This window comes from Cupressus sempervirens, chromosome 6 (assembly GCF_028749045.1).
Source record: "Cupressus sempervirens isolate cs-2001-9-10 chromosome 6, ASM2874904v1, whole genome shotgun sequence".
Taxonomy (NCBI): Eukaryota; Viridiplantae; Streptophyta; class Pinopsida; order Cupressales; family Cupressaceae; genus Cupressus; species Cupressus sempervirens.
In genome coordinates, this window is record NC_143123.1 from 518174378 (window position 1) to 518462735 (window position 288358).

Sequence of the window (288358 nt, forward strand, 5' to 3'; positions counted from 1 at the left end):
TTCATTAGATTGGGAGAAAATTTCATAGCTAATTGGAATGCAATGAAGACTTGTTTCTTGCAAAATATAAGGAATATTAAAGAGGTTCTGATATGAAAGGAGATGACATCTTAAAGATATCACAAAGAGATGATGATACATTGGAAGATTATGTCTCTAGGTTCATGTTCAATTTATAAAGGAACACTCAACATTAGTTAAACAAAGAGTCATAGAAGCCTATTTTTTTCTTAAAGGTGTTAACGATAAAAGTATTGAAGCATTGGACCTCATGATGGGAGGTGATATCACTCAAAAAAGTTGGGCAGATATAAAGACTATTAAAAATAGGGATTACTAACAGGGGGTGAATCAGTAATCTACAAGCTTTAGTCACCAACTAGATATTATTTCTTACTTTAAACCATACATAACAAAGTAATAAAGTAATGTTGAATAGTAACAGTAACCATGCACAAAGATAACTCATAACACCATATTTTGTTAACTAGGGAAACCTTGGCCAAGGTAAAACCCTGGTGGGGATGATACCCACTAGATAATATACTGATATATAAGTTCCTTGTTAGAGGATGGACCTTGTTAGGAGTCAATGAGAAAGTTCAGTACAAGGAGTCCCTCTTAGGAGACTTTGAATCCTTTTTAGGAGATTCCAACCCTATTACGAGTTGTAGTACGGTAGATGCAAGATGAGCCCACTACCCAAACATGCACTTCCAATTACAAAAAGAGCTCATTGCCCAAACAAGTAATCAGACTTCTAGAATATAGGTACTATAACTTCTTCATCAATTGATCTCTGATATTCAACTCAATCTCAGATCAAAAAATAGCTTTCACAAAACTTTTCATATATTGCTCTTATGAAAGTTCGCATACAATTGCTCAACATAACAATTAGCACATATGGTCACCACTTCTCATCGCAAGATGTCCTTTGCATAAATACCATGCCTTTACACAAATTGTTGGTAGGTCGGCCAATACCACAATATACTTTTCCAACTTCCTAATTTGACAAGTAATTATTTTGTAAACAAAATAATTCTTTCCTTCAATTCCGCTATCTTGTTTCATTAAAACATGAATATCTTTGTTCCATACAGTCTATACTGACTTTTGAGGTTATACACATCATCACCAACATGTATACTATCTTCATCTAACTTCTCTATTCATAATATGACATCAACAACAAGTTGTAAACAAAACAATATATTGTTATATACCAAATTCCATAATTAGACAATTTTCTGATTATCAAATGCCAAGTATCTTTATTTTTTAGGTTTCCTGTAAGTATGTACGTCGTGTATTGCCATAAATTACAATAATTACATACCTCCATTAGCCAATGTATCTAAGGTAGATTTTTCTAATCTCTTATTAGATTTAAAGTAGGACATTATAAATAATATTACTCCATAATTAGATACCATGAAAGTAAAAAGGAAGCATGATGAGGCCGAAGCAATGCTCACTAAATTTTGTCCAGAGTACAGAGAAAAGAAGAGGACCTACAAGTGTGAAATGGTGACCAATTAGGAAGGTCATCCATTGCCAACAGAATTCAAAGCATAGATGAGAATGGGGATGTTCTCTATGTTTCTCAATTGAGGCCTTGAGCCAAAAGAAAAGGTATTCCTCAAGACCTTTTGCATAATTATGGTTATAATAATAGTCAGTGCCAAAACCAATATTTCCTTAGTTTTGGACCTCAAGGTCCTAATTGGAATTTAATAGTTGGTCTAGTCAGTCCCAACCTCAGTGGAATAAATCCCAATCTAATCAATGGAATAAATCTATTCAATAGAAAATACCATATTAAAATTGGTAGCAAACTAATCAATGGAAACCTCCATAAGGTAACTAGAAACAATCACCTTAGTGGGGAACCAATCATCTTAACCAACAAGCCATACTACCACCACCTCAACAGTAGGCCATATGGCCTCTCCTCCTATAGATAATACAAGATAACCAACGAAAAACACATATTCCTACTCAACCTAATTTTAATCCTAATAGCAAGAAAATTAATCAGTAATTAGACATATCCTATCACTCTTGATGACATTCACTTATGGTCAAGAACTTCTCTTCATGCACCAAAAGGTCATGTCATTCATGAAGTAACTAAAGATGATCCTCTTGCTAAAAATGAGGACATGTCTACTCCATCATCTACTCCTACAGAAACTACTCCTTTAACAAAGACTCTTCCCTTTCCTCAAAGGCTTGTTGATTCTATTATTATTGTTGAAAATCCAACTGTAGTAGACTTGCTCAATTAGTTGAGGAAAATGATTGTTACAATTCTATTAATAGATGTTATAAAATAGGTTCTCGTATATACAAAGGTAATAAAATAAGGTTGCATTAAATATCCTCATAGGAAGAAAAATGATCCAAAAATAGTGCATGTTATGGGACAATTGTCAGATTTAATGTTGGATAAATTGCCAGTCCCCAAGTACTTAGATCGTAAAAGTCTAGTGGTTATTATCTTTATTAATAGAATTCAAGTTCAAAATGCATTAGTTGACTTAGGAGAATTCATTAATGTTATGAAAAGGGATCTTTTGTCTCACCTTAGTATCATTGGCCTTAACAAAGCCCCCACAATCCTTCAGCTTGTTGATAGTTCCATTGTAAAACTAGATGGAATGGTTGAAGATGTAACGGTTACATTAGATTATTGGGAATATCCATTAGATTTTATCATTTTATCCCTTAAGGCTACCTTATATGGCTATCCTACTATCCTAGGAAGACCTTGGCTTGCCACTACTAATGCCTTTATAGCCCATCGGTCTAGAAAGATGACAATTTCCAATGGAATAAACATAAAGAATTTGACTTAGTATCCCCTTTGTCAACTACTCTTTTAGGATGGCCTAACTTAGGAATCAATGAAATAGAACCTAACTCAGTTAGTCAACTCATGGTAATTGACAAGAATCCATTTATGGTATTATAGGAAGATGATGATATCATTATAGCTATTTTGGCCAATGAGTATGGTGTTGACTCTTCCCCATGTCAAGAAACACATTGCTCCTTGCAAATAATCCTTCCACCTCCAAATGCACCTCACTATTTTGAGACATCCCAATATCTTCACATGCTACTACCTCATGAGATTCACTCACCTACATTTTCTAAAGTGGCCATGTTAGGTAAAATATCAAAACTTCAAGTTAGTGAAGGAAAAGAATTGAATATCAACAAAATCCTTTCTCCGGTCCATCAAAAAAGTCTTCTCAAGTTGCTATAGGAAAACCAACAATAATTTGCATGGGATTACATTGACATGAATGGGCTTGATCCTAATATTTGTACTCACATAATTTATGTTTTTCCCGAGTACAATTTTTTTAGGAAACCTCAAAGAAGTATTAACCCAGTCTTAAGAGATGCAATGAAAACTAAACAATAAAAGTTGTTAAATGTGTGGTTTATCTATCTAATTTATGATTTTCAATGGGTCTCTCCTTTGGTCATAGTGCCTAAACAAGGAGGTAAGTGGAGGGTTTGTGTACACTATAGGGAGATGAACTTAGAAAATAAGAAGGATCATTTTCCCCTTCATTTCATTGATCAATTCCTTGATACCTGGAAAGAAGTACTTCTTCTTCGTAGATGGTTTTAGTAGTTATAACTAGATAAAACTAGCACCTAAGGATCAAGATAAAACTACCTTCACCTACCCTTGGGGAACCTTTATTTATTCAATTCTACCTTTTGGCCTATGCAATGTACAGACTACCTTTCAAAGAGTTGTAATTAGCATATTTTTTGATATATATGTTGATTGCATGGAAATCTATATGGATGACTTTATTGTATATGTTTCCAATTTTGAGGAAGCACAAGCTAGCTTGGAAAAGGTTCTCAAATGATAATACATTTTTTAATAGTGAAAAGTGTTATATGATGATGGAAGAAGGATTCATTTTGGGGCATTATATTACCTCTTTGGGAATTCAAATTGATCCGACTAAGATTGAAGTAATTTGCATGTTGTCAATTCCTAAAAAGAAGAAAGATATTAGAAGATTCCTTGGACATGTTGGTTATCACAGGAGATTCATAAAATACTTCAATCAACTTGTAGCTCCATTACATAATCTCTTTAAAAAGGATGTTGACTTTCCATGGACTTCAGAGTGTGACAAGTCATTCCAGTAGTTAAAAGAAGTGTTGGTTGCAACACTTGAGACCTAATTGGAGCCTTCTATTCTACATACATATAGATTCATATGATTACATTATAGGAGTTGTCTTGGGTCAAAAAGAAGGAGCTATTGAACCTGCAATGTATTATATTAGTAAGAACTTGCAAGAGGTGAAATTTAACTATATTGTCACTAAAAAGGAGTTTCTTGCAGTGATCTATACACTCAAAAAATTCAAACACTACATACTTGGTTATGAAATATTTGTGCATATATATATCACTCTTCTATCAAGTATTTGATAAATAAACCCAATATTTCTGGCTGCATGGCTTGTTGGTTGTTGCTCATGTGAGAGTTTGATTTAACTATAATAGACAAGTCAAGGAAAGAAAATATGGTAGCTAATTTTCTTTCTTGTTTAATGTTCTAGAAGATCCTATAACAATTGATGATAGCTTTCCAGATGAACATTTATTTTCTATATTATCACAAAACCGACGGTATGTTGATATTGCAAACTACCTTACTATAGGAAGGACTCCTACTCATTTCTCTCCTAAAAAGAATATATTTCTAGCACAGAAAAGTTTTAACTTTTCTTGGATTTTTGGTTGTATGTTTTATACTTGACCTAATTAGGTGATGCAAAGGTGCATTAGGGAAGATGAGACATATGACATCTTGAAAGCATGTCATAATGAGCCATGTAGAGGACACTTTATAGTCATTCAAAAATTTGACGACAGGTCACTATTGGCTCACTCTACACAAAGATGCAGTAAGTTATACAAAAAAATGTGATAGATGACTGAGAATGGGAAGGCCTACTAAGTTTGATGAAATGCCCATGTAGTCACAGATAATTCTTGCACCTTTTGATAAATGGGGAATAGATTTTGTGGGACTCATAGAATCTTCATCAAATGGTAAATCATACATTTTAGTTTGTACTAATTATGTTACTAAATTAGTTGAAGCTAAACCTATGAAACATGCTAGGGGTAATAATGTTGTGGAGTTTTTGTATGAAGCAATATTTACCAGATTTGGTTTCCCAAGGGAGATAGTAATTGATTAGGGTTCCTAGTTCACTACCAATTTGATAACATCCCTCATGAATGAATATACCTTAGGGATTGAACATCTTCACCCTATCATCCTCAAGCCAATATTCAAGAAGAGATAACAAATAGGGAAATTGAAGCTATTCTGAACAAAATAGTAGCTATCCATAAAAAAAGAATTGGGCATTCCATCTACCTTAAGTAGTTTGGGCTTATAGAAAAACATGCAAACCTACAACTAGTTTCATTCCCTTTGAGTTGGTCTATGTTGAATAAGTTGTCAAGCCCATTGAATTTCAACACTAAACACTAAAGACAACATTGGAACTCAATATTAATCTCATTGAAGGTTACAGAGAAAGAATTCTATAGTTGAATGGCTTGGATGAGTATAGGAAGTCTTCCCTACATAACACTAAAATTATCCAGTAGCAAAGGAAGAGGTGTATGATAAGTTTATGAAAGATATACAGTTTTTAGTTGGTGATTGGGCGCTATTGTAGGATTCACAGAATCAACACACTCTAGGTAAGTTTAAAACAAGGTTTTGGGATCCATATGAGATATAATACATTTAATACCAAATTACAATGGTAGGTCTATCACAATTTTGGCATCGCAACCTATCGTCATCACAATTTTGATGCCTTATTGTCAAAATTGTGACAACGACAGGTTGTGATGCCAAAATTGCGACAGACTTACCGTGATAATTCGATACTAAATGTAGTAGTGAATAATATCAATTTTTGAAAATGATGCACTAAAAATTTCTATAGTTGATCCTATTCATTTCAAACTATTGGTGAATGGTCATAGGCTTAAACTCTATCATAAGTCACAAAGTAAAGAGGAGTTCCTGCAATAGTTTGAGTTTGAAGAATCTCATGCAACCACAACAGCTAGGTTTTCTACTCAACTTACCCCATCTCTTTAACTCTTTTCAAAGAAACATAATAAATCACCTCACTTTGTCCATAATAAATTAATGTTCCCTTCTCTCTTTTCCACAATTTCACCTCATCCTCACTTTAACATGACAGTATGCAACTACGCATTTCTCCTTAATTATATTGCCAATTTAGTATCATCCATTTTACATATAATTATTTTCGTTAATCTAATACTTTGGTATTATAATATATATAGTACTTTTTCCTAGACCCATGTTCTACTTTAAGTTGGGGGCTGGGGGGGATTGTCTTAAGTCTTTAATTTTGTACATACAATTTCACTTTTGCATGTTAAGTTAATTTTGGCATTATATTTAAAAGGCATTAAAAATCATGACATGTCATAATTTTAAAACTTAAAAACTCAACTTCTTGATGTGATACTTACTCATACAAGAGAGAGGTACAAAAGAATGCATTTTTGAAATGACAAGGACATGAGTAAGTTAAAATGACGACATGAAATGTTAAAAAATGGTTGCACTTGAGTACACCATTTAATTTTATTTGTCTTGCTATCTCTTTCAAGAAAAATTTCAAATATTTTTGCATTCCAAATTTTTAAATAGTTGTTTCTCTACCAAGATTGTGTTGTTTCTTGTCGAGGGTATTAGCTTGATTGGTGACAATTTAAGGATATAATCATGGGTGAAGATTTGATACATCATGAAAAAATAATTCATGAAATTATATTGTAGGATAATCTATGTCATCCATTATTTAATAATCATGGGTGGTTGTGGTGTTTCCTAAAGCTCACATCATGGGATGATGAAGTGGCATTCTAATTTATGAATTCTCTGAACAATGGTGTCATCATAGTAAAGGGGCTTAGAGTGTAATGCAATGTGGATATAATTGTTGAAGTCTCTAGTTTTTCATTGGAAGGGGAAATTTTTGAAGAAGATTTGGACACACAGTCAGCTAGGCTCAATTTACCCTGCACACGGATAGGTAGTTGGAAGTTGATAGGAAACAAGGCACAATAATAAGATCTGTGCAAGAAACCTCAATCAATTTTCCCTCTACATCGTGAAGTATATCACCTATGAAGGTAGGCATCAATGATTTCATATCATTCATTTTAAGTTTCTCAGTTTCCTTTGGCATGAGAATAGGCCAATGAATCTTCCATATTTTCTATGCACTTTCTTGACAAAGAGATTCACTTATGTTTAGGAAGGTAAGCCCAATTTTGTAATTGATCATTATTTGATTATATTATTAATTGAAAGGGATTTGAGACAAAATTCTACTATTATAAGGGAGGATTTCTTATTAATGAATGAAAGTTTCCCTAAATTTGGAGGACCTAGAGGGTTAGGAGTAGGAAAGAGGGTTGCTACAGTGTTAGTAAGTGTAAAAATAGTAGAATGGGCTAGCCCCTCTTAAAAACCTAGCTCACCTAGGCAAAAAAAGAAAGTAGATAAATCACCATAAATTTCTACCATAGGGAAGGGCAAGGAAAAATGTGTTTATGCAGAAAATTCCATCACTCCTCAACACCAAACTGATGTTACAACCAAGTCTTCTATTAAAAGGGTACAAAAAGAACCGATCCAAGAACTAGTAGGAGAAAATGTTGAATAACCAAAGGAGTTGAGGGACGTTGAATATGTTAATATCACCTCCTCACCTTCTGCGAAGAGGCAAAATTCTCAAAAAGAACTCATAAAACTTCTATTGAAGGAGAGTTTCCAAAGAAGAGAAAGGAAGTGTCAAAAAAATAATTTGAAAAACTTTTAAGGAGAAGTGAGTGGATTGATAGAAACCCTACTATAATTGATACCCCTACTGTTAAACCTATTCATACTGATTTGTTGAGGTTGGAAAAGAAACTCCTCAAGCTAATCGGGAAGAAATGTTATAAAAATATTTTTAAAATGTTCCACAAGATTATCAACATAACTTAGTCAAGTTCAAGGGGATGAAAATATTGTTCATATCAAAGATGATAGCAGTGATAATGAATTTGGCCCTCATAATTTTGTGTTTAGGAGGAAAGGGAAATATTCCTATATTGTGCATGATAAAAAGGGTACAGAAAGAACCAATCCAAGAACTAGTAGGAGAAAATGTTGAATAACCAAAGGAGTCGAGGGATGTTGAATATGTTAATATCACCTCCTCACCTTCTGCTAAGAAGCAGAATTCTCAAAAATCAACTCATACATCTTCTATTGAAGTAGAGTTTTCAAAGAGAAAGAAAGTATCCAAAATTTTATTTAAAAAACTTGTAAGGAGAAGTGAGTGGATTGATAGAAACCCTTGTATAATTGATACCCCTACTATTAAACCTATTCATACTAATGTTGTTAAGGTTGGAAAAGAAAATCCTGAAGCTAATAGGGAAGAAATGTTAGAAAAATATTCTAAAAATGTTTCACAAGATTATCAACATTATTTAGTCAAGTTCAAGGGGATGAAAATATTGTTCGTATCAAAGATGATAGTGGTGATAATGAATTTGGCCCTCATAATTTTGTGTTTAGGAGGAAAGGAAAATATTCATGTATTGTGCATGATAATGATGATGATACAACTTTTGTTTTGAGTAATGAACAAGAAAGGGTCACAAATGACAATATTGAAGACCTTGATGAGGATTATCATGCAGTTAATTTGAATTTTGGATAATGAAGGGTTAGATACTTTAGTTCAAGAAGCCCATAGATGGAAGTAAAAAATCCTCCACAACAACCAGCAATTGAGTTATCAAAATAATGACCCAAGAATAATGACCTTATAATAATGGCCTTGGAATAATGACCCAAAAAATGTTGATGGTCCTGGGTGGATTTATGTTGATAATCAAGGACCAATGCCTTTGCAAGATCTTTCCACACCATTAGCAGTGGGATTGAGATTATACCAAAAAAATTTGGTGGAAAAGGCCATGTGGTTGGAAGAGAAAAAGAAGTTGCAACATATTATTAATAACCAATAGAGGGAGTTGTTAGATAAAGAGGAGGAGATTACAATTCTTAAGGATAAGGTCACACAAATTACTACATTGATACCTGAACTACTTCAATGTAGGCCTCCAACATAGGCATATACCTTATTCTTTAAAGAATAAATGTTAAATTATAAAATAACCAGAGTTGTTCAAGGTCTATTTCCTTCTTTAAATATACCTCATAAATTTTATTATGCATTCCAATAATCTCCTAGAGTAATTAAGAATTTTTTATGTGAACTATACATGCATAATATGGCAGTCCTAGATGATAGGGATTGAAATCCCTTGATGGGTGTAGGAGAAATTCATGTTAGAGCATTCATGTCTTGGGTCCAAAATGAAATTACCAGAGAAAATTAATCCAAGCCATATAGAGAAGATAAAATGGTAGCACCATTGTATCTTAGGCCTGAACTAAAGAATCTAAGAAATTATTACTATTATTAGATGAAAGTAGTAGAAATAAAAGCAAGGAAGACACATATTAGAGCTCTTTAGGCATGTTGTCAAAATTGAATTATTATGGGTAAGAGAGTTGCAAGAAGATGAGAGAGCTATTATTTAGAGTTCTACAAAACCTAAGTGTGTGGACCTCAGATTCACTTATATGATACCAATGCTAAAACATACACTTGAATCTGACAAAGTAGATAAAATCCTTATTCTTCTAACACTTATACAAAGATCCTAGACATGAAATAGCTAATGACATGACCTAAGAAATTGATAAACTAAGTGAGGGCATCACATTTCAGATCTTAAATGGAAAGGGAAATGGGTGATTGATTAAATTTGATTTCAAAAAATACTCAAATATGCAGTAATAAGAACAAGTTGATCCTATAGCTGAAAAGTGCCTTATCTATTGAAAAATTCCATGAATCACAAACATACATCTATGATACCATTGACATATTCCATACATCAACATATCAGATCTATCTAATCACTATTTGAATTAGACATCGGTGTTCATAAAGACCTCATTCTCATGAAGTATCCTTCTCAAATAACCAGTAGCCATGTCAAATATATCAAGCATTTACTTGGCCCTTTGTTCCAACAGCAAAATATATCAGGCCTACAACCTTAAGGGGATGAAAATGGGTCTCAATTCTTTGTCCCTAAACCACATAACATTATAGATTATAGAGATAGGAGATGAGAATTAGAATGAAACTAAGAAGATTCTTGCTCTTTGTATTCATTTCTTTGAAACTGTACATTCATATGCATACAAACAACTCATGAAACTACTAAATAGATCATAGCTATCTATATTAGGTTAACCACTATTGTTCATACAAGAGAAATATGCTGAAGAGAATGGTATCAGAGTAATGAAAACACTTCAAGTAGAACCATGGTTTCATAAATCTGAGAAAACTCAAGATTGGAACCCCCATGGTATCACATCAATTAGAATTTTTTTCAGAACTGGAACCCTTACAATGAATCAAAAATAGAAAGATATAGGAAAAGAATAAAATCCCAAATCTTATCTAGAAGTGACATGTGTCCACTTGAATCTTCATTCCTTATTGTTGTAAAGCATCTCTCATCTTTATACCCCTAAAATATGATATGATTCTCATCATTGTTATATTAAAAACTTGAAATATCTCTTCATCAATGATGAAAACCCTTGTTTTGCCAAAATATCAAATATGCATCTGAAATGCTGATAAAATCTTCATTTACCTAACTTGGAGATGAAGAAATCCTCCTCTAACTGCATTCATACTATCTCTAGCATTCACCCAATTCATCATTTCACTAGAAATCAAATCTGAAATGTCCTAACTGGATGAAACTAGAAAATGGATACTTGAGACAAAATCTTGAATATCTTGAACTAGTGGCTTCTTGTGCAAAAACAAACCCCAAAAATGAAAAACTTGCTTTCTCCTGGTTCTGACAATATATAATAGTCCTATTTACATATCAGAGATGCCCAAAATCCCATTTTGAAGTTCAGGTCCCTGGCATGGCTTTCTAGTTTGCACTTGCTTTTTAAATTGTATGCAAAATTTGAACATATTCTAAAGTTCAAACTTTAATATAAAACTCTTTTTGATTTTAAAAATAGCCTGCACGTGAATTTGAAGGAAACATTTAAAAATTATTTTTCACCCCTTTTGAATTTTTCCTCCATCTATGCAATTTTAAGTCAAGTTGGTTTAACCATCTATGCCATGTGGTAGCACACCATTGGTCGGTATTTACCACATCACCTTCCACTCGATGCCACATGGAACCCTTTGATTTGTCCTTGAAACACTACCATGTGTCGATATCTCATTAGCTCTCCAATTGCCCGATCACTGCCACATCATCCTCTGTCTGGCACCCGCCACATCACTCCCATGTGGCACTTCATCATTTGTCAGATCACTACACATGCCATGTCACTTTTGGCCTGGGGCTTGCTACCACATGCTAGCTAGGCACTTTCCTGCATGCACAGTCAGCAATTTCCACGTTGCATGCAAGAATGTGCCTTTGCAACATGTGGCATTATGTGTCATGTCAACAACTTGGGAAGCATGCTTAGTCAAAGCGGCTTTTCCACATGTCATTTTGTAGTTCATCTACCTGGTGACACATATCATGTTTTCATTTGTCCTACTATCTGATTATGTCATCACTTTCGTATGGGACACATCATTCAAAATTTAACTTTTGGCCTGGGGCTCGCTGCCACATGCCAGCTAGGCACTTTCCTACATGCACAGTCAGCAATTTCCACGTCACATGCAGGAATGCGCCTTTGCAACATGTGGCATTATGTGCCATGTCAACAACTTGGGAAGCATGCTTAGTCAGAGGGGCTTTGCCACATGTCATTTTGTAGTTCATCTACCTGGCGACACATATCATGTTTTCATTTGTCCTACTGTCTGATTATGTAATCACTTTCATATGGGACACATCATTCAAAATTTAACTTTTGGACTGGGGCTCGTTGCCACATGCCAGCTAGGCATTTTCCTACATGCACAGTCAGCAATTTTCACTTCACATGCAAGAATGCACCTTTGCAACATGTGGCATTATATGCCATGTCAGCAACTTGGGAAGCATGCTTAGTCAGAGGGGCTTTGCCACATGTCATTTTGTAGTTCATCTACCTAGCGACACATATCATGTTTTCATTTGTCCTGCTATCTGATTATGTCATCACTTTCATATGGGACACATCTACAGGAATGTGCCTTTGCAACATGTGGCATTATGTGCCATGTCAGCAACTTGGGAAGCATGCTTAGTCAGAGGGGCTTTGCCACATGTCATTTTGTAGTTCATCTACCTAGCAACACATATCATGTTTTCATTTGTCCTTATGTCTGATTATGTCATCACTTTTGTATGGGACACGTCATTCAAAATTTAACTTTATGCAGGAATGTGCCTTTGCAACATGTGGCATTATGTGCCATGTCTAGGAATGTGCCTTTGCAACATGTGGCATTATGTGCCATGTCAGCAACTTGGGAAGTATGCTTAGTCAGAGGGGCTTTGCCACATGTCATTTTGTAGTTCATCTACCTAGCGACACATATCATGTTTTCATTTGTCTTGCTATCTGATTATGTCATCACTTTCATATGGGACACGTCTACAGGAATGTGCCTTTGCAACATGTGGCATTATGTGCCATTTCAGCAACTTGGGAAGCATGCTTAGTCAGAGGGGCTTTGCCACATGTCATTTTGTAGTTCATTTACCTAGCAACACATATCATGTTTTCATTTGTCCTTATGTCTGATTATGTCATCACTTTTGTATGGGACACGTCATTCAAAATTTAACTTTATGCAGGAATGTGCCTTTGCAACATGTGACATTATGTGCCATGTCTAGGAATGCGCCTTTGCAACATGTGGCATTATGTGCCATGTCTAGGAATGCGCCTTTGCAACATGTGGCATTATGTGCCATGTCAGCAACTTGGGAAGTATGCTTAGTCAGAGGGGCTTTGCCACATGTCATTTTGTAGTTCATCTACCTAGCAACACATATCATGTTTTCATTTGTCCTACAATCTGATTATGTCATCACTTTCGTATGGGACACGTCTGTAGGAATGCGCCTTTGCAACATGTGGCATTATGTGCCATGTCAGCAACTTGGGAAGCATGCTTAGTCAGAGGAGCTTTGCCACATCTCATTTTGTAGTTCATCTACCTAGCGACACACATCATGTTTCATTTGTCTTGCTGTCTAGTTATGTCATCACTTTCGTATGGGACATGTCATTCAAAATTTAACACATCATGTTTCATTTGTCCTATTGTCTGGTTATGTCATCACTCTCGTATGGGACACGTCATTCAAAGTTTAACTTTTAGTTCCTCCAGCTGATCATGTAGGACCTCGTGTGCAATTTTAAGGCTTTCAAAAGCACCCATCTTAAAGACACTTACTGGATAAGTGCTTTGATATAAAAACAATGAGAAAGCCCCTAACACGGGCAATGTGGGAGTAAAACTAAAACCATTTGTTCTCCTCTCTGCATTGTAGGTTCTCCCATGCCGACTCCTCTACTTCAAGTCTTATTTCACCACATGGTCTCATTAGACAGTAATCTAGGTAATCATTCTTTCTCTCTTTAATGTGTTTTTCTCCTTCATATGTCGTGAGTTATTTGGAATTGGCATTCTATTTGTTCAGTTTTGGATGGCCTATCCTCCACGTCCTCTGTCCTCTTGTTTCTCTAAAAACACATACCATTCATTTTACAGCAATGACTCAACCCATAAAATCATGGGTTTTGTGCATAAAAATGAAGGAACATTCAAACTCTAGTTGATGGCTACGAGTGGGGTCGAATTGGATTATCAGGCAAATGCCTTTGTATAAGGTTTTTTTTTTAAGAAAATGATGCCTATGTCTGAAAAGACCAAGACATCCATCAGAATGATGAAGACTACCTCCATCGTGAGCTAGAGATGATGTATGGTCTCAATCCCAAGCTTCCTTTTTCTAGTGATGCTCTGCATTGTGCCTTCACCGCAGGTGGATGGGGGAGGAATGGAGGCAAGGTTTTTTGTTCTTTGTCATAGTCATTCGTTCTTCTTTTCCCAATGCCACTGCCTCCATATTAACCTCATTGTTTCTCTCGCACCACAGTGTCATTACATCATCCTTTGACTAGCTCTACTCTGGCTACATTGACTGCTCCTCCCCTATCGCATATTTTCCAATCCGAACAGCTCTTATATATTGTGAAAACTGTGACTTTTTGTGAGACACAACGAAGATTAATATTGCAGAATATCAAACATGAAAAAGATAATCAAACTATCCACTTCCAAAACAAATGGCATCCTCTAAGTTGTCACTTTAATTTTGTTGCATGTGGTTCTTCTCCCATTCACGTGCCTGGTGTTATTATGCTTTACGACATTGCCTCTTTCCCCCTGGAGGAAGTTTTCTACCTTCCACATTGAGAGGAAGAAAACATGAATATGAATGAGCTGACAGGAAGAGTATGTATATTTTTCTTGTTTGAAATGCCATCCCCTGCACTCTGCCCTTTTGAAAGTCTGTAGTGTAGGTCTCACTGAATTTAAATCTCCATTTATGTGTGACCATGCACTAGGATATTAGGCTCTCTTTTTTCAAAAACAAAATGATGCACTATGTAATCACTCGTTTCCACTCGTGTACTCTTATGCCAATAGTGTTCCATTCAAGCTTCAACCAAATGTAATTCTGATGACACTGCTAAATAACTTATTTCATTTCACTTTCTGCCTGAAGCCTTGTGTAGTTATTCTTTCAAAATATAAACACTTGAAAGCTTTTAGCACGCTCATCATGTGACTAAAGACATACACTTCTTTTTACATTGCATAAAAATGTCTTTAAAGATTATAGTCATTATATTTCCTCCAGACATTTTTACTCCGCTAATATGACTTTGCAATTTGATGAGAATAGTTGGGCCCCAAAGCGGGTCTAGCTAAAAAAAAGTTGAACTGAAATACCTAGTCTCTGGAAACCATTGGTTGAGGTTCTTGAATCGACTGGATTTGATCTATATCAAGAACGGGTGTTAATTGATCATTTAAAAATACTTTACCCCCCATTCTGTCAACTGCCAACTCTGTGCCATAGGGTCCTTTGACTGGCCTTAAAAATTGACCAAAACACCTGACTGAGTTCTAAAATCAAGCATATTGATTCTCTGTTCCACATTCTTGAAACTTGCCAAATCTTGTGTCATGACGATACCTGGGTCAAAAGATATTGATCGTCAAAGTTGCCTTCTTTGAACTGCTTACAAGCAAATATGTCACAAAATAATAAAATGCATTCAATTTTGGCTTCAAATATAGGTCAAACTGACACTTGGGGGCACAAAAACTGGAGCATTGGTTCACCATCACGAGGAGAGTATAAATATGAGATTTGGTCTCATGAAAAAGAATGAGGCACATTTAACAAGCGGTCAAAGTGGGCTACTTAGATTTGCAGAACTGGAACACTGGTAGAAAAGTGATTTTTGCAAACGGAATGGACCTGGGAAAGTGTGTAGACGGATTCGTCAAGATTTACAAACTGGCACACTTAAAGAATTTTTAGAGTAGAACGCAATCGTATAATTCATTTGATTTCACCTATCATGGATTCAGAGTTATAACATCCTAAACAGGGATACCGATCAATCTGCACTTTATGACATCAGTATAACTTTACAAATTGCATTTGGAATCGCATTCAAAAATTGATCAAATAGATTCATCATAAGCTCAAAATTGAAACATAACAAGTCTTTGACCTCTAGAATACAATGCAAAAAGAATTTTTTCATTTTGGTCAACTAAGTCAAAGTTATAACTGGCCAAATAGGGCTTCTTAGAATTTTGAACAGTTTACATCAGCATGACAACAATAAACAACTAACTTTGAAGGATTCAAAACCTAGTCAAAACATCTCAAAATGACTCGAAATCTAAAACATAGGTTCTCTAATATGGATATTAAACACTCCCAAAGTAGTGATTCATGAAATAGTACCAAGTGCAAGATATTCAAATGTAAACTAGGCCTCATGTTGTTGTTTGACACATGCAAAAAATGTATATTTGGACATTACTCAAAATGGAACTTCATAGAATGACTCAGAATGACAATACATCTTTATGGGACGAGTGGATATTCTAAATTCAAGGTGTTAAAAACATTAAACACCTCTTACATCTCAAAAAGGCAACTGGGTACACATGCATTAAATGCACTTTAAAAAGCTCAAAAGCTTGGAATATTACTCAAATCAGGAAGGCGATTTTTGAGTCCCAACATGCTCTACTATGGTTAAGACATCGTATGGTTTCATCAATTTATGCTAAAGTTAGAACTTATATGTGATAATGGAATCATGTGTGTGTGTGTGTGTGTGTGTGTGTGTGTGTGTGTGTGTGTGTGTGTGTGTGTGTGTGTATTGATAGATTGAATATTGTCTTCCTTTAAAACTTTAATGGGGTGGGTTCTTGTAGCCATATTTCATGAGAAAAGATTAGTCTATCTATGCATTTAATGCTTTCTATGAGTTATTGAGATGGATATATGTTTTGATATATGGCATGTGTATTAATCTCTTCCAGGAGAAAGTCAAGGAGGACTAGAAGTAGCATGATCAAAGAAAGTAATGATGAGTTCATGCAACCAAAACCAACAATTTAGCTGGAATAGGTCAATATAATTGTTAACTACTCATGTGTAAATCTAGAAGTTATGGTTCGCTACATTTTATAAAGACTTGTTCAATTAAGAAGAATGTGATCTATGTTGATTAACGATGTTGAATCCTCACTCGTTGGAGAATCCTGTATTTTAAAAAGGTTAGTTTTCCTTAGTTCTTATAAATAAGGTATTAGTTTGAGCCTCTCAGTTAGTTCAGGAGGAATTTTAATTCATAGCAACATTCAATATATAGTATGTTACTCTCAGTTTGTATTGTTAATGGCTTTATATCAATAAAGATGACATTGTTTTTCCTCAACACTTTATCTTGAGTTTGTAATCATTTTCTCATCCAAGGTGGCCCACTTGGTGAGTGAATCTAGTTAGTAGTAGCCTTTTCATTGCCATTAGAATAGATAGAACATTGTTTCTCCTGCAACAATTGGTAATAGAACTATTATTTTTTTCTGTGCAGTAAAGGAAACTAGTGTAGACTCCTATTTGTAATTCAATTTATGTACTTTAGATTAGTTTCTTAAATTTTGCACTTAGATTCAGTATTTCCAATTTTGTCAATTTTGGTACTTTCATTCTCATATGTTAAGAAGAACAATTAGAAAAGTTTAGAGAATATACTTTGCAGATATGGTTTCAAGTCTATGTCCCTGGATGATAAACGAAATGAGTTCAATGAGTTATTTAAATGCTACTTAGGATGTCCAATGCTTGAGTATAACACTCTAGTTTCCAGACCAATCATTTGACCAAGCAATTGGCTCCCATGATTCTTATGCCTCGTTATTTTAATTTTCACACATACATTCAAGTTATAAATTCAAGGATTAAATTTACTTTCATTAGCTACTTTCACGACTTGTGTGAAGCATTTGAATACTTTGATAAATAAGATTCATATTTTCATAAAATAAGTTTGAAGGTGTATCAATTTATATCATGGTGTTTCTCTTTTCTTCATAAAATATAAAATCTATGTATGTCTAAGATCAAAGTAAATATTTTCAAATTATGGGAATGACCACTCTTAGCAAGCACAACTCTACCTAATTTGAGCATTTAGGTTAAAAAAATAGGTAATAATACTAATATAAATGTTCCATGTGAAAGGGTAAGACTCTATTCTAGGAGCATGTTAAATATAATCAATACATGTAATCCCTGTTAGGAGATTTTGAATCCTTTCTAGAATATTTCAATCCTATAAAGAGTTGTTTCAACTATGTTAGAAGATAATAGGAAGTCAATTGAACCCATAGTCCAAATTGCTTCATAACTGTCTTCACAAAAAATTCTTAATATAACATATCCAAGAGAAAATTGACTTATACAACATCTTATTTGATAATATAGTTCATTTGAAGTTATCAATATATTTTCAACATCATCCTCTTCTATGATCGCATCAAATTTTTAGCAATACATCTATTACAATCACAATCACAATGACACAACCAGGGAAAACATGTTTCCTTTATACCAAGTCCTAACAACTAATTGAGTTAGCCTTGAGGATTCTCCAATGCACAATGAATAATATTGGACCTCATTAAGATAATACATTACATGTTACATTACAATTACATCTTCCCAAAAGAATATAATCAAAAGATGACTTTTAGGGAATAAACCACATGTTTTCCTTCTGAAATCTTCACATAATCATCACTAGAATTTGTTACCTTGAACATATAAATATGAACATGTCTTCAATAAAAATCCAAGCCTACTAAACAAGCTTCCATCTCTCTCAACAAAGATAATTCAATAACACATATATGCCATATGTAGGGCTTATGGTTATGAAACTCATGTAAAAATAAATAAAATAAAGAGATGCCTAAATAATGCTAACTACTAACGAATTGTTCATTTAAATAGTTTATGAAGTTAATGTAAATCATATATGAAACAAAAAGATAGAGATCATGAAAAAAAAGACTTTTTGTGTCATAATTATTATATATACAAGCTAATGAAATATATGAAGTAAGCTCTCTAATAATTTAAAATATAATGCAAAAATGATCTAAATATACAATCATAATGGAATGTAAGGACATCAGGTTGACCAAAGTAACAAATAAAAATTGAAATGGTGAATGATCAAGAAAGGGATGAATGTTCACTACGATTATCCAACAAGCTAGGAAGTGTCACATTCTCAATTCCATCTATCTTTCATTACATTAATAAGGGGAAAGTACCCAATAAGCTTAAGGGAACTAAAGAAATGAATAAGTGAGTATTTTTTGTCCCTTTTCTAAATTATATTGATTGATGTAATTTGGGATAAAGAAAAGAGGTAAATAGGAGGACATATGGTGCAATATAGATACTATATGTATACATACAACAATTAGTTTGATTTGCAAATTCTGGGACCAAATCTAAGTAATAGTCAAAGCCACATACCTACCAAAAATGTTTCAATACAATCTATTTATCACGATCAACCTATAGTGTAGGGCCCAATTAGACTTGCCCTTTCTCTAGGAAAATTCAATGCGGATGTTAGGATCTAAAGAAAGAAATTATGCCTTGAACCTTTAACTGGACTGAAAGTTATGTGGCTTGTTACCTGCACACATTAAATAAGGAAATATTTAGAAAAAGGGGGTTGCACCTTAGTCAAACCTTATATAGAAATTAATATTCAAATTGAATTGAGATTTCATAAAGTAAAAATCTTTTTGCTAGTAGCAAAGGCTTGACAATATGTTATACCCTTACAAGTGTTGAATTTCTCCTTAAGATGTATTTAAATTGTCTTGATGTAGTCTTGATCTTGGATCTCGAACATGAAGAATATAAATGTTTTCACACATTCTAGGATCTAGATATATCTTCATATCTTCCATGCTTGAAACTTGAGTGGTGCTTGATTTATCATTGAATGTTATATAGGATCATTTTCCCTTTTAGTGATTGTGGGTCCCAAAGTCAGGGAGGTAGCCTTGTATTCATATCTCTCCTATCCATTTTAGGGCCCAAAAGTTGATGGACAATAAGGATTTGAAATCCCATTCAAACCAACTTCCAATTCAAATTTGGGCCCATGTTAGCATATAAGTAGGGGTGACTTGGGTCATTGCACGTGTCCTAGGTCACCCTTTGTAAGACAAAAAAAAATAGTTGAATCTTAATTAGGGGTTAATTTTGATAAAAAGGATTCCAAAATTGTGCACAAAATCAAGGTCTGATCAAGCATAATAGGCATGGAAGCCTTAGATAGAAAATTAGGGTCTTGCTAAGAATCAAAATGGTAAATTCCTACAATTTATGATGCTACAATGTTCATGACTTCTTAAGATGAAAATATGAAGTGATTATTATTGTAAAAGATTGTTTATAATCTTATGTACTATAATGAGGAAAAATGATCAAAACAAGTTTAAGGGGTATAAATAACCATTTTGTCACAATTAACTTGCAAATCAAGACAAAAATGGTGGCCATAGTTTGAAAGTTTTGATGTTTACTTTTCACCTAATTTTATTTATAGGTAACATAAATTCAACATTATATATATAGTAATTGAAAATTCAAACTTCATATTTAATTATTAATAAAATATAAATAAATTTAACCAACTAATATTTTAAATATTCTTAAAGATATTTTAATATGATATTTATTAATTGATATCATTGTGAGACACTACACTCTATTACATAATTCATTTTCTTTGTAGAATGTTAAAATTGGTCATACACCACACAAACTAGAACAATGGAGCTAAATCATCATCTAAATGATTATAAGCTTGTAAGTCAAGATGAGAATAGGTTCATTTGTCTTATCAATTAATTTTATCATTAAATTACAAAGTTTTAAGTGTGTGTGTGTGTGTGTGTGTGTGTGTGTGTGTGTGTGTGTGTGTGTGTGAAATAGCTATTGCAATGCATTTAAACAATTAAATTGTAATAATTATCATTAGAAATTGTATCGTAAATTATTAAACAATCACATAAATTTCATATTTTTATAGCTTTTTATTTTTCAGAAAATATCTTATTATGTCAAGAGACATAAATAAGGTGTGAAATGTAATGACACGTATACATATACATGTATATACCTGCACATATATACATAGATATACATGTGTATGTGTATGTGTATGTATGTACAAATAGATATATGTTTCTTTTAATAGAAAATAAAACAAATACATACATACATATGCAAATGCAAAAACAAGTAAACGAATTTCTAGAGAGGATATATTTTAAATCAAGAGTCAAGAAATATATATAGACATATTTTACATAATTTTTAAAAAATAAAATCAATATACATATATATTTAATATATGTTGAGTTTATGCTTGTCACCTAGTCTAGATTTAGAGCACTCTAGTATGAGGTTGTTTTTGGACATCGTGATTCTTTTATTGTTTTCTTGAAGGTTGAAAAAACCTCTTTAGCTAAAAGCTTATATGACCAAATTTGTGTAGGGCACTATTTCATTCTTATTCATTATAGTATCAGAGTAGTACACTCAACAAGACTTGATCTTCGATAAACTATCTTTTTATTTTGAATACATCAGCTATTTTTAGAATAACTCATAGATGGTAGACTTTTTATTTCTCCTCTATTTTACTATGAATTCTTCTTTTCCAATTTTGACCTCTTATTTGTAAAAGTAAATAAATTAATTTAAATCATTTTTAAGAATCTACCATAGAAAACTAGAAATGGTCATACACCAAAGAAGCTAGACAACGATGACAAAACAATAATTGACAGCATATAAATCATTTCATCACCATAGACATCCAAGTCAAGACAAGACTATAGACGGCCATTTGCACATTTTGATGCTTGCCTTGTCACCTAATTTTGTTTTTAGGCATCTCCATCCGGCATTTCATTCATTTTAAATTAAAACATTTATTAATTAAAACTTAACAGGTCACAGACAAGCATGTCCAGGTCTATGGTTATGCTCAAATTATTGTAAGGAAACTAAACAATTGGAGATAAACTAAACAGAGCAATGATAGAACATGTTATAATTAAAGGTGGATTTTCTCAGACACTGTGAATTCAATGGCTTCAGCAACCAATTCCAAACACTATGTTTCATCAAGGCATTATGTTGTTATGTCTCTTGTGTTGACATGCTCTTGTTTTATAGTGATGTGGATTTGTCTGACCTCAGATCAGAGCACTAGTAATGGAGGCTCTTTAGAGATCAAGCATAAGTCAATTCCAAGGGAAACCCTTCCACCTATGAGCAAGCAGACTATGTTGAATGCAAAGGCAAATGATAATCTCAATTATGGGAAGCAAAATGAACATGGTATGTGTTATTGTAAATTTTTCTTTTAGATTTCTGAATTAGTTGGATATCAAATGATCTTGATTTATGAACGTTTGAATGAGTTTTATGAAATTGGTATTCGTAGTATGTTTCACTGTAGATGAAAGAAGAATGGATCTTTGAGATTTGTTCTTTATTTGAATGCCCAATAATCTTCTCTTCTCTGCATCTGATTTGATGAACATTTGAATGAGTTTGATTAAGTGGGTATTCATGGTATATGGTTTGTTTAATTTATTATTTGAGTGAGTTCGATGAAATGGGTATTCATGGCATGTTGTATTTGTTCATTATTTGAATATGCCAAATTATCTTCTTGCATCTGATTTGAGAAGCTTCTGAATGAGTTTGATGAAGTGGGTATTCATGGTATGTTTTATTGTAACTTGGATTTTCTGACTTGGATAATTTATTTACTCTGATTAGATGATTAGAGATTCTTTGAAAAATCTGCTCCTTCTTTAAACTTACAAATAGATCTTCTTTCTTCTAGAATTTTATCTCAGAATTTCTGCACTAATAAATAAAACATGGCATTTTAATGTAGGGGAGGAGAATAAGGGAGAAAACGAGCATATAGTTCATAACAAAACAAGCCATCCTAAAACATGGGAGGAGAATATGGGAGAAGATAATGAGAATGAGGGAGAAATTAAGGAGAATGAGGAAAAGATTGAGGATGTATTCCACAACAGATCAATCTTCCTTGAGGATTATAAAGAGATGAAGAAGAAATTCAAGATCTATGCATACCCAAATGAAGCAAAAGATCCTTTTGCAAATATATTTCTACCAGAGAATACTGAGCCTGGTGGAAACTATGCCAGTGAAAGCTACTTTAAGAAGGTTCTCATGCAAAGCCATTATCTCACAAATGATCCCAAGGAAGCTGATCTTTTCTATTTACCATTCTCCATTGCAACAATGAGGCATGACAAAAGAATTGATGTTGGGGGAATTCAAGATTTCATCAAGAAATATATTGATAAAATCAGCCAAAACTATCCATATTGGAACAGAACAAATGGTGCTGATCATTTCTATGTGGCTTGTCATTCAGTGGGGAGGACAGCAATGGAGAAAGCAGTGCAAGTGAAGCTCAATGCAATTCAAGTAGTGTGTTCTTCAAGCTACTTTGTTTCAAGTTATGTTGCACACAAGGATACTTCTATTCCTCAAATCTGGCCCAGACAAGGGAATGAAATGGAACTTTCTTCTATCAATAGGTATTCTCTAATATTTTCATTCTTAATTTTCTTTGGTTTTTTCAAGCTGTTTTTAACTACATGGTGAGCAACACGTATTATAATTCTGCAAAGCTTATTTTACAAATCCCCATGTTCCATCAATTGGTATAGGCCAATTTATCATGTTTTTCTTATTCCTAGTTGCACACTATAAACTAATTCAATGGAGAATCAAGACACGTGGGTGAAATTTGATTCAAATGGGAGGATAGAAATTGAAAAAAGAGATTTCAATAATCATATGTTGGAATTAGAGCAGAGACGTAGGAAACACTTGGAGTAAAATTAAAACAAGTTTATGTTGATTATAAATAACTTATACACGTTGATTTCAGCGGATATGTTTATATAATAGTAGGAACTAGAATTAGTATATTGGATGTTTATATAATTGTATGAACTAGAATTAGTATATTGGTATTGGTATTAAACAATAATGGTTTATGAGGGCTGCTTGGAAGTGGAAGCACTTTTTCTATAAAGAAGAAGCTGGTTCTTGAAAATTATTTACATGTAAACTGTATTAAGATGCATTTCATCGACTATATCCCTTAGGATAGGACAAGGTCTGCTTGGCCAAGTTGGATTCATGTGAAAGTAGGATCGATAATATATAGTTCTTGTTGGCTTTTTAGGACAATTTCTACTGTATTAGAGCAAGTGGCAACTTTAAATATAGTTGATTTTTTCTTGCTGAGGATTTTTTATTTATATTTTATTTGATTTTAAAAGTATGATATGATATTCTTTTTTATATTTATGAGGAGCGATTGAGACGTTCTTAATAAGAAATAACATTATTTTCAGAATCTAATTGATAATGGTTTAATAAAGATACTTCTTTGTTCATTGGAATAACAATGACGCAACAATAAAAAAGAGTGGAAAATGAAAAATACAACTATATAATAGAGAACCAGCCTAACATTTAAGGGTTTCTTTTAAATCAAATTATTTGAAATGTATTTGATTAACTTCAACCATCATTTTTTCTGTTAAAATTATTCATTCAAATCTCCTTTTGAAAGAACTAGAAACATATAGAGGATCACTAGCAGTCCCAACTTCCAAAACAGGTCTCTATCATAGTTCTATGATTTTTAGAAGCTCTCCCTACTTCCTTCTTTTTATGCACCTTCAAAGATGGTGTTGTATATTTTCTTAGTTGAATATTATTCTTAAAAGATCAAATATCCTATAACTATCAAACTAAGTATCAAACTAATAAAATTTAAACAAGATAAGAATGGGGATATTGAATAGATTGAAATAATAGATTTAAATGTAACTAAGATCCTTTTAAAAGTGAAAAAATATTAACTTAAATACATACATGCATGCCTTACATACATAGAGACATCTATGATAAACTTTTGAATGGATAGTTGTCATAAAAAAATGTTCCAAAAGTAGGATCAATCATCAAATTGAGACCATGAATGGGCTAAACCATGCCCTTGGAAGTCAAAATATTTTATTATATAATCTCAAAATCACTATCTTAGCCTCAAAATTTGTGTTATGACAATTTAAATTTTAGTTGATTACTTAAAATTCAATGTATGCCAGTCAACTAGTTAAGTTGAAAGCTCCTTAAAGAGTCTATTTGGGATCGAATATTTTCAAGTGTGAGACTCTAACATCATAAGGGACAAGGCTAGGATCATACCTCAAATAAATTTGATTGAATGGATATCATTCAATCATTATGTCTTATATGAAGAGGATGAATTCAAAGTATGTATATGTGTATTAAAAATTTAGATTGCAAAATGGATAATTTGATTTAAATTATATCATAAGATCAAAAACCACATAACCAAATATAAATCTAATAGAATTAATTATACAAAAAAATTTAAAAATAGATTTAAAAATATATATAATTTAATTTTAAAAACTCAATAATAAATTCTCCATTTCGTTTATCCTTAATTGAGAAGCTATAGAACCCATTAATTTGTCATGAGCAAAAACTCTTTTCTTTTTTAATGATAAATGAGTCATACCATCACCACCTAATAGAGCAGATATTGTCAATTTAATTCTTCTTTACTAATGTGTTAATAATTCGATATATGAAGGTGAAAATTAGGCATTATAATTTAGCTTTATATGTGTTTCCTCTATTAAAAAATATCTATGATGAGCTCATCAATTATGGGAAGTACAATTAGAGTGATTATACATTAAGTTGTATACATGCATCCTAGAAAATAAAAAATGTCAATGATCTCAAATTTATTGACACTAATGTTCATATTAATCATGGGATGCGGCTATCTTCTCTACAAACTGTATAGTTGACCAATTTTTAAAAAATTGAAAACATCATGGGTTTTTTTGAAAATTTCAGCATTTGATCTTCATGATCTACATAGTATGTAGTTGAAAACAAAAAAAAAAAAAAATGAAAAACAAATCACTATGTTTTCGTGAATCTAGAAAAAAAAATTGACTTTGTTTTGTCTTTAGTACATTTCGTTTGGAGATTAGCCTGTCCCTTAATCATGTATTATGGATCCAATACATTTAAAGTCTTGATTAGCTTTTGTTCACCTTCACTCCTTTTATTAAAGAGGTGTAATAAAGTGTAGTCTACTACTTCAAACAAATAAGGGGCACAATCTTAGTCAAGTTGTTATTAAAAGTATTATTTGGTGGTTTTTGTCAACATCTAATGAGATTTTTTTAATAGTTAATCAGTCAAAGTATAGATTATTTATTATATTAATTTATTATTATTGATTGATTTTAATTATTATTATGTATTAAGCTCAAGTATATTTGAATCCAAGACCTCCCACATGAGAGCCTTACAACTTTGCCATTGTATCATAGGCTCTTGCCTAACATCTGATGAGATTATTACTAAATATAGTTTATCTTATAAAAAAAATGACATCATGTAATTCTTAGTTTATACATCATAATGTATTATCCAATGATATTTCAATCTATGATTTAATATATGTTGATTGTTGAAACTTGAAACATTTTTAGGATAGACAAGGTCTCATAAATCCATGAAGAGTTTGATTGCAGTTATGTTAGAAATGATTAAATCTCTTATTCCTTTTGTAAGAAGTATTCAAGCAATACATCAAAAAAAATTATGTGCATAGTTTTTTATAACACTTGTTATATCCTTTCTCTTGATGATGTAGTCTTTTTATAGCACTTGTTATATCCTTTCTTTTGATCATGATATAGTTAATTTATGATTTCCTTTTTCTCTAGTCATCTAGATCTTATTGTGTAGGGGGGAATGAAATCAACCACCATAACCAAAAAAATTAAGGGGGAAAGCTAAGATTCACCTCCTAATGTAGCTTGATTAGTACAAGAGGAAGAGTCAATTTGTAACCTAATACAAAATGGTGAATTGACTGTCTCATTTCTCCCTAACTCCACTGTAAGAGGGTTTTAGGAAAGTAGAGATATGCAATGCAAAACTTTAAAAATAATGATTAAAAATGAGTATTGAAATGGAGAAGGGAAGATGATATACCTTACAAAATAAAAATCTAGAAATGGGTTGTCAAAAAATCTCTCAAACTATTGATTCCCATGATCTGGACTAGAAACTATGAGATCTACAAAATCTAGAAGATATTTATCTATTTAGTAAAGTCAATTTTTTTTAGTAGTGAAGACTTTTATCACCAGCCTGGATGAAATGTGACCCTTCTTAGTAATCTCCAAACAAGAAATAATTTTTTAACTTTCAAAGTACAATGAAAAGGGCATCTAAATCTGTAACTTGTTGTTCCTTTTGAGATCAACGACCTGAAAGAAAAATGGTTTTTTTTTTGGTTGATGGGGGGGTTTTCCTTGGTCAAAACCCAATTTGAGGAATTAACCTTGAATTGAGATGGAAAATAGAGAATGCTAGCATGTAGTAAAAGTAGATCTATCATGAAGCAATGTAAATCTAAGAATATGCTCTTGAATTTGGTATAAAATCAAGTATGTGGATGTAATAGCCTTGAATCAACTTCAAAACACTAGGAAGGAAAATCAAAGTAAATCAAAACCTTTATGAATGAATGTTCTTGAAATTCACCTTAGGAAAGAACGTAGATCTTGAAGAGGTGAATATAGAAGATATAACAAAGGACCCCAAATATATCAAGGGAGATCTTGAATGTTTAAAATTCTATATCTTACATTAAAGTTATTTAATTGCTTGAAATCTTTAATCCTGGGTCTTGAATTAATAACTTCTTTGAATGCCTTGAATACTTAAATAATGCTTGAGTGCTTGAGAACATGGGAGTCTGGGCATGCAAATAATGATTGTGGATGCATGATGTGAAATGAGACAAATGGATGGGATTATAAAGGGCTCATAATAAACTTTCTTCCATAGGTTGATTGTACCTTGCATTAATACCTCAGATCAATCTAAACTTGGAACCTGAGAAGTGAACCTAAAATTGTTCCCAAGCAAGGATACATTGTGTCCTTGATTACGAAAGCATGGATGTATTGTGTCCCTAATGAGAAGGGACACACTACATCCCTAATAACTAGGCCAAAAATCCTTTGGATTCCCTTCGGGTCCTGAATTAGGTCCCAATCTTTAGAAATCAAGTGTAGTTCTTGAGAAAATTTTGTTATAGTGCAAAAATAATAGATCCCAAATGATTGAATGAAGGCAAGGGAGGACCTAAGTGGATAGATCCTATCTCTAGTTTTACACCATGAAATAGGAACATCAAGGAGGATCTATTATGTCCCACCCTAATTCCACCTAGGAGAAATAAAGAGAGAAGATTAGAAAGGGGAGAAATACAAATAAATGATTACCTCACATGAAATGGGAGCTAAGTCATCATTAAATTTAATTTCTTCCAATTCAAGATGGTAGATCTAGCCCCCACTTTAGCGAGAGTATGGATCAACCCATACTCACAATAAGGTAGAGAATAGAAGAAAAGTGAAGAGACAAATCTAAGAAATCACAATGAGATAGAACATCACTAAGTCAAAAGGTCATGATCCCCTAAGACAAAGGGTTCTTACTCCACATCCATGCACAAGGGTGAGAAAGAAAAGAAAAAGAAATAAAGCATATTGAAAAGACACAAAAAGGTGTTAGTACTAAAACAAACCCAAATCAACTAGTGAGAGAGACCTAAGATGAATAAATGTTTCATCTACTAATATCATATTTGGAAGGTTGCCACAAGAGCATAAGTAATGAAATAATAAAGGCAAGAACAATATCATTAATATCATAGCTTCATGGTCTATTTATACTTGCATGAAAGAAAAAGAGAGGTGATTATCTCACCTAGTAGGTGGCCACCCTACTGTGAATCATAGAAAGAGTTGCTTGAAAAAGATGGCTTTAAATAGTCTAATAGGGTGGTAACTAGCTCGTCAAGCCATTGAAGTTCCACCCATGCATCATTGTCCTTTGTATCACTGTGGTGTAGAATAATAAAAATGTGTTACCCATGTATTGGATTTAGCATGTTGTTCTTAAATGTGTTCCCTATAAATGATATTTACCTGCATTACCCATATATAAGATTTACCATATGTGTCTAGAATGTGTTACCCATATGTGATATTTAGAAAATTTGTATGGGTTACCCATATATGAGATTTAGCATATATTTGGATGTGTTACCCATATATGAGATTTAGAAAATTTGTATGCATTACCCATATATGAGATTTAGCATGTGTGTATGTGTGTGTGCAAAAGAGATGAAGAAACAATGCATAGATTTGAGGATAACTCAAAAAGTATGTACCAAGACCCCAAGGCTAAAGTAGTCTAAGCCAAACACAAAATCTATATTTTCTACTCCATGATTATTGGTATAAACGATGTACAAGGAGGGTGTATGTATGTCCCCACCTTTATCATGTCTATATAATAGATATGAGAAGGAAGAGAAAAAGGATACCTACTTCACACAATTACATACCCTTAAAGAAAAATTCCATACTATATTTAGAGTGAAGGAACTTAACCCTTACCATCTAAGAATATAGACAATCGTGAAAATGATATATCACTTATGGAAAGAGGGTCCTCAAAAGGGAAAAATCTTAATGACAAGACATTTACCTAAGAGGAGCACTTGATCAAGATAACATCTCTAAGAGAAAGAAGATGGGAAGAAGAAAAAGGATGCACCTAATCATCCCCTTATGTATAGGTGGAATAGGGATCCTTGGATGAAGGATGGAAAACTTTAACCCAAAGAAAGAAAAAGTATATAATCTACATATCTTTACTTGATAAATAATAGGTGATGGCATAGGACATATACCTCTTGTAAAAGGGAATACATAATCAAGATCAATTTCTTCATAATAAAGAGAAATGTCACAAAATAAAAAAAGTTTCACTTAAGCTCAAGGAAAGTATATCCTTAGAAAAAAAGAGAAAAATAATGTATAATGGATCTTAACCCCCAAGTGTGAGGAATTAAAGGAAGTCTATTATGGATTATATAACAGAATCTAGTAGGATACGAGGATGAGTTTCAAGCAGAGACCTCTAGCCATGTACTAAACACAAACACCTTATATCCAACAAGACGTATTATAGAATGATGTAACATCATAGAGAAAATGAAAGCAAGAAAAATCATAGTGTAATTAATTCCAAACAACATGAGATGTGGAGAAATATATCAATATGAAGGAAACAATAGTTGATTGCGAAATATGAAACATTAAAATCAAGGTATGAAAAAACATTTTCTAGGTAGAGACACATGATCTTGCATGTAACAAAGAAATACATGTACCCATAGATAAGAATGCATTGTAAAATGATACAAATATATAGAAAAATGAAATGAGTAGATGAAAAGATGTGATTATATCATCTAAAGAGAATCCTACAAACATAAGAAATATAATGAAGAAAGGAATCAACACCCATACAACTCAAAGAGATGTAACATATAGAGATAACAGATCCAAAGAAGGAATAAAAAAAGTTGTGTTGAACTAAGGAAATACTATCAAGAAACATGCTAGAAAGAACACCAAATTACAAGAAGATGCAAGGAAAACATGCCAAAGCTTGAGGTGATTTCCATGGAAAAGAAACACAATTCCCAAGAGATAAAGTAGACTCTAAAGAAATAGATAAGAAAGATGGAAAAGAAGGGATAGAAAACTAATCTCCAATGCAATAATTCCCAAAGAAATATATACATATAGGAAGAATAGTAAATCCCTAGAAGCAAAGAAAAGAAGAAAATATGCCCCCTAATTGAGGAACAAGAAAGAGAAACTTATTGGGTGATTCCAAATTTTCATTATTCAACGTAACGGGGAACCCTCCCAATAGGTGAGAAGGAAAGGATATGTAAAATTTTGATGAAGTTGTAACAACTCCTATGTATAAGGGATAATTCCTAAGAGGCTTTCTCCTTTACATATAAACAAAAAATGATACAATTAGAAATTATATGAGAATTTGCATAGTGAAAGGGACATGGAAAATTAGAAATAACATCCTCGAGAGGAACAAAAAAAAATGGGCTCAACAACAAATAATTGAATCATATACACCTTTATATCTAGATAATCAAGATCAGGAGTAGGTACGAGAAGATGAAGAGGAAATTGCATAGGATAGTCCACTACTTTTGTAAGAATGAGAAAAGTGCATACCATGTTTATTCACCTTAGGACTAATATGAATAGGATATTTAATATCATGTTCATTAATACAAAGTCCTAGGCCATTGTAACCTTGTTTAGAAACCATGTGGTATATTATAGTATATGTATCTTGCAAAGCTTAAATAGGAGGAGATTTATTATAGTAAGCATGATAAAAAGTAGTATAAGGTGGAACAATAGAAGGGGAAAAAGTGACCTTTCTCTTCCCATTAAGATCATTACGAATAGGAGGAAGAGAAGGTTCATCAAAGAATTGTTTAACATCACCATCATGAATTATGGTTTGAGTTTGATCGTATATTTGAGAAATGTTAGGGGATGAAGAAAGTGAATTAGGAGGAAGGTTAGGCAAAGGATTAGGAGAATTAAGAGGATGAAGAGGAGGATAATCAACTAATTTTCTCACATAATTCACAAAAGAAATAAGTCAACCTCATAAATACCTAACCATAAATTTGAAAGAAGGAAAATATGTATTAGTGAATCTCATAATAGCATTATAAGAAAGGAAAGTAAGAAGATCCATAAACACTATAAAATGCAAGAAACTACCATATACTTCATAAGTGGCATAAAGAGATGCAAGGGAAAGAATATTGAGGAAGATAGCCATACATCAAAAGATCTTCATAATTCAAAATATAAGCTAACCAAGAGCACACAAGAATATAACTCTAATATCAAAGTGGAAATGTTTCATGTTAGGTTCACCAATTATGTGTAGGGGAGAAATGAAATAAAACACCATAATCACAAAATGAAGGGGGAACCAAGATTCACCTCCTATGTAGGTTCAATTAACATAAGAGGAAGTGTCAATTTGTAACCTAATGAAGGGTGAATTGATTGGGCTTACTTCTCCCTCACCTCCACCTTATGTGGGTTTTAGGAAAGTAGATATGAAATCTAAAACTAAAATATAAAGAAATGAAAATGTGTATTGGAATGCAGAAGGAAAGATTTATATACCTTTCAAAATGCAAACCTGAAAATGGGTTGTTGAACAATATTTGAATCTACTAATTCCTATCATCTTGCCTAAGAACTATGAGATCTATAGAACCTAGAATTCATTTAGATGTCTGGTAGAGTCAACTTTTGTCAATAGGGACAACTTCTATTAGAAGTGATGAAATGCGACCCCACTCAATAGTCTCCAAACACAAAATATTTTTTGAACTTTCAAAGTACAATGAGAAGGATATCTAAATTTACAACATGTTCTTCCTTTCAAGTTCTGAAGCCTACAAGAAACTGGTTTTTAATTTTTGATGCGGTGGTTTCTTTAATCAAACCCCAATTTAGTAATTTACCTTGAATTGAGATAGAAAATGGAGAATGCTAGCAAGTAGTAGAAGGAGATCTATCATGAATTAATATAAAATTATTAATATGCTCTTCAATTTGGAATATATCAAATATGTAGATGCAATAGCCTTGAATCAACTTCAAAAACTATAGGAAATTAAATCAAAGAAAATCAAAACCTTCACAAATGAATGTGCTTGAAATTCACCTTAGGAAAGAATATAGATCTTAAAGAGATGAATGTAGAAGATACAAAAAAGGACCTCAAATGTATGAAGGGGGATCTTAAATATTTAAAATTCTAGATTTTGTAAAATCTCCTTAAATTTTTTGAATGCTTGAATCCTTGATCTTAAATGGAGAACTTTCTTGAATAGATTCAATGCTTAAATAATGCTTGAGTTCTTGAGAACATGGGACCTTGGGCATGTGAATAATGAATGTAGATGCATGATGAAAAATGAGGCAAGTATGGGCTTATAAAGGGCTCAAAATAAACTATCTCTCATAAGATGAACAAGTCTTGCATTAACACTTCAAATCAATCTAGACTTGGGACCCAACAAGTAGACCCAAAATAGGTCCCAAATAGGGACACATTGCATCCCTAATTGGGAAAGAAGGACAACTATATCCTTAATGGGTAGGGATCCACTGTTTCTCTACTAACTAGGCCTCAAAATCCTCAAGATTCCCTTAGGGTCCCAAAATAGGTCTTAGTCTTCAAAAATCATGTGCAGATCTCAACAAAAGTTCATTACGATGCATAGAATAAATTTTGTGTGATTGAAGGAAGGCAAGGGTGGACCCAAGTGGTTAGATTCTACTTGGATTTTTATGTCATGAAATAGGAACATCAAGGAGGATCTATTAGGTCCTACCCTGATTCTACCTAGAAGAAATAAAGAGGGGAGAAATGAAAATAAATGATGACCTCACATTAAATGGGTGCTAAATCATCATTAAATTGGAGTGCATCCAAAGTAAGACGGTACACCTACATTTTAGATTCTAATAGTTAACATATCCCACTTAATCATGCTTCTATATTCCATATATAGTTTTATGTACTAAATTGATTTATTTATCTAGATAGTACATTCCATATTCATTTACTCTTGTTATTACTTGATTTGGTATATCACATAGATCATATAAATTTATAATTTTATATTTTAATGTATATCTAACAATCATCTGCACTATTTTTTTCTTTCATTTACACACAGCTCAATTACTCCATTAAATGTTTAAATACATTGATTCAAATCATTGGTAACTATTTCAATAAAGTTATTAAACGTTACTTCATCTCTTCTATACTTTAATATAATCATAATATCAAATAGCATCTAAATTCTATTAAATTTCATATTGGTATTTATTTCTTGAAATTTTGATATATGAACAATAAATTAGTACGTAATATTATTTATGATGCATCTCTTTATAAATGCACATTTAGGAATGTAGAAATTTAGAAGTGATGAATAATATGTGTTCCAACCATTATCGAATACTAAAATATAAAAATATTAGTTAGATTTAGTTTTGATTAAGTAAAAACAGGTTTTAAAGGACCCAAAACCTTTTACATAATAACAAGAGTCATAAAATATTTGGTTATTAAGCTACTTACTTTCTATTTTCATTCCATAAAATGTAGATATATCATTGTTGACAAGATTGACATCCTTTTGGATGGGTCATAGAGTATGAAATTACAAACACTGATAAAAAAATTTAGTACAATGAAATTTAGAAGAAATGATAATTTTAAACTTTCATTTTTATTTTATTTGCAATCAAATTTAACTTATTTACATTATTGCGTACAACACAATGAATTTAGTAACTCTATTTTCTGTTAAAGTTTACTATTTGTTTATTTTCTTTTCAATCTATTTGAACCCTATTTGTTACATTAGATAAATTATTTTGACTTTATATAAAATATACAAATTTTTAAAAAAAGTCATATTTAAATTATAACTTCAAAGAAGATTTTGAAGTATAAATTTATTGTGTTATTATGTTTAATTATGTGTGAAGTAAATAATTTAAAATATTTTTTTCTAAAAGATCAAGGTTTAATCTTTAGATTCATTTAGTATATTTTAGTCACATTTCTAATATTAATCTTTATCATTACATTGAAGTAAATAATTTTCTATAGTTCCCAAAACCTAAGCTTATAATACATAAGGCTACATAAAATAAAATAAAAGTGATTAGAATGTTAATATATATAACCATTGATACCATCTTGTTCTTTTATCTTAACTCCCATGTTTATTTACTCTTCAAAACACTATATCATGATGCAAATGAGAATGTATGTTTCTATCTTAATGAAGAATCCAAATGAGAAACTTCAAAGTAAATGTATAGTCATAGATATAATATTAATGTGTATTTTATTTTGTAGAAGTACATTGGCTTTCTTTGCGGGAGAGATCAATTCTCCTATTCGTGCTAAAATTTTAAAAGAGTGGAAAGATGATTCTGAGATTTCTGTTCATTTTGGGAGGCTCCCTACTCCATATTCGGAAGCTATGCTAAAAAGTAAGTTTTGTCTTCATGCAAAAGGATATGAAGTGAACACAGCAAGGATCGGAGATGCTCTATATTATGGGTGTGTACCAATTATATTTGCTGATCATTATGATCTTCCCTTCAATGATATCCTCAATTGGAAATCATTCTCTCTAGTTATTTCAACTATTGACATTCCATTATTGAAGGATGTGCTTCATGGCATGAAGTTAAGAAAATATGACAAGTTACAAAATAATGCTCTTAAAGTTAGGAATCATTTCCAATGGCATATGCCTCCTTTAGACTATGATGCATTTCATATGGTGATGTATGAGTTATGGTTGAGGCACCATGTCTTAAGATTCCCTTTGTAATATCTTATCAAAAATAAATGAGTAAAAGATTAGTTACTTAAAGTGTGATTAAAAACTGATATTGTATATAAAGATATTAAATGTAAACTCAATATAAAAATAAATAAAAGAAATTATATTAAATATTTATATGTATATGTATATTTACACATGTTAGGAAATATTATTGTGCATCTTGAACAAAAAAATAATATTATGAATTATTTATGTGTGTGTGTGTGTGTGTTGTATCTTAAGAGTTGTGCTAAGTAATGTTAAATTTATATGGTTCTATTTTTTTAGTTAGTATATGTTGTACATTAAGAAACTATTTAATATTATGAATACAATATCAAAAAGTCAATATTGGGTTCAAGGGTTTTGTGATGTGAGATCTACTTCTCTTCCTTTTTATCACACTTTATTTTTCTAGAATATTTTTTAGACATTCATGTAGAAGATATAATATCATGTTATATCATTATATAGATTATGTTGATAATAACATTGCATCTAGACTGGTGGTTTACTAATTATTTGATGATTATTTAGTGAATTAATCATTATAGACTTGTCTACAATTTCTAGATAAATATTATTATTTATTATTAGTGTCTACTATATATTGATTTTAGAATGATCTTAATTATATAATGAGTCTTAGAGAAGTTTAAATAAGTATCCCACATTTTTTATCGATAAAAGGCATAAGCCACTTCTTTTTTTTTTTTAATATTTATATTTGTATTCCTCGTTCAAAGTGTGGGAACCAAGGGAAAAAGAATGAGGAAATAAAATCCCTTGTATAGCCTCAAGACTAGAGTCTTGTATATAAAGGAAAGAGTGAAGGAAGATCTCTTATTACATAGTTAAGAGGGCATACCCTTACTTTACATCTTGCCAACCATGTGGCTCAAGTGGCATTCCACCTATTACAATTGGCTCACTGGAAGGGCTTGGGTAGACATTTCTACCCTTGCAATAGGAAGATCATTGAAGACCACTCATTAAGATGTGAAAACAAGATGGGAACAACACTCCATAATTGACAACACCCTGAAGTCCATGATCTTGCATAAACAAAGAGAACAAAGAAATCAAACAGAAGAAACTATGGGAAGATGAGATTAGAATTGGCTTAGCCCATTCAGAAAAAGATGTCAGTATAAACATAAACTATAGTCCATAGTATGAGAAAATATCAAACATGATCACCAACATAATTCATATTATTCCATTATGATAGTAATCAGAAAAATTGAGGAACCTAAGAAAGATTCAGATGGTGATATCAAAAGCATGGTATTTCCTCTATCTACCTGAGTGGGCTGCCCAAAACCTTTCAAACATTGAGGTCCCAAAAATATAGGCTAGGGGTTTTCGAGTGAAAAATTTGGGCTCAACTCATGAGGCCATGAAACCAGTAAATTCATAATTCATTTTTCTATAGAGAAAAATTGATGCTCTATGAATTTGGAAAGAGGATTTGAGTGTTCATAAAATCTCAAAACATAAATAGCCAAGATTTAAACAAGTCTACCAATTGTTAGAATGATTAGAATAATTGAGAAGGGGGGCAATGAATCAATTATCCTTAGGTCTAGATGAACAATTCAACTTTTAACAACTTCAAATAACTTATTCAAACTCTTAAAACCACTTGGCCAATATAGCAACTTGTTTGTAAATCAACTTATTCATTCATCACTTACCTCTCTATTTAGTATATGTTGTCTAATAGAAATAAAACAAAAAAAAATAGCGTGCATCATAAAAATAAAATTCACACATATATGACACTAAGATTTAACGTGGAAACCCAATTTGGGAAAAACTACTAAGCAACATGCTACCACTTTTCACACTTTTGAAGTGAGCTCAGTTAAGAGCCAACCTTGTTAAAGGTTATAAGATACATAGTTAGGTGTGAACCTATTAAAGTATTTAATTACCCTATATTAGGAGTGGCCTAGTTAGAAATCTTTAGACCATTCCATTAGAATGCCACCTTGATCAAAGGATTTATAAATGACTATTAGGTCAACCTTATGGATTTGACTACCACAATGATTAGAAAGTACAACTAGGTTTGATATGTTAAGATACAACTCACTTTATAAATTCATATCTTAATTCAACTCATTTTTGGTTCATTGGCTTGACTTCATTATGTTCTCCATCTCTGATCTGCTTAGCAACCATTCAAGAAATCACACTTCACCAATCTTCTCACATTTCCTCTACTACTATGTTCTTCACTGTCCTTCAAAAAAACCCCAATAAAAAATGAACCAACCAACTTAAAATATCTCTTGTGTTGGTATCTCTAATCATTCTTGTCTATCAGTATCGACCACATAGTCATTTACAAGGGAGAGTTAGACAGTCATCACTTCAAATGAGATACTCTATATAGGTTGAATCATGTACATAAGCAAGTATGTACTAAGCTCTATATGAGTCGGGTAAGTGTATGGTCACTAAGTATTTCAATATGAGTCAATCTGATTAGTGACTAAGCAAGTATCAAGTATACAATTGTCAAGTTACATAGTGTGTGTCGAGCATCAAAAGAGTAATACAGGTCGAGCAACAGCAATGTCGAGCACTAGGAAACAGTAAAGATTGAGCGATGTAGAGTTTACATTAAAATTAGGAATGGAATAGAGTTTGAGGAAAAATTATTATCAAGTCAACTTGTAAGGAACATTTTAATTATTTAGAGGTTCTTATAGAACATTTACATGACATGGATCACAGATCACTATATAGTGTGATCAATGATTTAGAAGGAGAGGCTATTATGGAAGAATCTAGAAAACTATTTATGAAACTCTTTAAATGGAGAAGATCATAACCTAGATTAGGTGTGAGAGATGCATGTGCAAGAAAGAGAAAGTGAAATAATAGAGAAGTATATGCATGCAAACATGGAGTAAAGTGAAGGATCAAGATCAAACTAGAAGTCAGTGAAGGGTTTTGTTATCATTAATAGAGGAAGTGACCTATTTATAGCAATAAAGTGAAAGGGAAAGATAATTCATATCAGATAAGAGGAGAGGATCAGTTAGCAAGGAGAAGACTCAAAATTAGCTTACAAAGAAAATTGAGAGTCAAGTATTGAGTTAGTTTTAACTGACTTGAATCAGGGTAAATCTCTTAATAGATCTTTGTAAATCTCCTAACAAAGTCTTTACCTTTTTGTATGTGTTAAATCTTCTAACAAGGTGAGACCTAGTAGTCTCTTAAGCCTTTAACACGAAAGACCCCTTATAGGGTAGATCATATCTTATGGTCAAACACTATAACCTTAACCGGTTAACTTTATTACTATAGTAGTGAATATTTGTGGGTATAATCTGCACCCCAATTTTACCTTCACCTTGGAGGGTTTCTGGTTAACACATATTGTGTTATGTGTTTTATTATCATGCATGTGATTGAACAAATTTATATGTTACAACAAATTTACATTACAAGTTTTACATGCACAAGTTTATTGATTGGTTGATTGAATTGGTGAAAAGTTTGAGTTTTTAAGATTTTGATTCACCCCCTCCCCCACCCCCTCCTCTTAGTATCTTGTTTATCATATTTATTACTCCATCAATCAACAATTGGTATCATATCATTGGTTCTCTAAGAGAAGCTTAATTTCTTGGAGATTAGATCTTGGAGATGGAGCCATTCAAACTAGACAAGGTTAAATTGACAATTAGGTTATTGACATCCAACTCATACTACAGAACTTGAGAAGGCAAGACAAAATCTGAAGGATTTCCTAAAAAGGAGAAAGGAAATTGCCATTTAGATAAAAACAATTTTTATTTGAAGAAGTTGAGACTAAAGGACTATTTGAACCAATCAATCCAAATGATAAATCATCTGTAGACTAATTAACAAGAAAAAACTCCTAAATGAAGAAATAAGAGGACTAAAAAGAGAACATGAAATCCAATCAGTAAGACTATGTGAAGTGATTGAACAAAAGATGAAAGTTGAAGAAGATAAGACTATGGTTGAAGAAGACAAAAGGGTAATGGCTACCATACTTGACGAAAGGATATCAGATGTGTAGAAGCTCACAAACACACAATTGGACATGATGAATCAACCAATGCTTGCAAATCAAGAATTAAATCATAAGAATGTGGAAATTGCAAATATCAAATTATAAAAGGATGTACTAAAGAATGAACTAAAAACTAAGAAAGAATCTATGGAGAAATTCAACAAACCTAAATAGACAATGAAGTACTTTGAAGAACAAGAATGGAGAATCATCCAAAAATGGAGAATTAAGGAATGCAAAGTCAAAGGACAAACCAACATGCTATCACTATGGGAAACATGGTCATACTAAAAATAGCTACTGAAGCAAATATGGTATGCAAAATTCTAAACCTAAGTTTACTAGTTACTATTTTTACTATAAAAAGCAAGGAAGCAAGGACTTTAAATACATGAGTCTAGATCAAGACTAAGGAATGCAACTGCCACACCTAAAATTGAAGGATATTGCTATAACTATTAGAACTATAGACATAGAGCATATGAATGCAGATCACATAAAAAATTTACTGGACATATCAGAGGAAGAATTATGCACCTAACAATGCATGTTCCAAATGTCACAAGTTTGCACATCAAAGCAAGAATTGTAAGACTCAAGTACATTTAGCAAATCAAACAAAAGATAAAGGCAAAGGAAAAGTAGGAATTGAGCAAATTAGGAATGAAATGAACCAAAAATGTAAAAGGAAAATAGAAGATGGGAATAGTGGACCATATGGAGTTGAGGTCACCTAATCCAATGGAGAAGGTGATCATGTTATCACAAACCAAGAAACAGAGGTATGTATAGCACTATATAATTAATCGATATATCATACATCAATTCCTTACATGAAAATGTGCCAAAAGTTCATATTTACATATGTGAAGATGCATAAGAACAAATTTGGGAAAGGTTGTCAAGTGTTAGTAAAAATTGTCTGTGTTGACTGAGTGTTGCAACATAGACCAAACACTTCAAAAGAGAAATGGTAGAGATCAAATAGAATCATAGAGACTGATTAATATGGAAGAGACTAAGTTGTAATATAAAGACCTAGTTGAAAGGCATCAACATCAATCAAGATAGCTAGCTTCCACTCACCTAAGTACACAACATTAATGGAGACCTTAAATTGATCAAAAGAAAGTATATAATAAATTTTGAAGATATTATCACATACCTTACATTCATATTTGTGAAGAGCACAAAGTGATTGGCAATTTTAGCAACTAGCAAAGATTTCAAGAGCGGTTTGATTGAGAATCTTGAACGAGTGAAGATCTTAACTGTGCTGAGTATCCTGAGAAGAAATAACTTCAAACCCTAACTATGAACATGGCAGCTTCATCAACAGCTAGAATGAGTTAAGAGGTTAGTAGAATCCAACTGGTGCAGAGTGATGCTTATCCTCCACCAAAGTTTCATGCTATTCCAAAGATTGCTATGAAAGGAGATTCAAACAGTGTGCTATCCTCGATACCACCTAATTTCATTATGATCCATGATATCATAATTTTTTGTATGTGTAAAATTTGAGAAGTAAGAGACTATGGAATTAGATAAGCTTATGAGAATCTATGCAATGAAGGAATATTGTAGGAAGAATTTCAAAATGTTGAGAGGAAAGGGTTAAATCATGCCTTATGATTCTTGAAGAATTTCAAGATCGAATGGATTAAAGTTATTTTGAGTAGAATTCATGATATGAAGTATTGGTTACACAATGAACTAGTGGAGATCATGAAGAAAATTATTCATAGTATTACAGGCTATCCAACCCTAGACATGAAGAAAATGATGTGAAGCCTAAGTCTTGAAGAAATAGAGGAAAATAGAGGAGTCGAGTGGAACAGACATGATTTTATCATTAAAAATATCTCTAATCTACTAATTGAATTTGTAATGAGGTTTATAGCTCAAAAATTCTATCAATCAAGCAGATTGAACAGTGTGTCTTATATGGTTGTTGATCGAGCATGGAAGATAGTAATGAAAGATCATGAGTATGATCTTGCTGAGCTATAGAGACTACAAATTGCAAATAAGTTTACACCTATAAGAAAAGTTAAGAACTCAATGTGTAAGTTTGGTTCCCTCATTATGTGTATTTTCTTTTATATATAGAAGTATTTTCCTAGTATTGGTGGTGTTGTATGCAAGCAAGATATACCAATGACAAGATAGATAATTGAGTACATTACTTAATTAGGAGAAAATTTTGAGAATTTAATGAATGCTTATTTTGATGAATTCAAGCAAAGGATGGAAAGGAGAATAAGGATACCTAAAGAGTTGATCACAAAATGTTACAATGACATGTTTTCTTGTAGATATGGACAACACTTTTGTATAGGCAATGAAACTAAGGAATGCTTGGTTACAATTTTTTAAATATGAGATAGATAGTGATGTAGTGAGTGCAAACATTGATGCATTATTGAAAGAAGAGATAGATGTTGAGGCAAAAACTTTTGATAAATATGAAGAAGCCAGAGAAAGAGTTACTATGAATATCAAGCTAGCTTCCAAGAAGGAGAAAGGGGAGAAAATGATTGAAGATCTTGAAGCTAAACTGGGCACCCTAGGAAAGGGAAAAGAATTATTACAATTGACACAAGATCTTGGTGAAGATGAAGAAAAAGGCAATGGAGATGAGGAAGAGGAAGAAGAAGAAGGTGACAAGGGAGAATCCATATTTGTTGTCATGTCACCAAGAAAGAAGGCTCAAGGAACAAAGAATAATTTGGCAGTGACACCCATCCCTCCTCCACCACCAAACAAGCCAAGGACTAGGATAGTTGCTAATGTCAAGCAGTCTATAAAACAAAAGATAGTAGAGACTATTGAACCCAGTGCCCCCAAAACCAGAAGAAGGAGATTGGTCAAAGGACCACCCAAAGGGCTATATAAATCCACTGAAGAGGTATGTGAAAATATACAAGGATCTTTAGGATTGTCTAACTTTAGATTTCAAAATTATGATACATTAGACAATGTTGATCAAACTAAGATTCAGGAGGCTATGGTGGATATGATTTCTAATCATAAGTTAACTCCTAGAAAATTTGAGAAGAGGATACTCAAGGATTTATTTGATAGACTAGAAAGGAGATAGCAGCAAGTAGAAGTAAAGGAGAAAAAGATAGCAATTGACACATTGGTTAGAGTTATGCTTGATCTGTTATAGGTGCAATAGGACACATTTTTGGAATAGTATAGGAGCATATTTTTTCCTAAGTATATAATATTTTTGTTACTATAGAATAAAGAGGAATCTATACAATAGCAAGACAAATTTCTTTGGAAAGGCATTTTTATGTTACAACAAAGATAGGAGAGATAGACACTGTACACATTGAAGATGATTACAATGGTGGAGAAGGTTCAAGTGTGTCAAGTCCACAAGGTAGCATGTCCCCTATACATGTCGACACCCCTAACATTGTAGAGACCAAGAAATCAAGGCTTGTGGATATAGAGGTAGATGGTGAAGAGAAAGAGACAAATGTAAATAATAAGATTGTTTCAACATGTCACGTTGAAGAAGGAAATGAATCGAATGAAGCTAAACTGAGTGCAACTATTTTTGTGTCAAGCACATATGCACGAGCAAGACTAAGTGGTGATACCCCTTCACCAAATCTCAAGGCAATATCGAGAAGCAACACTCCTTCACCTAGAAGAAAGAGAAAAGCAATAAAAGATGCTTAACCATATATTGAGATTAGTCTAGATGAAACAATTGAGGTGCCACAATTGGACCTAGCAAATCTCACCTAGGAGAAAACAATTTTTATGCAAGAACTTTTGGAAAAGAAGAAGAGACAAGAAGAATTATGAAGAGAGCTTAAGCAAAAGCAAGTACTATATGATTTAAAGCATATTTGGTTGATGCTTTTGACATTCAGAATTTTGAAGATGATGCACAATCATAAACTAGCTTGTAAATATAGTTAATTAATTGAATGTCATAAATATGGAATCAAATGAGAAACTAATGGATTGGTTTGGTGGAAGAATTGAAACTAAGGTTGTGGACAAAGTTTTCATAACCATTGCCAAGCAAAAAGTGCAACTACAAGAGAGAGTATAGGTTATGATTTAGCTAATACATAAGGTACAACATTTGTATACAATTTTGTCAAATGTGCCAAGATTCACTAACAACATTCAAGCACAAATAAATCAAATTTAGGCTGAGATACAGAGATAATAGCATTATTTTTGAGTTTGTAGGATCAAGCATTGATCACTACAATAATCTACTGAATGCTCAAGGCACATTGGCCAAGCTTCAGGTAGCTGACAACAATATGAGATCCAAATTGATCTCTATTCAGGCAATGATGATACCTCATTCAAAGGTCATGACAAAGAGAATTGAAAAAAACCCAGGATCTTATCATAAAAGATCATAATCTTTCAATAGCTGATAGTTTATTTGATTTAGCTACAAGATTATAGTTGTAGATTACTATTTTGGAGGTAGCAAGAACCACATGGGATCATGTTTTGTCCATGATTACCAAAGTTCATAAGGAATTCATTGAAAAATATAAATTTCTTCCACCCAATATTCTACCCTAGCAGCAGTGACATCAGTGTTCAAAAACAAGGGGGAATGATATGTGATGTCAAAGGGAGAAAAATAGATTTGAATAAAAGTCAAAGGGGAAGATTGTTTGTATCTCTAACTATTATTGTTTATTAGTGTCAACCACGTACTAATTTACAAGGAAGATCCAGATGATCACCACTACGACCAAGCTACTCTATAGAGGTCAAGTCATGTATATAAGCAAGTATGTACTGAGCTCTATAGGAGCTAACTAAGTGTATGGTTGAACTTGAGTATTTCAATATGAGTTGAGCTCATCAGCGACCGAGAAAGTATCAAGTATAAAAGTGTCAAGTTACATAGTGTTTGTCAAGCTCAATCCATACCAAGCATAGAAGAGTAATATAGGTCGAGCAATAGTAATGTCAAGCATAAGGAAACAGTAAAGACCGAGAAATGTAGAGTTTACATAAAAGTCAAGAATGGAATAGAGTTTGAGGAAAAATTATTACCAGGATGACTTGGAAGGAACATTTGAATTTTTTAGAGGTTGTTACAATATATTTACGACATGGATCACATATTCCTATGTTGTGTGCTCAACAATTCAAATGGAGAGGCTATTATGGGAGAATCTAGAAAACTCTTTATGAAACTCTTTAAATAGAGAATATCTTAACCTAGCTCAGGTGTGAGAGATGTATGTGTGAGCAAGAGAAAGGTCAAGAATAGAGAAGTGTATGCATTCAAACAAGGAGTAAAGTGAAGGATCAAGATTAGACTAGAGGTCAGTGAAGGTTTCTATTATCATCTACCAATTTTAAAGATCCTAAGATATTTGCAATCTACTCTTTTGTACTTACATACTCTACTATGATCTCTTTCTCTGTAAATATCTCTCTCAAAACATGATACTTAACGATATATGCTTAGTCTTAGAATGCAACACATGATTAGACATATTTACTATACTTGTGCTATCACAATGTATGATAACAGGTTTTCAAAAATCTATTTCAATGTCTTTTAGCATTTTCTTCATCCACATGATCAAATTGCATTTTTTTATTGTTGTTACATACTCTGCTTTTGTTGTACTTTGTGAAATACAATCTTATTTCTTGCTTAGCCAAGAAACCAATCTTCCTCCAAATAAAAATGCTCCACAACTACTTCTCTCTCTGTCATCCATATTATCTACCTAATCTACACCAATATAAGCACACATAGTAAAATCACTTGATCTATCATACCATAGTCTAAAATCAGGTGTACCCTTTAAATATCTAAATATTATTTTTACTGTTGCATGATGTGATTCCTTAGGATCAGCTTGAAATCTTGCTACTATCCCAATTACATTTTCTATATATATCTAGTCTGGTGTGAGTCAGATATTGCAAACCTCTAATCATAGATCTATACTTCTTTTTCTCAACTTTAGGTGTCTCATCTTTGCTAGACAATTTGTGACCAATTATCATAGGTGTACCAATACGCTTACAATTTTCCAAAACAAATATTTTCAATAAGCCTTTCAAATACTTGGCTTGTGATAAGAACATACCATCACTATTCTATACAATTTATAAACCCAAGAAAAATTTTATCTCACCAATCATACTCTTCTCAAACTTATTCTTCATTTTATCAAGAAATTTATCACTTGCTTCATCATTACTTTCAAATATTATGTCATCAACAAATATTACAATGATCAACAATTAATTCTCAATTTCTTTCAAATATAAGTTACTATCTATCACACCTTTAACAAATCCCAACTTTCCCAAATATTTGTCCAATCTTGTGTACCATGTTCTAGGTACATATCAGTCCTTGTTACGAGACTTTGAATCCCTGTTAGGAGATTCCAACTATGTTAGGAGTTGTTCCAACCCTGTTAAGAGTTATAGAAGGTAGAAGGACCCACTGTTTAAATAGCTTCAAGTGTAAGATCATTGAACTCAATATCCAATTAATCTTTGTATTATTCCTTGTAGAATAATATAAAATGAATAATCTCAAACTCCCATGTCCTCTTGACTGGACATATCCTCTTTTGATCTCAATACTAGATCACCAACTTCACATCCAAATAATCTCTTGGATGGCTTACTCACATTTACCAAATTTCACTTATCACACTTGAATTACATCTTTCACAACTAAGAAAATAACCTTCCTTTCTACTATATCCTCAAATTAATTCCTTGAGTCAACCTTGAGGCTTTCCCAATTAATTATAATAGGACCTCATTAAGATATTACAAAACATTACATTTTTTCATAATTACAAATCACTGTCGGCTCATAGTCTTTACAACTTCTCACACATGTACCCTCTAACCTTGTGCACTTACTAACATCATCAAGATTTCTACTATCACTGTCTAACTACTATGATCCTAATTCTATCCCAGTTAAGAGATACAAATCAATCATTTTAAACCATTTATTAGGTACTATGTCAGCTTATTGTCTTCTATAAATCAAGCATATCTTTCACATGTCTTTAACTCTTTGTACATACACTTATCCACATTATCATAATATAGTGTAGAATACATCCTTAGCTGTGCTTGACTTGATAATTGATACACAGCTCATACAACCTCATTCTCTATCTTCTACTTTATCAGTCTTCATGGAAAAAATACTATGTTAATAAAAAATGCAATCATGAAAGCGACATTTCAATCATATACATACTCTTTCCAATGCCTAGCATACTCCCCCAAAGGAATACCATTAGCATTCATGCTAATGGGATCTTCATTAATATCCTTATTTTCAAATTGATTCTCATTCATGCAACCTCAATATGGTTCCTCTTTTCTTATTTATACTTCTCCCTCTATGATACCAATTGTAGATTCAATATTGTATTATCACTTGTAATGACTCCATCTTTAATATCTCTTCTTGTAGCATAACATCTCCCTCTTTAGATATAGGATGGTAAATTCATAACATACCCTCCATCTTTAACAATAATTCCAAAGACTTCATCCACTTCATACACATCATCCTCTCTTTGTCATTGTTCTAATTGATCTTGCAATATCACTCCCTCTATCATCTTTGACTTGTAGCTTCATCTACTTATGCTTATGTCCTTCATTTTTCACAGTTTTAGGCAACTCCAAAAGTGTGACCTCCTACATCAATGTGTAAAATATTTTGATCATAAAAATTGATGCACTGTTTCATCTCTTCTTATTTTGATTTAGATAGGGGAATGAACCCTAACTTACCTCTTAGATACAAGAATCCTTAAGTAGTGCCTTAGTGAATATATTAGCTATATGTTCTTTTGTGTTTACATATTCAAATATCACTTCTTTATCTTATACTGGCTCTCTCAAGTAATTATACTTGGTTGCAATGTGTTTTGTCTATGTGTGCAAATGATTCTTGGATATGTTTATTGCACTTGTGTTATCACAATATATCACAATAGGTTTAGTAATCTCTTCCTTCGTACTTTTCAAAAATTATTTTGATCTACACAATGTTTGAACAATTCACTATTGTAGCAAAATTCTAAGCCTCTATTGTGGATTAAGAAATACAAATTTTCTTCTTGCTTGTCCATGAAATCAATCTCCTACCTAGAAAGAAAGAACCTCCACAAGTAATCTTTCTATCATCAGAGTTTGTAGCCCAATGAGCATTAGTGTAAACTTTCAACTCAAACTTTTCATGCTTCTTGTACCATAATCCATAATCTTATATTACTTTCATATATCTTGTAAGACCCCTCCTCTTATGCATTAAATAAAACCATAGTTGTTTAAGTCCAAAGGATGATTTTGGTAACAATGGTCTTACATATACCTTCATGGGAATTTTCATTGAGGAATTAGAACACCATAATGCAATAACATAATGTTAGGTGTTAAGGTAAATTAATGTGCATAGAATTGGTAGTGCTACATGTGGTAAAATATTATAGTGATATACTATGGTGAGTATGGATTATCTATATGGAATGATAACTAAAAGAAAATGTAAGTTCAGGTTCCTTTCATAGATGCTCAAGAGAGTAGATGGTTTAATTATGATAGAAATTGAACTGGAATTTAACCAAAATAAATAGGTGAGCTAGATATGTTGATTGAAGTTGTTCTCATCTACCCCAGATGCTATGAACAATTACTGAATCAATGATGACATAACTAGTATGAATTTTTATTAGTTGACTTAAGTAAATTTAGGGTTATGCCCCATCTCAGGATAATAATGATATGTTTTAGTAATATTATCATAAATAATTAATTTGAAAAGGGAGTATGACAAGAAGAATGTGCACTAGATCGAAGGATTCTAAAATGACAAGGAATTCAATGTTATGTGATATTCTAGTGTAAATTATTTATGTTGTATTTGTTTATTGGAGGGTAGTGATATTTTTCTCATTTGGATGATGTAAAAATGATCTCATGTGTTGTTGTTTAGGAAATTTCATAGAAATTTATATTTTGGATCCTCTAGACTATGTGATTATTCCATGTGATGTTATTTAAGACATGCTATCCAAATACCTTATGTTTTATAGGCCATGGTGATATTAATTTGATGCATTAATTGTGAAACTTTGGTTATTAGACATGATTTCCAAGTGATGTTAATTACTTATGTTTTAGCATACTTGTGTATTTGGGGTTATAATTCATATATCATTATTGTTAATGTGAAGTAATTTAATTATCTATTTTTCATTTTGAATCCTACATTGGTGTATGTAAATTGATTTTACATTTGGAGTAGATAAGAATGATCATGGTGTATTATGTTTACGAATGTGGATATAAGTGTGTCAATGAAAGAGAATATGTAGATTTGATATTTTAATGTTTTGAATGTTTTATACAAAAATGATTAGGAAAGGGAAAGTTAATTGGAAATGATGAAATATGCAAGCCTAATGTTGAATGTGAAAGTGATTTATTGCACTTATTTATATATTGCTTATATGATTTTCTTAGACTATTAATACTCATGTGTAGTGTGCAGGAGTTTAACCATAGGGTTTAACGGGGAACTAAGGCTCAAGCCCATATGAACATGATATAGCCAAGGTTGAATCATGGAAAGGATTCAAACCTTGTTGTAATTTGTTTTATTTCATAATGTGAATGGCATGTGCGGAATAGTTAAATTCATGCATTATTGGATACAAGTCACTTTAAATGTAATGTGTTGTTTTTGTGTCACTTGACACTTGTGTTGTCCACATGGAGATGACTTGGCATTTAGGGTTTTGGGTGGAGTAACCTAACCTAAACTTAACCCCAACATAGTACCCAAGTTGATCTCACATTGGGAGATGTTAGGATAAGTCCCTATCCATTTGAAGATTGAATTCCAACTTTCCATTAACTTTTGGGGATCAAAAAGTGGTCCTAGGGGGTCACCATGGTGAAAAATAAGTGCCCACATGATATTAGTATGAGTTGGGGGTCTAAATTTAACCTTTAGTAGGCCTAGATGACTTTGGAAAGCCCCCAAACAAGTCACTTTCAAAGAAATTCAAAATTATGAGTGTCACATGACTCCTTCCACAACATTTTAGTTGTTCAAGGCTACAATTTTAGAAAGAGACAATGGTATAAGTAAAGGAAGCTTATGTTATGACTATTTTTAGATAGTGAGGGTTTTAGGGATCTGTTTAGAGGACTTGGGATCAAATTAGTGGGCATCTACCAACTCTCTAACTTTAGAGACTCTTAGGGTTGGAAGTTTGGTGGGGGCTCTTCTACAACTTGTCAATTCTATTTTTCCAAAGGAATTCAAGGTCGGTGTTTCTTGTCATGTAGTTAATTCCTTCCATTTTGAATTTGAGTCTTGGTATTGCATTCATGAGAATACCATTGTAAGAAAAATTTGTGGTATCATCTTGTAGCATGTTGTGTTGTATTCTGATGAGCATGAGGTTTGGATTTTCATTGTTTTCTACTTTTGATTTTCCATGATTTTGTGCATCAATGTTGTTATGGGTGTGAGGGCTTCACTCACCCTTTGGGAAGGGAAGAGAAGTCCAAGGTGAAGGGGTTAGTTGGGCTTGAAAATGTATTGAGAACCTTGGAGTATGGGCTCCATTGTATGTCATAATCATTCATATCTTATTGGGGGTGATAAGAGAAGCATGTTGTATAAAGGAAGTTTATGGAGTATGGGCTCCAAGAGAGCTACAACTGATGGTAGTATATTTTGGAGGATGATTGTTAAAGCCCTAAAAGGGCATGGAATTGTTGATTTTGTGAAAGCCTTGAAAGTTCATGAAATTCATTTATTGCAAATATTGTTTGATATGGCAAGTCTCCATTTGAAAAGCACACCTTCACCCTATGTTCAGGGTTCCATTAGTGAATCGTTGTGAAATATCCTTGGGATGGAATTGTTCAAGTGTTGTAATGCAATGTGTATGCATTGTAAGAATGGAATGAAACCCGGTTTGAGCCTTGTTCCCCAAGCTTGGGTGTGGTCTCTTTGTAGGCCTATGGTTCAGAGGAGAGTACCCATGGTCTTTGTTGTTTTGTTGTGATGTATTTATGGATTTTGTAGAGAAGGGAGCAATGGAAAAATCTTGGAAAGATCATCTTGTAGATGTTGTTTGAAGAAGAAACCTTGTCATTTTGTGCATTGTACTTGTATTAGAGAATCTCTCTCCATCTTACTCATGTTGTTGTAATGAATGATTTCTTAGTAGTAAGGAAGTAATACCTTGTGTATTGCATTGCAAAGTTGAAGTCTCCATCTATGTTGTTGTGTATTACCTTTGTAAAGATGAAACCTCATCCTTATGTGCATTATTGTAAAGTGTGATTTTATGAAGTAGATGAACTTGGGAGATGCTCCTATATATTTGTATTGTAGTTTCATTAACTTGCATTTGAATGTATTGCAATGGAAGGAATGATGTATCATAATATTCTTAGATGGGATGTAAAAGAAACTCATTTCAAAAGATATCACATTGTTTTTATACTCATGCAATGATATGTATTGTTGTATCATGCTTAATTGAAACATGAATTAATACATTTTAAAGAATTTGGTCATTAAAATAAATGTTATTTAATTTGTCCTATTAGTCCAGTAAGAAATGCCCATTATTGATGAAAAGAGTAATCAGTTAGTTTCATGTTTGATCATGTTTTCAATTCATTTAATGTGTTTGGAAATTTCTCAAAGTGTTTTCTAAATAGATCCATTAGACTGGATAATTACATTGGAGTATGGTAGTAGCACCAAATCATTACCAAACCAATATGAATATCACCATAGTTGAGTAGAGAAGAGAAAACAAATAGATCATTTAGCATAAACTAATATTGGATTATAAGCCTGTACATGCCTATTCTACTCTTTGGAATTTGTATGGAAGTGGGAAAATACCTCACTATCCACTACAAACCATTAAAATAATCAATAAAATATTCTTAATATTCTTCCAAATAATAAATTTATAAAGCCATGAAGATAAACTCTAATATTACCCTACTTAAATGAACAAGCAAGGGATGAGACTGAATTTTAAAAGGAATCTCGTGACTAGGGCTTAGGCGGTCACTTTCAACAAGAAAAAGGACCAAAAAAATAGAAATTAATTAAATAAGCTAACATATATAGTTTCCCCAAACCCCATGAGGTATTTGACCTATCCAAGCATGGTGTGCACCAAAAAAAGGGGGAATGAAGTGTATTATATGTTGACCTCGATAAGTGAAATGGTCGCCTAATCCAAAAAAGTGCTTGGTAGGTGGGAAGTGGACCCCACCCTCCCCAAAGCAAGCACATTTCAAACCAAGCACCGTTTCACACTCAAGTGCCTATCCAAAGGATGTATGACCTACATGTCACCCACCCCCATATTGGAATTAGGAAGACCTTAGGGGCACATAGAGGGTAGGGGGAAAATATTAGCTAGATAGGTTTAAGGGAAGTGGGTAGTTGTTTTGAGTTGGACATAAAAATTTCTAAGTTAGTGTTAGGTAAATAATAAACTAATATGTGTGAGCATGGGGGTTTAGAATTAGGAATAAATTAATAAAACAAAAGAGAAGAGAGATATAAAGATTGGGTTTTTAGGTAGTTCTGAAAAAGGACATACAATATAGGTTGGTTAGGGTATATTGAAAAGTGTTAGTGTCCATATTAAATAGTAAGTATATTATTAAGTGGTTAGTGTTAGTAATATTTGTTAAGGGTTGTCATGGGTGTGATTAGTATTATACTTTACTTAATGATTATAGCTAGTTAATAATTGAATCAATATTAAAATTTGTAGACAATGGCAATAATTTAGTTAGAAATTGTAGTAGCATGGTTAGGAGATAGTAGTGGTTGGTAGATTTAAAGTGAGTAGATCAGTTAGCATAATTTTAATTTAGATTAAAATTGTATATGAGTTAAGGTATATGTATCCTTCAATATATATATATATATATATATATATATATATATCTAGCATGTGCATAGTATTATATGCCTAATGTATATTGGATGATTACATATAGTCACAATGTGTAAAAGAATATATATATATATATATATATATATATAGTTGTTAGTTTGTAATAGATAAATGACTCAATACATGTAGTGATTCAATATGGACTATTGACATAGGCAAGTAGATTGTAGAACTCACATGATAAGAATATTGTATCATCTTGATTAGCCATGGTTGTAGTATTGGATATCAAGATATTGTCCTAAATTAAGACTACTTATAGATCAAGTAATTAAATTTGAATACATGAAACAGGTTAGTAGAGAATATAACAATCTAGATAGAAGTTAAGGTGTTAAACTTCGTTAGTGTCCAATAATATGAACTAGTAGTAAATAGATAGTAGGTTATTATAAATTGTGAGATTTGAATACAGTGCAAAAGTATAGTGTTAATTAGTTAGTACATAAATGGGGGTCAATAACCATGATAATTTAATAATTTGTCTAGCTGTGGATTCAATACATGATTAAGGTTAGGATGATGTTCTCTAGATATATAAACATAATTATATGTTGATGGAATGGATAGTTAATTATTAAATAAAATCTTTTCATAACTACTTGTGATCAAAATCTTGACATAAGATTTATGGAATCTTGTTGCTACCCACTACATGGATGCATATCAACTATGCAATTTTATATATGTGTAAAAAGGTCCCCCTTATATATAGATTTAGAATCCAAATAGTATTTCATAACAAAAGTATTCAATAACTCATAAATGAATTATCATATCATAAATTTGGATGTTAATAGATGCAAGCCTAGGCAACATGTACCCTTGATAATTATGACCTTGACCATGGACAGGATATGATTAGCCTTGTAGTAACAAAATCACCTAGAGATTACTGTGATTTGGAAAAATTGTCACTAAGTGTATCATATACCAAACACTCTAATTTTCAGGTGTCGACCACCTAGGATTACCTTTTTTATAATAAAAAAATTGTACTTGTGTTTTCGCTCTATAATTTTTGGGCATGACATATCTCAATATCCTTTTCATAGCCATCATGTGATTTTCTCTAGGATTAGCAAAAAATCTTGCAACAATACCAACTACTAATGAAATGTATAGTCTGCTATGTACAACATATTACAATTTTCCAACCACTGACCTATTCAATATCTAATTTACTTCAGCAAAATCGCCATTCTTTAAATTTTTATGATCAGTGACAATAGGTGTTCCAATTGGTCTTGAATCTTCCATTCCAAAAGTTCTCAATATCTCCTTGGCATACTTTGGTTGAGTAATGTATATACCTATCTTCATCTAATAAACTTGCAAACCAACAAAGAATTTGATCTCTCCAAACCTTGACATCTCAAACTCTTTTTTCATCTCATTAGCAAATGATTTGCGCAACAAATCATTTGCTCCAAATATTATATCATCAATAGATATTTCAGCTAGAAATATCTTGTTCTCATATTCACTTTTTAAGTACAAACTATTATTGTCATTTGTTCTTGCAAAACTAATTCTCACCAAATAAGTATGTAACCTGTCATACCATGCTCTAGGGGCTTGTTTAAAACTATATAATTATTTGAACAACCTACATAGCATGGTCTTCTTTCTAGGGTCAACAATCCTTCAAGTTGTTCAGCGTAGACTTCTTCTTCCAAGATTTTATCCAGGAATGCATCTTTGACATACTTTTGGTATACCTTGAAACCTTTGTAAGAAAAATATGCAATAAAAGTTCTTACTCCTTCCAACCTTGCAACTAGGGAAAATGTCTCTCCATAGTCAATTCCTTCCTCATGTGCATATCCCTTACAAACTAGCCTTGCTTTATTCCTTGTGACTTCACCTTTCTTATTCAACTTTTTTCTGAATACCCACTTTGTTCCAATCACATTCTTGTCCTTTTGTCTTGGTATCAATGTCCATGTCTTATTCTTTTCTCTATTTGATCAATTTCTTGATTAATTACTTTAATCCAATATTCATTATCAAGTACATCTTTAATCGATTTAGACTCACATTCATACAGTAAACATGTGTCACTCTTCAACTTACTTCTTATCATTACTTCTAAATCTTTGTCACCAATGATTTGGTTAGGTGTATGGTTCCTTCTTACATACTTTTCTTGTTGATATCTCTAAATATTTTTGTCTATTAGTCTCAAACACTTAGTCATTTATTAAGAAAAGTTAGATGGTCATCATTGTGATTGAGCTACTCTATATAGGTTAAGTCATATATATATATATATATATATATATATAAACTTGTAAATACCAATCTCTATAGGAGCTGATCAAGTATATGGTCACCAAGTATTTTCAATGTAAGCTATGTATAATGTTTACTGAGTAGTTTAAGCATGTTGAAGATGAGTTATAAAAAAAGTACCAAGCATTATAAAGACTGAGTTATAGCAGCATATATAGTGAGTGTCGAGTGTCAGAAATAGTAAGTGTCAAGCAATGCAGGATTTACATTCATGTCAAGAATGATGCAAACTTTGAGGTAAAACATTTTCAAGCCAACATGGACGTGATATTTAATACTGGTAGAGTTTTTTAAAAAGATTTTTATGTATTTTATGGCATGGATCATAGATCCCTATGTTCTATAATGAAGGAATTAGATGGAGAGGTGAAACAAGAAAGCATCTAGAAAAATATTTATGGAATCTTTAAATAGTATAGAACTTGACCTATTTCAATATATTTTGATGATTTAGTGAAGAGTGTGATATGAAAGAGTGAACCAACTATTCATGCAATCCAAGTGTGAATGTGTGAATATTGCAAAAGAGGAAAAGTATTCTATTATTCCATAATAGAGGAAGTGACCTTGTCAGAGAAGTGAAGGGGCAACAAAGATTTATCAGATCAGAGAGAAGATTAGTTTGGAAAGAGGAGACCTAAAATTAGCTTATAGAGAAAACTAAGGGTTAGGTACTAAATCAGTTCAAGTTAATTGAATCAGGGTAAATCTCTTAACAGAGTGTTCTTAATAGATCTTTGTAAATATCCTAACAGAGTCCTTACTTTGTTGTAAGTCTAAAATCCTCTAATAAAGTGAGATCTAATAGTCTCAAAAGATTTTAAAAACCCCTCATAGAGTAGATCATTGATATGATCAAACATTGTAACCCTAACAAGTTAACTTTATTATTACAGTAGTGAATATTTGTGGGTGTCATCTGCACCCCAATTTTACCTTCATTCTGAATTATTTTTGGGTAACCAAAATCTTTGTGTCATGTGATTACTTTTCATGCATGTGATTGATAGATTAGATCTATATGTTATTATGCATAAGTAATTGGATATGAGATAGTAAATGTGGTGAATGCATTATATAATTGTTAAAAGGGTTAAAGTGTTACAGATCCTGATTCACCCCCCCAAACCAGTATCTTGGTATCCAATTAAGACTTCCAATAATTGGTATCAAAGCTAAGTTCTCTTAGAAAATTTTAACAACTTGGAGTCAATATCTTGGAGATGGAAGCTTTCAAATTGGATAAAACTATTGACAAGCAAGTGATTGACATCAATCTCCTACTATAGAAACTTGAGACAGCTAGACAAGATCTAAAGAAATTCCTAAAAAGGAGAAAGGAATTGTCTATTCAAGACAAACAATTTTCTTATGAAGAAGTTGAAATTGAAGGATTGTTTGAGCCAATAAATTCAAATGACATAGCAACTATAGATCTACTAGATAAGAACAAACTCTTGAATGAAGAAGTTAGAGGACTAAAAAGGGAACATGAGATTCAATCAATCAGGTTATATGAAGTGACCGAGTAGAAGAAGAAAGATGAGGAAGATAAGGTTTTCACCGAGGAAGACAAAAGGACAATGGAAACTAGAATTAAAGAAAGGATATCTGATGTACAAAAGCTCATAAACACTCAACTTGAAATGATGAATTGAGTGATGCTTGCAAATCAAGAGTTAAACAAGAAGGATGTGGAAATAGAAAATTTGGTATCACAAAAGAATCTATTGAATAATGAATTGAAAACTGAAAAATAATATGTTGAAAGATTCAACAAGCCAAACGAAGTAATGAAATACTTTGAAGAACTTATGAGGTAATTTGGCAACACTACTAGATCAGGACATTCATCAATTGAGAAAGGAGAATCATCCAAGATTTGGAAACTATGAAATGAAAACTCAAAGGGAAAAGCAACATGTTATCACTGTGGAAGACTTTGTATGTACTACAAACATCTGCAGAAATAATTGCCAAGCAAAAAGTGCAACTGCAGTAACATGTGTAAACTAAACTAAACTAATTCAGAGAGTACAACATTTGTACACTATTTTATGTGATGTCCCAAGATTCACAAGTGATCTTCAGGCCAACATCCAATGGATTTAGGCTAACATAAAGATAGAAAGAAATACCATTTTGCAGCCAGCTGAATCTAGCACCCAGAACTATACTAAATTACTGAATGCTCAAGGAAAATTGGTCAAGCTACATGTAGTTGACAACAACATGAGATCACAGTTGATCTTTTTTCAAAAAAAGTTGATAACTCATTTGGAGGTCATACAAATAGAAGTCAAAATAGCCCAAGATCTTATCAATGAAGATCATAATCTTTAAGTGATTAACAGTTTAATTGATTTGGCAACTAGGCTACAATTGCAAAATCATACTATGGAATCAGAAAAGGCCATTTTGGGATCATGCACTTGCTATGATCACCCAAATTTATAAACCCTTTATTAAAAAATATTGTTTGATTCCACCCATTCAACCTCAGTAGTAGCCCAAAGTGACAAAAACAAGGGGGAATGTAATGATGATTACATATCTTGAATGGATAAAAGATGAAAATAACAAAGGGAAATGTAACAGAGCTCAAAAGAAAATCAAAGTTTAGAAGATTCAGAATGTAGAAGATAATCATGGTATGACACTAAATAAATCAAACTACTTAGAGTCATATATATTATTCATTTGTTTATTTGGCATAATTCAATTATTGTTTGAAGTTCTATTTTTGAACTAAAACATAGGCATAGGGGGAGTACTCATATTAGAATTGTAGCGATGTAATCATGACAAATTGTTTTTTCCACTAATGTCAAAGGGGGAGATTGTTTATCTCTCTAAATATTGTTGTCTATTAGTGTCAAACACTTAGTCATTTACTAGGAAGAGTTAGACAGTCATTGCTATGACCAAGCTACTCTATTTAGGCTAAGTCATATATATAAACTTGTATATAGCGAGCTCTATAGGAGTTGAGCAAGTATATGGTCACCAAATATTTTCAATGTAAGCCAACTTTAATGTTAACTAAGAAGTTTAAGCATGTTGAAGATGGGTTATACATAAAGTATCGAGCATAATAGAGACCTAGTGACAACATCATATATAGTGAGTGTTGAGTGTCAGAAACAGTAAGTGTTGAGCAATGCAAAATTTACATTCAAGTCAGGAATGATGTAAAATTTGAGGTAAAATATTTTCAAGTTGACATGGACATAATATTTAATGCTGGTAGAGCTTATTACAAATATTTTTATGCATTTTATGGCATGTATTATAGATCTTTATATTCTGTGATGAACGGATCAGATGGAGGGGCAAAACAAGGAAGCATCTACAAAACTCTTAATGAAATATTTAAATAGGGTAGAACTTGACCTATTTAAATATAGTTCAATGGTATGGTAAATATTATGATAAAAAGGAGTAAACAAACTAACCATGCAATCCAATTGTGAATGTGTGAACATTGCAGAAGAGGCAAAGTGTTATGTTATTCCAGAATAGAGGAAGTGACCTAGTTAGAGAAGTGAGGGGCAAAAAATATTTATTAGATTGGAGAGAGGATCAGTTTGGAAAGAGGAGACTCAAAATTAGCTTACAGAGAAAACTAAGGGTTAGATACTAAATCAATTCCGATGAATTGAATCAAGGTAAATTTCTTAACAGAGTGGTCTTAACAGATCTTTGTAAATCTCCTCACAAACTCCTTACTTTGTTGTAAGTGTGAAATCCTCTAACAAGGTGAAAGCTAATAGTCTCAAAATATTTTAATAGGGTAGACCCCTCATAGGGTAGATCATTGATATGATCAAACATTGTAACTCTAATAGGTTAACTTTATTAATATAGTAGTGAAGATTTGTGGATGTCATCCCCATCCCAGTTTTACCTTCATTCTAAAGTTTTTTTGGGAAACCAAGATCTTTGTGTCATGTGATTACTTTTAATGCATGTGATTGATAGATTGGATCTATATGTTAATACTGTTTGATTATATAAGTTATGCATACATAAGCAATTAGATATGGGATGTTAAATGTGGTGATTTCATTATAGAATTGTTAAAAGGGTTAAAGTGTTATAGATCCTAATTCACCTACCCCTCCAGTATCTTGGTTTCCATTTAAGAATTCCAACATTTATAAGATAGGTTTAGGTCTTCTCTCTTCTTGTTTTAATTCACTTGGTTCTTCTTACTTATCTTCTTCAAGTATCGTTGGCTTCAACTCAACATTATTTGTTTGGTGTTAAATTTCCTCTCTCTAACATTGGCTCCTTCTCTCTATGACTCAACTCCTATAGCCTGATGCTTTTCAACATGTTGATGCTCAATAGAGCTTTTTTGTTGAACCTTGGTGGTGTTTTCCTATTGATGCTCAATAACCTTCTTCTTGGGTCCTGGTAATCTACTTGGCTCTCCTTCATAGATGTAGACAAAATTTCTATAATCTTTAGGTTCTTTCTTGCATTCCTCTTCATTCTTCTCTGCAAATTCATCAACTCTAACATTTGTACTTTCCACAATTTTGTTAGTACTAGAATTCAAACACTTGTATGCCTTTCTTTTAGTGGAATATCCTAGGAATATACATTCATTACTCTTTGCATCAAGCTTTATTTTCCTTACATATCTCAATGTGTAACCATTTCTTCTAAAAACTTTGAAATAATTAACATTAGGTGCATAGCCATCCCAAAGCTCAAAAAGAGTTTTGTTTGTACCTTTCTTAACCTGAACTCGGTTCAGTGTATAAATAGCAGTACTTATTGCTTCTCTTCAATAATTTTTGTGAAACATTCTTTTCCATCATTAGTGTTCTTGCATAGTCCATGATTGAAATATTCCTTCTTTTAGCTATCCCATTATGTGGTGGACTCCTTGGTGCACTCATTTGTCTCTTGATTCCTTTGTTATTACAGAATATATTGAACTCATCTGATATGAAATATGAGTTCACATCCTCTATCTGATCTCAAGCACTTCAAACTCTTTCCTATTTTAAATTCAACTCTAGCCAAATACCACTTAAATATTTGAAAAACATCAAATTTGTCTCTAAGAAACATCACAGTCATCATTCTAGAAAAATCACCAACAAATAGAATAAAGTAGTTGTCACCATAATAGCTTTGCACTCCAATAGGAGCACCTAAATTAGTATGAATTAACTCTAAAATATCATCAAAATAATAGGTATTTCTCTTGAAACTAGAATTTATCATTTTTCCCATTTGACATTGCTTGCACATCACTTTATCAGGTTTTTTCAATCTTGGTAATCCTCTTACTTTTTTCATCTTATTAATGTTTACCAATTTATCAAAGTTCACATGACATAGTCTGTTATGCCATAACCAAACATCTTGAAATTGTACAAATGGACAATTATCTTCAAATAGGTCTAGATAGAAAAAGTTACCTCTTGTTTGATCTCCACTTCCAATTAGTTCACTCATGGAATCATAAATCTTTGCCTTTCTATTTAGGAATTCAACTTGGTATCATGAATTGTTCAACTAAGCCACACTCATAAATTTATATTTCAAACCATCAACCCAATATGCATTGTCACATTTGATATTTTTATTTAATATAATTGATCCTTTACTTTTTACATAACCCAGTGCATTATTTTTAAACTTAACACTACTGCCATTATAATGTTCTAGCTTTTCAAACTTACTTTTATCACCAGTCATATGATGTGAGCAAAGATTATCAATTATCCATATTTCATTCTTATTCACATGCGAAATCAAAGAATTTTTCTCATCTTCATTAGATTCATCTTTTATTGTAACATAAACCACTTCTTCATCATTTTCATTAGAATCACTATTAGAACCATCTTCTTCAATAAGTAACAAGATTTATTTCCTTTACATTTGTAGTCTTTTGTACCTTGGTTGTCTCTCCTTCCTTAGTATTTGTTGTCTTTCCTTTTTTTCCTTCTCATCTTTGTCAAGAAATCTTACAGCAATATGACCAACTTTGTTACATGTAAAATAGATTATAGGAATTTTACCTTTGTATTTGCATTTTCCTCTTGGTAGCCTTCATGCCAATAATGCTTCTAACTTATCAAAGTCATCATCTGATTCACTGTCACTATTTACATACTTACTAACTTTTCTTTATTTTAGATCTGTCAATGATTAGTTGAGACTTGAAAGCACATTCAACACTAGAAGGTGTATAGTTCTCAAAAATTGACAATTAAAATGTAGTGAGTCTACCAATTAGATTGTCTAAGGCTAGATCACTACCAAGTGTACATCTCAGTTTTGAAATTATAGATACTCTAATTGCATAGATACAAAGTAAAGTCCTCAATGCCTTTCATATCACATTGTCATCAGATATGTTTTCTCTAGCTCCTCTGATTGTATTCACAACCTCCTTGATTCGACCACAATATTGTGAAAGAATCTCTCCTTATTTCATTCTCATGTCACCAAACTTGTCTCTCAAATTTTCTATTTTAGCCCTTAACATATTTTGTCTCCTCCATACATTTGTGGAAACTTATCCCACATTTTCTTTACAATAGTGCACCCTGTTACATCATCAAATTCAACATAACTAAGGGAAGATTCTAGATCTATCATCATTTGATTATGTTCCTAATTCTCTTTTATTTTATCAATTGTCATGGGTCTTATAACTTTAATGTATTCATTTTTCAAGTAGTATAGTGTAGAATCTCAAAATCTAGATAGATACAATTTCATCAATCATTGCCATGCTAAGAATTTCTCTTTGTTCAACTTGGGTACCTCTCTCTTGTACATCTTGATCTTTAGCTTAAGTCCTTTCAAATTTTCCTTACAAGCACCAATGCTCTGATACCAATTGTTAGAATGATTAGAATAACAGAGAGGGGCCAAGGGGTGGGGGGGTGAATCAATTATCCTTAGGTCTATATGTACTAATCAAACTTTTAACAACTTATTCAAACTCTTAAAATCACTCGACCAATATAGCACCTCATCCGTGAATCAACTTATTCATTCATCACTTAGCTCTCTATTCAGTATATGTTGACTAATAGATATAAAACAAGAGTAAATAGCATGCATCATGGAAATAACATTCACACATATATGACACTAGGATTTAATGTGGAACCCCAATTTGGGGAAAACCACCAAGTAACATGCTACCACTTTTCACTTGGTTAATACTTTTTTCTTACCTAAGTTCCTTAATCATCTACTTTATTGACCTCATAAAATTTTCACTCGATCAAGCTTAGTGTTTTACTCAACTTTTTGTCTTCTCTTCTATACATCAACACAAATGTCTTCTTCACTTCATACAATGATTAAAAAACACATTATCTTTTCAAAGACTAACTTATCAAGTGCCCATTTTGATTCCAGCATACTTACTCCTCTTTACTCAAAAAATTCACTAGTTCATCTAGTTATCTTTCTTTCCAAATCTTCTTCATCAATCAATTGATATAACACTCTACACTATTAGCAAATATCTTGCCAGTAAGGTTTGACATCAATGGAAACATAAAAATTGTTCCAATTGTAGTTTCCAACATTAATTATTTAAAAAGGAGAATGAAAATGTGTTGAAATATTTTTCAAACTAACAAGACTTTACAAGAATTTGTTGGCACTAGTTTAACTAGCATTTGTCCACTATTCAAAGAAAATCTCACAACCACTGAACAGAGTAAATCTAGGAAACCTTTTTTTAAACTCAAGGATATTTTATTCATCACTTAAACCATTATACTTAAAGAAAAAATAGTAAAAAAGAAATGGGGCATCCATATAATTGAGTGGGTACAATTCTACTAAACTGGGTAGATTAAATGATGACCCATATTGAAGTCCAGATATTTTTACATCTAAAGGCTACAATCACAAGGGGGTGATTGGGAAGAAAATGGGGAGTAAGGAATGACTCTAATACTTGGTGAAACCTTAACATGTAAATTCCAATTCCTCATAATGTTATTTCCTAAAAAAACTTTTAGCTGCCTTCAAAGTTAGGATCCACTAAGAGATGAGTTAAAATACTTCAGCTAATATGGGTGGGTCTCTTTGAAATTAAGTCAAAACCTCCCCCTCAAAAAGAGTTATCCATGCAATCTCTACCTTAGGTCAAAAACATGAATTTTTAAAAAATAAAATACAAAAATGTATAATCGAGTCAAGCCACCATTCATAAGATAAGCAGATTTTATATGTATTATGGGATTCAGAGTTAGACGATCAAAAGGTTAACTAGAGTATGACAATTGTAACATGAAGATATCATCATCAAAACCCACAAAAGATCCAAAGAACTTAGAGTATTAGAAATAAGGAAACTTAGGAAATATAAACTTTATCCTCCTTAGAAGAGGAATCTACATCATGGTCACTATCATCCACCCATTCTATATTAAGAAACCATTCCAAGCCACACCACTAGTTCATCCTAATCAAGGGGATTGATAGATTTGTCTAATTCTCAATAAGAACCACTAGTTCATCCTAATCAAGGGGATTCATGCATTGAAAAAAACTACATTATTGATTATGATAATGGGTTGCACTTTTACAACCCTATCATTGATTCCAAACTCACTTCTTTTAGGGATGCAAAAATTATCATCAATATTGTCCAAAATGGTCTTGATTTATACTACTAGAGGAGCTTTGAAAAGTATTCAACATAGCTCAAAGATGGACCTATTATCTCTCCCTACATGTAAGATTATTGCAACAAACATGGAAATAATTTATGGATTAGACTTTGGCCTATCATTGAGAAAAGATAATTATAGATCAAAAATATTCCTAACAATGTGAATGATTAAATTGTGGGAGGCATTCAACATCAACCTCAACCTTCTTCCAGAGATGTGACCCCTAAATTGTAGGACCCTATTGGCATATTCATTCAAATATCGGTATCCATTTTTCAAAGAGATGTTATATTAGACACTATAAAGGGCTTAATAAATAGAAAAAATACCCACAATATGTGTGCCCTCACTGAAGAGCCTTGAGTGAGAGCTACAAAAGATGAGGATGAGTCACAAAAATTATGATATATGTGTCAATTATATAGTTTCAAACTATGATGTGATAAAATTGTAGTTCCATAAATGTAAATGTGCCAAAAATGATGCCCTTTGTAGGATGTTTGTATTAACAAGTTGAATTAATAATTAAAAGGACACAAGTTTAAAAGGAAAATAAAGTGGTCTGGTGTATATGAAAATATAAGTTAATGGTGATTAAGAGAAGGGGATGAAAAACAAATAACTTAGGGAGGATGAAATATATGGGTTTCATTAGGACCCTTAGTTGCTAATGCATCTGCATGGGTATTACCTTCCCTGTATATGTGGTTAATTTTATATAGGGGGAAATAATTTATGATGGCCATGACTCTATCTAATCTTGAATTTTAGATCCAATTTGGGGAATATTTATTTCTAAGGGCATTTAATATAATTTGAGAGTCACCCTTAATGATTAAATTGTTAATGTTAAGATGTTTACATAACAAAAAACCTTCTACCAAGGCTTTTGTTTTTGCCACATTCTTAGAAGTTATGCCAATTGGTTTTGAAAGTTGCCCACATACTTTCTCATTCTAGTCATGGATGATATGTGCAATCCTTTATTTTTCTATCTTGTCCCTTGATGTGCTATCAAAGTTCAGTTTGTGCCAAGATAGTGGGTGTATGGACCAAACATGATCTTCTTCTTTTTTGGTCTTTGATCCCATGTCCAACACAATGGGGGATGATCGAACTAAACCATTCCTTATTCATATGGGAGTCCCACTTTGAGAAAAAACTTTCATGGTGGGTTGTTATGGATTTTTTTGTTGATGTTCTCCATAATATGTTCTTCAATCTTATTGCATAAGGATGAGGAGCCTATTTCCAAATCAAAGAAAATTATTGGTTACATTGATTCCATAATTCTCATATTAAAATTGTTGAGGCTAAAGTCAAGAGTGAATTATAAGTACTTTTGGATGCCTTGGAAGGACAATGTTGAAGGTGACTAAGTAGATTGTGGTGGAAGCAAGAGGAAAAATAGGATGTCTTTCAAAGCCATGACCAACACTGGTGGGCATAGGGGCATTGGAGTAAAAGATGATCCACATATTCTTCTTGGTTCTTATAGAGGTTGCATCATGAGATGCTAGCGAAACCAATCTTTCTAAGCTATTATTTCATGAGGATTCTCTTATGGGTTGTTGCCCATAAGAACATTTCTTCCTTGGTTAGGTAGCATCTCTTCCAACATAGGTCCAAAGGGAGATCTATGGGTAAAATCACAAACCTATGTCACCTTTTATTAAGAAATGGGATATCAAAATGTGACAATTCAACATTAATGACAAAAAAAATGGTATTTTTGTTTAAAATATGAAGATGATGTAAACTAATAAAATGTGTAGAATTGGATGAATTTTATGCCTATAATTTTTTAAATTTTTTTGAGTAAAAATTTATTCATTTTATTTTATTTTGAAGTCTCTTTTTTAACTGTAAAAAATATAGGGTGTAGTTCCTATCAAACAAGTATATGCAAATCATCTTTTTTTATTCTGATTTGAAAATATCTTATAGATGACATGTATAGCTAGTGAACAAAAAAAGAAATAATTATTTTTGATGTAGATTTTCTTTGATATAAGTACTTAAGTTCGACCTTATCAAAATCCAACAATTTTTTCCTCCCGTCAAAAATTCCCTATCAAATCTATACCTTCTTGAAAAAAATTACATATTCATGAAGAGGATTCTCTCCTCTAGAGATAAATTTAATTTTTTAATTTTTTTCATATGATTTACTATTTTTTTCCTTTTTTGAGGGAGCATCTTTTGAAATGTTCAAATATCAACTTATAATATTTTGAGATTATAACATATTATAACTAATCAAAACACTCAAAAAATTATATAATGATGATATTGAATCTAAGATCTATAAAAGGGTATTTTTAGTTTTTGAAAAAAATGAGTTTTGATAGAAAAATGAGATTTGACCAAAATAGGTTTTGGTATCATAAATGGTGACATAGATCTATGCTTTTACCCCTATAGGATCCCATTGCATTTGGGGTACTAGAGTGTTGTAACCCTCTTTAAGACTTAGCACCAATCCATATTAATGAATCATCTTTGAGCTTGGGAGAAATTTGTCAATCTTTCAAAATGATCACTAAGCAAGATTTTTATGCCAGATATAGGGGATCATCTTCTAAAGATTTCCACTCCCAACCTATATGGGATTCAATATTTGGAAAGGATATGTAGTTTTTGAGAGTGTCAAAGATGTAATTATTGAGGATGTCACCCCATAGAGACTTAAGAGTATTAGAGATATGGGAGTGGGGGGGGGGGGTTGGGTGGGTGTAGTAATTGTTGAAAGAGTGGGGTACCCACCCTAGGAATTTTCCAAAAATAAAGTGGATTATACATTGCCTACATCCCAAGAAAAATAAATGGTCTATTTTCTAGCATAAAGTTCCAAACTCAAGAACCTATGGGAGGAGAATTTGTTCTAAAAATACTCAAGGGCTTGTTTGGAGATAGATATTTGTGGAAAATAATTTTGGCCCATTTCCTATTATGTTCTTTATGGAATCTCTATACTAGTTTGGCTACAAAGCTTTACTTTTCCACATGAGTTTTGTTATCCCTAGCCCCCTCATTCTCAATATATTTTACAAATGATATCCCATTTACTCAGGGATAGCTTCTTTTCCTGGTATATGCCTTGCGAGAAGAAGGATTTTATTATTATTTCAAGATCATCCTTGGATTTGGATGATAGGGGTAGGAAAGAAATTTGATATGATGGAAGTGCAATGAAAACTAATTTGACCATTGTTAATCAACCAGCACTAGAGAGCCATCTAGATTTCTAGATGTCCATTTTTCTATACATATTCTATATGATGTGGTCTAATGCATTTTTCATTATGATCCCTTTGTTCACAGGCACACCCAAATACTTGCAAGGAAAGGTCCCTTTTTGAACCTCAAAAATATTGCAAATCATGTCATCAAGATTTAGATCAGGACTCTATGTCCCAAAGCTACCATATTTAAGTCAAGGTTGGATTTGAGGGAATTTTCTTCATTGATGGAGCATTGGCCTAGAAAGATGGTATCATCTACAAACTATTGGTGGGTTATGTTAGGAATTCCCTCTATCTCCTTAATCCCTTGAATGAGACCCCGATCTTGGGAAGCCTTGGTTAACCTTCCAAAGTCTTCAACCATAATAAAAAATAGGAAGGGGTAGATCCCCCTTCCTAAGGCCTCTTGAGATGTCAAAAAAAGCCTTCTAGAGATCCATTAAATAAATAGAGACGTTGGGAGAGGGGATACAACTAAAGATGAGCTAGATCCATTGTTTGAAGAATCTAAAAGCCATCTTCATGTATTTGAAAAGGAACCTCCAACCCACATTTTCATATGCCTTTTGAATATCTAACTTGAGTAGCATACATAGGGTTTTGTTCTTTTGGATAGAGTGGATGATTTCTTGTGTGATGATTATACAATCCATAATTAATCTACTTGGAATGAAGCCTATTTGTTCATCATTAGTGACAAGGGGGGGAACATTTTAAAGCTAGTTGGCTAGGGCTTTGGCAAGTATCTTGTAAATTGTCTTGCATAAGAAAGTCGGTCTGAAGTCCCCAAGGTAGATTACCTATATTTTCTTTGGTATGAGGGTAAGGAAAGTGTGGTTGATTTATTTGAGGAGATTACCTGAATTCATTATATCTTCAAGGGCCTCCCATAGCTCATCTCTTAGAAAATGCCAACACTTTTGAAAAAAACTTGTGTGGAAAACATCAGGTCTGAGGGCCTTGTCTGGTTGCATTTAGAAGAGAGTAGTCTTGTTTTTTCTTTGGTAAAAAATTTATTTAACATTGTATTATGATCTCTTGTGATTATTATAGGAATAAGGTTCAAAAGGGAAGATTTATTTTTCAAGTTTGAGTATTCCCAATTGTTTAGGATATTTTTGAAGTAAGGTACTAACTCACTAGCCATGGTTGTAAGGTCTTTAAGAGTGCAGCCCTGGGAGTTTTTTAATATTTGTGATCCTATTAATGCAATGTCTAGTTTTAGATTTGTTGTGAAATAATTAGTGTTTTTGTCTCCCTTAGATAGCCATGTTTCTCTATATTTGTATTTCCAATATATTTATCTTTTTCAAGCAAGTCATCTTGCTTATTGAGGAGGGATTTTTCCTAGAAGTACCTATCACCATCCATTCTATTAATAAGGACCCACTCATTCAAGTCTTTGATTTCCTTCTCTATATTACGTATTTATTCAAATATGTTTTTGAAGTATAACTTGTTCTGAGATTTGATTCTCATCTTTAGGTATTTTAACCTGGAGACAAAAAAAACTTTTTTTTATCCCTAAAAGGACTCTTAATTCTACCAAGATTCAATATGAGATAGGAAATCCTTATCTTTGAACCACATCAAGGGCATTTTATTTGGTATGGGGACTACTCCAATGTTAAGGAAAATTGGGAAGTGGTTTGAACCTGAGATAGGTTTGATTCCAGCTATTAGACTATGATTGAAGGAGGGAAGGTCAACAAAACATAGGAACCTATCTAGCCTTTGTGCTATGAGGTTGGAACCTAATCCTATTAGTTCATCTAAATATACCATTAGAGGTGTTAATATGTATAAGGATGTTGTAATATATCCAACTCATTAAGTCTCTTGAGGTTTGGTCGAGAGTTTGAATACCTCCTACCTTTTCCTCAAGATGAGTGATAGCATTGAAATTGTCCACTATTATTATATTGCTAGCATAATTGGTGAAGAGATATTTTTATAGTTCATACCAAACATGAAATTTCCCCATGGATGAAATGTGACCATAAACATTGATGAGGATAAAACCTAGATTTGAGTTCATACATCTAGCCTAACCACTCATCCAATGTGGTTGATTTACCTCTAGGGTAAATTGGATAAATTTTGGGTTCCAAATTCATGCAAGACAACTTGAAGAGGGAATGACAAGGTGACCCCAAATTTTCCATATTCCTAACTTCCTATCTAGCTAGTTAGACCAATTGCTCAGAGTCTAACTTAATTTTTTGTAGTAGGATAAGATCATACTCAAAGGACTTGACACAATGCTTTAAAAGTCATTATTTAAGAGGGGAACTATAGATCATAATCTTGCAAGAGATGATACTCATGGAGGAGTTGGAAGGCCCTTCTGCTTCCCATTATGGAAAAAAGAGATTATTTTGGTTTGATTACAGGCTTCACCATCTTAATTTCTTAAATCAGACTTGGATTTCTATCTTTTTTCCGGTGATCCTTCCACAATTGGGGGATTTACTTCCTTGTATATTTCTTGTAATTCTGAGAATTCTTAGAGAAGGTTGGGAAAACATATCAAGGCAATTAGGGCATAGGTATGATTTTGAAGAGTGATCTAAGTTTTGGCGGCATGCTTCCATTTTTTTCTTTAAAGGAGAGTTTCTAAGGAGAGCATGATCATGTTGGAAATATAAGAGGAGTAACTGAGAGAGGAGGGTGAATCAATTACTAAAAAAATAAATCTTACATCCTTTAGATGTTAGTAAAATAATTTTGTCAAAACTTGATTCTATAGATGCTTGGCAAACAAAGAAATGTTGTAACTCAATAAACACTATAATTGCTTGGTAAATACTTTGCATGAAAATCTTAAGATGTTATTTGTGATTACCATTACTTTAACTTAGTTGCAAACCCAAAAAAAAATAGCATGAACATATTAAACACTAAGATTTAACATGGAAACCCAATTTGGGAAAAACCACCAATTGCAACTATTTACTATTTTCACTCTTTTGAAGTGAGCCTTGATTGGAACCAACCTTGTTAAAGGTTACAAAACACACTATTATGTGTGACCTTGTTAGAGGATTTAATCACCCTATTAGGAGTGGCCTTGTTAGAGGTCTTTAGACAATTCAATGGAACTGCCACCTTGTTAGAGAATTTACAAATAGTTGTTAAGCCAACTTTTTTAAGAGATTTAGATCACTGCTATAATGGCTAGAGAGTAACAATGACATGAGCTAATTTGGATGCAACTAAATTTGTTGATTACAGGTCTCAATTCTAGCTTGTATACTTGATCCTTCCTAATCAAATATATATTTTCAACTCCACAAGGATATTCTACGTATCCTTCTAATTTGCTTCCTCTTTTCATCATCAAATGTTCAATACATTTGTATATCCATCTTATTACTTATAATCCTCAACTTGACTTTTTATTTATATCTTTCATATTGTCAAGTTGGCTCAAATACAACTTGCAATAACTAATATTTATCTTCTTAGTCAGCTAGAACCAATAATAAAATCAACTAAATCTAATATGCCAAGAGAAGAAAATCCTTTGTTAGCCAACCCTTCTCAGTAGACACTAACTCAGAAATGATTTTCCTATGTTAACCAAATGAACTCAGTTAACACTGCATACTTGCACAGATCCTTTAGTAACTGAGTGAGCTCGATTAGCACTAGTTCCATCCAACATTTTCTCCATTAACCAAGTGAGCTCGGTTAACACTCATCTTCCACAGACTTTCCGTAGACACCCAAGTGAACTTGGTGACATTGCCTTCTAAACTAGTCAAACTCTAGAATGTTTGGTAGACATAGAAAACTATCTTCACTTCCCAAGTGAGCTCCACATACACTAACTGATAATGATATGGTGTTTTGTGTAACATCAAAGACAATACACAATTAATCAATTGTATTCAACAATCTCCCTCTTTGAAATTGATGGCAACACAACATGTCATATTATAATGAAATTTTTTGAGAAAAAATAAAGTAAGGAACATATCCTTAGTTTCATTTTAATTCTCATTTATGAGAACTCCCTCTATCAGTGTGACCTCATTTCTCCCTCTTTTAGAAAACTTTTTTCTACATCAAACTTTTACCAAGTTCATTGTCCCTTTTTGATAATTCTTCTCTTCCAATCTCCCTCTATGACATCTCTTTACTATGATAGCACACTTCTCCAACTTTTCAATAAAAATTTTATGAGATATGATAGTATACTTCTCCCTCTTTGACAATAGATGCCAAAGACAATACTTGGTGAAAATCAATGTACCTTAAGTATTGATTCATTTGCAACATGCCCTTGTCAATGTTGTACCAACTAATTGATCTTCGACATGCTCTAGTTGATTCATCACTAAACTTCATTTAGTGAGCTTTGAATAGGGGAATGACTCCTATCTTAGCTCTTAGATACATAAATGCATCCTTAGGTAATGGCTTGGTGAATATGTCAGCAATTTTTTCTTTTGTGTTCACATATTCCAATCTGACTTCTTCATCTTGCACCAATTTTCTTATGAAGTGATATTTAAGAGCAATGTGCCTTGTTTTGGTATGCACCACTGGATTCTTTGATATATTCATTGCACTGGTGTTATCACAGTATATGACTATTGGATCCTTGATCTCTACCTCCATACCTGTCATCAGTTGTTTGAACCAAACAATATTAGAACAATTAACTGTTGCTACCACATATTCTACCTTTATTGTGGACTGAGAGATATAATTTTGTTTCTCACTTGTCCAAGACAATAGTCTTTTACCAAGAAAGAATGCTCCTCCACTATTTTTTTCTATCATCAACATCAGTGAATACATTTAAGTCCAAATTGCCCCATATTTTGTACCATAAGCCATAGTCTTCAATACCTTTTAGATATCTCATGATTCTTTTGACTACCATCAAATGGTTTTCTTTGGGATTTGCTGAAAATATTGTCACCATATTGACTGCTAATGCAATATTAGGCCTTTTATGCACTACATACTACTATTTTCCAATCATTGATCTGTAAGTGGTCTGATCTACCTCTTTGGAATCATCATTTTTGGAAATTTTATGTCTAGTAGACATAGGGGTTTCAACTAGTCTTCAATCTTCCATTCCAAATTTCTTTAGTATTTCCTTGATATATTTAGATTGAGTAATATAGATACCACATTTCTTCTTCTTAATTTGTAATCCAACAAAGAATTTTATTTTTCCAAACATGGACATCTCAAATTATTTAGTCATTTCTTCTAAAAATGTTTTGTAAAAGTCATCATTTCCTATAAATAAGGTATCATCAACAAATATTTTTGTCAACACAATCCTTTTATATAGTCCTTTGATATACATACTATTGTTATCATTTGTTCTTTGAAAGACAATCTGTATCAAGTAATTATGAAGTCTTTCATACCAAGCTTTGGGAGCTTGCTTGAGTCCATATAATGTCTTGTGTAATTTGTTGATCATGTCCCTATTGCTAGGATCTACAAAACCTTTTGGTTGTTCAATGTAGACTTCCTCATCAAGAATTCCATTCAAAAATGTAGATTTTTCATCCATTTGATATACTTTAAATCCTCTATGAGTCGCATATCTTAGTAGAGTTCTAACACCTTCTAATCTTGCAATAGGAGAAAAATTATCACCATAATCAATACCTTCTTCTTGAGAATAGCCTTTACACACCAACATTCCTTTGTTTTTAGATACTTTTCCATCTTCATTCAGCTTGTTTTTAAACACCCACTTTGTGCCAATTATATTTTTATCCTTGGGTCTAGGAACAAGAGTCCAAATTTTGTCCTTCTCTATTTGTTTTATTTCTTCATTCATTGCTTCAATCTAGCTTTCATTTTCCAAATCATCTTTAACACTTCTAGGTTCAAATTCAACAAGTAAACATGTACCTTTCAATTTGCTTCTTGTCATTGTTCCATCATATTTGTCTCCAGTGATCTGATAAGGTGCATGATGTCTTCTGACATATCTTGCTAATATAGGCTCTTTGGATTTGGAATGAGTTTCATTTGTTTCATCATAAAATTTAGTATCAAGCTCGGGTCCCACTGTCTATGACTTGAGTTTCTCAAACTTGGTTTTCTCTAGCTCGGTAACTTTTGACTTGGGTCTTTCAGACTATGACTCAGGTTGCACTGTCTACAAGTCAATAGCCGTTGGATATTTTGGGGACTTGGGAGGTAAAGCTTCCTTTCTTTTAGATAGATTTGGTAGGGTATCAGGTTCATAGTAAACAAATCTTCTATAATCCTCAGGCTCTTTGTTGTTTTCTTCTTCACTTTTTTCTAAAAAATTCATCAATTCTCACGTGCGCACTTTCTATGATTTTATGAGTAGAAAAATTCAAACATTTGTATGTTTTACTTCTATAGGAGTATCTTAGAAATATGTCTTCATCACCTTTGACATCACATTTCCCTTTTTTAGATTCTTTCAAGATATAACATTTTCTACAAAATACTTTCAAGCAACTTACATTGGGTTTGTAGCCATACCATAGTTTATAAGGAGTTTGATTTGAGTCTTTCTTCAGTTGTACTCTATTTAAGGTATGAATTGCAATGCTGATAGCTTCCTTCTAGTATTTGGTTGCAACATTATTTTCTATCATCAATGTTTTTGCACAATCCATGATTTCTTCTTTCAGTTATGTCATTCTGTTGAGGTGTACTAGGGGTTGATACTTGTATTTTAATTCTTTTTTTAATGTAAAATTCATTGAATTCATTGGAGATAAATTCACCACCTTTGTCTAATCTCAAACATTTCAATTTCTTTTTAGTTTCTTTCTCTACTCTTGCCAAGTACCACTTGAATTTTTGAAAAGTTTCAGATTTTTTGTTTAGATACATTATAGTCATCATTCTAGAATAATCATCAACAAAAAGAATGAAAAAAATTTCTCCACTATAACTTTCTATTCCAATAGGTCCACATAAGTCTGTGTGCACAATCTCTAAGACTTCTTTTGAATGATAGTTCTTGCTTTTGAAACTAGTCTTTCCCATCTTACCAATTTGGCAATTTTTACATAGACCCATATCAAGTTTATTCAAAGTAGGAATACCTCTTAATCTTTTATGTTTTCTTATCTTAATCAAATTATCAAAGTTTACATGACATAATCTTTGTGCCATAACCAAATTTCTTCTACTTGAGCAATAAAATATGAACTTTCATTGAGATCAAGATAAAATAGATTACCTTTTGTTTGCTTGCCAAATCCAACCAGATTTCCTTTTCCATCCATTAGTTTGATCTTTCCATCCATGAATTCTACCTTGAATTGATTTTTTTTCAACTATTCTACACTCAATAGATTATGCTTTAATCCTTCAACCCAATAAGCATTATCACATACAAGTTCATTGGTCAAAGAAATACATCCTTTTCCTTTTATGCAAGAAAGTTCATTGTTTCCAAATCTTACACTACCACCATCATAATATTCCATGTGCTCAAATTTTGTTTTATCTCCAGTCATATGATGTGAACAACCACTATCAATAATCCATGTATCATTTTTCTAACATGATAGATAAGTTTCATTTTATCTTCTTCATTATCAGACTCGTCTTCTACAACAATATATACCATTTCATCTTCACTATTATTAGAATCTTTAGCCATAAAACAAGATTTCTTACCTTTGTCCTTTTAGTTCTTTTAGTTCTTGAAATCCTTCTTGCCTTTGTGCTTATTGCTTTTTTTTTCATCCTTGTTTTCTTTGTTTGGACACCTTGCAGCAATGTGACCAACTTCTTCACAAGAAAAATAGATCAGAGGAACCTTACCTTTGTACTTTCCTCTACCTTTGGAATACTTTCTTGCAAGTAGGGCTTCAACAACTTCAAGATCACTATTTGAACTTTCTTCTGTTTCTTCTTCTTCACTTCTTGATTAACTGGCCTTTGATTTCTTACTCTTTTACTTAAGTGAGATTTCATCTTCAAATGCAGATACAATACCTTCGAAACTAGGAACATAGTTATCATAGTTATCTAACTCAAAAGTTGTTAATCTTTCAACTAGAGCATCCAAAGTTATATTGCTATTTGGATCACATCTCATCTCTTGAATGGTAGACACTCTAATTGAATAAATAAGAATGAGAGTTCTAAGTACCTTTCTTACAACTATTTTCTCATCAATGTCTCCTACAGATGCTTTGATTTCACTCACACTTGCTTTGATTCTTTCCACATATTTTGCAATGTTTTCATCTTCTCTCATTTTCATTTGATCAAATTGACCTTTGAGACTTTCTTCTTTATCTCTTCTTACATTTTCATCTCCTTCATAGATGTCTTTTAGTTTGATCCACATTTCATGTATTGTTTTGTAGTCTTTTACTTCATCAAATTTAGCATAACTGAGAGCAGATGCAATATCAATCATGATGATGTTATGATTCTTCTTTTCATCAATATCTTCTACTAATAATGTTCCAGTGGGAGTTTTGTATTTAGTATCAAGATATTTACAACCTGAATCACTAATAGTAGCCAAATGTAACCTCATAAGTCCTTTCCATGCTACAAAATTTTCTTTGTTCAACTTCAAAATCTCTCTTCTGTAAGACATCTTAATCTTTAGCTTAGGTCCTTGAAACCTTCTATGCAAGCACCAAAAGCTATGATATTAATTGTTGGAAATATAAGAGGAGTAACTGAGAGGGGAGGGGTGAATCAATTACTATAAAAATAAATCTCATATCCCTTAGATGTCAATAAAATAATTATGTCAAAAAATGACTCTGCAGATGCTCGACAAACAAAGAAATGTTGTAACTTGGTAAACACTATAATTTCTCAGAAAATACTTAGCATGCAAATCTTAAGATGTTATCTATGATTACCATTACTTTAACCTACTTGCAAACATAGAAAATAAATAGCATGAACACATTAAACACAAAGATTTAATGTGGAAACCCAATTTCGGAAAGACCACCAATTGTAACTAGGTACTATTTTCACTCTTTTGAAGTGAGCCCTGTTAGGAGCCAACCCTGTTAAAGGTTACAAAACACACTATTAGGTGTGGCCTATTAGAGGATTTAATCACCCTATTAGGAGTGGCCTTGTTAGAGGTCTTTAAACAATTCAATAGAACTGCCACCTTGTTAGAAGATTTACAAATAACTGTTAAGCCAACTCTGTTAAGAGATTTAGATCGTTGCCGCAATAGTTAGAGAGTAACAATGACATGACCTGATTTGGATGTAACTAAATTTGCTGATTATAGATCTCAATTCTTGCTTGTGTACTTGATCCTTCCTAATCAAATATATATTTTCAGCTCCACAAAGATATTTTTCTTATCCTTCTTATTTTCTTCCTCTTTTCATCATCAAATCCTCAATACATTCACATATACATCTTCTTACTTCTAATCTTCAACTTGACCTTTTATTTATATCTTTCATATTGTCAAGTTGTCTCAAATACAAATTGCAATAACTAATATTCATCTTCTCAGTTGGCTAGAACCAACAATCAAATCAATTGAACTCAATATGCCAAGACAAGAAAATCCTTTGTTAGCTAACCTTGCTTGGTAGATACTAACTTAGAAATGATTTTCCTGTGTTAACCAAGTCAACTCAATCAACACTACATAGTTGGATAGATCCTTTGGTAACTAAGTAAGCTCGGTTAGCACTAGTTCCATCCAACATTTTCTTCATTAACCGAGTAAGCTCGGTTAACACTCATCTTCTACAGACTTTCCTTAGATGCCCAAGTGAACTTGGTAGACACTGCCTTCTAAACTAAACAAACTTTGGAGTGCTTGGTAGACAAAAAAGTTTATCTTCGCTACCTGAGTGAGCTCAACATACACTAACCGATAATGATATGACATTTTGTGTAACATCAAAGACAATACATAATTAATCAATTGTATTCAACATATCTGTCTTAGACATTTGATTCAAGCCAATCATGTCATATATTGATTCCAATTATATAGGAATATTTTTTATGATGGATTGACATTTTGGTTATTTAAAGGGATTTGATTAAACAGTTGTGGGAATTGGTCAAGTGGATCCTTCCATCTCTAAAATTATTTTTGGACCTCCTCATGAGTATAAGATACCTCTCCCATTAGGTCATTAAGTTGGAACATTCCTAATTTTTAGGGATTAAATTATGGTTGTCACTTCATTTTTACTAGCAATTTCTACATTATTTAGCATAGGGTTGTGGTGAGAAGGAAGATTCTCCAGAGTGGGGGGGGTGCAAATTAGATCCATTTATAATAAAGACAATCCATAAGGGAGTGGGTGATCTTTGGCATTAGTAGAAATGGTGATGTCATGATAGTCTAAGTCAATGAGGGAGGAGGCAATGATGTATTTGTTCAAGGTTAATATTGGAAATAATGATTGATCTGAGAGTGAGTGGGAATGAGAACCTTGGCTAGGGATGCAAGGGGTTGATCATTATATGCAAATCCTCCATCTTGGAGAAAACTAATTGAGGCAATTTTTGTTGGGGGAATGGAGATAGGGGATTCTAATTTTAGGATCCGTAAGATGGTTTGGAATGTTGAGAACTCCTCCAAGAGAGATATTTTGCTAACATCAATTTTTCCATGATATTGTGTTGGAGAAAAGAAAAAGGATGTATTGTCATAGTAGATAGTCATTTTGGAAGGCTTTAGATAGGGGTTAATTAGAAGGAAAATCTTTCATTCTTCCTTGAAGACCTCGGGTTTTTATATCCTAAAAAGGACCCAAGAAAATTTCCTAATCTCTAGATAATCTCTTTATTAAGGGGAGAGAGAGTGATAGAATTTCCTAATTAAATGAGGTAGTTATTCTTTGCATTTTACAAAATTAGGGGTTGAAATTGGGGGGAAAATCCATTAATAGGAGGGGTAAGCCCTTAAAAAAAATTATTCCTCTACAAGATAATTCTTGACAGTATTTGAATAATACTCAACACAAAAATAATCACATTGAATAAAAAAAAATACTTGCCTATTCTGAAAATGATGAATTCTACTAATCTACCATGTTTGAAGATTTGTTCTCATTCTAGTATGCCAACAATTTGAAGGAGCTTGATGTTGCACTTAAATATGGAACAGGACTAGGTCTATCCTCCATAAGACTTAAGGGAGAAGTATTAGGGTTTTGGGATGCCTCCTTATCATTTGAAGTTAGATTAATTTATGGGTTCTAATGACCCACCCAGAGGGATTTTTTTGGCTCTAGATGTGAAATACGAAGTAGAGGATGACAATGGGATTGCCCAAATACTTTCCACTCTGTGAGGAAGGAATTCATTAAGGAGAATGAATGGAACATTGAGGGATTTCCTATTCCTTATGGACTTAGCATTTCATTCCTTCCTTGTCATTATTGGAGGGCTTTTTCTCCTATGGTACCAAGCAGGATGGAGAATGACACTTCTTGCATTACTAAGTAGGGTTTTTTTCTAGTTTTTACTAAAAACCCAAAACCAAGGGCTTTCAATTAAGGAGTGCCAAGAATTGTAGATAGGAGGGAACATGGAGATCCTCATTCTCATATAAAGGGGAGAACATATAGGGTGGAGGGCAAATGGAAAGACATCAACATTGAATGGTAAAGATCATTCTCAGTTTTTAAAATATTTTCTAATTTAGTTTCTCACATTTATGTGCAATGACGTCTAAATAATTTTGTTGGATCATGGTATATTGTTTAATTACAATATATCTATATCATGTATATTAATGTTTTTATCATATTAGTAGGGAAAATAACATGGTCCCTTACAAATTAGGCATAGGGAGAAAAAATTAAGAAAAATTAACAAAAGGTGGTGAAGAAAAACTTTAACAATGTCAATAGATCTACACTTGCATTATTAAAACTACAAGTCTTGCCAAAATCTGACCATGTGCATACCTTTCTAAAATTGTATAAAAAAATATGAGTGTTCAAACTACTACAAAAACTATAAATAATCATAGTAAACTTATCATTTCATATTACTTAACTAAAAAACTAGGTTCACAAAAAAGGAGCTACCAAGGTACATAGACCTTAACAAGAACACAAATTGTAGTCTTGCATCTCTTGTCAAGTGTCTTGTTGATCTTTATGTACACTATGTCCTTTTTCTCCTCTATAGTCACTTGTCCTTTAAAGTTTATTCTTGATTTTAGACCTCCTAATAACAATACCCATCACTAGTTAGTTCATAATTCCCTTAGTGATATTAATAAAGGGTTGAATAGCATGCTTTTCTTATAAAATTCTCTTTTTTATATGATTCTCTAACATGTTCACTTTCCCTGAAGTTCCTAGAAAGTATCAATATTGTTCTCATTTCCATCCTTAAACTCATGGATTGCCTATAACTCCTCTCCCCCCCCCCCCCCCTAAGATATCTCCATTTCATCCTTATTAGAGCCTCCATTCGCAATGTTTTCTTCCATTTTCTCAAAAAGTCCTTGACACCCTTTTATGAGTGTTCCTCCTAGTCATTTTACTCTTCATCCAAGTAGACTTGATCATCATTTTCTTCCAATATGGTTGGATCTTGTTTGTCTTGAGAAGATTTAATTCTTCTTATTCTGTGATGATATTTTTTTCTTCATAATGTGGGGCTAAAGTTACTTTTGTCAATATTTCTAATCCCCCCACCCCTCCCCACCCCACTAAAAAGGATCCCACCAAATATTTTCCCAAATTATTGTTTTTTTCTTGTTTAGTTTCCTCCATTTCTTCCAATATGGCAATAGTAAAACCTTTTATTATGAGGGTTCTCATTTGGTTTTTTCCTAAATAACTTAGGAAGTTTAACTAGAGTATTATATTTTTCGAGGGTTATAATGAGGAAGTCATCAATAGGTTGGGAGAGAATTTATTTTCTTTTCTTCATCTCCTTACTAGGGAATTTGTTTTTTAAAAGGTTTCTTGAGAGGAACTACCCATTTCTATCCTTCTCAAACATCATTCAAGTTTTTCAAGAGAGGAGGTGGAAGATGATTTTCAATCTTAATGGGAACTAGATTTACATGAAGGTCCATAGAAAATTCATGTTTACAAAGAGCCATAATTAACCCCTAGTGAAATGGTCAGAATGAACATGTCTGTATACTTAATTGCAAGAAGAGAACAAGAAAAGTGAAACATTAACCTTCAATACCTTACATTATTTAATGGTTAGAACTGGTAGCCATGAAAAATATATTCTCTCAAGGGTGAAATAATTCATAATATGCAAGTTAAAAGGGGCACGAGGAATTAGGATATTAAACCTATCATACCCATTTTGAAATCTCTCTTGTTGCTCACCATCTTCAAGGAATTTATCAATCAAACTCTGGTATTTCCCTAAGATCATTCTAGTATTTTCAAGGCCCATTTCATATACTATCGATTGTAGGGAGGAAAAAATTCTACAATTCCCACTTTTACAGTACCCTTTTCCCAAGAGATAATTTGGAGATGAGGGCAGCATTGTAACCCTCCATTACCAAAAAAACATAGGGCCATGCAAGATTGTACAACAAGTCCAATAAGCCTTCTTTTTTTGTAGGGAATGACATTTAATAGATTCATTTATTTTATTAGGGGAACTCATTTCTTTCAATCATAGACCAAAGACTATTTCCTTCTACCTAAAAATTGCAGCTAGAAACTAATATCATACAAAAGAGAATTTGAGCTTGTTTAAATATGGGTGTTACTTCACCATAAATATAAATATATTACATAGAAGAATTAAATCCTTCATATAAAATAAATATTGGTTTAATAAATATCTATTGAAAATATATATTTTTTCCCTTATCAAATCCTCTCGCATGTGATGTCATCATCAAAACTTGAGTTCAAGTTTAACTGAAAAAAAAGTGTTTTAAAATTATTTCCTTTAGTATCTAGAGGAAAAGTGTCTTATCAACTATATGGTACATTTTATCATCATATCATGATTCCATTTCCTTATAGAGGTAAAAAATGACACATAATCAACCCCTTATTTAATATTCCACTCCACATCCACCTCACACCATCTTTTCCCATAATCAAGATCATAATCCACAAAACATTTTTCAAATATAGAAAATAGTTTAACCTTAATTTTATTTGAGGATTTTGTTGAATATTTGGCCAAAAAAAATTGTCTCTCTAATAGCTCCAATCTTGAATTTGAAGACCTTCATTTGCGATAAAATTAGTCATCACATTCCCTCCATGATATGTTATATTTTCATTTGAAGGAAGCTCTTGAGAAACCTAATATTGTCTTACATCGAAGATATGATCTCTTTGGGCCTTTAATCTCTATTTTTAGGATATGTATGATGAGCTTAGAATTTCCCTTGATTCCAATCATAGTATAACCTAAATCTTAAGATTTTTTTACTCCCTTCCAATATGTTGTTGCATCTAAAATATTATCGGATTATATTCCTGAATTCATTATAATACATCTAATTAAATAATACCTTTAATGATCATGTAAGATAGTTCCTATACTTTCCAACCCTGGATTACCTTTAGAGAAACTATCAAAAATATTTGTTTATATAGTCCTATTTAGGAAGAAATACAAATAGAGCTCATTTTATTATTATTCTTTGTCCATATGACCTTATTCATATCAGTGTTGGTAAGAATTGATTTATTTTGTATTATCTTTGATGTTACACAAAATGTCATATCATTTCTAGTCAGTGTATGCTGAGATCAATCAGGCATTGAAGACAACTTCCTGTGTCTGCCAAGCATTCTAGAGTTTGCCTAGTTCAGAAGATAGTGTCTACCAAGTTCGCTCGAGTGACAAAGGATAGTTTACAAAAGTTGAGTTTTAACCGAGCTCACTCAGTTAATGAAGGAAATTTTGGATGGAACTAGTGTTAACCGAGCTCACTTGGTTATCAAAGGAACTTTGTGAATGTGTAGTGTCAACCAAGTTCGCTTGTTTAACATGGGTAAATAGTCTTGAGTTAGTATCTACTGAGCGGGGTCAGCTAACGAAGGATTTTCTTGTTTTTTCATATTGAGTTCAATTGTTTTATTTGTTGGTTCTAGAAGACTAAGGAGATGAATATTAATTATTCTAAGTTATATTCAAGCTAACTTGGCAATGTGTAAGATAAAAATATAAGGTCAAGTTGAGGATTGAAAGAGTGTGGAACATATTGAAGATTTGATGATGCTTAGAGGAAGTGAATTAGAAGGATAAGTAGAATATCCTTATTGAGATGTAAAGATACATTCGATTAGGAAGCATCAAGTATACAAGCCAAAATTGAGATTTGCAATCAACAATTCAGTTACATTAGAAAGCAGGTCATCTCATTGTTACTCTCTAACCATTGTAGTGGTGATCTAAATCTCTTAATAGAGTTTTTGATTAAGGAAAACATGTTTTAACAGGGCCCTAAAACCCACACAATATATAGTTCTAACAATAAGAGAATGCTTAAAGCATCAAAAGAAACTAAAAGCAAACATTTGAAATAATTCCCCACATGAAATGATAAAACTAGTAAAAAGCCAAGGAAACAAGAAAAAAAACAAGAACTAGCCAAGAAAAGCTAGGGCACTTAGGAGATCTCTCTTAGAATTTTTGCTACATTGATTTTGAGCTTTGATAGTCTACCTGTTGCCTCCTTCATGTCTTAGAGATCCTAGTCATGATCTAGGGTATCCTTCTTCCCCAAGCTGGATCTAGTGCACTTCCTCAAGCTGTCATCAGAGGTCTTGTCCTTTGCGTTGTGGGGGTCTAGGTCCTCCTCCTTGCTAGTTCTTTGCTCTATTTTATTGATGAGAATCTTAATATTCTCATTGGCCTCTTTAAGAATATTGTAGCTTTGCTCCATAATAATATGCATAGAGCTCTCCATTGTTTGGACCCTATTCTTGACCTCCTCCACTTTATTGTCAATGCTTTTTTCTTCCTCTGATATCCTGTTCTTCAAGCTATAGTTTTCTCTTTCTAAACTACTCATCCTATACTTAAGATCTTGGATTTCAAGAAAAATCCATTTGGTAGTGCAAAAATTGTCTACCATGTTGTTCTTGGCATTGTTGAGGATGTCCATATATGGGTTCTCCTTTGTAGTGTTGCTAAAAATGATCAAGACTGGGTCAATCAATTCTTCTTCTATTCTAATTTTTCCTTCATCATCCTTTTTGACCTATGTTCTAATTAATTCTCTATTAATCCCCATTTTAGTAGAAGATGTGTCAAAATTTTGCCACACCATATTTCTATCCTTTCCTGTGATCGAGCATCTATATCTACTAGTTTCTAGTTCCTCAAATCCCTGCTCATGTTCTTCCCTTTCACTCTGATTAAGATCTCCTTCCACCCCCTCCTTCTCAGTCCCCTATTTATCCTTCTTGGCCTCAGAATTTTTTTTTTTGGCCCTTGGAAGTGCGTACAAAGTCTTCTTTTCTTTTCAGCATTTTGATGGTAATAGTTCTCTTGCCCTTTTTCCTCTCCAAACCCTCCCCTTCTCTTAGCTCCTCCTCTCCTTTAGCGCTATCTTCCCCCATATCCATGCCTTCAGCCCTTTTTTTATAGTCCCTATCAAAGGAGGAGTCAAGGCCCTACTTGGGGTCAGGGATATTTTTCCCCCTACTTTCCATTCTGATGGTTTTTTCCTTGAGCCACTCTGTGGAGAATCGTCCTCCTCTAAATTAGTATGCATATCCAGGTCATCTTCTATGTCCAAAGGCCAATAGTTCTCTTCTAACTCTTCAAAATCCCCTCTGCCCTTCTTACCCTCCTTCCTAATCTTAATTTATTTTTCCATTATCCTAGCTTTAAATAACTCATTAATTAAAAGTAACAACCCCTCATGGAGTGTTGGATTCCTAGTATGCTTCTTTTAATATTCATTAATGTTTTCATTTACTGAGTAGTATAGGTAGAAGGGGATAGAAATTTTAGCCTCATTCCTAAAGTGGTTAAGTAACACGAACTAGTAAGTTCATATTCGATCAAATCTGGTGTCCAGGGTGATATATTTGATAATAACCCGCAAAAAAATTTGCCACAGTGGCTTGATGGAGCTCAAGAGATAATGGATTCCTCTCTTCACCAATGCTTTTTTTCCTCTTGATTCTTTGTAAATTCCACCACCGCTTGCCCCAAAACTTTCCTATCTTCGTAGAATTTCTTTCCCAAGATGGGAATGCTGGTGACCACAAAAATGGCATCCTTCATCACCGTGAACTCCACCCCATCAATTTTAACAATTCCCTCATTCTAGCTCTTAACCATTGTCTTGGTGATAGAGGGTTTCTAGCCATGGAGCTTATCAATGAAATTTTTTATTTCCTCTTTTTTCAAAATGTTCCATACCTTAGACCATCTACACCATTTTTGGGCTTCATCCTCTAGTTCCCTCCTATGCCTTTCCCCAACCATGTTGTCTTCTTCAATGCAAGCAAGATAAGCAGTATCAAAGCTCTTTAAGTCCAGAGAAAAAATGGCTCTCCTTATTTTCTTAGACCTATTTTCTGCCTTATGAGTAAACTGCCTAAATTCAATCATAGAATTAAGTAGATAGATATGGTTGATGTGAGAAGTACAAGTGCTATTGTACTTCCACATCACATTTCTACACATTTCCCAAAAAGTTCTATCATAACAAATTTACACATCAAATTTCTGACCACTCCTCATAACTTGTTAACAATCATAATGAACTTTTAATTATACCCAATCTTCCTAGGATCCTTTCCTTTTCAATCAAATCATTAATTTCTAACAAGAAATTATGACCATCCATCCACTTAGCCACTTTATTGTACTTTACTACCCAGTTTGCCAAGCTGTCCACCACTTGGTTACCTTCCTGGTACTCATGTGCCACATAGATTTTCTTGAAGGTCTTGAGAAGATGAATGCATTCCCCTATTATATTCTTTTTCGTCCATGGAGCCTTGTTCTTCTCATTTAGGAAGTCAGTAATATTTTTCAAGTCACCTTACAACCACAAATTTTTCACACCCATATCTTTTGCTAGATTAATGGTATGGTGAGCCGCAATAGCCTTCACATAGTGGTTAGTTTGCATTCCAAGGGGAGCAGCAACCATAGCAATACCTTTACCAAAATAATTTCTAATAATGTCTCCCACTCCAGCCTTTCCCGAGTTTCCTTTGGTTCCCCAATCAAAATTAGCCATATGCCAACCCTCAAGTGGAAGCGACCATCTGTACTCATCCCTCTTGCTAATGTCCCTACCCTTAGTACTGAGAGAGGTGATAGGACTTTTGATATTGGTGTAGTTTTCCAACAAGGCATTAAGACACTTGTGGTAAACAATATCAGCCTTGGTTTCCTTATCCCTGAATATTCTATTATTATGCTCTTTCCAAACCCCCAGCACATATGGGGTAAGGTCTAGTTACACATAACCATGATGTCACTCTCAACCCTCCCTTGGTTCCATTGTTCAAAGAAATCTAGCATGTTGGGAGGGAAATACTAGGCTATGTTGAAAAAAGATAGGAAAAGAGACCAAATAGAGTTGGCTTAATAGCTATTTGTTAATCCTCTAACAAGGTGGCATTTCTATTGAATTGTCTAAAGATCTATAACAAGGCCACTCCTAACAGGGTGATTAAATCCTCTAACAGGGTCACACCTAATAGTTTTTTTTGTAACCTTTAACAAGGTTGGCTTCTAACAGGGCTCACTTCAGAAGAGTGAAAATCAATAACTAGTTGCAACTAGCAATTTTTCCCAAATTGGGTTTCCACATTAAATCTTAGTGTCAATTGTGATCATGATATTTATTTTTTGTGTATGCAACTAAGTTAAAGTAAGATTAATCATAGATAATATCTTAAGATTTTCATGATAAGAATTTTTTGAGTCATTTCAGTGTTTATCGAGTTACAACATTTGTTAATGTAAACCAAGTGCCTCTTTTTTGGTCGAGTTATAGCAGAGTTTAGTTTACACAAAGTTTTGATTTGTATTGACATCTAAGGGATCTAAGATTTATTTTGTGGTAACTGATTCACCCCTCCCCTCTCAGTTACTCATCTTATATTTCCAACAATTAGGACTTAATCTTTCACTTTGATTTCTTCCATGTCAAGCAAATATTTGATGTAAAAAAAAAGAGGTTGCATCAATAATTTTTATAAGTTGGTATTTTATTATTATGAAAACCTAATTTATTATTGTAATGCCCTGCTCAGTAACACAAAAGAAATAAATCTAATATGTTACAAAGTTTACGAATTTTTTTTAATGTTTAAACAACACAAGATAACAATGTGGAAGCAATATACACATACGCATCAAGTACACATAAGCAATTATAAATGCAGTTTCCATTCCTCAAGAGTTTCTTCACTTTGAGTCATGTTTAAGAAATTTTTACTAATTAATTTAAGTCTCAAGTACAAAGTCTCCTGATCATAAAGAAATTATAGATACATTATCACATAAGAAAATGCATAAGTATAACTAATAATATGAAAGTACATCTAATGAATAATATCCATTACACATGTCACAAGGTATGCAAAATAGATACAAGTACATCAATATACAATAAAATATCCCATAGGATCTCAAAACACATGATACATGGATATATCAAATGAATAAAAGTCTCCAAGATAAGAATAAGAATGATACTGGTACAACTATATCAATGAACATTCAACATCTGTCAATATGAGGGGGACCCAAATGGTAAGAAGACACTACTTCCTAACTATATGGTCACTTAATCAAGCTCCCACTCCCACCGTGCAACAAAGATAATGTATGATACACACACAAATAATAAAATCATAAAAAAAATACCAAGGAATCTTGATAATCAAATCTACCTCAAGGGTAATACAAACTATTGATAAAGAAAAAAAACCAAACTCGAAAAGACACTCATCCAAACCAACATGACATACCAAAATCAACAATAGATACCAAGTACAAATCAAATATCAAAACCAAAAAGATACAACCACCTCCAAATCAATGTCAAATGCCACAAGCATAATAACCAACAGATAAAAACTATCATCAATAAAATTAAACCACCAATCACCAACTCTAATAATAGAAACACCGCCAATGAATAATTTTCATTCATTAATAAAAGTTAATTGTCAACAATGGTTGGCATTCAATCAATAAATAATAACTTGCAATAAATACACCATCAAAAGTAATATCCAACAAGTACACCACCAGAGGCAAATATAAAGAAAATATGAAGGAGACTCAAGCTACATACTATAGAGTGTCATCACATGAGTCAACTCTAAGGTTACCCTAGTAGTCTCTCTGGACCCCGGCCCCTAGTGACTCTATGCAAAACTAAAATACCCTCTCGTGAAAACAAGGAAACTAGTCATACCTCTCAATGTATCATCGCATTCTCATCCTTACCATATACAATCACTCAAAGAATGGATGAGGAAAGATCTCTAACTTATATTTTTTATTTATCTCAAGGCATGGGGGATGAAAGTGTTTCAATTACTATGTTATCACTTGTTACACAACTTATAATGAGTTACCTTGGCAAGCACTTTGGGCCCTAACCCCCATTGCAAGCCACTTCTATAGACATGCACCTAGACTACCTTCTCAAAACTTATAAATCACAATTGTGTCCCATACCACAAAAGTAATATTGATTGAATTTGGTTCTTTAACAAGCAACCCAAAAATAACATTAGTTCTCAAAACCCAAGTTCTCATAAATGTTCATCAAAAGATATCTCATAAAAATAAATCTCAATTTGAATCATAAAATACATCATGACATCCAATCAAATAATCATAAAAGAAATCTCAAAAATATCTCTAGTGCACATCCTAACTTGGTCAACTGAACAACCCACAAAGAAAATCATTACGAAAATAAACATCACAACACTATAAATAGAATATAAGAAACCACATAGTTTTTAGTCATATGATTTAATTCCATCATTTTCTCTTGTTTAGTTTGGATCATAAGGATGTGTTTAAAAATAAAGTAAGAATATATCTATTAATATAAATTGTTATGCTAATAAACTTATTTAAATAAATACGTATTTAAATATAAAGACTCTTTGTGCATATAAAAATGTCATGTAATATGATCATGTTATTAATTTAAATAATCTTGAATCATGAATGATTTAATTAATAACACAAATGTATATTATTAGATTAAATATTAATATCAATTCCATTTCTAAAATATTAATTTGACTTCTTTTTAAGTCCAATATTAATATTTATTTTTTCTTTAATTTGTGATACACTAGAGATAACTCAAACTTAAAATTTTAAAATTTTAATTAAGTTATCTACAATTTCTCTCATAATATTAAATATTTATAACTAGATGATTATATAGTTAACTACATTATAACTTCTCTTAAAGCATAACTAAATCACAATTATATATTTATTAATTTGTAACTCCACTTGCATTAATAAATATATAATAAGTTATATCCCACTGAGAGTTTTAAAAGTAATTGATATTAAAAACTCACTTATAAGAAAATAAATAGTATTTATTTATTTAATTTTAAAAATAAATAAATATTTTTTTAAATTTGTAAAATTAATAATTAATCATTAAAAAAATATTTTTAATAAATAAATATGAAAATTATATTATATTTTTTATAAAATAAAAAATAAACATACAATTAGTAGTTTCGCATACCTTGGATCTCTCAAATCATGCAACTATACTGTACTTAGTTTTCAATTTTTAGTATACTTGTTTTCACATGCATGCATAAGTTTAGTTACAACATGTTTTCCTTTCAATAAATCTTTTGCTATTCCAATAAATTTTGCAACCAAATTATTTTAAATATAAGAAGAATTTTTATCTTTATTTAGAAAATTCATGATAATCACATGATGGTGATGACAAATTTAAAGTTGAAACCTTAGCTATTCAATTTTTTGTTTTCTTTCAATTTTCTATAATCAAATTTTCCTTATATTAGAAAGAATTTTAAAATAATACAATCATAATAATTTTCTAAATTTTTCTACAATTTTCCTAGTCAAGTTTTCTTGATTAATAAGTTTTACTTTTTCAAAATCTGCAACATAATTCTTTATCCAAAAATCAAAACAATAAATTAATAAGCATTATGTAAGCACCCAGGAAGACACGAAGTAGACAGATCTTTCAATAAAATTTTACGAGTTTTTCAACCCTAACTGAAAACCATAGCTAAAATCTGAGACAATTTGTGAATGCATGCAAATCCAAACCCTCCGAAACTTTCAACAATTCTTTTGATCCAATTCTGAAATTTTCTCCCCAAAACCTGTTTTTGTAGAAATGAGCTCAAATCTCCTAATAAAGAGTTTAACTATACCTAGGGTTTCCAATTTTCGAACATGTAAAGGCCTCTCTATAAAATAAACTTTTATTATTTAATCATTTCATGCACACATTAAAGAACTTCTTAATTAAATTTTTATTTTTTTTTCCTCGACTATATTAATCAGTGCAAGCACTATTTAAAGCATAGTTTATTATTTAATTTAATAACAATAATTAAAGCTCATTATTTAAATGCAACTCTAATTTAATTATTATTAATTAAGTATTTATAATAAAGCAATATTAAATCTTTAATCTTTTTAATATTTTAATTCTCTTTTTATCCAACTTCTTAAATTAGACTTTTAAATTGATTTTGTTAAATGAAGCACATATTTAATTGATTTCTAATTAATTAAATATCATCATATTCTAATATCTCTTTAACCAATTTTCTAAATTCAATTCTAAATTAGGTCTTTTAAATTAAAGCATATATTTAATTAGCTTTTAATCAATTAAATATTTTAATTTTTTAAATTTTTTTTTAATCAAATCATATTTAATAATTCTCAATATTATATGATTAACTCAAATATTATAATTAAACCATTTACCAAATAAATCACATAGTCAAATCGATAAAAAAAGTATCATTACCAAAACCAACCAAAACTCAAAAGTAAACAACACAGACAAAGATAAAATTGTGGGTTTAAAAAGAGTGGAAAGTTAGCTACATGTCCTTCTTCTCAGGACAAGTAATTAGGTTATGGTTGGAATTGAACTTGAACATTATCTCCCCATTCTTACCATTAAGTTATTGTGATAGGGCATACTCATCCTAGCAATTCAAGGAAGTTGATGCCTCATAATTGCAAATCTATATAAAATATGAGCATGTACTTGTGCATATATATCTAAGCTAAATAGACAATGGCGGTGAGTGGCACATCATGTAGATCTCAACTATTAGGTGACTATGACTCCCTCCCTCAACCATATCATGCATATCATACATAAATGTAAAATAGACACACACACATGTGCAAGTATGTGGTAAGTATAATAGTAAATCTTAAATATAAATAACATCATATTCTAACATGAATATCTCATCATCATGATGACATACTAAACATCTTTCTAAGACACACCATATGACATCATTATAAAAGTAATTTTATTAACCAAGTAAGAGAAATTAAAGCATCATCACTACCAGTAGGAAATTGTTACAACCTGACGTAATCAATCACTCAACTATCAAAGTACTATATTTCAAATATAAAATAAGTTCTAACACATTTATAGAAGAGTCATATAGAACTTTAACAATTAAGTCTACAATGGTAGCAAACAAGGGATATTACAATTATTATTATTGGTTATCTAAAAATAATGTTGTTATGTCTTTCCAAAGACAATAGGTCTTCATTGGTGGCACTTCTTTTAATATCTCCTTTCTGAAAGTGTGATTTTAAGGACAATCTCGAAGAATCAATGAATTAGGTCATTATTAAAGAAAAATACAAAAGAACTAGGGTTAAAAGCCTTATCAAAAAAAAGATTCTTGAGTGAAGGAACAATATGAAAAAAAATGATCAATTCATCTCCTAATCTTGATAGAATGGACCACATCTATAAATGAAATGGAACCCCTTTTTGTTCAAATTATCAATAGTATGGATTTTATTATGAGAAAAAATTAATTAAAACTAATTCATTTTTGGTATAAATTTTGAAATCTAAACCTTTCTCTAGTGCTCTTTGGTTTCTAAGAAGAGAAAATTCAAGCATTGAATAAATATATTTTACTAAAAGGTCCACTAAGATCATGCCTCTACACCTACTCATCATGTTTATTTTGTTCTAAAAGAGAGATATTTCCTAGTTTATTAATATATTCAATAATTATACTTTCTTGATCTATTAGCCAACCATTTTTAAAATATTTATTTATGATCAATTATTTTTTAAGATTTTTTCATTTAGGTCCTCCATCTAATTCCCAACTTATGTAGTCCTGAACTTTAATACCCATATTTCTACTTATGAAATCTATAAAATCATTCACTAAAATAACTAGGGTAAAATGAAGGTTCCCCCTCCAAATTTCCTTTCAAAACAAGGTGTCCATTACATTACCAACTAACTTTCTAACTCATTTTCAAAATGCATCCCTACTTTTTAAAATGTTATTCCAAATTATAGATGTTAACCCCAATTTATAATGTTAGTAATGTATGTAAAAGAGTCATATCAATTGTCAAGTTGTCATTAATTTCAAGCCTTAGTTGGTTAGACATTATGCTAATTCAATAGAGTGTCATATCATTTGATTAATGAAGAGGATTTGAAGAAAGTGTGATGAGTCAGAATGTTGATAATTGTACAATATTCAATGCACACTTAAATGTGTTAAACTTTGACAATATAATGTTAATTTGATTGTTTTAAAATCATGCAATGTTTGGAATGAAGTATTTGTTCAAAACATATTGATACAAGTATGATAAATGTGTTTCAATCATTATTTTGTCACTAAAGTCAAACCTGCTACTTGCTATTAAGATGGTTTCTTAGATGATTTGAGTACTATCATTTGTTTGATTGATGAACAGGATTTGATCAAATGAGGTAACAATAGCACCTAGAGGAAAGGTTCAATAATGATATAAAAAGGAATACAAGGATCAATTAAGACGGTGATATTATAGTGCATTGATAATCTACTTAAAGTTGCAAAGGATGGTTATATTGATTAAGTTTAGAAGAACAAGTTAAACAAAGTTTGTCTGCCAAGCTTAACAATTTGCACAGTAGGTGCCAAGCAAAGTTAGTGTAAGCCAAGCAGAAAATCAATTGGAGACAAGCAAAGTAAATTTTAGTGTATGTTGAGTGATACAATGTAAGACGAGTAAAGTTTAGTTGATGTCGAGCGCAAGTAAACTTTAGTTTGTGCTGAGTGATTTGATAGTGGATGTTGAGCAATGTAGTATGTGTCAAGCATCAAAAGCCACTTAATGTTGAGTGTAAGCATTATGAGAAAGATTGAGAATTTGATGAATCTAAGCTAACAAGTTTAATTTCTTGGATTGTGTGAACCATGTGGAAGATAAGCTTGGTGATTTGGTGGGACAAAATTCAAGATAAACCATTTTGAGGTGAATTATAAAAGGATTGAAGAAGAAGTTTCTAGAAGGCAATATAATGAAATGATGGGTAGATTCATTAAATCCTACCTAATCTAACCTAACCCTAAAATGGACGATAGAGGATGAATGACAAAAGATCTTAATTTTCTATTTATAGAGATGGCTGGTCAGAAGCAAGGTTGTCGTGTGCGAAAACCTAAGGAGTCTAGGGTATTGCTTCATTCAGTGACCTGAGAGAAGAGACTATATTGGCAAGAAAAGCAAGAAGGCTTAAGGGTATGGATGCTTGAAGGATGAACAAGCTATCAGAGCTAAAGTGTGTGAAAGCCAAGCAGAATGGAGGATTGAAACATAGATTTATAATCTGCAAGTGTATTGTAAGTTGTTATCAAATCAAGCCTGACTATTACTTTCTAATCATTATACTAGTCTACGGTAAATCTTGTGGATTAAGGTTGACCTAACAGTCATTTTTAAATCCTTTAACTAGATGACATTCCAAATGAATGATCTAAAGTCCTCTAACAAGGCTCACTCCTAATAGGGTGATTGAAATCCTTTAATTGGGTCACATTTAACAGTGTGCATTGTAACCTTGAATAGGGTTGGCCTTTCACAGGGCATCACTTCAGAAGAGTGAGAATGAGTAGCATTTTACTAGTGGTTTTTCTCAAATTGGGTTTCTATATTAAATCATTGTATCAAATGTGTTATTGAATCTATTATTTTTCATGTTTACATTTCTACAAAGTTGATTTGATAGTAACCTACAAGTTTAAGTGAATGTATGATCTAATGGATGCATGCAAGATGAAAATGTTTTATGAATATGGATTCACTAAGCTGTGAAAAGTTTTATTTGTACCTCTAGACCTTGGATAACTAATTCCCTTCCCCGCTCTTAGTTATTCTAAAGAATTCCAACATTATTGAAGATCATTTATGTTCAAGTTACATTGACTTGATTAGATGATGAATAAAGAAATACAGTATTAATCGATCCACTACAATTGTCACCGAGCATCTAGAAAAGAAGTGAAGAAGTTTAGTGCTAACTAAGTACTTTATGTGCTAAGTAAGTGATGTTCTTCCCAAGAAAATTTATAGTATTCATTGAGCATGAATAGGAAGAATGAGTTAAGAAAATATTTAATTAGAGGCCAATATTTGATGGAAATTAAGAATGTTCAAGAAGTTTCAAGGATAAGGAAAAAGTTAGTTATGAGATCTACGACTCAAAAAATTCAAAGAAGATGTGATAAAGGAGAATTAATAATTTGAAATGGAGCACAAAGTTTAGGAAGGAAGTCTATTTTTTGAGCATCTAAATTCATTGAATCTGAGATTTATGATCATGGTTAAGTAGCAAAATTTGGAAGATTTTGGAATGACAAAATTTTTCTATTTAAGGGGATGCACAAGACATTTCTTTTTGTTGATCATTGTTGAATTTATTAAGATGAAGGAAGACACAAGGTGAATTAAGCAAGATAGTATTGTGAAGATCAAGTAGAGAAAGTGCTAAGTGGAAGTGCGAGTGTGTGAATTAGCTACAAAGGGATTAGAAGAAAGAGATAGAGTGAAGTAGAGATCTAAACAAGAAAAGTAGTACTAAAATCTAACTAATCATTTCAATATTACTTTCTTACCATTCTTGAAGATAAAATCTCTTAATAGAGTGGACCTAACAAGTATTTGAAATCCTATATGGTACCATTCAATAGTAATGTCTATAAGACCTTTAGAGTTGGCCACTCTTTACAAATGTAAAGGAGTGATAAGGTCTAGATGATTTTTTTGTGAATACCCTCTAACAAGGTCACACTAAAAATGTGCATATCCTAATAGAAGTCACTTTAGAGGAGTGAAATTATTTGGGTTTTTAGTTCCCATGTGGTTTTTCCATTTGTAGGGTTTCCACATTAAATACTTGTGTCAAATGTGTGAATTCTTATTATGTTGCGAGTTTATTTCATGTCAATTATTTAATGCTACAATTTAGTAAGAGCTAGATTATTACTCTGATACTCAGTATGGTAAGGAATATTAAGATAATAGTTTGATGCAAAAAGTTTATAAATTTGATTTAAGATTTTCGATGTGGTTACTAATTTTTTGATATGAAAGTATAATAAGTTTAAGTTGGTGTTAAAGTGTTTTAAGACCTATAGGATAACAAATTATAACTGATTCACCCCCCCCTTTCAATTATCTAACAATTGGTATCAGGGTTGGGTGCTTGGAGAAAGAGGTTTGAAAGGACTTGAGTAAGAGATCAAAAAATATATAAGAGAGAAGCACCAAAGTTGAACAAGCAGAATTCCTCTTCGTGGAAAAATAGGATGAGGCCATATATTACCTAGAAAACCAATACATCGCTACAAACCCTCTTATGACAGTAGAAGAGATGAACAAGAAGAGAGAACACAACATTTTAATGATTGAGATTGTATCTGCCCTGAATGATGTTGAGTTTGATGATGTCAAAAATTGTACTATTATTAAAGAAATATGGGATAAGATGGAACTTATGCATGTGGAGATAAAAAAAATTTATTGAGAGGTAAAGCATAAATTATGAGAGGAAAATATGATGACATGAGGATGAAAGAAAGTGATAATATAGTCTAGTATGTGAACTAAATCAAAGAATTGTGAGTGTTATCAAATTTGCAGGAGTAGTAATTAGTAATAAAGTAGTTGTAAGTAAAGTTCTCAAAAATCTCTTGCCTATTTATGTTATAAGGGTATCAATAATTTAGGTTTTCAAAGTAGTGATCTTACTCTTGATGGTTTAGTTGGTCATTTAACTATATTTGAATTAAGTAACTTTGATATAGTGTGCCTACAATTGGGAATGCTTTCAAGACTTCACTAACCATTAGTAGTTCAAAGAAAGAAAAGAGCAATAAGGATAAAATTGAATCATATTGAGAGGATGGCATGGATGAGATTGAAGCATATATTGCAAGGAGGTTACTAAGAGGTAAAGGTAAATTCAAAGTTAAATTACCTTTGATATGTTTTAAATGCAATGAGGTAGGTCATATTATTTCTAGATATCCTAATGATAACAAGAGTGACAAAAATGACAAGAAGGAGCACAAATATAGAAATAAAAAGGACTACAAGGACACATGGAATAAATCATGCTATATTGCTGAGGAGGAGCACACTAAGGTGGATATTGAAGATGCGAAAGGAGGAGTTGAAGTTGTATATTTTGTAGTTAAAGAAGACCCTAATGAGGAGAGGTGTGAGGAAGGAAAGGCTCTTATTTCTCATGTTAGTAAGAATGACACATAGATTATTGATAGTGGATGTTCACATCACATGACTAGAACTATTAGTAAGTTTGATAAACTTGAGGAATATGATAGTGGATCTGTTAAATTAGGGAATGATGATCCATGTCCATTTAAAGGTAGAGGTTTATTGATGCTAAATGATAAAATTCAATGTGATGATGCATATTGGGTTCATGGAATAAAATATAATTTTTTGAGTATCGTTAAGTTGAATAATACAACTCACAAGTTGGAATTCCAGAATAGAAAAGTAAACATCCATGATGATGATGATGGAAATTTTATTCACAATGGTGAGAAAAAGGGAGCTAATCTATTGTACATAGATCCTACAATCGGTAAATATTTGTTTGCAAAAGCTGAATATGTGTGGTTGTCACATAAGATGATATGTCATGTTAATTTTCAGAATATGGTGAAGGTCAAAAGTTAAAAGTCTTACCAAATCTGCATAAACTTAAGAAGGCTATGTGCAAACAATGTCAACTCGATAAGATGACCAAGTCTAGTTTTTCAAGGAAAACACATACTTCTAATGATATCTTGGAATTAGTTCATATCAATTCATGTGGACTAATGAAAGTTGAAAGTTACTAAGGAGACATTTATTTCATACTTTTTGTTGATGATTATTCTAGAATGATGAGTGTCATGTTTATGAATTTAAAGTCATATGATTTTAATATGTTTAAATGGTATAAATCTAGAGTTGAAAAAGAAACTATTAAAAAGTTAAAATGTTTGAGATCTAATAGAGGTGGTGAATTTATGTCTATTGAATCACTAACTTTTGTATTGAGCATGAAATTAAGAGACAACTATCTACATCGAGGACACCACAGTAGAATGAGATTATTGAGAGAATGAATAGGTCAATTGTTGACTATGTTCAAACATTGCTAATTGAAAAGGAAGTTGTATGAATGTTATAGAGAGAAGTCATAAGCATTGCAATATATACTCTCAATCAAGTTTAACTGAAGAAAGGAACAAATAAGACACCTTATGAACTCTGGAATGGTCATACACTAATGTGAGTTATTTCAAGATATTTCAGAGTAGATGTTACATCCACAAAGATAAGAGGAATGGGGAAAAGATGATGAAGTTATTTTTCTTGGTTATTCCACTAAGAGAAAGGCCTACAAATGTTTGAACTCAACTACTAACAAAATTATTGAAAGTACAAATGCGAGAATTGATGAGTTTACAAATTAAAAAAATGAGGAGAGAAAAAAATAACTTGATGATTACAAGTGTGTCTATGTACCTAGTGTAGTAATTGAGAAACAACAAACATCTACCTAGCAATAGCTTTCATTACCTGAGCTTTAGACAAAACAACCCAAGCAAGATGCTTAGCCCCAATCAAGTGAAGATAATGTTGGAGATCAAAAAACTAAACCTATCCTAGAAAAGTATGTGAGAAGGAGCCATTCACATGAACAAATCATTAGAGATAAAAGTGTCAAATTCATGACAAGAATTAAGTTAAAAGATAGTATTTGTTTGATTGCTAAATTTGAGCAAAGATTTGTGAAAGATGCACTAGATAATGAGAATTGGATAAATTCAATGAATGAAGAGATAGATCGAATTGAGACAAGAAATATATGGACACTAGTACCGAGACATGCTAACAAGAATTTAATTGGAAATAAATAAATTTTCAGAAATAAATTGAATGAGAATGGTGAATTAGTAAGGAACAAGCCCAGACTAGTATGTAAAGGTTATGCCCAAGAAGTAATTGATTATGGTGAGACCAATGCACCTATAGCTAGATTGGAAGGAGTCATAACTATGTTAGCATATGAAACTTACAAGAAATTCAAGGTATATCAAATGTTAAGTCCACATTTCTCAATGGAATACTGGAAGAAGCAGTATAAGAAGAACAACTAGAAGGATTTATGGATCCAAATAAGCACCTGATTTACAAATTGAAAAAAGCACTTTATGGACTGAAACAAACACCGAGAACATGGTATGAAATTATGCATTCATACTTGATTAAGATTGGATTCATGAGAACAAGTGAGAATAGTAATATGTACTTGAAGATTGAAGCTAAAAACATGGTACTGATTGATTAAATGTTAGTAGATGATATCATGTTTGGTGGGAATGATTTGTTGTGCAAATCATTTGTTGATCAAATAAGTAAGGATTTTGAGATGTCTATGTTTAGTGAGATGAGTTTTTTCATTGGTTTATAAGTTCATCAAACAAAGAAGGGTATATATGTGACTCAATCTAAGTATGTTAAAGAGATCTTGAAGACAATTGGTATGGATGCATCAAGATCATTCAGTACACCTATAGTGACTAGATGAAAATTATTCAAAGATGATACTATTTTTGGAGTGAATGAGAGACAATAAAAATCAATGATTGGGAAGTTTCATCATGTTGTGCATAGTAGACTTGATATTGTACATATAGTTGGTATTATTACGAGGTTTTCCTCTAATCCTAAGAAAACACACATGACTATTGTAAAAAGGCTATTTAGATACCTGAAAGGAACAAAATTATATGAATTTTAGTACAAATAAGAAAATGATTTTGTACTGAGAGTTTATATTGATGATGATTGGATTGGAAATGTTGATGACATGAAAAGTACAAGTGGTGGATCTTTCTTTTTAGGAGAAAGAATGATTACATGGTTGAGCAAGAAACAAAATTGCATATCACAATCTACAACTAAAGCTGAATATGTTGCTACAGTAATCAAATGTTCAAATATTGTTTGGATTAAGAAATTGTTGCAAGGAATGCAAGAAGAAGTTGTCAAGCTTGTCACTATCTATTGTGATAACACAAGTGCAATAAACATATCCAAGAATCATGTGATGCATGAAAACACTAATAATATAAAGGATGTATGTTGCCTCAATTCATGGATAATTAGATATATCTTTCTAGAGTTGATGAAAGAGTTCACTCTTTAGGGATTGTTTCTTGAAGTTGTAAAAAGTAAATGTAATAAAATTGATGTAAACAATACATGCAAAATACAAGGTATTACTAACAAGTTTTATAAGTTTCATATTGGAACTTATACCTTTGGAATTGTTGTAAATTTTTATATCTAGTGTGTACATAATGTCTTAATTCTTTTATATTATTAGGTGTAGGAAACCACAAGCGAGCAATAACCAAGACCAATCTTCACCAACTAGCAAGAAATTTGATGATCTTAAAGAATCCCATTTCTGTCACTCTTGGCCAGTTATGAGAATCCATTTAGAGGGATCTTATAATGAGTCAAATTTTATCTTTTTTTTATTAGTATATTTGTAATTTTAGAGATATTACATGCCTTTGATTTGATTACTCTTTGGTCTCCTTTGTGTATAGAGGGAAATGATTAGATTGTGTTACCCTGCTCGATCCTTTCTTTTCTTTTTTCTTTTTTTGAAATGCTTAGGAAACACTTAGAATATGCTACCAAATAATTTAAAACTCCTCAATCTCTTTACTTTTATGGACCCTCATTGTTTGTGTTCCTCTTTTTTGAATTTGTGGAAACTTGCACACCAAGAAGCAACATAGAGAAACTCTAGAAACCATTGTCACTCATACCACTTGGATGAATCTTAATCAGTGATCACCTAGATCAACAAAAACCTATGTATTAATCTTTATTATGTAGAGTGATGAGAATGATCAACTTCCAATGTGAGCTTGGTAACCAAAGACCAATGCTTCATTCCATGAGACCTGTATAAAGTTTCTTACAAGATAAAACCCTTGCATGCTTTGACTAAGAAATACCTCTTCCAGAAGTCAAAACCAGTTGGGATGGACCACGTAGTGAAACAACCCCAACAAAACACATTGACTCCTTGAATAAAAGACTAAAAATTAAAAGAAGCAAAAAGGTACAAAAGTCTAAATAAAATAGACTCAAAACAAAGAAAATGAACACCTACCTAATTAGACACAAAAAAAGGAAAAAAAAAACTTATATACAAAAACTGTGAACAATAAGAACATGGGTTGGTTCTCAGTAGATTTCTCATTATGTGCAATAGTAATAACCCACCCCATATGTTTCTAAAATAAATTGACTTGTCTTTGTACTTGGAAAAATAAAAATTGGGCAATCTTAGTTCAAATTATGGGCATAAATCATGCAAAATCAGAAGTTGATGTAACTCTCCTTGGTCATGATTAATCTACAAACAAGGTTTTTTTACCTTTAGCATCATATTAAAACTAAAAATCATTAAATTGAGAGGGATAATGAAAAGATATCATTTGATTTCATGAATTCCCCACACACTCATACAATGTGATTTCCCCTTGTGGTTGTCTTACCTTACGGTACACAGCTTCACGCACAAATGGAAACATATGTTTTAGTGATGTAGTATAGTTTTCAAAACAAGACTCAAAAGATAGAGCATTGTATTATGATCCTCATTATTATTATCAGTGGCCTTAAACCACAAATTTAAACATTTAGACTCCTTAAGACTAGAAAACTCAATCATAAGCATTCCTTTCAAATTACAGGGTTCATTAATATCATCAATCAAAGAACTTTCTCCCTCAAGTATCAAAGAAACATATTTTTGAATTATACTTATCTTTCATGGTGATCTCCCAAGATAATAAGAATTCTGGACAACTTATTTTAGAATGTAGCTCAAATGGATGAACTTTGCATGAATTGGTTACTGCATGGTCTGACATATGCATAAAATACCCAAAAAATGATGCTTCCTTGGTCAATCTTAAGACCAAATTGAGCACCCTATCCATCTCATTTGATGACATATCTTGTTCTAAGGGATGTATCTTATCATTATCCAATGGGGTTGTTGAAAGCATTGGTGTCTTCTTCTTGACTACTTCCTAATTCAAAAGTTTTAGCAACCTCAAGAATTCCTGTATTTCTATTATTTTCTACAACTTTGAAAATCTCTTCAACTACATAGGTTTTTGGAACTTCAATATTTTTGCATCCTCAAAATTTTTAGTCATATTCACACTCATTGCAACATCAAAATTTGCAACAATTTTACTATTTCTAGCAATTTTAGTAGGTTGATCATTCTATTCTAACACATTGGATATTGCATCTTGGAAACTATCACATTCCAACTCAGAAAGATTCTCTTGATGGAGACAATAATATTTAGGAAGCAAAGGGATGTTTGGATTTTGGCCTTCTCCAAGATACCTCAAATTTCTTGTTATGTTATCCATAAATTCTTTGAAAACATCATCTCTAATATAAAATTTCTCTCAAAATGTTAGGGAAGCATTAGTTGGAGCCTCAGAAAGTGGTGCAGGGAGGGATGAAGTAGCTAGGGCCAAGGCATACCCAACCATCCAAACCATCTTGTAGAGTAAACACAACAAAAGCAAACAACAAAGAACAACATGAGAGAGAGAGAGAGAGAGAGAGAGAGAGAGAGAGAGAGAGAGAGAGAGAGAGAGAGAGAGAGAGAGAGAGAGAGAGAGAGAGAGAGAACACTTTTATTGATTTTTCAAGTAATCAAAATACATGTCCAGCTGTAAGGCCTTTTGGGTTATGGCCAGATACAAAGTACATTCAAGGTCCATGATCTAGCTTCAACTTCACACTTCCAGACACTTATGCCTCCCACTTTTCAAACCCTCTAAGTTCTAGTTTTAACCTAAACCTAAGCACTCTATTTATACTTGCCAAAATGGCTTACAAAATATTCTTGAACATTACATCAAAGAAAGGTCAACCCCAAATGGTCAGCACTCATCCCTAAATAATATCCTATCATTAAATTTACGATTTGAATTAAATACAAAAGTTTGCTCCTACTAAGAACTAAAAGACAGACAACTCGACCAAAGAAGGAATTGAGCATCAACAAATAACATGTTCACTCAACACATGAAGGAACACTTGGCCAACACTGGACAACTCAACAACAACTAGAACTCGACAACAACTAGAACTCGACAACAACTGGCACTCAACAATAACTGGCACTCAATAATAACTGACAGATTGCACAAAAAGTGCAGGATTACAAGGCAACCCAAGATGCTCTTGCATCAAACAACTAGGGTTGAAAGAAATGATTCTATAAATTATTCAAGGATCACAACCTGAGCTAAATCTAACTTAGATTAAGAAATCCATGTAGCATCTTCAACTGGTCTATTCTTCCACTTCACCAAATACTCATAGTAATATTTTCCTCTTGTTCTCTTACTAACTATTTGATCTAATACCTGTCTAACCTCTTTAATATGCTTCTTAGGATAATCATCTGATACAAAAAATTCATCATCAGACTCGTGATACACAAATAAGCAACATTGACTATAGGAGATATATCCATGTCATCGAGTAACTCAACTTCATAAGAATTTCCACTATCAAACTTCCTCAAGATCTTACAAGGTCCAAACTTCTTCATCTTCAGCTTATTATATGTTCCAACAAGAAATCTACCTTTCTTCAAATGAACCATCACCTCATCACCAACTTCAAAAATATGATTCCTTCTAGACTTATCAACATTCTCCTTGTACTTCTAATTACTTTGTTCTAATTTTAGTTTTAATTCCTTATGCAAAGATTCTATAAAATCAGCAATTTCTTCCCCTATAAAACTTCTATTTTTTGCACCAACAACATCCCTCAAATCTGACATTCTTCTAGGCTGCATTCCTATAAAAATCTCAAATGGCGTTTTCCCTATACTCCTATTCACAAAATTATTATATGCAAACCTAGCTTGTGCCAATATCATCTCTCAATTATGTAGTTCATCTCCAACTAAGCATCTCAACAAATTAGCCAAGCTTCTATTCACAACCTTTTTTTGTCCATCTGTCAATGGATGGAATGTAGAACTAAATCTCAATTTAGTACCCATCTTCTTCCACAAAGTATTCCAAAAGTAACCAACAAACTTATTGTCTCTGTCAAAAATAATACGTCTTGGTAATCCATGTAATCTAACAATCGCTTTGAAGAAAATTTTAGCAACATGCTCGGCATCTAATATCTTCTTACAAGGTATGAAATGAACCATCTTAGAAAATCTATCCACAACAACAAATATAGAACCATACCTCTTCATTGTCTTAGGCAATCCAAGAACAAAGTCCATACTGATGTCACTCCAAGGTTTCTCGGGAACAAAAATAGGTGTTTACATTCCAATATTTTTACTTACTCCTTTTGCAACTCGAAAAACTCCACAACTCTTTACAAAGTTCTAAACATCCTTATACATATGTGGCCAATAACACTTATCCTTAAACAAACTTAGTGTCTTATCAATTCCAAAATGTCTAGCCAATCCACCACTATGCTTTTCCTTAATTAGATTCAACCTCATAGAATTGTTAGGAATACACAACTGAATACCCTGAAACAACATACCTTCTTGAATAAAATATTCATCAAATTTACTCATGTGATTTGATAAATTTGGTTCTTTGTACTCCATCCACACCTTAGAAAAATTAGGGTCAATATCATACAACTCTTTCATTTCATCAAACCAAGAACTTCAACCTTCATCTCAATCAATAAAGAATGTCTTCTACTCAATGCATCAAAACTCAGTTAGTGACACCACTCTTATGCTTAATCACAAATGTGAAACTCTACAAGTACTCAACCCACTTCATATGTCTTTGATTCAACTTATGTTGACTTTCCAAGTACTATAAGGCTCTATGATCAATATACAACACAAACTCCTTAGGAATCGAATAATGTCTCCACTTCTTCAATGCTTGAATAATAGCATAAAAATCTTGATCATACATAGAATACTTACTTTTAGCATCATTCAACTTCTCACTAAAGAAAGAAATAGGTTTGCTTGCTTGACTCAACACAACTCCTATTGCACTGCCACTTGCATCACATTCAACTTGAAATACCTTATTAAAATTAGGCAAAGCCAATACAGGTAACTTAGCAACCCTTTATTCCAAAGTCTCAACACTCTTATCAGCTCCATGTGTCCACTTGAATTCTTTTTTATCTTCTCTCATTGTCTCAATCATAACATTACAATCAGAACATAAATTCCTTATAAACTTCATGTAAAAACTTGCCAAACCATGAAATGATCTTACCTCATCCACATTCTCAGGTGTAGGCCACTCCAAAATAGCTTTAACCTTCTCAGGACCCATCTTCAAACCATCAGCTAAAATCACAAATCCTAAATACACAATCTCCTCTTACATAAAAGAACACTTCTTCAAATTAATCATCAACTTTTCCTCTTTCAATCTCTATAATACTTGTCTAACATGCTCAAGATGTTCTTCCTTAGTCTTACTAACTATCAGAATGTCATCCAAATAAACAATCACAAGTTTACCCAAGAATCTTTTGATAGCTTCATTCAGCAACCTCATTAAAGTACTAGGTACATTAGTCAAACCAAAAGGCATTACCAACCATTCATACAAACTATCTTTTGTCTTGAAAGCAATCTTCCATTTATCACCTTCTCTGATTCTGATATGATGATAGCCACTCTTCAAATCAATCTCGATAAAATACTTTGCTCCACTCAAACAATCCATTATGGCATCCATCCTTGGCATAGGAAACCTATATTTCACTATGATCTTGTTGATATCTTTAGAATCAAGACACATTCTCCATTCTCCATTCTTATTAGGTGCTAATACAATAGGTACAACACATCGACTCAAACTTTCTCTGATCAAACCTTTCTGCAACAACTCTTGCACTTGTCTATTAAGTTCTTCATTTTTGGTAGGTGTTAATCTATATGGTGATTTATTCGACAAACTAGATCTAGAAATCAAATCCATACAATGACTTATACTTCTCATTGGAGGTATATCATCAAGTATATCTTCTACAACAATATCTTTATACTTATTCAACAAGTTTTCAATTTTTGTTGGTACTCGGTCTCTAGTAGTTTCTATTATCACTTGGTCTCTACCAAAACTCGGTCCTCTAGAAATTATGGCAAAATAGATTTGTTTCTTCTTCATTTCCTTTTCAAATTTCTTTCCATTAACCATGCAAATTTTCATAGTGGTACAATTAACCTCATTTGGATTTTCAATCAAACGCAACAATATTTTCTTTTTTCCATTCACCCAGAGAGTATATTGATTTAATCTTCCATCATGTATAACATATCTATCATATTTCCAAGGTCTACCCAAAAACATATGACAACAATCCATAGGCATAATATCACACATAACTTCATCAAAATAATGTCTTATCTTGAACTTCATAATACATTGTTCACTTGCCAATATCTTATGCTCATCCTTGATCTATGAAACATGATAAGGTTCAGGATGCTCCAACCTCTACAACTACAACTTTGTAACCAATTCTACTAATGCCAAATTTGTAGAACTTTCACTATCAATGATCACTTTGCAACATTTTTCAGCTATCTTACATCTGGTCTTCAAAAGACTTCTCCTTAGGATAGGTTCCCCATCACTTCCCGTATTACATAGGGTTCTTCTTGCCATCAGATTTTTGCTAACCTCAGGTCCACTTGGTGAACCCTTAGTGTCTCCTTGAACCAAAACATTTCTATTACTTTGCCGACTTTCAAAAGATCTATGTCCTTCTTTACCACATCTAAAACAATTGCCATGAAAACCACCTCTAGAATAAGAATTACCTCTTCCTTGATAAGAATCACCATATTTCCACTCAAACTTTCTCTTGTTGCCACTCTTCCATTCAGATTTTCCCTTATATTGTACATAATTGTTAGATCTATCACCTTCTCCATAAGATATACCTCTACCTCTCTAGAATCTACCACTTCTACCTCTTTGTCTTTGTTCATGTTTCTTTGTCAAGATCTCCTCAACTTTCAAGGCATATTGATATGCTTCCTCCACACTTTCCAATTTCACAAAACTTATCTTATCTTGAATTCCAAATCTCAATCCATTTATGTACCTTGCAATTTTCTTAACATCATCATCCACATGTTCAGATCTGATGTCCAATCTATAGAATTCCTCAATATACTTTTTCATGATCATGTCTCTTTATCTCAAAATTTGCATCTTTCTCAACAAGCTAACTTGGCAATCATCAGGAAGGAATTTGTTCTTTATCTTGTTCACCATCTTCGGCCAAGTCTTGATCTTCTCCTTTCCTCTCCTTTGTTTATCAATTTGCAAATGCTCCCATCATAGTGAGGCATGTCCATTCAACCTTGTAACTGCAATCTTCACCATCCTATTATCAGGAGGGTTTTCATACTTAAAAAACTTCTCCATCTCAAAGATCCAATCCAACACAACATTGTAACAACTTTTATAGCAAGTTTTGAATTTTCCCTAGACAACACCCTTAATAACCTTTCCTCATCTTGACCTTCTTTAGGTTATGGATTACAGTTTAGTGTTGTTGCTTCATCATCACTCACATCATCAAGATGTGCTCCTCTCCTCTAGGCTATCTCTACCACATTTAATATGGCTACAATTTTTCTTAATGTATCCAATATGACATTATCAACATTTCCTCTACCTCAAACCATCTTTACAATAAGGTTCCTACAAGATCATAACCCTCTACAAGTTATAGGTCAATTCTGCATATCTAAAATCCTACAACCAAATCCACTTAGGGTCTACACGATCCAATCTCCACAAGGACGAACCTCAAGCTTTGATACCACTTGGTGCAGGGAGGGATGAAGTGACTAAGGCCAAGGCACACCCAATTATCTAAACCACCTTGCACAGTAAACACAATAGAAGCAAAGAATAGAGAACAACACTAAGGAGAGAGAGAGAGAACAACACACTTTTATTAATTTTTCAAGTAATCAACATACATGCCCAGCTATAAGGCCTTCTAGGTTATGACCATATATAAAGTTCCATATTCAAATTTGCACTTCCAGACACCTATGCCTCCCACTTTTCAAACCCTCTAATTTTAACCTAAACCTAAGCACTCTATTTATACTTGCCAAACAACTTATAAATGATTCTAGAACATTACATCAAAGAAAGGTCGACACTCAAATGGTCAACACTCATCCCTAAACAAGATCCTATCATTAAATTCACAATTTGAATTAAATATGAAAGTAAGCTCCTACTAACAACTAAAAGATAGACAACTTAGCCAAAAAGGAACCATGCATCAGCAAATAAGATGTTCACTTGGCACATGAAGGAACATTCAACCAACATTAGACAACTCGACAACAACTGGAACTCGATAGCAACTTAAATTTGGCAACAACTGGCACTCGGCAACTACTGGCATTCAACAATAACTGATAGAATGCATAAAAAGTATAGGATTACAAGTCAACCTAAGAAGCTCCTACATCATTAAGCATTAGACTATTATTGACTTGTGGATTGGGAGGAGTAGGATGTAACCCAAGAGGGACATGATCCATTAGAGACTCTTCTATGCTTCTCAAATTGTAAGTGTTTTGGTTATTTATGCAATGTGCATGTACCTCAGAATATTTAGGCTCTTCATCTTCATCGAGTGGGAACACAAACTCCTCTTCATCATCTTCATAATTTTGTTCTCATCTAGATTTATCATTTGATTTAGACAACATAGAACTAAACTACAAAGGTTGTTACACCCTAACTTGGGGAGGTTGATTTGAAACCTCATTGTTGTCATATCCATTTTTACTTGGTCTCACACCTATAATACTATTATTTTAATTGTAATTTTTAAAATAGGAGCCATAATTTAAGCTCTAATTTTGAGAATAACAATTTTGGGCAGAAATTTGTCTTGGATGATTGCCTTGATTTCTAGAGAGCTTCAACTTTATTTTTATGAGTTTATTGGATAAATGAAACATTGTCTTCTTCATGACCTCAAACTCACTAGCCATATTATTCTCAAGTTTAGAAAGTGGAGAATTTTTTTGTGCAAAGAATGCAGTCTTGTGGGGCTCATACCCTAAATATGTGATTGTTTGTGGTTGAGTGGCAATAACTTGTTGTAGTAAAGGTACTAGATTCAACAAGGGCATTTGATTGGGAATAGTGGCTACTCCTATAGGAAATGATGGTATGACTGCTACATTATCCAAAGTGAGGGAAGCCACAAAGTTCCCTCCACCATGGGGATCCATCTTCTTCATGAACGTGACAATCTCTTTGAAAACCTTCTCTAATGTGCCAATGTTCATGGGAGGAAGCCTTCTTAGAAAAATGGTCGCAAGATGATCCATAGAGTTAAGGTGTATTTGTATCCTAGCCTCAAGTGGTAATGTATAAGGGGACTACATTTATTGGTACATCAAATAGAAATGATGATTGAACCTGGAAATAGTTTCTTGGGGGTCCCTTTTGATAGATAGAAACTAGTTGTGTAGGATAGTTGGATCAATGTAGACCTTGAATTGTGCTAGGAACTTGCTATCAAAAGAGTTCCAATATGCGATTGATGCTCACAATAGATTGATCTACCACTTAAATGTGAACTCTCCCAAAGTGCATGGAAATAGATGACAAGCCACATCTTGATGTGCAATGTCCTTGTAGTTACAAATTTTCAAGGTACAAATGTGTTATTCTAATGTTTGTGACTCTCTATACAAAAAGAATGGAAAATATTTCTCAAGATTCTTTGGTAGATCATGAAATAGACCAGTTAGGTTCAATGGTAAACTTTGGGCACTAGCAAAAAAAGTAATTGTGCATGATGTGGTGGTGGCTATATTTGGACAGTTGACACATTGGCGGAAGGATAAGGTGTTTACATAGAAGTGTTATGTGAGTGTCAAAATAGAGATGGAGGTAATGGAATTGGAAGGGGTGGAATGAATTTGGAGTTCTCCCCTTAGTTGGTGATGATACTTGTTCAAATTTGCATGGGGAGAAGGAAAAAATAGTTTTTTTTCCATCTTTCACAAAATTTCAAATTGCAAATTGGGTTTAGGCCCTCCTTCTAGCGATACTTTTGTTGAGTAAAGTAATTGCATGATGACAATGGCAGAAATTTGTGAGAATCTCTCTCTTGAAATGTCAATAAAATATCAACTCCAAGGTTTTGAGAGGATATTTTTGAGTTGACTGGGTAGCTCAATTCAAGATAAATGTTTATGTTCATGAGGACGCCTTTGTCAATTTTCTATAGTCAAATCTATAATTCTGTGAAACTTGGAAAATAATTAATGGAAAATAGCATTTTTGTATGTCCATATTTTTTAATGAATGCAATTTTCACATGCAACTAATATGAATTTCTAATCTAACTAGGGGGTTGCAAATCAAATTGTAAAGATATGACATAATGAGAGGATAATTTTTTTTTCTAAAAAATGAAATCTAAATAGACATAAGCCACAATGGAAACACCTTTGTGAATTAAATCTTCAAAGCGGATGGTAAGAAAATAACAAAATTAGAAGCAATGCAACCATAATGCAATCACCAATGGAACTTTGTAAGATAGTATATTTTTCACAACTCATCAAATCATATAGCTATGAAATTGCACACACATGAGAAAAATTTCTATGAACATATGTGTAGAAATCCCCTTCTCCTATTCATCACTGCAGGGGTATTATGCACTTAATCATGAAAAAAATCCAAAAACTAAAATCGCACAAGCATTCCAAAATAATGAGACTATTAGCTTCTTCATTATTCAGGAACTATTAATTCACAAAGAGAATGCACATTCTAGAAAGAGTCACTCCGCATAGAATGAGAGCATCAATATCATACTTTATTACATAAAATGCTAGCCTTGAATACCTATTACATCTTGTATTTATAGTGAACACTCTCCTTTATGAGATTTTTGGAGCTAGGGTTTTTCCCATGCAAAGTTTATGCTAAAACTCTTAAAATAAAGCTAAATATATATAAACTAACCCCTAATATGATACTAAGTAGGCTTGTACTTATTTTCATCAATTAAATGGTGCATGGGCCTTTACATTACTCAAAACTATAAAGAGAGAAAGAAGAAATAAGGGAGACATCTCTGAATGGTAGCTAGAGCTTGGGAGCCTTCCAAAACTAGCAACTTGACCTTCTCTATGCATATGTATCATTTAACGACTGTTGAGACAAAAAAATGAGCTTTTGGTGCATGAAAATGCCAAATTTAGAAACTAGTAGTTAATTATTGGTATGACTATAAGCTGTCTGAAATCATCACACTTGTGGAGTTGTAGAGTTGTGCACTTCCAAAGATATGGAGTAAAAAATGAGTCTTATTTAAAACTTCAAAATTATGGAGTTGCAAACCTGCACACCTGTGCACTTGCACACCTTGTAGACCTTGGGGGACCTTACACTTGTGCATCTTCAAGACTTCAAAATTGTAGACATGCTCGCCATAGGGACCTTACACATCCACACATTCAAGACTTCAAAACTATGCACCTACATGCCTTGCGGACCTATGCAAGGTGCATAGATTACCAAAAAATTAAAGTTCCAAGATTTGAAATTTGATTTCTAGGTTTTTCTCAAATAGGGTCTTGGAGCACTCAAGTGTATTTATTTCTCATTTTTCTAATGATTTATGCCCATTTACACACCTTATCACCTTGGGGACATGGAGGACTTTGCATGGCCTCACAAGTGAGCAAATTCCCAAATTTAAAAATGGTATTTGGGTTTTGCTCAAATGGGTTTGGGAGCACTCACATGTATTTTTTCTCATTTTTGTGATGATTTAGTCCATTTGCACACTTGTGCACCTTGGGGACATGGAGGACAATTTTTGCAAGGTCCCTTGGTGAGCAAATTGTCATAAAATCAAAATTCCAACATTTGAAAATGATTTCTGGGTTTTTCTCAAATGGGTCTAGGAGCACTCCTATGTATTTATTTCAATTTTTTCTAATGATTTAAGCCCATTTGTGTACCTACGAACCTTGAGGACATGAGGGACCTTGCAAGGTCTCAATGAAAAAATCACCAAATAATCAAAGCTCCTAGATTTGGAAACACTTCTAACATTTTGCTCATATGAGGTCTATGAACACTCCTAAATAATTATTTAAGATTTTTCTAACGATTTATGCCTCCTTATAGTCCAAAATTGGTATGGACTTGAGCTCCCTATGCTTCTTCGATTTGAAATCCTAAGGTGCATGTGTTAAATCTACACATGCAATGCCATTATCAGTATCACTTCAATGAAAACAATAACTGAATTAACCTAGTTATGATCTTAGCTATGAATCTATGCTAATTCTAATGGATCCTAAAGGTCACCATCATGCTCTCTGAATGAAAAATGAAAGACTCAGAAAAAGAAATACTTTAGACAAAAACTCGGAAGTCAACACAAAATGAAATTAGCAATACTTACCAAAAAAACCTACCCAACATGACCTAGAGCCTCTTGATCATCAAGGTCTCTTAGAAGTGATCATAATTGGATAGATCAAGGAGATAAAAGAAGCCACGAAAAAATAAAAGGGGAGGGGGGGTGTTCCCATTTGTGAGATAAAAAATGGGTCGTGCATTGTGGAACCACAATAACACTCGAGGGCTATCTGTATGATTTATAACATGAATCAAAAAGCCCAAACAATTCCTCTTTAGTAAAAACTATGATAAAAAATCACATAAAATGAACATTTTTCAATGAAAATGTGGCTTCAAATCTCCATAAAATGCAATGTTTTCTTGATGAATACCAATATTAGATGCATGGAAATGACCAAAGAGGTAAAAAAAACCTTGATCTTGATGATTTTGAGCTATGTTTTGGGCAGATTTGGGTTTTTTTTAAAGAAAAATGTGTTCTTAGGGAGTAAGAACATGGAGTTTTGCCCTCCAATCTTCAAAATTGGGTTCTATAATGGCATTTGCATGTATCCAAAGGAAAATAACATTCTCTAGGAGAGATTACATGTTTTAAAATGCATGTGTTTGATCTTTTCATGCCAAACACATCCTTGATGAGTGTTTGCATGTTTTAAAATGTGCATTTGGTCAAAAACACTCTTGGAGTGCTATTACACATTTTTAAAAACATGGATATGACTTACCCATGTAAAACACACTCTTAGAGTTCCATTGCACATTTATAATATATTTGATGAATGACCTCAAGGTGCAAAACACGCTCTTGGAGGAGCATTGCACATTTTAAAAATTTGAATGTGCATTGCTCACTCTAGAAGGCTCATTGCATATTTTAAGTGAAAGGCATTTACATGCCTTTAGTTCAAAAATACATTCTCTAGGAGAATTTGTGTATTTTACATGCAAATGGGTTAAAAGACATATTTGCACAACTTAAATGATTAATTAAGCATATGTTTAATTAATTTTTGAAGAAATATCACTTAATTAGGTCATAAATAATATTTACACTATATATTTTAACATATAATGTGCAAATGTCATTCAAAAAGTAATATTTACTAAGATGTTTTGAATTAAAATTAAAAAATTAAATCAAACTATATAGTTAATATAGTCATTTAAGTGAAAAATTAAAAAACAACTCAACTTAAAAATACAATATAAAGTGCACTATAGTTACTTTAAGTGAAAAATTCAAATGAATAAAGTAACTTAAAAACATAACATAAAGTGATTTATGTTATCTTTTTCAAAAAATGGAATGTCTACATTAAAATATACCATGATATTTTAAATTATGCAGTTGCACTTGGAGAGTCCACCTTTTGGGCACTAAAGTGATCATATCTTTTGATTGCTAACTCTGATTAAGCCTTAAAATAGATCAAATCAAAGAGAAAATTGAAAGCAATGATTTGAGCAAAAACAAAATACCAAAAACTAACAAACACACTCAAAACACGAAAAAGGATGTTGAAGGCTTCAAAAATCAAGTATAGGCCTAACAAATAGAAAAACTAAAAAGACTTGATGAAGCCTTCAACAAAAGAGTTCTGTAGTGCCTGCCCCTAGGTCGCATTTTTGTTATCATTGCCGAACTCTTTTTAGGGCTAGTTTTATGTTGATGATTAGCAGCATTGTTTTGAGATTATCAGATATCGTTTTAGATTCAGTTAATATACGATGTCATTATTTAGACTCTACATTTCATGTATGCATGATGATTATTACATTATTTTCAGTTATTGATTAGTTAGATGGTTTATTATCACATGTATTTTCTTATGGATACTTACCCCATACTTGCATGTGTATGGTGTGTGTATGTTTGTTCTTGGATGGCGTTTCTGATGTGGTTAAGGAAGGGAGTCGTAGTCATCTACTAGTCAGGATCTACACGATGCACCACTTCATACCATTGCCTATTTAGCTTAGCATGTGTGTGTGTGTGTGTGTGTGTGTGTGTGTGTGTGTGTGTGTGTGTGTATGTATATGTATATGTATATATATATATATATATGTATATGTAAATGTAAATGTATATGTATATGTATATGTATATGTATATGTATATGTACATGCATGGTTTTTATGCAGGTTGTAGGTACCAGGTATTGACTTCCCCGAATTGCCAAGATGAACGTACCCTATCACATTATCTCAATGGTAAGAGAGGGGAGATAAATTCTCAAGTCCAAATCCCAACCCTTTAAGCCATTTGTCCTAATTGGAAATTAGGACAAGTATCTGAATTGAGTACCCTCTGAATGCGTCAGATGATGTAATTCATGATATTAACCCTTTTGGTTTGATTTTGTATGTGTTTTGCTATAGTGAGTTTTTCGTATTTTATTTTATAATTCCATGAGCTTAGGGTAGGTTATCTACTTGTAGTGTCAGGAAGTGACTTGCAATGGGGGCTAGGGCTCTAAGTGGCTGCCAGGGTAACTCATTGTAAGTTGTTTTAATAAGTGAACACATTTACACTAAATGGGGATTAAATGAACCTAATAAGATAATTGTATGTTCTCACTCATGCCTCGAGTGCTAGTACAGACTAGGATGGGAGTAGAGAGAATGCTTGGTCGCGACTTTGCATTCTGTAGTATGCCTCGTCTATATGAGAGGATACTAGTGGCCGCATAGGGATCACTAGGGGGTCGGGGTCTATTGAGAGACTGCTAGGGTAACTCTAGCGTGATTCGTGCGATGACACTTTCTCGCTTGCATAGTAGGTTTCCTACATGTCTTTATGTGCCTCTAGGATTAGATGCCATTTTGTGATTGGAACCTTTGAGTTAGTATACTTTTAGGATTCTTGGACTTAGAGAGTATTTATGCTATGTGATTTTGATAACCTATTTGGGACTTGAGATTATCTCCTCAGCGCGGTGGGAGTGGACCATTTAGGTTCCACATGGTTGGGTGGTAGTTCTTTTTCACTCTTACCATTTGAGATCCGTCTAAGACACCGTGGCTGGAGCATCCTTTGTTGGCATTTATCTTCATTTTGTTCTCGATTTATGATGATGGACATGTATCCTTATATTGATGATTTGCATCTGTTAGATGATGTTATCTTATGCTTTATCTTGCATGTTAAATTTCTTTCTGGATATGATGTAGTATGATTTAGGAGTGACATTTCTACTATGTTAATATCGATGATCCCTTCGGTGATTTGGAATGTTACGCACAGAGGGATGGCTAGGATCCATGATGGTCTAATGATGCTATTAATGGTTGGGAGGAACCGTGTACTTAGTTAGTGATGTTTGTGATTTATGGTTATCTATTATGATGGATGTTTATATCTTTTTTGATGATGTATCATGTACGACATGTGGTTTCATTTTCATCATGGATTTAGAATAGGATGATGTACTTCATTTTCACATGTGTATATTCTTTTAAGCCTTTCGTACCCTGTGTCATGTACAGTGGATGATTGAGCATTCCAAATTTAATTGCCAAGAAGCATTCAGAACAAATGTGTAATTTAAGAACATTGGACTTTTCATTATTATTTCATGTGGATGTTGTATTAGATGGATTCATTAATAGTTAATTTAGATGTGACTCAACGTTAAGAGATCCTTAAGAAATGTAACTTGTTATGAATGTTTTTAGTTGTATGTATGTTATTACTTCTGCTACTATGTGTTTGATATGAATGGTTTATCTTTCATGATTTGAAAAAAAAAATGCTACCAAACCTAGTGAAACTTTAAGTTAATTCTTTGGATCCTTTGGCGGGGCATTACATTTGGTATCAGAGCCCAAGTTTCAACATTTGGAGCTCTGGGTATATTGGAATGCCACTAGTTGTTAACTAGTTAAACAAAGTGAAAACTTTGAACTATCATGTGTATCTCTTTCAAACTGAAAACTTGAAACTAGGTGAACTGAAACAGAACCTAAACTGTTACTTGCATATTTTTTCATACTTCAACACTTAGGTTTCAAAATTGAAATTATACTGAAAACCTAAACATGGGCAAAACTAAAAATTGAAACTCATTCTAGTTGCAAAACATGTATCTTTCATCTATGTTTTAAGGTAGTATGCCTTTGATTATCTTTGTGAGCATTATGTTGCTCTTGTTTAGAATGTATTAGGGGATCTATTTTAGTATTTGTTAAAAGAATGAATGTTGGATCGATATGATTTTCGGTTTATCATTAACCCAAAATCATATTGCTCTAAGTGTGTTGTAGTGTCACCAGTGGAATCATATTCCCCTACAGGGGGAAAGGGTTCAATGGAACCCGCATAGTGAGTATCTTAGTTTTTCATTCTTGCAGGTTTCCAGGAGTAAGCTTAATTCTAGGGGGGGTGGATGTAGTGCCTGCCCCTAGGTCGCATTTTTGTTATCATTGTTGAACTCTTTTTAGGGCTAGTTTTATGTTGATGGTTAGCAACATTGTTTTGAGATTATCAGATATCGTTTCAGATTCAGTTAATATACAATGTGATTACTTAGACTCTACATTTCATGTATGCATGATGATTATTACATTATTTTCAGTTATTGATTAGTTAGATGGTTTATTATCACATGTGTTTTCTTATGGATACTTACCCCATACTTGCATGTGTATGGTGTGTGTGTTTGTTCTTGGATGACGTTTTTGATGTGGTTAAGGAAGGGAGTCATAGTCACTTGCTAGTCAGGATCTACACAATGCACCACTTCCTGCCATTGCCTGTTTAACTTAGCATATATATATAGTATGTACCTGCATGGTTTTTATGCAGGTTGCAGGTACCGGGTATCGATTTCTCTAAATTGTCAAGATGAGCATACCTTATCACATTATCTCAATGGTAAGAGAGGGGAGATAAATTAACAAGTCCAAATCCAAACCCTTTAAGCCTTTTGTCCTAATTGGAAATTAGGACAAGTATCTGAGTTGAGTACCCTTTGAATGTGTCAAATGGCGTAATTCGTGATATTAACCTTTTTGATTTGATTTTGTATGTGTTTTGCTACAGTGGGTTTTTCGTATTTTATTTTATGATTCCATGAGCTTAGGGTAGCTTATCTACTTGCAGTGTCGGGAAGTGGCTTGCAATGGGGGCCCGAGCCCTAAGTGGCTGCTAGGGTAACTCATTGTAAGTTCTTTTAATAAGTGAAAACATTTACACTAAATGGGGATTAAATGAACCTAATAAGATAATTGTATGTTCTTGTCCATGCCTCGAGTGCTAGTACAGACTAGGATGAGAGTAGAGAGAATGCTTGGTTGTGACCTTGCATTCCTTAGTATTTCTCGTCTGTATGAGAGGATACTAGTGGCCGCATAAGGATCACTAGGGGGCCGGGGTCTATTGAGAGACTGCCAAGGTAACTCTAGCGTGATCCATGTGATGACACTTTCCTGCTTGCATAGTAGGTTTCCTACATGTCTTTGTGTGCCTCTAGGATTAGATGTCATTTTGTGATTGGAACCTTTGAGTTAGTATACTTTTAGGATTCCTGGACTTAGGGAGTATTTATGTTATGTGATTTTGATAACCTGTTTGGGACTTGAGATTATCTCCTCAGTGCAGTGGGAGTGGACCATTTAGGTTCCACGTGGTTGGGTGGTAGTGCTTTTTCACTCTTACCATTTGAGATCCGTCTGAGACACCGTGGTTGGAGCATTATTTGTTGGCATTTATCTTCATTTCGTTCTTGGTTTATGATGATGGACACGTATCCTTATATTGATGATTTGCATCTATTAGATGATGTTATCTTATGCTTTATCTTGCATGTTAGATTTCTTTCTGCATATGATGTAGTATGATTTAGGAGTGACATTTCTACTATGTTAATACCGATGATCTCTTATGTGATTTGGAATGTTATGCACGGAGGGATGGCTAGGATCCACGATGGTCGACTAATGATGCTATTAACGGTTGGAAGGAACCATGCACTTAGTTAGTGATGTTTGTGATTTATGGTTATCTGTTATGATGGATGTTTATATCTTTTGTGATGATGTATCATGTATGACATGTGGTTTCATTTTTATCATGGATTTAGAATAGGATGATGTACTTCATTTTCACATGTGTATATTCTTTTAAGCCTTTCGTACCCTGTGTCATGTACAGTGGATGATTGAGCATTCCAAATTTAATTGCCAAGAGGCATTCAGAACAAATGTGTAATTTAAGAACATTGGACTTTTCATTATTATTTCATGTGGATTTTGTATTAGATGGATTCATTAATAGTTAATTTAGATGTGACTCAACGTTAAAGGATCCTTAAGAAATGTAACTTGTTATGAATGTTTTTCGCTGTATGTATGTTATTACTTCCGCTACTATGTGTTTGATATGAATAGTTTATCTTTCATGATTTAAAAAAAAATGCTGCCAAACTTCTACCAAACTTAGTGAAACTTTAGGTTAATTCTTTGGATCCTTTGGTGGGGCATTACAAGTTCATTACGCAAATTGGACTTGATTGATTGATCAATACTAACCAATTAAATAATGAATTAAACTTACAAAAAAATGAAATTAATTTGAAAAAGTTTCATATTGTTACCTACATTTTGTGGTGACAAAATGTAGGACAACGTAAGTGAAATGGTGAAAGTGTTGAAAACTAGTTTTTATAATTTATGTTAAGTTCTACTTTTTGGTTACCAGAAGCTTGGATGACTTTTTAAAATTTGTAATCAAGATTGGTAGTCCTCGCTTTATGTGGCAAAGGTTTATATTTACTTTCAAAATAAAGACTTTTATGCAAATAATACTTTGCACTAGATTCATTTTTTTTTTATAGAAGTAAAAGTAGGGTTGCTCTTGTTTGTTGTGAATGTGCTAAATGTTGTTAATGTGCTATTCATGCGCTAGTTCTATTGTTTCATAACCACACTGACCCTCTTTTATTATAAAAACAATAAGAATGACAACATTGCTTCTAACGTTTACTATTTTAATAATATAATAATGTTTGAAAAAGATCCTAGTTAAGATCATATGAGACATTTAGGGCCCATTTGGTTGCGGGGATATGAATTGCTATTTTGGAATTGTTAATTTGGAATAGAAATTTGTTTTCTCTGTTTGGCTAGACAAAATAGAAATTGGAATGTGATGCTTTCTTGCTAGGGTTTGAATGTGTGTACATGACAGAGGAATCGATCATGACACCTATTATTCCCCAACATCTCTGAAAATTTGGTCACAACATGAGCAGCTGCCTCTGCTTCCTCCTCTATAAATATTAAAAAATGCAAGAGACACAGATGGGGTTGCAATGTTTATACATTCGCATGCATTGTTCAAGTTATCTTGCAAACCTTTTTATCTCTGTTGGCCAAGAAAAATGGAGTCGATTCATAGCTGAGGTCTGTTATGAAGTCAACAGAGGAGGAGTGTTTCTTTCAAACTACACAAGGGGCCTGGTGTTATCTTCAAAAACGATGAGTGTAGTGTTCAATGCTCAGTGGGGGAGATGCCTTCATTTGTTTTTGATTGATCAATTTGCAGTGTGCCACTCAAAATTAATTTATATGACGGGGAAAAACATTCTGAAAGCCAAGCAAGGCAAAACTTGAACATTTTCTTGCGATTTTTTTTCAAACGGGCATCTAAAGCTCTGCTAAATTGTGAGTCGTGAAGCAGAGAAAGTATGCACTATGCCCTGCGACTATGAACAAATGGTTCAATGGATTTCAAATTTCAATCAAATAATCAAAAGTAAAAATTAGAATAGGAATAGCTATTCCAATGACAAGTATTTTTTGGCATAGACATATGCTCATTTTAGGGGTAAAATGAGAATATGTATTCCTATTCCCTATTCCAATTTAGTGCACCAAACAGAAAATACGAAACATATTCCTAATTTTCTATTCCTATTCTAGCAACGAGCTCTTAGGGCCCGTTTGGTTGTAGGCATAGGGATTAAATATTAGAATTGAAAATGAGAATGGGTATAGACATGGGGAATGAGAATGGAAAATATGTATTCCAGTGTTGTTTGGTTCATTGCAATTTATTTGAGAATATGTGAAAAGATTGCATGTGTGAAGATTGCAACTTGCAAGCCTTGTGGTAGTTATGTAGATTACCCTTTTGAACGTTATTTGAAGAGTATGGAGAGGGCTTTCAATTTTGCAAACAACTAAACACTACAGATTTATGTTTTCCGGCACCAGGAAGTTGGGCTCAACCAAAGTCAAGCGAACTACAAGTGAGACTGCATTGCCTCTTGAACAAAAAATATCTTCATATCTGACACTGGTTCCATTTAACAAAATTGTTGATTATTTTAAAACCTTGCAAAACTGAGAAGACATCATTAAAATATAGGATGAAATGCATTATGGAAAGATTAAGCAACCTTGTGAAAATACAATCTATATATTTGGGACAAATGCCATATATACAACATTGTGACATTCCTTTCTCCAGATGTTATCTCAGAACGCTGTATAGTTCCCACGAGATTCACTGCTATGCAAATAATCCTATAGCTGGCAATAAATGGCAGACAGAGAAATGACAGAGATAGTAAGGCAAATAAATGGCAGACAATATGAAATCGCTCTCGGTAACACAAAGCAGCAAAGCAATGTAAATTGGTGCACCTTCAATAATGAGTGAGAGTTCAATTGTAATCCTATTCTCCATTTCAATTACAAGTATTTTTGGAATTAGATAAAAGCTCATTTTGGGCTATAATAGGAATATGTAATCCTATTCTCAATTCCAATTCCGCCAACCAAACAAAGAATTAAAAACGTCTTCTAATTTTCAATACCTATTCCTATGGTGTTCCAGGAACCATACAGGGCCTAAGGAATGAGCAAACCTGAGTAACATTAGTAACTCTCGCTTAAGAAATGACTTTAACATAAATAACTCACTAGTCAACAAGTGTAAAAAGCCATTGACCTTCGTGAAAGTTCGACAGATTCAGAAATAAGCAAAACATTATTATTGGAGGAGTTAGGAAATGGAATTTATGATGAATACCGTATTTCTGAGTCGACTTGCAAGTCGCAACTAGCTAGGGAACATACATTTCCTGAACATTTACTGCAACTCCGTTGACGAAGTCTAAATTCGGAAGTTCTGGAGAATCTGATAAACCCAATTGCTTTTTCCTAAAAACAGTACAATTTTAGAGTGTCAAAGAGATCGTAGATGCCAGTACAGCTGAAAAAGCGGAAGAGATTAAAGTATGCGCAAAATTGTACAGTACGGTGCACATTCACTCCAAGTTCTTTGGTTTGAATCTGCACCTTTCACGTTTGGAAAGTTTGCTCTGGGTACTTTAAGAAGTTGAAAACAGAAACAATACGTCGTATATTCAAATGAACTCTGAAGAAATCGGGGCCTACTGGATCCCGTTGCCTGTAATCGTATTTCAGTATCGCCTGTAAATGGCAGTATTGAGTCTTGAGAAATCTTTAATAGGTGGATGGGCATTAAGAAGGCCTGATACGAACTATTTATAATGTTTGCCAGATCTTCTCAGAGACAGCAAAAGCTTTCATGGCCGTGAGAACTCATTCTAAACAATACTTATGGTCTGAGCATTGCGTCGTAGTGTCTCTAGTATTGACGTGCTCTTGTTTTATACTTATCTGCATTGTCCTAACCTCGGCAAAGAACAGAAGTAACGGAGGCTCTTTGACAGTTCACACGTTAAAAGTAATAAAAGATTTGGCACCTAGTTGCAGGCAGACAAATGTAAAGACTCATACGAACTTGGAGAAGAGAAGTCGACGTGGTATGACTGTTAGACACTTCTCTCTTACAAAAAATGCATAATCTGGATGTTAATTGGTCTTTTACTGCATTTTATTTGGTTATAGTTTATTTTTCTGAATTGGGTATTTATTATTATTCCAACTTTGTCTCGGGTTTGTGACCTGGACAATGCTGGACTTTGCCCTGAATTATTCTCTTTTTACTGGATTGGTTGCGTGAAGTTAAATTATTACAAATGCTTATTTAGGGATTCATTTTGAGGAATAGGTATTTAGATACACATAATTTTGTTTTGATTTTCCCCTTGAGTTTATACACAAACCTAATAGGCCATGTTGTAGCTCTTGGTCCTGTGTTTACACTGCAACTAAGGCTGAAAATGAGTTAAATCTTTGCCTTTTGGTCTACTTTTAGTATATCTGCCATTACCTAAGGCCAAGAACTCTAAGCTCATTATGACATCTGTGTTGTCAAGAATTAGTCATTTGTCTTTGGTGCTGCAGTCTTCATATTTGAAGTTATTTAGATAAATCAAGTCTATCATTATGCTAAGTTTTTTAGTGAATATGTACGCAATCTCACTTTCGGTGCAATCAGAGATGCTAACATTTCTTATATCGATAGGAGGGGTCAGCCTCACAGTACTTAATTCTTGATGTAATTTGGTTTTTCTAATGTAATGGAGTACCGTTTCTAACTTATTCAAAAAATACAGACTTAAGCTAAAAAATACAATATGACAGACAGCATGCTTCACCGATGGCGCTCTGATCCTACTGTATAGCATTTGAAAACTTTTTTATTAGTTGCTTAGCATTTGGATTAGGTATGGAAAAAGATAATTTTGTAGTTAATCATTCATAGCTGCTCACAGATAGATGAACAAAGATTAAATTAATCAATCTGTTTTTAAATAGGTAGGGGATTTACTTTGAAACCCTTTATAGCTTTCTCAAAAGAAGCTACTAACGAAAACCTCAAGGACGTCGGTGTAATGCCTTCTTGAGGTCTTGGAGCTTAATGAATATGACTACTCAGTTTGTTGTTTGATTGTAATTTGTAACTGTTTCAACTTAGTTTGAACAATGCCGATTTTCTTGCTGAGAAATGGTCTCACCAGGCTCTCGTATCTAGCACTACACAATTTGCCAATTTCATGCAAATTTGGTTTAAACATTTTTCCTTAATGCTTGCAGTTATGACCTTGAACTTTGAAGACACTTGTCCACAATCAGCTGGTAAGTCTTTGCATCACTACTAGTATAAAAAATAAATTCAAGCTGCAGCATTCATGACCTGAATATCTCAATCCTGCATGTTCAAAGAGTTTGATGCAGTCTCCTATTGTATTAAGGAGTCAAATGCCTGTTGTATGATTTAAAGTAAGAGTGAATAGATTTCCACAATCCATGAGATAATTTGTATGCTGCTTCTGGATTTGATTGTGTGAGTGGTTTTGCTCAATGGTTGGATCACACTCTGGGATCCATTATCAAGATGAATAAAGCATTAGAAAAGAAAGAAAGTCGCAAACCTTAACTCTGTAAAAAGAGGGGGAGAGGTTGAAGGAGAGAGAGATAGGGTGCTCTCTTTCATCCTAACGATAGATCACTCATCCCAAGTGCTTTTGCATCAATGTCTCGATCACACTTTGTGATTTATCATCAAGATGAAGAGAGCATTAGAAGAGAAAGAAAGTCGCTGACCTTAACTCTCAAAAAAGAGGGGAAGATGTTGAAGGGGAGAGAGAAAGGGTGCTCTCTTTCATCCTAATGATGGATCTGTTTAGAAATTTAGCCTCATAGTGAATTGAAGCAAATTCCATATGTAAATATATGTGTGTTGATGGATTTATGTTGATATCCTTAAATATACCATTCTAGGAATATCATACTGAGATGATATCTCTTCATATACTTAAGAGCATAATGTGTTCTATATCAAAGTTAAGATTATAGCTACAGTTGGATTGAGTTAATCTTAACATACAATGTTGATATAATATATTATATATATAATATTATAATTATACTATATATACAACATTATATATATATATATATATATTATATGTATAATTCACATGTTATATTGTGATTTATATTGTTAATATATATTAACTAATAATGATTAATCATAGAGACATGTCTCCTACTCTTATATTTATAAGAGATTGGGATCTGCATTTTGAACACACCTATAACAATGGCAGTATAATTACATTTGCAGAAACCGATCAATAATTACTCAACAGGATGACGGAAAGTGATTGAAAACATTGATGCAAAAACACACATAAATCCAAAAGCAGCAAACAAATTACCATTTCAAGTCTTATATGTGCTACTGTTACCACAACTTAATCACCAAACCATGCCAACACCAGCACTTATCCACCAAATTCATTCCTTATGTGGGGTTCTGGATTGCTCACAGCTGTCTTGTATATGGGATTTTCACTGTAATTTAAAATATTAGTGCTTGAGATAAATGGTAGTAAAGTCTCGTCTGATTTGGGCATGAGAGAGAAAAATTATCTGGTAAATGTTAAATAATGTGAAGTGGTTATGCAACTTGTACATCGATTTGATTGTATTTTATGCTGCACGATTATCCTGAATATGCAGGAGAATATATTCTCTGTTTATGATTCGACAATTCTCCATGAAACTGCTTGTTTTGTTAAATCTGTTATAGACTTTATTTCTTCTAGTTTTTCCCTCAAAATTTATACATTAACCAAGAAAATCTCATTCTAGTGCAGATGGGGAGAATGGTGCAGATGAGGAACATGTATTCCATAACCAAACAGTCTTTCTTCGAGATTATAAGGAGATGAAGAAGAAATTAAAAATTTATGTATATCCACACAAAGCAGAAGACAATTTTGCAAATATTTTTCTACCTGTCAATTTCAAGCCAAGAGGAAATTATGCTAGTGAAAGTTACTTTAAGAAGGCTCTAATGCAAAGTAATTTTATTACAAATGATCCCACAGAAGCTAATCTCTTTTTTCTGCCATTCTCTATTGCAAGGTTGAGGCATGATCCAAGAGTCAACGTTAGTGGAATTCAAGATTTTATCAGGGCATATGTTGTTAAAATCAGTCAAAATTATCCATATTGGAACAGAACTAATGGTGCTGACCATTTCTACGTCGCTTGTCATTCAGCAGGCAGGACAGCAATGGAAAAAGCCGAAGAAGTCAAGTTAAATGCAATTCAAGTAGTGTGTTCCTCAAGCTATTTTGTTTCAGGTTATGTAGCACATAAGGATGTTTCACTCCCTCAAATCTGGCCAAGACAAGGAAATTCTAAGGGCCCAACCTCTTTGGAGAGGTATTCTTGATTATAATATGTTCTGCTTTCAGTTTTTAGATTGGGCTTGGAATGCAATAGATGCTATATGTAGACTTAACCTGCAACCACACAAAAGTTCCTCTGGTGGATGCCTAGCTCTTCTATATCAAATGAGATTCCAAAACATCGATTGCTAGAGCCCTATTTATCATATTTTATGTCTTAGTTGCAGTTTGTGATTGATGATGCTTTTTGACTTCTTAATTGCAAAGTTTGGTATACAAATACATAATGCAGGTGCAATATATTTGAAGTGGCAATAGGATTGTTTAGTATAGTTGAGTTGGAAAAAAAACTTATTTCTTAGTAAAATTGTCAACCCCTCGCAGAGAAAGAGGGAAATTGATTGGAGTATTTTGGGTACAAAGAAACAAGGACAAAAGTTATAATATATTCTTTTATTGTCTATAAGAAATTTCTGTAATCAGAAGCTTTTTGCTTCAAAGAAACAACTAATTGTCAATGATGAAATTTAGGTAAAGGATTCTTCAGATTTGTTGTAATTTATCATTAGGCCAATATCCACTGCTAATGGGGCAGGACCTCCTGGCCTTGGAGGACCTTAGCAATGTACAGTTCCCTGAAGGTATGAAAGATCAAGCTGCATTTCAAGAGTGCTTTGCAAGGCAATCCAGAGACTTTTGAGGCAGGAGACATTTTTTTAAACAAAAAATGACTAGTTTCTTTTTGTTGTATATTAAAATTATCAAGGTAGCTAGTAATTGAAGGAAAATGAGAGCATCCCAAGCTATATGAGATCGGTATGTACATCCAATAACCAATGATTTCTTCAATCGCTTCTAATAAGAAAATACAAGTACATATTATTATGCCATAAAAGTGAAAACAAACATAGTTGATTTCCCACAATTAAAACTTTAAAAGAAAGTGATTGCAATTTACAAATATAACAAAATTCAGCAGCATTACATCATACAGATTTAATATACTAGAATCATAAAACTAGAAGAATGAGACTCGATAGAAAACACAAATATATGTGGGGAAAACCTTTGTAGGTAAAAAACCTACACTCCAAAGCATCAAAATAATGTATTATTCAGCAACAAGTTGCAATACATTTTCAGCCTTCACATGGAGATTTACATCTTGCTCCAACCAATCCCATAGCACAACCTTGTGTAATGGACTCTTCATCTCTCTCACTTCTCTTCGGCAACACATTGTATTTGTAGAGCTTTTGTGCAAAAAGAAAATAGCTTCTAAAGCGTCTACATTCAATACATGTACAACTTATTAGAAAACTCATTTTGTTATGATTCCCCTCCGTGTGGAAAAACAGTTGATAGAGCAATGTTGTGCGGTCTATTGGAGAGTGTCGTTTGGAGTCCGTACGGTGTCAAGAAGGATGGATGCTTTGGAGAGTCCGTACGGTAGGCCACAAATGGCCGTATGTTAGAGGGGGAGTGTTGTACGGTGGCCAAGTCTTGGCCATACAAAAGATGCTTGGCCGTATGGTAGACTGGAGGGCAGCCCGTATGGTGATGGGGGTAACTTGGTTGTACAAGATAGGTAGTAGGCCGTATGGTAGACTGGAGGACAGTCCGTATAGTGATGTGGGTATGTTTGGCCGTACGGAATAGATAGCTGGCCGTACTGTGAATGAGGAAGCAACATGGGGATGTCTTTGGAAGTCGTACGGTTAGGTGTCCGAGCCAGAAATGATAAAGCACCAAATGTGAATGCAATCTTGTTCATACACAAACACAATAGATTTAGATGAAATTGAGACACAATAATACTTGAAAATAATGCTCTAATTTGCTAAATCCGAGCGAAGAGTTACATGCAACAACAGAATAGGGTGAAGGTTGTGAATCCCATCGAAACCGCACGAGCCAAATAGGGAAGATCTTTCACTTCCAAAATGGCAAACAAAACCAGAACTCCAATATGAATTCGCAATACAAAGAAATAATCCAAAATGCATGTTTAAAGACTACCTACAAGCCGTGTTTAAATACCTGTTGGGAAAAACTTTCCAAGGGTGTACAAAGATAGCTAATGGCGACTCAACTACGAAAACCAAAAAAAAATGGGTCCGAGATATATTAAATCAATCGGCCCATTAACAATAGTTTGATTAATGATTTATTTTATAACGGGAACATTACAGTGCTCTTGTCCCAAATTTTGTTTGTCCTCAAGCAAATGCAATGCCGAGTATTGAAGAATGTGCTCGCCCTCCCAAGTTGCATCGTCCAACGGCAAGTGTTTCCAATGCACCAAATATTCCTTCATCTTGCGGTTCCGTAGAGTCTTTTCACATACTTCGATGATCTCGGCTGGTTTCAGAATGAGCTTTCCTTCTTTATTGAGCGGCGGGATGCCTGTGGCTACTGTGATGTTTTGCCCTACGACCTTCTTTAGGCATGAAACATGAAAGACATTATGGATAGGCTACCCTTTGGAAGTTCTAGCTCATAGGCGACTTCACCAATGCGACGAACTACACGATAGGGGCCATAAAATCATGGCTTCAATTATTCTTTTCCTTTTTCCTTTAATGAGGATTGTCGATATGGTTGGAGCCAGAGATAAACCAAGTCTCCTACTTCAAAACATATCTCCATTCTGTGTTTGTTAGCGTACATCTTTTGTTGATTTTGTGCCTGTTGTAAATTTTCCTTCAGGCATCTGAGGATGTCCAGTCTCTCCTAAAGCTAGTCCCTTGCTCTCGGTGTGCTACTATCACTTAGAATTTTGTCAATGAAGGAAAGGGGTTCGTACCTGTATAGAGCTTTGAATGGTGCCATTCTGATGGACATGTGGTACGTGGTATTGTAACAATATTCCCCGAGGTGTATCCATTTGACCCTCGCTTCTTGTGCCAAAATGTAGTTCCAAAGGTAACCTTCGAGCCACTTGTTCACAATCTCCGTTTGTCCGTTTGTCTGAGGGTGGTAACTAGTACTTGGTGACAATTCTATCCATGCCAATTGAAACAATTCTATCCAGAAAACAGTGATGAAGCGTCCATCTTGATCATTGACAATGTTTCGGGGTAACCCTTGCAGACGAAAGGCTTCTCTAAGGAACAGATCGACAACTTCTATAGCCTAAAAATTTGAGAGGATAGGGAAGAAATGTGCATACTTTGTCAATCTGTTAACCACCACAAAGATACAATCTTTTTCGTTCACCTTGGGAAGTCCAGTTATGAAATCCATCGAGATACTTTCCCACTTATATTCTGGACTTTGCAGAGGTTGCAGTAACCTAGCAGGTAGACTATGTTCAGATTTGTTCTGTTGGCAGACCGCACACTCTCTTACATATTGCAATACATCTCCTTTAAGCCCTTTCCATGAAAACCTCTCCCCGAGACTTCTGTAAGTTTTGAGGAAGCCCAGGTGTCCTGCCAAGGGTGAGTCATGTACCTCCTTCAAGATTTTATGCTTCAATTTGGATTCTGCCACTAAAAATATCTGATTCTTATAGTAAATGATGTCATTCACCACTTTGTACCAATCATCTTGGGTGTTGTCATCCATTAGCTCACAGGCAAATGTGTTTTTGGAATATTCCACCAACAAATGTGCCTTCTAGTTAGCAGAAATCTAGTTTAGTGAGCAGATGGCAGATTTCCTGGACAAGGCATCTGCAACCACATTGTTCTTTCCTTTCACATATTCAATGTCAAAATCAAAAGCCTAAACCTTGTTTACCCATTTTTGTTGCATCTCGTTCAAGTCCCGTTGCTCCAGAAAATATCTCAAACTATTGTGATCCGTACGAACGACAAACTTGGCAACCACCAGATATTGATGAAGCTTGGTTAGTGCATGTATGATGGCCAACATCTCTTTGTCATAGATGGAATATAAGCATTTTGTTTGCGTATGCTTCTTGCTCTCATAAGCTATGGGGTGTCTATCTTGCATAAGTACCGCGCCAATGCCTTCTCCAGTTGCGCTACACTCCAAAATGAACGGTCGAGTGAAATCAGGTAGTGCAAGTACAGGGCAAGTACTCATTGCCTCTTTTAGCTTATTGAAAGTGAGTTGTACCTTTCATTCCACTGGAAAGACCCTTTCCTTGTTTGATCCGTTAAGGGTGCGCTGAGCTGAGAGAACCCTTTAACCGGTAATAACTGCACAGTCCGAAAAACCCTCGCAAATCCGTAAGTGATTTTGGGGGAGGCCAATCAAGGATAGCCTGAATCTTCTCCTGATGAACTTGAACTCCATATTTACTAACAACATGCCCTCGGTACAATATTTCTATCATACCGAATTCATACTAAAATGCTTGGCGAACAAAGATTGCTCCTTCATGATCCTTAGGACTTCATCCAGATGCTTCAGGTGCTCCTCCCATGTCTTGCTATAAATAAGATCATCAAAAAATACCAATAAGTACTTATGCAATTGTTTGTTGAAGATGCGATTCATGCATGATTGGAATGTAGTAGGTGCATTTGTTAATCTAAATGGCATGACGGGGAACTCATAATGCCCATAGTGACAATGAAAGGCAGTCTTTTCCACGTATTCCTCCCTCATGCGGATCTTATGGTATCTGGAATGTAGATCTATTTTCGAAAAGTAGATTGCGCCATGCAATTCATCCAACAACCATGGGATATCTATTCTTTATTTTTTTTTGTTCAACGCACAGTAGTCCACACACATGCACATTGTCCCATCCTTATTTTTGACCAATATCACTGATGATGCAAAAGGGCTAGAATTTGGGACAGATCCATCCTTTCTCTAGCAGTTCCTGAATCATTTTTTCGATCTCATCTTTGAATATCTTGGGATAGCGGTACAGTGTGGTTATGACCGGCTTGGCTCTTGCTTCCAATTCGATAGTATGTTCAAACCCTTGATGAGGTGGTATGCCAGGAGGAATGTCTACATTTTTTTTGATCATGTTTACTCAAAATATTCTGGAGATCATCATCTTGGGGAGGTGTCCGTTGCCCTTTTATAGGTTCTGCCGAGACAAAATAATGTGCAGCACAAGCAACGTCATTATGCCGAAACATTGCCTCCATCTGATGCGTAGAAACTTCCTTCGGACCTTCATTCGACATTCCGTGGAGAACAACCTTCTTTCCATTGACAACAAAAGTGAAATACATCCGTTTGAAGCTTTGAGTGTATTCATCAAGTGTCTCCATCCATTGTATGCCCAAAATAACCTCCATGTCATCAAGGTCCACCATGAAGAAATCTTCGGTCACTGTGAGATTTTCCATTGTGATACTTAGTTGAGGAACAAGGTGTGTGTAGGGCAGAAGAGTCCCTCAGACAACCTTGACCTGAAATCCTATGTGCGTCTCCGTAGGTAGACCCCTTCGTTTCACCAGAGAAGAGTTTATGAAGTTTAGAGTGGCTCCGCTATTGAGCATTACCATAGCCTTTTGTCATTGAAGGGTTCCCCACACATGAAAAATTGTGCACCTCGAGCTACCGGCTAGGACGATAGTTCCTCTGCGCTGTACTAATGCTGCAATTCTATCCGTACAGTTCAAACTAACCTAGTTGGTGTCGTCGTGATTTTGGTTGTCTTCGGAGGCTATTTCTTCCTGTTCGTCCTCATTATCGGACACGACCTCAATGTAATGGACCTTTCTTTTTTTGAGGCATTGTGGCTAGGCTCCCAGGGTCCCTTGTAGTTGAAACATAGTTTCTTCCTTCGAAGCTCCTGTCTGGTGGCTTCGTCCAACGACGGCTTCTTGGGTGGAGGTTTATTATCTTTGTCCCTCAAAAACATCGACGGTTTGGAATGTGAGTAACTTCACGAGGATGATGCCGATGATGTTGCCATACTCTGTGCCTTCTTAATGGCCTCTGACAGGGTGAGAGGATTGAACCCCTTTACCCAACCTTTTAGTGGTTTTGTCAGTCCGTCCATGAAAAGCACTATCCGTCTTCTTTCATAAATGTCCATGACCAAGATAGAGAGTTTATGAAATTCCGCAATGTATTGGTCGATCGATCTAGTTTACCTCAGCTGTGCCAAATCTTTGAAGTTGAGTTCCAGATCTTTACCATCAAATTGATCTATCAATCTCATAGTGAATTCCGCATAGGCGTTTACTTGATCATGCCCCAGTGTGATGGTGCTGTGATGCCACCATTCATGCCCGACTCCCTCTAAGTGTAACACCATGAATTTAATTGCTTCTTCTGGCACTGGATTCAGCTGGAAGTAAGTATCGACTTTCATTACCCACGCTTGTGCAGATATGGATTCGGATTCGTCAAATGGAGACAAATTTACTTTACTCAACTTCCTCTTGAGATCATCATTAAAATATCCTCTGTTTCTGCCTCCCAAGTATCTCATTCTCAGATCTGCGTAATCTTTGTAGGATATATCTCCCTCCAAATTTGCATTCTTCCAATCTTCCCTTAGTTGTTCTTGCATTTCTTCAAAGGTTGGTTGTTTCCCTCCATGTGGTGCCTTTGTTCGTGGAGGAAAAGATGGCATGGAAGGTTGAGAGCGTGTTGGATGAGGGTTTGCTTTACCCAATATCGAGTTCACACTGTGACCATTTTGTTCACCAGATATTTTATTGTTTGTGAACTTCTTGAGAGTTTCTTCCATGAATCGTTGACTATCATTGATCTGTGTCTGATTCCTCACAAGCTCCCTCAGTAGTGCCATGAGTTCGGCGGCTATGGGTTCCGGTTTGACAGCCATTCTATCAACGGAATGTGTTCTTCTTCTCTTCCGGCTATAAAATCTCATTCATTGTGCACAGGCTGGTAGGATTGAAGCTCTAATACCACTGTGATGATTCCCTTTCCCCTCCGTGTGGAAAAATAGTCAAGAGAGCAATAGTGTATAGTCTACTAGAGAGTGTTGTTCAGATGCCGTAGGGTGACAAGGATGGATGCTTTGAAGAGTTTGTACAGTAGGCCACAAATGGTCGTATGTTAGAGGGGGAGTGTTGTACGGTGGCCAAGTCTTGGCTGTATGAAAGATGCCTGGCCATACGGTAGACTGGAGGGTAGCTCGTACGGTGATGGGGGCAACTTGGCCATACGAGATAGGTAGCAAGCCGTACGGTAGACTGGAGGACAGTTCGTACGTTGATGTGGGTATGTTTGGGCATACGAAATAAATAGTTGGCCGTACAGTGAATGAGGAAGCAACATGGGGATGTCTTTGGAAGCCATATGGTTAGGTGTCTGAGCCAGAAATGATAAGACACCAACTGTGAATTCAATCTTATTCATACATAAACACAATAGATTTAGATGAAATCGAGAAATAATAATACTTGAAAATAATGCTCCGATTTGCCAGATCCGAGCGAAGAGTTACATGCAACAACAAAATAGGGTGAGGGTTGAATCCCACCGAAACAACATGAGCCAAATAGGAAAGATCTTTCACTTCCAAAATAGCGAACAAAACTAGAACTCTACCAGGAATTTGCAATACAAAGAAATAATCCAAAATTCATGTCTAAAGACTACCTACAAGCCGTGCTTAAATACTTGTCAGGGAAAACTTTTCGAGGGTGTACAAAGATAGCCGGCAGCGACACAACTACGGAAACAAAACAAAAATGGGTTCGAGATATATTAAATCAATCAACCCATTAACAATAGTTTGATTAATGATTTATTTTATAACGAGAACATTACGCCTTTGTGCATAACTCTTGCATAAAAGCAATTCCAATAGAATATACCCAAACAATAAACTTTCTTATTTTTGCTCCAAGTCTATCCTTGTAGAAGATTTGGTCTCATTTAGCATCTTTTGAAAAATGCATAACTAATCAACCAATAAAATATCCTAAGGTTGAGTCACCTTATCCCAACAATCTCACTTGACAAAGACCTTACAGGAGTCAAACTAATGAAACTATGTCATCATTGACATCCATGAAACCGCATAAATCTTAACACATGCTCCTATGCTCTAACTAGACACTTGTCCAAACAACACAAGCATAAGATCCCAGGGATAACAAAGGTTACAAAATACTACCACCACTCCATTGCGCGCATGAGTTATACAAAAGCGTCAGAATCATCAACTTCTTAGCCCAACACAAGTGCAAAGTAATCCTCTAGAAAACAAGATAAAACGTCAGCCAAAACAACAACAAATTGGTTGCTCCAATCCAACTAATAAACCCACGAGATTGAAAATAACATCCACAATAAATGCTAACCCATCCAATCACCCATACCTCAAAGGTATCCAACATCAACAAACTCATACCATCAATATAACCAACCCATAGATTATAACCTCAAGCTTTGTGTGCAATATACAATCATGGCTGATCTATCAATACATTCTTTTTTTTTGAACAAATAAAAATTGAAATACTCATATAGATACTCACAAAGATGTACATAGGCTTAGTGGATAAGGTGTAGTGTCACATGTAGAGTTTCTAATCTCCGTCTCGTATCACGTTCTAGGGAAAAGACATCACTGGGACATTTAACCACCCAACGATGGATCAATATCGACCCCTCCTAGGTTGCTTGAGTTCTAAGCAGTCCTGACCCTCCGTGAGGGATGATGGATGATCAAGGCTTGTTCCTGGGAATCTGGTGTAGAATGCTTATATCGTGATTAGTCGCAAATGTAACCACAACTATTCTAGTGTGACTTCTATCAAGGATGTATCAAGCAGCTCCAATTTGACGTCCAATATTCTCACCTTGGCCAAGGTTTTTCCTTGGTTGGAGTCATTGTCTCACCTTCCCTATGTATATTGTTTTTGGTAATTCACCTTTTGAGATAGTCTTTTGAGATTTCCTGATGAAGGCTAAGCCCCTTTAAGATGCTCTTCTTTGTTTTTAAGTTCTTGGTTAAGTTAGGTTCTCATTCAGCATGGAGAAGTCTCACATCTTGGTTGCATCTCTTCACTACTAGCTGAAAGTTCGAACGGATCGTGATTGAGATGCTAATTGATTATCATTCCTTCTTTCTTATATGAAAAAACATTGTGAACAAGGCGTCATAGATTTGAACTAGATTATAAGGGTCAAATGGAAGTTCAAGCTTGAAAGAGTCTATATAGAAAATGAACTAATTTTTCAGTTGAATTTCCTTAAATAAGATTTCTATTTAAAATCAAAAATTTTGAGTAAAGAAGATTAATGAAGTGTTGCCCTCTATGTGGTGTCTGTTTACTTCTAGATAATCCTTTGTTGTGAGATGAATCATTCTCTGTGGTTTCCCACCATCAGTTGAGTGTTCCTCCTATAGAGTTATGATTCCCTGAACTACTTAGCTAAAAGAACTCTTCCAGAGTTGAGGGCACTAAGTCACGTTAGCAAACAATTTCTTATCTACACACAACTTACGTCTAGCTTCTAAGACAAAATATGTAAGGTTCCGTGTGATTTTCAGAATAGTGCCATTCTTAGAATCGCAAACTGAGAAAGAAAATTTAGAAACGACTGAAAGAACGCTTAATCGGTTTATTTCTTTAGAACTTCAAGCTGAGAAGGAAGTATATGTTTTTGCGGTGAAAGAGAGAAGAAATCTTATTAACGTAACACTTGCGTGGTCTGTGCGTGAAGCTCAGAATGGTAAGGTACGAGCCTTCTTGTCCTCTTGGTATCGCTAACTGGATTATGTGTGAATTCTCAGAGTGGTAAGGTACGAACTTCCTCTCTTCTCGATCTGCACTCCAGCTTTCACTCCAGCTTTCAATTCCCGAGGTTCAAGAAACAATTATTTTGCCTTTCCGAGCTTCTTCATGAAAAATGAAGGTGGTCGAATGCACTAATTTTTGGCTCCTCTGTCTAATATATCTTTCACACCCTAATTGTTTTTCATCATCTTGCTCACGACATGATTAAATCTCTATTGTCGAAAAGTTCTTTAGGTATTTACCACTTTCTCCATGCACCCTAATTGTTTAAGTTCGTTTTAATATTTCAAAAGTTTGCATGACAGAACTGGTAATATGAATTATAAGTCCCTCTGAGAAAAAAATAAGGTAAAGTTGAGAAATTAAGTAATTCAAAGAGTGTATTCATTCCCTCAAAAGCTTGATCATACATGGGAAGCGGATATAGGTTATAAATTGAGGAGTGTCTTTTTGAAAAGCAAGGAACTTTCTCGAGATATAAGATAGAAGATGAAGTCTTAGTAATTTGAAGGTAGCGAAAAGTAAAGGTGACAATAATAGATCAAATAATTTACAATGAATGAGTTGATTATAAAATGACTATTTTAGTCTCATAATATTGTTGTCCGGTGATTGCAAAAGACAAGAACATAAGAATTTTGGGTGGTTCTCTAGGACAAAAGATTAGTCTAGAGATCGATTTAAAGATATTATTCATCACTAGGTCTCAGAAGGTACAAAAGAGCGAGTTTGTAAATTAAGTCACCTTGGCCATCTAGGTGTATATGTTAGGATATACCATTTCTAGGATGAAAGCTTGATCATCCCACATCCCCTTTCCTGATGATACATCTCCCCTTTCAAGTTTGCCTCAAGTTCTTCTTGCATCCAATCCAGTCAGGTGGTTAGACCTTAATATCAAGTTATTAAATTTTTTAAGAAATCACAACATCGTTATTATAACTATGAACACCTCGCAAGTAATCAACAATTCTTGTTCAAATCTTAGTTATATCCACTATGTAAATTATAAATCTTGACTTAGAGATATCTTACCTTTTGTAATCAGTATTCCATCTAGGGTTAAGTCTACAAAACCTTGGTTAGTGAACATAAACTGCCTAGGGCACAAATTATCACATTACTACTGAATGCAAAACCATTTAGGGCAACAATACCATTGTAAACAAAACCATTTAGGGCAACAATACCATAGTAAGCAAAACCATTTGTAAAGGCGTAAATATAAAAGTGTCAACTAAAAAGGGGTGTGATAGATAACAACACGAAGAAAGTATAACCATGTAGTACGAAGTACCATCCACAAAGATGTGGAAAATCCCATAGCAAAATTGCTGCAAGAAACATCTCTCATCGAGTCTCCACAATTTTTCCATGTTCTCCACATCCAACGAAGAAAAGGGATATAGGAACCACCATGTCATCACCAAAAGACAATTAAGTACAAGTGATAACACATGACTAGAAAAGAGTGATCACTGTAGTTCCAACTAAGATCTCAAAAGACAATATTATGTGAACCAAATATCCTAGAAGATATTCGAGACCGAAGATATAACCTGCAAATCATAAGCATGTAGAATGTCCTTCCACAAACACCTCTAAATGTTGGTTGTGCCAAGTATGAGCTCCTTCAAAATCCCAAGAGAAAAGTCACAGCAACATCCAAAATTGTTCAACCTCAAGAGATCAAACATAGCATGATATTATGAATGCAAGCCTCTTAAAGAAGATTGAATTGTGTTTAGAATAATTGAGAGGAGGGGGGGGTAATCATGTACTCAAGGTGCATAAGTACCATTTGAACAATTAAACATAAAACACTGTTCTGCTTATCCTACTGTTGCTCGGTCTCTACTGTACTGATAAACAAAATTAATGTCTCAAACATAACATACTTTGCTGAATATAAAATGTAAAGCATATAAAGCATTCAACACAAGTTTGAAACTAGGATTTGACGTGGAAACTCAATTTGGGAAAAACCACTAGCAACATGTCATGATTTTTTCTCTCTTTCGAAGTGAGCTTTGTTAGGAGCCAACTCTATTAAAGGTTTACAATACACACTGTTAAATGTGACCTAGTTAGAGGATTTAATCACCCTGTTAGTAGTGGCCTAGCCAAAGGACTTTGATCATTCCATTTAGAATGTCACCTTGTTAAAGGATTTACATAGACTATTAAGTCCTTCAAATGACTGTTAGCTCAACCTCTGTTTAAAGGATTTCAATACAAGCTGTTTACAATGATTAGAAAGAGAACAATAGGGTTTCGATCTATATGATTACAACTTACTTTGCAAGTTTAGATTAGTATTTGGTTCATGTGCTGAATCACTGATAAGCTCTTCACTGTCATCTTTGTTCTTGATTTGCTCGACAACCCTTCAAGCAACCATTCTTCTCCCTTCAACAACACTTAAGCCATCTGCTCAGATTTCACTTATCAATATCAACAACATATGCGCAAGCAATCTCCTTTAGCTTCGCATTCACTCTTGTGCGTCTCTGTTTCTTCTGTATGCGCCTCACACTCACTCACACTCTCCTTCAACTTGGCTCTATATCTCTTTAAATAGGTAATTCTTGCTTTGCTGTTTTCCACGATCACCTTAGATCTTAGGGTTTACGATCAGGTTCAACACGATTCATTATATCTGTCCATCTTCTTGATCATCCTCTAGAAACTTCTCCGAAATTTGTCTATTAGGTCTTTACTTAATCCTCACCTTGAATTTAATGATCCAACTCATCAATCTTCAACGCGATTTATATCTCCCAATAAATCAACTGAGTCAACTAAGATTCACGATCTCCTCAAATTCATTCTTAACGCTGTTTCTCGACAATCTCTAATTTTTGACACTTGGTCATCACTTAAGTGCTTGGTCACTGTAAAACTTCTGGCTCGACATCAACTATCTTATATGGTCGATACCTATGCTCTATCAACACTAGATTTGCTTGGCACATATTGTGGTTTGGTTGACACTAGCATCACTCGGCATTCCTTAACCATTCTACTCCATTGCGTGGCTTAGCTCAACTTTCATGATATAAACAATCACTGTCTTATTAAAATCCAACCAATCAAATGTCCATTGTAGCTTCCTTTTCGTAACTCAATCTTTCCTCTAGATGTTATTGTTATGAACAATTTCTCAAATCGTAGTCATCAATCAAATAGATATGACATTTAGATTAGGTAACAGTATGTCTTATCAATAGATTTGACATCAGTGACAAAACAACATTTCTTCCAATTGTAAGTTTCTAACAATCTCCCTCTTTGTCATTAATGACAACATCTCGACATCTCAATATTACTCAATATCTCAATGTATGAAATGTATCTCACTTTGTTACTGTAATGACCCTGCTCAAATCTGATTGAAAACTTCTGATTGAAAGCTCAAGAAATTTTGTCAAACAACTCACATGCAAGGGTCATATGACTGATATAGTATTTCAATTTGCTTTAATGACTCTTCTTCAATTTGCATCAATGAGAATCTTTTGCAAGAAGACTCAAAAATGGCTACACAATGACCTAACATGAATGTGCAACTTATTTTGACAATATTCAATGCATATATATAATTAAAAACTACTTGCAATATGCTGTCACAACAAATAGTAATTATGACAAACACTTTGGATGCAACCTATGATGGCGTTAATGTACTTATAGGCCAAGTGGTATTAACACAAACACTTGGTATGCAAAATTATAACATTATTTATGCCAAAAAGAGAACCTACAGCTAATTGACATTTTGTCAAACAATTGGCATGCAAACTAATAAGCTGATCATGAATGATAAACACATATTCAATTACAACTATATCAGACCTGCAACTTATGTCCCCTCTATTGCACATAAAATGTCAACTACAATGCTAGTATGAAATGGCCAAGACTCTTGGCTTACATCCGCAAGAATAATGCTTAAATTTGTTACAAACTTTCACCTACAGCCATACCTTCTAATAGGCATCTAAATGATAAGAAAAAATGCATGGAATATCCAAAGGAACCTGATTGTAGATGGCTGTAATAATTTTTTTTGCTTTTTCGAATTTGCTTTTTCGGATTGCTTTTTTCGGATTGCCTTTTCAGACTGCTTTTTTCAGACTGCTTTTTCGGATTGCTTTTTCGGATTGCTTTTTTGGACTGCTTTTTGTACTCAAATATTTTTTCTCAATGTAGCACAAATAGAAGACTGAAGTATCTTCCTCCCAGCTGCAATAATTCAAGTGATATTTCACACCCTCAAAATTGCATACCAATTGAGAGTTTTCGTTCTCAATGGCAAGTTGTGACTACTGCAGAAACCCTAGGCTCCACAATGCACATCAACAAACATCAACATCAACAACAACAAATCTGCCTCGTGAGAATGAAGCCTAGGATGCCTATTTATTCTTTTTCCTCCACTTTCTCCAAAAACTTCTAGAACATTAATTTATTTATTAAGTGACTTTATAAAATATTTTATAATTCAAGTCACTTTATTAAATTAATTAAATATAAAGTTACCTTTTAATATTTGTTTAATTAACTTTATAAATAATTAACTTAATACCACTTATTTAATTAAACTAATTAATTAGTCATCCTCATAAAATATTCATTATTTTGGACAACTTAATTAATTAAATTAATTAAATCAAATTACCTCCAAAAAAGGGACATGACAGTCCGCCCCCTTTGAAATTGCTTGTCCCCAAGCAATTTCAGCAACAAGTACCATTCTCCTCCACCTGGATCCCAAGTGAAAACCTGTGTAATATCCCAATCCTCACCATACTCCCGTGAAGAAATCATCAGTATCAACAGTACAAAAATCAGCAACTGAGAAACTGCACTCAACACCCAAACAACTGACATCATTGACAAAATCATCTGAAGACCAACTGTAGATGCCGATAGAAGAAACCACTCTGTGGAACTCAAGCCAACTGAAACATCGACTCTATCAAAACTCAAATCCCTGTCTAATTGACACTCGCACCCAACTGCACTGTGGATATGACAACAGCCATAGGTACCTGAGTCACTGCCACCAAATCCAATCTCTGATAAACTGTCCTGGGTGTGTCGATACTGCAGGCTGTGTAACTTGCAACTACCAATTCTATTTGCAAAAGATGGTGCCAATACATCCCATAATGGATGGTAAGAAACTGGAGCCGATCTAAACCTATGTGAAATCAAATCTTCTATCTCTAGGTCAAAAGAAAAATGATGAGCGTACCCCACCGTATAATGTCAGTAGGAACCCCCAAACTCTGCTACTGGCTCACCATCACTGAACTGGGAATCAACAGATGGCTCCAATCTCTGACTCCGAGTGGCTGTAGGCTGGATAGGACCCTGTGCAATCCGCTCAACAAACCCCACCTCAAAATCCCTGTGTGGTAGCATAGTAGAAAGGATCACTATAATCTCCCCAACCAATCTGCGAATAACACTAGTACCTCGGATGAGAACACCTTCTGACACTTTATGCGAGTCCAGACGAACACGTGCACTATCCAACAAATACTCCATGAACGGTTCAGTGCAGTAAAAATTATACGAGGAAGCATCAACATACTCCCCTGCACACCACAACTAATCCCTCTGTAAAGGTGGCACGACCAACTGTACCACACTATCATCTGTGTGAGAAGAATCAATCTGGAGACTCGACTCCACTGGTATCTCGAACTCATTAGGACTAGCTACTTCCAAATCCTGAACATGTGTGTCAGCCCCAACAACATGTTCCTTAGTAACAACTGCAGGGGTGTACTTACCACCAACCACCTCAATATACAAATGAACTGGGTCTGGGGCTGGTTTAGACCGCAAATGCTCCAATTCCATGGTCACCTCCTTCAACTGAAACTGCTACTCTTGTAGATCTCGCTGTGTGTCCTCCAAAGCCTCAGTAGTCGCTATGAGCTCCTGGGTAAGCTCACTCATCTCCTTCTCACGATCCAAGAGTGCCTCATAGGCTGTACTCCCCCACTCAACTAGGTGATCACGGTCGGCTACCAATTGTAAGAAATCCTGTCTCAAAACCCTAACAGCTTCACGCAAGGCATGAATCTCTGCCAAAGAAAAATAACCACCGCTGGACTCATCTGTCATAGAAGCACCCCAACCAGTAACAGCCAACAACTGACGAGCGGTATCAAAATGCTCAAGAGCAGTAGTGATATCTCTCTCGCCAACTCTCAACTGGCCGATCACATGGTGACTCTGCACTACGGGCCTCCTATGAACCGTCTCGAATACGCTGTCCACACTATGAGAGAAAGCTGAACCAAATGAACTCCCCTCAAGATCACCAACGCTCAGTGTACTTACATCTGAGTACACCTCCACACCCTGAACGCAAGCATCGGACTCATCCTCATCTAACTCCGAAGAAGCTGCTGCTGAAACTATCTCATCATCACAATCTCCAGCTCCCTCGTCCTCTACAACTAACTGAGAGTCCAGATCCTGACAAATATCATCAGGGGTCACTGACAAAGTAACTCCCTCAATGGACAAGGTAGCCTTGGCTGAAACAAACTCTTGCCACTCAGACTCTACCTCATCCTCATTCATCTTTAGCTGGTTCTTCAAACTGTGTAAACCATGCGGAGTATCTCTAGCTTCATCTTTGAAGTCCTCCTGAAGTATTGTGTGCCCAACATCTTCCTCCAAGCTGGTCTGATTTTTGTCCTCCCTAGATTCGGCTATATGTTGGTCACCAACTGCTGCAAACTCCTTGTAGAGGTTTCTAGATACCTCACTTGTAGAGACCTCTTGTTCCTCCTCCTCTTTGTTCTGTGATGTAGTTCCCTTAAACATGGAAGCCATCAATTCATTCATCCTTTTCTGACTTTCATCCAACTTTTTCAAATTTTGTTTAAGCTTCTTCATATCCTTGTCCCACTGCTTTTGGGTACTTGAAGTAAACATGATTAACTAATTGATTCAATGTCCAATCTACCCAATAGGATGGCAGGTCAATAGCTCTGATACCACTGTAATGACCCTGTTCAAATCTGATTGAAAACTTCTGATTGAAGGCTCAAAAAATTTTGTCAAACAACTCACATGCAAGGGTCATATGACTGATATAGTATTTCAGTTTGCTTTAATGACTCTTCTTCAATTTGCATCAATGAGAATCTTTTGCAAGAAGACTCAAAATTGACTACACAATGACCTAACATGAATGTGCAACTTATTTTGACAATATTCAATGCATATATATAACTAAAAACTACTTGCAATATGCTGTCACAACAAATAGTAATTATGACAAACGCTTTAGATGCAACCTATGATGGCGTTAATGCACTTATAGGCCAAGTGGTATTAACACAAACACTTGGTATGCAAAATTATAACATTATTTATGCCAAAAAGAGAACTTATAGCCAATTGACATTTTGTCAAACAATTGGCATGCAAACTAATAAGCTGATCATGAATGATAAACACATATTCAATTACAACTATATCAAACCTGCAACTTATGTCCCCTTTATTGCACATAAAATGTCAACTACAATGCTAGTATGAAATGGCCAAGGCTCTTCGCTTACATCCACAAGAATAATGCTTAAATTTGTTACAAACTTTCACCTACAGCCATACCTTCTAATAGGCATCTAAATGATAAGAAAAAATATAATGCTTAAATTTGTTACAAACTTTCACCTACAGCCATACCTTCTAATAGGCATCTAAATGATAAGAAAAAATGCATGAAATATCCAAAGGAACCTGATTGTAGATGGCTGTAATAATTTTCTTTGCTTTTTCGAATTTGCTTTTTTGGATTGCTTTTTTCGGATTGCTTTTTCAAACTGCTTTTTTCAGACTGCTTTTTTGGACTGCTTTTTCAGATTGCTTTTTGTACTCAAATATTTTTTCTCAATGTAGCACAAATAGAAGACTGAAGTATCTTCCTCCCAGCGGCAATAATTCAAGTGATATTTCACACCCTCAAAATTGTGTACCAATTGAGAGTTTTCATTCTCAATGGCCAATTGTGACTACTGCAGAAACCCTAGGCTCCACAATGCACATCAACAAACATCAACATCAACAACAACAAAGCGGCCTCGTGAGAATGAAGCCCAGGATGCCTATTTATTCTTTTTCCTCCACTTTCTGCAAAAACTTTTAGAACGTTAATTTATTTATTGACTTTATAAAATATTTTATAATTCAAGTCACTTTATTAAATTAATTAAATATAAAGTTACATTTTAATATTTGTTTATTTGATAACTTTATAAATAATTAACTTAATACCACTTATTTATTTAATTAAAATAATTAATTAGTCATCCTCATAAAATATTCATTATTTTGGACAACTTAATTAATTAAATTAATTAAATCAAATTACCTCCAAAAAAGGGACATGACAGTTACCATACAATACAAAAGATTTTCTCCCTCTGAAATAATAGATCTCCCTCTTGGATACATCTCTTCTTTTGTTTATCTTTTTCTCTGTATATTCTCCCTCTTTTGATTATGTTCACTCTTCTGTGGTATATCTCTCCCACTTTGTATATTCTCCCTCTTTGACAACAAGGCCAAAGACACTTAGCTTTCTTAGCTCTTCATACATCTAAATCATGTAGATTTTGCATATCTGGCTGATTTTTGTCATATGTCTATGACTGATCTATTATGCTGTACTTGACTATCTGCCTTAGGCATTTCCCAAAGTAGAGCTGTTTTGCATCAATGTGTAAGATATTCTGATTAGCACACTTGATGCAATGCACCTTTTCTCCTTAAGTAGCTTTGTTTAGGGGAATCACCCCTAATTTACTTCTAAAATATTCATGAACATCTTTGGGTAAAGCTTTTGTGAATATGTCAGCAATTTGTTCTTTAGTGTACACATATTCTAGCTTCACTTCTTTGTCTTGAACTAGTTCCCTCAAGTAGTGATACTTGATAGCAATGTGCTTTGTCTTAGTGTGCATCACTGGATTCTTTGAAATGTTAATAGCAGTTGTGTTATCACAGTAGATAATTACTGGCTTTGTAATTTCTTCTTTCATACCGTTCAGTAATTGCTTTATCTACAGGCTCTATAATTTCTTCTTTCATACCTTTCAGTAATTGCTTTATCCACATAATGTTTGAACAATTCACTATAGCTGCCACATACTTGGCTTTAGCTATTGATTGAGAAATACAATTATATTTCTTGCTTGTCCATGACACCAATCTTTTTCCTAGAAAGAATGCACCTCCACTGGTGTTTTTTTTGTCATCAATATTTCTTGCCCAATCTGAGTCAGTGAATACCTTCAGTTCAAATCTATCACTTCTCTTGTAGTATAATCCATATTCTTCTGTACCTTTCAAATATCTCATTATCCTTTTCATAGCCATCATGCGAATCTCCTTAGGATTTGCTGAAAATCTAGCAACTATCCCAACTGCTAAAGCAATATCAGGTCTACTGTGAATAACATTTCGCAATTTCCAATCATGGATATGTATAAGTTTTGGTTTACATCAGTAGATTCATCATTCTTAGATAGCTTATGTCTTGTAGACGTAGGTGTGCTCACTGATCTTGAATCTTCCATTCCAAAAGTCTTTAAGATCTCTTTAATATATTTGGATTGTGTAATGAAAATACTAAACTTCATTTGACATACTTCTAATCCAACAAAGAATTTGATTTCACCAAACATAGACATTTGAAATTTCTTCTTCATTTCATCAAAAAATGATTTGCATAATGCTTCTTTTCCTCCAAATATAATATCATCAACAAATATTTCAGATAGTAGTACTTCATTGTTCTTACCATTCTTCAAATATAGTTTACTGTTATCATTTGTTCTTTCAAAACCAATCTTCACCAAATAATTATATATCTTTCATACTATGCTCTTGGGGCTTGTTTCACTCCAGAAAGGGCTTTGCTCAGTTTACATACCATAGTCTTCTTGTTTGGATGTATAAATCCTTCAGGATGTTCAATGTACACTTCTCCCTCAAGTATACCATTCAAAAATGTAGATTTGACGTCCATTTGATATACCTTGAAATTCTTGTAGGTTGAATATGTAAGCAGAGTTCTGACTCCTTCAAGTCTTGCCATAGGAGCAAAAGTTTCTCCATAATCAACTCCTTGTTGAGCATATCGTTTGCATACCAGTCTTGCTTCATTTCTTGTTACTTCACCATTTTCATTGAGTTTGTTTCTAAAAACCCTCTTTGTTCCAATGACCTTGTTGTCTTTAGGTCTTGGCACTAAAGTCCAAGTATTGTTCTTTTCAATATGTTTAATTTCCTTGTTGATTGCTTGAATCCAATCTTCATTGTCTAAAGCATCTTTAACTAATTTGGGCTCAAATTCACAAAGCAAGCATGTGTCATCTTTGAGTCTTTTTCTTGTCATAACAATTGTTTCAACACCACCAATGATTTGTTCAAGTTTGTGATGTCTTCTTACAAACTTTGCTAGCACAGGTGGTTCCCTTCTCTATTCTTTTACGGGCTCATCTTAGAAAATAATCTTAGGCTCATTTTCTCTTTTTTGTTCAGGTTCTAGTTCATGTTCTACATGCTCGACATTCTCTCTCTGATGGTTGGCATTGCCTGTGTGTGACTTGGCATCTTCAGTCTGTTGCTCAACACCCACTCTTTACTATTTGACAATTTGTTACACTACATGATTTCCTGTTTGTTGGGAAATTGTAACTTGATTTGCTTGTTCATCTGGAGTACTAGGAGCATCATCATCCATATAGATGAATGCACTATAATCTTCAGGTTCTTCTTTGCATGTAGTGTCACTTCTTTCTGCAAACTCATCAATTTTCACATTTGCACTTTCCACAACTTTGTTAGTGTTAGAGTTCAAACACTTGTAAGCTTTACTCTTGGTGGAATATCCTAAGATTATAACTTCACTCTTCGCATCAAGTTTGCCATTTTTGTTATCTTTAAGTATATAACATCTACTTCCAAAGATTTTAAAATATTTCACATTAGGAGCATATCCATACTATAATTCAAAAGGTGTAGCATTTTTACCTTTCTTGACTTGTACTCTATTCAGGGTATAGACAACAATACTAACAATTTCTCTCCAATATTTCTTTGATACACTCTTCTCCATCATTAATGTTCTTGTACATTCTATTATTGATCTATTTCTCCTTTCAACTATCCCATTCTGAGGAGGTTCCTTGGTGTGGACATCTGTCTTTTAATTCCTCTGTCATCGCATAATTTATTGAACTCATTTGAAATGAATTTACCACCTCTGCCAGATCTCAAACACTTAGACTCTTCTCTGTTTCTTTTTCAATTTTGGCTAAATAAACTTGAATAATTAAAAACATTAATTTTAGCTTCAAGAAACGTCATAGTCATCATCCCATAGTAATCATCAATAAATAGAATGAAATACTTATCTCCATAGTAGCTTTGAACATCAATAGGTCCACGTAGGTCAGTATGAACCAATTCCAAAATATCATTACAAGAATATGTTTTGTTCTTAAAGCTAGACTTGGTCATTTTTCCCAATTGACATTGTTTACACATAGCATTGTCAGGCTTCTTCAGTTTAGGCAACCCTCTTACTTTCTTCATCTTATTGATATCATCTCCTCAGGTTGCACTTATCAATATCAACAACATATGCGCAAGCAATCTCCTTTAGCTTCACATTCACACTTGTGCGTCTCTGATCAACCTTCTTCTATATGCGCCTCACACTCGCACTCTCCTTCAGCTTGGCTCTATATCTCTTTAAATAGGTAATTCTTGCTTTGCTATTTTCCACGATCACCGTAGATCTTAGGGTTTATGATCATGTTCAACACAATTCATTGTATCTATCCATCTCCTTGATCATCCTCTAGAAACTTCTCTTGAATTCCTCTATTAGGTCTTTACTTAATCCTCACTTTGAGTCTTTACTTAATCTTCACTTTGAATTTAATGATCCAACTCATCAATCTTATCTTCAACACAGTTTACATCTCCTAAGAAATCAACTGACTCGGTTGGGATTCACGATTTCCTCAAATTCATTTTCAACACTATTAGTTGACAATCACTAAGTTCTGACACTCGATCATCACTTAAGCACTCGATCACTGTAAAACTTTAGGCTCGGCATCAACTATCTTACTTAGTTGATGCTGATGCTCGATCAACACTCGATTTGCTCAACACAGACTGTGGCTCGGTTGACACTAGCATCACGCAACATTCCTTAACCATTTTACTCCATTGCTTGGCTTAGCTTAACTTTCTTGATATAAACAATCACTATGTCTTATTAAAGTCTAACCAATCAAATGTCCATTGTAGCTTCCTTTTCATAACTGAACTTTTCCTCTAGGTGCTATTGTTATGAGCAATTTCTCAAATCCTCTTCATCACTCAAATAGACATGACATTTAGATTAGGTAGCAATATGCCTTATCAATAAATTTAACATCAATGACAAATCAACAATTGTTCCAATTGTAAGTTTCCAATGCAAACTCCATTTCCCATTTCAGGAAATCAACCCACTACCATCTTCTACCATTGTCCTAAATGAAAATACACCTCAAGGAGATAACCATGCTAGTCATCTCTCACAATGAATCCTCCAGAACCATCTAACTACATCTCAAGATCTATACATATGAAAGAAAACATAAAACACCTGAAAGTAACAGTGGGCAATACCTCTCAAGTGATAAATTGTCAAGTAGACCAATGGTGTGGAATGAGAATGCTCCTCCATGATATGCAAGTCATCGTGGCTTTTCCAAGAAAAATCTCCTCATAGGTCTCTTTTGTACTTACGTCCAACCAAGGTGCAGGCTCCTCAAACTTTCTACTGAAATCTCATTAAGAGTATACATTTCAACATGTCTTTCATATCAAAAGAAATCTAACCTCACCCAAGTCTCCAATTATCCATGAGCACCTCTAATAAATCAGTCCATGCCAAACTTAGAATGCAACACAACACTATCATGAAATGTCAAACAAATGATCAAAGTACTCAATACCAAGAAAATAAACCAAGATCAATGTCAAAGCTTCAACCATGGAATCAAGAACATAAACATGACAATATGATCCAAACCATATTCTCAAAACTTGAAGATAACATGCTCCAAGTGAACAAACCACGAACTTAAGAAAAATGTATTATGTCAAAACTATAATGTCCAATCAAAAGTGTTTCATGAGATAACGCAAACATACTTTAAACCAACATCACCTGTCAAGCACCACAAACACCTCAACCAAAGACTTTGAGAGTACTCCATGGTTCTAAGACATTAACTTCTCCAATCATATGAAGATACCATCTCCAACTAATGAGCGAACAAATGTGAAAGACCCTTCTGCGACAACAGGATCTAAGGTATCTTCTTACATCTGCAACACTAAAGAAGATCACCCATCACTATGAGATGAATATATAGTCATTGCTAAAGCTCCCACTGAAATGTGATACAAAGCTCTCCAAGCATATGACACGCCATCCTCCAAATCCGAAAATCTTCTAGGTGCACGCATCACACCAAGTGAGACCAAGATTTCCAATCTAAGGAAATACACCGTGCTATAGGACCCTATAACCGACCATGAAACCAAGATTTCCAAATCTGACCGTCCTCTAATCCCAAGTCAACTACACCAATGCACAAGTAAACACAAACAAGGCTAGCTAAGAAGTCTGCATCAACACTAAATCAAATCTGGTGGATACGGACAATCCACATCTAAGTTATCCTGTTGCAGTTAAATGGGTGGCCTACCCACCTGATTGCATAACTTGTAGATCCAATCATTGCAACATGCAAACCCACTATCACATTGGTGACATGTTAAAAAGAAATCTCAAAGAGAACAATCATGTAGACAACATGACTCAAACACTAGATCAAGCACAAATTGAATTTGCCGATTATTTCCACATCGAGCACCATAGTCTAGGAATCCAAAAAGCATCACCATGGAAATGTTGAGTGACTGATCATGTACCAATATCGTTACACAACAAAAGAAACACACCTCCTTTCACCATGCACAAAACATACATGCATGTAGAACTACAACAATCTCGTCTAGTAATACCCCGAAGGAAACAGGGTCTAGAAAATAGCTCATTAGTAGATCCACAAAAAAACCACAAGTTTTTCCTTGATCATGCAAAACTTGCAAAACCACTGTGTTCAAGAACACCCATGCACATCTACACCCACTTCTCACCTGGAGACTCAAAAGTCTGAAAACACTGAATAATCAAATCCAGAACAATGGATTCTCATATTAGAGCATCACCTTGGACTTTTAAGGAAAATCTATTAACCCCTCAAATCCAAGAAACAAGAATCCAAGCCTTGCAAGTACAACTATCCAAGAGGAAAGCGTAGTATAGGAACTCCAGGTCTACTTATAGACCAACTCCACAACCACTATTAGCACATGCATCCAAGTCCATAGCTTTTATGCATTCTAGGTAACATAAGAGACACCTTCCAATACCCATGCATCAGGACTTATTCCATTGTCAACCAAGAGCTCTAGATCAATGTCATTTCAACATGACCAACTCTATTTTCTGTATCTTCACCATCCTACAAAAAATGTCTGCTGTCTCTTGAAATATTAAATCAGCTGCAAAACTTCCCTCATCAAAGAATTAATCATTAGTCAATTCCTTCAAAACAAATTCCGTCAAGTTCTGCAAGCTAAGAAATCTCAATAGAAGAAATACCTAGAACCAGAAACATTATGAATCCTCACATGCAAGCAGTATGCATTCACAAAATTGAGCTTTGATACCAGTTGAAGGGAAATGAGAGCATCCCAGAAAGCTATCTGAGATCAGAATGCACATTCAGTAAGCAAAGATTTCTTCAATAGCTTTTAAATAGCAAATACAAATACATACTACTATGTCATAAAAGTGAAAACAAATAATTGATTTCTTTCAATTAAAACTTTAAAGGAAAGTGATCGCAATTTACAAATCTAACAAATTTCAGCAGCATTACAACATACATATTTAATATTCTAGAATCATAAAACTAGAAGAATGAGACATGATAGAAAATACATATATACTTGAGGAAAACCTTTCTAGGTAAAAAACTTCACACTCCAAAACATTAAGCTAATGTGTTGTTTAGAAACAAGTTACAATACATTTTCAACCTTCACATGGAGATTTACATCTTGCTCCATCCTAGAGAAAATCCAGCAACATAACCTTGTGTAATGGACTACTCATTTGTCTCACTTCTCTTCAACAACACATTGTATTTATAGAGTTATCATGCCAAAAGAAAACTGTTTCTAAAACATCTATATTTAATGTATTTACAACTTCTTAGAAACTTCTTTCGTGCACAACTCTTGCAAAAAAACAAATCCAAGAGAATATGCCAAAAAGATAAAACTTTTTGATTTTTGCTCCAAGTCTATCCTTGTATAAGATTTGGCCTCATTTAGCATCTTTCAAAAAATGCATAAATGATTGACCAATAAAATATCCTAAGGTTGAGTCACCTTATCCCAATAGTAATGAAGCTGAGACCCTCAGTTTTGGTGAAAGTATGAAGCTTACTCTCCACCTAAAGTTTAATAAGTTAATTCTTGAAGTTGACCTTGTGTTGATTGTGCAAGATATGAGATTGGAGCAGTCCTAAAATGGTATGCCTCTGATATCAGATCTCATCACTCAAAATAAATTTCTTTCCTTCCATCATTCAATTTGGAAAACTAATGATTCATCAGGATTCCTATCCATTGCTGTTGTTGTCAAGCGCACCTACAGCTGTTTTATAACCAGTCTTTGAATGTTTGGGAGAGGGTTCATCCTTTGATCTCAAATGACATTATCAACTTCTAGAGATGAAGTATGGGTTGGAGTCCCCAAGTTGGAAATTTTTTCGTGTTGTAAGGGCCTCTTATATTTTGTTTAGTTCCTACGAGAAGTCATTTTGCTCTTTGTTAAGTCTTAATTGGTCTGTAAAATCTCCATGCTTTTGTCTCATAGTTTATTAGGTGATACAATCTATATTTAGTGGGAGTTGGAAAGTGAAATGCAATGCAAAGAATTTGATTTATATTTTCTTTTTAAGAGTGTGAGTGTTGGAAGATACTTACAAGCAAGATTGGAGGAGACAGAAATCGTTTGATAAGGAGTAGATGCAGAATCAAGTGGCAATGAAGCCCTCGAAGCAGATAGGGATGACAGATGAAAAAGTACCAACAAAGAGAAGATTGATAAGTGCCATCTCCAAATTTGGTGGTTGCACATTGACAAATAGATTGAGTTATGTTGGAAGCCCATGTCCAAAGAAATTGATTGATTGGATTATGGAGTTGGAGAAAAACATTGAATATGAAGTTTTTGAAAGCTTATGAGATGAGATTTTCTTGCATTAAACTAAAATAAAGGGATCACTGCGATGGAATCATGTCCAAAAAGATAAATAACAAAAAGGAAGAAAAAATCCTCACATGGGGTAAGATGGCTGCCATAGTAAGGGGAAAGTTTATCCCAGTGAATTACAAGACTAGCTTATTCTTAGTTATAGGACTTGAAGTAGAGGCATGTGAGTGTGAAGGATTAAATGGAGGAAGTTTTGTGCTTTATTGGCTAATGATTAGAGTAGGGCACAGAGGAGAGTGTTAAAAAGGGTCACAAGGTAAGTGAATGTGCTGAAGGTCAACATCTGAGATGATTTCGAGTGAAAACTCTATGCTTGAGGAAGAGGTCTATCAATGTGCACTAAAAGTTGAAGAGAGATTAAGCAAACAATAGAGTATGTTGCAGAATAGTTGTTGATGTTACATTGATTGTGGCTAAGCTGATGTTGTCTGTTGGGTGATCAGTATGGTTATTTCTGTTTCAAAGTTGACGTTGTTGCAGAGCGTGTTCTTGTTGTTGTTTGCTATTTTTGTATGGTTGTCATTGATGGCAATATACTGCTCTGGTGGTTGTTTTTGATATGTTACAGTTGTGGTTTTGTGGGTCTGTTGGTTCAAAGGCTAGTTGTCTGGATGGTTGATGTTCCAAAAAATGCGCTGGTGAGGTTCTCAGTGATGTTTCATGTTTGACTGGTCTGGAATTCTTTGCTATTCCAGATTTGTTTGGTTTTGTATCTTTCAATGCTTTAATTTGTAATATTTTGCGCTTGGGACCATGTTGATGCTGTCTAGAGGTTTGGCTGCTGACGGTATCATTTCTTCTTGGGCTCCAAAATTTGTGGCATATAGATAATGTGTGGTTTGGTTGAGGCAGTGTGTGTGGTGTGGTCCACTTTTCATTCCTCGCCATCACGGGTATGTTTAGTCTGAACCTATTTCAGATTATGTTTTGTTGGCTTACTTGATGATTTCACATTTTAAAGATCAATATAAATAAGAGGATGATTGTGATGGATTGGTAAGGAAGTTGTTGGAAAGAAGATCCAGCAGATACCATGTGAAGTTGGGTTGTGAGTAGAGCGTGTGTTGTTAGACACGGGAGGTAGTGAGCCCAAGGTTTCTTTTGACAATCATCCTTTAGTGGTGGGTTTCCTATTTCTCTCTGCCTTCTCCGGGCAGTGAGCCCACTCATAGTGAGTATTATGGCAACGAATTACCATAATTGGTGTTACTTTGACCAGTGTTTCTATTCACGAAAATTAGCTTCTCTGTGATTTTTTTCCATCTAGGGTTTTCCACATAAAACTCCGGTGTTCATTATGTATGCTCTTTCATGTTCACATTTGATTTGACTAAATGGTCAAAGTATTAATCTGCTATTTTCGGATTTGAAATAGATAAAAGTTTAAACTACAACTGATTCATCACCCCCCTCTCACTTGTCTTAGACATTCTGCAAAGTAATTTATAAAGTGGAAGAAAGTTTGTGTGCAGAAAGAATGACATAATACAAGGTGATAGGGAAGAGTCAATATTGTTAATGAAATAGGATCTGTAACTTGTAATAGCACTTGTGCATATTTTATGTGTTTTCCAAGCTACTATACGAATGAATATATATGTGATATAAAAAGACATGTCTCTTTAATATATTAACTTACATTTGTTATAGTTATAACACAATTAATATACCCTCAATATATTATAATGATAATATATATATATATATATATATATATATATATATATATATATATATATATATATATATATCACTCATAATACAAGTTAATTATTCCATATATAATATTTGCCATATATTATATATCTCATACATATAATATAATTTATCTGATAGAATTATAACATTAACACTCCCTCTTAATGAAGAAGGATAAAACACATAGATATTACACCATAGGTAATATTTAAAAAATAATACATATAAGAAAATCTTTGATCAGAAGATTTTCGGTACATGATATCATACAAGTATTGGTCTATCAGAATATCAATATATGATATTAACCAATTTCTATTTGATATCATATTCGGTAACATGAGCATTGGCCTATCAGGATATCAATCAAATGATATTCACCAAATACTCTGAGTAATGGCCTATCAGAACATCACCTAAATGATATCCACCAAGTACTCAATGTGGTAATGGCTTATCAGATTATCAAGGCAAGATATTCACCAAGTACCTAAAATATATTTATACAAACAACTTGTAGATAATCAAATTAATGATATCAAATGCCTAGTTGTTGATTTATAAGATAAAGCCTTTACATGAAACAATTTCACAAAAATGAATCATGCTATAAGGACATCACTTTACAACTTCTCTTGATACAAATGATAATCATTTAGAAGTCGTCACTTCTTCATGATGTACACAGGGGACAGGCTCATACATGTATGACATCAAAAGTTCGCATGAAGTCTCTACGAATACTGTCATGTGGTGTTGTCACAACATTCACCATAAAACATATTAGAGAATAAGGTTTCTCCCTCTTAGTTTGATATCATCTTTTCTGACCACTTAACACAAGGTTCTCTCCGATGAAGTGTCAGACTTCCTCTGAATCTGTTATCATCCTTCTAACCTCTTGGTAGCAAGTCATGTCATGCTTCCTTAGTTCAATCGGTATCCTGATAACATAAAGCCTGCTAGCCTACATACATGATTTTTTGTCCCATGAATCATAGTCCTTTAGCTATTATAGTTTCTGACTAGTGTTGAATCCATCAACAAGGTCTACTCCTTCTGAACCAATATCATCAAAAGTTTGATTTAAGCATTTTTTATTTTTTGCTCCCTTCCTTTCTCCATGGCTGCCTCTAATGAACTGTCAGACTCCCTTTCAATCATCAAGGATATTTGCTTCAAGAAACTCACATTATCCAACCTAATTATCAGATGATTTGTGAATCCTAAATCACAGATTAAGTCTGCACAATATTTGGTAGCATGCTTAATGTACCAATCTTCTTTTCTTGCAAGAACATCCTTAGAGACAAATGAAAAGATCAAGGCAAATAACTCTCAATAGCACATATAGAAGTACAAATAAGAGAGAGACTACAATGAGTAGATAAATGTAATACTGAAGGATAATAAATACATATCTATTGCATCCTTGATACATGAAGGTCCATATCTGAAAATGTCTTCTTAGATCCTCTTTTGAATCAGCTCCTCACTAAGGATGGTTCAAGTGGGAATAAAACATTGTTTATTATATTTCCCGCACAATGTAAAATTCTCACTCTTATGCCAACGAACAATTTTATTTTTATTTTCACATTAAATATGATAGGCTCCTTTCTGTTCTTCTTTTTCTTCTTTACAAGGAATCAACCCTGAGGATCAAGGAAAAGAATAAGAGCATAATAAAGAAAATCCCTGTTATGCATGGATATGGTTAAGAGATTTACTACAATATGCAAAAAAATTTAGTATTCAATACTTATCTCAAGATGTTCATTAACATCCTAATGCAATTTGTATCTTTCTTCCTTCCCTTTTGTAATGTATTTTTAAAGAATTCCTCATTGTCCTTTAACAACTAGAACGGGAGTACCCATTTCAAAAGGGAGAAAAGCATGTCTATACATGAAGATATACATGTAGCCTGTATGTAACACGTGAGAAAAATCTTGGCTATATGTGAAGACCCACCGTTCTATAATAATCTTAAGCTATCCCTCATAAAATAATGTTTTGGTAGCATGCCTAATCAACAATTGCTCTGTTGTTTACTCTTTTCCATAGTCCCATGCGGGGATCATAAATTCCCACGCTGTGCTGACAAAGGAATACATAGTATTTGTCATTGTGAAAAGCACCAACACATCGATCTTCATGTTGCTCATCAAGTTCAATTTGAGGAAAAGCATACAACTTGTTTTCCTCAGTTTGGTAATTCGGGGATGGAAAGGTGCCAAGTGCGAGATGGAAAGTTAAAAATCAAAATAACTTGTATGTGTGGTACATCGTCAGATCTGGCTGAGGAGGCCCGTGACAACCAAATGATATTTTGATTTAACATAGACACAGTGGCATTCACTCAAAGGCGCGGGCCTGACTACTTCAAACTCTTGGGAACGAAGGAAGCATTTCCCACCAGTTTCCAAGAGGGTAGTAAATAATCACTTCGAATTTCCAAGGTGGTGGATGATGATGATTATTATTCGTTATGAGAATTTCATGATATGGGTGAATAGAAGCTATTCCCTCCTTGTACACATTATGGAGGCGCCATTCAGTGTAGAAATTTGGGGTTGCTTAACACAGCATTCCAGCGCTTGGAGACGACTCTCAAGTTTTTGTGGAACTTGTATGGAACTCTTATCAGGTATGGCTTTGCTAAATTATTTGGCAGACCTCGCACCAATTTCATTGTCATAAAACTCTGCGTTAATATTTAATCCACAATGCATAACTTGTTGTGTGTCCAAGAATTTGTCAAACAATGGCAAGCTTGTCCCTCCTACGATTGGATTTGAATATATATGATTATCTGGCGTTAATGATGGTAGCCAGAAGAGTGTTGTGGTGTTCCGACATGTGTTTTTACTTGAGCTTAATATGAGCCAACCCTTATTCATGGGTAAAGAAGGAATGTTATGCGCAAATTGTGAGGTGGTTGGCAGTTGACAACATGATTGCCTGCAACACATACTTTAATTTACCAATACACAAGCCAAAGATATTATAATTATAATAATTTTATACATGCCTAGGCTGTGTAGGAATCAAGCCCCACTCACGATTTTCTTCAAACAATTATTTCTCCAAAGGTTCTTTTCCAGTATTGTTTAGATAATATAAGATTTTCCCTTTCCAAATATAATTCTTCTTTCTCCTGTTTCGGTTCCCTTCTCTACGATGACATACTCTCCTGCGATGTCTTCCACAAACATTGTATGCCATGCCGAGTGGTATTAAAATACCTATTCGCACATTTGATCAAAGCATGATATAGATCTTGGCCATTCCAAGCATCGATGACGTTAATCCATTTATACACATAGGTGGAACATCCAAATGCAAAAGAATTTAAAGAGCCAAAATCATGGCCTGATCAAATATCTATTTGAAGTTCAATTTCAAATTACCATATAAAGGGTCCTACAAGACCGAACTGCTCTGATACCATGTTAGTGAAATAGGATCTGTAACTTGTAATAGCACTTGTAGATATTTTATATGTTTTCCAAGTTACTATACGAATGAGTATATATGTGATATAAAGAGGCATGCCTCTTGAAGAGACATGTCTCTTTAATATATTAACTTACATTAGTTATAGTTATAACACAATTAATATACCCTCAATATAGTATAATGATTATATGTATATATATCACTCATAATATAAGTTAATTAGTCCATATATAATATTTGTCATATATTATATATCTCATATATATAATATAATTTATCTGACAGAATTATAACATTAACAAATACACATGTTTGAATGCGATGAGTGCAACACGTGGTGGGGGAAATATGCTTAGGGGAGGAGAGCACTTATGAGGGAGAGGATAAGGAAGAAGCTTTTAAAGCGAGTGCTTTTTGTGTGGAGAAATAGGGAATCAAGCATTTGAAAGCACACAAGGGTAGTAAAGCCATGTTGGATGGAGAATTGATTCAAGTGATATTCTTGTGGAAGGGAGTTAAGAGGACGATCGTGTCATGCATCAATTAGTTATGTGTAGAGACCCAATAGAGGATAAGCATTTGTAATGAAATGCATCTTATTGAACTTGACAAGGGAAACGAAGAAGATACCAACACAAAGAAAGAGCCTCTTCTGAACCATCAATAATTTAGGAGGTATGTACTGCAAAATGGTTATAGACAATGGTAGCAGTTTGGAATTTTGTCATTGATGTCATAGTTTTCTTGGCAACATGAGCTTTACAACCATTGATAGACAATGTGTCTGTGTCTAGGTTTGCACTCCTCTGCAACTACAAGCATCAATATGCAGTTTTGGCTACAAGCTTATGTATCAAGGCAATATCAATATTCAAGATTTCAGATGATAATACTAGGTCTGGAAGTTCAATTTGTCTTGTAGTTTTGAGGAACGATCAAGGATTGGCTGTTGCATGTAAATTGAAGAATCGTGATTATTATGTTTTGGCCAACTCTGTCGGATAATACAAGTAAAGCATTTTTGGAGATAACATGTGTAGTTTGGGGCTGACTCATTTTGGAACATAGCATATTGAGCCAACCTAATGTATGAACAAATTGGTATGTATTTGGCATATCCTTAGAAATAAGAAGATATAGATAATGCAACAACAATCAACACAATTCCTATCAGATGCTGCAACTTCAATCAGATCAGAACTAGATAAAGTGTGTAAATTTTGTATATTGAACTTTGAAGGGAACTGTACTCCATGCATACGTGAGATGCAACTATGACAGTTCAATTTTGTACTTTTGGGCAGTGAGTTAAGTAGCTAGCACTATTGTAATATTTTGTTATCAACTATAAGATATTGAGAGTTAATCATCTCCATAGTTTTTCCTTTTGGGTTTTCCACGTATAAAATTTGATGTGATGTGTTGTGTGCAACTATACATGTTTTCCTTTCTTTACTACAATTAATTATGTTATATGGTTGTTTATTTAAAGGTTTGAATAGTTTAAAGGGAATATTTATTCACCTTCCCCCCTCTCAGTATTCTGAATCTTCAACAATTAGTATCAGAGTCTGGTCCTTTCATTGAGCCTAGGAGCTTACAGAAGATCTTGGAAGTTGAACATATGGTGCCTAAATTTACTTCAAAAACATTCTTAGAAGAAAGTCAGCTTGATAAAAATGGAGAACTGATGGCAGCCCTTGAAGATCTTGAAAGTATTGCAACTGAAAACAGATCTGAAGTAAAACATTAAAGAAACAGAGAATGCATTAAAAAACTGGGAATGAACTAAGAAATTCAGAGAAAGACATAAGGAAGCTAGTAAAGAGTAAAAGCAAGCAAATGACATGATTGCAAATCCAAAGATGCATTTTGAAGCAGACAAAAGGACTGAAGAATGTTTGAATGGCATAATTGAAAATAAAGCAGAGGAATGCAAGAGATTGGAGCAAGAGGTGGGATTCTGTGGATTAGATGACAACAAAGATTCAGGAAGAGTGCTGCAAGATTTGATGAGATGATGGCTATACTTCAAACTCTGAAAGACAATAGTAGTTTAGGTTTGAAGCCAATGAATGTTCATATCAGAAGATTGAGGACAAAAGAAAAGCTGGTACCACAGAAGAAACAAAAACTAACTGGCCTGCTACATATGTCAATAAAGGAAAGCAACTTCAAAATCAAAGAGGTGAAACAACTTATTGCTCAATGTTACCATTCTTTCAATGGCTATTGTTTTTCTTGCAATAGATATGGACATAAGGCAATAAAATCTAGATGCAGGATACATAAAAATGCTAGATTATTTCCAGTTAGTGCTTTACTTGTAACAAGTCTGGTCATAAAGTTAGTAAGTGTAGAAGTCAGTTTATGATTAGTTGAAACAATGGAAGAAATGGATCCTTCTATGATCGCTGTGATATATGCAATGGTTTTAGACATAAAGCTAACAAATGTAGATCAAGGTTGAACAAAAGGAATATAGGGCAAATAAGTGATAAGTGCTTCAGTTGCTACAAGCTTGGACATATTGCTAAGTTTTGTAGAAACAGAAGTGCAAAAAGGAACAATCCGGTAAAAACAAGTGAACCAGAAAAGAAAATTGATGTGGACAAAATAAAGAAGGAAATGAAAAAGATCTGGAAGAAAAAGGAGGATGTAGCAAATGATGAAGCTGCACCTAGCTCCAGTGCAAAAGATTTCCTGGATTTCTTTTTATGAGCTTTGGCTTTAGGAGAACTGTAATGAAAATCATATTCCCCTGCTAAAGAATGTGATGTTATCCCAACATGAAGATGTGAAGTATGTTGAATCTGAAATATTGGTGAAGATGGCAGAAAATGTTGTACTACGAATAAATGTGGACTCTGTGATACTGATTGGGTGTTTAGACAGTGTTTTAACAGTTTTTGTCTAAATCCATTAATGACATACTAGGGGCAGGTTGAGTGAGCACTTAAAAGAAAATTTCTAAGCCATTTTACTCATTTGAAGCACAAGAGAAGGCGAATTGAGTGACCAAGGTGATTTGGGAGGAGCAAGGTTTTTGACAAAAAAGAGAGATTTTTGTGCCCTAATCACAACACTTTGTTTCTTGCAACTGAATTTACTTTCAATGAATACTCCATTTGTTGCAGATATTAGTTCTAAACCCAGACCCAAGTTCAAAAATATCACAATAAATCAACTAAGAATGATCCGATGGGTGCCCTATAAAGTATTCCATTTGGGGTATTGTTGACAGAGGATATCGCAACCTCTATAAATGTTAAATTGGATGAATGGAACCATTAAAATCTCTCTGATTTGAGGGATAAAGAATTGATTGGAGATAATTTCGAATTTACCTGAATACAAAGCCTAGTTGAGAAGAAGTTGGATGTATGGAATTAGTTTCTTGTTTTCTATTATGACGACAAGTGGGCATAGATGGCTATGAGTAGGATCCATGATAAATTGGTATGGTTAGATCAGCCTTGGATCATCACTAAAGATGTGATTACAGATCTTACTAGGTTATGTTCAACTGGAATGGTTTCAATGCTAAAATTAGTGAAGAATAAACATGTAGAGAAATTGATTCGTGCCAGTTCAAATGGAAGAGCATTATTTGTTCGCACAACCACTAACCTTGTAGTGAAGTATGCATCAATAATGATTGGAAATAAAAGTTACTTCACAAACAAAGATTTTTAAGTATCTACTATAGGTATTAGTGTAGCTTATCAGATGGTGGACAAGAATACAAATTATGACTTGCGCAAGCTACTAAGACAACAATTCATGTAAACTCTGAAGCAGTCTAAGGAGAAAAAGCATAATTTCTAGTACAATGCTTTGGCCAAGCGCATTCTACTTTAATTTATGGGCGAGGTTCCTGGTCACGATAGAGTAATTTGGGTTTCCAACAGACTTGTAGCACATAAGATATATGAACTCACGATAAACTCTAAGTGTAATGTCCCCCTCCGCGCTAGACCTTTCTAGTGCCTTGTTGGTCTATCTTTCCATCTGGATAGGCTAACGACATTAATCTAGAGGATACCAGCCGGTCATAGGAATTTATTTGGTTTCGTTTGGGGAAATATTAAATTGTGAGGAGCTTTTCTAGAGTTAAGTCACTTTATTCTATAAAGTTACTTTATGACTTAAAGTCATTTTATAACAAAAGTAACTTTAGTGACTAAAAGATGAAAATGGTTTTTATCACACATTGACTAGTTGTTTGTGTTTTCCCTCATATCGAGGTTATAAAAGCAATAGGCATTCTTGGGATTTGCACCATGAAAAATAGTATTACCCAAAATGACATTGGTTGCTTAAATGTGATTGGTTGCTCTTGAGGATGAAACCCCTTGAGGTAGTTTGAGAAGTTGGACATAGCCACATCATCTCATTGAGCCACATCATCTCATTGAGACTATATTCATAACCAAGCATGGAGTTTGTATGATGATTCATTGTGGCTATTTATCTGTTCCCAAAAGTAAGTGGTCTAACGAGCATACATAGCGGGAAGCTTTTTGATATTATCTAGAGGCTGCAAGACCAATCTGCAGGGTGTGGGGTAGAAGTCACTACAGATAATGGCATAGCAGGAAGGTTAAACTGCCAACGTGGGCATTAGATACTCAGTTCTAGTTAGTAGCGTGGAGGTTGGAGGTATCGAGCATTCCATATCCTCACCATAGAGAGAGGTAAAGATGCTAGTCTATCGTGTGGTAAAACTTTGGAATACTGCGGGTACATTCCCAGTGTTGTGGGTCTGATTGGCAACAGTAGCAACCATAGGAGCATTAGTGGTCTTAGCCATAGGTCGTCGGGAGTCTTGACTGATCGTTGCTGGCAAACAGGAGCACCATCCAAGCCATGGTCAAGTAAATAGTCATCCCATTCACGACAGCATCAGGGGCCATTACTATTTTACCTTGCATTTTGTTTATATAAAACGTCAAGACTATTGTTCAGACCATGAATATGTGTGTATGACAGTTCCGAATATTTGTTACCACAAGCCATTATGGAATGAAAACTTGGAGAAATCAAATATTTGGTTGAATGCATTTTGGAGTATACTGTAATTTTTGAGTTTCCTTTTGAGTATTCGCATTATTATATTGTTGTCTCTGTCATATTGCGGAAGAGTTAAAATATTGGGATAAAACCATAGTCACCACTCCTCACCATATATTAATGTTTGATTAGTTCATGCTATTGCTTTCCAAGTTTGGATTATTATAGTGGTATTAGAGCCACAAGGCTTGCCAACTTCGTGGGTAACTGCAGAATTACAGGCTGGATAAAGCCAAAAAAATGTCGGACTAGGTATGAATAGGGAGCCCTATAAGCTTAGACACATCCGACCTGAACATAGAGGATTTTCAGACCAGGTTGATATTGAGGACAATTATACAGTTCATGAGGAGCTAATCTTTGAGCCGAGAATACAGGTTGAATAGGTTGAAAAGGCTGAACAGGTACAAGTCACAAATGGCCCAAGACGCTAATGATCAGGAATGAGAAGTGAGGGAAACCTTGCCCACTATTAGAGATGGACAAAATAATATCGCTAATGCACTTCAACAGCTTACAGGTACTATGCAACAACTAGCTCCGATACACAGGAGAGCATTGAGTCATCACAGTGGAGGTGGTAGTGCGGCAGGATCACCTCGGGCTGCTAGGGCCCCACACAGAACACTGACAAACCCTTGATGCCCATTTTCGTTGAAAATAATGCTGAGGAAGAGGTAGCCCAACTTGCAGCAATAGGCTTATTCCACATAAGGTTATGGCTATGTATGATGAGTTTGTTCCTTGAACCGGTTAATAGAATTTGACCTTTATTCAATACATGAATCAAAAAAGGGAGTCAGAGAGAACAGAGTAGGACAGTAGGCGTAGGGCACATAATAGGGACCTGAAGCATGCCATGAACAAGTTATCGCTCCCCATTTTTGATGACAACAGTAAGACGTCTGCTAGAGCTTGGATTCACAAGCTAGACACCTACCTGACACTTAAACCCATGTCGGAAACATAAGCTATTAAGTTTGCCACAATGCATTTAGAGGGAACAACATATGATTGGTGGCATCATGGGCTAGTCACCCAGGATCATGGTCGCATTACATCTTATGAAATTTTCAGCTCTAAGCTGATTACTTGTTTTGACAGGCAGGACATTGAGGTCTACTACAGGGATTTGGCATAGTTGTGATGGGGTGGATCTTTAGATGACTTCATTGATGAGTTTTAGCGGATCTTTGTTATGGTTTTGGATATGTCAGAAAAGTGTAAGGTAATGTTGTTCATAGAGGATTTACAGGATAGATTAGGGGTTTTGTCAAGGTCCTTAAACCAGACACCTTGGATGATGCTATTAAGGTCGCACATGATTTGGACTCACCTTCTTCTATACTGTAACCACCTAAGAAACCTTATAAAGGGACCACTTCAATCCAGAAGAACAAGAATCAAAGTAAGACTTCCTCTCCAATGTTAGACTTTGAGACAAGAAATGAGTTGAGGAGGAAGAAGCTATGCTTCACTTGTAGAGAGCCGTGGATATCGAATCACAGGTTCCTTGGCAAGGGTAAAATACATTATGTCGAGGTACTTTCAGAAGAGGAGGATGAGCAGTAGGGAGGTAGCGATGTTGATGGCAGTGAGGAGGAAGGACGTGAGGAGCAACTCCTTAAAGAGAAGTAGAAGGAATCCACTCTTGGACAGTTCCCTATTATAGCTTCCCTTTCTAGTGATCTAATTGGTCACCCCTTTCATTTGAAGGGCTTAGTTAGAGGGCAGCGTATTGTGTGCCTCTTGGATACAGGTGCATCACATAATTTCATAAGCACATGATAGGTATCAAAGATAAGGTTATAGGTTGATGATATACTAGAGTTTGAAGTTAAAGTAGCAGGAGGTGATAGATTGAGGTGCATAGGGAAAGTGTTGGGGCTTTTGATTCACTTTGATACTACCTTCTAGAGGAAGATTTTTATGTTGTTGATTTGGATGGGTTAGACGCCATGTTGGGGAAGGTAGTGGTTACAGACTATCGATAGGTATACAGTTGATTATGGTAAGATGCAGTTAGCATTCTTACAGGAAGGTCAAAAGGTGATTCTCAAAGCCATGCCAAAGGGTGAACCCAGAGTGATTTTAGCTCTCAGGATGGAGACTATTATGAGGCATGATGACATTGAGTGGGTGGCATATTGTATCATCTCCTCTATGACTACATCTGGCTTAGGATAATAGTCTCATTGTGACATTCAGCCTGTGCTTGATAAGCACAAGAGAATTTTTGAAGACATACCCCCGGGGATTCTCCCAAATAGAGGGTTTGAGCATATAATCGAGTTAGAGGAGGGCGCCAAGCCCATCATTACTACCCCTTATCATCACCCTAAGCATTATAAAGAGGAACTAGAAAAGACAATTAAGGAACTCTTAGAGATGGGACACATCAAGCCCAGTTCTAGCCCTTTTGCCTCTTTGGTGGTTTTGGTGAAAAAGAAGGATGACACTCTTTACATGTGCATTGATCACCATGCTCTCAACAAGAGGACCATTAAGAATAGGTACCCTATTCTTTGCATTGATGAGTTATTAAATGAGCTACATGGGGCAATCTATTTCTCTAAGATAGATCTTTGATCCGGGTATCGTCAAATACATGCTCGTGAGGATGTGCATAAGACAACTTTCAAATGTCACTACGGACACTATGAGTTTTTGGTAATGCCATTTGGACTCACTAATGCGCTGGCCACATTTTAGTCATGCACGAACCATATTTTTAAAAAGTAGTTGTGCAAGAGTGTGTTGGTATTCTTCAATGACATCTTGGTTTTTAGCAGAACTTGGGAGGAGCATTTGCAACACTTAGATGAGGTACTTAGCATTATGGGAGGAGCATTCATTGTTTGCAAAGGAATCGAAGTGTGAGTTCTGATTGATTGAGATTCTTTACCTCGGGCATGTGATTGGCACAGATGGGGTTAAGGTACACTAGGAAAAGATACAAGCAATCCTCAATTGGCCGCCTCTGAGAAATGTATCAAATTTGAGAGGCTTCCTCAGTCTTTGTTCTTATTATAGGAGGTTTACTAGGGGCTTCTCTCAGACAACAACTCCCTTCACTGATCTCACATAGAAAGAGGCATTCAGGCACATGGATGATGCAGAGGTAGTCTTTGATAGGTCCAAGAAGGTGATGAGCACATGCATGGTGTAACAAACATATTTTCATAATAAAATAAAGTGATCTAGAAAGAATTTTCCTCAAATATTTATTGAACAAAATATATTGAATTCCTTTTCATGAGACATTAGCTGTTTTCAACAATTAACTGAGATAACAAAGCTCAAGTGAAATAACTGTAACAATTATCAACTGTAATAACTATAATAACGATTAACTAAAATAACTATAATAACGTTCAATTGAAATAACTGTAACAGTGATCAATTGAAATAACTTTAATAACGATTAACTAAAATAACTATAATAATGTTCAACTGAAATAACTATAACAATGATCAATTGAAATAACTGTAATAACGATTAACTGAAATAACTATAATAATGTTCAACTGAAATAACTGTAACAATGATCAACTGCAATAACTATAATAACTGATATAACAAAAATAACAATTTACTATCTTTCCATGCATATAAGTAAAGTAAATGCATAACAAGAAAAAGAAAGAAGAACATATGAGAAGTATTTGGTGAGTCTTTAATTGGTTGTGCAAGCCCCGACTTTCGGTAAGAGGAGAAGCATTAACTTAAGCTTAACCTCCCAACCTCGGACCATATTTTATTCCCACACAATCTATTGAATAGAAAGGCCCTCCCTACCTCAGGATCAGGCTTGGGATATTTTTAATCTAGCCACCTGAGCATTCCGGTGATTAGAATGTTCGCACAGTTATGGACGGACATGTCTGAATAATTGGTTTTACTAACATCAAGTGATCATAGATGGCAAACAGGCCTTAAACGACCTTGGCCAAGGTTTTCTGATGGGCTCAATGACCCGATCACTACCGCTCGACTTGACAATAGGGGAACAATAGTATGAACAAGCATGAGCTATTAAATGAAATTAATTTAGATTTGTTATGTCATGTTTGACTTTTATTTCCATGTTATTGCAGATTCTATCTCACCTCTTCACATTTTCCATGGCTATATAGCCGGTGAGTCTTAGGTGCTCGAATCTCAGAGCAATCGGCTTTGTCCGTTGATCCTCAACTGATATATGAATATTATATGTTTCCAGCTTATCACAATCTATGATTTGAGAAATGTGATCTCAAAAACTTGCAGAATAAATATAATTTGATTTTGACTTTCAGTGGCATAAATAAAATATGATATCATTTCATGGATACTTGGCTTTTATTTATCATAAACAACTCTATCCTAGAGAGGGTCTAACCCATGATATTTAAGCAAGATGATTTGCATCATAATATAAAACTATATCTTACTGCTGTAGTAATCGGAATGCAATAATAGCTGATAATGAAACATATTATAATGCTTGGAATATGGAAAACCACATAACTTGGTAAAATGTGGAATTAAAATGGAGTCTTGTTGGACGCTGTAAATCAGCCCCACCCTTCATGGAAGAAATCTTTAAAGGCAAATTCTGGTGTGATTATCAATCATGTCTTCAGCAAACATCAATATAAAAGGCAATTTGTTGAAGGAAAATGCAATGATTATCAAATGGAATATTGCAAAGAAATCGCGTAATATTTGTAAAGGTATTGGGTGATATGAAACAGAGGTCGAGTGATGAAAAAGAAGTCGGGTGATATGAAAAAGAGAGTCGAGTGATATGTTCATGCCTTCCGTCTCTCTTGGCTTCATAATATAAGAAGGTATTGAAGTCTCTTTGGCTTCCACGAAGTCATAACTCCTAAAGAAGAGACTTGGCTCTTGATCACCAATAAAATATGCCAAATGTTCATTTCGGTTTTTAGCAAGAAAAATGAATAATTATGGAAAAAGATTTGAAGGTTATAAATCGAAGATAATTATAATTTATATCTATCTACTTGCACGTAGATGTATTTATAAGGTGACATCATATTAGCTATAAAAATAATATTATGGTTTCACTTTTATTCCTATCTCTATATGCACGTACATAGGTATACATTATAATGATGTGGTGGAAAAATCAATTGAAAACCATTTGAGGTATGTATTATTTTTAATTTAAATAATTAATTTTTTAAAATTTTTTTTAATTTAATAGCTCATGCGGGTCCATTGATTGTATCCTGATGTTCAAGTCCCTAGGTCCTTTCCAAGGTAGTTAAAGGTCATACCTGTGAACCTGATAATTGGACTACACTAGTATCTCATTCCGTTGAACCCATTTAGTAATGCTTCTCCCCTTCATCTTCTCGTACAATCACCTGTGCAATATTTCCATGATAATAACATGTTCCATAATAATTCCATAATAACATTTAATATAGATAAAGAATTTAATTATTAACCATAATTCCAAAATCAAGCAATAGCTAATCATCACATGACAAATAATGGATAACGACCATTTTCATTAAATAGTTAATACAACAGATATATTTAACTACTCTCTTCACATGATTATGAAAGAAAATCGATTTAATCTAACGGCTATAAATAACTTTAAAATTAGGTCAAAATTTGGGATGTAACATGTGGTTCTGGCACTACCTAACTTCTCTCGGCCCTTTCTCTTAGAGTGCAATGCTTTAGGAAACAAAATCGGCACAGTTCTTATGCAAGACAGGCATTCGATAGCTTATGAGAGCTAGAAGCTCAAGGACAGTGAGAGGTTGTACTCCATCTATGACAAGGAGATGCTAGCCATTATGCATGCCTTAACTAAGTTTAGACAGGACTTGGTGGGTGGCAAATTCACGGTTTAGATGGACCACAATAGCTTGCGATATTTCTTAGAACAGAAAGATCTGAATGAAAGACAACAAAAGTAGGTTAGCAAGATTCAGGCCTATGATTTTGATATCCAGTATGTCAAGGGTAAGAACAATATAGTTGCTGATGTACTTTCCAGGAGACTTCCAGTAGTAGTGTTTTGTCATTTTTGAAATATCAGCAAATTGGAAGTCCTAGTTATTGGTTGAGTATTCTAAGAATACTCAAGCTTGTCGGATCATGGATGTGCAACTCTGGGATAACAGGTACAAGGTAATCGATGATATGATTTTTTATAAGGATAGCATCTACCTCGTGCCCGAGTCTAAGCTCAAGGTAAAAATTATGAATGCGCTTCATGATGTGTCATTGGCTGGACACCCAGGTTTTTTTAAAACCTATAGACAGGTTAGAGAAAGGTTCTCATGGAAGGGCCTCAAGGATGATGTCCTTCAGCAATCAAAGAATGCCAGACTTGTTAGTAGAACAAGTCAGAGCGTGAGTTTCCAGCTGGATTATTACAACCTCTTCCTATTCCAACACAGAAATTTGGGAAGGTATCTCCATGGACTTTATTACAAGACTGCCGAGAGTTTAGGGCAGAGATTCCATTTTTGTGGTTGTGGACAAATTGACTAAGTTTTCTTCTTTCTATGCTATAGCGGTAGACTGGTTGGCTTCTCAGGTAGCCGAGTTGTTTTTTCGAGAGGTTTTTCATCTACATGGCCTACCTCGAACCATTGTGAGTGATAGGGATAGCAAATTTCTCAGCACTTTTTGGTAGGAATTATTTAGATTGGCAGGTGCGGAATTGACATCCAACACGAGTTACCATCCCCAAACAGATGGGTAGACTGAGATAGTAAATAAATGGGTGGAGGGTATGTCTAGAACCATTTAGTGGGGCAACAGAGAGCTTGGGTTAAATGGTTGTATTTAGGGGAGTGTTGCTACAACTCCTATCATATGTCCATTCGGATGACACCACTTCGACCTCTCTATGGCAACGAGCCACTATCATTTGTAGATTTGGCCTTATAGGACAACAGAGCACCCCTAGCTAGAGATTGGATACAGGTCCAGTAGGACATTCTCAGATTTCTTAGGGAGAACATCCTATAGGCTTAGAATCAACAAAAGATGTACGCTGGTTGTCACTGGATAGAGCGGAGTTTTAAGTTAGGTGATATGGTTTATCTTCATCTCTAGCCTTACAGGCAGAGTTCTTTGAAGAAGAGTGGATCCGAAAAGCTTCAACTTAGATTTTATGGTCCCTATTGCATTACCAGGAGGGTTGGTGAGGTTGCTTATGAGTTGGAATTGCTCGGTGACAACGAGATTCATAATGGTTTTCACGTGTCTTGCCTCAAGGTGATTGGTTAGCATATAGTGCCTTGAGTTGGATTGCCCCCACTTGATGTGGAAGGGAAACTGGTTTTGGTTCCAGCCGAGATCAGAGAGAAGTGATTGAGATCAGAGAGAGGAAGTTGTGTAACAGATCCATCAGGGAGTATTTAGTTCACTGGAAGGATTTGCCTTATGAGTATGCCACCTGGGAGGGTGAATCAATCCTGCAGCTCGGCACTGAGATTGCATGAGGGCAAGCAATCTTGTGAAGGGAGGATTGTAATGCCCCCTTTTTTGCACTAGACCTTTCTGGTGCCTTGTTGGTCTATCTTTCCATCTGGATAGGCTAACGAAATTAATCTAGAGAATGCCAACCAGTCATAGGAATTTATTTGGTTTTGTTTGGGGAAATGTTAAAGTTTGAGGAGGTTTTCTAGAGTATCATCACTTTATTTTATAAAGTGGTTTTATAAAGTTACTTTATGACTTAAAGTCATTTTATAACAAAAGTAACTTAAGTGACTGAAAGACAAAAATGGTGTTTATCACACATTGCCTAGTTGTTTGTGTTCACCCTCATATCGAGGTTTTAAAAGCAATATCCCTTCTTGGGATTTGCACCACGAAAAATAATATTACCCAAAATGACATTGGTTGCTTAAATGTGATTGGTTGCTCTTGAGGACGAAACCCCTTGAGGTAGTTCGAGAAGTTGGACGTAGCCACAACATCTCCTTGGAGACTATATTCATTACCAAGCATGGAGTTTGTATGATGATTCATCATGGCTGTTGATCTGCACCTAGAAGTAAGTGGTCTAACGAGCATACACAGGGGGAAGTTTTTTGATATTATCTAGAGGCCGCAAGACCAATCTGCAGGGTGTAGGGTAGAAGTCACTACAGATAACGACATAACAGGAAGGTTAGAGTGTCAACGCGAGCATCGGATACAACAGTTTTGGTCAGTAGGTGGAGGTTGGAGGTGTCGGGCATTCCATATCCTCACTACAGAGAAAGGTAAAGATGCTAGTCTATTCTGTGGGAAAACTCCGAAATACTGTGGGTTCATTCTAGGTGTTGTGCGCCTAATTGGCAACAATAACAGTCATGGGAGTATTGGTGGTCTCAACCATAGGTCGTCAGGAGTCTTGACTGATCGTTGTTGGCAAACAGGAACGCTATCCAAGCCATGGTCGCGTAAATAGTCATCCCATTTATGGCAGCAACAGGTGTCATTGCTATTTTACCTTGCATTTTGTTTATATAAAACGTCAAGACTATTGTTCAGACCATGAATATGTGTGTATGATAGTTCCGAATATTTATTATCACAAGCCATTATGGAATGAAAACTCGGAGGACTCAGATATTTGGTTGAATGCGTTTTGGAGTATACTGTAATTTCTGAGTTTCCTTTGAGTACTTGCATTATTATGTTGTTGTCTCTGTCATATTGCGGAAGAGTTAAAATACTGGGATAGAACTGTAGTCACTGCTCCTCACCATATATTAATGTTTGATTAGTTCATGCTATTGCTTTCCGGGTTTGGATTATTACACTAAGGGCATAACTACTAGTGAAGAAGCTTTTACTACTTTCTTTGCTATATTTCAACCTCGTATGCACTAGAGTGGGTTTTGAAAACAGGTGGTAGAAAGTATCAAAATGATTCGCATCTTTGATAATAACAAATGAATGCATCATTGAGGCAGTTGATGTGAAAAAGAATTTGTTGGCTTGGTTGACGTTTTACTAAACAATCCTAAATATGAGACACAAGAAAGACATGGGAGTTTTGAAGAAAAAATCTATCAAAGGACACCAAGAACTGATGGAGCCAATTATTGAGGAGAAAGTTCGAAAGAAAGTGGATGCAATGGATAGAGCATCACTCGAGAAGTAGTTGATGAGAAATGAAGGCAAGTATTACTACTCGTCCTATAAGGTCCAGTAGTATCGCTTTGTAATGGTCTACCCTTTTGCGCACTAATTTTTTTTTTGGCTTACCAATTGGGTTTGTAATTTTGTCAAACAGTTGGCTTGCAAACTAATAACTAAGATTTCAGTTTTGTTCCTCAGTGCAAATGTAAGTAAGATTCTTTGCTGGTATCTTCAGATTTTATTTACTATATGAACAATGCAAAGACTACAAGTATAATGATGATAATCACAAAGATTTTTAATGCATTTTATTCCAGATTTCAAGAACTAGTACAATGGATTACTTCAGATTCAATTGATGTCTTAAAAATGATTGAAAGCATGATACATATAGGAATATCTATGTCAGCAATAGCCATTGCATCTTCTTATCATTTATCTCAAGCAACCACTGTAATAACCCCAACTGGTTATAACTTCGTCAAACACCAAATTTCTCTAATTCAGTCATTTGACATTTCGTCAAATACTTTGCAAGCAAGAGATATATTGCATATCTAAATTCTAATTGCTTTCTAAATGCCAAACTTTAATAAATATGTTTGTAAAGAACACACCAAACATCTAACAATGAAGATGCAATTGTTTTTTGTATAATACTGGAATTGCTCCCAAAATATGAATTTTCGTATAGCAAATCACTGTAGCAGATCACTGCAGTGGTGTTGTAGCAGTGCCACTGTAGTAGCGTCACTGTACTAGCGATACTGTAGCAGCAATACTGTAGCAGAGTTCCTATAGCAATATCCAACTTATTTCTTCTCCACAAATCTGGCCCTAGGCCACAATTTCGGCACAATGAAAAGACTAATTTGTCTTCTCCAACAGTCACAACCCTTCGGAAGATATTTTACCACCTCAGTTATGCAAATCAATGGGAGTGTTCATTCCCAACAATCAATGTAACAATTGATGAAACCCTTGGCTCCACAAGCTATCTGGAAGAGTAGATGACAACACATTCGATACTCAATAATGAGGCTGCCCTCCCTATTTATTCTTTTCCTCCAATAAATGAACCTCCTTCTCGAAGAAATAAAATAATATTAAATTCCTCCTTTTAGAAGATTCTTTTAATTAATTAATTTAACTTTAGTCATTTTTAATTAAGTTAATTAAGTGTAAAGTCACCTTTTAATTTTAATTTATTTAATGATTTTATAAGAAATTAATTTAATCATTTTCTCCTTATTTCTCCACTTAGCTTTTGGAGAATGTAAAGGTTAAGAACTCCGCTGAGATGCTAAAAAGATGGGGACATTATAGTCCGCCCCTCTTGAATTGCTTGTCCCCAAGCAATCTCAACTTTGGATGTTGCAAAATTTCTTCACTCTCCCAAGTGGCATCCTCTACTAGTAGGTCCTTCCACTTCAAGTACTCCCTGATAGTATGTGTCCTCAAATTCCTCTCCTTGAACTCAATGATAGCCTCTGGTACTAAAACCAATTTCCCCTCATCATCCAAGGGTGGAAGCACTATAGAAGGAACAATCTGGTGTCCTAATGCCTTTTTGAGATGTGACACATAAAAAATATTATGGATTTTGCTCTTTGTCAAAAAATCCAACTCGTAAGCCACCTCTCCAACTCTTCTGATCACCCTAAAAGGCCCATAATAACATGGCTTAAGTTTTTCGGCACCACTCTTCTTGAGAGTGGACTAGCTGTAAGGCTGCAACATCAAATATTCCATATCACCTATCTCAAAAGTCTGCCCAGTCCTCTTCTGATCAACATACTACTTCTGTTGATTCTGTGCCTTGGTGATATTATCCTTAAGAGCCTTCGGAGTGTCCTGGATTTGCTGTAATAAGTCTCCAACACTAGGCACTCTACTATCTGATAGTAACAAATGCATGAAACTGGGTGCCTCATATCTATATAATGCCATGAATGGTGACATCTAGATAGACATGTGATAAGTGGAATTATAATAAATTCACATAGATATATCCACTTAACCCAAGCCTTCTGTTGCCCTGCTATGTAATTCCTAAGGTATCCCTCCACCCATTTGTTCACTACCTTTGTCTGACCATCTATTTGGGGGTGGTAGCTAGTACTCATAGTGAGCTGTGTCCCGCACAATTCGAACAACTCTTGCCAGAAGTGACTCATGAACCTACTATCCTTGTCGCTGAGAATGCTCTGAGGTAAACCATGCAACCTAAATACCTCTCTAAAGAATAAATCTGCCACTTGTGTAGCAATGTATGTTTGTGAGGTTCTCACACTATCGCCTCGAAACTTTGGGGACCCCCCTTTTTTTAATCGCCTTGGCAAATTTTTGAGATGTCCAAAAATTTTGATTCAATTTTTTTTTGAAAATTATAAGTCTTAAGACACCTCAAGCCAAGAGGGATTTGATTTACTGTGACTTCCTTTTTCACCCGGTTTCAACTTGATTTTCTGGAACAACCAATTTCATCCTTAGGCCAGAGAAATTTCAAAGAGCAACACTTGGCGGGATAAAATTGTAGATTTTGTACTTAGACAATTTCTTTTGAAAATTTGGATATAATTGTGTAAATTTGGATAATTTTCAAAAAGTGAAATTTTGTTAGATTTGAGTTTTTTTGGAAAAATCTTGAATTTCTTTGGTGAGAATTTTTTTTTCTTTTGTGAAGATGAAATCAAATTTCAAAATTGATTTTAGACTCTAAAAATGATTTTATTTTTGTCCAAAATTTAAATTGCTTGGCAAAATTGATTTGAATTGAATTGCAAAAATTGGCATTAAATGGATTAAATTTGCCTTGAAAATTTTTAAGCCTTTAATAAAACTGGTAATTTAATATTGAAAAAATGGCTTTTGGGTAGCCAAAATCCGATTTTAATGATATTAATTGTTAAGTCATCATTAAATGGAAACATTTAGCACCTCCAAGGCATCATTTACTTTCTTTTTGCAATTTTGGTCTAATCGGCAATTTAAAAAAAGTAAATTTCATCTTGGCAAAGCTAATTTCGAGTTGGGCATTTAATTGGGGGCAAGTTTTGTGTTCTAATTAATTTACTTTTTGCTCCCAAGATCCCAGTCGGCCAGCTAGGAAGGATGAGCAAGTAGGGTTTAAGAGGAAACTCTTTCTTTTTTTCTCCTCATTCCTCACTCCTCTTTGGTGCTTAGGCGATTTTTGGCTAGGAGCAGATTTTCTCTTCCTTGACCAATTTTCCTAAGGCAGATTGGCATCTTCTTTGGGTGATTTTTCCAGCTAGGCTAGATTGGCATTATTTTTGGCAAATTTCTTCATGGTAGAGATCTCTATGTTTGGCGATTTTCTATGATTGAGGGCAAATCTGCATTTTTCTTGCTTGGTGAATTTTGTGGGAGCCGAATTTCGTGGGAGCTGAATTTTGAGGGAGCCAAATTTTGTGGAAGACAAAATTCTGATTTTCAAGAGGGGCTGCAATTTTCTCCTAGAGATTGGACGATTTTGTTGGTGAAGAAAACAAGTGATAAAGTCTGATTTTTTGGCACATGCATGGGCAATTTCAAGTGGACAAAATTCTGATTTTTTCAGCTAGGGCCTCATGGTTTGCAAGGGATTTGAAATTCTGAAGTTTGATCCTAAATTCCAAAAAGAAGACCCTGCTATTGGTAAAGGTAATTTCAAATCATTTAGAGTTGAAAGGGGTCTTTAAGCAGATTTCTCTCTTTCGTTTTTGTTTAGACATTGTCTCTCTTGGTTCTTCTCGCATTCATCATCCACCACTTCACCATCCCATCATAGGTTGACAAGATGGTAGATGTTAAGGCAAACAAGAATCCTAAGGGAACAAACACTAAGAAAGACAAAGAGGATATGATGCCCAAAACAACTTTTTTCTTGAAAATGAGGTAAATAACCGATACAATGTCGGTATAGTAAACATGATACAGGTAAAGGACAGACTAAAGTTAGGACAATCCCCCTTGACAAAGAAAATATACAGAAGGTAGTTGCACATGACAACCCAAGCGTCAATACTTCCGTTTCAACCATGATGAGTGACGTTGGGATGGCACTTGATTTTGAAGACATCCGAGAAGAGGACATCAATGAGACAAGACTTGGATCAAGATTGGATGAGTTAGGAAAGGTTGCTATCAAGAAGAAACATTTGGGCACCCTTTCCTCCCTTAATGCCTTTATCGGATTTGCAAAAGAGTATGAGAAGGACTATGAGAAGACACTACAAGCAGCAAATAGTGTGATAAAATTGATTGAGCTCAAGATAAAACATATACCTTGTCCTCCCATGAAAGAAGTCAACGAAAGGCTAGCTAGGTTCATTGCCTTAGCTAAAAGAATGAAAGAAAAATGAAGAGTTATATTAGAAGATCATTTGATGTAAGCCGGAGTGGCAATTTCTTTTTCTTCTAGAATAGAAAAAGTGTCTAATTCTGATTGGCCACCATTTTGGTGCCTTCTCATTGGTTGCCATTTTTCTACTTTTTTCATTGGTCCATTGACGAGGTGGCATCTTCTCATTGGCCGATGGGGTGGCAACTCCAATTAGGGTTCCTAGGATTCAATCTGGATCGTCGGTTTTACCTCTTTATCTCTACCGTCAGTTGTACATTTTGGCCTCTATATAAGGCCATTTGCTTTCATTTGTAATGGTTGGAGAAAATTCTTGCAAAGATAATGCCAAAATTCGCTATTTCTTTCTCATTGTTGTGATTTGCATGGTGATTAAGAGCCTTTGGTATTATTGCATGGTTTCTACTTCTAAATAGTTAGAATAAAATTTCTTTTCAAGTTGTTAAAGTTGGTTGTATTTCAAGTTGTTAAGGGAAAAGTAGATGAATAGTTGCATGGTAGCATTAGTAGATGTTTGATAGGGATCAATACTAGACCACTAGCATCCTAGCGGCTTGTTGGGAAGCCTTGTGTGGCAAACTAGTTTATTTTTCCTTTGAATCATTGCATCCGTTAAGGTGGAGCCGCTGGTTAACTTTCATTAGATTCGATCCCAGTCCATTTGCTAGTCTTCCATCCATAGGAGTAGGAGTAGGATAGCAAGTAGTTTAGGACTTAGATAGAAGAAGAGAGTTAGAAAGATACCAGTCATAAGAACCATTCACCCTCCACCACCATCACTTTCCCACCAACATCATCTAGCATTCACACTGAATCACCATCTCCATCATCCCACCAAAGTCCAAGTCATCCTCAACAATTAGCGTAAGGCCGCCTATGTGATTACTAGCAAATCACATCGATAAACTGAGCAAGTATCTATAGGTGTAAGGAACATTGGAGTTATTCTCATGTGCCATGAGCATTAACTTTTCAAGAGAGGAATTGTGTGTTTGATACTTCGTATCAAATATTCAATTACTAATATGTTATGTAGTGGTACAAAAACTCACATCAACAGTATGTAGTGTTGATTGGGAAGAAATGGGCAAACTTCGTAAGCCGATCAACAACATATATACAATCTCTACCCTGGTCTCTTGGCAGTCCTGTGATGAAGTCCATGGATAAACAGTCCCACTTCCTGTCAGGAATCGGAAGTGGATTAAGTAAGCTGACTGGATAAGTGTACTCCTGATTATTCTATTGGCAAGTAGGATAGTCTCTAACATATTGCAACACCTCATGTTTGAGCCCTTTCCACGAAAAACGCTCATGAATCTGCTGGTAGGTTTTGTAAAAACATGGATGTCCTGCCATAGGTGAGTCATGATAAGCTCTCAACATCATCCTCTTCACCTTTGACCTTGGCACCAAATAAATGCGCCCTTTGTAAATGATGATCTCATTCACAAGGGTGAAATCACTACTTTGGATCGATCTATTTATGAATCCCGATGCCCATGTATCCTTTGCATACTTTGCAAGGATCAAATGTTTCCGATCCTTTGATATATCAATCATCAAGCTCAAATGGGGTCTTTGTGACAAGGCATCTGCTACTACATTTTATGGCCCTTTGAAATAGGTAATATCAAAGTCATATGCCTCCTGTAATTTACTTACCCATTTCTATTGCCTGTCATTAAGATCTTGCTGCCCCAAGAAATGTTTCAGGCTATTGTGGTCGATTTTTATGCTGAATTTGCTACCCACTAAATACTGCCTGAATTTGGCCAAAGCATGCATTATGGCCAACATTTCCTTATTATAAATGCTGAAGCTCCTCCCAAGCCCCTTGAGCTTCCTACTTCATAAGCAATTGGGTGCTTGTCCTGCATAAGCACCGCCCCAACACCTTTGCCAAATGCATCACAATGCAACTCAAAAGGTTTGCTAAAATCTAGTAATGCTAGCACTAGACAAGAAGTCATCAACTCCTTGAATTTATCAAAGCACTTCTGTGCCTCAAGAGTCCATAAGAAAGCCCCCTTTCTCATCAAGTCTGTCAAGGGTGCTGCATGCCTGGAATATCCACTGACAAACCTTTTGTAGAACTCACACAACCCCAAAAATCCTCTCAACTGTATTAGTTTCACTAGAGTAGGCCACTCAATAGTGGCACCAATCTTTTTAGGATCCATGCGTACTCCTTGAGCATTGATAATGTGACCCAGATATAATAACTCTGATAATTCCAAATTACATTTGGATTCCTTTGCATACAAGAACTCCTTGCTCAGAATGCTCAACGTAGTGTTTAAGTGTCGCACATGCTCATCCCATGTCTTACTATACACCAGGATGTCATCAAAGAAGACTATCACAAATTTCCTCAACTCATGCTGAAAAACCCTATTCATTGTGGATTGAAAAGTAGCTAGAGCATTAGTTAGCTCAAATGGCATAACTACAAACTCATAGTGGCCACATATGACATCTAAATGCCGTCTTTTCTACATCCTGCTCTTTGACTTGGATCTGATGATAGCCTGATATCAAATCAATTTTGGAGAAGAAACATGCTCCATGTAGCTCATCTAACAACTAATCAATCCGTGGGATGGGGTACCTATTTTTGATAGTCTTCTTGTTCAGGACCCTGTAATCTATGCATATCCTAAGAGTTCCATCCTTCTTGTTCACCAAAACCATAGAAGAAGCAAAAGGCAACTTACTTGGTCTAATGTGCCCCGTAGCAAGTAGTTCCTTGATGGTTTTCTCGATCTCATCCTTCAATCTCTTTGGATGCCTATAGGGTGTGATCATAATGGGTTTAGCACCCTTCTCTAACTCAATAATATGCTCAATACTTCTATCTGGAGGTCTACCTTGTGGTATTTCACTGAAAACCTTGTAGTGCTTGATTCTCAATTCCTGTATGTCGGGTGATATTTTGATTTTTGCGGCCCCTGTGATGGCATTAAAGTGCAACGGGTTGCCCACTCAACCTGGTCATGTCCCAACAAGCTCTCCATGCGTCTGCAAGACATCATCCTAAACCCACTATCACGAATGGCCTTAAGTGTATGGGTCTTCCCTTCTGACTGAAACCTCATCTCCATATCTCTCAAATTGAGAGTGAACTCCTTTGTGTCATGTAACCAAGTCATGCCAAGAACTAAATCTGTATCATCCATGTTAACAACATAAAAGTCTGCTTTGAAATCAAAATTGTTGATCTTTAGGGGCCGACCTGTAATCTTCCTGTCACATTTGAGGATGTAGCCAGTAGCCACGCTCATTCGCAGACCCTCAAATTGCTTTGTCTGAATCCCATGCCTCTCAATCAATCTAGCATCAATAAAATTGTGAGTAGCACCTGTATCAAGCAAAGTAGTAACTCACTGAGCAGCCAATACCACTCTCATCCTGAATGATCCCTCTTGTTGTACACTAGTGAGACGGGCCTCCTTAAGTCCACCCTCAGTCTTCTCATCACTTATATCATCTGTGCCTTCCTTTTCTTCAATTGATTCCTCATTTTTAGATTGCTGATCTAAATTTTCAAAATCAAAATCCTCACAATATGCCACATAACCCTGTTTGCTTTCCCCTTTGGCCTCAAGGGATAGTCATGGTTCATGTTATAGGGTCCTTTGCAGTAAAAACAAAGTTTTTTCTTCCTTAAATCTTTCAATGACTCTCTATCCAATGGAGCAAATGATTTGTCTTTATTTCATTCTTGTTAGGTTTCTTGAAGAATGGTTTGTCTTTACTAGATGATGCACCCTTCAGTGGTTCGGATAATCCCTTAGTGAACAAAATAACCAATCTCCTATCTGATATATCTGGCACCATAACGGATAGCCTTTGAAAGTCACTAATGAAATACTCCAATCTGCCAGTCTGTTTCAATTGGGCCAACTCCCTGAAGTAGACTTCTGGATCCTTCTTATCAAACCTCTCTACCAACTTGTCCACGAAGTCCTGATATGAATTCACTTGGTTATGCTAAAGGGTAACCATCCCATGGTACCACCAATCATGTGCAACTCCCTCTAAATGTAGCATGGCATATTTTATTGCCTCCACTTCTATCATAGGTCTCAGTGCTAAGAAGGTATCAAGCTTGTGAATCCAAGCATGCGCTGTCATTTTGCTACTCCCATCAATTGTAGTCAAGGAAAGTTTCCTTATAGCCCTCTTTAATTCATTATTCTTGCTACGAGGTCTCCTATTTTGTCTGACTACATGGTAGTGTTCTCTTCTTTGGTTCACAAACCTCTCAAAAGTCATTCTCTCTTGTACCTGCGGTGCCAATAATTCCCATTCATCATTAGCAATCATAAGGATATCTGCAAATGTCTCATCCTCAGCTTCATTTGCTGGACCCTATACTGGTTCCTCTCTAACAAAGGTAGGACGTGTGGACCTGTTTGCTGTTCTGGAAAGAGTTCTATGAGCTCTAGGTGATCCCATTGCACTCGTATTATCACCTTGTTCCTAATTCTGTCTGTCCTGTGGGTTCATGTGCTCAACCATGGTGGTGAGTGCTTGCAAAGCCTGAGCCATCCGCTCTTGTCCTGTAACCATTGATCTGAAAAGTTCCCTTGTTTCTTGATCCTCATTCCTATCGTCTCTTGGTGGGCTATGCTCTTGCTTGTCACTCATGGTGTCTGGTTGCCTGTCAAAATCTTGTTCCTTGTCAAACAAAGGTCGCTTGCGAGTGTAAAATTTGTGAGATCCAACCCTAGATGGCTGCATGTGATTGCTAAACCCTTAGGATGACAGGATTTAACTTTGATATCAATGTAATAGCCCCAATCAGTTATAACTTCATCAAATACCAAATTCTTCTCTAATTCAATCGTTTGACATTTTGTCAAACACTTTGCAAGCAAGAGATATATTGCATATCTAAATTCTGATTACTTTCTGAATGCCAAACTTTAATAAATATGTTTGCAAAGAACACACCAAACATCTAACAATGAAGATGCAATTGTTTTTTGTATAATACTGGAATTGCAACCCAAAATATGAATTTTCCTATAGCATATCACTGTAGCGACGACACTGTAGCAGCGTCACTGTAGCAGCAATACTATAGCATAGTTCCTATAGCAATATCCAACTTATTCCTTCTCCACAAATCTGGCCCTAGGCCACAAATTCGGCACAATGAAAAGACTGATTTGTCTTCTCCAACAGTCGCAACCCTTCGGAAGATATTTCACTACCTCAGTTATGCAAATCAATGGAGTGTTCATTCCCAACGATCAATGTAAAAACTGCAGAAACCCTTGGCCCCACAAGCTATCCGGAAGAGTAGATGACAACACATTCGATGCTTAACAATAATGCTGCCCTCCCTATTTATTCTTTTCCTTCAATAGATGGATCTCCTTCTAGAAGAAATAAAATAATATTAAATTCCTCCTTCTAGAAGATTTTTTTAATTAATTAATTTAACTTTAGTCACTTTTAATTAAATTAATTAAATATAAAGTCACCTTTTAATTCTAATTTATTTAATGACTTTATAAGAAATTAATTTAATCAATTTCTCTTTGCTTCTTCACTTAGCCTTCGGAGAATGTAAAGGCTAAGAACTCCACTGAGATGCTAAAAAGATGGGGACATTACAACCACTAGCTAACTCAAACCCCAAATTGAAGCCCCTGCTGTGCTTACTGGCTACACATAGCTCTACCAGGTCTAAGTAGAGCACCCAGTCAGCAATAGCGTCTGTAAATTGCCCAGTTCTGATTGTAGATCAAGTGCAGGTACTTGCAGCTGTAAAACTGTGGGATGGCAGCCTCCAATGCCAGTAATTATCTGTTCCGACACTGCTGCAGCACTTCTTGAGTTCCTACAGCATCCCTCAGTATGTTTTGAATGATTTCCATGCACAAACCATTGGAATATGGTGCAGCTACTCAGAGTAGATGAATGGAAGCTAACATTTAAATTCTTCAAACACAAATGCCAGCCCATATCATCAAAACAAATCCCAACCTAGCAAAAAAAAGGAATTGAAATAACTAACTCTCACAATCTTTGGATTTTACCTTGAAGCTCAAGAAGGAACCTCAAGACCGTATCTTTCAATGACATCGAGACTGATAGCATAGGGGGTTTGCATCTTCAGGCCCAAGAGAGATAATCTCCATATTTTCACGAATTTCATTCCATCTTCAAGCATGCTGAAAGGTAGCTCTTCAATCTCTTTTAGAACACTTTCCAAGAGTTCAATCACTCACCTTGATATTGTGGATAAAGAAAATCACATTTTCCCCGTTCCTAAAATTTTGGGATTTTGTGTTTGCTCCGCCATTTTCTTGCATCTTCTTTTTTGACCCCTATTTTATTGGGATTGCTTTTTCTTTAATTTTTCCATGCCATATAACATGACTTTCCTTCACTTAAGTCCCCAATAACTTTTTTTTATGCTTCCAATGTATTATAAAACAAAGGGAACATTAAATTAATTATTTCACACAAACTTAGACTATGCATTAATATTTAATAAAGCTAAATAATAAAATTTAACTTCATAAAATAACTTTATTAATGCATAATAAATTATATAAATGATAAATAAATGATCTTGTTAATATTGCCAATTTAGTATCAACTTGCCACTGCAACTGTAATTCCAACATGCCCATAATGACTCACTATAAATAGTAATTATGCAACTGAAACAGTTTAGGAAAACTGGTCCCTAAGTCCCTTCTAGTGCAAGGTACCTAAACAAGTGATCTCTGGAAAAACTCTTGAAAGAAGAGCAATCAAATGCTGCACCAACTCTATCAACTGCTCTTCAAAATAATTAATCTTGAACACCAAAGGAGTAACCTCCAATAAACCAACATTAGCTTCCTCATCCTCTACTGCTAAACTGAAAACCCAGTTAATCCCAAGGTTCCAAATCAATCTCATAAAGTAACCACCATGTTGACCTTGCACTACTCTGATCACAACATGAAACATATTTTGTTGTGGCATCCTAGACGAGTCCATAATTGTAATCTCAATAACTAACATGATCCAGGGCAACTGGAAGAAATATTTTCTCAACCCAAAGCCATAATCCTCAGTATATCTCCTCATGAAGTTCCAACCAAGAAACAGATCTATTGCAAATGAGGGGTTAGTAGAGTTGTTTGTATACCTAACCTTAAAATTAGCTAACCAAGTGCATCTATGATCAACAATTGGAATTACTGGCACATAGCCTCCAAGTGTCAAGGTAGGAAGGTTGAGCACACCAATAAACTCAACCTAATGCAGTCAACCAATTATTATTTTGAAGCATGCATACTATCATCATGAAGTGACTGCAATGACCCAAAATCTCCTGAGTGGAAGTGGAGAAGAACTGAACTATACCAAGAGGATCTCCCACAATTGGCTGCACTGAAATCTGCAATTGTTCAAAATCAAACTGCTCCGAGACGGAGGTCAACATAAGCAATGTGAAAAAGCTAGGACAACAGTAAACAATCTGAAATCTCATTAGATATATAGAACTCATGAATATGGGAGTAATTGGAAATCCATCTCCTATGATCACATCTCCTCTGCCATCAATCTTCAACTGAGAACTGCTCATCGGCTGGACTAAAGAAACTGTCCAATTCATTTACAAATCAAAATTTGAACTCATTTTTAATCTGACGGAGAATGGACAACAATGCTAACATTCATTATTACGACTCCAAAGCCCTCTGAAAAATGAACCATAGCATAAAGAAGTTTGTTGTCATAGACCAACTCTAAAGGTAAAATGTTGAATCTCCAAGCAGTCTTCAACTGAAAATCTTTACTCTTGACAAAAGAAACAAAAGCAATTGTACCAACTCACATGAATGAGAACAATCCATAAAGTGAAGTGACTGATCTGCGACCAAAAAACAAGCTCAAAACTGAAAAGTAGATCCATTCTTTGCCAAGTAACACTCCCAAGATTGACCATTCATTTAATGATCCAATCCTTGCTTAAAATCTCTTTCCAATCCATTTTTAGACGAGCCAATGGAATAACAAGATGGTTGGTAAGGAAATGAATAACACTATCAATTCTGACATTTAGATCATAATCCCTCCAAAAATCAGTCCAACCATCCCCAACACTGGTTTTTGTCAACGTGCACCTGATAATATGCATTAGATGAATTTGGAAACACTCCCATGGTTCCTTAATGGCCATGATACTTGAATTTCCCTTAGTCATTATCTGAGAATTTTCTCTTTTGTGCACCAAATAATATGGACCTCTAAAATTCAGACCACCTTTCTCAGCTGCAAAAATAAAATAAGGGTTTTGTTGTGATCCTTCAACTATATCAGAAATTCTACATGCATGCTATCTTTTCTTTCCAAGTAACATTATCACATTATCCTTGGCTGTGACAAGTAGTGCATCAAACTCTACACGTTCATCTCTTTGAACTGAAAAGATAAGATTCTAAGGTGAACTTCACTTGGTTGCCTTACTTGATCCATGAGGTTGATCTGCTGTTTCATTTGTTGAAAGTACTGTTTTGTAGGGGCAGCCAATAACTTAGCCTCCATAGTTCCTTTCTTCCATTTATCACATAAACTTTGGATCTTCAAAGCACCTTCCATGCTGTTGCAAATTAAATCAGACCTCTTGTAGATTGAATCTACACCAAATACATCATGTCTAGCCCATTAATCTTGAGAGCTATCATTGGGAAACTCAATAACATTTATTCCCTTCATACTTTAGTATAAACATCTCATGATTGCAAGAAGATAGGCGACTGTTGTTGTAACTCAGGAATTTAGAATTTGTTTTACTCCTCAAGGTAAAGCCATCAACACTGTAATGTCCCGTTTCAGGACTATTATTCATTTTCTTTTTAATTCGTATGAGTTTGATAATTTTCTCTCTGATATCATTTCCAATGTTTGATGTTCTATATATATGTGTATTTCATAGAGTCATGTCCTTTCATTATTAATATTAATTATTTTAATAAGGTAATTATATTATATATTATTATATTAATTATATATGATTATATATTATAGTAATTATGTGAATCATTTTCCTTGTAATTAATAGTACTATTTTAATTTTAATATTTAATTAAGACGTAATTGTCAATAGCTGATATATGTGTATATATATTAATTATTTATATTCAATAGTATAGTATTTTAAATATCAAATATATATATATATATATATATATATATATGTATATATGTATATGTATTATATATATACATGTATAGTTATATGATAATATTTATGATATATAATAATTTATATTTTTTTCAACTTATATACATTATTAATCATTTTAATATTATAAACTTTATATACAATACTTATTTATTATTAAATTATATGTCAAAATGGGGATATCATAGTCCTCCCCTCTCAAATTTGCTTGTCCTCAAGCAAAATCATTCATAGACAAGCTCTTTCATAGACAAAACATATTTGTATACAAAAGGCCTAAAGATTTATGAGATATACATCTTAATGAATGAAAACACGAAGCAGACACAAAATAGTCACATGAATGCATGAAAATAGGAAGCATATGTTTACCGTACTGGTAAAGAAATCAACACATATAGACAATGAACACGAACACGAATAGCAAAATTATATTCTTATTCGCATATGCCAGACATTACATACCGAGCATATCATATCACAAGATGCATTACCACGATCCCAAACGGGATATAAATACTACCGCCGAACCTTCCTGAAGGAGTCCGTCGGCCACAAATATTCTATCCACTACAAACTATTTACCGACGACATCAGCTACAGAATACAGAAACACTGCCGGACATCACCTCGTCGGCTACAGAATACAGAAACACCGCCGAACATCACCTCGTCGGCTACAAAATACAAAACACCGCCGGACATCATCCCGTCAGCTACAGAAACACCGTCGGAACCATCCAGTCGGCTGATACCATCCCTCCCAAAAAGAAAAGTCGTCTCCGGACGACAATTACAAAATATCTGAGACAAATTAACAAACAAAAAATATCATCAGAGTGACTACAAAAGGAAAAATCTGCTTCTGTCACATCACTTCACGCAGCGCCCCTGTGGGGTCCTGGGGCAGCGCCTCGAGTGCGCTCTCTGTCGCAGTACAGCGCGGGGTCGAGGGGCAGCGCCCCTCGCTGCCAAGACCAAATTAGCACTTCAAAACCCACACAAAACTGCACGGAACACACCATTTCTGCCATTTTTTGCTGACTCTACACTCTTTCTGGAAACCACTGATGCGTCCCCTTCCATTTGGCACCATCTGTAACTCATTCTGAACAACTTGAATTTGTCGTTGTTTTTTTTTTTTTTTAATTGCTTCCTCTACAATCCACCATAAATCCCTCTGCACACAGAAATTCTTCTCCTTCCCTACACAAATTCCATCTTGGCTCCTGCAATTTTACTGTGCTGTCGCTAAACTCAAAAGCGCCCAAACTAAATATGCCATATTTTTCCCACTCCTCACAAAACCCTGAGCTTCTCCTTCTGGCAGAACAAGCACTCTTCTTTATGTCTCTATTTCCTCGCGGAGAAATTTGGCTGGAGGAGGGAATGGAGTTTGGCGGAAATGTTTTTTTACCCGCGGCCTTTCTGGTGGAGGAACTTAGAAGTTTTATGCCGGCGGGGCCTTTGTCTTCGCTCGCGGACAGGCTGTTGCCTGCGGGACTTTTTCACCCGTGGACAGACTCTGCCCGCGGGGCTTTTTCCACCCGTGGACAGACTCTGCCCGCAGGGTCCTCTTTCCACCCGCAGACAGACTCTGCCCATGGGACTTTTTTCCGCAGGGTCCTTTTTTTTTTTTTTTTTTCTTAGTTTTTCATTTTTTCCTTTTTCTTAAAATTTTTTAAAAAAAATCTCTTTTATTTTTTCTTTATTTTTTCCAATTTTTTTTTCTCTTTTTTAAAAAAATTTTTAAAGACAAAAATTAAATTAAATTAAAAGACAGCACCTCAATTTTGCCTCCAGGCGTCGCCATTCTGCAACGACGCCGACAAGGGAATTATCTGATCATTCTGTGATGGTGACGACATCTTCCTGGCATGGTAGGATTCGTTGACTGCGTGAGGTACCTCTTGCCCGTCCAATGTTCCCAACTTTACCACTCGATTGTCGCCGACCTCTCGGATCTGATATGGTCCAAGCCATCTGGCCTTAAACTTTTCCACTTTGATTTCATTCCGATTGTCGTACGCCTTACGTCTGTTCTGTGCCACCTCCATCGCCCATTGTGCCTGCGGTCGTCGCGCAACTGGATTATTTCCTTGTTGTCGGTGCCCTTCCACTAATTTTATGCTGCGGTGTAACCTTTTCTTTCCGCGTGGTCCATTCACCATGTACCGGACACTGGGATCTTTCGTTTTTCTGTGTTCAGACTGTATGGCAGCTTTTCCTTCTTCCGCTTCTTTGCATTCCTTTGGACATTCATTTTTCTGTACTTTGTCACGTTCGTCGATCGTTAATATATTGAAACTCGGAAACAGTTCGTAGTCTTCTATCTGCCAATGGAACAGGCCATTCACTAAGTCCAGGTCATCGTCATTCGATCCTCCATCAAGTCTCAATACTCTTTCATCCGGTTCCATTCTCCTCTTTCCTTCGTCATCACTCTCGCCTTCACTGTCAGAATCTGACGATGCTGCCTCCTCGCCGACCATTTGCGTGTGCAGGTCAATTATGAATCTTTTGCCTCCGCGCTCCATTGATAGGGTATTTCATTTCCAATCATGTTTTACTTTTGCCCTCACCAACCAATCCCGTCCTAGAATAGCATCATATCCTTTTCTTTTCAATGGAATGACCACAAAATCCAATAAAAATGGTTGCGTACCAATGGTTACCAGTTGCGCTTTCAAGATTCCCAACGGTTTGATTCCATGTTGGTCTGTTGTGAGCAATTGAAATGCAGGTGGCCACAATGTCGGCTTCCCCAACTTCTTTCAGGTATCCTCCGGTAACACATTCACGCCGGACCCTCCGTCAACAATTGTCTCTGTCAAAACATTTCCCAAAATCCCCATCTTGACGACTGCCGGATGCCATCCGAAGGTGAGTGCCAGCAGCATTGGGTCTGTTGTCATTACTTCCCTACTATCCCTTCCTGTGTCCTCCGTTGCTTTTGGAAACGGTGTATGATTCAGAATGGCCGTTCGTAACTGGGGCATTGTGAGGAGGTCACTTATCTTGACCGGTATCTCCGTTTGTAAGATCTATCGTACAATGTTTTGTTCTGCGAAGTTCCTTGCCAAGGTGCCGCTGATGTCCTTCAACTGAGATGTCCCCGCCGACGATGCCTTTGCAATTTCCGCCTGCGCTCCCCCCAATTTTCTCTTTTCCTCCGCTTGCCTCCGTGTAATTGCCAGAACCTCCTCTACATCCGTGCCGACAGTGATTAAGTTTACTCCAGACTTTGGACACTTGGAATCTTCGTGATCGCCGGGTCCGCACCATCTGCATAATAATTTCAGTGTGTTTGCCGTTGTACAATCCCGCGCAAAATGACCCCACAAATTACATGCTCCGCATTGAACAATCGGCCGTCCATTTGCATCATATTGAGTTCGACTTCGGCTCCCATTATTATTGTTATTATTTTGCCCTCTGCTATTATTCCTGTATCCTCCGGATGTAGCACCGGCAGTATTCATGTTTCCGCTACTACCCGACGGGGAAACCTCCTGTGTGAGAAACACCTGCGGAAATCCTCTTGTCTTCATGTTAAAGGGGCACTCCTTTGTTGAATGGCCCATGATCTGACAGATGTCACAAAATTGGTTCTTTGGACACAATCCTTTAGTATGACTGTCGGTCTTACATTCCGTGCACCACAGTTCACTGCCTTTTGGCTCCTTCTGCATGTTTTTAAACTCCTTCATCATGCGAACCATATCCTTTTGTAGGGCCCGAACCTTCTTGCTGCTACCTTCGTCGTCGCTGCTATCATCTCCGTCAGGCTCGTCGTCATTAGAATCAGAGGAGCTAGTTTTCTTCTTCTTTGTCTTTTGCTCACTTTCAAGGTCCAGTGCTCTATTATACGCGTCCACATATGACGACGGTGGCACAATTTTCATTTTCCTCCGCAACTTCGATCGTAGGCCATCCACGAACCATTTGTTCTGCAATCCATCCGTCGGCTTGCTTTCCATTTTGTTTATTAAGTCTTTTAATCTCCTGGCGTAGACGCGAACAGTTTCGTGCTTCTTGTGTTTGGTATTGAAAATCTCTGCTACGATTTCATTATCATCCCGCAAGAGTTTAAATTTCGCTAGGAACTCCTTTTTAATGTTATCCCAAGTATTCAGCTTTTGCGGATCTGTATTCGAAAACCAATCAATCGCCACACCCCGTAGGGTTGCCGGAAATTGCCTAACCCATTCATTGGCATCTGTGATTCCATTTTCCCGCCAAATTGTCTCACATGTCTTACAATGTCGGATGGGGTCGGCTGTACCATTGCCCTCAAACTTCGGCAGCTTTTCTTTGGGTCCCGCCATAACACTAGAGGTCTGCACTCCTACACCAGCAGTAGGCACTCCCACACCGGTGGTCGGCACTCCCACACCGACAGTCTGAACTCCCACACCGGTGGTCGGCACTCCCACACCGACAGTCTAAACTCCCACACCGGCGATCTGCACTCCCACACCGGCGGTCTGCACTCCCACATCGGTAGTCTGAACTCCCGCACCGGCGGTCTGCACTCCCGCACCGGAGGTGTTGACAGCTGCGAACCTTGGTGAAGAATAAGGATCCTTTGAAGTTGTTTCCCGCAAAAGTCTATCCTAGACGAAGAGGTCACTCCACGCTCGTGCTCCCTCGGCACTGCGAGCCGTGCGAGTTGATGCTCTTCCGTCTGAGTTTTTCTCCCTCGGCGAACACAAATTCAAGAACTCCTCCTGTGCTTCTTCCACCAATTCCACTCGCTGTCGAGTCTCCTCCAACAATTGTTTCGTGCTCCGGTTTTCGTCGGCAATCTTCTGAAATCTCCACCGGCGTTCGACTTGCTGTGCCAGAATTAAATTCTCTTGCGCAGTACGGGTTCCATCTTTTTCCTTGATCGTATTCCAATATTTGTTAAGCTGATTTGGCATTAATCTTCATTCCTCCCACCTTCCAGATTCATAAGGCAACGGCGCCAAATGTTTACTGTACTGGTAAAGAAATCAACACATACAGACAATGAACACGAACACGAATAGCAAAATTATATTCTTATTTGCATACGCCAGACATTACATACCGAGCATATCATATCACAAGATGCATTACCATGATCCCAGACGGGATATAAATACTACCGCCGAACCTTCCCGAAGGAGTCCGTCGGCCACAAATATTCTATCCACTACAAACTATTTATCGACGACGTCGCCTACAGAATACAGAAACATCGCCCTACATCACCCCGTCGGCTACAGAATACAGAAACACCGTCGGACATCACCTCGTCGGCTACAAAATACAAAACACCGCCGGACATCACCTTGTCGGCTACAGAAACACCGTCGGAACCATCCAGTCGGCTGACAGCATACACGATGTAGACAGATGGTGCATGAAGACATGAAGCATACACGATGTAGACAGATGGTGCATGAAGACACGAAGCATACACGATGCCGATAGATGAAGATGCAAAGTATACATGATTTAAACACATAATACTCACATTATGCAATTCCTTGATTGAGCCCTATAATTTTGCAATTTTTAGGGTTAGAGAAAGGAATTAGAAAGTTTACTTATTGTATTTGATTGTGAACCTACGACCACAAAATCATTAATACACATTCATATACCTGTAATGTCTCCTTTTAGGATTTCCTTATATTAATCCCCTAACAAGGTATTTATAACCTCAATTTAGAGAATATACAGAAATTTGATCTTACAGTGATTTATCAATCAAATATGTTGCCAATAATATCAATTTATCATTTCTTGTGTATGGGAGGAGAAACTATAATAGGTTGCTTTGTTACCCAATCACTGGCCTCACTGTTCCCCCTTATTGTTGTTATCTCTCTCCTATCATCATCTCCAAAATAGTACCTTTGTATGATGTACCTTGGGCTTGCTCCACTGCAGGCCTTACCTAGTACCCTTATATGATGTAGCCCAGTGCCCATTCCACCGCAGGCCTTACCTAGTACCTTTGTATGGGCTCACCCAACCCATTCCACCGCCGACATTATCTTATCTTGGAAGACGATGAAATTAGATAATTTAATTAGTTTTACTTAACAACATTATAAGTTATTAAACCTATCTTCTTTCCAATGAACACATCTCTTTAGTAAATAAAGATGCCTCTTTTAGTTATTAGTTCCTACCACTTCTTAACTAAAATACATGCCTCATTAATAAATAAACACATTGCCTTCCATTTTTATATACATGACCTTTAATTCATATACATTACCTTTATAACGATCGACGCCTTTGCCATCTTGGGTCCACCAAGAACTCACTTAATTGTTGCTACACCTTTCATCGATATAGTTCTATTCATCACTATTAACATTTTCCTTGAACTTTCCCTAACTTGAAATTTGATTGCTTGAAACATCTTTCTAACCCAACGTGGCATTCCATCTTGCGATGCAAAAATATGCTTAGTGCCTCCCATTATTGGCATTATGGTGGCCACAAGTTATTAATAGCATTGCGCCAATATTACCAGACAAAGGTATAATCTCCTTCTAAGTCTCACGATGGATGTTACCTTTCACATTATTTAGTTGATGGTCGAACTTTCTTCATATCCTTTTTTGTATATGCTCGATTGGTGGGTAACACTCCCTTGGCTCCCACTGCATTTGCTTCTTGCTATGTGGATGACCAAGTCAAAGTGGTGCAAAAATACCTCTCGTGTAGGTTATTTTCCTTTATTATGTACAAACCAATCCAATCGACCTTTGATTTTTGTGGAGATCAAAGTTGTAATTTTTCAGTCATTTATTAATTTCTTTCTACTTGTCCTTTTCTAATGATTATTTATTTATCAATGCTCCCTTTTCATCGATTGATCCTGATTGGTGGTTAATTATCCTATAAACTCCACCAGATTCCACGTCATCTTCCCTTTGTGCTATTCTTTTCCTTTGAACCAAAGATGGTATCCGCACCTATTAGTGTCGTTCACTTGTGATGTGTCCACTCTATGCTCGAACTTGGGTTTTTAATCATGTTTTGCAATTGTTATTGTTATTGAGTATGATGTTATTGGCTAGTCTTAGGCACGTACATTTGTTGCGGTTCATACCAAGTCATCGAATCCCTTGTTCCCCATTCATTGGTTCTTCCTTATCCACTGTCTTACATCACCCTATTCATTTGATATGGTTCATTTATTAATATTGGTCCTTCCTTATAACTCTATCCAGGCAGCCATCTCCTCCCCCATATTTGCCTCAGTGGTGGTCCACAATATCTTTCCTCTGATATTAATGGATCAAATTTCCCCCCTTTTTTTATTAGATCGATATATGTAGTTAGTAATCACTTTTTGGTATTGGGGTTGACTTTTTTTTTAATAGAACCTCCAAACTATAAGTCTTCCTTCATGTTTGCCTCTCCACTTATATAAATTTGATCGTATCCAACATTTTTCCCTCCCGTTCGTAGATGTGGTAGTGTCTTCATGTTTATTGTTACCTATTGTATCCTCCCTCCGAACCCTTTATTTTGTTCACTGCATCTTATATATATTCTTCATTATCTGTGTATGAACTTGTCAATGAGGAGTGAGTGATTTGAAGCACTTTTTTTCTTTTCAGTTATTCTTCTTGGAAATTTAAATCTCTTGTTGCCTTAGGCTGGCAAGAACATGCTTTGATACCACTTATAATTTCCCGTTTCAAGACTATTATTCATTTTCTTTTCAATTTGTATGAGTTTGATAATTTTCTCTCTGATATCCTTTCCAATGTTTGATGTTCTATATATATGTGTATTTCATAGTCATGTCCTTTCACTATTAATATTAATTATATTAATAAGGTAATTATATTATAAATGATTATATATTATATTAATTATGTGAATCATTTTCCTTGTAATTAATAATACTATTTTAATTAATATGTAATTAAGATGTAATTGTCAATAGATGATATATATGTATATATATTAATTATTTATATTCAATAGTATTTTAAATATCTAACATATATATATATATATACATATATATATACATATATATATATACATATATATATGTATATATATATATATATATATATACACACACACACACATTTATAGTTATATGATAATATTTATGATATATAATATTTTATATTTTCAACTTATATACATTATTAATCATTTTAATATTATAAACTTTATATAATACTTATTTATTATTAAATTATATGTCAAAATAGGGTTATCACAAACACTCTCAAGTACCTCTCCTATATGAAGTTGCCCATTAACTAGTGCCGTTTTATGAGATATTTCCAACTGAAAATCAAGTGTGTCACCCTTTATTGCTGTTGTCGTGTGGCTGCAAATGAAGAATTTGTATATATTCAAGGGTTCTTCTTCATGTAGAGAGAGTGAGTCAATGATAGAATCATTCTTATCAGGTTGTCTCCAAGGAGGATGTCCATTTGCATCATAATGTGAACCATGATCAATGCCAAGCTGGAAATCATACTCCAATTTGTTCTACGATCCCATATGCTATTTCCATCGGCTACAACCAAGAGTAGTTTCAATGTCTAACTCAAAAAGTGGATTATCATTTGTCTTCCCATCACCTATCTCAAACAATGTGTTATAATGAGCACCTCAAATTGATTCTTCCAGCCATGTTTATGCAAACCAAGCCAACTGTTGCTATGGTGAATATCAAAATCAGAATTGTTGCATTTTAAATCAATAACTCCAAGGCTGTCCCTGTTGTCGGTAAAAACCATATTGTAGCCGACGGGTTGAGTTGGTATCCGAAAGGTTGTGTGATGATTGAGTCACCCCTTTGTGAAGTATATGTACATTGTTTGAATGGATTTATGGATCATCATTGTAATTGGAAGTGCAGATGTGCTTATATGAATAAAGTATTTGTTTTGTGTTAATACTCACACAACAGGCAGAGCGCAGACAATAGGCAGGAAGCATTAATACTCACACAATAGGTGGAGCGCAGACAAAGTTTCAGCAGCTCATCGATGGGCACCAAAGTGGTGAAGGAGCATAGACACAGGGAGTGCATTTACCTAGCAGACTAAGGAGTGTCGAGGACTTGCTTGAAGAAACATGCCAGAGATTGAATTTGGTAGAAGAGACAAGGGAGGAGTTCCTAAACTTGAATATGCCAAGGGTAGAGAATCTAAACGGAAGCGAAAGAACCCGCACGGCTCGAGGTGCCGAAGGCACACAAGTGTGGGGGAAAATCTTCATTTCTGATACACCTGACGAAAGGATACAAGTAGAGAATCGAACGTCGCTTGAAGAAGATCGCTTCACATCGAATAATACAGTTGTCCAAAGTAAGGTGGTTGTCTGAAGTAGCGCGATTGTGCAGAGAAATGCGGGTACTCAGAGCAGTGTGGGTACTCTAAACAACACAGGTATGTAGAAGAGTGTGAGCGCACAACATGTACCACATATTCAAAAGAAATTAACAATGGTAGGACCGAAGGAAAAATTGTTCAAATTTAATGGTGATGGGATGACTGATCCAATTAGACATTGTAAAACATGTGAAACAATCTGGATTGAGAACGGTGTAATGGATCAGGATGGATGAGTCCGACAGTTTCCAGCTACCCTAAGGGGTGTAGCGATCGATTTGTTTTCAGACACCGATTCGAAGAAGTTAACTACATGGCCAGATGTCAAGAAAGAATTCATAGCAGAGTTCCGACTACTCAGAGATAATAATGAGATAGTAGCAAAATCTATAGTATCAAGTAGGGCAAGCATGAAACAGTCCGCATTTATGTTGGGAGGCTGAAAAAGCTTGTAGGAAAAATGGAAAGCCAACCAATAGATAGGTTGAAGAAAAGGTGATTTGTCGAAGGGTTATGACCATCATTGGGGAAAAAGATGAAAATTGTACCTCCAACATCATACATGGATGCATATAACCATGTGATGGACTTGGAAAGTGAATAGAAAACGGGTAAAAGAAGAAAAACAGATTATCGAACTCAAAAGATTCATCCTCCGAAAGTAGTAGTGACGAGGAGTCAAGTAAGAAGGTTCAAGCACTACAGAAGGACATGTTACGTATGATGAAGTTCAAAAACATGAAAAAGAATCTTGGCCAAGCAAGAGAAGGGGAACTGTGGTGTATGGATTGTAAGGAGGGCCACACAAAGGGCTTTTGCCCGAAGAACCAATGCTGCAATATCTGCCAAATTGTCGGACATTCCACCAAGGAATGCCCATTCAATATGAAAACGAAGGGACACCAACAGGTACTACTAACGCAAGAAGTATCCACCTCGAGAGCAGGAACGAATACCAACAATGACCCAGCCTTAGGAGGGTACTGAAACAACAATCAACGTGGATGGGCGGCAACAACAACAATAATAACAATAATGGGGGTTGAAGCCGGATACAATATGATCCGAGTGGATGGCCAATGATACAATGCCGTGCGTGAAACCTTTGGGGACACTTCGCCAGAGATTGTACTACGAAGGAAACACTGTAGCTATTGCGCAGATGGTGTGGCCTTGGGGACCATGAGGATTCAAAATGCCCTAAGCTCGGGGTAAACCTCTTAAGTATAGAAACAAGTGATGATGAGGAGACATCGGCCATTACTCACATGCAAGCGAAAATGTATCTAGATCCGGAAGAGGAAAATAAAAGGTTGCAACAAGAACGAGCATAATTAGAAAAAGGAACGGAGGCTAAAAAATCACAACCGAATGTAATGGTCCCTTGTCTTCTTGGCCAAATTAATAGGATAATTATACAAATTCAATTCACAAAGAACTTGTTTCTTTAAGATCTTGCTTTAGGAATCTATCTTGTGAATAAAATGCTGAAAGCTACAATAAGGAATTGTTGTTGTTATTATCCTAGGAATAATATTTATGTGGGGGTCCACTGTATTTTTTGCTACAATATCCACAAATGGCTTCAATGAATCTTTATCCAAGAGAATGAATTATCATGTATGATATTTAAGATATTGTCCCAATCTGATCTTGCCAATTTATTATTGTTCACTGGTCTGTTATCTCCAGTATCTTGAAGTAGCTATCGAATTATTGTTCTTTGCTGAAAGAATTTGTCAGTGTTAATGAGTCAACATTTTGTTGCTTATCCAGTTCTGTTCACAAGTGTTTGATTTGGAAATTCCAAGTATCATTAATTCCTCTCCTATTATTTAAGTTCCTTATCCGTATATGGCTACGTCTATGTCTTTAGCGAATTAGAGGTATCAATGTTAACAAGGAATGAATAGTATGTCTTTTTTGAATGCAATATGGTGCGGATGTGGTGGTTTGGGACACGCAGCCTACAACGGTCTTCTTATGGTTATAATTACCGTCCTAGTGAGTATGTTAACCCTTGGTGGCGACTGTAGAAGGTTGGCTGAGCATATAGTTGCTTGACGGTATTGTCCTTCCAATATTTGCAGTAACACTTGTTTTATACGTTTGATGACCTCGTAGTAAGGGCAAAATCCAAAAATGCGTTATTTTATCGATTGTGTTGAAGTATCCATGTAGCGGGGTTGCTTATTGGATAAATGTTTATATTTTCCTTCTGATGTGATAGATGCAATCTGACTTGTTGGTGTGCCTTGTTAATCTTCACTTCGATCCTTTGATGCCCCTCCTCGTTGATTTCAAATGCTTTCTTATATCTTAAACTTGGGGTGAGAAGTCACTATAAGTTTGAATCACGCCCTTTAGTTATTAGTCACAAATTTGTTTATTTGTTATTACCATCTTTTATTGTGAATATTATTTAAATGCTTTTAAAGCTTGGATTATATATTACATTATTATCATTTATATTTATATGTGATGTACTAATTTAATGTCATTGTTTATCAATTAATATTTTAAAAGTTTTATTATTATTATCCCCATAATTCAATATATATTTGTTTATTGATATATAATCTTATATCAAAATCTTTATTAATAATATATATATTATTATTATTCTTTTAATTAATTTATTATTATTATTATCATTAAATCTTATCAATTAGAATTAATATCTTTACAATAAAAATATATGTATAATAATAGGTTTGTTATTTAATTATATATTTATTGTAAAAGTTATCTTATATTGTATTACTATAATATATAAATTGATATTATAATATATCTATTTGTTAAAAAATAATAGAAAATAATAGACTATATTATAATACTTATTATTTATTTATTATTATTTAACTAATCAATTAATATATTTCAATTATAATCGCTTATCATTAATTTGTTACATCTTATTATCATTAGATTATGCTCTGGAAGAGGGGACATTACACTGAAGGACACTGCTGGCACCTCAAGGAGGAACCTGGCAATCTTGAACATGACACCATCCTCGAAGACGATCAACGAGCCAAGGAAACACACACAAGGCGGAAATGGAATGACGACAATGGACCCAATGCTGCTTGCACTCACTATAGGAAGACACCCTGTAGTGGTAGAGATGGGTATTCTAGGAACAATCCTCACAGACATAGACGTAGATGGAGGGTCAGGAGTGAATGTACTACCGGAATATACATGGAAGAAGTTGGGGCAACCTACGCTATGACCATCTACATTTCAACTACTCACCGCTGATCAACACGGGATCAAACCCCTAGGGACTCTGATGGCACAACTAGTACCGATCGGAACACAGCCATTCTTATCGGACTTCATGGTCATACCATTGAAAAGAAAAGGATATGATGCTATATTCGAACAGGGTTGGTTAGTACAGGCAAAAGTAAAACATGATTGGAAAAAGAACACTTTGTCCATAGGAGGAGGTTGTAGATTTATAATTGGCTTGCATACATAGATGGTAGGAGAAGATGGAACATCGTCAAATTCCGAAGGCGAAGGAGACGATGAAGTGAAGGAACAGATGGAACCCAACAAAGAAGGAATCCTAAGATTGGAAGGAGGGTCCTGATGGAGCCCAATTTTTGGAAAAAATCAAAACCTTCATTATGCTATTGAAGACATAAACTTGCTGATTCACTCAAGAGGTGATCTAAATTATATGGATGTTCATGGCAAAAGACCTGCAGATGTGGTTGTTATTTATAAGAAACTAGCTCATGTTAGGACTGACTTGGAGGAAATGTTGAACTTTGCTGGTATGTTTTAAAGTTCTGAACGGGAATATAAACTCTATCATCTAGATCACCACAATTAGCAACATTCTCATTTTAGTTTCTAGAGGTAATAAAGATGTCTATTGATGGTAATAAGAAAAAGGAGTACTCAGCGGATCCTTTGGTACCAGACACAGATGGTGACTATGCCTTATGCAACTAATAGCCAAGTTCAGTAATATCTAATAATCAATGAAGCCTGTTCATTCTAAACACAATTGTTTTTAAGATATCTTTGATGATTCTGAAAAATTTGATTGAGGGTCTTTCATTCACAACTGGGTCGAGTCAAGCAATCATTTTGAGCAACAGTGTAGTCATGTTGAATTTTAGCCAAAAAGTAATTGTAAACTGAGTGTACATGCAGAGATGACTTATGAGACACATGAAAAGTTTCATACAACTTTGGGGAGCCTTTTTGACAAAGGAGAGCATCTGAGGAACTAATGAATATTCTAAACCAAATCCTCAACCTGTTTCCAAACCTCAGACATCTTCTCAAATAAATTCAGATGGTGCAAGCATTATCTATAGAAGGGAGCAATCAAAACTGGTACATCACCTCAAAAAGAAAGACCACGAAGGAGCCAATATTGTTTCTACAAGAAACTGCAGGTTAAAAAGAGAAGTCGAGCATAAAGAAGCTTTATGGAATAAACGGATATGGGCAGTCCATAGAATCGAATTCATTATTCTCAGCATCAACGACTTCTACAGGGCATTCTGGTAAATATTTCCTATAAAATTAGTTATCTGTATGTTTACTTATGGCGCCCCATATGTGTTTTTGCAGGAGTATGTTCGGATGTGGAAATCATTGTGTAGGAGTATCGGAGAAATATAAAAACAAATGCAAAGTGCCCACGAAGGTGCAACAAGAATCGTGAGTCTTAACGAACATGAAATAAAGGAGAGTTCCGAGCGAATGTTGTGAGTTGATATGGCAGAGTAAAGCTCGTAGATTAATGTTCAGTAAATGGAATTATGCAGAAAAATGCCTAACGGAATGAGAGGAATTGTGTTTGAAGTTATAGGCCACAAGAATGATACAACCGCTTGTTACAATTCAAGTTATTTTAAAATTTTAAATATTGATTAGTTTCTGGATGAAAAGGTGCAAGTATAACTGACACCGTTTCATGCTCTATAAATGTATGTTGAGAGAAATCGAACATGATACCATTCATATTGCTTTGAAAAGAAGCTCTGCATATTCAAAAATATATATATTGTTAATTTTCCTCAAAGGGGGAGTTTGAAGTTTGAACTAAGTAGGTGGAAATTCAGATTTTTTGAGCATAAACTTTAACATTGTATGGAATCAAAGTTGTGTTGAATAGAGCATCGATAATCAAAGTGTCTTCAATACCAACTCTCCTACAATATAATCAGTAAGATCTTTGTTTGTTCTAGAGATAAAATATATATGATTTGTCCTTTGTGATCATTTTATTCTTTATTTGTTTATAATTCATTGTTACGATAGGTGAATTGAATTGTTCGTTACTATTTATATTTGATAAATACAAATATCGTAAGATATTATTATTTTGTTTATTTGTATTTATTTTGTCCACATAAGGGTTAAAACATCATAGACTAATCTAAATACGTGAAAAAGCATAACAATTTGAGGTATCGTAATAACTGAATCATTTACAAATATAATATAACCAGTATCATAAAGTTGTATGTGAGAAGTATATATTTGACTCTATTACCCAATTAAACTTTGGCACTGATCATTAATTTGCTCATAATTTTCAATCCATATGCTGGCAATAATTTAGCCTCTTTCCTTTAAGAGTTTGATACTTATTTGTTTTAGTAATTTGTTTAAAAATTTTCTTTTCAGCAATTCACAACTTTACTAAAGTAACTAAAATTCGAAGATTATTCAACATTCGTAATTTAGAAGTTTTTCCTTAGAATCTTGCCATTTAAGGAGATTGCCTTTGCATTATAATCTATTCGCTATAAAACATCTTGGATCCAAGTTCTGCTGTCTAGGATCAGGTGTACAGGCCTTGGTTTAGCGAAGCCAAAAGTGCGGAGGATTTAAGTCAATTTGATTGATCTTGTCAAGTTGGCCAAAATTGATTAGATATCTCAACATCGAGTAGGCAAGGCTCGTAGGTTTCTAATCAACGATTTTGATAACCAACAGATTGGCGGCTCTACTAGGGATCGAACTCAGGATGTCTAGTTTTGCAGACCAGTGTAGAGTTTGATTTAAACACGATTTTGTGGTAAGTTTACAGATTTTGTCTTTTACAAGCATTTACCAAAGTCGTGTATATAGTATTAAGTTTATTTCAGTATTTTCTTTTGCTGTTTTGTAATTTGCAGATTCCATAAATTAGTTCTCTTATTAGTATTTAAGTATAAATACATAAGATTCTTCTTGAAAATTGAAAGTTCTCATTGTGTCCAAATTTCTGAATCTGAAATTTTTATAATTCACAAAGATTTGAAAGGAACTAAACATCCAGTTTTATTATTATTTTCAGAAAATCATTCTCAAGGTATTATTGGCATTAACTTTGTTGGATAAACACCTAGACATTTATTTCTTCTTGTTTAAAAAGAAAGTGGCGACTTTATTGTGTTTCATTGATATATTTTATTGAAGAGCATTTATTTGCTTTTGAGGTGTATGTGGGGAAGAAGATCAGTGAATCCCCGACTTAAAAGACTTGAGCAATTAACTTTTGAGAAAAAACCAAGAAAGAAGAAAGTTAAAAATCCAAAGTCAAAAATGTTTTACACAGGACACAGAAACTTTTAGGAAAGGACCAACAAACAACTCAAGATGTGTGAATCAAGTCATAACAGTCCTGAAAAAGATGAAGAAAATTGTAATCCATTTTTTCACATTCCTTGGGTAGATGAAGAGCTAGAATGCGAGATAACTCGTATTGAGGATAACGAAGAGCAAAAACAAAGATCGTTTGGGATAATGAAGCTGTAGGAGCATTCGCTAAGATAAAGAAAACTATAAAAGAAGCCGTAGTTCTGAAATCTCCTGACTTTAAGAAGCCTTTCCAACTATTTTTGTTTGCTTCTTACCATACTATAGCCGTTGTTATGTTACAAAAGAACAATGAGGGACATGAACAGCCAATTGCATTCTTTAGCAAAAGTTTACTAGCTGCTGAACTTAATTATTATATAAATGAAAAGCAAGCCTATGCTCTTGTTAAAGAAGTTAAATCTTTTGGACCCTATTTAGTCGGAGTTGAAGTCATTGCTTATGTGCCAATTGCTGCCATTAAAGATATATTCAAACAATCTGAAACTACCAGAAGATGATGCTATTGGATAAATCAAATCCAAGAATTTAATATAGATATTCGAATCACAATATTAGTTAGAGGGCAGGGATTGGCTAAACTCATGGTAGAATCAAATTTGGAGGCTATGCAAGTAAATCAGATTAATGATGACTGTACTAAAGTTAGTATTGAAAGATGCCCTTGGTAGACTGATATAGTTTATTATTTTCAGCATAAAAAATGTATAGATGATTTAAATGATAATCACAAAAGAACTATCAAATTACAAGCTGCGAAGTATGTTCTAATTCAGGGAGATTTATATTGGAAAAATCAAGATGGAATTTTACTGTTTCGTTTAGATGTTGCCCAGTCTGTAGTTATTCTCAAAGAGATACATGAAGGAGTTTGCGGCAGTCATTTTTCAGCTAGAACTATAGCGCATAAGATACTGTGAGTAGGTTATTATTGGCCCCAGCTTTTTAAAGACTGTCATGCTTATGTTCGAAAGAGCGAGACTTGTCAAAAATTCTTTGGTAAGTTAAAATATGATGGCACCCTTCCCTTAAGAACATTACAAGCGGAAGAGCCCTTCCAAATGTGGGGGATTGATTTTATAGGAGAAATTAGTGATAAGTCGAGTGGTGGGCATAGTTGGATTTTAGTGGCTACCGATTACTTTATCAAGTGGTAGAGGCTATACCCACTCGACAATCTACAAGTAAAGTAGTAATTAAGTTTCTTATTGAGAACATCTTAACTAGATTCAGAGTTCTTTAAAAGATCATAGCAGATAATGGTATGTGTTTTAGATCTAATGAGTTTGCTGAATTTTGAAGGAAATATGGCATTACAGTATCATACTCATCTTCATATCATCCCCAAGGCAATGGACAAGCCGAGTCTAGCAATAAAAATATCCTGAAGATTATTAGAAGAATGTTAGACAACAACAAGCGCGCTTGAGATTCGAAGTTGAATCTAGCATTGTGGGTAGATAGAATCACGGTAAAAAAGTCAATTGTTTTTTCTCTTTTCAACCTAGTTTACGGCAAAGAAGCAAAGCTTCCTCTGAATAATTTATTGCCTGTTTACAAATTTGTTACCGAAGAACAATTAGAAGATATCAATTTCATGGAGAATAGATTAAATGCACTAATTGAGCTAGATGAGGTAAGAAGGTTAGCACAAGAACATAATATAAATAAGTAGCAACAGGTTAAATTTCTTCATGGCAAGAAATCTTCAAACTGATCTTTTAAAGTGGGTGATTGGGTCTTGAAATGAAATGCAAAAGATCAAGACAAAGGAAAGCATGGTAAGTTCGAGGCTTTATGTCTAGGACTGTTTATAATCTTTGAAAAGGCTGGGGAACAATCTTAATTTTTGCAAGATACAGATGGTCGCATGCAGGATTTCCCAGTCTATGGACAATACCTTAAGCCATTCTTTCAATAAGCATGAAAAGGGGAGTACTATTTGCTTTCTTTATTTTATTGTATTTTTATTTTATTTTATTGTTTGGGCTTCTATATGTATTATTTTATGAGCTGATTTCTCCTTATGTCTTGGCAGGTTTGCTCTTCCAGAGATAGCTGAGGTTCTCACTATGCCCACAAGGAGCACAATTCCCCAACAAGAGCCACTGATGGAGCCCAATTTTGGAAAAAATCAAAACCTCCATTATGCTATTGAAGACAAAAAATTGGTAATTCACTCGATGTTCAAGACCGCTACCATTAAACTTTATGCATATTGAAGACATATAAGCGGCCATACCAAGAGTGAGATGGTCAAGACCTCTTGGGTATGAGATAAATATAGATGAAGCATCAAAAACAATAACTACACTACTTGTAGAGGAGATTGAAAAGGATGCACCATATTTTAGAACCTATCACATGGTGAGATCCAAAGTGGATATGTAGTTGAAGACTGCCTCCACTTTGAAGAAGAAAGACAAGCTTGTCAAGAAGCTAAAAGAAAAATTCAGAGAAGGCACTGTAGAAGAAACAGAGGAAGAAGGTGAAGATGCAAAGGGTGAAGAAGAAGAGCAAGATCAAGGGCCACTTTCTCTAACCCAAGGTATGGGAGAAGATGTAGATGAAGAAGAAGGTGTTGAGTAAGAAGCTTCAAAGGCTAAGCCATAGAAAAGGAAAGCTCAAAAGCAAACAATTGCCCAACCCAAAGGGAAGAAGAAGAAACCTGTAAAGCCAAATCTAGCCAAACCAACCACAAGGGTTGACACTAGGGCCACAACACAAGAGGCAAAGGAGCAAGGAAAAAAAAAGACAATAGAACAAGTAGGACCTATAGAATAGAAAAAGAGGAGAAAGTATGTTGCACCTTTAGAATCAAACGAAGAGAGAATAGAGTCTGATGAAGAACAATTTCGATTGGTAAGATGCTCTACCACATCTAAATTAGAAAATATTTCAATAATATTAGAAATAATGTAGATTTATCTAGTCTAAAAACCATATATTTTAATAAGTTGTGAAAGGAAAAACAAAGCATAGTGGAAGAGTCCATCTACACTATGATGGCTAAGTTCGAGACAACCCCACTTGAACTAGACACTTCAATGTCTAAGGATCTAAGCTCATTAGTAGAGTATAAGTGGCATTACTATCTTAAAATGGAGAAAGAAATAAAAGATTTTACATTGGCTCATGTAATGCTAGACCTTACTAAAGGTTAAATAATAAAGGCCAGTAAGAAGCATGTGAGAAAATTTGCACCCAAATACAGAGCCTTCAATATTTTGCAAAATTAGATTGAAGATGTTGTCCAAAAGTCCACACAAATGTGGAAATTAATATATGATTTGACAACTATAAAGGAAGGATAGGAAGACCCATTTGAGGGTAGGAATGAAGAAGAAGAAGAAGGGAATGAGAAAGAGGAAGAAAGAGAACAAGAAAAAAATGAAGGAGAGAAAGAAAAAGAGACAGTGGAGAAAACACATGCTGAAGAGGAATCAACTAAAGAGCAGCAAAAAGAACAGAGTGTCCAACACACCCAGCTGCTACCACCAAGCCCTCCACATACAACACCTACAGAAAAAATAATTGTTAAGGATGTTCCTAACACCTTAGGTTAGAACAAGATGTCTTGACATATACTTGTATGTGAGAAGTATATATGTCAACACATACTTTATGCTGGCAATAATTTAGCCTCTTTCCTTTAAGAGTTTGATACTTATTTGTTTTAGTAATTTGTTTTAAAATTTTCCTTTGAACAATTCACAACTTTACTAAAGTGATTGAAATTCAAAGATTATTCAACATTTGTAATTTAGAGGTTTTTTCTTAGAATCTTGCCATTTAAGGAGATTGCCTTTGCATTATAATCTATTCGCTATAAAACATCTTGGATCCAAGTTCTGCTATCCAAGATTAGGTGTATAGGCCTTGGTTTAGCGGAGCCAAAAGTGCGGAGGACTTAAGTCAATTTGATTGATCCTGTTAAGTTGGCCAAAATCGATTAGATATCCTAGCATCTAGTAGGCAAGGCTCGTTGGTTTCTAATCAACGATTTTGATAACCAACAGGTCCATTTATGATGACCTGGATTCGGTGAACGACCTACTCCATTGGCAAATGGAGGACTATGAGCTCTTTCCAAGATGCAACATGTTAGGGGTCGAGGATGAAAATAAGGGAAAGGAAAATGAATTCCTGAAAGAATATAGAGAAGTGAAGGAGGGAGAGGTGCAAATAGACGATTCATTGGCACATATCTAGTGAAGATAAGCCTATTAAATATGAAGAACCCACAATAAATATGATGAACTTAGGGGACGAGGCCAAGCCAAAAAATATATTTGTGGGAGATGACTGGAATCCAATTATGAAAGCAATAGTGTTTGAAATATCTGTGGAATATAAAGATGTTTTTGCATGGAGATATAAGGACCTAAAATGGGTATGTCCAGAATTATGTGTCCATCACATCCCACTAATAGGAGCAGTACCCATACTGAAGCGGCTGTACCGGATGAACAAAACCTATGCCGCAGGGGTCATAGATGAGATCAAGCGAATTCTTGAAGCAGGCATTATTTTTAGAGTAGAGACGAGTGAGTGGGTATCATCGATTGTGATATCTCTGAAGAAAGACACTACTCAAATAAGGATATGTGTGGACTTTCAATGCTTGAATACTATAACGATTAAGTATATGTTCCCGATACCGTTCACATAATTTTGGAAGAAGTTGCGGGGCATGAAACCTATTCATTCATGGATGGATTTTTTTGATACAACCATATATCAATCACAGAAGAAGATAGGCTCAAAACAAATTTCATAGTAGATGGGCTATACGCCTACAACAAACTGCTGTTCCTTCTATGCAATGCATCGACAACATTTCAACGAATTATCTTGCACACCTTCAACAAGATGTCAGTTGGGAATTTCAAGGCATTTTTGAATGATTGGTAAGTTTCTAGTGTGGAGAACAAGCATCTGACTGCACTCAGAGAATGCATGGAAAGATGTAGACTAGCAAGGTTGGCACTATACCCGAAGAAATGCATATTTGTGGTACTGCAGGGAAACTATTGGGACACATCATGTGCAAATCAAAAACAGATCTTGACAAAGTCCGGATAATTTTGGAAATGCCACCTTCCATAGATGTGATGAAGGTATAATCATTCTTGGGACACGTAGGATACTACCGAAGGTTCATTAAGAACTTTGCGAAAATATTTTACCCGCTCGACAAACTAACCTGCAAGGGAGAACCCTACAAATGGGATATAAAGAAGAATAAAACCTTTGAGGGATTAAAGACACTTAGCCATAATACCTATCTTGGCTTATCTGAATTAGGACAAGGAGTTCCATGTACATGTCAATGCATCAAACTATGCAATTGGAGCAATGTTGGCACAAATAGGTGATCACGGATTGGACCATTCGGTGTACTTTTCAAGTATACTATTGTCTAAAACAGAGAAGAATTATAATACATCAGAGCAGGAGGCTCTCGGAATGGTGTACACCGTGCAAAAGTTTGGACATTATCTACTAGCTACTCCATTCGTATTTTATGTAGATCATCAAGCATTGTTATATCTCGTGAACAAACTGATCATCCAAGGACGGGTAAGCAAATGGTTACTATTGTTGCAGGAGTTTACATTTAAAATCATAGTATGGCTTGGGAAAAGCCCTGTAAGTGCAGATCATTTATCAAGGATCAAATTGGGAGAACCACTGGAGGAAGTCAACGATGATTTTCCCAATGCACAACTATTCCAGATTGCTGTACTACCATCTTGGTATGCAAGTATTAGGGAATATCTTTTAATGGGGCAATTTCCTAGGGAAATGACGCCAAGTAAAAGGCAGAAACTAGTGCTGAGAAGTTGAACATTCCAATTGATTAATGGATTGCTGTATAAGAGGGATTCGACCAGATTCTATGACAATGCATTTTAGAGGAAGAATTCTCAAAGGTATTGAAGGAAGCACACAAGGGAACCACAGGAGGACATATGGGGCCAGATACAATTGCATGGAAGATACTTTTGGCAAGGTTATGGTGGCCAATCGTACACAACGATGCCAAGGAGTGGGTCGTTGCATGTGATACATGGCAAAGGGTTAGAAAACTACGGAAGAGGGATTTCATGGCTCTGAACCCTTCACACGCACAAGAATTATTCAAATGTTGGGGGTTAGACTTTGTTTGACTCCTCAAGGTGAGTAAAACGCGGAGATGCAAGTACATTTTGGTAGCAACAGAGTACCTTACCAAGTGGGTAGAAGTGCAAGCCCTACCAGACAATTTTGTGGTGAGCACAATGAGATTCATCTACGAGCAAATCATCACAAGGTATGAAATCCTGCTACAGTTGACAAGTGACCGTGGGGGACATTTTGTCAATCATGTCATCTGGCTAGTAACCACAGAATTCAAAATATACCATTCTCTATCGAGCCCATACTATCCTAGAGAAAATGGACAAGCGGAAGCCACAAACAAAATCTTGGTTGCAGTAATCTACAACTCCTGTGCAGCTTAAGGTGAGGATTGGGAGGAAAAGATGCCATCGACATTGTGGGCATATCATACCTCGTACAAAGTCACCATTGGACACTCCGTTCCAATTGATGTATGGTCAGGAAGCCGTAGTACCAACAGAGTTCATGGTACCAAGTTTGTGAATAGCGATCGTAAACTAGTTGGGAGATATGGAAAGCTTGAGGGAAAGATTGCACAACCTGAATAAACTTGACGAACAACGATTACAAGTGCAATGGGCTACCAAAGTTTCATAGTGTAGACGCAAGGTATGGCACGACAAGCACTTAAAACTAAACAAGTTTCAACCGGGTCAACTAGTATTAAAGTACAATGGGCATAACGAGATCAAACCAGACAAATTTAAGGTGATGTGGGTCGGGCCATATAAAATTTGTCAAGTGGGCGATAATGGCACAATAAATCTATGGACGCTTGATGGAAAGGAGGTGATAGATGCAGTAAATGGGTCAAATTATAAATCTACCATGAAAGAAAGGTTTTGGGGGAAAAGGAGACTTCTTCGAATGATAACTCAAAGGCAGTATAAAAATATAATAAATAATAGTAAATAATATGAAGAATAATAAATAAAAATAATAATTATAATAAGTAGATGAAGAAGAGAGCAGGAAGAAAGAGAACATTGTACGAGAAGGAGAAAATCACTGAAGAGGCTTGAAGAGGCAAGTTTCGCACAGATGAGATAAAGATGCATACCGTACGACCCTAGGAGATAAATATAATACATATACTATATGGCCAAGTAGAAAATAAAAGTGAATCTACCATACTATCAAGCACAGCATGACACACTGCACATCAAGAGCATCGTACAACCAAACTGAGCTGATGAAACTGAACCGATGCAATACAAGGACACTGTGTGATGTATGGTAGAGGAGGAAAGTATGTGATATCGTAAGACTAAAAGAGGGAAGTCAAATGGTTGAATCTCACTACCATACAACCTAAAGAAAACACACCTTTTAGACTCTACATAAACAATTATTGTCCTACGACATTAAAGGAGGAAAGATCAAAATATTCACCATACGGCTTTACAAGGAATAACATTACCGTACCACCTTATCGTACCGTACGGTAGTAGTATCATGAGCTGGTAGCATTAGGGTGCCTTATATTCTGTATGATTGTACATCACAATAGAAGTCAATCCACAGAGGCCGTATAGCCAGAGTTAGAGGAGAGAAAGTATAGAAGAGGGTACTTACTAATCGAGGTAAACAAAAAAAAAGAATAACACTATAATGCCCAGGCAAAGGAAGAGAGTACAAACTAGTGTACGACCACAAAAAGAGAGCTGCTGCTACAATTTCATACAAACACTATGAAAGGTTATAAAGAACACTAGGCCATACTGCCAGAGAAAGCACAAGTAAAAGACATCACGGGTGATTTCTCGAGAGAATAAAAGACATCATAGGTCATCACTGTACGATTGGACTCATGTGAAGGATTGGGAGATGACAATTGTGAAACCGTTTCACCATTTGTAACTGTTTCGACAAGTAAAAAAGACAAAAGAGGTGATAGTTACGCATTCAGCTGGGAAGAGAGTGTGGAAGAAGAAATTAGAAGATTCAGCAAGTAGCACACTGAATAGGAATGCACAGGCTTTAACATCGGGAATAAGTATTGCAGGAAGTATAAGAAAAAAGAAGGCAAGGGCATAGCCAGCTGCAACTAGGCACCTCACACCTTAGAATGTGGTGTTCGAGGGTTTGAATGGGTTAGAGTGTAGGAAGTGGTGGCAGGAAGCCTCAAATGACCACTTTGCGAAGGAAAGCATACAGAGGATATAGGTGGAATGGGTGTTGTGGATGCCGATGTTCTGCATTCGCGACTTTGAGGGTTTTCTCTGCACCATGTTAGAAGCCTACGATCGATTTTCGTGAATGAATTCATTCCGTACCTAGGACAAAATCTCTTAATATCTTTTGGAACCACAAACTTCACCAGGGTGTTCAACATACCAAGTCATGTGCAAGGAGGAAGGAAAATCAATAACAAGCTAGAGAAACTGGATCACGAAGTCAAGGCGTAGTTGGTAGAATTAGTATGTGGGAAATGGCCTAAGGTAGAAAGCGAAGCCTTAATGGATTCTTTGAAGGGAAGGGGACTGAAGAAATCTAATTTGTAGGAATGACACTAGCGTTGTTTGATGGACCTAGTAAAAAGTAGACTCACCGGATCAAGTAGGGCATTGGACATCTCATTTCTACAGGTGACCATGATGAATGACATCATGAATGGCAAAGTATATGACTGGGCATCTTTATTGGTTGAGTGCATGAATGAGTTCATGACATTTTATATGCCATAGTACACCATCAGTCTATTTCTTGAGGCTACAACACGAATGATACCCAATGATAGATTGGAGATCAGGCCAGGCTCGATAGAACTAGGGGAGCCTTCGATCATGCAGTGTAAACACCTTGATACTCCAGGAGGGCAGAAGGCCATCGGATAGAAGAGGCTACGGTAGGAAGTAGAGAGCTCGAAGCATGGGAACACTAATAGTGGGAGGCAGGACACATCCTCCAAAGACACTGACAACTCAAAGGAGGAAGTGGAGGAGGAGGAGAATGATGAGGATGTCAAGGTTATCACAATACTGCCACTATTATTTCCAATGTCCCTCACAGCTACATCTCACTCTCACTTAGTCTCTGCAGGCGTTCACATTCTTGGGTTTCAACAGTTTAGGCAGCCTGTGCTTATGACTCCAGTGATCATAGCAACACGACCAACAACTTGGCCATCAATCCAACCAACATTAGCACCTTCAGGGATTGCCGAGTCTTCAGTTGATCAAGAGGCTTTGCCAACTACAACCATGGTTCTACTAGAGATAGGGGTTGAGATAGACAACCACAGTTATACTCGATGATGTGGTAGAGACACAGGAGGGAGCGATAGAGGTACCTACACAGGTAGAGCATGAGGAAGTAATGGAGGTAACTATGCAGGCAAAAATAGGCGAGGGTTTGAGGACACTCGGTGTTCACTTAGATGTAGTGGGCTTAGATGCAGTGGTTAGAGTGGACGCATCGTTGTTAGTAACACCAATAGTAGAGGAGCCAAGTAGGGCTGGCAAATCTTAGAAATTGCACACATACTTGAGTACGAGGTTTAATCGAACACCAACACAACAAGCGTCAGACATTCTTTCACCTGCGCGAGAAGTAGAAGTAGCCCCAGAAGGAGATCAGGTAGGCACATAGACACAGGTGGAGTGAGAGTCGCCTGATGTAGATCGATGAGATACCACACTCCTCGACAAATAGCGTTGTAAAGCGGATGATAAAAGTTGTGAAGACGGCTATGGGTACCCAACAGCCCATAGTGGGGCCGGAGACATTAATGGGAGAGGATGTTGAGACATTTCTGGCTGACATGGTGACTTGGGCTTGCCAAGTGGTGATCTCTGTGCAGAAACATGCTTTGGATTCAGTAGTACAGGAGCTAGAGCACGTCATATCCTTCATGAGAGTAGGGTGCTCAGCTGCTTTTTCAGTCTGCTATGAGGAATACAGGTGGCCTAGAGTAGAGACTTCGGAGATGCGGCAGGATTGGACCACCACCAGAGAGTTAGTTGTAGAGAGTGGCATAGAAACTCTGACTCGTGAGGTAGTCTAGATATATTGTGATGCTTATTATGCTCTTTAGAGGAGTCAGGCAAACCAAGTAGTGGCAGAGAGGGCTCGAGAGGAGCCAACTACTAGGTTAGCAGTAGTAAAGGCGGACCTAACTGTAGAGAGCAGCTTGGGAGTCAAAAAAAGCAGCTTGGGAGTCTAAGAGGATAGCATTTATGGCTCAACTAAATGACGCTAGGCGGGAGAAGAGTCAACTACAACATGAGTCAGTAGAAAAGGAGGCAGAGCTTGGAGAGATTGCCAAGATGATGCAATCAGCCTTGGAGATTTAGATGTAGGCCAAAGCAAATTCAGAGATACGGACTGAGCAAGTGCGTGAGCTACAAGTACAACTGAACGAGCGTAGAGCACTTATGGGTTATCATTCTAATTGGAATTTCAGATGTGCTTATATGAATAAAGTATTTGTTTTGTGTTACGTTCTAATCTATTAATGTGAAAAGTATCCGTTTACCCTATACAGTAAACAATACCAAGTCTCTTAGGCATCCTCATTGTTTTTTTCAGTAGTGTATTGTGGATTCAAATCATCCTAGTTCCTAAACTTCTCCTCAAAGTCAGCTCTGCACAAAGATAAATCAGATTTTGTTTCAAGATTTTTTATCATAGTCATCAATAGTATCTGCCATACTTGCATTATGGTCTTCATCACAATCAAAATGAAATTCATCTTGTGCAGGATCTCCACCATACTTAGGTTCCATCACACTCAGATCACATGCGTCAAAAGGTTGATTGCTTTGTTCAGAAACAAAGTGCTTGTTATCCTCTTCATGAGTGGTTACCTTTGTGAGAGAGTCACTCCTAGATTCAGTACTATTGATGTCTTCATAAACGCTCCTCTCCAAAGGTTGCGTATGATCATCCAAAATATATCTATTTGAACCATCATCTCTGGAAATATCTGAACTCAATCCCAAAGCCGTTGTTTTGTCCTCCCCTTCATGAACAAACTCATCAACAGTAATTGCATGCATAGCGAAAGGATCTTTTTGAAACTCTGTCAAATGATTTTAATGTACCAAGGCACTATCTCCATTCGAATGAGCTGCTATGAACCTCTTTTTTCTTTTATTTGTTTGTCATTGTTTCTTGGGCTAGAAGAATATTTTTTCATTTACTTCTTTCTTTGTAAAGATGGATCTTAACCAACCAAGATGCTCACGCAAATACTGAATATCTTCTAGCATCTCCTCATAAGTTTTCACCTTTATGATAGGATTGTTGTTTCCTCCAATATTTCTGCCATTGGTGACATCAATACCCATTTGTCTAGCCATCATCTGCATCAACAAGTCCATCTGTTGATTCATGAGCTCTTTGTTAATCCATATTCCTTGTAACCTGTTTACCTATGCTTAAGGGTTCATTCAGATTTCTCTGCTCTTCTTGCCTTGTATCTAATATTTATTAATGCCCTCTTTCTCCGTGTATTAAATGATATGTGTCACTGTGTAATCATTCTGCATTGTACCCAGGAGAATGGTAGGATACACTGTTCTGATACCACTGTAATCTTCTGCCCTTTTGCTCACTGATTTTTTTTGCTTTCCAATGTCGGTAATTTTGTCAAACAGTTGGCTTGCCGCTTCAGTGCAAATGTAAGTAAGACTGTTTGCTGACATCTTCAGCTTTTATTTATTATGTGAAGTAATGAACAATGCAAAGACTAGCACTATGATAATGACAATCACAAAGATCATTAATGCATTTTATTCCAGATTTCAAGAACTAGTACAATGGACTATTGAGATTCAATTTATGTCTTGAAAATTATAGAAAACAGGATACATAGAGGAATATCTATGTCAGCAATAACAATTGCAGCCTCTTATTGTTGATCTCAACGCAACCACTAGCTAACTCAAACCCCAAATCACAGCCCCCGCTGTGTTTATTGGCTACACATAGCTCTACCAGGTCTAAGTGCTACACCTAGGCAGCAATATAGTATCTGTGGATTGCCCAGTTCTGATCACATATCAATTGCAGGTACTTATAGCTATAAAACCCTGGGATTCAAGCCTCCAATGATAGTAATTATCTGGTTCGACACTGCTGCAGCATTTGTTAAGTCCACACAGCACCCCTCAGTGTGATTTGAATGATTGCCATGCACAAATCATTGCAATATGGTGCAACTACTCAGAGTAGATGCATGGCACCTAACATTTCAACTTTTCAAACATAAACTCCAGCTCATATCACCAAAACAAACCCTAACCTGGCAACAAAAAAAGGATTTGAAATCACTAACAAACTCAATCTCAGATTTTACCTTGAAGCTCAAGAAGTACCAAGATTGATAGCATAGAGGGTTTGCATCCTCCAGGCCCAAGAGAGATAATCTCCACAGATCAACGAATTCCATTCCATCTTCAAGCATGCTGAAAGAGAGCTCTTCAATCTCTTTTGTAACACTTTCCAAAAGCCTAACCACTCACCTTTTTTCCCTTTCCTAAAATTTTGGGATTTTTCTTTTTCGCCTCAATTTTCTTGTGGATGCTTTTTTGGCCCTTATTTTTATTGGGATTTTCTTTTCTTTAATATTTCCATTCCATATAAAATGACTTTTTTTCACTGAAGTCCCCTATAACTTATATTTATGCTCCCAATGTATTATTAAATACAGGGGAACATTTAATCAAGTATTTTACCACAAACTACTATGCATTGATAAACTTAAATAGTTAACTTTTATAAAATAACTTTATTAATGCATAATAAATCATATCACTAATAAATAAATGATCTTGTCGATATTAGCAATTTACCATCGACATGCCACTGCAACTGTAAGTCCAAAATGCCCATAATTCTTACTATAAATAGTAATTATGCACACAACTGCCACAATATCCCTCAAAATGGCCTGCAATTGAAACTGTCTAGGTCAAATGGCCTTCCCTTTCATGTCTTGGTTAGCTTACAAGACTATGGGGAAACAGGATAGCAGAAAACTCATATAGTGCTAGAAAGGGGGCATTACTCCCCTTCTCTAGTACTCCCGCATCCTTCGGGACTGCTCCTTCAAATTTTGAAAGAAAGAAATCAGCTTCAATAAAAGAGAAAACTGTGCTGGTTGGTGAAGAAAAAATTGCAAAAAGGATAGAAGTCCTACATTGACACCTTGGAAAGTTGAGCAAAAGACCACAAGAAAGAAATCAGTCAAAGAAGAATCAGAGGAACTAGGGTCAGAGCAACAACAAACATAAGAGAAAGAGGAATCAAAATTAGAGAAAGGAGAAGAAATACAGTAGACTCAACAGGTATGAAACCTAGAGTGCATATAGTGGAATCTTCAAATGAAGAAGATGTGGAAAAGGAAGAGAAGAATATATTATTCACATGAGAAAGGAAGATGAAAAGAAGGTGGTAAAAAGAAACCACTCAAGTTAGAAACTCTATATAGCTATATGGTGACAAATGACAAGATGGAGTTGGCTGTAGAAATGTATGGAACATCAGATGAAACTGAAAAATTAATAATAATTGAAGCTTTTATAAAATACCTAACTGATTTGGAAGCATATTCGAAAGACTTCAAAAAGGATATTCCATAGGATCTGTGGAACGTGCTGACAAAAGTAAGACAAGAAGCTATAGAAAATGAAAAAAGGATCAAGTTGTATGCACTACAATCTGTGGGTGCTACCTTATTAGATGAAAACAAGGCTACCTTGAAACATATATGTTCATTAGGTCAAAATGAAGGAAAGATATCTTAATGCGGAGAGACAAAAAAGTAATTGAAAAGCTGCAAATGGAAATAATAGAATCCTTTCGTAGAATGGCAATACATCTTGCAATGTTGTCAAATGTGGAAGCCATGGAAGATGATGTTGTTACCATAGTGTGTTCAGCCCGTAGGTGAACTAGGAAAGAAACATTTAATAACTTATCAAAGTAAAATACTATTCATTAATCAAATGCTTTTTGTACATAACAATAATGTTCCATACAATGATTGATGCCAAACATATAAGTGAAAGCTACATTTATAATATCAGATACGGTGCTTATGAAATGACACAACTATGTCTGCACCGGTAATTGCCTAATTACCCATTTTCCTAGACAACATCGTCCCCCGCAAAAAGAAAAATCGTCTCCTGGTGACTCAAAACTAACAAAATTAGGAGACAACATACAAACATAGAAACAACATAAACTAGGGAGGAGGTTGCGTCCTTGAAGTGTTCCGCTGTTGGCGCAACTCAAACTTGATTAGTGCGAATGCAAAAGTCCTTCTGCGTTCGTGTGTTAACTTCCACTGCCTCCTTCAGGAGAAGTGCTACCTCCATGGCCTGGGCCTGGGTTGTCTACAATCCTTGTTCAACTGCTTGCAATCTTTGTTCGACCTTCTGCTTATCTCGCAAAAGTGCTACTCGCTCAGCTACCCATGCTGCCTGTTGGCTAACCAATTCAACAACTAACTTCTCTCAAGCTTCTATCTCGATTGCCGTAGACCTCACCACTGCAATCCTCTCTGCTTCCCTATCTGCCTCTGCACGCCTATGAGCATAGTAGACGTCTTTATACGCCCCTACTATCTTGTGTGCCAGCTTCTCCATAACAGTGTTGCAGTCCCAACTCAGGCTTCATAGCCCAATCAGCCAACATCTCAGGTGTTTCTACTATTGGTCATCCCCTCGCCTCAAAGCAGGAGCGAAAATGCTCAAGATAGACCCCTCGAATATAGGCTCAGATCAAATGTAACTCCTTCCTATAGATCAAAGCCTGATATCCAATGCTTCATCCTCTCTCCATCACAACCTCCATGGCTTTGATGTATGCCTCATAGCTATCCTCATCTGACCTGTAATCCTCTTTTCCAACAGTGTCAACATCCCACTCCATATATGTATCCATCTCTACCTCTTTTGTGGTAGCCACGTCCACAACCAATACGACCTCCTCATCTCCTGGCGCATCCTCACACTGTGGTACTCCCACCTCCTGTGGCTCTAATATGGCAGCTACTCCTGGGGATACCTCTCCCTTCCTCAAGGACTAAATGGAGGAATCGACCTATGCAGGAATGAGTCAGAATTGCTATCTCAAAAATACACTGGCTTTGTCCATCACCTCAACCTTCTTTGGTTGTGCTGCTTGTGTCATCTCAATGCTCTTGATTGGTTGTGTCGGTTGGGCCTCAGCCAACAAAGATGAAGATATGGGGACAACAACATTAGAGACGATCACATCTTGTGAAACCTGAGGTTCGGGGCTCTAATGCGTGCATCTCTACTAACTTTATTGTTGGCATTGCTAGTGCAACTGGATCTGCTAAAACATTCTGTGGAGTCATAACATTTGTCCTCGTCGTAGGTGGAGTCATGATAACTGCACATGCCTTTGTCCAAACAGAGGAATAAGCGAGGTAGTGGTTGTCAAGTCTGCCGAAGTCTGCAACTGGTGAGGGGTGAAAAGTGTGGACCCAAAATGAGCACCCCCAACAATCTATTTTTCAACTCTGTAAAGGCAGTCTCCTGGTTGGAACTCCAAACGTATGGTTCCCCCATTTGTGTCAACTTGTCTAGAGGAAGAACAATTCGGGTGTAGTTCTTTATGAACCGTCTATAATATCCAATGACTCTAGATACCTCCATTAGGGCCTCCATTTCCACGATCACCCTTACTTTATTAGGGTCGGTCTTCAATCCTGACTTGCAAACAATGTGCCCAAGTAGTTTGCCTTGAGGAACCATGAACTGACATTTTTTTGGATTCAATGCCAACCTTGCCTGTTGACACCTCTCCATACATTCTTGGAGTGCCTTCAAGTGGTTGTCCTATCCATTGAAGATGGACCAATCATCCAAAAATGCTTGAAAGTTGCCTATCGACATTTTGTCAAATATGTGCAAAATGATCCTTTGAAACCTAGTAGGTGCGTTACACAATCCGAAGGGCATTCAATTATAAGCATATACTCCATCCTCCACCACAAAAGTAGTTTTCAGTTTATCTTCTTCAGTGATGGAGATCTGGTTATAGCCAGAGAATCCATCCATGAAGGAATACGTCTTGTGTCCTGCCACTTCTTTTAGAATTGTGTTGGTGAACGGGATTGGAAAAGGATCTTTTATTGTGACCGCATTCAGACATTAGAAATCCACATATATTCGGATTTGGATCCGTACTTCATGGATATCACAATTGGTGACACCCACTCACTTGTTTGAACTTTAAATATTATATTGGCTTCCAGCATTCATTGTATTTCCTCATCGACGCGGGCTGCTTAGTTCTTGTTCATTTTGTATGGTCGCTTCTGCACAGGTATGGCTTTGGGTACCAAGGGTATGCGGTGGACACACATTTCTGGTGGGACCCCTTTTAAATCATTGTAAGTCCATGCAAATACATCTTTATACTCCATAAAGATTTTAAATGCCCTAGCCTTCAGTACTGGGTTCCAGTTGTCTCCAACCAATATGTTTCTCGGATTCTTTGCATCGCTAAGGTTAGTAGCCTCTACTAACAACTCTTCATATCTTATGGCTTTTCCTTCAAAACAATGGGCGAGGCTTTCGTTGATTTCCGTGTTGCTTTCTTTGTATTCCACAAACTCTGGTGGAAATACCTCCTCATCTTCTAGTTCCTCGATGCCAAGCATGTAGGAATAGAAGAGCTCATAATCTTCCATCTGCCAATGGAAAAGTCCATTTAGTGAATTGGTCTCGTCTCTTGAAAATTTTTCCAATTCTAAAACACCTTTGTCATTCGAATCCATATGGGCTCTTCCCTCATTTGTTTGATGTTCCCCATCTGACTTAGACTTCGACGACGATGCCATTTCTTCACTTACTATTTGGGTTTGGAGATCAATGGCAAACTTCTGCCCTCTACTTTCCATAGCTAAAATGTTTTTCTTCTAGTTGTGATTCACTTTAGCGGCCACCAACCATCCTCTTCCAAGAATGGCGTCATACCCCTTTTTCTTTAAAGGAATTAGTACGAAATCCAGCACAAATATCTACATCCCGATGGTTACTTGTTGAGGCACCAGGGTCCCTAGGGGCTTTATCCCTTGCTGGTCAGTGTTGAACAAGTTGAATGTGGGCAGCCACAAGGTAGGCTTGCCTAATTTCTTCCACGTCTCCTCGGGAAGAACATTCACCCCAGACCCACCATCCACGATGGTGTTTGTCAGGATGGTTCTGAGGATTCCCATCTCGACCACCGCCAGGTGACGACTGTTGCTTACTGTAAGCAACATGGGATTTGTGGCCCACCCTCTTGGTACCGCTGGTTGTTCCTTTGTCTCCGACGGGTTCATGTGGCATTCAATAATGTAGTCCTTAGTTGCAGTACCGTTTGTAATAGGTCTTGAAGTCTAATGGGAACCTCTATTTGTAAGATCTGATTGACCAAGTTGTTCTCTCACTCCGATCCTCCAGGAGTAGTATCTTTCATATCTTTCATAGCCTTCATTGTCCTTTCTATATCTTCTCATGCCTCCTGCAGTCTTTGCTTCTCCGTGCGGGGGTCAGGATAGGTGGCTTCCTTAGCCTGGCTACGGGTGACAACCAAAACTTTTTCCTGATCAATGTTAATGAGGTTTACTTGTTTTGGGCAACTGGCGTCTTTGTGGTCCCTTGGACCACACCATCGACATAATTTTTGAGGAGTGTCATTCTTCGAACACTCTTTGGCAAAGTGGCTCCATTGGTTACATGCTTGACATTAGATTATGGATCTTCCCTTGGAATCATACTGTATCCGATTTCTGTTGTCATTCTCACTCCGTCCTTGGCGGCTATATCCACCAGATGTGGCATTGCTGTTGCCTTGGGTCTCATTATTAGTGCTCGAAGTGGATGGTTGTTCCTATGTGAATATTATCTGCTAACTTGGTGTCTTCATGTTGAACGGGCACTCCTTCGTAGAATGACCCAAGATTTGAAAAATATCGTTTAGGGCACGCTCCCTTTGGGTGTGTTTCTCTTTGCAATCCGTACACCATATTGCTCCTTCCTCCATGTGACCAGTGGCTCCCTTTATGGATTTAAACGCCTTCCTCATTTGCTTCAAGTCCTTTTGGAGGGCCTGTACTTTCTTGTTGGGTTCCTCCTCACTATTTGCACTACTTTCCTTGTTAGAGGACTCATCACTCCCAGAGGAGGACAAAGATTTGCTTTTCTTCTTTTTCTTTACTGTCTTGCCCTTATTTTCTAAGTTCAGGGCATGGTCGTAGGCATCTATATATGATGTTGGTGGGACTATCTTCATTTTCCTTCTCAATGCCCCGTGGAGTCCTTCAACAAACCAACGTTTCTTTAGTTCATCCGTAGGTTGAGTACCTATCCGGCTAAGAAGATCTTTGAGCCTTCGATTGTAGGCTGGGACGATGTCCTTTCCTTGTTTATAGTTGCAGATCTCTGCGACAACCTCGTTGTCGTCCTATAGTAGGTGAAATTCTACTTGAAATTCGTTCTTTAGATTATCCCAAGTGGAGATCTTCATCTTGTCCATGTCAGAGAATCAATCCACGGCCACTCCTCGTAGACTGGCTAGAAATTGGTTCAACCACTTGTCAGCGTCAGTGACTGAGTTGGCAGTCCATATGGTTTCGCATGTACTACAATGTCATACGGGGTCTTCCTTCTCCTCGCCTGTGAACTTGGGGAGTTTTTGCTTTTGAGACATTGTTTTTCTCATCCTTTGATGACTACTTGTTTGTGTCCCAAAACTTTCAGGAGTTGGTCTCGGCGGATTACTCTGACCACCATGCAATGTTGCTCCGATGCTTTCTTGTGCCCCGACGTCTTCTATTGGCCTCGCCTCCCTTCCTACTTCTTTATGGGATCCCTCTCATAGTGGTGTACGGGATGAATACAGAAACTCTTCTCTTATCTCCTTGAGCATCGTTAATCTATGTCGTGTTTCCTCAAGCAACTCCTTGTTGCTCTGTACTCACCATTCCGGCGAATTGTGACACCCCTCGGCAGTTCTGGCACATTCCACGCGGTTGCCTTCAATCACCCTTGGTGATTCGTCCGGTTGTCCCACAGTTTGATCTTTGGAAAGTTGTTTGAGCTGCCGCCTTCGCTCGACTTGGATTAAATACCCCTGCACAGATTGCAATTCGTCAACATCCTCCCTCAAGTTCTTATTTTTGTTTAAAAGATTGGGTATTTGACATATACCATTATATAAAAACAAAACATAACACACTTTTATTTATTTAATTTGTATACATCATGTGTCGACTCAAGTGACAGTTACAGGCTCAAGTGCTCTTGGTTCCACTGCTCAATTTAAGCTCATGGTTCCATTTTGCGATACCGTGCATCTCTCTCATAGAAATTCTTGAGGGTCTCCTGTTGGCGTTCCTCGTGTTCTATTTTCTTTTGTGCCAAGTATGATTGCGCAATTAGACTGGGGAGTTGGTCCAAAAATCTGTTCATGGTTGGGCTTGCATGCATAACATCCCACACATTGTCCGACGTAACCTCGTTCTCCGCGGCTTCCCTCCATATGAAGGTTTCTAGGCCTACGCAGTACAGGATGTGAAAGTTCTGGGCTGCCTCGTGCTCACCTTCCAGAATTTTTGTTTCATCATCCTCATTTGTTTTCCGGTTGTCTAGTATGGTTATTCTCATTTATCCTCGGGCTCCGATACTACTCTGGATTCAAACTGGCAACGACACCAAATGTTCAGCCCGTAGGTGAACAGGTAAGAAACATATAATAACTTATCAAAGTAAAATACAATTCATTAATCAAATGCTTTCCGTTCATAACAATAATGTTCCATACAATGATTGATGCCGAATATATAAGGAAAGCTACATTTATAATATCCAATACGGTGCTTATGAAATGACACAACTATGTCCGCATTGGTAATTGCCTGACTAGTAACTGCCCATTTTGCCGGACAACATAGTGCAACATGAGCCTGAACAAGTTCATCCATTTTAGGATGAAGGCCAATCGGAACACAATACAAGAGATATTGATTTGAGTATTACACACCTTCCTCCTCCGGAGAATACAAAAGAATATGTTGCCCCTCTGAAAAGCATAAAAGTTCTTAGATAAGAAGAGAAGAATGATATGAATGATATCCCTGACAATTTCAAAGAAGAAAAGTTAGAAGAAATGGCCAGAAAGATGAAGAAGAGATAGAAACTGAAATTGAAAAACAAAATGAAGAAACAAAAGGAGTTGGGAAAACAAATGGTGCGAAGAATAATATGATGCTGTAAAAAGAAAGAGGAGACAAAGGAAGAAAGAAAAGAGATGTGTGAGTCCATTTTGGAAGCTGGTACGTCCTCTGGTATTTCTAATGATCCTGTGGAAGTCTACTAAATACTCAGTTATGTTTTTAGCCTGTCACTTCTTCAAAATTACTATTTAATTTGAGTAAAATTGATCTAGTGCACAAATTTCAGCTAGGAGATGCCTTTCATGCATCCACCTAAAAATATTTGATTGAAAACCAACGTAATGATAAGATAATCAAATAAGTTGTTGAACTGTTACACGGTGCTACACTCGGAAGCAACATTGATCCTTCTCTATCAGGTGCAAAAAATGTTAGATTGATAATAAATTCTTTCAAATTTTATTCTTATAATCTTAAAGATGTTGTATTCAATGAGCTAGAGAAAGAGAGAGAAAAAAGGCTAACCGAGCTTAAAGGAAAATTTGCTGCTGCACATAAAAGATTTCTTGAATTAGTGACTTCAAGAAAAAGTTTTCCTTAAAGAGGCTAAAGCTTTATATTGTTACAGATTGCAATGGTCTGAGACCACCAAGAACATACGATAGGAGATTCCCAAATCAATGCAACATACCATCACTTCGATTCAGAATAAGACTTGTTTGGTTCCATAAGAACTGGCAGTGAGGAATTACATAAAAAATTCTTTGAATTATAGCAGCAAAGAGAAAAGATAACCTCTCGGTCACCTAAGGGATTTGATCAAAATGAAAATGTATCTCTAGTCTCTTGTGGTCTTCTTAAGGCACAACTAGTTGATCAAACTGTTCTATCTCTACCACAGTTGAAGAAGGAGAAAGCACATTAAAAACACTGCATATATAGAATAGCTTTCTTGAACCCATTGTACAGGCTTGGGACGGAAACAAGGATGCGTGGAAGTCCCATGTGCAAAAGATCAAAGGGTCAACATCCTCCAATTGACAATTTTTTGTTTGCAGAATTATGTAGCTTATGAGTTGTACAGAAGTTTTTGTTATTTACTTAGGAGGAACATTACATTGCTTTTTTCACTAGAGTTGTGATAATGTTTTTTCATGTGCCCTTTTGCCATTGGACCCAAAGGGGGGAGATATAAGGATATATGTAGAGATATGTAATGGTAACAATTTTTTGCATGTTTTCATCAATGACAAAGGGGGAGAATGTTGGAATGTTGTCATTGATTCATAGCTTCCTTGCAAATCGAATCCTATATATATAGAGATATGTAGTGGTAACAATTTTTTGCATGTTTCCATCAGTGACAAAGGGGAAGAATGTTGGAATGTTGTCATTGATTCAAGCTTTCCTTGCAACATGAGCCTCGACATTTTTGACAAACTATGTGTCTATATGTGTCTATGTTTAGGTCCTCACTCGTTTGCAACTAAAGGTATTGATTTGTGGTTTTGGTTACATGCTTACATATTAAGGTAGTATCCATATTCAAGATTTGATGATAATACAACATGGTGTGGAAGATACAAGGTTCAAAAAAGTCTTATCTGATAGATACTCTGTTTCTCCCATAGTTGAAAAACTCAGTTTTGGCAATATCTCGGCTAGCTCGAAATTTGAAAAACTTGGAATCACCAAAAACTCAGCAAAAAAATTGGTAATAAATCGACACTTTTATTGAACATTTGAAAATATATAATTTTAGTAGATATATATTGATAAATAATTATGAAGACTACAAATAAATATATTTGTTCTCTATAATGAATTTATAATTTATCAAACACCATAAACTTATAAATGTTGTTAATAAACAATGCATATGCATATTAGCATTAAGAATAAATATAAAATATTATAATTTATTAGATATACAGTTATTAATCTATACTAATCTATAACTCTCTATATTGAATTTATTAATATACAATATTATACTACTTTACTATTAATATATAGTATAATAGTATTATAAATCTGTATTATATAGTATTATAAATTTACAAAACTAGTGCAAATAAATTAAAATTTGTATATTATAAGCTTATCTATAAACTTACAATCATCAATTCATAACTTGTAGTTTTATAAATTTACAACTTATAGCTCCATAAAAATATATATAGTGATGTTGATGTGTATATAGGAGCATAATACTGATGTGTATATGAGGAGATTTGACTACTATGCGTTGACTTTCCAAGTCATTCATTGGGGACGAAATTTGGCATACTTAGGCAAATTTAGATTAAATTTCCAAAAATGTTTTCTATAACTTGTTGAAGAGCAAAACCATTATGTGTGTATCCTACAATCAACACTCCATGTGATGGCATCTTTGAGGCATATCATTGAAATAGTTCATGTGTCTAAATCTATGCTTCTACGTTTTCTCAACAGTCTAAATCTGTGTGCCTTATCAGCAATTGTACCTTTCCTCAACAACCATCGTAGCCCTTTTGTTAGCTGTCGGAGCCTGCAGGAAAATGAAAACATTTTTTAGAAAACATTGTTGTTTTTCAGGTTGACTTAATCAAACAGTTTTTTGATCCAAAAATAGTAAAAACCGTGATTTTTTCATCCCAAATTCGGTGCAATTTTTTCAAAATATCGTCGGTGATTTATTTGGTGATTATATCGGCTGGTAGCTTTGCTTGCAATATCTCGCGATATTAGCGATATATTGTAGTTTTTTAAAACTATGGTTTCTCCAATAAAACATGGTTGATGTGTGAAGCAGTTTGAGGCTGATTCATTTTGGAACATAGCTAGTAAGGTGATCTAATGTATGAAAAAATTGGTATATGTTTGGCATATCCTTCAAAATAAGAAGATATAGATAATGCGACTTTCAGCGACACAGTTTTTATCAGATATTATGATTGTAATCAAGTTAGAACTAGATGAAGTGTGTAAACTCTAGATACTATACTTTAGTGAAATTGTATGCCATGCATAGATGAGATACAACTATAACAGTTCAATTTGTACTTAAAGGAAGTGAGCCCTTCATCATTGGGATTTCCACACAGAAATATCGGTGGTATGTGTTGTGCTACTATTCATGTTTTCCTTTCTTTACTACACTTATGTGCATGGTTATTTAAAGTTTTTAATAGTTTAAAGAGAATATTGGTTCACCTTCCTCTCAGTATTCTAGATGTTCAACAAGAATAAACAATCTCATTTTAGTCGATGTGGTTGAAAAGCCAGGGTTTAAGAGAAATGTACAACTTAGTACTCATAAAGTCTTGTGGTTATTCAAGGGACCCCTAATTCTAGTGAATAAGAGTTTTGAGATATGATTTGAGATTGCATATTATGAAGATGAAGTCATATGTGATGTCTTGCTAATAGATTATTGCCATATTTTTTGGGACAACCATGGCAATATGATAGGAAAGTGCTATATATTGGGTGCCCAAATACTTATACCTCGTGAAAAGGAGGAATAAAATAGAAGTTGGTGCCACTTGAGCACTAGTGCAGAAAGGTATTAATGAACCCAATAGTGTTGCTTGTGTTTGGGAAATAATTCATGAAGGAAGCAAAGAAGGATGTGCATGTCTAGTGCTCATGCCAAGGCTTGTATGAGGAGGTACTAAAGCTGAGAAGGATGTTGATGGTGTAGATAAGATAGGATAAGATGAATTTATTAATGTCCAACAAAAGACCACAAAGAGGGTCTAAGGGACTGCCAATACACAACAAGAAAAACTAGCCAACAATGAGAACATTGGAAAAAGAAGAAGCCTAAACTAGAGATGTAAGCAAAACTAGCAACGAACTAGTTGCTCCTCATCATCGAGAAGAAGTCAAGTGTAGAAGGATACAACCCGAGTGAGGGGAGGCTCTGGGCCATCTCTTAGAATAACTAGAAGTGGAGGGTTGTTGCTGTGTGTAATTCCTGTGAGGCCTCATGGACTTGGTTTATCTAGGAGTAGGGAGATCAAGCGACTACTTGGTACCCCGAACTAAAGAGACCAACATGAAGGAGGTGATAAGCCGATTTGTGGTCTGTCTCAAAGGGGACTAAAGCTGCAAGGTGTGGAAAGGAGGAAGGCAATCAATCTTGATCCTTAATATAGATGAGTAGAGGCCCGGGCATACCAACAACAAACTTGACCAATAGAGTTAGAGCCTGCAGTCGCTTTCGAGAAGCGATAGGCCAGGTAAGAATTATCATAATGCCCCTCAACTGAATCCACAAAGCACCGAAGATAATGGAGGAACCAAACTAGATCAAAGATGGCTTTGAGTCTGAACGAATGTGCCTCAAACTTGACCAAAATAATATTGAGAGTAGACTAGTGGTACTTGATGATGCCCTTGAGAAGAAGAGTTTGGACCCTCTCCATTGAAGTTGAGTCTAACTCCAAAAGAGAGCGCCCCCAAAGCATAGAATTGTAAAGCACAATTGGCCTAATCAAGGTGTCCAAGAGAGCCATCCAGGACATGGAGTTCTGTAAGTGATGCCAGAAGAATTGTTTCTCAACAAGAGCAAGGGGTCCGTACCCCTTGTTGATGTGGGGTTGCATGGCAGGTTTCATACTAAAATGGGGGCTAGAAAACTTGCGCCCTAGATACGTGTAATAAGAAGAAATCTCAAACTCTATGAGCTAGATGAAGAAGTGGAGATGAGAGGTCTTCAAGCAATCAAAATCATCACCTAGGTCTTGTCTAGGTTAACCATCAGCTACCACAAATCAAAAAGAGAGGCTAGACCATCTAGAAGCCATGATAGAGCTTTTAGGGAGGAGGCTGAGAGAACTACATTGTCCACAAAGAGTCATGTGGAGATCAAGGCTTGATGCAAGGAACAACCATCATCTAAAAGCAAGTGCTCACGAAGGAAAGCATCTAACTCATCAATGTAGGTGCTAAACAAGGTAGGAGAGAGAGGGAAACCCTAATTCACCCTAATGGTGCTCTAAATGGAATCTAAAAAGCCTCGTAGGGGCCTGAATCTGCCCACCACACTCATACAATCTTGTGATGACCATCAGAAATGTGCATGTCTCTAAGTCTCTAAAAAAAGAGGCTTGAGGGATGGAATCAAACACTTTACGAAAGCCCACAAAGCAATAGTAAACTTCGTAGAGTGATGCCAAGGCTCTTCAATGATAGCTCATAGTGTCAAAATGTAGTCCATGGTCTGAAAGTTTGCCTGGAAACTAGCTTGCCCCTCACCGAAAATTACGTTGATCAAGATCCTTGGAGAGAATAGTGTGCAATATGATGATGCATAATTTGGAGAAAGTGTGCTGAACCATGATGGTCCTGTAGTTCTTGGGATTAGAATATGTTGTGACCCAAAAGGGGGAAACCAGTACACACCACCTTGTTGAAGAGCAACGTGAAAAAGGGGCCTAGAACCGTGATGCCAACCTTGAAAAGTTCAACTTGAAACCCTTACTCATCCTCTGCCCTACTACTGTTCATGGATCTTACAACCTCACTGATTTAAGTGTTGCTTCTGGATTTGATTATGTGAGAAACTTTTTGTCAACATTTCAAATCACACCTTGTGATCCATCATTAGGATGAAAGAGAGAGAAAAATGAGAAAATGGGATAAGTTGCAAACTTAAACTCTATAAAGGTGGGGGAGGTTAAAGGGAGGAGAGAATGGTCAAGAGTTGTCAACAAGGAGTCAAAGTTAAGGCCCTCAAAATATAAATAAAGGAAACAAAGAGAGAGAAAGAAAAAGAACCAAAGACTAATAGGAATAAAGATAGTAATTATTTAGAATAAAGAGAAAAAGAGACCATCATAGACATCAAGTAGGGAGCAGAATAAAAAGTAAAATAAGACTCACCACACCATTAATGAATAAATCAATAAACACAACCACATAGTAGAAAGTTAAAGCATCAAATAAGGAGACAGACTGAAACCTACAAATAAGGAACCATAAGAAACACAAAAATTAAATTAAATAGTAGAACTTCAAACTATAACCATAAATATATATAATAAAAAAAATACTAAAATGAAAAGCAAAAGAAATAAATATACAATTATACATATATAATACCATACTTATATCAACAGATATAAGGAAAAATTGGAGGAATGTAAAATTTCATGAATGAGGATGTGCCAAATGATTGGTGACTGGTGATGTCATTTAGTTTAACAAATGTGTTGAGCACCTTCACAAGGTTAATAAATGAGGTAAGGAAACCATTTCTAGGAACATTTGTATTTATGTTTTCGATAATATGTTGGTCTTTAATAGGAGAAAAGAGGAATAGTTGGCACATATAAGGCAAGTAGTATAACAACTATGTGAGGAAAAGCTATAGGTATACTTGGGATTTGTGTTAGCTAAAGAGGTTAAAAAGATGTGTTAGCTAAAGGTGATCATGGAATGGTCATTGCTAAAGAGCATATTCAAGGTCTAAAGGTTGTATGGGTTGGCAAGATTTTATAAGGAGTTTCATTGAAAACTTCAATGGAATCTATGTGCCTACCATAGAGACTACGAGTAGTGATAGTAAGTAGCTTTTATTGATAAGGAGTGTAGAGTGAGCATTCCACGTGTTGATAGTAAGTAGTTTGTGTTGATAAGGAGTATACGGTGAGCATTCTAAGTGTGAAGAGGAAGATGATAAAGCATTCAATGCTAGTATTTCCAAATTTTCAGAAGGTTTTATAAGTAGATTGTGGCACTAGTAAGATAGTGGTTGGTGCAATATTGAGCCATCAATGCAGGCCAATTACATACCTTGGTGAGAATCTCAATGACAATAGGAAGCAATATTAAATTTATCTCCAAGGGTTTTAAAGTGAAAGTGCAAGTGCCAAAGAAGTGGAGGTAATATTTGTTGCATAAGGATTCTGTATTATGCTCAAACCACCAAACTTTTTAGTGTATCAACAACCAAAACAAGTTGAACTTGTGGCATATGAAGTGAGTTGAGAATTTGTAGAGATATGTTGTTATTAAGAACATAAGCAATTATTCAAAAAAATTTGTTGACAAATTGAACCAAAGAAGTGCTTTAGCTATAGAAATCTGCATGAGAATAATGGAGATGGAAACAATCACTAAGAAGTATGCTCAAGATGAGGATTTCCAAGAGGTGTGGAAAACATGCATCAAGCCCATGTGTGGAGGACAATTATGCTTATTAGATTATGTATTGCAAGATTAATTGTTGTAAAAGGGCACATAATGTTGGTTCCCAAAACTGCAGATTGGAAATCCAAGAGCTTGCCACTTCTCCGATAGGATTTTGCAATCAGTTCTGGCTAGCAAATGAGAATCACCTTGATTTCCCTGCACTTCAGGCTTTGCTACAACTAGGCGGGTAGACCTTCTCCTCGAACCGATCACTTGGTTTAGAGCTTTTCTAAACGAATTTAAGCTTTGGAGTTCTCTGGCTGGCAAGGTCCTTGAACTCGATGAAATTGAAACTGAATGCTGAGTACTTGAATTAATTGAATGTTTTGTATAAGGTTTGTTGATAATGAACCTGGTGCTTGTAGGAAGGAAGATATAGATTTTCTGACTTCAATAATAGAAAGACTAGTGCCTCTGCTCATCCGGGCAATAGAGTCAACTTCAGTGAATTTTCACGTTCAACTTTATAATGTTCCATGCACTTATATTGTCAACAATTAAATAGTCAACTTCAGTGAATCCTTGGTCCATGCTCACCTTGCATAAACAAAGAAGAAAATACATTAAGTTCATGAGACTGGTAAGAAAATATGAAAGAAATCATAGAATTTTCAAGCAATATGATTGCATCAACATCAGACTAAGGGAGCGAAATGGATTTCCAAGATCAAATTTCCCTCCAAGTTCCTAATTTTATGATTTAACCATGCAAGTTGATACAATTTTGTTCTTAAAATCTGCAAAATACATAATTTTTTTCAATGAATGTTATGCCCAAATTTTAGTTTCCTCCACCTTCCAATCTCAGAATTTTAGACGAAAATCTGTCCCTTTTAGCCCAGAATCGCTACTTTTTGAAGGATTTTCTTTTGTCCTTATTGATAACCTGCTGTCCTTATGATGTTTCACTTCCCTTTCACCATAGATCGTTGCCCCCATTTTGGAGTAAAAAGAACTGCCTAATTGTAGAGGTAATTCTGTTCTTTGTTTTTTGTGAAAATGAAACGGATTTGCTCTCCTTATATAGGTGACCTGTGATATGAAGAAGCCCATTTATCAAGAATGCCAACCTGGCCTCTTTTAATAAAATTGTAATCAAATTAAACTCCCTTTTCTCCACAAAGGCCAATTCGTTATAAGGAAATGGAGCTTAAGATTTTGAATTTAAATTACCCCATAGCTGGAAGGTAATCCTGGGCGGAGATTCCTCTAATGGGAATTTCCGCCAAGAAATATGGAGCCCACTTAATCAGATTTCTTGCCTGATCGAAGGCCTCAATCACATATTCTAACCCTCAATTTACCTTCTGATCTGAAGATCGGCAAAAAATAATGTCATGAAGGGGGCAGAAATTAGAAAATTAGAGTAACTATGGGGCAGAATTGCTCAAGTTTGAGTATTTCCACCACCTACTTGGCAGCCCTTGATAATTACCTCAAAAAACATTCCTTGTCACCAAGTTTTTCCTAACCAAGATCTTGCAACCTTATTTTCATCCAACTTAATATAGTTTTGACCAGGTATAGAGGGTGGAATTTTTTGGTTTTGAGAATTTGCTGGGCGGAATTCTGCCACCTACTTGGCAGCCCTCTAACTTGATTCATTAAAATCCTACTTCTTGCATGACTTAACCCCCCATCTCCTCTTTCAAGTTCAAATCGTAACAAAACAATGGGGAATTCATGGCTAGGTGGAGATTTTTACGTTGGAGGATAAATGCTGGGCGGATATCCTCTGATTAGAGGATTTCCTCCAGCGTAGGCTTCACCTCATTTCCTTTGCAATTTAAAAAAGCTTACCATATTAGCATCACTTCATCTCCTTATTCCTCATTCACGCTCCACAATATAGCAACTTAGATCTGATTCACAAGGGGCAGAGATTTCTATAGTTGAGGATTCCATGGGCGGAATTCCTCTGATTAATCCTTAGTTTTGTTCCCTTTGGCATCAACTCAAACCGACTTCTTCTAAAACCTTTGGCAATCCTTCCTCATTCCTAAATCATTAAATTCAATCCACTTTTGGGCCACTATAAAGCGGAAATTCTTAGATGTGAGGATTTGAAGTGTCAGAAATCTTAAAATCTTGGGAATTCCGCCACTTGTTATTGCAGCCCCTAACTTGTTTTAAAACTTTCCCTCAACTATGTCTTCTTACCAGTCTGCTCTCCAAAACATACTCTTTTGTTTGCCTAAATTGCTTTGAGGGGAAAACTCAATGTTGGCGGAAATTCTTCTGATCGAGGAATTTCTACAGCGAAAATCCTCTGATCAGAGCAATTCTGCCAAGGACTTTTTGCACTCAAAGACCCAAACCTTCAAGTCATCCAAACTCAAACTTCAAACTTGAACTCCTTGACATCATCAAAGTTCTCATTTAGGCCACAAAACTCAAAAATAGTTGCTCCCTAAGACCCGAAAGACAACTAAAACATACTGCTGGAAAAAAAAAGAGGTCTCCATTTGCAATGGGGTGATGGTGTTAAAAGATCACAAAAGGGCGATGGTGTGTTATATTCACAAGTAGTTTGACACCAAAAAGGGATATTGAATGGAGAATATGCATTGATTCAAGGGCTATCAATGAGATTACTATTTACTATTTAGTATAGGCTTCTTTTACCTAGAGTGGCATTAGACAATTCTGCAGGTTAGATTTTAAAAGTGGAAATCATTAGATTAGGATGAGAGAGGACAATGAATGAAAAATTGCTTTTAAACCTAAGGATGGGTTATATGAATGGTTAGTTGTGCCCTTCGGCCTAGCCAATGGCTTTATTGCCGTCATGAAACTAATTAATTAATGTGAGAATTTGTTGTGGTTTAATTTGATGATATATTGATATTTAGCAAAACCAAGAAAGAACATCTGCAACATTTGAGATGGGTTTTAGAAAAAATGAAAGAAAAGCTGCTGATAAATCTAGAGTAATGTTTATTTTTGAAGAAAGAATGCCATATCTGGGCTTTGTGATATAAAGTGTCAAAGATGAATCTCACAAATGTATTTATGATCTCGGAGAGCTCTCTATTGAAAATTGCTATAGAGGTACGAAATTCAGATGGTTTAGCTAGCTTTTGTAGACAAGTCGACATTTTCATGGAATTTGTGCCCCATTAATGAGGAATGGCATATTTACATGGACAGCAGAAGCTGTGTAGGTAACTAGATGTTCTATTCATATTTTGACTTGTTCGGATAAAATTCTGGTTTGTATTTTCCATATTTGTGGAATAACTTGCATGTTCTGGGTCGTTTAGCATGAAGAAATTAAGGATGCTTTAAATGTTGCTGCCAAATCTATTTCACAGACACGGACATTTTTGTCATTATTTTTTATCATCTATCTTGATGTAAATTCTTTTATTGCTTTTACTTTTTTGGACTATATATTTTCTTCTTTTAATCCAGTTCTTGTATTTTTCACTTGTGGGTTTCATTTTGCAGGAGTAAGCTGGCTTTCTTTGCAGGGAAAATCAACTCCCCTGTTCGTGCTCAACTCGTAGAGACATGGAAAAATGATTCAGAGATTTTGGTACATTTTGGAAGGATCTCTACCCCATACTCTGAAGCTCTACTGAAAAGCAAATTTTGTCTTCACGTGAAAGGATTTGAAGTGAATACAGCAAGAATAGGAGATGCTCTCTTTTATGGGTGTGTACCAATTATAATTTCAAATCATTATGAGCTTCCATTCAATGATGTCCTCAACTGGAAATCATTTTCTCTTGTTGTCACAACTCTTGACATTCCATTGTTGAAGGATGTACTTCATAACATAAGCGCAAAACAGTATCAAAACTTAAAGGAGAATGCACGTAATGTAAGGAAACATTTCCAGTGGCACGCATCTCCTTTAGACTATGATGCATTTAATATGGTGATGTATGAATTGTGGTTGAGGTGTCATGTGTTAAGAATCCCTCTTTGACATAATCTTTGGAAATGATCAGTTGTGTGCATGGAGATATCATTGAAAGGCAATTTGTTTCTGCTAATCAACGGCCTGATTAGTCAACTGTAGTCTTTTCATCTTTAAGGCCAATAATCAGTTTAAGCAAGTGAACACATCATACAGGCCGATAGTCATTTTGAGCAACCAAGTTCACAAGCACATTAACAATGACAGAAATTGACTAGTTTATGGATCTATAATTATTGATCTGCTTGTTTTCTATTGAGTAGTTCATGGTATAAACTCCATCTGCTGTAATCAATCTCTAGATTTGGACAAGAGAGTACACTCTTTGTTTCCAAACTTATACAGTATCTTGATTGTGAAGAATGGAAGAACTTTGTTAGCTCTTTGTTGTCTCTATGAATGTCTAATGGCTTGATTTCTTACATGTTTACTGAAGGTTAATCAGCTAGGGTGGTTTATTAATTGCCTGTAAGTTGTTCTCTGTCCAAATCGTAGTCATGATATATATCAGAAGGCATATCATCCCACATGTTAGGAGAACATATGAACATTAGATATTTAAATATGTGATCCATTCTACTACCTTCTCTGCTTATCTACAAAAAAGTATAAAAAACAAGGTTCATTCAATGGTTATCATAATGTTTTTAACTTTTAACAAAAATAATATTATGAGATAAAATATACATATCAAGAAAGAAAAACAAATTAACCGTCAAACAATTGGGTAGCTGAGGTCATGTTTTGTTTTTTCAGTCCTCTCTTGCCATGGAATCAAGATGTAAAAGAACCACATGCAATTTTCTAACATCTTGCTTGACTTCCTCTGGTGAGATCAACATTACTTTGTTGCCCTCCCCTTTCACAAGACATAATTCAAATCTCCTCCCACCCTTGGAGACAATAAATGTATTTCTTCCTTCCTTCATGATTGCCCTTTTCCCACATTGTTAGGGTGGTTCAATTTTCAGCATACCCATTCAGAAGTTTACTTGGCATTATTTACTCCATGTAACTTGATAGCCTTTCTATAAAAATGAAATAGTCAATGTGTTCAGATGTGCTGAAACTTTCATGTCTATTTCTGCTTCAGATCTGCATACACTGCTTCATACATTTGCTGGCTCTACTGATAATAAGCTTACATCAATTTTCTATAGATCTGTGCACATATATGAAAATACTCTTGTTCACCACTTTCCATCTTTATTGCTACACTTTGTAGACACTGCTAAATACCACCACTAGCTACATTAATGATAAACTTACATTGTTTTCCTCTTAATTTGTCCGTATTTATTAAAGTAATTATTTTCACGTTTGCATAAAAATCATTGTGGCATTAAGCTTGGTGGTTTTTCTGATTTTTTGGAGTTATGCCTTCCACAGTGCCTCTTCCTCAACTGTGACACTAACTACACATTCATTTCTTTTTCTCTTGTAGCACTTTTGGTATTCAAATATAGAACTCTGTTATTTGCACTTGAAACAATGTCCATAAATGACATCAATGTGATATTTTCTTCCATATTATCTAAAGCTTGTGGGAACACATTTCAGTTTCTTGTTCTTGGTAGGGACTGTAAAGTTTCTGCTAATTCTGTGATCTTTGATCAGACTTGCAGTCAATTTTCTATTGGTGAATAATAACCTTCTTTAGTTCTGATGTATGGAGGAATGATCAACTTTATTCTGATCTAAATTAGTTGTATCTCTGCAATATAATCACTGGATATTGTTGCTTGGAGGAGCAGACTGAATTGTATTTGTGTGTGCCTCAAACTACAACAATAACCTACCTATATATCATCACTAAAGGGCATGTCCCTCAAAGGGACATGTCCCTTCCGTAATCGGCATGTACTTTCTCTCTAGATGTAGGCCTCTAGAAATCGGCGATTTGGAAAGGAAAGCATGTTAATTACTAACACACACAATGTGTTAGATTTGTAATGAACATTAACACATCCTTTAGAAATCACCGGCTCACAAAGGAAAGTATAAGACTATAATGTCAATCGTATGATATTCAAGGTGAGAAGATGAAGTGCTGACTGCACTTTCAGACCTGTAGGATTATTGGGCTACATACTTAACACTCCCTCTTAACCTGATAATCATATAGAGAGATATCATATCTGGCAACATCAATACAGATGAATAAGCAAGCATTAATACTCTATATCTGTCTGAATCTTCTTAGTATGAGGTATCATAAAACACATGATACAATGTCATATTACTAAACCTGTGATATGATAAATCACTACTACTAGTGATAATATACATGATAAATCTGAAGAGTAATTTAATCTCTTCATTTATCCAAGTTGTGACTCATAGAAACTGGTATTTCTATATCACAACAAGATCTTGAGTTTAAAATTTACTAGAATACAAGATAAACCTGGAGAATACTAAAATTCTTCCTTTATCCAAATTGTGACTCGTAGACATAGCAATGTCAACATCACAATATGATTTAAAACTCATCTAGATCTTACAGTAGAACTCTACTGCTTAGCACATTATCTAAGAGATCGTCATTTCTCATGATGTCTTTTATACAAGTGTTCATTATCTCAAAGATTGTCACCTCTTTAAATAATGAATACAATTGGTGGAGCCCATAACAGTCAATAGCCTGAGAAAATAAAATAAAATTATTTTATTAAAAATTAAAAGAGTACAAATGGATTACAATTCAACCATACCAATTCTCCTCCTGAAGTGTTCTATCTTCACTCTAGATAGAGGTTTGGTGAGTATGTCTGCTGTCTGATTTGCATTACAAATGTATTCTAATTTTACAGAATTCTTGTCTACCATATCTTTTACATAATGGTAAGGAATTTCAATATGCTTGGACCTGTCATGGAAAATTGGATTCATTGAAAGCTTGATAGAACTCTGATTGTCACAATGAATAACCATAGGATTCATGGCTTGACCAAATAATTATACAAGAAACTTCCTTAGCTAGACTGCTTCTCGAGAGGCTATCGCTGTAGCAATGTATTCGGCTTTTGTAGAGCTCTGAGCTACTGAAGACTGCTTTCTACATAAGCAAGATATCATAGTTGATCCTAAACTGAAACAAAATCTTGAGGTACTTTTTCTGTCTTTAACACTTCCACCCCGATTTGAGTCAGTGAATCCATGCAAATCTAAAGTAACCTTGTCATGTTTGAGTCCAAAATTAAGAGTGCCTTGTAAGTATCTCATAATGTGCTTAACTGCAACTAGGTGAATTTTCTTTGGCTCACAAATAAAATGGCTTAAGGTATTAACAACATAGCAAATACCCGATCTTGTATTTACTAAGTACATAAAGGACCCAAACATCTATTTGTAGAGAGTAGAATCTGTGGAAGGTGATTCTGCTGCTGCTTCCTTAAGTTTATATAGGTTAGTCTCAATTGGAGAAGACATAGGCTTGCAATTCCACATTTCAAATTTCTTCAAAATGTTTGATGTATACTTCCCTTGATTAAGTATGATATTGTCAGAATTTTGCCGCACTTCCAATCCTAAGAAGTAATGAAGGAGTCCCAAATCTTTCATCTCAAATTCTCTAGTTAGATCTTTCTTGCACTGATCTATGAGATGATTATCACCTATTATTAGTAGGTCATCAACATACAATGTCAAAATTACTATATCATCTTTATCTCTTTTAATAATATAAATTTGGATCGACTTCAGTCTTGGAGAATCCTAAGCCGGTGAGATACTTATCAATTCTTTCGTATTAGGTCCTAGGAGCTTGTTTAAGCCCACAGAGAGCTTTCTTGAGCCGGCAAGCAAAAGCTTTAGGATCATGAGTTTAAAATCCTTCAGGTTTCTCCAGATATACTTCTTCTGTAACCTTTCCATTTAGGAATGTTGTTTTTACATCCATTTGATGTACTTTCCATCCCTTTGATGCTACAATTGCTAAGACTACTCTTACGGAGGTATATCTAGCAACAAGAGTAAATGTTTTTTTATAACTAATCCCTTTTGTTGGCTCCTGATTAACAGTGTTTAAACAACCAAGTATGCAAGGCAAGAATGCGTCTATGGGCAACTATCTCCAATAATGGACACACTTCACCAAGAACCTGGGCCAACTATAAGGCTACACTCCTCCTGCACTTCAGGCTCTGCAAAATCTAGACGGGTATACCTATAGATTCTTTATATGGTACCAGTTATCAAAGCATACACTGAATCTAATGTAAAGCAGATAAAAACCCCTAAATCTTCTATACTTAACTAGGAATCCCAAGCATGAAATAGCTAAGAACATAACTCATGAAACTGGCAAGCTAAGTGTGGGTTAACATTGAATAACTTTCAACATAAAAGGGAAAAGTGATTTGATATGTTGATAACAGTAAGACCCAAGTATGAGCAACAGAACTTAATGATCCTATCTCTGACCAGTGTCTTATCTATTGGGTAATTAAAATGAATTACAACAGTACATCTCCTGAAAACCTCTGACATAATTCCTACATCAAGATCCTTGATCTATCTTTCACCTTGTGAATAGACATCTGCTTCATATTTGAATCTCATACTCAGACAATCCTTTCATGAAATTAGTAAACCCTGTGATAAACACCAAGCAATTACATGGCTCTTTCTTCCATAAGCAAGGTACTTCAATCACGTACATCGCTAAATGAGATGCAACCTAATCTATGGTCTTTGATCACACACTAGAAAAGATTACAGATCCACAAATAGGAGACAAGATTCAAACTGAATTTGAAACCATTGCTGCTCTTTATTTGTTTTCCTTGAAACCAAATATATGAAATGTACATAAATTAACTCATAAATCACCTAACAGACCAAAACTATCTGCATAAAACTTAATTGCTATTCATACAAGAAAAAATGTTGAAGAATGGTATCACAGTCAAGGAAACACATCAAAACTGGAGCCAGAATATGGTCTCACAGTAATGTGCAAATTTTCTCCCCAGAACTAGAACCTACTAGTTTCTCAGTCACAAAAAATTGGAACCCTTACAATGAGAAAGAAAGGGAATAATATAGCAGGAAGTGAAAACTCATATTTGTTGTAAAGACGACATGTGTCCACTTAGAAATCCTTCCTAAGAAGATGAAAAACCTCTTTCTACCCTCTCTCTTTAACTGCATATCAGATCCCTTTTCAATTTGCTTTTAGAGGCATCAAAAATCTCAGAGATGTCATGATGAAAGATCATAACTGATTTTGACATTAAAATGAATTCATGGTAAAAAGTGAAAATCAGTTGAAATGTAACCTCTAGAATGCAAGAAAATGGTTTAAGGATGATTTTCTTCATATTTGGATTTCAACAAGCCCTTAGAACTATCCTCTAACCAATTTTGATGCTCCATGATAAAAAATGCATGTTTTGCTACCAATGCCTCAGAAATCACAAACTGGCTTATAGCTTAAACTGGTGAACACCTGTGCAAAAACTGACTTGAAAAATGAAAAATTTGGATTCTCCCGGTTCCAACGGTATATTGAAGTGCCCATTTTTGACAAAAAATGCCCCAGATATGTCCTTTTGAAAATCAGGTCTTCGTTCTTGGTTTCCATTGCATTTGAAAATTTCAAAAATTTATTTCTTTATATAGTTTGAACTATATAAATAATTTCCAGTTTTATTTAAAAAATGACCTATGCACGTGATCTTAAGGAGAAACATTTAAAAAATTAAAATTTTAAAACCTTCGAAAATTCCCTTATATGTTCCATTCCGATCAAACTTGGTTTGACCATGCTTGACACGTGTCGTCTTTTGATTGGCTCAGACCTGAGCAGCGCCACGTGTCACATTCTGACTGGACATCCTCATCAGCGCCATGTGTCGTCTTCTCACTACTTTGCCATGTTATCTTCCCCGCATTTTTCTTATAGCGAGTTAATGAGAACCCTCAGGTCTGCCACGTGGCATGATCTGGTGCGTCTCTAGACCTACTTGCCACATCACAACCTGCCTTAGAATCTGTGCCACGTGGCACCTTGTGGTTGGTCAGGAACTCCACATCACTGCCATGTCATCCTTACCACATCAGTGTCACTATCTCACTATGGCTAATTGGTGAGCATCTTCGCTTGACGAGATAGCGACATCCACACGATCCGCCACATGTCACGATCTCATTGCAACTGGTCTGAACTTGCCATATCACCTCCTACTCGCTACCACTTGGCACGATCTGATTTGTTGCTCGTACTGCAAGCAGGACCCACGTAACATTTTAAATCTCGTCGGATTTTGGAGTTTTTCGGCAACTTGTAACATTGCCGATGTCACCATTTTGTTATGTGTGTTTGTCTAAAATTCTATCTTACTCAACATCCATTTGGCCGACTACGGGCCCCACAACAAATGCGCTTGGCTTCCAAAAGCTTGCTTCTTTAAGACACAATACAACATTTGATGAGTTATATTTAAATATTTTAAAAATTTCCCACGCAGGCAATATGGGACTAAAATCCTGTGCCTAAACTTTGTTTTCTACTCCTTTCCTTGCGTGTAGCTTCTTCATTTGACTGGTCTGCGGCTTCCTCATCGTCAACTTTGACTGCGTTGTGTTTTCATCTTACTAAATGCGTTCTTTCCTTCTTTGGCACTGGCAGCTTCATCACTTGAATCCCTTCTCTGATGCAGCCATGAACATCGTTCAAAAAATAGCTTTGCAAGAAAAGTTATGTTTTTCCCAGGCCTAGAACGTGTAATCAGAACATATGAACTTAATCGCTCATCTCCAGCTGCAACAAAAGCCTATAAAACTTCAGTTGGATCACCTTCACTTGACTCCATGCTTCCTCTGTATGGGCATGAGGTGTCGTTGATTATCTTTCTTCTTCAATCTTTAACATGGTGTGGGTGTTTGCTTCAATGTTGCATGGGCTTCCTTGTTTCTCACTGCTTGCGGTTTTAGCTTTCAAACTCCCCTGCCTCCTGTTTTTGGCATCTTTATCTTACTTATTAAGAACCGCGGCTTGGTTTCTTTTGCTTGCTATTTATGAAACATGCTTCTTTGTCGAAGCCTCCTCCATTATGTTAGAAAACGTGGCGCTTTTACTTTGGTGGGTTTTCTATGAATTGCAAACAAAAACTTCCCCCTTTTACCTTGCGTGGAAGACTTTTCTATTTACATAAGCTCTGCCTTGCATGAGCAGTTGTTGATGATTTGACTATCCCCTGCTTCTCTTATGTTGGTAGCTTGTCTTTATATGCCTGGGTGTGTTCTTCTTGCTACCAATGTGGGTGCTTGTTCATGCCTACTACGTGAGCCATTTGGGTGGGCGGTGGTTTCTTTGAAGCAACTTCAAACTCTTATGTGTATTAAACCTGCCCCTGCTATTCACGTCTTTTATTTTCTAATAAAACTTTGAAACCTGCGGTTTCCTTGCATGCTGGCATTTTCCCTTTATTGATCTCTATATTGACCTGGATTCTTCTATGAACTCTGACGTCCCCTGCCTCCTTTTGAAAATGCCGCATTCATGTGCATTTTTGTTTCCATAGCTAGAAAGAAGTGGAGCTAGAGGGAATGCTTTCACTATATTTCAACACCACTACCCATCTACTTGAGTTCAAACTTGAGTGAATATGTGCAGCTATATCTATGCATGTCCACTCATTATGGTTTAGAACCATTTCTCTTAAAATATGCGTCTTTATAATCACAAAAGATTCGTCAGATACATAAAGCTTGCAAATCCATTGATGGATGTCAAATATTACACTTCCTGATCACAGTGCTAGAATGAAAATACAGAACCATTCATATACATACAATGATGAAATGCTAATATCCACGAGCATATCCAGCTATGATTAATTATCCATCAGGACATCTATGATGAAAGTAGGGATTTTGCCAACTCTCAACAACATTGAATAACAACACTGATCGCAATGAATGTTTTGAAATATCACGTTAGTCTCTGAATATCTTCAATTTCACATCTTATCAACTTTATCAATTTGGTATAATTAGTCAGGCTCCAAAGTGGGTCCGGCTAAAAAAAATTTCGTTTCCAAATGATCGAACTGACAAATTGATCCATTCATCACCTTAGACTGATTAAAATAACGTTCAATCACTGAATCATCAAATAAAACTCGCTTTACCACTTATTTACAAATTGTGAATTTTGTGTCGGGAGGTCCTTTGACTGACTTTGAAAACTGACAAAAATACTTGACCAGGCTTTGAAAATGGACACACTGATTCTCTATTCCGCATACTTCTACCTTGTCGAATCTCGTCTCATGATGAATTCGCAGTCAAAAGATATTGACCATCAAAGTTGACCTTTCAGGATCACCTGCACATAAACATGTCAGAAAACACTAAACTGGGTTCATATTTGGCCTTGAAAACTGGGGCATTGGTTCTTTGTCATGAGGTGAATGTGAATCTGTGATTTAGGCTCATGATGAATAACTAGGCACAAATGGCGAGCGGTCAAAGTGAGCTACTTGGATTTGCTGACTAGAAAGAATGACAAGAAATTGATTTTTTGCAAATGGAATTGACCTAGATAAGTGTGCAAATGGATTCGTCATGACTTGCAAACTGGCACACTTGGAGAATTTTTGGAGGAAAACACAAGGATATAATCTATTCGATCTTACCAATCACGGATCTCAAGTTATGACATCTCGAACAGGGGTTCCAATCAATCTGCATTTTATGACACTAGTGAAAAGATAGAAATTGTGTTTGGAATCACATTCAAAAACATATCAAATGGATTCATCAAGACTTAAAAATTGAAACATAGGAAGTCTCTGACATCTGCAATGCAACGCAAAAATAATTTTAGCATTTGAGTCAACTAGTCAAAAGTTATAACACGTCCAACAGGGCCTCCGAGAATTATGTGCAAATTGCAAAAGTGTGAAAATAGTATATTACCAACTTTGAGGGATTCAAAACCTAGTCAAACGAATTCGAAATGACTCAAAATCTAAGACATAGGTTCTCGGGTATGGACACTAGACACTCCCAAAGCGACATGTCATGAAACATTTCTGGGTGCGAGTTATTCAATCGCAAACAAGGCCTTCTGTCACTTTTTGACACTAAGGGTAAAATGCAAATTCATAATTTGCCCAAAACGAGACTTCACGAAATGGATTAGAATATCAATTTATCATTATGAAATACTTAGGCATGCTCAATGAAAGGTGCTAGAAGCATTGAACACCTCTTAAGCCTCAAATGGGCAGCTGGGTACAAATGCACTTTAAAAGCGTTTTAAGGGCTTGATTTTTTTTCAATAGTTCTCAAAATTGACCATGCAATTTTTAGTCCCAACAGTGGCTCTTTCTAGGGATGCATGTCCCTTGTGGACATGGTAAGGATTTAGATCTCTGGGAGAAGTAGACCAGACACCCGATAGCAAAAACTTCTCTCGAACAACTTTATTGAAAATAGGGAAACTACCACTAAATTTATAGATAAATGATGGCCCCGGGACACCGAAATTTTTTCAAAAATCCTTACCCCTGTCATACACCTGATTCTCATTTACATCTCTTTGAGGTAAGCTATGATTATCATTCTCCTTTGTTTCACCAATCAAATCAGCATATTGAAACAAATTACTTGGAAAAACGAAACAACTTCCTTCATTCTCATAATGCATACATACATTAGCATTAGCCTCTACCTCATGCTCATTATGAGAAAACAAATCAGCATGCTTATAAGTACACAAACTGAACTGAGAATCAAAATCCAATGATGATTCATGCATGCTGATCGGAAACACAAAAACTTCACAATCTACATCATTGACCAAGTTGCATGTACCAAAAACTTGCAGCTCACCTTATGTCTCTGGATGTGAAGAATACATAAAATCTAATTGTTGCCTACTTGTAGTCATGTCATTCACTAAATCAGATTTATTCTTCGCCAAAACCTCTTCACATTTTTCAAACAACTGATTAGTTACCAAACATGAAAACTCATTCTAAAAGTGTTGATCTAAACTATGCTGATCACAATCATTTTCTTCATCTAACTGAATTTCGGAATAAACCTTGAACTCATCTTTACAAGATCTATCAACATATAAAGAAAATCTATAATTGAACTGATAACCTTCACTGTTTTCCTCTTCATCATATGAAACATCAAAACAATGTTCAACAAGATCAACATAAAAGGAATCTGAAACAACATTAAACTTCCCTTCATTAACATTCTCCACATCCAACAAATCATCATGTGCAAAGACATTTGAGGTATTGTCATCTACACCTCCAAAATTTGATAAGGATTGTTCGGATTCTACCTCTTTTTCCACATCAAATTTTGGGGAATTGATTTGACTAAATGAGAAAGTATTATGAGAGAAAATATGAAGATCCTTAGAAATACTTATGTGCTTTTCAAACTCACGAGCCAACAATTTTGAGATTTCGTCAGAGCTCAAAACGATTGCCTCACAAATATTCTCCCGACTGTGGTTATCATCTGGATAACATGAAGAACTTACAATAGCAGGATCCTTAGTGTAATAATATGGAAAATCAACATTATTACAACATTCTTTCTTATCATGGCAATCACTAGATCTACTATTGTTACAACTTTCTTCAACTTCATATGTACTGTAACAAAATTTATCTTCTCTTTTATATCCATCTTTTTCATGCTGATTGCTATTACTTGATTGATTAACATTTGAATCCACCTCTTCAAATTCAAAAAATAGATTATCTTGCTCTACGGACTCATTGTATTCATTACTACCCTGACTTTCAGCACACTCATTATCATCAAGAGACATAACGTGAAATCTGTAATCATCATCTTCCATCTTCTGAATGAATCTTTCAATTTGTAAAAACCTTTGTAATCTTATAGGTGCGGGCCAATTGACTGAATCAGGTACTAGAACCTCAAGGAAAACACTAGGCAAAGATGATTCTTTAGGTCTACAATGAAAAGGCATCTTACTGATTACTGATTTAAGCCTTAAATAACATTGTTCGGCACTTAAACCTTGAGTACTTCCTGTCTCAATTCTTACAAGATTGACAATCCTTTTATAGACCATTGAATTCAACATAACAATGTTATTATTCATAGTTTCTAAACTCTCAGAATTTGGAAAACTAATCTTAGATCTGAGATCTGATTCCATTATAAAACAAAATTTCTACCTCTTCTTTCTAGTGTTGAAAATCACTTAATAGAGGCAACCATTTTTTCTTAACACTTGACTTTCATGAAAAGAAAACATGAAAACCAAAATACCTCAAGTGCTGATGTTGAACTTCGATCTGCTGATTTGGCACAGGTGCAAGACTGAAATTCTTTACACCACTGATCAAACTTTGTAGAGCCGCCACCTCTTTTCAAGAGGATAAAGAGATCATTGCTGTGATTCACTTTTTACATTTCAATTTCTTATAACAATAGATTGCAAACAGTGCTTAAAAACTTATCAAGAATTTAAAATTCCTTTCCAAGATACTATCAATAGTTTCAGATCTGCCCATACAACTGAAAGTCCTTCAAAATTTTGCAATGAAATCAATTAGGAACAAACTGGTACAGAGATTTGAGAGTCTCCACTCACATTTTGTGAGAAATAAAACATAATTTGTCACTTGACAAATCTGAATTAGACCTTCAATGTAGGAGATACTTGTAGATCACTAACACCTTGAAAAGAAAATATACTTTATGAATCGTTTCTTGACTCTGAAAATTTTTCAACAACACTTGCAAACTGAACTGATTGAAGATAGACTTATAACAGTCATAACACACAATTTTCATCCAATTTCACAACATACTGTTGTCCATGAATAAAGCTCAACTGGGGTGCATGATATTTGAGTAAGAAAACTAGAAAACACATGAGATAACCAACATCAGATAATTCATCTCTAATGCTAGCAACCCTTAGGAAGTAAGAATTCATTGATTCTCCTTTTTTTATCTGAATGTGATTTAGTCTCCTTTTCAATGCAAGAACCCTAGTTGCATTGTTGAACTCGTATGCATTTCGTAATGCTTTCATCATGTCAAATGCAGTTTAATGTTTTGTAAGCATGGGTACGATATCATTTTTTACTCCATCTAAAATGATTTGAATGGCTTTTCTATTTCCTTTGCTCTAGATAGATTTATGAGGTTCAACTGGAGGTTTTTTGGATGCTCCATCTACAAATTGTATTACATCATTCTCTTCAAGAATCATCATGATTTTGAATTTCTAGGCATCAAAATGTTCTTTCCCATCAAACTTGTCCTCGGGTCTAATTGTGTATACCATTGAAGATAGAAGATAGTTGCTAGATAGATGAAGTCTGATAACTGAATTTTGCAGAGCCTAGGTTCAACTACCAAAGCTTTGATACCATGTAAAGTTTCTGCTAATTCTATGGTTTTTGATTAGACTTGTAGTCAATTTTCTATTGGTGAATAATAATCTTCTTTAGTTTTGATGTATGGACTCTGATATGAATTAGTTGATCTCTGCAATATAATCACTGGATATTGTTGCTTGAATGAGTAGATTGAATTGTAATTGTGCATGCCTCAAACTACAACAATAACCTACCTATATATCATCACCAAAGTGCATGTCCCTCAAAGGGACATGTCCCTTCCTTAATTGACATATACTTCTCTCTAGAAGTCGACCACTAGAAGTTGATAATCTGCAAAGAAAAACATGTTAATTACTAACACACACAATGGGTTAGATTAGTAATGAACATTAACAAATCCTTTAGAAATAGCAGGCTCACAAAGGAAAGTATAGGACTTTAATGCCAATCATATGATATTCAAGGTGAGAAGATGACGTGCTAATTGCACTTTCAGACTTGTATGATTATTAGGTTACATACTTAATAGGGACCAACTTTTCTTTCTCCATATTCCTTTGCAAAGTCTACTAACAATCTACTTCTCATTCTCACATTTTGGTTGCCACTTTGCATCAATCTCATTTTTTTCCCATTTTCTTTAGTACCAGTAGGTGGCCTCTCCAACAAGTACATAAAACTCTAGCCATTTGGAATGGTAATGCTTAGATAATTCATGGATGATATCATCCCCTGACCTTCCTATGGAACCAACCTTAAATATCATTTCAAGCTAAGCTTGTTATGGGAACTTATAATTGAGTATACAATTAATATTGAAAGTCCTAAGTGCTCCCTTCAAAAGTTTTAGACCACCCTTCCCTAGGTTTCTATCTTCTCTTTTCATTTTTCTTTGCATCTCCCACAAATAATCATACCATAGGTGCACATATCCCTTCAACTTTTTAAATGGACATAGTTGGATGTTTCATATATCTTGGCCCTTCTATATCTTCACAAACTCATCTCTTAATGTTTAGTCTATTAATTTCTTCAAAATACCCATTATTAACATTTCTTATCAAAGCCCTTCATGTATTTTCTTGATGGTAAAGACATGTGTTTCTTTGAAATTTCTAGCCCAACTTTTCATCCCCCCCCTTTGACTAATGATCATAGGTTTCATGACCACTTTGATAGATGGATCCCTTCAAACTAAACATGGGCTTAGGGCATTGTCTTATGTTTTTCACTTAGGGTAAATTACACTTTGAAAGGGCTTGACCTTTGGACAACAAGAAGCTAGTGACACAACAATGACACCACTATAATGAGATTGCTAGGAACAAAACCAATGTTGCATGGGTACTCTTACCATACTTGTGGGATGTGTATTGGGTATTGGTACACATACCCATGTACTGGATATTAGTAGGTACTTAGTGAAGAATATCATAGTTAAGAACGTCATTGATTGAGATTTTTGATTTTTGTTTGCATATTAGCTTGATGTTTGTCAAACATAATTCAATATATGATAAATTTAAAACTTTGACGCAATATTGAGTAACAGTAAGCTTTATCACTATTCGAGTCAAAATTTTATCATTAGAAATATGTCGTTTGTATATTATTTATGATCTTCTTGGTCATGTTTAAAGTTTGCCTTCTATGTTATGCACCTAAACATAGCATACATTATTATTACAAGCATAATGCAAATATGAAATTGAAAACAATGCATTACATCTGCAAACTTGATCACAATTATTGATTTGAAAACTCATTGTCATGACTCATTTTCATATTGTTTTAAAATATTTAATTTTATTAAAAAAATTGACATACCCAAGTACCTTTGTTCCATATTTTAAAAAATAGCTATGCCTATACTTGAACTACCCAAGTATCCTTGTCCTTGTGCAATATTTTATACAAGTGAATGCCACCACATCGTGAACAAACTAATCTCACCATTGTTCCCAGTGCAAGATTAGATAAATGCTATAAAAGACCTTGCTTCTTATTTTGGACAACCAAAAAACCTCATTATCTAGGATCATTGACTGGTAAAGAAAATTTCTCTTCAAGGACTAGACTAGAGACAACACAAGAGAAGAGTGCCTTGTTGTAGAAGCCAATTGCCTCATGGAAATTGCAACACAATATGGAGGAAGCACACAATCACCACCCCTCAAAAGAGGGTCAACAATTTCTAGAATAAGTGTCATGAAAAGAACATCATATGACAATGGAAGGAGCTGCCACCCCAACCAAAATCTTAGCCATAGAAACCATTGATGCAAGCATCACTCGGACCATGTGCCCCAACACTAGGCATTGAAGACATTACAACAAACATCATGAGGGCTATGGCCCCAACACTAGAGACTCAAGAGGAGATTTTGTGTCATTTGAAAGATCAATCTTTAAGTGTTTAGAGAGGGGCTTCTATCACCACATAACTGAACCAAGATTTCCACGATGATAATGTCAACAAGTTAATGCAAGGTGCTAAGATGTGAAGAAACACTTGCAACTTGAGGGAAATGATTCATAGTCGATATTGAGTTTGAGACCTATCTTTCACTATCACAACCCACTCCCTAGAAAGAGCCTTAGAAGAGTTGACATCCACTATAAATGGGCAAACATAGTGTTACCAATGTCTAAAGTAATAGAATCAACCTTAAGATTTTTTCTAATAGAATTGTTAATAGATTCTAAAAAAGAGTCTTTATAGAAGTTGAGAGGGTGGCTGGGAAAGCTATAATGAAGGGACTCTATAAGGGGATTAAAATAATGAAACCATGGATTAACCAACAAGTGGCACCCATATGTTTAGACTAATACAAAAAAAAATGCTAATTCTTGAATGATGGAGATGAAAGTTCCATCAAGCTTAGTAGCATTATAAGAACTCTTGAAGTCCCTCAATACAATCATAGGAAGAAGATTTTGAACAATAGTTGTACAAACTTTAGGGGAAAGCACCGAGTGATCAACAAAAAAGTTAACGAGATAAAAAGAATCTTCAATTCTTGATGATAACAAATGAATAGGATGGACAATCAAATGGTCAAAAAGGGCTTCGCAGAACCAATTCAAAGAGTTTTTACTTTAGAGGTAAGGATAATGACACTTAAGCGGCCAAGTGACCCAATGCAAAGCATCATTGACATTGAAAATGAAGGTTCTCACTGTCAAGTGCCTAAATTCACTTCCTACCTTCCACCATTAAAATAAACTCATCATTAAATAGGTTTGGAGATGTTTGCAATCCATAATTGTACATACATATGTTGAGTGGCCAATGTTTAATGAGGTAAAATCCACCTTAAAAATATTTTCAATAGCATTGTCATATCTTCAAAAAAAAATCTTTGAACCATGGAAAGGAATGTGAGGAATTTGAATCATGAAGGAACAACCTAAAAATTTTTAGTCCATGGGTTGTGTGGAGACAAACTATGGTTTAAATGTTAAGAATAATTGATTAAAATTTAATAGCCAAGTCAGGTTGCTCTTTATGTCAATCTGGGTCATAGATCGATGAATAATATAGTGGTTATCTACACAAGGGATTAAGATAAGAAGCCACGTGGGGATGAATGCAACTAGAACACACAAAAATAAACCTATATAAATCAAAATAGAACTGGTGATCAAAACTATTAATTACCAACATAAAGATCTACACACACAACAAATTCTAAAATAGAAACTCAAAACTAGATACCAAATTCATAACTAAATATGAAAAACATGAAAACCATTTAGAATTATGTAGGATTACATAAATTACAATATCTAAGCTAGTATGAAAAATGGTAAGCATGTAATTAATTAAAATCATAACACACAACAAATAACACACATCTAATCTAAAGGAAATCACCATATATCTTGAGAAGTGAACCCTGCCTCCTTAATATATTTGAGGAGATAAAATAAACACCTTTCTATATTGCTTCAATTAGAATAACATTATCCCCATTCATCTATAAATATTACAACCCTTTCCATCTTTTTTTACAAAAATCCACATATAGATGTGACATCCCAAAATAAATGGGAAGTGATTTAACTAAATTAATCTTTTCAGTGGTCCCAAATTTGAATAATATCATACAAACTCCTAATTAATTAACTTAATTATAAAATAAATTGATAAAATAGTTAAATTAATGATGTCAACTTGCTTGTAATCCTTCGGGAAACTTCTAGGTGTAGACACCTAAAATCCCTTAGAAAATAAAGTATTTTTATTTTCTGAAAATGTCCCTGATGAAATCATCATTTATTAATTAATTAATTTTTATGTCATTAAATCCCTTTATCTTAATTAAAAATATTTAATTAAGAAATCCCTCCCAAAAATGTTTAAATCTTATTTAAACATTATTTCCTTATTTATTAATTATTTAATTAATAAATTGACCAAAAATTCCAAAATAAATAATTAATTTATATTTTGCCCAAAACTTGGCCAATTTCCTTAAGACCACTAATATCTTCCAAAATCTTCTAATCCTTCTTTAATTTCGATTAAAGGCTAATCCCATCATTTTCTACCCTTAATCCCAACTCAAAATATTTAATTAAGGTTAAATATTAATCCTCATATTTATTAAAAATGTTTTAATGAATATCTCCTCAATCCAAACCCATGAAATAAATAAAACTTTATTTATTTCCTAAAAAACCTTTTATCCTCATTCTAGGAAATTCTAGACTCTTCTAGAAATTCTTCATCCTCATCCTAAGCTTATCTCTAAATCTCCATTTTAGCCTAATCCACCCCATCCACCCATACTAACCAAGCTTAGCTACTAACTCACCCACCCTCATTGAATGCCATCCACTTGCATATCTCTAACATCCCTAATCTAAATACTAAATCACCTCTAATCCCCCCCCTAACCTTGTCACATTCCCTAAGCAAGCTTAAGACTTTCCTAAGCCAAACAAAGTCAACAATCTCCAAAATATCCCAACCACCCAACCATGAATGCTCTTACAAGGCCATAAATACTCTTACAAGCCCATTCATTGCTCTTACAAGCCATTATGAAGGGTCTTTATGAAGATATTATCCCTTGAGCCTTCTTTGTTGACTCATCCTTGCCCTTTCCTCCATCCTCTCACCCTGTGACATGTGTCACTCCCTGATTGGCTATAAGAAAGCACAATCCATGTGCTCTCCTCTCATGCAATTTGAGCCCTCCATGAGCTTTTCCCCATCCTTGCGTCTTAGCCCTCAAACCCTCAAGCCCTTTGCCTATAAATTGAATCCCCTCCCAAGCCATTTCATCACAAATCCTTGAGTTAAAGTTATAATGCTAGTTTGAGAAGCCAAAGCCCTTAATCATACCCTTATAATGCCAAATTGAGAGCTCACTAAGCTACCAATTTTCCATTACCCATCTCCACCATTGAAGCAAACTTGAAGCCCTTTGAGCATACATACCAATCCTTTACATTAGACTCATCTACCAAACAAAGAGCTAATCCCTATTGGGAGAGTCCATTCATTTGGCTCACATTCCTAATTAGGGGTTCCTCTTTTGTCTATCTTATATGTTATGTTAATTTAGTTAATGTTAATGCTTTTGTTTTCATTAAATTAGTGTTTCTTGCATACTAAAGTAGCATATACACTAGGAGCTCTATATAAAGTTGTGTTTGGCATTGTAGGAAATTATCATGCAATTTTATATTTCTTATTTATTTACTATTCCAATTGGATTTGAACACTTGTTGTAGTTTCAAAGGTACAAGACCCTTCCTAATATGTAATTATAGTTTTTGTGGTTAGCAACTAACCTAGTTAGATCTTTGAAATATCATCACAGATATTTCAAATTGTACTTATATGCAAATTATGTGAATTCTCCCTTGTAGAAAAATATGTATTGTTGAACTTCATCAGGAACTCATCTTATATATGGAAGTACAACATCTAATTTGTGACCATTCATTCTTGCATTAACAATAATGTTTTCTATAGAAAGTTTATCTATTCATCATTTAATAATTAGAGGAAGATCCATGTCATCATTGTGCACTTAAAGAGTTGAGTTGCTTTCTCACTTTGTTGTACAATGACTAGTCTATATGGTGGAGGTAGAATGCGTTGAGTGTGTGTGGTGTATAGACTGCATATAGGTGACATGTGGAGTATGTGTAGAGTGCATACATGTGGTGTGTGGAGTATGTGCAAAGTGTGTGCAAGGAACATGTAGAGTGTACACAAAGTGCATGTAGGTGGCGTGTGGTGTGTGATATAATTCATGCAAGTGTACATTGTACATTGGAAGTGTGCATGGTACAATGGAAGTACTGGTTGGTATAGTAAAAGTGTCCATACCATTGAGGTGTACCATTTGGTACACTTCAACAATATCAAAGACAAAATCTTGCTAGCCTATTTTGCATGATTATAGAAATGGAAGAAATGGATAATGAAATTATTACCACCAAAATTGCCAAGTGGTATAAAAAATATAAAAAGACATTATCTTTCAACATTTCAAGAATATCTAGTTCTCATAGGAAAAAGTATACCTATACATGAGGAGGTAATCCTTTGATAGGTATTATGTAAGGAAAATAAAAGAGGAGTTGGATCATGAATTAGGAACACAATCAAAATCAAAGGAAGGTCAAAAAATGCACAATCATGAGAAAGCCATTCTTATGAATTTTGTTTGGCCAACAGTGGGTGATCAACCTCATGGAGATGCAAACTCTACCAGTGATCCCTTGTAGGAGAAATCTTTATGGTTTATGAAATATGGAGTTTACCCTTTGGCTAAGCATGAGGCGTGCCTAAATTTCATCGCTTCATGTGAAGAACATGTTGTACTTGAGCTTTGTGATAATAAACGATCATTTTTTGAAAGTGATTGATTGACATGATAGCATGGAAGCTTGGGATTTGAGCCTCGATGTTAATGCAATAGCATCCTAGTTGTAAGGGAAATCTCACATCACCCAAAAATATTTTTCTAATTGTCTTTTTTAAATAAGGATGTCTCAGTGCAGAGTTACAATTTGTGATTTAGTAAGTTGGTCATATGAGCTCAAAATGTTTCTATTTCAGACATGGAGGTTAATCTTAGATATATCAGTTTGTGAGTTGAGTTTTATTTCAATACGACACGTATTGGTTAATTTATTAAGAATGTTTGGTCCCAAATATTTGAACTCAATTTTGAAGGCCTTGGAGGCTCCAAAATGAGGTCGAACCCTGGTTGATGACACTTATGTGGCTAGAGCTATAAGCACTCAAAAATGGTCACCTTTACTATGTGCCTCGATTTCATAAGTTAGCTCAAGCTTGAATCAATATTTGCATCATCATTTCCTTTGATAAAATTAAATTATTTTAATTATTCAATTTAATTAAATTATTTGAATTATTTAATTAAAAATTATTATTATACATCATTTTCCTTGATTAAATTGGAATTAATTAATTAAATTAATTTTAAATAAATGGTTGATCACTTTTATTTTTGGCATTATTTAATTAAATGAATTTTCTCCCTTATAATTAAATAAAACCTCTCCACATTATTTTAAGTGCAACATTTATTATTTTAAAAGAAATAAATTAAATAAATGTCACACACTTTACTTTATAAGAAAAGGGATTATTTTATTTTAAAAATATCTCTCATCTTATAATATTTATGGAGTTTTACACCCCACATCACTAATTAAATGCTAATTGCACATTCTTTTATGTGGGTCACACCCTTTCATTTAATTTTCAATTTTCCTCCAATTTCCTCATGCCTCTTGGCTTTGGTATATAAGGAGACTGCCTTCCTTCATTTTTCATGATGCAATTTTATTATCAACATTATGCTATAGGTTTTTGGAGCTTTAATGTGATTTCCTTGAGGACTTGAAGCATTTTTGCAATTGATCATACTTTCATACACACTTGATGCTACTACTATACTTGCAAATTTGAAGCTTTCTTGAGGACTTGGAGATATCTTGCATGTTCATGCCCATTTGAATCTTTCATTCATTTGATGTACTTGCGAAGACCAAGACCTATGTTCATATGAGAGTTACCTCTCTAGAAACCTTTGCACATTGATGATAGGAAGCTATGAGTCGATTCTTGAGATCTTATGTTTTCATGGAGTTTTATTGATTGATTTTGAGTGTAAGGATTCATAGCAGTGTGTTTTCTATTTGTCCATAATTTTCACACATAAAGGCTTTATAGTTTAGGTAGTTCCATTTTTGAAAAGTGGCATAATATTCAACTAGAGCTATAGTTAAAAATTTATGGTCTTCAAAAGTTGGGCTACATGAAATTACAAAGATTAAATTATTTGGTCCAACTCTAATGTTATAAAATATAAAAAATAATAATAATTTAGGGCTAGTCAACCTCAAGGGTTAGGGATAAATTTCTAGAACCTTCTTGGGTAGTGGAAAATTTCCTATATAAAGAATGCCCCTAGGGTTCTCTAGGGCATTCTGGATGGCTCTAGTTTACATAATCTTGTAAGGAAAAATGCCCATGTGGCTTTGTAGATTTTATTTATAAAATTTTTAATTCCATACTTTTGGAGATAATAATAAGCCAATTTTATTCTTTCCAATTGTTGTTTCTCTATTTTTTCTATGTTTGTGGTATTAAGGATATCATCCTCAATTGTATTATCAAAGGAGTGCCTAAGTGTGTATAATGAAAGGAATTCCCCTTAATACCATAAATACATGATAGAAATATAGAAACAACAACAATATGATAGAGAAAAATATGGGCTTCTTATTATCTCCAAAAGTGTGGAACTACAAAACTCATAATTATAAATGCATAGCCATATGGGTGTCTTCCTTACAACAATCTACAAGATGGAGCTGCAACTATCACCTAGAACTATCTTAGAAAACCTATGAGCTTTCCTTATATAGGAACTTTCCACCACCTAGGAAGGTTCTAGATACTAAATCCTAACCCTTGAGGCCAAGAAACCTCATATTATATTATATTATTACATAGAATTGGTTCAAGACAATTCACAACATACATTTTTAGATGACCCACTTCTGAAGGCCATAACTAATAAACTGTTGACCTGATTGACTATTCTAACCCCTTTTAGAAATGATAACTCCTTCTCTACATCAATTGATTATGCACATTAATTGGTAGAGGTTTGACCTCATTTTTGAGCCATTTAGGTCTTCATCATTGAGTCTGAAGTTTGGAGAGCCAAAATTCATATAAAAGATATACAATAATTGCACTAATACATATGATAGGGCAATGAAACTTGTCTAACATGCTCATATATCTAAGATGAACCTTCAAAAATATATTAGAACAATATGAGCTCATAATAACTACTTACTAAAACTAGTAAACTTTCACAAATAATAATTCTACAATTGAATAACCCTTATTGAAAACACAAAATTGGAAATAGAAATATTTTTGGTTGATGCAAAATGCCCTTACACCCAGGATTCTCTTGCATCAAACAACTAGGATAATTGGAGAAGTGACCCTATCATGTGTCAAGTAGTTAGATGAAAACCATGACGACCAACCTCCTTTTCCAATTGACTAGATACTCTTTAGAAGTTCTATTTCTTGTGCTTCTTCCAACATGACTATCCAATATCTTTATAATCTCATTTGTGGCTAAAGTAGTTGCTAGAATACTCAACTACACTTTTGTGACCTCATCTTCAATACCTCCATAATGTTTTGTCAAATCTAAAATATTGAATATGGAAAAGATATTTAGTTCAACAAGCAACTCTACTTCATAGGCATTTCTAGAGTCATGCTTTTTTATTATCTTGCATAGTCCAAACTTCTTCATTTTTAGCTTATTATATGTACCCATTAGAAACCCCCCTTTCTCAAATGAACCATGAATTCATCCCTAACTTGAAATTCCTTATACCTCCTTTTCTCATTCACCTATCCTTATACTATATATTCATCCTTGCAATGTACTTCTTCCTCACTTCCTCATTGACATTCTTCAAATGTTCAACATAATCTTCCCCTTCAACACTACTCATCTTTCCTTTATCCAACTTGATTAATTTAGAAGCATTTATGGGACTACTCTCATATACAATCTGGAATGGTAATTTACTAGTACTCCTATTGAATAATTATTGTATGCAAACCATCTTCGGTAAAATCCTATCCTATCCTTTTGGTTTGTCTTGAAGCAAACATCTCAACAAGTTCCCCAAACTCCTTTTCCCAATCCTTGTCTATCCATCACTCCATAGATGATGTGATAAATTAAATTTGAAATTTGTCTTAAACTTCTTCCACAATGTATGCCATAAATACCTAGTACACTTGGTATCCAATTAGAAAATATACTCTTTGGAAGACCATATAATATCACCACTTCTCTTAAAATTTTTTTTACCACATGAATAACATCACTAGTCTTCTTGCAAGGAATGAAATGTGTTATCTTTTAAAACCTGTCAATTACTACAAATATTGAATTGTGCACTGGTTGAGTCCTTGGTAACCAAGAATGAAATTCATGATAACATCCTCCCATGGTTTCTCTGGTACACATAATGGTTGAAAAAAACCTGTATTCTACTCCATGCCTTTTTCCATCTGTCATACTCTGCAACTTTGAACAAAATTCTTAACATCTTGTTGCAACTATTACTAGTAATAATTCTCAACAACCAAAGCAATGATTTTATCTCTACCAATATATCGAGCCAATCCTCCACTATGGTTCTCCTTAATGAGATTCTCTCTCATAGAACTTCTTAGAATGCATAAATGACTTCCTGTGAACAACATACCATCCTGGATTATGAAATCCAACCACTTTTTCTCATCAAGTGTAACAGGTTTTGTACAAGCTTTCCAAGCTTCACCAAAATTAGGATCCTCTAGATACAAATTCTTGAGTCCCTTGAACCCAACCACCTCAATTTGCATCTTTGTTAGCAAAAGATGTCTCCTATTAAGGGTATCTACAACTCAATTAGACTTACCACTTGTATGTTTTCAAAAAAAATGTATAGCACTACAATAATCCAACCCATTTAAAATGTCTTTGGTTCAATTTTCCTTGACTATTTAAATATTGTAAAGTTGGATGATTAATATACAAAAAAAACTCCTTAGGAAGAAGATAGTGTCTCCAATTCTTGATTACCTAAACTGTAACGTAAATTTCTTGATCATAAACATAATACTTTCTTTTGGCATCATTCAACTTCTCACAAAAATAAGCAATAGGTCTACCTTCTTGACTTAAATCATACTCTATTGTAGCACCACCAACATCACAGTCTACTTGAAACACCTTATTAAGGTCTAGAAGTTCTAATATCGGCTATTTTGTAACTTTCTATTTCAATAGATCAATAATCTTATCTTCTCCTATAATCCACTTAAATTCTTTGATATCCCCTCTTTTTATTTTAGTTAAGGGTCAAAAAATATTGCTAAAACCTCTGAACTTTCTATAAAAGCTAGCCAAACAATGAAAAGATCTTACCTCAATCACAATCCTTGGAGTAGGCAATTCAAGGACAACCTTCACTTTCTTAGGGTCCATTTTTTGACCTTCTAATACTATGAATCCAAGGTACACCAACTCCTTCACAAAATTTCATTTTTTTCATATTTATCAACAATTTTTCTTCTCTCAGCTTCTCAAACACCTTAGAAATATGCATTATATGCTCCACCAATGTCTTACTAGAGCTCAAAATATCATCTAGGTAAATAATGAAAATCTTACACATAAATTCCTTCAGTATCTCATCCATAAGACACATGAAATTTCTCAGTGCATTGTTTATCCAAAAAGGTATGACTAACCACTCTTACAATCCTTCCCTTGAATTGAAGACAGTTTTCCATTCATCCCCTTCTCTTATTTGAATCTAATAGTACCCACTCTCCAGATCTATCTTTGTGAAATACACAACTCTTCTCAAATGGTCCATAATGTCACCCATTCATGGTAATTGAAATATATATTTGATTGTGATCCTATTGATAACCCAAGAATTTGTACACATCCTCCATTTACTATTCTTTTTGGTGCTAATACTATTGGTACAACACATGAACTCAAACTCTCTTGAATCAACCCTTTCCACAACAACTCATGCACTTGTATATTCAACTCTTCATTTTCTATCAATGTCATTCCATGTGCTACCTTGTTTGAAGAACTAGCTCCTAGAATCAAGTCCATTTGGTGACTGATCTTTCTCACTAGTAGCAATCCATCATGCATATTATAGGATGCAATATTTGGAAGCTCTTCCTATTGGATACAATTATTCAAATTGTGTGTTGTCTTTGATGTCACACAAATGTCATATCAGACATCAAATAGTGTCTACTGAGCTCAGAAGGTCAGCAAGGCAAAGGATAGTGTCTACCGAGCTCAGAAGGTTAGCAAGGCAAAGGACAATGTCTACTGAGCTCAGAAGGTCAGCAAGGCAAAGGAAAATGTCTACCGAGCTTAGAAGGTCAGCAAAGCAAAGGACAGTGTCTACTGAGCTTAGAAGGTCAGCAAGGCAAAAGACAGTGTCTACCGAGCTTAGGTCAACAAGGCAAAAGATAGTGTTTACCGAGCTCAGATGGTCAGCAAGGCAAAAGGATAGAATCTACTGAGCTCACTCGGTCATCAAAGGAAATGTGGCAAAAATAGTTCTTATTGAGCTCACTCGGTCATCAAAGGAAATGTGGCAGAAGCAATTCTTATCGAGGTCTCATGAAGGAATTCAGTTCTTACCAAGTAAACTTGGTAGCCAAAGGATTTTATAGATATTGCAATATTAATTGAGTCAAGAAGGTTAACTCAAGAAATTTCTAGAACCAGTATTTACCGAGCAGGGTCAGCCAGTAAAGGATTTCATTATTTTATGAAATAACACTTATTTGTTTAGAGTAATATATGTAGCCAACTGATGTATGGTTTATTGGTAAATGTAACATGTAAATGGGCTGACTTGACAATCTAAATGGTATAGGTAAGAGGTCAAGTTGTGAATTCTAAGTGTATGGAAGTATGTGGAATTAATGTGATATGAAGATTGATTATTGTGGAAGTGAATTTGAAGGATGATCAGAGATCATTGAGGAGCAGTAGGGCCATATTTGATCAAGGAGGATCTAATGATGCTGAATAGAGACCTGTAGCCAGAAAATTTAGTTGCATCTTGTTTAGGTCAATTCATTGTTTCTTTCTAACCATTGTAGCAGTGATTTCAAATCTCTTAATAGAGTTGGTTTAACAACCATTTTATAAATCCTCTAACAAGGTGACAGTTTAGTTGAATTGTTCTAAATACCTCTAGCGAGGCCACTCCTAACAGGGTGATTAAATCCTCTAATAGGGTCACACCTAACAGTGTGTATTGTAACCTTTAATAGGGTTGGCTCCTAATAGGGCTCACTTTAGAAGAGTAAAAAATTGGTGACTAGTTACTTGGTGGTTTTTCCCATATTGGGTTTCCACGTTACATTTGGTGTCTCTTGTGTTCATTTTTTTTTTCAGTTACATGCATGAATGCTTGAAGATAAGTAATAGTTTAATTTACTGAGTTACAAATTTTTTTTATTGAGTATCAACAGTAACTAGATCTTTAAGACATCTAAGGGATCTGTGGATTAATTTTTGTTAGTAATTGATTCACCCCCCTTCTTAGTTACTTTATCTTTAATTCTAACACTTCCAACAAATCTACAACTTTTGCAAGTACCTCTTTTGCTTCTTCTTTACCATATTTTGGAATTATAGTAAAACACATATGCTCATGCCTTATACCCTCTAGGAACTATTTTCCATCAAAAAAATATATTTTGGCATCACTATATACCTTTTTGTCTGTATTATTCAATGACTCCATCTTAAGTTTCAGTCCATCCTTTGTTAGAATGTAGGCATTTGCATGACCATCATGCACATTGTTCCTATCAAACTACCATGAACTTCCCAAAAAATATGGCATAGTACCTCATGTTGGTAACTTCCAATCTTGAACTTCACTAGGAACTATTCATTGACCATGATCTTGTGGTCATCCTATGCCTAGGCAATACCATATGGACATGAGTGTTTCTTCCTCTTGATCTTTGAAATTTTGACCATCTTTTCTAATGTTAGATTGTTAGTACTTCCACAATCAATGAACACATCACAACACTTATCCTCACATTTGCACCTTGTGTAAAAAAAGATCCTCCTGTGATTAGGTTCATTCTCACCACTCAATAGGACTCTTCTGTTAACTAGGAATTTTCTTTCAACATCTTTAGAATGTGATAGTTTGAAATATCCATCAACATGGACAACTTAGGCTTGAACTTCAATTCCCTTATTTGTCCTTCCTTGGTAGTCAGGAGATTTAGAGGCCCTATGCCCTTCTTCTCCATAGTGAAAATAGGTTTCACGAAAACCTCCTCTTCCAAATGCTTTCGCTCTTCCTCTTCCTCTCCAATCTTTGTTATTTTGATCATGTAAACAATTAGAATGATCTCCCCTCTAGTTTTGACTAATACTACTGGCCTCATCCTTCTTCTTCTAATCTTTTCTTTCACCTCCATAAGATAGTCCACTAGATCTTCCACCATGACCTCTACCACTATTCCTATTATCAAACTTCTTGTTTAGCTTTTCCTCAACTCTTAAGACAAACTGGTATGCCTCTTCAATACTATTCATTTGGACCATATTTGATTCCTCTTGAATGATCAATTAAGATGACAAAAAAATTTCTTCTTGTCTACTTTTACATAGCTAGTTCTAATGAGAACTCGATGGAACTCTTTGACATAATTTTGAATAGACCTTCTCACTTACTTTAACCCTTGCATTTTCTTTAGTAGATCAAGATCATAATCCATGAGAATGAATTATCATTTTAATTTAGCTATCATATAATCCTATCTTGTAATTTTATCCTCTTTTCTTCTATTTTGCACCAATTGAATCTCTAGCTACCACTAGATCTTTGCATGACTCTTTAGTTTGGCCTTCACAAATTTGACCCTATTAGGATCCTCAATGTCTTCATACTCAAAATATTCTTCTAATTCATTGATCCAATTGATCAATTCCTCTAGGTTATGATTTCCAAAAAATGAGGGAACCTCAAACTTAGGTTTTTTTTCAATCTTAGAGATGGCCCTAAAAAACTCTTCTTCCTCTAGGTTTAGAACTTCATCTTCAACCATTGACTCAATGTTTCCTTGTTCTTCTCTTTCATCCTCACTTTCATATTTTATAACAATATTCATCCCTCTACATACTTTTTCTTTCAATCTTTGTAGTTATCTCTAGAGGGCTGTAAAACCCTTAGGTGTAACACCTTTATCTCTTCCACCACACTCCATTTTTGGAGGCATTTTCACACTTCCATTGAAACCTTAGTGCAAATCACTTTGCAATCAGTGATCTATATATACACACAACTCAAACAATGGTCCTAGTGTAAAATATCTCACAATCAATGATCTTTTGACACACTTAGGAACTTCTTTTCTAATACCACTTGATAAAGGGTGCTCCCCTAAATACCACAAGCACAAAACATAAATATAGAAACAAAATCAATATGATAGAACACAATATGAGCTTCTTACTATCTCCACAACTATGAAATTACAAAATTTAGAATTACATTATGCAAACTTACATGGAAACCTTCCTTACAACAATATACAAGACATAACTATAACTATCACCTACAACCACCCTTATAGAAAACCTATGTGCCACTCTTATATAGGCATTTTCAACTACTTGGGAAGGTTTTAGATTCTAAGTCATAACCCTTGAGGTCAACTAACATCATATTATATTATTTTACTACACTTATTACATAGAATCGACTCAAGCCAATTTACAAATTATATTTTTTGATGGACCACTTCTAGAGACCATAACTAACAAACCATTGACCCAATTGGCTATTTTAATCCTTTTTTGGGAATGATAGAAGCTATTCTACAATGTTTAATTGCACAAGCATCCATCCATTTAGGTCTAACCTTAATTTGGAGCCATTTAGGTCTTCATCACCGAGCTTGAAGTTTGGATAGCCAAAATTCATATCGAAAATCTGCAATAAATGCACTAATAAATATGATATGACAATGAAAATCGTTTGAAAAACTCATATATCTAAGACAAAACTTCAAAAATGAATTTAGAACAATCTCAATTCATAATACCTACTTATTAAAATTATCAAGTTTCCAAAAATAACAACTCTGCACTGGAATAGTCCTTATTGAAAACACAAAACTGGAAATAGAAATATTTTTAGTTGATGCAAGATTTCCCTTACACCCAGGATGCTCCTACATTAGCATAGATAGATTATTAATTGTGAGGTAGTTTGCAATAGGACTATGGTTATGGGTTTCAATGATAACCATGCAAATGCCTCCACAAATGGAATTTGGTGAAAGAGTTGGAGGTGTGACACCTGAGCATTTTAGAGCCCTCAAGAGAGAAGTGCAAGCATTGCAAGAGGAAATTCACAGACAAGTGAATATTGTGATAAGAGATGAGAGCAAGGATGAATTCAAAAAAGAAGGAAAAGATGAATCAGAAGGAGAAGAAGAAGCTAGGAACCTTGAAGAAGAAATGATTTTTAGGGCCATTTCCAAGATTGGTAAAAGACCATAGATTCAAGTCCCCATATTTTTGGGGAATCTTATCTTGGACAAATTGATCAACTAGATCAATGAATTAGAAGAATATTTTGAGTATGAAGATATCGATGATCCTGATAACATCAAGTTTTCAAAGGCCATATTGAAGGGTTACGTGAAGATTTGGTGACATGAAATTCAATTAGAGAAAAATAGAAGAGAAAAGGAGAAAATAACAAGATAGGATCAATGGTGGCTAAATTGAACTGACAATTCATTTATGTCAATTATTAGATTGATTTGCTAAAGAAAATGAGAAGGTTGAGGCAAACAAGAAGATCTATTTAAGAGTATACAAAAGAGTTCTATTGAGTCCTCATCAACAAGCTATGCTAAAGTGATCTAAATTAGGAATTTAGATTACAATACCTGTTGTAGAACCTGAGGTATTGTGACTTAATTGTAATCAATTAAAATGAAATAGTAGATATTTTTGCAAGCCAAAAACCCATCCATTCATTTAAAAAATAGAGATTATACAAGTTTGATGGATCCCAAGTGTCACCATTATCCCTTGGAAATGAAAACAAAAAATATACAAGCTAATTAATTACAAAATAAACTCTAACAACTATAAAAATTATTGAAAATATATATTAAAGAGGCATATCTATTTTCCCTAAGAGTAGAGGAAAAAATGAACAAGAAGTTTGAGAGCAAGAAAAGTGGAAGAGGCCATGGTGGGAGATCGAGTGGACAATCTTATGGAAGCTGAAATAAAAATAATAAAAAGAAAGATGAGGCCAATAATATAAAGAATCAGAGGTGGAAAAATTTTAATTATTTCCATGTCAAAAAAATAGGGATCAGAGATGAAGAGGAATAAGAAAATTATCAAGAAGAGAAGGCTTTTGCGGATCATGTTTTCATTGCAAAGAATAAGGTCATAGGCCTTATGAATGTCCTCACCACCAAGAAAGGACATGTATATGAACATGCTAAGTCATCACATTCTAAAGATGTTGAAAGAGGAGAAGTCCTAGTTTACAAAAGAGTCTTGTTGAGTGGTAAGAACAAACCCGAATAAAGGAAGGGATTATTTTGTACTAAGTGCAAGTGTGAGGATCAATGCTATGATGCAATTATTGATAGTGGAAACACTACAAATTTGGTGTCAGAGGAGATGGTCACAAGGTTAAAGCTCAAGAGAGACATCCACATCTATACCAAATTTCTCGAGAGCAAGATGATCACAAGGTCATGGTCAATGAATAGTGCTTGGTAAAGTTTAAGATTGGGAAATACTATGATGAGGTACTATGTGATATCATACCCATGGATGCATGTTATATGTTGCTGGGGAGATTCTGGTAGTTTGATAAGTGTGTTGTACATGATGGTTATGTGAATACCTATTCTCTGAAAAAGGATGGGGTGAGACATAGGCTAAAGTCATTGAAGGAGATACATGAAAATGTATGAAATAATGTAAGAAAATGTTAAGTTGTTGATAGAAAATTCTAGGAAGGCACAAGCATATGTGTTTTTATTTTAATTCCAAAATTTGGTAAAGAAGAAAAGATATACCTATTGGAAATATAAGGTAGGCAAGGTTACTCAGAGGGGAGGGGTGGATCAGGAACCAATAAAATATTTATCTTCATCAATTAATCCTTCATATAGTATTATGATATAATTGCATGCATGAAAGAATCAAAGCAATAAAACATTCATAACACTTTGACACAAGATATGGTGACCCAAAAACCTTCCAATTAGAAAGTAAAATTAGGGTGGGGATGATATTGACAGGCTTTAGTACTATAGTATAAAGTTAACCTATTAAGGCTTACAATTGAACACTTCGAGTGATCTTCCCTATTAGGAGCAATAAGGACTGTGAGGTCCACCTTGTTAAAGGATTTACAAACATATAATGAAGTATGCACTCAGTTAAGAGATTTAGCAAAATATTGTTAAGTCTACCCTATTAAAGGATTTGACTAATGCACTTGTTAGGATGAATCAATGGATGATCTCTAATCTACAACTCTAATTTGGTAAATGAGATTGCTTGTATTTCAATGATCACTTGAATGTGATAGATAAATGTTTTTTGTCCCTTATACTGCTTGTAGCCTTATTCAATTCATACTTATCCACTTCTTATAAACACACTCATGTATTTGGATATTATATAATGTATTACATATGTACCAGTCCAATTCATTATCTTCCAGAGTTTTCCACAATACCAAATTCATCATAATTCACAAAGTTGACCCAATTGCTATAATTCAAGTTTTGAAGACAAACTCGGTGATGTTATGATACACGGAAAATACTGTCAACACTCAAAAAACTTTGGCACTTAGTTGAACTTGAAGCTTGGTCCATACTAATCAATTCCAAGTAGCTCAAACTTCATCATCACTATGTGACTCAGTGAACACTAAGAAACTTGGTAACAACTGAAGCACTTGGTTGACACTGCATGTCTCGATCAAAAATATATCCACTGTGTTAACCTTGTAAGATTGGTAGACACTTTAGGATTTGGTTAACACTATAGAGCTTAGTTAACACTAGAGTGATCATCACTTCCATTGAATAGCTCAGTAGACATTGCTATACTTAGGCTATACTGCAAACGGTCTCTAATGCTCAGTAGATACTATGTAGCTTGGCATGAACTACAAACTGTCTATTTTTCTCAGTAGCAACTAAGACACTTGGTTAACACTTCTAGATGAATGATAGGCTTGGTAGCAACTATAGAGCTGAGTAGCAACGTAACCATTTGACTAAGTGTTGAGTTATTGATAGAAGAATTGACCTTAATGTCAATAGTACCTAAAATTTTTTTAGATTTGTTGGATCAGTTTTAGAAAATTGTATCTAATAATGTGCCTATGGATTACCATTTGGGAGAAAGATTAGTCATTGGATAGACCTGATTCTAGCCAGAGAAGTCATGGGATTATATCATTACGAACAAAGTTTGTAGTTCACCAAGGACTTAATGAGGGCATGATTCAATTTTTGTCATGGTTGTTGGATTTTTAAAGATGAAATGCTTTATTCCTTGCATGAAGACTAATGATGCTATTCATGCAGAAAATTTGTTTTTGGAGAATTAGTGAGACTACATGGTCTACCAAAGAGTATAGTTTTAGATTGAGACACTGAGCTTGTTGGGTAATTTTGGCAGACATTATAGAATAAGTTAAAGATAAATTTGAAATTTAGCTCATCACATCATCCATAAATTTATTGACAAACAAAAGTAGTGAATAGGATTTTGGGAAATTTGTTAGGATGTCTAGTTGGAGATAAGCCAAAGGAATGAGATTTGATTTTACTACTGGCATAATTTGCATATAATGATTTTGTGAATGCAAGCACTAGTAAATCACCATTCTAGATACTATATGGAAGTTTTCATATAAATGCTCCTAAATTAAGGAAATGGGAGATATAGTGTTAAAGATGAGGATTTTGCAAAGAACTTGAAGAACATCCATTAGGAGGTGAAAAAAAATATTACTAAAATGAACACACATTAAAAGGCTAAGGTAGATGAGAAAAGGCAGCATAAGGAATTTCAAGTTGGAGATGAAGTGGTTCATTGAGAAATGATAAATTTTATGTAGGAACATACAATACATTGAAGATGAAGAAGTTTGGACCATGTAAGATATTGAAGGAACATGATTCAAAAAATTCCTATGAAGTAGAGTTTTCTAGTGAACTGAATATTTCAATAATATCTAACATCTTGGATTTGATAGAATATCAAGAAGGAGGTGTTAAACATGGGGTCATAGAAGCACAATAGAGTATTCCAAAAACTATAGCCACAAAAGAGATTGAAGACATAGTGGACAATCGTGTTGGTAGAATCATGTAGAACATGACATATAAAGAATATTTGGTCAAATGGAAAGGAAAACCATATAATATTTGTAATGGTTGATAAGGGAAGAGGTTAACCATCTTAGTTTCCCTCTAAACACCTAAGACATGATAGGGTCACTCCTCAAATTACAATAGGTGTTTGATGCAAGAGCATCCTAGGTGCAAGGAGAATCTTGCATCATACAAATATTTTACTTTTTTTTACTTTTTCAATAAGATTATTTTAGTGTAGAATTACTATTTGTGGGAACTTACTATTTTTAGTAATTTGGTCATACGAGCTTAGAATGTTTTGATTTCAAATATAGAGGTTCATCTTAGATATATTAGTCTGTTAGTTGAGTTTTATTGCAATACCAATTGTGTTTGTGAAGTTATCAACAATTTTTTTTGTACAAAATATTTGAACTCAAATTTGAAGGCCTCAAAGGCTTCTAAATAAGGTCAAACCTCAAATCATAGTGCTATTTCTAAAAAATGGTTATAATAGTCAATCATAGGTATGATTAAAAAGTTATGGTCTTTGGAAGTTGGGATACTTGAAATTACAAAAATGAAATTATTTAGGTCAACTCTAATGTAATATAATAATAAAAATTCAATGTTGGTCAACCTCAAGGGTTAGGGCTAGATTTCTAGAACCTTCTAGGGTAGTAGAAAATTTCCTATATAAAGAAGGATCATAGGGTTGTTAAGGGAAGTTTTGGGTGGTTATCGATCTCTCTGGCTTAGAGAATATTGTGAGGAAAAATGTCCATGTGGCTTCAAATATTGTATTTCTAAAATTTATATTTGTAACAATTTTCCTAAGGAAAAGAATGAAAATTTCAAGATCTAGAAGCTCAATTGATAGCGCAAGAGAAACAAAATGATTTTATTCTGAAATGGTTTGATTTATTGATGATCATAATAATAATGGATAATAGATATCCAAATCAAATACTAAAATTTAGATATACTACATTTAGATGTGCCTAAATATATCGAAAATGAAAGATAACTAGGAATCATGCAAGTGATAAGCATAACAACAAGGACATGTCCACCAAAGGTGGATTATCCTCCATTGTTCATGAACAAATGTGCAACAATGAGAGGATAAGTACACAAACATGTATCATACAAAGAGAGGTGTCAGATAACATGTTCTCAAATGAAATGTAAATTTCTATGTCTCTGCATGACAACTAATATGCCAATGAATTATCCTAAGTAAACTTAAATAAGGCATAAATAGTAATATTTAATTACAAAAACACCCCCCTTAAGTTAAACTTTGGGGAATGCATTTAATCTTATAATAATCTAGATGGCAATGCAAGATGGGTCCCAACTACTAGGCCATGTTGTGTAGCCATTTTCGAACTAAAAGTGAAAAAGATATGAAATGCAATCTCTCAGAAAAAAAGAAAGAGGAAAACCTCATGGGGAAAACCCTCCCCAAAAAAGAGAGATGAAAAAAATAAAAAATGCAACATGGATGGATGGAGTAATCAAGCCTCCCCATCATGATATACATCACACATATACAAGAAATAATACCCATATAGGAGAGAAGAAGTGGAAGAGAGATCAAGTAGCCCCCCTTAATGTAGAATGTACACCAAGGTAGACGCTCCAGGATGAATGTAGAAACTAGTTCATGAGTAAAGAACAACATTACTCTCTTTAGAAAGAAATAAATCAAAGGTTCAATGGATCCTCTCCCATATGTAGGAAGAAACCTCAAAATGTATGAAATATTAGAAACCTTCTTAAGTATTCCCATATCAATATTGAAAGGTGCCTCCTCTAAATCATGTGTACTATGTTGTTATACTAAAAAAGACAAATTAGGATCAACTAAGGATGAATGTAGAATATTTCACAAGGACTCAAGTGTCTCCTTTAAAGAGAAAGTGACCCCCTCCAACTGCTATATCAAAGTATCCACCATAATGTCAACCTAGAAAGGATAATCAAGTAGAGAATGAAGACGAGGGTCACCATGCTCCCTCATAACAACTGAAGGAGGATAATCTTCACTAAAGAGAAGATGAATGTCATCAATAATGTCCCCCAAATATATAATTTAGGACTCCACAAACAAATCTATAATGTCTATTAACCATTCATCCCATGGAACTAGGCTTGGAAGACAAAATATCTTGCTATAATGAATCACCTAAATCCATGGTCAGTTGAATGCAAGCATCACCATGGACAAGAATAGATGCAATATCAATAGGAGGAGAAAAAATGGATGGCTCAAGAATCTAATTACATTTGGAATTAGCCAAGTTAAAGTAGCCAAAGTTCTCACCAAAATCCAAACAATCATTGGAAGTGTGGTCAAAACATATTAAAGAATCAATGTCATCATTGTGAGAAAAACATGAGTAGTATAGTTGAGATGCATGATCAACCACCCTTGTAGCAATGACCTCTTTAGTCTCCAAGTAACTAAAAAAAACTAAGTTAGGTGTGAAATCCAAAATCCTCCTTGTTTCCCTATTCATAAGTTGATAGATGGGAAGAAGATAATGACTTGGGTGAGGTACAAAAAACACATCTTTGAAGTATCCCTTCCCCTTATTAATAGTTCCTTTTCCAATAACATTCATGTAAGTATGATTTCTCATCAAAATAGGTGGAGTAAGAAAATGATCAAATGAAGAAAATAGAGATTGTGAACATTCCATATGATGAGAAGCCCCTGACTCAAGAAGCCATCTCACTGAATCTTGACTTGAAGTAGCAAGTAAGGTTAGAATTTTTCTTATGTGATCCTTTCCCTTATATGAATGTAAAGAAGAGGACAAAGTAGTCACTCTTGAAGGTAGACTTATTTTATTCTTCTTAAGTATATTTTGAGTTCATCAATTTCCTTCTTGTAGAAATTTTTGGAATTACAAATAGGAAAGGTAAACTTCTTGGTGGGGTGGGATGGGGGGGTGGGTGAATCAGTGCTTTAAACTTTGACCCATTAAAATATTCACCACACATCCATCTCACATATTCAATAAGTTAACTTAAATACCATGTAAAGAAGATACATCTAAAGCATGTAAGTAAGAATTCACACATTCATGACATAATATATGATTACCTAGAATCCCTTCAATGAGAAGGTAAAATTAGGGTGGGGATGACACCCAAAAATATTCACTACTATAGTAATAAAGTGTACCCAATTAAGGTTACAATGTTTGATCATTAAACATGATCTAACTTATAAAAGGTCTACCTTGTTAAAGGCTTACAAAGACAATTAGGTCTTACCTTGTTAAAGGATTTCAATACCCTGTTAGAAGTATGCCTAGTTAAAGGACTTCAATTCACAATTAAGTAAGCACCTTGTTAGAGGATTTCAATATAGCCTATTAGAACTACTTTGTTAAGAGATTTAACTGATTCATTTGTTAGAATGTCTCAGCATTTATCTTGTAGTTATCACTCTGATGCTTGATGACAAATCACCTCTATATTATTGCGTACTTGATCCTTCTTGATCAAATGACTCTCTGCTATTCACTATTTCCTTTATTCTCCTTTAATTAATTCTACAATTCAATTCATATCATAATAGCTTTGTCATTATGAATGTCCTAGTTTGCACATGCAAAACTCTTTTTAATAATTCTTTCCTTAACTTTCTCACTCATATGAAGTTTAGGGTTCATCCTCCTTAAAAAGACTTAGGTGACTTGGGGTTAGGTATGAATCAACGACTATGATTCATCCATATTTTTGCTTAAACCTTCCCTTTAATTGATTGGGTGCATGTAATACATAGGCATTCCCAATTGAGATTCGTCCTTATCACCAAAATATCATAATTCAATTCTTAAGTTAGCTCAAAAATGGGTTACATATTAGTTTGTGCCAATACAAACAACTATGACAAAATTGTGTTACTCAACATTTGAAATCCCTGGTGCTCGGCACATACTATGACTTCAACGCTATCACTCAACATTTGAATGACTCAGCATGCACTACTTTCTTGACTCTTGAATCACTCAGCATACACTGTCTATTTGGAACTTGAGTGACTAGTCATTCACTATTTACTCAACATGCTCTAACTTATATGTCGTGCTTGGCATATGTTACTTGTTCAACATGAACTAAGTAAATGAATTAAGTGTATAAACACTCACTTGTCAAAACCAATCTAAGATTAACAATCTCTCCCTTTGATATTAGTGTCAAAAATACTTGGTCATAGATTAATACTCTTATTCTTACGTGCATAACATGAACTCTTATTTGGCTTCTATAAAAAATGTCAAAATATCAAACTTTTGCAAAATGACTTACACCTCAAAAATCTTATAACTCCCCTTGAGTTGTTTGATCTATATTGATATTCTATATCAAAATCTTTTTCCTATTGAGTAGATTTTCCGCAACTAATACTTTTACTCTGTGTTCTATTTGGTCTTACTCTTCATTTTCTTACTCTTGTTCTTTACTCCCTCTTTTCTCTTACTCCTCCATTCTTGCCCCCCTATAGCTCTTACTCCCCCTTTTTGACACTAATGTCAATGAGTTATACACTAATAGTGTATTTGTCCAAAAAGGATTTATGCACCTCAAGAATAATTTTAAGAGCTACATCCCAATTATCACATGCTACTTCCAAAGACTTAATTTGGATGGCCATTTTGACAAAAAGGTGTACTAAGCCATATAATGTATAAAGATTGGGGTCTTTCTTCATAAGTGTTTCTACATAGCCTAGCTCCTTGTGTAGAATCTTCATGTGAGGAGTCAATGTAGATTGGATGCTAATTAGTTTAGACCTTATGTTGGCTTCATCTATGAGTAGTGTAGCTAACTAACTCTAGGTTTTGAGTTCTAAAATGTTTCTCACTTTGAGCTAGAGTCATGGGAAATTTGTCTCTGGATGACTACATTTGACTTTCCAATCTTAGGATGTGATTCCTTATCTCCTGTGTGAAGAGTGTAGGATTACATAGTTTGGTGTATAGAGAGAAAATGTTCTCAAGGACCTTCTGTACACTTTCTACCTTAGTTGCCAATGTAACTTGTGTTACTAATATATCACTAGATATCATCTCATTCACTTTGTTTTGAAACTTATTCTCAGACCATTCTAATAATTTTGCATTAGTATTTAGGTCTGTATCACTTACTCTTTCCACTATGTCACTCAATTGTTTAATGATTGGCTTTGTTTCATCTGGAGTAAGAAGACTAAATGCATCTAAGAAAATGTCTTTGAGCTCAATTAAAGCTTGCTTCTGCCCATGCTCCTTTCTTAGCAGTTCTTGATGTTTCTTTCTTGCTAGGGCTTCTTGTAGTATGCCCATCTGCTCAATTGTTATTGTTGAATAATCAAACTATCTCCTTCCTATGATATAAAACTAAGGGTTGTGAAGGTTGTACACTTGTGACTTGAGGAGTGATTTTAGTTTTTTCTTCTATTTTCACTTCCTCCCCTACAGTCATAGATTCTAAATTCTAAATTTCAGTAGTACTTACCAATATAGGGTTGTCACATAATTTGGCCTATAGTGTAGATTGGTCAAGCATCTTTTTCAAATCTTTCTCTATTAGGGGATTGATGTTTTGAGTTGTAGGATAAAAAAAATCCTTTATTATGATGGTTTCAGTACTTATACTTATTACCTATGGAGGGCTGACACTCAAAATTTGTGCATCTTGTACACTCTATTCTAGTTACTACTCTTTCTTAGCTATTTCTTGATCATCTATATTCATATCAGTGCCTCTCTCAACTGTGCTTTCTTCATTTTTATCCTCTTCATCATCTTCTACCTCAATAGGTTCTTGTTCATCATGTTTGATTGTGGCTAGTCCATATGTAATCTTCCACATTTGTTTGGACTTCTTTACAACATCCTCTATGTTGTTCTGTAATATGTTGAATGCCCTATACTTAGGTACAAATATTACACCATATTTATTTATGGATTTAGACATTTGTGCCTTGCTAAGTTCTAGCATAACTTCAGCTAGGGTTGTTTCCTTGGTTTTCTTCTTTGTGTCTAAACAATAGTGTCATTTTTGCTCAATTCTGTTATATAGACTCTTAGGTATTGACTTGGTAATTCCTAGAGGAGCTTTCTTAAAAGTAGCCATCATGGCATATATTTCCTCCTCTACTTGACTCTTCTCAATCTTTCCAAGGATATCAAATTTAACGGGGAGAAACCTGACAAATCAACATTACTTCTAATGTTCTCAAATAAATTCTCTAGGTCTAAGGGGGGACTATGACTTACCACTTGGAATTGGTTGTTTCCATCAGATTTAGTATTCTCCTCATCAGATTTAGGCTAAGAAACATACTTTCTTCTTGGTCTTTTTTTTGATTCACCTTCTTGCTCTTTAGGCTTGGCTATCTCTTTAGCCTTCTATGTAGTAACTCTTGTACTAACCCTAGTGGTAGGTGTTTTTTTTTTGGGTTGACTTGGTTTTGCAACCTTCTTTGGTTTTCTCACTGCAAGTGTCTTTGCCTTTCTTTTCTTTCTATCAGTAGGAGTACGTGCTTCCTTGACTTCTTCTTCCTCAACACCTTCTGCAATTTTCTATCTCCTCTTCCTATTGATCCTCTCCTTAACCTTGTGTTAGAGCCAGTGGTGCTTGAGCTTATGTTTCTTCTTCTTCTTCTTCTTCTTTCTCAACTCCATCACCAAATTTTTCTTTTAGTTTCTTCACTAGTTTGTTCTTTTTCTTGATTACAGAGGTAGTCTTCAATTCTATAATGATTTTTGGTTTGGCCAATTCATAGTTATAAAATGCTTTAGATTCTTTGTCCATTTCTTCTACAAGTAATGCTATGATTGGTGTAGAGGCCTCATCAACATTTGTCTCATAACCTAATGGCCTTAGCCATCTCATTCTAGGAATTACTACTTGTACATATTTGTGATCAGTATCAACTAGGAAGAAAACATCATCATAATGTTTCTGCACTAGTGAGACTGGTATCCTTAATCTCTTCTTCATGTATTGTTTGAAATCTTCAAAATAGCTAGTCATTATTGACTCAAAGTTATTTCCTAATTATTCAATGAATTCTCCTATCTATACTGTAATTGATCTATTTGTCTTTCATGCAACCTTGTCAAAAGTAGGAAATGTATTTTGCACATAGAAGAAAATACATACAAAAATAGATCCAAATTTGTACTAAGCACTCTTTGTTTTCCTTATTGCTCTTAGATTTTCAATCAATTGCTATGATTGCAAGTCGACAAGATCATAAGTATGATATTTCTTCACAATTTTGTAGCCTATGTCCCTTGCAATGCAAGGTACACTATTTAATCTAGTTGACTGATAAAACTTATATGCAATTACCCTCACTGTAGAAGCTATCAGGGGATCTATGATTGTATCAATGGTCATACCCCTTTTGTTCCATATGACTCCTGTATTCCTTTCAATAACTTCCTTTGACTCACTTCTCATATTTTTTTCCCAATCTAGGGTTGGATACCCTATTACCCTATAAAATTTTTTTGTTGTAATTTTAATTGGCCCATTCTCCAACCATACTGAGCTATCATGAATTCTACATCTTGATCCACTTAGTTTTGAAGACATTCAAAAAATCTAGGGCATGAATTAACCCTTTCTTCTCAATAATGTTGAATTCTTCTCTCAATACTCTATTCTCACATAGTCTTCCATATGCTTCTCTAATTTCCATGTCATCTACACTTCTGATCTTGCAATTATAATTTTTTTTGACATCTTGTATCATTAAGACTTGTAGTGTTATCATAGACAACACACTAGAGGGATCCTACTTATATGCAATGTCGAGAATAGCCTTGAAAATAGGTTGTTTTATGTCATTACTAATTAACTAAACATTTAAGACTTCTTTTGCCTCTACACCTTTCTCTTTTGAAGAACTAGAAACCATCACATAAATCTAGGGTTTATGAAATTTGAAACTATGTAACTTGGTACATGATAAATACCTTACAAATCCCGCTGAAATGGTGTTGAATAACTATTCAAATCTTTTGCAAACACTTAATCAAAATTCTCTAGATCACCTTTAGCTCTTCATCTTCTTTCTTGATTTTGAATGATGTTAAAATGAGCAAAAAATGATCAAATATCTCTTAAAACACTGCAATTAATGCTAAGTTTTTATAAAATTGTAACCTCAGCTGTAGATATACTACATTTAGATGTGCCTAAACATATAGAAAATGAAAGATAAATAGGAATCATGCAAGTGATAAGCATAGAAACAAGGATATGTCCACCAAAGGTGGATTATCTTCCATTGTCTAGGAACACATGCAACAATGAGAGGAGAAGAACACAAATGTGTATCACACAAAGAGAGTTGTAAGACAACATGTTCTCAAATAAAGTGTAAATTTCTATGTCTCTACATGACAAATAATATGAAAATGAATTATCCTAAGTAAACTTAGGTGTAACTAGTAGTATTTAATTACACCAACACCCTCCTTCAGTGAAACTTAGGGGAAAGCATTCAATATTATAAAATTTAGATGACAATGCAAGATGGGTCTCAACTAATAGGCCATGTTATGTACCCATGTGTGAACAAAAGTAAAAAAGATATGAAATGAAATCTCTCATAAAAAGGATAAAGAAGGAAAACTCATGGGAAAAACCTTCTCTCAAAAAGAGAGATGAAAAAAACAAATATGTAGCATGGATGGATGGAGTAATCAAGCCTCCCCATTATGATATACATCACACATATACAAGACATAATACCCATATAGGAGAGGATAAGTGAAAGAGAGATCATTTAGGCCCCCCCTCAATGTAGAATTTACACCTATAGTAGATGCTCCAAGATAAATGTAGAAATTGGTTCATGAGTGGAGAACAACATTCCTCTCTTTAGAAAGAAACAAATCAAACGTGCATCAATGAATCCTTCCCCATCTGTAGGAAGAAACCTTAAAATGTATGAAATATTAGAAACCTTCTTAAGTGTCCCCACGTCAATATTGAAAGGTGCCTCCTCTAAATGATGTGTACTATGCTATTATATTGAAAAAAAAAATTAGGATCAACTAAGGATGAATGTAGAATATGCCTCAAAGACTCAAATGTCTCCTCTAAAGAGAAAGTGACCTCTTCCAACTACTATATCAAAGTATCCACTATCATATCAAAATGGAAAGGATAATCAAGTAGAGAATGAAGATAAGGGTCACCATGCTCCCTTGTAACAATAGAAGGAGGATAATCTTCACCAAAGAGAAGATGAATGTCATCAATAATGTCCCCCAAATCTTTAATGTAGGACTTTATAAGAAAATCTACAATTTTTGTCAAGTAGCCATCCCATGGAACTAATTTTGAAAGATAATGAATATCTTGCTACAATGAATCACCTAAATCCATGGCCGATTGAATGCAAGCATCACCATGAACAAGAGTAGATGCAATATCAATAGGAGGAGAAAAATGGATGGCTCAAGAATCTAATCATATGAAATTACCCAAGTTAAAGTAGCCAAATTTCTTGTCAAAATCTAAACAATCATTGGAAGTGTGATCAAAATATATTGAAGAATCAATGTCATCATCATGAGAAAAATATGAGAAGTAGTATAGTTTAGATGCATGATCAACCACCCCTATAGAAATGGCCTCTTTAGTCTCCAAGCAACTAAAAAAAACTAAGTTAGGAATGAATTCCACAATGCTCCTTGTTTCCCTATTCATAAGTTAATAGATGGGAAGAAAATAATGAGTTGGGTGAGGTACACCAAACACATCTTTGAAGTATCCCTTCCCCTTATCAATAGTTCCTTTTCCAATAAAATTCATGTAAGTATGATTTCTCATCAAAACAGGTGGAGTACAAAAATGATCAAATAAGAAAATATATATTGTGAGGATTCCATATGATGAGAAGCCCCTGACTCTAGAAGCCATCTCCCTAAATATTGACTTGAAGTAGCAAGTAAGGTTATAATTTTTCTTATGTGATCCTTCCCTTTATCTGAATGTAAAGATGAGGATGAAGTAGTCACTCTTGAAGGTAGAATAATTTTATTCTTTTTAAGTATATTTTTGAGTTCATCAATTTCCATCTTGTAGGAATTGTTGGAATTACAAATAGGAAAAGTAAACTTTCGAGGGGGTGGTGAATTAGTGTTTTAAACTTTGACCCATTAAAATATTCACCACACATCCATCTCACATATTCAATAAGTTAACTAAAATAGCATGTAAAGCATGTATGTCTAAAGTATGTAAGTAAGCATTCACACATTCGTGACACAATATATGATTACCCACAAACCCTCCACTGACAAGGTAAAATTGGGTTGGGAATGACACCCACAAATCTTCACTACTATAGTAATAAAGTTTATCCAATGAATGTTACAATGTTTGATCATGAAACATGATCTGCCCTATTAAAGGCTTACAAAGACTATTAGGTCTTACCTTGTTAAAGGATTTCAACACCCTTTTAGAAGTGTGCTTGGTTAAAGGACTTCAACTCATAACTAAGTAAGAAAATTGTTAGAGGATTTCAATACAATCTGCTAGGAATACTTTGTTAAGAGATTTAATTGATTCACCTATTCAAATGTCTCAACATTGATCCTACAGTTGGCACTCTGATGCTTGACGACAATCACCTCTATCCTATTGTGTACTTGATCCTTCTTGATCAGATGACTCTTTGATGTTCACTATTTCCTTCCTCTATCCTCAAAAAAATTTTGCGATTCATTTTAGATCATAATATTTTAATTTAATCCTTAAGTCGGCTCAAAAATAGTTTACATAATAGTTTGTGCCAATACAAACAACTATGAAAAACTATGTTACTTGGCATCTGAAGTCCCTAGTGCTCAACACATACTATGACTTCAATTTTATCATTTGATATTTGAATCACTTGACATGTACTACTTGCTTGGCTCCTTAATCACTTAGCATATACTGTCTACTTGACACTTGAGTGACTTGACACTCACTATTTACTCGATATGCTCTAACTTATATGTTGTGCTCAACATATGTTGCTTGGTCGACATGAACTAAGTAAATGACGTAAGTGTATAGACACTCACTTGTCAAAACCAATATAAGATTAATAGAAATAATGTTCTACATGTCCATTCTTCTTGCAATATGAACAATTAATAAACTCCCTCTTGGATTATTTCCCGTTATTGTTGGAGTTTTTTTGTGGTGAGGAGGTTGAATGCTCTTTCTCTTGGTGAGACTTTTGTTGCCATAGTTTCTACTTCTTGTTAAACCCTTTCCTTCTTGATTCCTTTTCCTATCCACCAATGCTTTAGAATTTTAAGACTTGAGAATCTCCATGCTCATTAATTTTGGTCTTTTAAGCATCAACATGTCTATAAAGGTTTCAAATTAAGGCATTGTGTAGAAAGAACCTAAGGTCAACTTATGAGTGTTGAAGCTAGAAACAAATGATGTATCCTCTAGAGGATTTTTTTTCATCAAATTGTGGATCAACTTTTCATTCTCTAAAGTAATTTCATAATCCTTAATCATTGACCTTAACTCATGTGCATTAGTGATATAGTCTTAAAATGTGTAAAAATCCTTAGGATCTAATGTCATGAGATTTTTATCAAGTTCAAAACCCCTAGCTTTGTCAACTTTTTCATACAAGCTAGAAAATGTATCCCATGCTTCTTTTACAGTTTTACAATTGTTAATATGGAATACAAGATCATCATGTACATACTTCCTCAATGTACCATTAGAAACATTATTGCTATGATCTCATTCTTTTAGTTCATTAGGATAAAATGGTTTAACCATGGTTCCATCAAGATAAGAAATTAAACTATTTTCCATCATTTTACTTTGTGCTCAAATTTTGTATGTAGCATAATTATGTGTAGTTAAAATTGGAAATTTAGGAGAACCCATGATGAAAAATGAAAACAATTCAATTAAAAGAGAAGAGAAATCACTCAAGATACCCCCCTTACCCCCCTAAAATTCACTCAATCGAAAAAACCCCTAAAATAGATGTTTTGGCATTTTATATTGCGTGCCTATAAAATTGCCACTTACCAAAACTGACCAAAGTGGACCTCTAATTTTGATGATTACAATAGTAAATATGAAGCTATAGTAGACTTAGAAATATAAGATATAAGATCTCTCAAGGATCTAAACAATTACACTACCAAAATAGGCTAAAAATAACAATATATTAAGAGTACTAAGTCCACTTACAATTTCACCAAACTGATTCTAGATCTACAAAGTAGAAAAGAATCACACACTTTCAAAACAAATTGCACTTGAAAATGTGTCTATATAAGATTGAACAAAGCCTCTAAATTGTAAAAACTAGGATTGGACATGTACAATCACCAAAATCTATCAATTCAACAAAATCCATACACCAAAACTAGAAACTAGCTGGACCATTGAAAACTTTAGGAAATCTAGTCCAAAATAAAAAAATATTGTGCTCAATTTGGAGTTTGGACAATGAAGTTATGATCTCTTAAATATGGACTTCCAAATCAAAAACACATATGAAAAGGGGTTAAAAATTGTAACCAATTGCTGAAATGTACATAATTATTGGCCCGAATTTGACATTTTTATGAAAATCAAATAAAAATAGTACCACTCAAAATAATGGCTAGATAGTCACCAAATCTAGCGTTCTAAAATGATGACATAGAAAATTGATTAAAATTGATGTTTTCTTGACCCTCAAACTAAAAATAGTAGCAATCCTACTAATAGTTGTACACCCAACAAATTTGGAACTATGAATATTGAAAAAAATATAAAAAATGTTACTTCCCTCCTATTGTGGTACTATTTTCAAGTTTGAATAGGAAATGCAATTTTCTACCAATCAATGTCATTGAAGGAGGATCTCGGAAGGATCACTGCTCATGTTTGATAACAGAGGCTAGATCTATGTGGTGGTTTCAATGTCACTATTTGAATGTCAAATTCCTTGTACAACATGGGCTCTTTTACATCCAAACAATAATCAATGTGAAAGGTGAATTTTGAATGTTTTCAAGAGAAAAATCCAAGTCGCTGTCACTGATAAAAGATCAAATGAACCCTAAATCCTAGCTAGATATGGTTGTAGGTCCAATTTGCAGCCATAGTACTAGATGTGGGATCCTTTATGGATGTCACTCAATGTTAGTTCAATAAATTCTTAAGTCAAAATGTTCAACTCAAATCAAAGATTTCTACTAAAATAAATTTTGCTAGAAGTGATGTGGATCACTGTGGATTAGAATAATAAGGAACTTCCTATGTCAAATCTATGGATGCTTGATAGAATGATTGAAGTCAATGTATGTAGATCCCATGGTGAGCTTGGGGCTTGTTTGAGCTCCACAGTGGGGAAGTGGGTAGGAAAGCAACTTAATAATAGATTGCACAAGTCTTTAATACCTATGAGAAGCTTTAGAAGATTGTTCTATGAAATGGGGCCAACCTCTAGTGAAAATGGATCTATGGAAAATCGAGCGTGTGGGCTTGGACGTTTGGTTCACAATGACACTATGTAAATCATAATGTGTCACTAAACTTCAGCTCAACTATGGAATATGCAACTAAGGAAAGATGTCAAGTGATGTTAATATAATATCCTCCATGGTAGATCAATGGGAAGATCCAATGGCTTTGCAATCGAGAACTGAACTGCTACACCATTGGCTTGAGTTCAAATATATTGTATGTAGAAAATGTTTCCTATAATGTTATGATAGAAAACATAAATTGTGCCACAAAATGTAGATCCACCCAATAAATTTTCCATAAAAATAATATTTACCCTGAAATAAATGACAATTTCAAAAATTAGAAGTAATTTAAAAAAATGGAAAACATTACAAATTTGGAAAATTGGGCATCCAAGTCCATTTTACAAAAAAATAATTGCCTCAATTTTGACTTTCACCAAATATAGTAAAATTTTGATGTAGAAGCATTTTGAGTTCTTTGGCAATATTTCATTAGAAAAAAAACATTTTTTAGTTTATTATTCTAGTTTTCTATTATGGGAACAATCCTTACTATTCAAGTTCTATCTTTCCACACAATTAGCTTCTTAATGAGGACTTATCATGGATCAAGATCCTATGTTTGTAATTTTTTTTTCCATCTCTCTAAAGATTTACCTTTATCTTTTCTCAAGGTATATCAATATTTCCTAACATATTGAGTAACATTGACTTATTTTCTTTTGTGAGATTTCCATGATTTCAAGGCTTTTTACGACCTTGGGGGTATCTTGGTGGATCATGTTTGGACCCATATTGGTTCCTCTAGATGTTATTTTTCTTAATTATTTGGTCTCTAATTTATACTTTGGGGTAGGACCTATATTTTGTAGTAAATGTACCTTCTAGGATGACTTGTGGCCTTAATGGCTATATATTTGAGATTTAGGATTAGGGTAAGTAGTGATAATGATAGTAGAAGAAAGCTAAAATGATTTTGGCTTTGTAAGCCCAAGCTTCTAAGGTTGTTGGTTTTATTTTAGTTGTAAATGATTGCAACCATGTAGGTCTTATGCCTAACACATTGCAAGAAGATTATTTGCACTAACATCTATATAATCTATTATTCTTGCATATTTTGTGTTGGATTCCATGTGTATAATCTATTAGGGTGGTTCATGAGTATCCCTAGGTTCACTTTACCCATCCTACCCTTGTCTCAGGTGGTATTTGAGCGAAGGTTTCTTTCCTTATGAAGTTTTGGGATTGTAGAGAATCCTGATTGGATTGGTTGTAGGATGGTAGATCTAATTTGTGACCTATAGCTTGTAGAGGGTTACAATTCATGTAGGAAATATTCTCAAAATGGTTCGTAGTAGAGAAAGTGCAAATAATGTTATAATGCATATGTTGAGACAAATTATGACTATACTTGAAGTTATTGGGATAGTCCAAAGAAGAGTACATCTTGATGATGTTAGTGATGAAGAAGAAGTAGTTGTACATAATCTTGAACCTAATGTGGATCAAGATAAATAAAGACTCTTGAGAGCCTTGAGTAGAGAAAACTCTAAACCTTCTTTTGAAATTTCAAGTTATTGTTTAGATCTTGATACAAATTCTTTGTTGGATTGGATCTTTGAGATTGAGAAGTATATTGATTGTGAAAGTATCCCCCAGTATAGGAAAGTGAGGGTAACACAAACTAAATTTAGAAGATATCCTTCTATTTTGTGGGAGTACTTGCAAACTAATAGATAAAGAAGAGGAAAGGAAAATATCAAGAATTCATTGAAAATGGTTGGTAAGTTGAAAAATAAATTCCTTCTCGCTGATTACTAAGTTAACTTGTTGAGAAGAATGAAAAAATTTGAGATGAAAAGACATGACTATGAAGGAATATACTGAGGAATTATATAACTTGAAAATTAGAACTAGACATATTGATGATGAGGTTGAAAAGGTTGCTAGGTACCTAAATGAGTTGAAAACTTCAACTCAAGATGAGATAAATTTTGTGAAAATAGAAAGCACTGAAGAAGCATACTTGTATGCCTTAAGAGTTGGAGAGCTATTAGAAAAGAAGAAAGAACATTAAAAAAGGGAAAGATATGGAAGATTTATAAAGTAGGCATAGATCTGATAATACATCTCATGGCAAGGGAAATCTGAATGGAAAGAAGATAATGCTAGTAGAGAAAGAGGTAACTATACTAGAGGCAATTATTTGGGTTAGTCTAGGAATAATAGTAAAGGAAAAAGGGAAGATAGATCTTGGTTTAAGTGTGGAGAAGTGATGGGAACACAACCCAAGCACATAATGGACACAATAGGAAAAGGGAAATTGTATTAACTGTAAAAATAAGCTAGTACATTCAGTACAGAGAAAATAGACTACATAACATGCCCTGACTACATAACATGCCCTATGGGCTTACAATAACATAAATCTGGAGATAATTTCTCCTTTCAGTACCTCCTCTCAAACTCCACTCCGAACTGCCTTTTACAATGCCAGAAATGTCCTTAAATAGACCCTGGAGGGTTAAGGACTAGGAATACATTCTAGAAAGTGCTAGTAGGCATCCATCGACCAAGTAGAAGGCTCCAGAAGCAGCATTAGAAGTTGGTGCAAATCTAGAAGAATCCAAAAATGGTAACCAAACTTTCAGGAGGCATAAATTTTGAACCGTAGCTCCGATTGACGAAATGTTTACATTTTTGGAAAGCTCTCGAAGCGCTCTATAGCCGTATGGACTATCTTCGCTCATCCCCCATTTTTTGGCCCTTTTTGAGGTCATTTAATGCCCCTAACCTGAGTTTGAAGCATTCTTAGGAGGTCTCCAAAACTTGAAAAACTGTGATCACTTTCAAACCGTGGGGCTTTTTGACTTGATTCTTTTTTTGGAATACTCTAAATTACAATTACATTCATCTGGCCAATTTACACCTCCTAGTTCACCAAAATGATGGCTCAATTACATACTCCTATTTTTTTGGCATTTACACGTATCCCAAAGTGTTCAAATACTCTATCCTAGAAAACTGATAGTGGAACTGTGAGAGTTGGAACCTTTATTTGACCCAAATGGGTATCCAGAAATGAAAACACATGAAACAAAAACTAAGTCTAAGTAAATTTTTTTTTTTGGATGACACAGGATTGCCCTTATACCTCTGGATGCTCCTGCATCAAGAAGAAGGACATATGGCCTTTGAATGTACCTTTTCTATCATGAAGATAGGAAGTAGTGGTAGGAATTCCTTAATTCATGAAGAAGCTATTGATCATCTGAATGAACTTGAAAATGGAGAGAACCCCGATGATTAGAAGAACTTTGTGGAATGAGAAATTGAATGAGGGACCGATTTGGAGGAAAATTATTTTCAAGAACATATATAAAATTGAATGAAAATGTTGCAAAGTGATAATTACCAATGGTAGTTCAGATAATTTGGCATCAGAAGAATTAGTTTCTAAGTTGTAACTACAGAGATTGAAACATTTGAACCCTTATCACATTTCTTGGATCAAGAATGAGCACATGATATAGGTAAGTAAAAAATGCCTTGTTAAATTCAACAATGGAGATTACTACAATGAATTTTTGTGTGATATTGTGCCTTTGGATTGTTATCGTGTTCTTTTGGGAAGAATTTGGTAATATGATAGAAAAGCTCTGCATAATGGTAGATTGAATAAATATACTATTTCAGCTAACAAAAGAAATAAGTCTTGTTACCTCTAATTGGAAAGCCTAAAGAAAATCATTGTACAACAATTAGAGTTCTCTTGGTTGAAGGAAATTAGTTTGTAAAGGACATGAAGAAATAAAATGTTTATTTTTCTTTGATCCCTAGGAAGATAGAGAAACAAGATGAACTTGAGCATACACATGAGCTTAGATCTTTGTTGATATTATTTCAAGACATAATTTTAGACAATGTACCTAATGGATTACCTCCTATAAAAAAGTTATAGCCATTGTATGGATTGATACTTCAAGATAGTTTTCCTAATTAATTACCACATAGGTTAACACCCATAAAAAATGAATAATTGAATATAAAAGTGTAATAATTTATTAAGAAAGGTTTTATCTGATCAAATTTGAGTCCTTGTGCTATACCTACTTTATTGGCTAAAACAAGAAAAGTTTCTTATAAAATTGAAAAAATGTTCTTTCATGAAAGAGAAGATTATAGACCTTAGTTTTGTGATCTTTGCTAATGGATTGAAGAAGGATCTTAAGAAAATAAAAACTATCCTTGAGTGGCCTACACCTAATAATGTTGGCAGATATAGATAATTTCATGGCTTGACAAGTTTCTATAAGAAGTTTATCATAAATTTCAAGTCACTATATAATGCTATGATAGAGACAATTTGAGGTGATAAAAGGAAATTTAGATGGACACATGGAGAAAAAAAAAGCTTTGAAACATTGAAACAAAACATAGTAGAATAACTAGTGACTTCTTTACCTGATTTTACTAAAGTTTTTCAAGTTGATTGTGTTGTTAGTGAGAATGTAATTGGAGTTTTTTTGAGTCAAGAAGGTAGGAATACAATTTTTTTATAGTGGTAAAATGTATTATGCTAAGAGAAATTATTCATTCTATGATCAAGAGTTTTATGTAATTATGAAAGCTTTGAAGAAATGAAGAAATTACTTTATGCCTATAGAGTGTGTATTAAACACTAATCATAAAGACTTATAGTATTTGGATAGTTAGAATAAGTTAAATCATAGACACATGAAGTGGGTTGAGTACATGCACAAATTTTCTTTTGTATTAACACATAGAATTAGACAATCAAACAAGGTAGAATATTCTTTGAGAAGAAGAAGATTCTTGTTGATAGAGATAAGGGTTGAAGTTCTTGGATTTGATGATTTGAAGATCTTTTATGAAATTGATCAATTTTGTAGAATCTTGGATGGCTTGTAAGAATCACATGACTAATGAGAAAAATAAATGGGTTGATTATTTCATTCAATAAGATATGTTGTTTAAAGGAAATGAGTTGTGTATACCAAGATGATCTATGAGAGATAATATCATCAAGAAGAAACATAGTGGTGGACTTGTAGGACATTTTGGGATTGTTAAGACAATAAAGTTGATTTTTGAGAAATACCTTTGGCCACAATTTTATAAGGATGTTTTGAATATGGTGAAGAGTTGCATAATTTTTTAAGCAAGAGAACTATTCAAAATATGTGTTTGTACACACCTTTACCTATTCCTAGTAAATCTTGCAAAGATATTAGTATGGATTTTGTTCTTGGATTACCTAGAACTCAAAGAGGTAATAATTGTATCTTTGTGGTAGTTGACATGTTTTTTAAGATGAAACATTTTATACCTTGTAGGAAGACATTAGATGCAATACACATAGAAGATCTATTTTTTAGAGAAATTATGAGTTATATGGATTACCAAAGACAACTATTTTAGATAGAGATACTAAGTTTACTAGTTACTTTTGGAGGACAATTTAGAAAAAATTGTATACTAAGCTTAAGTTTAGTTCTACATTTCATCCATAGATAGATGGAAAAATTGAAGTTGTGAACATAAGTTTGGGTAACTTGTTAAGATGCTTTATTGGAGATAAACCTTTTGAATGAGATTTGATTTTGGCAAAAGAAGATTTTGTATATAACAATTCAGTGAACATTAGTATAAAAAAGACATCCTTTTAGATAGTGAATGACATGAATCTTAGAGGAACTATTGAGTTAAGAAACATGAATTTTGAAATGAAAAACAATGTTAAAGAAGAAGAATTTTTAGACTTTATGAAGAATATGCATGAGGAAGTGAAGAGAAATCTGAATAACAATAATCAATGATATATGGAGAGAGAAGCTAAGAAAAGAAGGAATACAATTTTAAGGTTGGAGATGAAGTAATGGTAAAACTAAAGAAGAAAGGATTTCTAGTTGGAACATATAGTAAGCTAAAGATGAATGCCTTGTAAAATCTTGAGGAAATATGATAGTGGAAATGTCTTTGAAGTTGAATTGCCTAAAGATATTGATATTTTAGGTCTATATTCAACATTTCAAACACTTATTAGTATTTTTAATTTGATGAAGATTTTAATTGAAAATCCTAATTATCCTTAGAAGAATACATAAGATATTGATAGAATTTGGATACTAGAGAAAAAAAAAAACCTAAGGAAAAGACTACATAGAATACTTAGTTTAGTAGCAGAATAAACTAGTTGAAGATGGTTCATGGATCTCTCAAGTTGAGTTTAATGTATACGATTCTTCTCAAAATATTAGGGCTTCTTAAAGTGTGCATTAGTGCTTACTTATCCTAGGTGTTTGATGTAAGAGCATCATGGGTTCTTTGGAAATCTTGCATCAACAAAGATAAATGTTTCCAACTTATTGTTCTAGTCTTATGTTCTAGGAATAATCTTATTGTTCAAGTTATTTCTTTCCACATAATTGGCTTTTTAGTGAGGACCTATAATGGATAAACCTCCTATGTTTGCAGAACATTTTTCCAACTCACTGAAAAGTTATGTTTATCTTTTCTCAAGGTGTTTCCTGGCATATCGAGTAATGTGTGGTCATTTTCTTCAATGAGGTTTCTGTAATTTAAAGGATTTTTACAACATTGGGGATACCTTGTTGGATCATGTGTGGAGCTATTTGGTGCTTGTAGATGTTATTTTGCTTAATTGTTTGGTCTTTGATTTCTCCTTTGGGGAAGAACCTATTTTTTCTCAATAACTGTGCCTTCTAGGCTAACTCGCGGTCTTGATGGCTATATATTTGAGATTTAGGATTAGGATAAGTAGTGATAATGATAGTAGAAGAAAGATAGAAGAATTTTGGCTCTATAATCCCAAAATTTTAAGCTTACTAATAGTATTTCAGTTGTAAATGGTTGCAACTAGGTAGGCCTTATGCTTGACACATTGTAAGAAGATTATTTACATTAGAATCTATATAATCTATTGTTATTAAATATTTTGTGTTGACTTGTGTTTGTATACTCTAGTAGGGTGTTTGGTGAGTTTCCCTTGGTTCACTTTACGCATCATACCCTGTGTTAAATTTATACTCAAAATTCATATAAATGACCACCTAGATTCAATGACAAGGCTAGATCTTTCTCTAGACACTCCCACTAATTGTTGATACTCTAGATGTGAATTATGTCCCTCCAAAAGGTGAAGAAAAATTCTCTTCAGTTGATATGCAAAAAAAACTCCTTTGGTTTTGATACTATGTAAGAATTTTCCTAAGGAAAAAAAATAAAAATTCAAAGATCTAGAAACTCAATTAATAGCATAAGAGAAACAAAATGATATGATATTCAAATGACTTGATTAATTGACAATCCAAATAAATAATGGATAATTGATACCTTAATGAAATAGTTAGATTTAGATATAATACATGTAGATGTGCCTGAATATATAGGCAATGCAAGCTAAGTAGGAGTCATGCAAGTGATAAGCCTAAGAACTAAGCACATGTCCACCAAAGGTGGATTATCCTCAATTGTGCATGAAAGTATGTGAAACAATGAGATGATAAGAACAGAAAGATGTATCACAAAAGGAAAGATGTCAAACAACATTTGATCAATTAAAGTGCAAAACTCCTATGTATTTACATGGCAACTAATATGCAAATGCATTATCCTAAGTAAACTTAAGTATTCTATAATTATTAATATTTAATAACACCAATAATAATTCCATTTCTTTGGAGATAATAAGAAATCTATTTTCCATTCTTGCAAACTATTTTTGTTTCTCTATTTTCAATATGAGTTTGTGGCACTATGGGGAGAACCCTTTATTAGATGTATTTGATGATTGGATTAAATGGGATCTTGCTGACTCTAGGCATGACAATGTTTATGTCAAAGTAGAAGAGTGGAAGCTTGATGGGGATATATTCTTCTCACCTACATCTAGGTGTGTGCACAAGGTCCTAATGAGACATAAAGCTTTTAATAGTTATGAATATCAACAACCACACTTAGTTTGGGATCCTAGATCTTTGTAATCAACAAATATTTTCATGACATATTTCTTGAAGATGATAAATCTCAGGGAAACAAGGACTATGACATCCCATATAAATGGGAAGTGATTATATTAAATTATTTTTTAAGTAATCCAAAATTTAAATAATGTCATACAAACTAATCTGATTATTTAATTTAATTGTAAAGTAAAGTAATAAGATAATAAAAATTATTAAGTATGTCAACTTTCTTGTAACACTTTGGGACACTTCCTAGAACTCTTTATGTAAGGAAACTTAGGTGCAGAAACAACTTCCTACACTAATCTCTTAAGGAAATTATTGTGCAAATTCTTTTAAAATCCTTACAATTACAGATTCAATATTATGTAAATAATACTATTGCATCCAACCATGAATACAAAAAAAAAATAGAGAAATAATAACACATAAACACAAAGATATGCCGATGGGGAAAAACCTTTCAGTAAAACAACCCCACCCCTCCAAAACTTGCACAATGTATTATCTTCAACTCAAAGGTTACAACACACTTATAATACAAGCTCTTTCAGGACATGGAAGACTTATCTAGTAGCAACCAACAATACACTACTCACACTCTACTATCCATAGCCCTCAAAGTGCTTATATAATGCACTTTCCATTTTAGGGCATCTTACAAAGATAGCTCTTACGTGTCATAGGAATTTGTCATAAATGTTTCAATCATGATTTCCTTACAAACAATTAAATCTTCCAAAGATAGATCTTACATGTCATAGGAATCCATCATAACCATTTTAGTCATGATCTCCTTACACACAATTAAATATTTCAAAGATAGCTCTTACACGTCATAAGAATCCGTCATAACCATTTTAGTCATGTTTTCCTTACACATAATTCAAGATGCCAACACATGCAAGTGGAGTGACACATTAACTATTGGAAATATAGAAGGAGTAACTAAGAGGGGGAGTGAATCAGTTACCACTAAAATAAGTCCCAGAATTGTTAGATGTCAATAATAAAATTTAAATTGAGAAGTTTGATTGCTACAGTTATTTGGTAAACACACAAAAAATTGTAACTTAGTAAATTCAGAGTGTGATTTACTTTTAGTTTATCTTAAACATTTATAGTGATTAATTTGCAAGCATAAGAGAAATAATATGAACACATGAGACACAAGGATTTAACGTGGAAACCCAAAATGGGAAAAACCACCAATGTAACTAGTTATTGTTTTCACTCTTCTGAAGTGAGCCCTGTTAGGAGCCAACCTGGTTAAAGGTTATAAAAAACACTGTTAGGTGTGACCTTGTTAGAGGATTTATCACCCTATAAGGAGTGGCCTTGCAAGAGGTCTTAAAATAATTCAATGGAACTATCACCTTGTTGGAGGATTTACAACTGGCTGTTAAACCAACTTTCTTAAGAGATTTAGATCACTGCTACAATGTTTAGAGAGTAACAATGAAATGACCTAATTGTGATGCACCTAAATTTCTGATTACAGATCTCTATTCTAATTTATCCTTGATCCTTCCTAATCAACTAATACTTTTTTGTTCCATAAGGATACCTTCTTATCATTCAAGTTTGCTCTCACTCTTCCTTTTCAATTCAATTAGCATATTCACACACACTAAAAATCTCAACTTAACTTTTCATTTATATAATCTAGATTGTCAAGTTGGATTAATTACAAATTAAAATAACCAATAATCATCACCATAGTTGGCTAAAAAAAGTACTTAAAATAATTATGCTTCTTTTGTCAAAACAACAAAATCCTTCATTGGACGACCCTGCTTGGTAAATACTGGTTCTGAGATAATTCCCTATGTTAACCAACAGAAGCTTGGTTAAAACTATAAACTTGCACATATCCTTTGGCAACTGAGTGAACTTGGTGAATGCTGACTCTATCCAACTTTCCTTTGCTAACCATGAGAACTCGGTTAACACTATTTCTAGCCTGAATTCCTTTGACACCTGAGTGAGCTCGGTATATATTGTCTTTGTAGAGTAATCTTCAAGAACATTTGGTAGACAAGGAAAACTATCTTGCTGACCAAATGAGCTTGGTAAGCATTGACTGACAACTGATATGATATTTGTGCAACATTAAAGAGAACACACAATTAGGCAATTGTATCCAACAATCTCCCTCTTTGGCATTGATGGCAACACAATATGTCATAGCACAATAAAATTTGAAAACAAGACTTTCTTTGATAGAAAGTTTCTCCCTCTTAGATTTATACCAAAAAATTCTTCTCTTTCATGCAGTAATCTCCCTCTATAAAGGAATTACATAACTTATAAGATAGTGTACTTATTTCTCAAAAGATATAAACAAATTCCAGAAAGATATGACAATAATCTTCTTCCTCTTTGACAACACATGCCAAAGACAACACATACCAAATTGGTATCAATGCACCTTTAGTATTGATTCATATTCAATATTCCCTTTGACTATACTGTATCAACTGATTGATCTTTAACTTGGTTCCTATTGATGTATCACTAAAACTTTATTTAGTGAGTTTTAGATAGGGGAATAACCCCTAACTTACCTCTTAGATACATGAATGCATCCTTAGATAATGGCTTGGTGAATATGTTTGCAATCTGTTCTCTGTGTGAACATATTTTGATATGATTTATTTATCCTACACCAATTCTTTGACAAAATGATATTTTATGGCAATGCACTTAGTTTTGGAATGCATCACTGGGTTCTTTGATATTTTAATTGTGCTTTGTGTTACCGCAATACATGACAACTGGTTCTTTGATTTCAACCTTCATGCCTTCCAAAAACTATTTAAACCAAATAATATTAGAACAATTCACTACTACTACAACATATTTTGCTTCTGCTGTAGATTGGGACGTGCAGTTTTGCTTCTTGCTTGTCCAAGATACCAATCTTTTACCAAGAAAGAATACTCCACCACTTGTACTCTTTTTGTCATCAAGATTTCCTACCCAATCAGCATCAGTGAATACCTTTAGGTCTAATTTTTCTCCAAGTTTGTGCCATAGACCATAATATTTAGTACCTTTCAGATATCTCAAAATTCTTTTGATTGCCATCATATGATTTTCTCTGGGTTTAGCTAAAAATCTTGCCACTATCCCAGCTACTAAAGCAATATCAGGCCTTGTATGAACTACATACTATAATTTTCCAATCATTGATCTATATAAGGCCTAATCTACCTCTTTTGAATCATCATCTTTGGTAATCTTTAGTCCAGTACACATGGGGGTTCCAACTGGTTTAGAATCTTCCATTCCAAATTTCTTGAGTATCTCTTTGATATACTTAGATTGAGTAATGTATATGCCATTCTTGCTTTGCTATATCTGTAGTCCAACAAAGAATTTTATCTCATCAAACATGGACATTTCAAAGTCTTTGTTCATTTGTTCTAAAAATTCCTTGCACAGATCATCGTTCCCTATAAATAGAGTGTCATCCACAAATATTTCTGCAATACAATCTTGTTATCTAGCCCTTCCTTGATATACAAACTACTATTATCATTAGTTCTTTGAAAACCAATATGTATAAGGTAGTTGTGCAACCTTTCATACCATGCTCTAGGATCTTGTTACAGACCATACAGTGCTTTGTGTAATTTTTAGACCATATCCTTTTTGTCTAGATCAACAAAACCTTCTAGTTGTTCAATGTAGACTTCTTCATCTAGTATACCATTGAGAAATGCATATTTAACATCCATTTGATATACTTTAA

General features: G+C 34.7%; 2 protein-coding genes across 3 annotated transcripts; both read left to right on the plus strand.

Annotated features, from left to right (window-relative positions):
• Nucleotides 1-21772: 21772 nt before the first annotated feature.
• On the plus strand, nt 21773-35453 carry LOC149553304 (putative glycosyltransferase At5g03795). The gene is made up of 3 exons (XM_089789876.1): nt 21773-22177; nt 22746-23424; nt 34847-35453. Exons 1-3 carry the CDS (start codon nt 21925-21927, stop codon nt 35328-35330), a joined length of 1416 nt encoding a protein of 471 aa, XP_089646002.1. The 5' UTR covers nt 21773-21924; the 3' UTR covers nt 35331-35453.
• Nucleotides 35454-119624: 84171 nt separating this feature from the next.
• On the plus strand, nt 119625-230553 carry LOC149553305 (putative glycosyltransferase At5g03795). Of its 2 annotated transcripts, XM_089788770.1 has the most exons (4): nt 119684-120451; nt 123197-123403; nt 123605-123770; nt 229700-230553. In XM_089788770.1, exons 1-4 carry the CDS (start codon nt 120214-120216, stop codon nt 230181-230183), a joined length of 1095 nt encoding a protein of 364 aa, XP_089644896.1. In that variant the 5' UTR covers nt 119684-120213; the 3' UTR covers nt 230184-230553. The 2 variants fall into 2 exon arrangements, with proteins under 2 accessions (XP_089644895.1, XP_089644896.1); XM_089788769.1 differs by having other exon boundaries at nt 119625-120451; nt 123197-123770.
• Nucleotides 230554-288358: the final 57805 nt, after the last annotated feature.

Coding starts and splice junctions, on each gene's coding strand:
- LOC149553304 (XM_089789876.1), top strand. CDS start 21,925: ATGGCTTCAGCAACCAATTCCAAACACTATGTTTCATCAAGGCATTAT. Junction 22,178..22,745: donor TGGGAAGCAAAATGAACATG/GTATGTGTTATT, acceptor ATTTTAATGTAG/GGGAGGAGAATAAGGGAGAA. Junction 23,425..34,846: donor GAACTTTCTTCTATCAATAG/GTATTCTCTAAT, acceptor TTTATTTTGTAG/AAGTACATTGGCTTTCTTTG.
- LOC149553305 (XM_089788769.1), top strand. CDS start 120,214: ATGGCCGTGAGAACTCATTCTAAACAATACTTATGGTCTGAGCATTGC. Junction 120,452..123,196: donor GGAGAAGAGAAGTCGACGTG/GTATGACTGTTA, acceptor ATTCTAGTGCAG/ATGGGGAGAATGGTGCAGAT. Junction 123,771..229,699: donor GGCCCAACCTCTTTGGAGAG/GTATTCTTGATT, acceptor TTCATTTTGCAG/GAGTAAGCTGGCTTTCTTTG.